The 266,976-nt window shown below is 38.5% G+C and overlaps 12 protein-coding genes, 6 long non-coding RNA genes and 1 pseudogene across 22 annotated transcripts; 15 read left to right on the top strand and 4 right to left on the bottom strand.

Annotated features, from left to right (window-relative positions):
* The first annotated feature begins 7,111 nt into the window (after nucleotides 1–7,111).
* Nucleotides 7,112–10,284, top strand: LOC118807502. The gene is made up of 3 exons (XR_005007226.1): nucleotides 7,112–7,155; nucleotides 8,482–8,710; nucleotides 10,136–10,284. It is a non-coding gene; the product is annotated as an uncharacterized LOC118807502 (long non-coding RNA).
* Nucleotides 10,285–13,428: 3,144 nt separating this feature from the next.
* On the top strand, nucleotides 13,429–20,486 carry LOC118807918. The gene is made up of 3 exons (XR_005007245.1): nucleotides 13,429–13,733; nucleotides 19,141–19,363; nucleotides 19,509–20,486. It is a non-coding gene; the product is annotated as an uncharacterized LOC118807918 (long non-coding RNA).
* Nucleotides 20,487–30,448: 9,962 nt separating this feature from the next.
* LOC118807917 (GTPase IMAP family member 4-like) lies at nucleotides 30,449–33,759 on the top strand. Its single transcript, XM_036570103.1, has 4 exons — nucleotides 30,449–30,559; nucleotides 31,100–31,217; nucleotides 31,360–32,094; nucleotides 32,481–33,759. The coding sequence occupies exons 2-3, from the start codon at nucleotides 31,181–31,183 to the stop codon at nucleotides 31,929–31,931; spliced, it is 609 nt and encodes a 202-aa protein (XP_036425996.1). The 5' UTR covers nucleotides 30,449–30,559; nucleotides 31,100–31,180; the 3' UTR covers nucleotides 31,932–32,094; nucleotides 32,481–33,759.
* A 3,747-nt stretch (nucleotides 33,760–37,506) lies between these two features.
* Nucleotides 37,507–41,124, top strand: LOC118807501. Its single transcript, XR_005007225.1, has 3 exons — nucleotides 37,507–37,597; nucleotides 38,033–38,177; nucleotides 40,249–41,124. It is a non-coding gene; the product is annotated as an uncharacterized LOC118807501 (long non-coding RNA).
* Nucleotides 41,125–52,686: 11,562 nt separating this feature from the next.
* LOC118807916 lies at nucleotides 52,687–53,747 on the top strand. Its single transcript, XR_005007244.1, has 3 exons — nucleotides 52,687–52,936; nucleotides 53,318–53,491; nucleotides 53,638–53,747. It is a non-coding gene; the product is annotated as an uncharacterized LOC118807916 (long non-coding RNA).
* Nucleotide 53,748: 1 nt separating this feature from the next.
* Nucleotides 53,749–55,533, top strand: LOC118807441 (GTPase IMAP family member 9-like; the record flags this gene model as incomplete). Its single annotated transcript, XM_036569452.1, has 2 exons — nucleotides 53,749–54,277; nucleotides 54,707–55,533. Coding segments are annotated over 2 exons (705 nt in total), but the record flags the coding sequence as incomplete, so codon positions are not given.
* Nucleotides 55,534–58,720: 3,187 nt separating this feature from the next.
* Nucleotides 58,721–62,969, top strand: LOC118807915 (GTPase IMAP family member 7-like). Its single transcript, XM_036570102.1, has 4 exons — nucleotides 58,721–59,024; nucleotides 59,550–59,670; nucleotides 60,655–61,374; nucleotides 61,810–62,969. Exons 2-4 carry the CDS (start codon nucleotides 59,640–59,642, stop codon nucleotides 62,085–62,087), a joined length of 1,029 nt encoding a protein of 342 aa, XP_036425995.1. The 5' UTR covers nucleotides 58,721–59,024; nucleotides 59,550–59,639; the 3' UTR covers nucleotides 62,088–62,969.
* Nucleotides 62,970–69,972: 7,003 nt separating this feature from the next.
* LOC118807500 lies at nucleotides 69,973–72,855 on the top strand. The gene is made up of 4 exons (XR_005007224.1): nucleotides 69,973–70,057; nucleotides 70,612–70,734; nucleotides 70,858–71,226; nucleotides 71,590–72,855. It is a non-coding gene; the product is annotated as an uncharacterized LOC118807500 (long non-coding RNA).
* Nucleotides 72,856–74,001: 1,146 nt separating this feature from the next.
* LOC118807440 lies at nucleotides 74,002–76,659 on the top strand (annotated as a pseudogene).
* Nucleotides 76,660–78,275: 1,616 nt separating this feature from the next.
* On the top strand, nucleotides 78,276–82,660 carry LOC118807499 (mpv17-like protein). Its single transcript, XM_036569520.1, has 4 exons — nucleotides 78,276–78,818; nucleotides 81,370–81,440; nucleotides 81,562–81,591; nucleotides 82,369–82,660. Exons 1-4 carry the CDS (start codon nucleotides 78,512–78,514, stop codon nucleotides 82,552–82,554), a joined length of 594 nt encoding a protein of 197 aa, XP_036425413.1. The 5' UTR covers nucleotides 78,276–78,511; the 3' UTR covers nucleotides 82,555–82,660.
* Nucleotides 82,661–85,933: 3,273 nt separating this feature from the next.
* bmerb1 (bMERB domain containing 1) lies at nucleotides 85,934–116,573 on the top strand. 2 transcript variants are annotated; one of them, XM_036570099.1, is made up of 7 exons: nucleotides 85,934–86,145; nucleotides 98,905–99,025; nucleotides 106,337–106,410; nucleotides 106,494–106,517; nucleotides 107,950–108,064; nucleotides 111,287–111,369; nucleotides 114,070–116,573. In XM_036570099.1, the coding sequence occupies exons 1-7, from the start codon at nucleotides 86,058–86,060 to the stop codon at nucleotides 114,186–114,188; spliced, it is 624 nt and encodes a 207-aa protein (XP_036425992.1). In that variant the 5' UTR covers nucleotides 85,934–86,057; the 3' UTR covers nucleotides 114,189–116,573. The 2 variants fall into 2 exon arrangements, with proteins under 2 accessions (XP_036425992.1, XP_036425993.1); XM_036570100.1 differs by lacking the exon at nucleotides 106,494–106,517.
* A 166-nt stretch (nucleotides 116,574–116,739) lies between these two features.
* Nucleotides 116,740–141,548, bottom strand: LOC118807912 (meiosis regulator and mRNA stability factor 1). Of its 3 annotated transcripts, XM_036570098.1 has the most exons (27): nucleotides 141,324–141,548; nucleotides 139,533–139,752; nucleotides 138,700–138,894; nucleotides 138,121–138,525; nucleotides 135,184–135,355; nucleotides 134,575–134,789; nucleotides 134,365–134,482; nucleotides 133,338–133,510; nucleotides 132,335–132,799; nucleotides 131,109–131,260; nucleotides 130,597–130,731; nucleotides 129,930–130,116; nucleotides 129,566–129,744; nucleotides 129,022–129,102; nucleotides 128,147–128,383; nucleotides 127,891–128,010; nucleotides 126,996–127,177; nucleotides 125,652–125,872; nucleotides 125,118–125,260; nucleotides 124,734–124,867; nucleotides 124,157–124,359; nucleotides 123,494–123,721; nucleotides 122,728–122,961; nucleotides 121,764–121,988; nucleotides 121,509–121,569; nucleotides 121,081–121,179; nucleotides 116,740–120,342 (listed from the first exon to the last, which is right to left on the bottom strand). In XM_036570098.1, the coding sequence occupies exons 2-27, from the start codon at nucleotides 139,683–139,685 to the stop codon at nucleotides 119,810–119,812; spliced, it is 5,250 nt and encodes a 1,749-aa protein (XP_036425991.1). In that variant the 5' UTR covers nucleotides 139,686–139,752; nucleotides 141,324–141,548; the 3' UTR covers nucleotides 116,740–119,809. The 3 variants fall into 3 exon arrangements, with proteins under 3 accessions (XP_036425991.1, XP_036425989.1, XP_036425990.1); XM_036570096.1 differs by having other exon boundaries at nucleotides 138,121–138,894; XM_036570097.1 differs by having other exon boundaries at nucleotides 130,008–130,116; nucleotides 138,121–138,894.
* A 1,840-nt stretch (nucleotides 141,549–143,388) lies between these two features.
* On the bottom strand, nucleotides 143,389–148,759 carry LOC118807911 (zinc finger protein 239). The gene is made up of 3 exons (XM_036570095.1): nucleotides 148,649–148,759; nucleotides 147,832–147,997; nucleotides 143,389–146,536 (listed from the first exon to the last, which is right to left on the bottom strand). Exons 1-3 carry the CDS (start codon nucleotides 148,694–148,696, stop codon nucleotides 145,620–145,622), a joined length of 1,131 nt encoding a protein of 376 aa, XP_036425988.1. The 5' UTR covers nucleotides 148,697–148,759; the 3' UTR covers nucleotides 143,389–145,619.
* A 1,517-nt stretch (nucleotides 148,760–150,276) lies between these two features.
* LOC118807910 (transcription activator BRG1) lies at nucleotides 150,277–184,473 on the top strand. 2 transcript variants are annotated; one of them, XM_036570094.1, is made up of 33 exons: nucleotides 150,277–150,395; nucleotides 152,598–152,823; nucleotides 152,913–153,045; nucleotides 154,244–154,672; nucleotides 155,758–155,856; nucleotides 156,730–156,997; nucleotides 157,353–157,479; nucleotides 158,877–159,050; nucleotides 159,286–159,459; nucleotides 159,953–160,174; nucleotides 160,802–160,932; nucleotides 161,052–161,106; nucleotides 161,825–161,937; nucleotides 165,118–165,265; nucleotides 165,466–165,629; nucleotides 165,715–165,781; nucleotides 167,399–167,509; nucleotides 169,716–169,958; nucleotides 171,174–171,287; nucleotides 172,192–172,299; nucleotides 172,693–172,779; nucleotides 173,006–173,052; nucleotides 173,155–173,321; nucleotides 173,755–173,918; nucleotides 175,128–175,355; nucleotides 175,548–175,625; nucleotides 176,800–177,018; nucleotides 177,859–178,115; nucleotides 179,071–179,176; nucleotides 180,422–180,523; nucleotides 180,628–180,760; nucleotides 183,007–183,143; nucleotides 183,270–184,473. In XM_036570094.1, the coding sequence occupies exons 2-33, from the start codon at nucleotides 152,602–152,604 to the stop codon at nucleotides 183,306–183,308; spliced, it is 4,866 nt and encodes a 1,621-aa protein (XP_036425987.1). In that variant the 5' UTR covers nucleotides 150,277–150,395; nucleotides 152,598–152,601; the 3' UTR covers nucleotides 183,309–184,473. The 2 variants fall into 2 exon arrangements, with proteins under 2 accessions (XP_036425987.1, XP_036425986.1); XM_036570093.1 differs by having other exon boundaries at nucleotides 179,068–179,176.
* A 2,085-nt stretch (nucleotides 184,474–186,558) lies between these two features.
* On the bottom strand, nucleotides 186,559–190,968 carry LOC118807909. The gene is made up of 3 exons (XR_005007243.1): nucleotides 190,910–190,968; nucleotides 190,740–190,818; nucleotides 186,559–187,823 (listed from the first exon to the last, which is right to left on the bottom strand). It is a non-coding gene; the product is annotated as an uncharacterized LOC118807909 (long non-coding RNA).
* Nucleotides 190,969–192,924: 1,956 nt separating this feature from the next.
* On the top strand, nucleotides 192,925–214,247 carry ldlrb (low density lipoprotein receptor b). Its single transcript, XM_036570092.1, has 18 exons — nucleotides 192,925–193,188; nucleotides 200,532–200,654; nucleotides 200,845–200,967; nucleotides 201,923–202,291; nucleotides 202,902–203,024; nucleotides 203,796–203,918; nucleotides 204,203–204,322; nucleotides 205,081–205,209; nucleotides 205,481–205,652; nucleotides 206,230–206,457; nucleotides 206,727–206,845; nucleotides 207,463–207,602; nucleotides 208,053–208,194; nucleotides 208,869–209,021; nucleotides 209,807–210,001; nucleotides 210,453–210,527; nucleotides 210,661–210,824; nucleotides 212,091–214,247. The coding sequence occupies exons 1-18, from the start codon at nucleotides 193,128–193,130 to the stop codon at nucleotides 212,130–212,132; spliced, it is 2,601 nt and encodes an 866-aa protein (XP_036425985.1). The 5' UTR covers nucleotides 192,925–193,127; the 3' UTR covers nucleotides 212,133–214,247.
* A 15,274-nt stretch (nucleotides 214,248–229,521) lies between these two features.
* ap1m2 (adaptor related protein complex 1 subunit mu 2) lies at nucleotides 229,522–245,662 on the top strand. The gene is made up of 12 exons (XM_036570091.1): nucleotides 229,522–229,747; nucleotides 233,553–233,709; nucleotides 235,124–235,191; nucleotides 237,656–237,786; nucleotides 239,509–239,656; nucleotides 240,347–240,473; nucleotides 241,844–241,986; nucleotides 242,106–242,177; nucleotides 243,938–244,096; nucleotides 244,321–244,446; nucleotides 245,162–245,237; nucleotides 245,390–245,662. Exons 1-12 carry the CDS (start codon nucleotides 229,706–229,708, stop codon nucleotides 245,413–245,415), a joined length of 1,275 nt encoding a protein of 424 aa, XP_036425984.1. The 5' UTR covers nucleotides 229,522–229,705; the 3' UTR covers nucleotides 245,416–245,662.
* Nucleotides 245,663–246,176: 514 nt separating this feature from the next.
* Nucleotides 246,177–250,912, top strand: cdkn2d (cyclin-dependent kinase inhibitor 2D (p19, inhibits CDK4)). The gene is made up of 3 exons (XM_036570090.1): nucleotides 246,177–246,402; nucleotides 246,984–247,145; nucleotides 249,823–250,912. Exons 2-3 carry the CDS (start codon nucleotides 247,005–247,007, stop codon nucleotides 250,192–250,194), a joined length of 513 nt encoding a protein of 170 aa, XP_036425983.1. The 5' UTR covers nucleotides 246,177–246,402; nucleotides 246,984–247,004; the 3' UTR covers nucleotides 250,195–250,912.
* Nucleotides 250,913–256,739: 5,827 nt separating this feature from the next.
* On the bottom strand, nucleotides 256,740–264,328 carry si:zfos-323e3.4 (volume-regulated anion channel subunit LRRC8E). Its single transcript, XM_036570088.1, has 3 exons — nucleotides 264,202–264,328; nucleotides 261,086–261,234; nucleotides 256,740–259,410 (listed from the first exon to the last, which is right to left on the bottom strand). Exons 2-3 carry the CDS (start codon nucleotides 261,224–261,226, stop codon nucleotides 257,122–257,124), a joined length of 2,430 nt encoding a protein of 809 aa, XP_036425981.1. The 5' UTR covers nucleotides 261,227–261,234; nucleotides 264,202–264,328; the 3' UTR covers nucleotides 256,740–257,121.
* Between the last annotated feature and the right edge of the window lie 2,648 nt (nucleotides 264,329–266,976).

Below are 266,976 nucleotides of genomic sequence, written 5' to 3'. Positions count from 1 at the left end.
CCCAATCAGAGCGGTTGCAAGCCAAAGTGCTCTCTAGAGGAAAACCAGGCAGGATGTGGAAAAAGCCTGTGGAAATGGAGCAGCGGCAGAAACAAAAGCTGCTGAAAACTGGCCGTAAAAACACAACCAAATGAGATGGAAGAGGACGTAATGCCAAGGCCCAGACTTGGAAGTAATTATGGGGAGTGACCTAATTGTGAGTATAATTATGCAACACCAATGTAGGTTGAATCTTATTACCAGTAAAGTTGGTGATGTCATCATTTTCAGAAAACATGCTATAGACCAAGTCACAAGTTTAATCTAAGATGATAATTTGCTGAAATACTCCTAACCATAACCCAGCAGGTGTGCTCTAAGCAAGGCATTTGTCCTGAGGTTGTTGAATGTATATTAATGTAGTCTAATTCAGTAACTATGTACCTATGTTATTTTTGTTTTGTTCTTACAGTAAAGGAAGTTTCAGAGGAATCTGGACACACAGGCACTCAAAAAAGAATAATCTAATTATTGTTGTTAATAGATGTAGACACATTTTCTTAATTAAAAAAAAATTATTATTGCAATATTTGTATTGCAATTACATACACTATATGGACAAAAGTATTGGGACACACCCCTTCATCACTAAATTCAGGTGTTTCATTCGGTCCCATGGCCACTGGTGTATAAAATCAAGCACTTAGCCATACAGTCTGTCTGTACAAACATTTGTGAAAGAATGGGTTGTTCTAAAGAGCTCACTGAATTCCACAGTGGTACTGTGATAGGATGCCACTGTTGTAACGTCAGTTTGTGAAATTTCTTACCTCCTAGATATTACACGATCAACTGTTAGTGGTATTATTGAAAGGTGGATGCATTTAGAACCCACGGCAACTCAGCCACGAAGTGGCAGACCACTTAAAGCTACAGAGCTGGTCGCCAAGTGCTGAGGCACATAATGTGTAAAAGTCACCAACGCTCTGCTGACTAACTGCAGAGTTCCAAGCCTCCTCTGGCATCAACATCACCACACAAAAACTTTGTGCTGGGAGCTTCATGGCATGGGTTTCATCGCCAAGCACAATGCCAAGTGTCAGATGGAGAGGTGTAAATCATGCCACCACTGGACTCTGGAGCAGTGGGAATGTATTCTTTGAAGTGATGAATCACACTTCTCTGTCTGGTAGACTGATGGACACGTCTGGGTTTGGTGAGTGCCAGGAGAACATTACCTGCCTGACTACATTTTGCCACCTGTAAGACCCCTTAGTTCCAGTGAAAGGAAATCTTAATGCTTCAGCAGATCAAGACATTTTGGAAAATTGTATGCTTCCTTTGTAGGAACACTTTGGGGAAGAACCTTTTCTGTTCCAGCATGACTGAGCCCCAGTGCTCAAAGCAAGGTCCATAAAGGCATGGCTGGGTGAGTTTGGTGTGGAAGAACTTGACTGGCCCGTACAGAGCTCTGACCTCAACCCCATTGAACACCTTTGGGAAGAACTAGAACAGAAATTTTGAGCCAGGCCCTTTCGTCCAGCATCAGTGTCTGATCTCACAAATGCTCTTCAGGATGAATGGGCAAAAATTCCCACAGACACACTCCAAGATCTAGGGGGCACCAACTCCATGTTAGTGTGTGTGTGTGTGTATGTGTCTGTGTGTGTCTGTGTGAAGATGCAGTCCACAGGTGGTCAAAAAAACACCTCTCTTAGCATTAGACACAATCTTCATGATATGGTTGTCATACTAGACTATAAGCTTTTCTGGAGGATGAAACTTGAAAAGAAATTAGTCTTTTTAAATTAAAAAATGTAATTTGTACATTTTAGTGACGTTAGTTGCAGTGTCTTATACTGCACTGGGTGGAAGAGAAAAACCATTGTGTCTTCGCACAAGGAAATTCATTTATTACTGTTAATTTCATCTTAAACTCTTCTGCAGTATTCTGTGTATTACTACATTTTACGTACTATATTTTGTATTAGTTTATAAATGATCTCAGCAGAGTACCTCAGCAGTAACTGCCTCTGAAGCTGATGTAAATACACACTGGTGCTATTTGCTGTCTGTTATCGTGCAGTTGGCTGTGATCTTACTGAAAGGAGATGATGGGTTTTTTTTGTGAAGCAAAGATTTTCTTTTTTGGTTTGTCTTGTTTTTTTGTATGTAGTGTTATCATTTAATTATAGTTTGTTGTCATTGTATTGTACTGGTTTGGGTATTATTTTTTGTATATTATCTGTATGTGTCATTTATTATAAATCATCTTTTAGAGCCTCCTCTTTTCTAGGAAGGCTTTTTCCAAAAGTTTGGAAGATAGTTGAAGGAATTTGCTTCCATTCAGCTATAAGAGCATTAAGTACTGATGTATGGGTCATGCTTTCTGCATGGGACGTTGTCATGCAGAAACAGGAAAGGGCCTTCCCTTAACTGTTGCCACACAGTTCTCTAGAATAATGGTTCTTGACACTGGTCCTGGAGTTCCACTGCCCTGCACAATTTAAAATCCCTCCTGCTCCCAATACACCTGATGCAACTATTCATATTCATATTCATACTTAATTATTTTCATAATACATGTCATTAGGTCAGTGGTTCATTAATAATTTCAACTTTCTGGAAAATATGTGTGTAACCTAGTATATCATTTTCAACAAATGCCAATTTGTTCAAATGCAATTTTTTCAACCAAAATATCTTACTTGACATGCAACTGAACACTGAAAGTTCATATTGAATACTTTTAACACTGATTTCAGTGTTACTATGGATGTAGCAAATGATGTTCTGATTATGTCTGACTGGATGCCTATCTGCCTAATTCTCTTCTCTTCGGAAAAATTGGCAACTGCAGCTGTCATAGGCATAGCACCCTCTTTAAACTTTTCTGACCCCCTGAAGCACCACTTGCCTTGCCTCTAATATTAGACTTATTGCCCCTGTAAGGTTGTGGTTGCCATGGAAACCTGATTCTTGAAGTTCTTGATGAACAGTTCTTGTGCTGACATCACTTCCTGAGGCAGTTTAGAACTTGGTAGTGAGTGTTGGAAACAAATAAAGACAATTTTTCCCCACTTCAGCACTCGATGGTCCTGTTCTGTGACTGCATGGTCTACCACTTCGTGGCTGAGATGTCATTGCTCCCATTTCCACTTCACAATAGCAGCACTTACAGTAGACTGGGGCCATTTTAGCAGGGCATAAATGTGATAAACTGACTTGAACTCTTCTGGAGAATGCACGGTGCGTAAAATAAACCATGCATTCTCTGTAGACAAACATTGTATGCAAATTAAATATAATAGATACTGGCTCTTTAGAATTTTCTTTATATATAACAAATGCTATGAATTTCTAAAAGTAAAAAAATAAAGTTTTTTAATTATTTGTTTACTGAATGTGTTTTTGTTTACATTTGTAAATCTGTAATCTGAAGAACCATCTCACCAAGCAATAAATCATGTAATCATGCGAAAGGATCTTTGTTTTCATGGTTCTGTATAGAACTATTTTCTGTACTAAAGAACCCTTGAAAAAACATCTTTTTCACATTTTTCCATTGAAAATGTAGGTTTGCACACTAGACAGACTTTGAATTATGTTTTCATAATTTCATCACTTCAAATGAAAATGTTTTTACTTTTTGTCATGCACATTCATGATAATGATGATGGCATCTGTAAACATCCTTCAGGTCAGTCTACTCAGATTTGAATAATATTGATCTCTGAAACTCTAATAAGTGTTTCTGGAACTGATGTTCAATTTGAAAGTTTCTCATGTTTCTTGAATAACCTAGTGTTTACATTCTCCTCTTGCCTGTTCCAGATGCAGTCGTTGTCTTGACATGTTTTGTTTGACTGTCATGCAAAACGCTTGTGCTCAACCTTCAAATAAAGAAAATATCAGTGGGAAATTTAAAATGAATATTACAAAGCATTCAGATACACTTCACCACCATTCGTACAGCAAGAGCAGGCACATCCTCATCAACAGTTCTAGGCTGAAATTCTTTTAAAACCATACCAAAAGTCAGAATTTCAAGATATACATTTACTGTCACTCACTTTTGTAGCACCACTGTTACTCGTGCATTTAGTGTAACATGAGGACAAACCCCAATCAGGGTCTGTATACACAATTACTAGGAAAACACTTGCTTTACTTGCAAACAAACAACCCAGACTGAATAGGCGTACTGGAAGCCTGTATAAGAGGTGTACAGGAAATAGGAAAGCACATGCAGCTATTTTACTGCCCTGTTGTGGCTCCACAGCAGAATTAGATTTTTTTATGTAAAAATAAAATAACCCTCCTTTGCAGTAAAATAAAGTTCAGCTGATCATTCTAACACAGTTTTAACAATAAATGGTCTTAAACGCTGGACTGAATGTAGAACCGCCAATTCACCCTTTAACCCTGAAGGTGCGCCGACAGCTGGTCACCATAGCAACACAGACAATCTAGCCTAGCTAGCAGCTAACGAAAAGGCAAAGAGAAAAATGTAAGACGAATTTGCATTTTAAGCACTCCAGTTGGTTTCCTAATACGTTTAATCTGCGACGAGAAACTGTCAATCGCTAAAAGGTCACAAAGTTAAAGTGAGCTTATCGTTCAAATTTAATTGTACCTGAGGTAACAGAATGTAACTGCTGCACCATTTAAGGTGGAATGGGAAAATTTCAAACAAGAAGCTGGCGAATGAAAAGCTGACTTCAACCTTGTAAAAAAATCAAACGTAGAGTGACATTTTACGAGAAACTTTTCTACTATTGTGGAAAAGTGTCCTGCTGGAGATGTGGGAAAAGTGGCGTACTCTAGACAAAATGATGCCATGCCAGAATGCCCTCTATAACACAACCCAGATGGACATAAAAAATTCCAGATGAGCAGCAGAAACAGGCGCTTCAGTAAAGAGAGCATAAAATGCAAGCAGAGGAGACAGAAAAGAAAGAGGTCCTGAGGAGTAAAGGTGGTAGTAATCATGGGCATTGTCCTAAACGTGGGTATAATGAAAAACAGAAACATAGCTGGCCCTTACAGCTCTTTTATTGTTGATAATGTTTTCAGATAATGTAGCTATGAATCACATAAATGGTTTAATAAGTATTTATGTAACCTTAATCTTGCAGCAAGAAATTTGATTTCAAGTTCTTAAAGGAACCGTATAAGTCAAATTTACACAATTTTACCCTCAATCTATATGCATGGCTGATGCATGAAGTTTGCTTCCTTTGTTTTGCACTGGAGCTATGAGGCTAATGTAGCTAAAAAGCAACAAATGATTATAACCAAGGGTCGATCTATGGGCGGGGCCACAGGAGCGCTGGCCCCAAAGAAATTTGATTGGCCTCTTAAGGACCCATCCAGCAGACACTTGCCACTTTTAGTCACGTTATTGACAAACTAGTTGGCCTTCAGTGAAATTCCTGGATTTAAATAATGGATATGCTACTCACGTGAATTGTGCATTTCAGGAGTGCCTCTGGATAATTTTAACTCAGCTGAAGTTACTAAAAATCGGTGCTTTAATGGTATAACTAAATGAAACCTTGAGCAGTTGGTTTCATTTTCACAAATATGACATCTGTCTTCAATAGCTTCAGAATGATGGGTGCAAAAAGGCCAGTACGCGTACGCTGACATTGTTTACAACGAAGACAGTCAGGTACCACTTCCTTTTTATCTGATTCATGTAGAACATGTTGGTTTCTGTAGACTGTACCCCCTATGAGAGCTAAGTGTTCGTCTGCAAATTACATGCCGAGTGGCAATCATAGGGGTCCAAGCACTTCACACCTTATGGCACCAGTATAGGCCTTTAGAACACTAATAACAGTGTGGTTTTAGAATGATCTTTGTTTATAATAACTGTTGAGGAGGGATCTTAAAAGGAGATTAAGAAATTTTGTACACACTGACTTTAGTATGATGGTATGCAATAGGTTATTTTAAACAAATATTTCAAAACTTTATATAAAATATAAACATTAGCCTCACGATTAAATTTTACCATGTCTACTGCCAAATGTAAAACATACTATAATAATAATAATAATATATATGTATAATGTGAATAATAGATACAAATATATTACAGAGATGTTGTGAGTAATTATGGAGCTCTTAGAAATTGAAGGCCCCATTACTGCCCCACCTACAAAAAAATCCCAGAATCAGCAGTGATTATAACAGAGCCACCAATTAGCGCTGTGCGAACAGCATGTCATCACATATTTGCCTCAAAATGTATTGAGTTGTTCAGTAATTTAAAGTAGACATAGTCTATGTTGTTTCTGGCACTATATGAAGTGTTGTCTGTAAACATGAACAAAACTGGGCAGAATTTTGACTTCAAGACTGCTTAAACTACTGTTTTTAGCTATGCAAAATAATTTTTTTCAATGTGTTTAGAAAACAGTAGGTTGGAAACCACATAAGTAAGTGTATTTGAGATTATGCAACCAGCATAATAACTCTATGCAATTCGAGGCAATAGAATATTGTTTTTTTTAACCCCTTGCAGTGAAATAAACATGGCATGAATGGAGTCTGACTGGAGTGTGATGATTGTTCTTGATGAGTAATGAAAGGAAAACAGCAGCAATATACCTTCATATCACTGCTGTTGGAAGAAAACCTTGTATCTCTATTTTTGTTGTTTTTCAGTTTTTGACATAATTTGAAAAACCCTGTTGCTCTTTACAATGTGTGTAAACTTCATAATGAATGGACCACAAGAAAAAAGTCTGGTTCCGTTGACTTACATTAAAAGTAAAGTAGGTTTTTTCCTTCTCCTGTAAAGTTACCATTTTGGAGATGCAAGGTTTTCTTCCGACAACAGTGATATGCCGCAGACTATTCAGACATTCTTGTAGTTAGAGTGGTTCTACAGCAATCGCTGCTTGGTACTCTGTCCACTGAATCTCTTATGACCCTTTTGGCAGGTCTTGCCTTCAATACAATTACTACAAAGTGATAAAACGCAAAAACTGCAAGTTAATGCAAAAAAAAAACAAAAAAAACTAGACTTATACATTATTTGTTTTGTTGTAAGGATCTTGTGTTATGTTAACTGTGACTCTTTAGGACCTGGAGGGAAAATAATGTAGGTACAACGGAAGAACGCGAAACCACAACACCATCCTGCAACGGAGCACCACCAAGCAAGTGAGTAGTGGAGACATTTTTTGATCATTTTGTAAGGTATTTTTTTTTTTAAATGCACCAAAGATCGATTGTCACCATGCATATCATAATATACTAAAAAAAGGAAAAAGTTTGTGTAATTTTAAACATAGTTTGCATTTCCCTCAGTCTCAGAGATTTGTCATGCAGTGCAGCAGTAGAAAATACGTGGTCAGAGTTTTGTTTGACAGCTTGCAGGAAATCTGATAATATGCTCTCCTACATTTTAAAAGAAGTTTAAACTTTAAATGAAGTAAAAAATTACAGATGTGAGATCACCTTTCTAATTGGGTTCCTTTGGATAAAAATGCAATAGTTGCTGGTTTTATTTCTAGGAACTGAAAAAGTTTTCAACCCTGCAGCTGTGATCTTACATAATACATTTGACCACACCGAAAGAAATAGTTCAGCAAAAGTCAAATTCACACAATTTTTCTCTAACCTCAAATGTAGTTGTTCAGCCATGATGTTTGGTGTCACCGGAGTTTCAAGGCTAATTCCTTTGGCAAATTCCTTTGGTAGTAATGCAAGCACCATGCAAACTGCATGCCTAAATCGAGCTCTAAAGTAATCATAACTCTCTATTGCACAAATTATTTGACTGATGCTAAAAAAAATTTTGATTCTCTTTACTTGCATGTGTGTGCAGGGTCTTTTTGTATTATGTTGCCTTGAGGCAACGTTGTGCAACAATGGAAAAAAATGACAGAGTGTCATGAAAAAACAGGATTTTTAAATATAAATATTTGGAATGACACTAAACAAAGTTAACAATTTGTTGATCTTAAAATATATTAAAAATACTAAAAAAAACATTTTATTAAAAAAATAAAAAAATTATGCAGCTTTGTGAAGGAATGTATTGATTTCTTGTAAAGCAAACAATAATTTAAACCAGAAATAACTATGCTGATGCATAAAAAGAATCAAGTAATTTTTGATGCAGTTAGAATTGCAACATTAACTATGCATCACTATACAGTGAAGAAAATGAGTTTGTTACCTTGAGGCAACACTGTGCAATAGAGGGCTATATATACATGCTTACATGGTATCTGACACTTAATGTCATTCTGTAACTTATAAAAATGGACACAAGTATGGACAAAATTCGTATTTCAGGATAGCTGTTACTACTGTGTTTAGCAATGTACTTTTGTCTATTTTTAAACAAAACTAAATGACTGATTTGCAAATAAGGTCAAAAACAGATGTGAATTCACTTTTCTGATCAGGTCAACTTTGATACTTTGGATGGTTTTTGGAGTATTATTTCCTGATGTGCTGTGTATGTTCTATAACACACAGGGGTACAGAGACAGGGAGGATTATCAGTAGGCCATGCCACACCCCAATCTGAATGGACATGTGATACAGTGCTCTCTAAAGGAACACCCAACAGAACGTGAAAAAGTGGCCACAGAAGTGGAGGATCAACAGAAACAAGTGCTACAGAAAAGTGAGCACAAAATACAACCAGAGGAAGAAGTCGTGTTAAGGCCGAGACTCAGAAGTCTCACTTGGAATCGCCCTAACAGTGAGTATAATTCACAACACAAATGGAGCTGACTTGTGTACAAGTATAGTTGTTGATAACCAGATTTTCAGGCAAAGAAGCTTTGAAGCCAGTCTTGGGAATTTAACCTCAAATTATTAATGAAATATTTCAGGGAGAAGTCAATTTTACACTTACCTCAAAAGTAGTTGATCAGCCAAGACGTTTGGTCATGTCTGAAGTTTGCTTCTTTAGTTTTGTATTGGAGGGGAGTGTGCCTATGTTCCCAGGGCCACACGTTTAGCTATCATATTTCAAAGTGTTACATTAAGGGAACCTATGAAAGAGTTTCCATGCTTGTGGTTCATCAAAGGTCATACAGGGAAAAAAAGAGGAACACATTTTTTTTCAATAGAAATGCATTTTGGATTAGTGTGCTAATTAACTAGCTAAGCAAACTTTGCAATTCAGTCCATTTTTTGAAAAATGAGAGTGTAGAATAGATAAGTGTTTTGAATTATTGCTTTGTCTTAAATGTGGCGCACGTAAGACAAATTGCTTTGTCTTTTTTATGGTTGCTAGTTGTGTAGCCCATAGCTTGCTAACTAGCATATTAACAGAATAAAGTAACAAATTTGAGATGGTGTAGGGGAAATGTTGAGGGAAAATCGATAAGGTCAAGTTAAAAATAGTGTTGACAGCGTTGACACAAAAAGTAGATGTTGCTGAGGATGTGCTCAAAGATTCCACTATGCGCACAAATGCTGACTTTGCTAATGTTTTACAATGCTGAACAACACTATTTTAACATCAATATTGTGATGTTCAAAATGTATGACTAAAACCGTTTAAATGCTACGTATCACTGAATTGATTTCTGTTCTCGTTCACTGAAATGTTTAGTCAGAATGTGTTGTAATACGGGAATGTTGAGAAAATATGATTGAGGTAACATGGAAACATAGAGATATTGCCCAAGAAAATTCCAATAAGGGAACATGGACCCTGGAAATACAGGGCTGTTTCCAATATTACAAACAGGGTATATCAGGCCAGGGAACATAGGGTCCAAGAAGCAAAGAGATGTTGCCTAGAAATTCCAGTGAGAAAATGAATGGTCTATAGAACACATGACCCTGAGAGCATAGGGATGACCCTATACTGGAGCTACAAGACTGATGTGGCTGACAAATAATACAAGCTTATACTCCATCAATCAGTATCATGCAGACTGCACAAATAAATCGAGTTCCATTGCTTGTTAGCTACATTAGCCTTGTAGCTCCAGTGCAAAACCAAAGAAGCTTCAGATTGACTACATTTGGGGGAATGGGAAAAGTTGTGTAAATTAGTTTTTTTGCCAAACTATTCTTTTAAATTTAGATGCTGTATATTGATGTGGCCTGTTTGATCCTTTCTATTATTATTTTTTTTATTTATTTATAATTATTATTATTTTTTTTACAGTGAATGAAGACAAGGCTTCTGTTGATTTGAAGAACACAGAGGATCTCAACCAAGGATAATATCATAATTGATTCAGACACCAGAATGTCTTACTGATTGGTATTGAAATGCAGTCAGCAAAACAACAAGAAAACAAAACTTCTTTTCTAAAAAATGCTTTTCTAAAATATGTTATATGTTAAAACAAAAAGAGCTTGGTGCTTTCAGCAACTCTCCAAGATAAATAAGCTAGAGGCCTCTAACAGCATTTCAGTGCATTGCTTTTGTTTCTGTCAGGCATCAACATCATCCCCATTCCCAACCCCCACCCCCACCCCCATCCATGCCCTTTTTAGCCACACTCTACCTCTTTTCTGATAAACTATGGGAGTAGCTATATTGATAACAATTATACACACTAAAATAGTTTTTATTTGGTGGTCATTGGCAGTATTCATATGCCTAAACAACAGTGTGCTAAACTAAAATCAGTGGATCCAATATGAGCTTGTTGCTTTCAGGATAGTTGTACATGACTAGCAATTGTGAGCCCCACTGTGAAATTGAAGTCACACAGTGATTGTTCTGGGCCTGGTTTTCCAAAACTATTGGCAGTAGTTGTTGTATGAGAAACTGAAGACTTTATCAATTATCGTCATACTGTAAATGCATTGTTGTTTCACAGATTAATCTGTCTATTTTTGTAGAGTTTGATATTGTTGTACTGGGTGGGTAGGGGAACAGGATACACTGTTATTTTTTTTTTCTTTTCATTTTTTTAAAGCAACAAATTTCAAACACTTATACCTAAGCTTTTAGATCTAAATCTTCTCTTTGAAGATTACGAAAATTGTACATTCTATTTGGTGTATCCAAACTATTGTCTGGTACTGTACATTTTATACATTTCACTTGAAAATTCATTTAATTCAACTTAAACTGCCACTGAGCAGCACAGTCAGCTGACCATTATTACTGAGCCTGAGGTCAGCACACATTTTTGCCATTCGCTCCGTTAAGGTGCAGCTGGATGTGCTTTCAGTGGATGAAATCAATGGTGCAGTACAAGTTACTGAGCTGCTACACAAATACTGCTGTGCTTTATATTTTTCTGTTGTAATATCTATTTTTCAGTGAAGAGGTACTGAGCTGCTATGAACAGTGCTGCTATATATATTATAATGTGTCTTTGCAACTGTATAAATAAACTGGACTGATTCCTGATACTGTTGACTGTCTACAATTCATTATATAGTCAATTGTATTTTTATTAGTGATTAGTCAGATTGATGGAGAATGCTGTGTATGGGTCTATATAGAACCTTTTTGACAATGGTTCTATATAGCACCTAAAAGTGTCCTACTTTTGTTATGATGTCAAGCTTGTATCAATAGAAGAACCCTTTTTGATGCTATATAGAACCCTATATAGAAAAGCAGAAAAGCATATTATGACATGCATAGTAGCATTTATTTTATTTATGTATTCACTTATTTCATTACAGAACTGTAGATATTTCTGTGAACCGGCAGTGCTTCCACATAGCTAGTGACTATTCATGATGAACAGTTGTTCATGACCATCATTTGTGCACTAAATACTGAAGAACAAATTAGATACATCATTAAAAAAAAATAAATCCTTCAAAAGTTCAAAATTTGTAAATTTGTGATTCTAAAAAGCTGGAAAGTAAACTTTAAAAGTTGTTTTGTTTACTTGAGATTTCACACTAGATTCGCCTCTAATGAAATCTAGCCTGTATTATTTAACACTCATGTACTCAGCTCTAAAATGTATTTAGCTTACATCATAAGTGATAGACAATACTATCCAATAGTAAATGTTAGTAATTACTTTTCTTGATAGTTACCTCATCTTACCATTGTATTGCTGATTTCACTTAATGTAGCCCACAAAGCAGCACTGCTGAAGTGTACTGGGTAAAAGTGATTAGTATGGTCATAATTCCATATATAGTTTAAAAAAATAATAGCATTATTAACCAGTTAATCACATTTGTAAATATCATTTCACGCTGGAAAAATAAGGTGATTTTTCCCGTTTTCCATTAGATTATGTAAAAACTTTGTGTTGTATTATTTCTACTCTCTGCTGACAACTGTTTAAATCTCCAGTTACAGTAATGTTACAGTAATTCACATAGAGCAGTGTTTCTCGACCCTGGTCCTGGAGGCCCACTGTCCTGCACATTTTAGTGCTTTCCTTCCTTTAATATGCCCGCTTCAGCTCAGTAAAGGGTTGTCAATGAGCTGATTAGTTGGATCAGGTGTATTGGGAGCAGGGAAAATACTAAAGCAGAGCAATAGGCCGCCAGGACATAGAGCACAGTGTATGACAAAAATATTGTAATATACCAGATGTACAGAGTTATTCAGGTGCTTTTCCAAATGTACAAAGCTACTGTCAGCTGTTTCCTTAAGCAAAATGAGCGAGACTAACATTATGGTCTTGAGCAGCAGTCACTGAACTGTAAAACGCTTCACGTAATATAGCAGAACATTTTAGTGATGACTGCTTCATTGATAGTAGATGACTATCTCTCTTCGTTTAACTGGGGTGGCCTAAGGACACTCTTCACAGGAGGACGACACTGGCCACCCCTTGCCTATGCCCCAGTGAACACAATTTCCAAATTCTTTCCATTACTCGCTCAGTCTCAGCCTGAATACATTGCAATTTACTGTGCATTTTGTTAGATCAAATTATAAATGCTTGCAAAAGCTTGCAACTTAGTACTAAAAAAAGCTTCAGAGTGATTGTAAAAAATGCAGTTATGATGGAGAAATAGAAAAATAAAGAGAAAGAGAAGAATTAAGGCCTATAGTCGCACTTTTAAAGATTGTCTCAAATCTGTGCATGTATATGTTTTATCTCTTAACATATTAGGAATGAGGTACAAAATATCACAGCTAAAATACATCCTTGCAAGATTGCTATATTTGCTCCAAAACACACTGCAAGGATGTGAAGGAGGCAGACATGTTGCTTAGGAGGTAAAATATTTTTTTTCACCTTAAGTGATGCAACCATACAGTTCAGACCAATACAAATATAATAAGATGCTCCTTTCTGGACCCCTGAAGCTGGAGCTGTTTTATGTGCATACTTACTGACTGTCATTTGTACTGTAATGTAATGATGTATTATCAGACACCATTCAGCGCAGTGATTCATACACGTCATGGTATCAGATGGGAATGTGCTGAGTATTCTTACTGAGCAATGGAAAAAAGTGTAATGTGTCTTTAAAACCTTGCAAGCCCTTCAGACATTCCAAGCTCCACAGTAATTGAATCATTTCCTGGTTTCCATTGGATCTTTTCTTATCCTTAGAGTTGCACTTGTATTCCTGCAATTCTCTTTCAATGTTCTAAGACAAGCATGAACAGTAAGTGAACCCTGACAACAGGACTGATATATTAGCTTCTCTGTCAGGAACCTCTGTTGTGTTAACAGTAGAAGCAATTGTGCTTCTTTAATATCTGGAGGGAAAAAAAACGGCTGGTGTAAGTTATCCTGAAATCCTGAGGAAGTGAAACCGCCCCTCGGTCTCCATTTTAGTCCCACAGCTCACAGCAACCTTCAGATCATCGAGAGGTATTCTTTATACTTCTTTTTCCTTTTTCCTTTTTTTGTTTGTTTGCTTGTTTGTGTCTGTCATTTGAAGCATAGTTGGTGACTTGGCATGTCCATCAGCCCAGTGATTACCATGCTGAGAGTTTTAATCTGACATCTATCTATCAGAATATGCATGCCTACATTTACAAAACTCTCCCTCTAAATGTACTCTGATTTGCATCTGTGTGTCACATATCACTTATCTGATCAAGTTGCTTTAAGAGTTTTTATAATATTTCTCTCCAGGGGATGATTCTGAGTCGCTAACTCTGAGTTTATTTTATGGTATTGATGACTAACAACAGCAACAGAGTTTGCCTTTGTAAAGGCATTCATGCAAATGCAACAGTATCTTTTGGTTGTTTTACTGAAACAATGTCAAAATCCTTTAGTTTCTTTTGTGGTATGGAATGAATGGTAACGAATATAAATATTGTAGAAACCACAAAGCTCTTTTCTTTGAGAGCTAGAAGTTGTCATGCAGGCTCAGCAAGTTTCTTTTTTCATGCGAATTTTGTTAGATTCAAATCAAATTCAAGTCAAGTCAAATTTATTTGTATAGCGCTTTTTACAACAGATGTTGTCACAAAGCAGCTTCACAGAAATCCATTAAGGACAAAGTTTTGACATGAAATGTAAATCCTCCAGGTGAGCAAGCCAGTGGCAACAGTGGCAAGGAAAAACTCCCTCAGAGCTGGGGAAGAAACATTGGGAGGAACCAAGGCTCACAAGGGGGGACCCATCCTCATCTGGTCAAACTACCTACAAAATTATTATACTACTAATATTAATAGTAGTAGTAGTAATAATAGTTCGGAGTACACTTTAGTGTCGGGTGGGCAGCTAGTCCAAGGCAGGTGGCGGTGACTGGGGCGTGGGCAACTGGTCTGAAGCGGGTAGCAGGAGAGCTTGACAGACAATCGTCCATCAGTGTCTGGCCGGACAGGTGGGCAGTCGTTCACTCAGAAAAAAGGTTGGGAGATGGAGTTAGTTTAGTTCTGTATGGGTGTATGTATAATAATAAGTAAATCATTTCCAGAGTGTGGCTAATAAAGCAACATTTTTAATAATTTACACCGTGTTCCTTAGGACTGTAAAGACCCCTTGCCAGCCCATGGTGCTGCTTTAACTCGTATCAAGAACTTTATTTAAAGACCCTTATGCCCTTCCGCCGCCTTTACATCAGAAAATGTTCACTTTACTTGCGGAAAAAGTGAAACCAATTTTACTAATGTCATTGTTTACCAACAATTAACACTGCAATAGTTTCCATATCGTTCCTGAACCTTTGCTTCATTTTCTCCTTCAGTCACTGTTTAGCAAATCAGCTATTAGTTTGGTCAAGCAACCTAGGGACCTGTAAGAAGAGCATGCCAGTTTCCAAAGCCAAGTACAAATACAAATAGTCAGAATGAGTTAAAAGTTGCTGCGTTGTTGATTGAAGTGAACTATGTAACTGTCTGCTTCTGTGCATAAAGGTAAGATACAAATGGTTCGTTTTTCATGCCCGCCAAAGGAGTATACTTTATCTTAGGATGCTGAACAGCCTCGGTTTTTATGTTTATGATGGTGTTTTCTTTGACTCTGTAGTTACAGCTGTCAGTTTATTTTTTTTATCGTCTTCATTGGGGTAAATGTTGTGCTTGTCACAAGCGCATGCATGCTTTATAGAGAAGGGTTACACTACTGATTGGATTTATGTTAATTCTGCTGTTTTGTTTGGTACAGAGCCCTGAAGGGAACAGGGGTAAAAATAAAAGTTAATTTGAGGGAATGATTTGCAATTTGTACGCATGTTTTCTTTTATTCATGGCCATGATTTCTTAATTCTTTCCAACAATTAATTTAAACTCTTATTTTCTTTCAATCATGCACATTTTCTTTTTAATTGTGCACACATTTTCTTTTTTTCATATCAGACAAAATATTGTGGGTTATTTTATTGGTCTTGTGCACAAGTCAGATCAGGTAGGCTAACAGTCCCCTGAAGCTCTCTGACAGGTATTGATGTGTTTAAATTTATGTGATAATGGGCAGAGATGTGGGTCGGTTATGAAGACATTGTAGCTTCTCTTCACAGCAGGGCTTCATTAACCAGCAAACAGCATGTAGATTCATCAGTGCAGTTACAGTTTCCTGGTGAAACAATAAACAATAAACTAAAACCACAACTTTTAATGAACTGCATTTTCTAATTATTATATTTAACAGAGATGAAGCCACAATGCAGCCATTTATTACTGGTTTTGCTCACAAGTCCAGCTGCAGTGCTAGGGGCCATCATTAATTACCAGAAGAAATGTTCACCGTTAACAACTCAAACATACTCAAGTTAAACACACACAGAAACATTCATGGGCTACATTATTAATTTTAGGCATTTTCATGATGTTATATCCACAGTTTTCATTATATGTAGTTAAGTCCTCATAAAGCACTCAAATCAAAATCAAACATAATGAGCACACCTCTGTCCATTATCGCATAAATCTAAACACATCAAAACCTGTCAGAGTTTCAGGGAAATGTTAGCCTACTTGTGCACAGGACAAATAAAACAGCCTCTATCTATATACATTTATTTTGTTTGCACATGAATAAAAGAAAATGACCACAACATTAAAAAAGAAATGTGTATGATTAATGTTTATGTGTATGATTAAAATAAAATGAGAATTAATTATAAAAATGTACCCACAAATAAAAGAAAATATGCACACAATTAAAAGAAAACTAGACAATGAATTGTTAATTGTTGGAACAAATTAAGAAATCGTTGCCATGAATAAAAGAAAACATGCATAAATTGCTAAATGTTCCCTCAAAATAATTCTTATTTTTACCCATTGTCCCCTCTGGGGCTTTGTAGTTTTGTACTACTGTATGTAGGATGATCATGCCATAGCAGAACATGGCACGTTTGGAAAATTTATTGTCTGACAACTTGCTAATATCTTTGTGCAATCAAGGTTGGCCATAGTTCCTTCTGGACAAAATGAATGAAACAATAACAACAATATTAACAATTTTCATGATGAATAATATATGCTGTTTTAAAAGGATTTCAACCTCTATATTTACTGGCTAGTATAGTTTACCACATTTTAAATGTCACTTTAAATAGAGATAAAAAACACTAATAATTTAACTTTACATTAGACTATGATAAGGAAATATTTCTTCAAGAGGCTTTTTTCTAGGACCAAGTTTATACAAGAAGGCCAATTAAATTCAAAGAGAATTTATTTTTAATCTGTTATGCATTGTAGACACGCATAACACACAAGGGATGTAAAAGGGGGTGGGGGGAGATAATGATACCCTTAGATAGCCTGATTTTCAGTTTTGGATGCCACAAGCCTTTAGTCCAAGCACTCAAAAATGCTTTTGTGGTGCTGCACTGCCCTTTAACCTGATGTGATATCATACAGTTTTCCTGACTACCAAAAATAGGTAGCCAGTTAAGGGTCTGCCAAACATTTTTGCCCAGGGGCCTAAAACCAGACATGATCTGGGCCTCTTGCACTCGATTATGTTCTTTTTAAACTCAACTTTTTAGTCATTATGAAACAGGCCTCTGCTTAAATACACAGTGACCAATTTACAATTGTTTTAAATCATTGTAATTTACTATAGACCCTAGGTTTTTTTTTACAATGGACGAGGTGGGGAAACAGATTAGGGGAAATGGGCAGGAGAAGCTCATGATTTGAACATCTAAAACAACCAGTCATGAAAGACTGGGTTAGTTATTGCCTCAAAAATATGCTCAGACATGTCTGGGCATTTCACCGATTAAAAAAGGAGTCAAATATGTTCTGGCATGTTCATCTATGGCATAAAGAGATGAGAACCAGTGATAGGATGCAGGCCCATATGGTGCTGTAAAATAGTTTCTATCCCCCAGACGCAGTGGCATAAAATCACATACGTCCATGGTTAACGATTCTTTGAACGTATTTGGGTAATTTTAGGAGGAGTAAAGACTTCACCCTCATCAAAGAGAGGGAAGCTGGGCTGGAGAGCTAGAGACCTATTATTACACATAATGAAATAAAGTTGTGTCTCCATGCATGCATTCCATTCCTGGCTTTTTCCTGGTCATCACCACAAGAAAATTTCCTAAATGAATATTTAGCTCTCCCTACAGCCTCCCCCCTTTACCTTTTCTGCATTAGTGTTTTGATTTGCCTTCATTAATTGTTTCTCATAGCTTGTGAAAATGGCAGAATTCAACGGAAAGTGCAGATTCTAAACTTTCAATCCATATCACATTTGTGTTTGTAAGTAGAACAGGTGACATTTTATTATGGTTTGGATTTAACACGCTTTATTCAACTTGGCTTGGAACTGGGAAGGCAGAGCTTGTAATTGCGTGACTTTCCAACTCCGTGCCTTTGAGCTACAAAGAGGGAAAACATGGACACCATCACGATAGCAAGTATTGTTAAAAACCAAGCTAGCCGGCTAATGTTAGTGACATATTTACCTCCTCAAAACAGTGAACGTTATGGTCAGCATTAGGGGGTGGACGATGTGGCAAAAATATCATGGTTCAAGACATTTTCACAATACATGGTATGCATCACAAAATTTTAAAAGAGTTGGAAGAGGCAAAATAGAACCTGTACTGCCCCATATGAAAAAGTACTATAATAACATTAAACCTACAATGACTTTTATTCAGTGTTTTACAAATTGCACTGCATTATGTTCAATTAAACAAGCCTAATTATGTGGCCTTTGTAATGAAGCATATTTGGTCAGTATTGATGATATTCATGGTCAGAAAAGCATATTGTGACATTTTCATTATTAAATTAAATATCATGACAACGATAAAATATTGTTACATTGCCCACCACCTTACTGTGTTTGTATGTTGACTGATCTAAAGCAAATATCATTTACAAGCAGAAAGGTAGTTCTTTCACTACTGACAGTGTGTTTTCATAGATTTTTCCTTTTTAGAGGAGGAAAATTCTTAGTCATGAGCTTCAGTCAAACACTGCATTATTGTTGTGTGTGTTGTTTTATGGAAAGAAAGAACATCCTTTACATTTTTTGCTTGTCATTAGTAGACATGAACACAAATGGAAATGTAGATTCAAACCTGTCAAGACTGAATGTAAGTGTAATTCAGTAACTATGGATTCAAAACATGTTATTTTGTCTTTACATGTGAAAAAAAGAGCAAAACAACAGTGATAATGCAGAACTAAACATCTCAAGACCCTCAGATTCTCACCTACCTTGTGGATGTCATTCAAACTGTGACATTTATTTTGCATATAATGATCACAGAAAGAACATCCAAGGTGAACGTATGAAGATACAATCTGCTTATTGCATAACATCCACACAACATTTTGTGTGTCTTCTAAAGGAGACCTGTGAAGATTATCTGTAGGCCATGCTGTGCCCTGTTCTGAAAGGACACAGGCCACAGCGCCCTCACCTGGCAGGACATGAAAAAATGCCTGCAGAACTGGAGGACAAGCAGAAACAGGTGCTGCAGAAGAGTGAGCATAAAATACAACCAAAGGAGACGGAGGAGGAAGACATGATGAGACACAGACTTCAGAGTATGCATAAGGATCGTCCTAGTAGTGAGTATGATTCAGCACCACAAATTTAGATAGCTCTGCTACCAGAATAAGTGTAACAATGTAAGTGACAGCTGCATTTTCAGATAACATCCCCATGGCCTGATTCACTGTTGTATCTGCTGTAATCTTTGTTGTGTTGTTACAGTGAAGGATTCAACAGGGGATTCTGGTGATCTGAGGAACACAGAGGCTCTCAACCAAAACACTGGCACTAGCAAGAAGAATGATTCTCATTGTTGATAACAGATTGGGCCACATCTGGGCTTTTTAATGATAATTGAACTTATTATTGTAAGAAGTGATGCAGGTGAAACTCACTTCAGCAAAACAGCCACTGCTCAGCTTCAACAAGCATAGAATACACTATCTCAATATACAGTGGTGTACAAAAGTTCGAGCGCCCTGTTCAAAGTCCATGTTTCTGTTGATTTTCTAGAAGAAACATTTTCAGGCACAGTTTTACTGTTTATTTGAATTTAATATATTGTGGGAAAATAAATCATAAAATGTGGCCTGTGCAAAAATTATGCCACATCAGCAAATGAACAGAAAGTGTGCTCTAAAATTAACAGAAAATAATTTAATATTTATGTTCCTTGTGGAGGCTTATTGTCTGTTGAGGGACTTTTCATAGGATGTGGATTTCAGGATAGCTGTACATGGTTAACAATTTAATCTGCTCTGAATCTTTCCATCATAGTGAGCTCACATAGTGGTATACATATAGGTAGTGTTCTTTTTTGTGAAATTTCTTGAAATTCCTTGTGAAACAATTGTTCAGCTTATACTTTCTTTTGTATGACAGCTGGATATGCTCTTATTGCGTGAGTAGGGGAGCAGGGAAAAATTCGTCATTTTGTTATTATTTTTCTTAAAGTTACTCAGGTTACTCATTTTAGTCTGAGTGTCATAACATGGTTTTGGTGGTTAACCAAAAACACTGGGCGTTTGCACTGGGAGGTGAATTTGATTGTTTCATTATTTTCACTTTAAATTCTGTTTATGCAGTAAATAAATGAGTAGCACTGAATTAAGGGTTGCAAATTAATTGATAATTATATGCTAATATATAATTAAATACTCATTATTGACATTAGTTACTGATTAAGTACTTGGTAATTAGTAATTGAGTACACTATTAACTGATTGGTTCACAGCTTAGTTACTCATTAACTGAGTACTAACAGCTGCTTATTACTGTTAATGAACTGATGTGTGTTCACTCATAAATAAGTGACATGAGAACTAACAAGTACTCATGTGATAATCCTGTTATTTATCTATTAATTAATCTACTCTTCTATCATTACATTTTTCTCCACAGTGTAGACTAATCCTTGGTCTTTAGTGGACACTTTCCTTCATCTCCACATATTCAGCTGCCTCTCTGTCCTCTGTTTTTACATTTTCACCCATAATCACTCTTTACTTTATGTTGCATAACAATTAATTACTGTTTTTTGTGTCTCTCCAAGTAAAAGGACAACTACTAATTTACTATTTTTTTCTAGAAAGTCATGATAAAAGGTAGCCTATATACACTTCACTGTGAATCACAGCAGAAACTTAAGTTGACATATTGGTCAGGCCTAAACACCGGCTGCTTATTCAAAGAAGTACAGCTGCCTTCATAAGCATAGGGATAAAATATGCACATACTGGCAGTATCTGTCACACTATTATCTTATTATCTTAGAATTTAAGGTTGTTTTTGGGTGATACCATCCCAAACCAAATCTTGGATCCTTAAACAACCTGTCAATGAATGAGATGTGCAAGTAGGGAAGACTTAACAGACTAAAAGTTAATTGATAATGTATGTCTATTTTCCACTTAAGAGGACACAAAAACAAGTAGGGAGAACTTAACTAGTCTAGTCTTAATCATGAGCTCGTAGTATAATTAGTAACAAGAATAATCACTTTGCTGGGAAGGAAATAAATTGGCAATTATTTAGTTACATTAATTACAATAAATCAGTAGATTAATAAACTGATAATTAACAGGATTAACATTAAGAACTTGTTAGTTCTCATTTATGAGTAAACATGCTTATAAGTTCTTTATCAATTTAATAAACAGCAGTTAGTACACATTTAATTAATTAACAAGTAATTAAACTGTGACCTAAGGACAAACTAAACTATCAGTTAACAGTATACTCAATTACTAATTACTAAGTACTTAATCAGTAACTATTGCTTAAAGACCAGTTAATCAATATGTAAATATTGAGTATTGAATTACTTAGTAGCATATACTTATCAATAAATTTGCTACCCTTAATGTAAAGTGTTACCCATAAATGTTATAATTTATACTGTGTAGTAAGTCACATATTCCATAGAGTAGGACAGCAATGGAGACTGGGACTGCTTTGGTGCTTCTGGACAGTTTAGCCTTAGTACAGATTGGTGCTTTTCATGTCCATTACAGAACAGTTGGCTCTCACTGGATGGAGAAGATGGTCCTGCTCCCCTTCCATCGTTCCACTTTGAGCAGCTCAAGTGGCTAAGCTTAAAGGTGGCAAGCGCATGTGTTTGCACCCACATTGCTGCTATCCAGAAAGGCTTCCTTCACATGCTTGAAAGGAATGTGAAGCACAGCCTGCATTTATGTTCTATATCATTTTTAAATGGTAGAAATTAGTCTGATTTCTGATGTTGTTGCTGGTCTGATGTTGTGTCTTGATTATTAAGAAATTGTGATGTCTACTGTAGACATTCTGATTTGTATTACATGTATCTATAACACAGCTGTTGAAAGATATTGTAGAGTTTATTGTTAAAACTAGAGGGGTAAAGTGAACAAACTGGGGTGGGCTTGACAAAGTCATTGCTATGGAATTCCAGATTGTTGCTAAGGTGTTTCTAGTCCATTGCTATGGTCCCAGGGCTTAAGTTATGGAAGGCAGTTGCTAAGGTGTAGCTAGGCTGTTGGTATGGTACCCCTGGTTGTTGCTAAGGTGATACTAGGCCAGTGCTATGCTGTCAAAAGTAATTGCTAAGGTTTAGCTTGGGTGGTTGGAGGGTTTAAGTCTTTAAGTTTAGACTCTCTAAATTTTATGATATTAATATTAATCAATGTGTGTAGAACCAAATGTATAGAGCTTGTCACTTATCTGCAGAATGCAATAAGGGCAATATTCAGAATCAGCTTTTATATTTTTTTAAATAAACACTAGTTGAGACCCAAGGCTTATGTAGATGCTAATGGTGAGCGACAATCCAGCGTTTGTGCACATTTTCGGGTGCGTTTCAGTAAATCAGACTACATCATGTGAGTCTCAGGTCTGTGAATAGTATGTCGATTTGACTTGCAAGTGTAAGCTTTTAAGCCAGAGTGGCAAGTCAATGAACTAGTGATAAGCCACAAATCTGAGCTTTAGGTCCCCATCTCTACTATGAAATAGTACATTTATACAAGAAAAGAGGACATAATAGTAAGGATTACTGAGGAGAATTTCATCAAATATTGAAAGAAAAGATGTGACTGACAGCCAAGCAATGTAGGTGCAACATAGTAGGATAAAATAATAGGGTAAATAAAAAGTAATAATAATTATAATAGTAAACCTAAGTAAAACAATATGTAACTGAATAAAAAGTACCTAGCTTTCTGTACAAGCATGCTTGAGCAAAAATGCCATGCATGATTTACTGAATAATCTAAGTAATTTTTTATATTCTGCCTTTATTATCGGTACTTCTAAAACAGCTTTTTCAACTATTGCCCATTTTTTTTACCACTTCACCATTATAAAAATAAAATATTCAAATTCTGATTGTGACACAGACAGAGGGGAATCCTTAGGACCTTCTAGGCCTTCAAAGAAGGCCTAATGATTTCTCAGTCATATATGTCTGTAATTTTTAGTTAATCTTTAATAGAATTATACTTATATTTAAACTCTGCAAATTTTACAGAACTAAGTTCTGAATGGAAACAAAAGGGTTACACTTTCTGAATCCTGAGCAGAAATTGACCAATCAGGATTAATGGCATCTAGATATATGTAGCTAAGCATACATGTATCTAGACATATGTATGGTCTTTTTTATATGCTACGTTATCTTTTGTGTTTGTTTTCCTTACCTTGTGTTTATCAGGTAGTGTTTGGTTTTGTTAACTTTCTGCCTTGCACTCTTTATTTCCTAATTTTGTTCCAGTGTTTCATAGTTTTGTATTTAAGCTCTGCTTTGTTGTTCCTTTTGCCTCCCACCATTACCCGGCAGTTTGTATTGTTTTATATAATAAACCTGGACTCTCAACAACTGCCTTCTGCCTCATTCCCATTGCTGATACTGCCGTTTTGTGTTTTAGAGAAAGGTTTTACTTTACTCACCAGGACTTGCATTGTAGAATTTGTTTTGACCTGCTGTGTTTGACTGTTGTGTGTGGAGCTTGTGTTTCACTTGCCAGCTTTCAAATGAAGATAATATCAGTGGGAAATTTAAAATGAAAATTACAGACCAGTCAAATCCACTTCACCACCATTTATACAGCCAGATTGAATAGCAGTCAGATTCTCATCAACATGTCCAGGCTGGAGGTCTTTCAAACCAAACAAAAGGTCAAAGTTTCAAGATACAGACTACATGGGACACATATTGAGCACCACTGTCTGTTTTGCTGCTTTCTTTCTCCCAGTGTTTTGTATCTTAGCATAACATGGGGGCAAAACCCAGAGTCTATAACACTATCATATGACTTGGGCTGTGTTTACCACACACAATAACTGGAAAACAACTTTTTCTTATGACACTCTTATGACACTGTATGTAAACAGTTTTAAAAATAAATCAGAATATGCAGGAGTCCTTTATTTACATATAATTTTGAGTAAACATAAAACATCATTGATGGTGAAAATTAAGAACATATTCGGAAAAGTGTAAGTCATTCCAAAATTCTTCCAGAAGAACATTTGATGTCTCATTAATACCCACATGTAATTTACCCAAATGTTCTACTGTTGTTTGGTTCCTGCTTCCAAGTAATGGGGTCCACTTTGAGGCAATTTCTACCTCGTCCCTTTCTTACTGTACTTTTGTGAGGTAGGACAATAACATTACACGTCGGCTTGATTTTAATCACAAAGAACAATGACGCTAACGTCAGCTTCTATTTGCCAGCTTCTTGCTCAGATTTTCCCATTACACCTTAATGGTGCAACAGTTAAGGTGGAATGGAAAAAATTTGAACAAAAAACTGGCGAATAGAAATCTGACTTCAGCCTTGTCAGAGAACGCAAGTAAACGCTTCTTCGAGCGTCTCCATACTTAAGAAACTCCCTTTCCACAGGATACAATAGCATTTTACCAACATGTCGATTTGCTGGATTTAAAGAACCAGAGGTTATTTTTGTGGCTCGTTTTGCAGAAGGTAAAAGACACTGGAATCTTTACTGATGCGAAAGTGTGCAGTCAGTAAAAATGACTTACATGGCTGCGTTCAAACGAGACTAAAATCACTGAGAAATGCCAGTAAAACCACATTGCCCCACCCCCTTATGCAAAACTAACCTGAATAGGGCTTTATACACAGTACAGTTTTATCCTGTATTCATCTCCCCCGAGACCCTTCGTACAGTCGTAAAAGAATAGAGATAGTGAACGCAATCACCTCATCAGATCAATAGAATCAGATCATCTTAGTCTTTAATATACACTATGTATCTGAAAGTTTGTAGGCACCTGCTCATCCAGTGTTTCTTCTGAAATCAAAGGTACTGATAGAGAATTTGTCCCTGCTTTGCTGCAGTAACAGCCTCTACTCTACCAGGAAGGCCCACTAGATGTTCGAACATTGCTGTGAGGATTTGACTGTGTTCAGCTCTAAAGCATAAACACCACTCCAACTCATACCAGAGGCATTGGATGTAGTTCCATCTCTCCAATGAACACAGTTCCACTGCTCAATAGCCCAATGCTAGCAAAGCAAAGCAAAGCAAAATTTATTTATACAGCGCTTTTTACCAGCTGTTGCCACAAAGCAGCTTTACAGAAAAATCCGGGTCCAAGCCCCCATGAGCGTCGCTAGTGGCGACAGTGGCAAGGAAAAACTCCCTAAGAGCAACAGGAAGAAACCTTGAGAGGAACCAAGACTCAGAAGGGGAACCCATCCTCCTCTGGTCGACACCAGATAGCAAACAGTGTTTGCTATGGGGGCTTTATACCCCTCTAGCTGATGCTTGGTATTGAGCATAGTGACCTAAGGTTAACATGCAGTTGCTCCAGAGCATCTCATTCTATTAGCAATGCTGTTCTATGGAGATTATGCAAGCAGTGTGTGAGCAATGGAATACTAGTGTCAGCATCAAGTGCCTATTACTGTGGCTAAATTCACTGATTTCACTGGAGAGGTTCTGGATATTTTTGGATATATAATGTAGGTAGTGAGGTCTTGCATTGGGTCGAGGATGTCGCAACAACATTCAGGCCCAATTACCACACATGTGCCATCTTAACGCAACCCTGTTTTGTTGTATTATAATTCAGTGTGACTGCAACATAGTGGATGTGAGCTTTAAAGCTTTAGCAGTATCATTCGCAAGCTAACCTTGTGGTACGATATGCCAAGTACATACTTAATTATTACAGTTTACATGTCTTTGAGACATGCAAGGAAACTTCTAACTAACCAGATGGCATGATATTTGTTGGTATTTTTAACTAATTTCAGTCTCATAATAGTAAATAAATCAAACATTGGAAGTTCACTAAAGGCTGTGCTTTCATGGATCCGCATAACCAATATGGTCCCAAAGAGCTGAGATACAACAAATATTATTTACTAATCAGCAGTTTGCCTATAGACCCGAAGCATAGATACAGTCTGTTATTGCTTCTGCTATGAAGACGTGCCATTTTATGACACTGTTGTCCATAAAATGTGATTGTAAAATTGGTTGTACTGTGTAAATTCCCACAGTGCTTTAGACATTTCCCTAAAACTGGTGACACAGCAGTTTACAACATACCAATTATAGGGTGAGACATTACCCACTCCATTAAGAGGAAAGGATTGAGTGTGTGCTAGCAATCAGTGTAGCAACGTCTGCGTGTAGCAGAGCACATGTATCACAGTCAGCATTTCTTGAGATCAGGTCAGGTCAGGTTGAAAGGGGACTTTAAAGAAACCGGTAGCACCCCCATCCATTTTAGCACCATTTCAGCATTCTTCACACACTGCCCTGGCTTTCCTAAAAACAAATAAACAAACAGCAGCGACAGCAGTATCTGAAAGCAATCATACAGTTGATTTAAATAATTCTGAGCTTGACTCTACACATTGCATGTGGGACCACCATCTTACCCTGCCTTGCTGTGAATCCTGTAGACTAAACAGAAGCAGGGAGCACTAGTGGCACTTAATCACCCTTAATCAGCCCTAGTTTCATGTGACAACACCACTTTGCAAGGTAAAGCAACAAATCCAATTTGCCCTTGACATAATACTGCTGCAGTAACTAAAAAAACTTGGCCAATTCCCTTTAGCCTCTAATGGAGCAGCAAAAAATTTAATTAACCCATTAAAATTCCAGAGTTATTCTGAGGTTATAGAAGTGTGTAGTAAAACTTTGAACCTGACGGTGGGCCCTGGCCACTTAAGGAAAAGAAAGGCAAGTTTATTTATATAGCACCTTTCATACACTTTGGTCATCCAAAGTGCTTTACAAATAAGAAAATACAAAGATAATTCAAATTAAAGTTTAAAAAGGTGTAGGAGAATAGAAATTAAACACATGATTAAAACAAATGAATTAAAAGAGAAGAAAAACATAAAGTTAAAAAAAAAATGAAAATTTAATTAGAAATTAGTGCTGTTACAGGACAAAAGTGCGGAAAAGTATAAAGCTTTCATCTTTGAGAGAGAGGAGAAAATCAAGCTGCTTCAGATCTGAAAACATCCACAGGTGTCCATCCTTCCACTGTAAGAAGACAACTCAGAACTATGGGTCTGAAAGGATGTGTAGCTGTCAAGAAGCCTCACTGAAAAAAAAAAAAATAGGAAATAGACTAAAAAACTAAAAAATACATTTAAAAGAAGACCGGGATTTGGGTGAATGATGTTATGCATTCATAAACATGAATAAAAAAAAAAGTATTTTAAAAATATTTTGCACTAAAATACAAAATAGATTTTGTTATTTGTTATTTTGTAGTAGTACACAAAGTTAAACAAATGATTACGAAAATAAGTAAGGGCAGTGTACTTTTATACTAGATTTTGTCTCCTCCAGTAATTAGTTCTCGTTTTTTTTTCTACACTTGGGGGTAAGTTATACATCACACCCCCTCCATGGCCTACTGGTCAGACAGAGGAGCACCTTCAGCAACAGACTCATTTAGCTATGCTGTAGCAAAGAACGGTACAGGAGATCATTTATATCAACAGTGATTGCACTGTACAACACCTCATCACTGTCCCGGGACATTACTGTGTACTGAGCCACTGACAGGACAGGCCTACTGGGCACCAGCTGGACATTACATTACATCTCTCTACTCATATTGCTATTGCACTGCTACTTTGTTTATTTGTCCACAAATATTGCACATTGTCACTTTGTTTATGCATTCATAAATGTCTGAGACAGAGAGTATGGAGGTTACTGTGGCCACAATAATTGGGACAAGCTACTAGGACAGCTACTGTGTTGCCTGAAACCAGAAGCAGTGACTGTAATGTCAGTCACTGGGGCAGTTTTGCAAGTCATCTTCATGGAACACTGGACATAGTAATGGAGACTGTTATTTGTGGTGCCAATTCCAAATATTGATGTCATGATGCTTTCAAGAGCGAGTGAACAATTAAAGCCTCACCTCATCTATAAAAAAACATCACAGTCTCTTCAGCTTAAAAAAAGGTTAAAACTCATTTGCTTTCACTCTAACAAATGTTTTTTTGTCTGTTTTTAATTTCATTTTTACTTTTATTTTACTATTTTAAATTTAAAGCTGTTTGTTATATGTTCTATTGTGAGTGCCTGTTAGTTAGCTAACTTTGTTAGAGTAAGCCAGCATTAAAAGTAAGCAAATGAGCGGTAGGGCCATCATTGACAGTTACATTTGGAAGCAAATAATCTTCTGGTTATTTTGATGATTCTTTTTTTATTCATTTTTCCCAAATGCCAGACAACATTAAAAATGACAAACTATAACCAAACTATTTCCAAAATACTCTCTTGAAAAAGATGATGCCTGATGAATAATGAAAATGCCTAAAAAAATGCAACTTAGTCTAACTTGGAATATTATTGGAGGAGCCTGTTAGCCTGTTAGCTAGGGCATATCTGCTTCACCAGTTGGACCAGACCTAGTCGTTAAACAAAGCCAACTTCTTAGCTTAGGTATGTTTCATTTGATTCTGGGTCTATTACTTTACATGGGGGTTTTCTGTTTTTAAGGCCGAACACAAAAGAGATTTGAATGCTAATAGCCCCCCCTTGTGGAGAATCTTTAGTCTGCAATTTGAATAATCAGAATACCCTGATTATCATTATTGATTCATCAAGAAGGTAAATTATATTTTTTAGTTGATGTAATCAGTTTCATTATTATTTATTCATAAAATTAGCAAAACTTCACAGAAGGATATGTGACTAATGTACACTTTTCTCCTTTAGCACTAAAGTCAAATTTGCTGTAGTTTTCTTTGTACAAGCATTCCGAGGATGTAGCCAAGCCAACTCAGAAATATTTTCAGATAATGATTGCAAACATGCAAAAAAGTAACTCATTACTTGAGTAATTATTGAGTAATTTCCATAAGTGATACTTGCACTGTGTACAGCAACAGTAATCTTACTTAAGTTGGAATATTCTGTACTCTTTCCACCCATAATCCTCTTACACTGAGAGAGTTATATAACAATACAAGAATGTGCAGAAAGGAAAGAGCCATACACACATTATCTCTATTTCAATAGGCACAACAGCCAAATATATTTGGTGCAAGATCAACATTGTAATGCTTCTTTGAAAGCTATACCTTCATAACCAAAGTCACCATTGAATATCCGATTGAACGTGTTTCATAAATAACCTACTTATTCTATTAGGAAGGTTTTTTTTCATACGTAAGTATAACTTTCTGAAAAAAGGACATTTTTAGAATTGACCTACAAAGTTATTTGGACACTCTTCTTGCCTCAAGAAGTGATAGTGGAACTATATTAGTTTGTACCCACTACAAAGGTTTTTGTACCTTGATATGCTATATTTTGTAACCTGTGTGACCTGTATAGTATATTGTTATCTGGGTTTTGTAGACCCTTTTATAATTAACAAATAAACATGATATTTGTATGTTTATAACCTGTTGTTGTTGTTGTTGTTGTTGTTGTTAGATAGACAGACAGATTGATAGACAGATCAATAGATAGTTAGACAGACAGATAGATAACATATAACTGCACATAAACTTACATACATTAGGCAGAAATTAAAAATAGAAACAACAATGGACATATATTAGGCAGAAATAAAGAGTAAAGTATGAGAGAGTACAAATAAACATATATCTATTTGCATATTTTCATAGCATATAAGACAGATATGTTGGATTTTTTACATGAGAGCAGGTATTGTGGTATGAGGTGGTTTACAGCACAATGAGTATAAACATAACTTATTTGATATAGGACTGAAATGAATAATTATTGTTAATGCCCATCCAATTGCAGTATTATTCAGGCAGGTTACCTGTGAGTATGGACTAGCCAATCTGTGCCCTGGAGGGTTGGTATCATAAATTTGTTGATATAGGTCATATAGGCCTATAATATGTCATCATTATTATTACACAATTCATATTAATACATTTTATTGTATTAATATATTTCATATTGATTGTATATTATATATAATATATATAATATATATTTTGAAAATTGGAACCACTTTGGAAGATTTTTTTTACTCCTGCTCCTCTAATTCAGCCCGTGTAGAGAGGTTGGATTAACAAACAATGAGTGAACCATAGTTACCTTTATGCTGCACTGAGATCACCTGACAGGACGTCATGGTTCCTTATTCGATTCTTCCTGGTATATGAGTGCCAAGTGCACGCCCATTTTGATAACAAACTAAATTCTTTGGAAGTACCTGCTGTACCTGAGCACTCAGCAACGCCATTTTAAATGCGAAATCTAGTACAAGGAAAAACCTAATGGAGGATCTATCTTGCAAAGTAAGCAGTTCGATTACTACTTTTACTACTTCAGAAATAGAGTCACAGTGTATTGTGTTTGTAAAAGGAATAAAGAAGTTGTATATGTCAGAAATGTAGCTCCTAGCATTGCTTATTGTGCCAACAATCATTTTCCTAAATGTTTTTCCTTCATTTTTCCTTCCAACATTTTAAACTAAGGTTTATCATCTTTTACAAAAAGCTGGATGTAGACAATACTGTACAATAGGTGATTTAAAATAATGACTGAGCCCGCAACACAAAATGAAACCAACAAACAACAACAGTAACTGTAACTGTAACATTAATGTAGCCAGATCTTATTCATAGCTGTTAATATAAGTGGTCTGAAGCTTAGCATTATGAGGGCAAAATGTTTTCACTTCTTAGGCTGCGTAGGTTTATGTACTATGCAAGTTAAGCAGTTTTATCTCCTACTGAAGCTAAATACTGTGACTTTTTTTTGTTCTTCTGTCCAGGTTGCATTTATCATGACTTGTTTTGTTTAGCTTTCATAGAACTTACACTGTCTTTTCACAGTTTTCAGATTAAAATATGTCAGAGGGAAGTTTAAAGTGAAAGTCATAAGCCCTTCATAAAGGAAAACCAGTGCCAACCAAAATGACCACGGCACACAGAATCTCAACAGCAGACGAAGGTTGGACATGTTGATTCCATTGTGAATTAATTTAATATGATCTGAGTGAATCAGTATGTAAATGTGTCAAGATACATTAGTATGTGCTTGTTCCACTACAATTACATATTAATGTTTTTGACTTCATTATCTTCTGTTTCAGAGCTCAGGATTGTGCTGCTGGGCAGAGTTGGAGCTGGAAAAAGCAAAGTGGCCAGATTCCTGTTGGGTGGCAAGGGGCCTAAGGGTGAGATAGGGTCGTGCATTTTACGTGAGGGAGAGGCTGCAGGAAGAAGGATCTGTCTGGTGGACACACCTGGATGGAATCCTCGAGCTATTTATAATACGTCTGAGAAAATTAAAAATGAAATTGTCAGAAGCGTGACCCTTTGCCCTCCAGGACCCCATGCTCTGATTCTGGTGTTGCGTGTCGAAAGCCTTATTGAACTGCCTTCTGTAAAACAACTTAAAACAGCAAGCCGGCACATGGAGCTGCTGTCTGAAAGGGTCTGGAAACACACTATGGTGCTGTTTCTATGTGATGAGGAAGTGGAGGATCCCACAATCGAAGAGCACATTCAGAATGCAAGCAAACTACTGGACAAATGTGAAAACAGACACTACGTTCTCCGCTCTGAAGCCCAGATCCCTAAGCTCCTCAAGGAAATACAGAAGATGGTGGAAGGAAACTGTGGTGATTTCTTCTTGCCACAGATTTTCTATGACTACATATAGAAGAACACGCCACAAAATATTACAGAGGTGAAAAAAATGTATGAGGACAGAGAAGAACAGCTGAAAAGGGGGTATCAGACAAGAATTGCTGAATATAAAAAACAGGCCGAGGAAAATGCACTTAGGCAACGACGTGGAAGTGCCGAGGGGGACCGTCCGAGCAGTGAGTATAATTCTATAGACATAAGTCCATGGCTCTCACAGCACTTCAGTCAGTGGTCCTCGAATCTTTTGAGTCGTAACCCAGTCCACTTCTCATGTATACACCCATAAACACATGTGAGTTTATGGCAAGTATATGGCAGTATTTGCAAACATCTGATAGCTCTTTTTAAAACTTTATCGTTTTTATACTTTATCTGAATAGCTAAATAACAGTAATAGGCTAGGTTAGATGCTCGGCTAAGTGGTGCTGCACACCATCACCTTTAGAGATTTGTGAGATCAGTGTCAGATCAGTGCCTTCACTAAAAATGCCACTCTTTGTTTCATACATATAATGATATTTACTTCATATCAACCCCACCCCTTTCTTTTATCCTTTTGCAGTGAATGAAGATGACCAGCCAGTGGACATTGTGGCAATTAAAAGCAAGTATCGGGATGAGATACAAGCACTTGCACGACATTACCTAAAACCAGCAGCACTGATAGTACTGGCTACCATCGGTGCTCTTGTCGGATCAGTGGTTGGATCTGCATATGGAGTCATGTGGTCAGGAATGGGAATTGTCATTGGGATCGTGGTGACAATTCCACTCGCTTTGTGGCTGATTGGTGCTGCAAGTCTGGCCAGAGACAGTTCAAATATTCTGCAACAGACAAAACACAAGACTTAAAGTGACCTACAAAGAGCCTATGTGCCTTTCCGCTAATATTTATTACACAGGCTTTTCCAGCTGCATATTAGAAAGGTTATGTTTATCCTTTCACACTTCTGGAGTTATGCAGGGATGTGCAGAAGGGCAAGACCCACTTCCCCTTTGGCTTAAGTAAAATATAATGCTGCTAGGTCATTTCCATCGTGGAAATGTCCTAGTATGACCATTGTGACTACTAGAATCTGCAGAAGTCTGCTTTTTAGACACTCCAAATGCAGAAACTAATTGTTAGTTACTTTTCCAATTAACAATGTTTATGATGTATTGATTGTACTATTGTTTGTCTCTAACTACAGATTGTTGGAGCTAATTAGATCTCACTTGCTTCCTCTGAGCTTTCCAGCCCGGTTGGGTTTTTTCTTTTCTTCTGACTCCTTTTATTGAAGAATTTGATGCCCCACTTCTCCATGTAACAACACCAACAATAGGTACTTCATTGTGCAGATGACGTGATCTTATGCAGAGACATATTCTTCCAAAGTTCTCGATCATGTATGTTTCTGTCTGTACTTTTCAGATTGTTGACTGGGAAAGGTGTGGGCTCTACCACATAACTTAACAATTTTATCAATAACATTAAAGTTAAAGAAGGGTTTGTATCTAAAAAAAAGTTCCTGACATTTATATCCTTTGCTGTTCTGGGAATTTAACGATACCATCGTATTCTGGAAGGACTTCCAAAGATTGACAAAGATTCTATTTCTGTTTTACAATTATTTTATGTATTGTTTACATAAGCGTAACTTTCAACAGAAAAAAATTTTTTACAGTTTGTTTATAGAATTGTTGGACGTTTTTGTTACCTCAGGTGACACGAAAGCTATCAAATGTACCCACTACAAAAGTAGCCTAATACGCTATATTTTGTTAACAGTGTGACCTGTACAATGTATTGTTCTCTGTGTTTTATATACTTTTGGCACTATTGGAAATTAATAAAAAACCTGTTAGATGCGTAATGTGGCAATTATTAAGGTTCGATCAGAGGGGTGTTGCAGAGGTGTATTCATGAATTTACTGCAATATAAAACACAATATAATGCAATCGTTTCAATTATATGTTGCAGTTTTCCAGTCCATGATCCACTTAACCTCTTAAATGGCCAGATTTAAGTTGTATTACACACTTCTGTAACCTAAGAATAGCTCACCTTGTTTGCATTGAAGTCCTTGAAGTTACTGAATAATAAGCGTTACTATGTAACAGGCCTGGGATCTTAAGGGGTTAATCAATGGGAAGTATCATGGACCTTCCTTGAACTTTAAGGAAAACATTTTATCGATCAAGTATTATTTTTAATCAGTCTGTGAAAAAACAATACTATAGCAAATAAATGTGTAGGATAGGAAGTACTTTTGCATCTGCCCTTTATGTGTTTTGCTTCTGCAGTTTATGAGGCAGTTAATTTAATACAAATTCAAAAGCTTTCAAATGTAGGTAGATAAAGAAAATGACCTATTAAATGTGCACAAGAAGACTTTCGGTATCAAGATATTAGCATTGGTATTATTTGGTAAAGGACTGTAATGAAAACTATTGTTATCGCCCATCCCTTGGTGTTTTTTTCCCCACCTCTATTTCAGATAGGTTGACAGTTTGTGAGTGTGGACTATCCAACCCGAGCACAGGAAGGCAGGGCTTGTCTGAATAGGGGTGGGAAAACAGCACTTCAGGACAGTCTTTATTAGCAGAGTTTCTCCCATCATGCCTTGTAGACACACATACCCAGCAAGTGGTGTGAGGATAGCATGGGGAGGGGGTGGAGGGAGATAATGATACTATAAATTATAAATTATGTCAAAAGAGAGACCACAGTGCAAATTTCTCTCCAGCCTAACCAATTTATAATGGTTTAAAATGGCACATTCAGGGAGACTTTTAAACACAGCAAAGCTGAATAGTACTTGTAACTCAACACTGTGTTTAGTTATCTTGAAACAGGCCTGGATGATCTGCTTAAACACACAGTGATCAACTTATACTGATTTGCCTGGGGTTGGATTAATTCATTGTCATGGCTGTAACTAGCTATGAGGACGCTAACATATAACTAACATATAACATCGCTATGGCAAAATATTTAGCTAGCTATGAGTTTATGAGCTCCATTAACAAATTAATGTTGTAAAATGCAAACCTTATATTTTAATTTTGTTTTAATTGCTCGTAATGTTGCTGGCTAAATCAGCATGTTTTAGTATAGCTCCAGTAGCTACTCAGGTTTCCCAGCTTTAGGCTAATGGCTCCACAGTAGTCTATATTAGTGATTAGATGAGCAAATGAAGCACGTAACACACTATAGCCAGCATGAGAAAGTTCACTGTTAACCAGCATATTGATGGTATAGCATCATGTAGCTAACATTATTAAGATATCAGCAGGGACATTAGACTGTATTTTGTCTCATTAACTGTATGAGTACCTGCCTTTCCTGTTGTCTGGGGTCTTGTAGAGACAGCCTGTTATAATGTATGTGTAATGTGTGCTTTTTCAGTTATCACTGAGGACAGAGATGCAAAAGGGTGATGAAAAGAGAGAGAGAGAGAGAGAGAGAGAGAGAGAGAGAGAAAGAGAGAGAAAGAGAGAGAGAGGTAAATGAGATAAAATCAATCAATCGCTACTTGGTTTAGTGTAGGTTTAACACGTATTTTCAGCTGAAAATAAACATCTAAATAAATGATGATTTGTTAAATGATTAATTAAATAAACCTAAACAGGGTAACTGGAGTCATCAAGAAAGGAAAAGGTGCATAATAGTTATGGATAGGTGAAAAAAGAGCAATGATTTGGTAAACATGTTAATTGTAATTTACAGTTGACCCTATGTTTTTTGTTTTTGCATAAATTGCATTTACAATGATTGAGGTGGGAATACAAACAAGGGGAAACAAACAGGAGAATCTCAGGATTTGAAGAACATCCAAACCAATCAAGAAAGACTGGGCTAGTAATTCTCTCTGAAAATACACTCAGACACATCTGGGCATTATACTGACTGAAGAAAGAGCAAAATGTGTCCTGGCAGGTTCATCTATAGCATGAAGAGATGAGAATCAGGAAAAAGGAGGAAGGCCCTGCATCTGGCGATCACCACAAGAAGATTTCATGCATAAAGTTAGCCCTCGCTGAAGCCTTTCAAAATGTGCATTTGTCCTTTTACCTTTTCTGCATTATTGTGTAGATTTGCTTCCAATACAAGACTTGTACTCTCTGCTTTTCCCTCAAAAGTTGGTGATAACAAAAGTACGTCGTAATTTTATGTTAATTATTTCTCATTTGTAGCTTGTTGTTACAGTTACTGCCATTCTGTGTTTGAGAGAAAAGTTTCACTTTTCTTACCAGGACCTGCCTTGTAGACTTTCTCTTGACATGTGTTTGACTGTCATGCACAGAGCTTTTGTTCTAATTGCCAACTTTTAAATAAAGAGGACAATATCACTGGGAATGAAAATTACAAAAACGTTCAGTTCCACATTACTTTTGCTTATACAGACAGATCAAATAACAAACACAATCTCTCTAGCAGATCCAGGCTGGAGAGAAGGCCAAGACAGTCATCAAGGTATACACTACATGGCCAAGACGGTATCAAGGTATACACTACATGGAACACATATTTAGTGCTGCTGTTTGTTATATTGTTTTCTTACTCCCAGTGTTTTGTATTTAAGCATAACATGGGGGAAAAACCCAGTCAGAGTTAATACACACAAATATTATATGAAAACTCAGTCTGTGTTTACTTGTAAACAAACCACACAATAACAAAGGAACAAGTTACTCCATGAGAAAATAAAAAAAATATTGAAAAGTATGTAAAGCAGCTTTAAAAATGAATCAAGTGGGAATCAGTGTTTGCAACAGTAAAAATAGAATCCTTTATTCACATATTTTATTAAAAGTAAACGCATCATTGAGTGTGTCTATTCAGAATAGTGCTATTCCAAATTCCTTCTAGAATAACATCTAACGAAGTAAACACATCTCATTACCAAAATACTCACCTGTGATCTATTCATCGTACCCGTACGTTGTACTGCTGTTTGCTGCTTTCTCTAAATAATGTCCATCTGGTTAGCATTTCTACCCCTCCCTCTTTATTTTAACTCTAATAAGCAAGCAAACATTTAATGAAGTAAGACTCTTAGACAAAATTCTTTCCTTTCCTCATTTATTTAAAGTCCAGTCAAAAAAGCAATTAAGTTGTCAATTTATATATATTATATAGGAGGAGATTATATATATTATTGAAGGTTGTATATTAAATACTATAGCATAAGGAAGGAGAAAATGGGACTGAGAGAGAGGAGAAAATCAAGCTGCTTCAGATCTAAAAACATCCACAGGTGTTTCTGTCCATCCTTCCACTGTGAGAAGACAACTGGGTCTGAAAGGATGTGTAGCTGTTCAAGAAGCTCGTATTGAAAAAAGGAGACAGACAAAAAAATAACATTTGCAACAGAACAAAATCTGGGCATCTGAGATGTGGAGTAAGATTTTATGGACTGTTAATTCTAAATATGTGATTTTGATTTATTGAATAATAAGAAGTTGAAAACGCAACTTCTAAGACTGAATTTTGGAGGTGTGAAAAATACCCTGCAGAATTGTAAATACTGAAAGCAATTCTCAGAAAAAAAACACTTCTTAGTAGTGATCTTTATGTTTTAAACACACACACACTCCTCCCATAAAAATTACCCCTCATTCCTGAATGTGCTCTGACATCGTTTTGCATACAAACCTGGCAACGCTGGTGTTGGAGGACATATCAAGGAGTTAATGTAAGCTATTGGTTCTTTTTTGACAATTTGACAGAAAACTCTTTTACATTTTTTGAAACAAAGATCATCATCTTCTTCAAAAAGTGGACATAAATTATCACATTAAAATGGGTGAATATTTATGACAACACAACTAAAATAAAAAGCAACTAGAAACAACTAACAACAGCTGAAAAACAGCAACGGACTGGATCTCTAGAAGAAAACAGTTCTCTGTTTTCTGTAGCAGAGCTAAATGCTATAAAGATGAGATATTACAATCAGCTTCTCTACAGAATATCACAATGGACCATCTTTTAAATGTCACCAGTTTATATGCTATAGGGAAGTGAATGAACCCATTAAGACTGCCAGTGTGGTATTTAAAAATTTAACATTTAACAGAACAGATTCTGTGAAATTCAGCTTGGCCGTGGTCATTTCTTCCTGCCGCAGATTTACTTTGATTTGATGCAGAACAAATCCCCACACATTGAGGACACAGAGGAGATGAGGAATAAGAAACAGTCTGAGGAAGAGTCAGGGGAGAAAGCTGTATTAATGCACAGGTGTGGAAGTCTTCAAGGGATTCCTCCATATAGTAAGTATAGTACCAATTTATCAAGGGTGGAAGGAAACAACTAACAGCAGCTGAGAAACAGCAACGGATAAATACTGCAAATCCCTATTTAAGTAAAAGTACTGTTACTTTAGTGATCATTTACTTGAGTATTTACTTGAGCATAAAGTAAATTACTCAAATAAGAGTAAATAAGTAATTTCTTGGAAAACTACTTGAGTAATCAAGCTATTTTTATATACCTGCACTCATAGTCCAAAAATGTTTCGGCTACGTTATTGAAAATAACCTGTGCAGACAAAACTAAAGCCAAACATGATATTACAGGAGAGAAAAAAGATTTCTCACTTAATAATGTAGTTGTTCTGATGCCTATGAACTTGCTGAATGTTAGCTTACATTAACTCATAGATTTTGACAAGGGAATGCTGGCATAATTTTGCTATCTTAATAAATTTGGCCATTTTTAAAAAAAAAAATTATTTAGTGCCTTTTCTTTTTATTTTTGCCTATACAGACTTTAAAAATAGCTCAAGTACCTTTTTTTAGAAATGGTAAGACTAGAGTCTTTGTGACATAAGAATGGTAACCCTCTTTAGTCTAAATACGGTGTAATCAGAAGTTTTTTTTTTTCATTTTTTCTGAGTGTTTTGAGGATCATAGTGCTCTGATCACTCGCTACACATGCTACAGAGACATAAGGAAAGCATGCTGGACCTAAACACAGTATGTGACTTTTATGGAGACTCAAAACAGAGATTTCATGTCAGGATACTGAACGGATTTTGGATCATTTGTTTAAACTGGATTACTACTACTGATACACCTCTGCGGAAGTTAACAGAGGAGGGTCCACTGTAAAAAGTTGCTCGTCAGATCTACCTAAAAAAATTACTTCATGTGGTAAAAAGCAATTGAACAAGTTTTATTCAACTTGAAAAAACTACATCGATTGAAAGAATCGTCCATTCAAAGTATTTATTTAGGTTGAATAGAACTAGTTAATTTACTTGTTACCACAAGAAGTTATTTTTTTTAGGTAGATCTGAAGAGCCACTTTTTACAGTGTCTGCTGAGTGCTGTGATATATGTAAGATGTCTGTAAAATAGACCATTCCAAAGTTATGAAGGCTTGAAGGCAACAATGCACTTTTTCAGGTTCAGGGGATTCACGTGTATAAATTCAATGATACCTGTGCAGAACATTTCTGCACAGATGATCTGAATATTATAACACAACGCATTTCTAACTTAGTTTAAGTGATGCCCTGATGTTTTTTTATTAATTTGAGGTGATCTGTTTAGTCTGCGTACAGTGTGTTGTACTTGTTTTGGTCAACAGGGAGGGCAGCTGCTGCTATCTACTAACCACTTCTACCACTCGCACGCTTAGTTTTAGAGAATATTGCTGGAGTTATGGGACTTGAATTTTCAGCCATCCATATATGACATGTGGCATATGTTGATAGCAGCCTTCTCTGTCTCTCTAGAACTGGATTTAGCCAAGGGGCGTGTTTAGGGTCTGGCTATTGGACCACAGCCAGGGGTGTTTTTCCTATAGTTTATCATAGCCTTACTCACCGTGGTAGGTTGCTGTATGATTTTCTGGCATGGTTTACAAAGTTACTTAGCTAGTATCCAATTGTATCAGTCAGCCTTTAGCATAGTTTATTACAGTACAACAGTTACCATGGTCAAAATTCATGACACTGGAACTGTCTCCACTTTTTTTATTTCCTAGATAAAAACATTGGATATTTCAATCATATATTGACCGCCAAACTGGAAATATCCCTGGTTTTCATTTCAGAAATCTGGTAACCTGGTACTTTTTTGTGCCCACTAAACTTGTGAGGCTCTTGTGTGTAATTTTCTTTTATGCATATTCTTATTTTTTTTCCTGATACAGAAAAAAAAAAAATGACTGTATTGACTGGAATGCATTAAATAAAAAAAGATGGTCTCTAACGTTTGCACAGTACTGTATGTTGCATATATACGTGTATATCTCCAATAAGGTCTTTGAGATCTTTGAAAAGCAGTTAGGTTCATTAATGTAATTGTTTGTTTGTTTGTTTGTTTGTTTTTACAGTGAATGAAGGAACCAGAGATTCAAGTACAAGAGCTCTTCCTTGGAGAGCACTGAGGCTATTGAGCATACATTTCATGAAATACTTACAATGGCAGTAGTCATGACACAAAAAGATGCCATACAAGCTCACTGACTGACCAACTGTCCCTTCAGAAGTGCATTATTGAGATGTGGATCAGTTTATGCTCATCTCCAAGTTGGCAGACATGGACGCATGGTCAAGGTTGTTGAATTGACTGGAAGAGATTTTAAGACATTCTTTGTTGACTAAATCGATAAAATTGAACGTTGTCACAATAATTAATCTTTGCCTGTGATCCGATTTTCATCACCATCATAGTTTATAATGAAGAACTCAAAGCAGAGTTTGTCAAATTTACATTTCATTTGCATAAATATATCAGTGCTTATCTCTCACTTTCCATCTCTGTTATTTCATCAGTTGTAAATGTATTACTTTTAATATTATTTCACTGATTTTTTATTTTTTATATGTGATGTACTGTATTGTTATTTTTTTTTTCTTTATTTGTCATGCTTTGTGCTGAAAATGTTGAACATATATAGTTTAAATTAAACTTTCCCTTTATGCAAACTGTTGTAAAAAACATGTAAAAAAAGATTTTCTTATCTGTGGTTCTAGGGGTCACTTTTCACTCAAGGTTCAAATAAGCTGTGGGACACCATCTTACATTCTAATTCTAAATGAAATGACTGAGTGGTGGAAAATAATTAACAGGTAATGAGGCAGTCTTGACCTTCTACTATACATGCAAATGTAAAAATGTAGGGATGCAAATAAATTTAGATGAATGCAACATACACCATATGGCCAAAAGTCCAACGTCAGCGTCTGACCTCACAAATGCTCTTTTGACTGAACGGGCACCAATTTCCACAGACACTCCAAAATCTCGTAGGAAGTCTTCTGAAAACATCTAAACATCTACAAGATAAAAATAAAGTTAATAATGATTACAGTTCAAGCCTTTCAGTATGTGTACAATTACATTCTACACACACACATTTTCTAAACCGCTTATCCTTGTGGGTCGTGGGTGCTGTGTGGGGGGTGGCGGGGGGGTGGGGTGTTGGAGCCTATCCCAGCAGTCATCGGGCGCAGAGGGCAGGATACACCCTGGATAGGCTGCCAGTCCATCACAGGGCAGACACACAGACATAGACATTCACACACACATTCACACCTGGGGCAATTTAGCGTGTCCAGTTTGTCCAGCTGCATGTCTTTGGACTGTGGGAGGAAACCGGAGCACCTGGAGGAAATGTATGCAGACATGGGAAGAACTTCTTGTAGTGAGGCAACAGTGTTACCCACCGCGCCACCCCCTACATTTTATATATTGATTCAATTTGATGAGGTATATGTCAGCTTATATTACCACTTCACATTTTCACCATGCACATCTGGAATGTGAGAAGACCTTTAAACAATGTACCTTGTTATTTTTATGTTTGCCTATTTAAAGCTTGTGCCTATTAAGACTTATTTAAGTCTGATATATGTAAATGAGCTCTGTTCTGATTGGCTGCCCTGTATTGTGTCTCATTGAGAAAGCAGTCCAGGCTGAAACGCTCCTTAAAGAACTTCAGTATGATTAAGAGGGGCAAAACTGCTACATGCTAAATAGGCAAATATGTAAATGAGTTGGTTCTCATGACATCACAAAAACAATGAGTTAAAGTCTAGAGTTCAATCCAGTTGAGAATCTGGGGCACTATTTAAAAATTGCTGTCCACAAGCTTCATTCAACCAACCCGAACAACCTGAAGAATGGACAAAAAACTCTCACTCACCAGACCTAAAGCTGTTATTGCAGCAAAAAGTGTTTCTCCCAAGTACTAGTCTAAGAGCTTGAATATCTATGCAAGCAGAAGTTTTCAGTTTTTAATCTTTAAACTGCTCACAAATGATGAATTTTGACATTTAAAACTTACTTCAAGAGCATATTGTTTTGTATAAAATATTAGGTACCTTTGCAAGGCACTGTACATACATTTTTGCATTTTTTTCAAGGTTGTTTTTAAAGGGAACCCTGGCTGTTAAGACCTGTATGCCTTATAACAGTGTTCATAGCCAATACTATTAAAATGTGACATATAAAAAACATGGCAAATAGGCAAAATTCCTCTACTAGTAGGCCATGATTGTCGCACTGTGACAATGTCATATGGTTGCAGTGGAGAAAGTAAGTAAAAAAGTTTTTCTCTTTAATAATGTCACTCTCCCTAATGTTGAAAAGCAACAAAAATGGTGGCTTACTAGTAAAAGGATTAAGTCTATTTTTTAAAAACAAATAATGTTTTTTGCTTGGTTTATACAATACATTTGAATGGTATTGGGCATGTACACCATGATGGGTCCTGTATGTCCTGGGTCCTGGATTTCTTTTACATTGATTTAATTTTAATGAATTGAATTTAACTTAGTTTAATTTTAAATGAAAAAAAATAATTTAAATGCTCTCATGTCATTTTTATGTCACTAATGAAACACAAAATGTTTTAATATGTGGGCGGAGTCTTATTTAGCCACACCTCTGCATTTTAGACCAGTAACTAAGATTGCATCTCTGTCCCTCATGGCCACATGGAGGGCAGTTAGATCCCATTGATTTGAAGTAAATGTGTCCCAAAATCTGAAAATCAGTGTGGAACATTAAGAATTATCATCATCGAAACACATTTTCTACCATTAAGTGTTTTAATGACAAAATATGATTTTATGTGTGTACAACAGTTCAAAGTTGTGTTTGCTTGTCACATACTGGCTAGCGTTTTTGAGTTTTGAGTGTTATAGCAGGAAAGTCCCCATACTGTGCAGAATTTTAGAGAAGAGCATCACTGCAATAACAGAGCTCTATGTTGATGTAAATTGATTGGTTGATGTGATTTATCTGACTTAAAGCGTAACCTTTACTTGATACGCATCTCTCGCCCCATCCTGTCCTACCAGTATCTGTCCACATCTCCTTATGCTGAGCCGTCCCACTTCATCCAACACATCAAGTTCACCATCCAGTTCCTGCTGGACCTCCCCAGTGCAAACCGCCTGCTCCCAGGAGGCCAGCCCCAGCGTTTCCAGCAGATGGAGCAGAGAGAGTGGGGGAGAGTGTCCCAACAGTAGTCCACCTGAACACTCCCCTTAACTCTGAACAACTCTGTGACCCCCCAGACACCCCAAAACAGTTAATCATAAACATGGCATGATTGTAGTCTGACTGGAGTGTGATGACTGTTCTTGCCAAGAAATGTAAGAAAAGAAATGTGATGTGCCTTCAAATGCTACAAACCATTCAAAGTTACATAATGGGTTGTGCTGAAAGGATATTTAAATGCACACTTTGCATATCCACAAAATTAACAGACCGTTTTGTTATTTGTTTTTTTTTTTCTTTTTATAGGCAGCCTGCCTGTTGTTTCTGAACACAAGACTGTACTGTAAGGAGATCATGCTCCACAGCTAGAATCATCACATGCCAAAGTGCCTAAAGAAACACCTACCCATATGTGAAGAAATGCAGGCCAAAGGGGAAGAACAGCAGAAATGGGGGCCTGAGAAAAGAGAGCATAAAATACAACCAGAGGAAACAGAGGAGAAAGACATGCTGAGGTGCAGACTTGGAAGTCTGCCTGGGAATCATCCTAATTGTGAGTATAATGTCACTGACTTTGTTCTAGCATAGTTAATGCTAGATGTTGATGCTAACCATCTTTTGAGATGATGTAGCAATGAAGCAAATAATAGATTCAAGTCCAGTTGGCAATATGTTTAGTTTGTCCTAGCTGTAATCCTGGAACACTTCAACAAGGCATTTAAACTCAAGCTGTTGGTATCTGAAGTTTGCTGTTTTGCACTGGAGCTACAATGCTAGTATTGCTAACAAGTAATGGATTCCTCAATCAATTAGTTGCTGATAACTAATCTCAAATAGACTTGTTCTTTTTTAACACTGCATTCACTTCTTCACTTTTATCTGAAAAAATGGGATAATGTTGCATAGCTAAAACAGTGGTAGGCCCTATCATAAATCTTGAATTTTGTCTGGAACTTTGTCTATTTTTATGTATCGTTGCTCCAGTGCAAAATTAAAGAAGCAAACTTGGGACACCAAACATATCTTGGCTGCTTGACTAGATTAGGGGCAATGGGTAAAGTGTATAAATTAGATTTTCTTACTGAACCTTTCCTTGAAAAGTATTAGGACAGTAACATTAGAATGAATGTAATTGGACAGATTTGGTCGCTTCTGTTGCTTTAAATGTAGATATATGGTTGCATATTGATGTGAACTGATCATTAGCCTGCTGTCTTTGTGTGTTTTTTTTGTTTTACAGTGAGCAAATGGGCCACAGAGTCTGGTGATTTGAAGGACTGCAGAATCAGAAGAATAATAAAGAAGATTCTAACACTAACAAGAGCTATTTATCACTTGTGATGACAAAGTCAGGCACCAGTATGTTTTCCAGAGTGGCAAAGCCTAACAATTTATCATTGCATGAGCAGGTGAAAGTTGCTTCAGCAAAATGCAAAGATCATGTGTAAGCTTTACAGAAATAACCTGAACGCATTCAAACACAACCATCAGCTTTAGGCCTAGAGTATGGCAAAACTGTTTGAAGGTCCCTATGATTCTGGTGTATAACATGGAATACATGCTAAATTTACCACTTGATCAAATTACGTAATGGCCAGAGGCATTTCACTAGTCTTGTTCAACTGTTCTATCATATGCACACTTACCTGCATTGCTGCAATTTCAGTCAAGCATCCCTATTAAAGTAAGTATTTTCATCCTTGACTTTTTATCCTTACAATAGAACCCTATTGCTTAACTGAAAACAGCTCTATTGATAACACTAATAAGCAATAATGATGTGTTACTATGATCATTAGCAATATTTGTATGTTTAAAGAAGAAAGTGCTAAGCTGAAATTGGAGTAATTAAAGTGAGCTTGTGCTTTCAGGATAGCTGTACGAGGCTAAGAGTTTAATCCGTTCTGAACCCTCCCTGTGATAGTGATGTCAGAAAATGATCACGTATTTTAATTTCATTTAAAAATTCCTTGTGGAACAAATGCCTTGCTGTTCTTCAGGTTATTCTGTCTGTTTTTATATATATGTATGTAGATATGTTTGTTCTTATTGTTTTTTTCATTCTTCTCTTTCATGTTAATGTACCTCCTGATAGCTTCAGTAACATTTCTCTTGGCAGCTCCTGGTGACAGCCTGCCATTGTGCACTGCTTCTGGAAAATTACTGCTACTGTTAATTTCATTGTAAACCTTGTTGGTTGCAGTATATGCACTTTCTTTTTTTTTATCATTTACACTTTATAATAACTGTAAAAGATTTCAGAAACATGATACAGCATGCATGGAATTATGCAGTGACCACAAATAAGTTATGTAGTTTAAACTTATTTTAAAAATTATTTTAGTTTTGGAGATACATTAATAGAAAGGTATTAATTTTGCTATTTACTATTGACTTTTTTCAAGCATTATACATATGTATTCACATTAAAATGCCTTTAAGATGAAAAAAGTAAATTCAATCTGATGTGTCCAAACATTTGACTGGTACTGTTTACTTCATTCTTTGTCCCTGAAAATAGTTTACTGAGTACGCCACTGAGTAGCTCAACCTGCTGAGCCTGTACTGCTGTATTGTTTTACTTGGAGCAACTCAACTTAGCTGCTGTCAATCAGGGCAACAGACCATCCTTTTTTTAACGTGGGAAAGAGAACTTTTTATATAAAATAAAGGTTTATCCTGCATGTATATGTAATTTATTATTCATGGAAGAATAGGACTACTAGATCGACATGTATCACAAGCAGCACAATAAAAATAAACTTTTCCTGATCTTTGCTTCGTTATGGTTAAACCAGTCATGCCAGTGACAAGCTATCATGGAATCTGAGAGCAGACAGTACTGTGAATGCTCTTAAAACACTCTCTGTCTGGTTTCTCCTTAAATATATTCATATATGTCACTGCTCTGACATATACTTTTGTATCAGTGTCAATAAATTGATCTGACTGCCTGTCTTCACAATTGATTCATTGTGTACTAATAAATACTAAGTAAGTGATGCTGAGGATCATTTTATCAAATGTTGAATGAAGACTTGAGTGCAGTCAGCAACATAATAGAGTAAAATTAAAAGCGATGTAAAAGATGACATTAAGTAGGTGACAGTATGTAACTCAGCAAAACGTAGAGTGTTTTCTTTGCAGGTAAACTTCAAATGCAACCCGAAATCAGAAAAGTTGGGATAGTATGTTAAATTAAAACTGAAAACAGTGATTTATAAATTATTTTTACCTGTATTACATTGAAAACAATACAACAGCACATCATTTGATGTTTTATGTTTTTCAAAATAAACACTTATTTATCAAACACTACATCTGTGTCTCAGATGTAATTTTTTGGACAAATCAAAATTAATTTTTTTTTGGAAATCATGGAGGCTGCGTCCTCCAGGCTAAGGAGCAGATGGACCTTCCAGCAACTGTTCTTATTCTTTCAGTTTCTGCATAGACAGGTATGTCCTTATTGAACAGGTAAGGGGAGCAGGGGAAAGATTGTCATTTTATTCCTTCACCTCTTTTATCTTCAACATCTCTCATTTTGATTGCTTAGAGACTGTTATTACATGCTGGCACACATTTCAGAGTGTCTGAAGCCCAGGTTTTTCACTTGTGTCAGTTTAGCAAAACTCTGAATACATTTTACTGCATTTCTCTCCGTTACAAATTGCTTACACACTTTACTGCAGAACACTAAACACAGTTCTCCATCTCTAACTAAAATTTATTGGTAATCTCTCATGAAATTTTTTTCAAAGATGAAGGCACATATTTGGGAAATGTATACATTTGGAAATTAGTTACAGAGCTCTTGCTGCAATGGGACAGAGCTTTTCCCCACTGTCCTGTACCAGTGCAAGACTGAAGAGAAAATAAAGTGTCATTTCCCATGTCTATCAAAATATATAATCAATTTAATGTAAATAGACAGAGACAGTCACGAGTGTGTAATAACGTGTAACATATGTATATCAGATGTAATTTTGTCCTATTCTTTCTGCAAACAAGCAAACAGTACAGAGTGTTTATGTTTTAAAATGCACCACACATTCTCTATTGGGGCAGGTCAGGGCTGCGTTCAGGCTAGTCCAGCACTCGCATCCTCTTCTTCTACAGCCATGCCTTTGCAATGCTGTCAGACTGTGGTTTTGCATTGTCTTTTTTCAATATCCCTTTAATGTCCTCACCAAGAAAAAAGCAATGGACTTTCATATTTTGTATTTTTTATTTTTTTGGGGCAATAATAAAAACAAATGGTGCTTTTTTTTTTTCGTTTTTTTGACCCCATAATTTTAAAAATATTCATGTCTACCAAACGGTTGAGATGGCACTTTGTGGCATATATAGTGACTTAAAATGTGCTCTACCAAATGGTTGAGCAGAACATTAAAGGGATATGCATGGGTGTCCCTGGAAAAGATGTCATCTTAAAGGCAGCATATTGTTGCTATCTGAATAAGTCTTGTATCTCCAAAAAGGTAACTTTGCAGCAGAAGGAAAAAGTGTTCTTAGCTTATAATGGAAGTCAAAGGGTAAATTATTTGTTCTAAGACATTTTGGAACATTTCTATTGGTCCATTCATCTTGAATTTTTGACATAACATAAAGGGCAGCTGACAATTTCAAATTATGTCAATGAATGAAAAACAACAAAAATGAAGATACAAGGTTTTGTCCTGACAGCGATGATGTGTTGCTCCAAAATCTTTGCGTACTTTTCGACATTACTAGTGCAGAAGCATAAGTTACCTTTGCCAAGGGCTCTGACACAACCCCATGCCATGACAGACCCTGGCTTTTGGACTTATTGCTGGTAAAAGTCTGGATGGTTGTATTAGTCTTTGATCTTGAAATGTACACATTTCTCCCAAAAAAGACCTGAAATACTGATTTGTCTCACAACAATACACGTTTCCACTGTGTAATGGTCCATTGCAGATGTCTCCGAGCCCAGAGAAATCAACAGCACTTCTGGACACTGTTAACATAAGGCTTCCTTTTGGCACAGTCAAGTTTTTCTGCCTTTGTGGATGTAACTACATATTGTAGTGCTTGACAAAGGTTTGCCAAGGTAATCCTGAGCCTATGTGGTTATATCGCTTTCAGATGAATGACGATTCTTCATGTTGTGCCATCTGAGAGATTGGAGAGCACAGTTATTTAACTCAGGAATGCACCCTTGCCCTTTATGCACTGTAATTCTTCCAGAGTCTAGCCCTACTTTTATTGGAATGTGTTGCAGGCCTAAATGACAGGAATGGATGTATATTTACATATCAAATGAAGTTGACCAGACAAAACATGAAATATCTTGTGTTCATACTGTCTGCAATAAAATACAAGTCAAAGTAAATTTTAGAAATCCCTTCTTTCTTTATTTGCATTTTTCATGCAGTACCAACTTTTCTGATTTGGGGCTGTAGTTCAAATAAAATTCATTATTTATTGAAAATGTCCAAAAAAGCATGATTTCCAAATTTCAAAGGACACATAATAAAGTAAATATATTCATCAAAGTATTATTTTCATTTGCATTTTTTTTGCCCATAGACTGTTTTTTTTATATCACCGTCACATAATGTCATAGTAATAGTGATACTGTCTTTCTATTCCTATTAGCTTTAATTTTCACATTTTTACTTCTTTAGGTGTAACGTTTGAGGCATGGAGGCGGGATGCAAATGCGAGTTTTTATTGAAATGAGAGTCCATAATGAAAACAAAACCTAACTACAAGCACGACAAGCAAACAAGAGACAAGGTTACATCCACAATGCAAGACGAAGACTGAACAAACACAGGGGTATAAATACACTGAGGGAAAATAAGAAACACCTGGGACTAATGAGGGGCGGAGCACAGACAGGTGGAACAGATAACAAGGGGGCAGGACCAGGGAGGAGACACAGAACAACAACAAAAGCACATGGTAAAAGAAAACAAAAGGCACATGGCTACAACAGAAGTGAAGAAACAGACACTCAGAGGGACAAAGGGAGAATCCGTGACAGAACCCCCCTCCTAACGAGCAGCTCCCGAGGCGCGAAAAACAAAGGCCATCCAAAGTGGGAGCCGGTTAGGAGGAGGGACTGGGTAGGAGACAGGATAGTAGACCGGACAGGAGACGAGACTGAAGACAAAGTGGAGAGAGAGAACAGGAGACTGGAGCGGAGATACTGGATACAAGAGAGAAGTCTGGACAGTGGAACAGACAGGAGACTGGACAGCGGGCTGAGCATGGGATTGGACAGGAGATGAGACAAAGGATGAGACACATGAGACAGCAGGAGGCAGGACACGAGACAAGACAGGAGATGATACTGAAGACAAAAGTGGAGAGAGAACAGGAGATGGACTTAACATAGACATGGGGACAGGAACAGACATGGTAACTGGGACAGGGACAGAAAGATGGACAGGAACAGACATGGTAACTGGGACAGGGACAGAAAGATGGACAGGAACAGACATGGTAACTGGGACAGGGACAGAAAGATGGACAGGAACAGACATGGTAACTGGGACAGGGACAGAAAGATGGACAGGAACAGACATGGTAACTGGGACAGGGACAGAAAGATGGACAGGAACAGACATGGTAACTGGGACAGGGACAGAAAGATGGACAGGAACAGACATGGTAACTGGGACAGGGACAGAAAGATGGACAGGAACAGACATGGTAACTGGGACAGGGACAGAAAGATGGACAGGAACAGACATGGTAACTGGGACAGGGACAGAAAGATGGACAGGAACAGACATGGTAACTGGGACAGGGACAGAAAGATGGACAGGAACAGACATGGTAACTGGGACAGGGACAGAAAGATGGACAGGAACAGACATGGTAACTGGGACAGGGACAGAAAGATGGACAGGAACAGACATGGTAACTGGGACAGGGACAGAAAGATGGACAGGAACAGACATGGTAACTGGGACAGGGACAGAAAGATGGACAGGAACAGACATGGTAACTGGGACAGGGACAGAAAGATGGACAGGAACAGACATGGTAACTGGGACAGGGACAGAAAGATGGACAGGAACAGACATGGTAACTGGGACAGGGACAGAAAGATGGACAGGAACAGACATGGTAACTGGGACAGGGACAGAAAGATGGACAGGAACAGACATGGTAACTGGGACAGGGACAGAAAGATGGACAGGAACAGACATGGTAACTGGGACAGGGACAGAAAGATGGACAGGAACAGGTACAATAAGACCAAACACAGAAACAGGAACACTGATTGAGACGGGTACAGATATATACATGGTTACAGGGACAAAAACAAAACTATGGACTAGAGACTTGGGGGAAAACACAGAATTAAGTTCATGCAGGCGAAGGAACTGGGTGGCAGACTGAGCAGGGAACTGGAAAGTCGGCACTGAAGCAGGACACTGGAAGGCCGTCACTGGACGCTGAAAGATTGGCATAGGAGGGGGTCGCTGGGAGGTTGGCGGCGGAGCATAATGCTGAGAGGCCGGCACCGAACCAGGACAGGAAATGAGAAAAGGAGTGGCCCAGGGTGCAGGAGCAGAAACTGTGGCATCCCGGGGTGCAGGAGCAGGAGTGGCCCAGGGAGCAGGAACTGGGACTGGTGACGCTGAGGCCATGGGCAGGTCTGGGGATGTAGAGGCTACCAGCAGGTCAGGGAACTCGGAAGCGACGTCCTCGGTGGCAGGCTGGGCCTGCTGCGACGTCCTCGGCGGCAGGCTGGGCCTGCTGCGACGTCCTCGGCGGCAGGCTGGGCCGCAGCGACGTCCACGGAGGCAGGCGGGCCTGCTGCGACGTCCTCGGCGGCAGGCTGGGACGCTGCGACGTCCACGGAGGCAGGCGGCCCTGCTGCGACGTCCTCGGAAGCAGGCGGCCCTGCAGCGACGTCCTCGGAGGCAGGCGGCCCTGCAGCGACGTCCTCGGAGGCAGGCGGCCCTGCAGCGACGTCCTCGGAGGCAGGCGGCCCTGCAGCGACGTCCTCGGAGGCAGGCGGCCCTGCAGCGACGTCCTCGGAGGCAGGCGGCCCTGCTGTGACGTCCATGGCTGAGGCTGGCGGGCCTGCTGTGACGTCCATGGCTGAGGCTGGCGGGCCTGCTGTGACGTCCATGGCTGAGGCTGGCGGGCCTGCTGTGACGTCCATGGCTGAGGCTGGCGGGCCTGCTGTGACGTCCATGGCTGAGGCTGGCGGGCCTGCTGTGACGTCCATGGCTGAGGCTGGCGGGCCTGCTGTGACGTCCATGGCTGAGGCTTTCTCCTTACTAGGGAGCAACAGCTGAAGCCGACAGAGCAGATGGTAGCTCTCCTGAAGTCTGACCTCATTTTCCTTGATAAGGTCCTGCAAACTCGCTGCTTCCCTGTGTGGTCTTGCATTCTGTAACGTTTGAGGCATGGAGGCGGGATGCAAATGCAAGTTTTTATTGAAATGAGAGTCCATAATGAAAACAAAACCTAACTACAAGCACGACAAGCAAACAAGAGACAAGGTTACATCCACAATGCAAGACGAAGACTGAACAAACACAGGGGTATAAATACACTGAGGGAAAATAAGAAACACCTGGGACTAATGAGGGGCGGAGCACAGACAGGTGGAACAGATAACAAGGGGGCAGGACCAGGGAGGAGACACAGAACAACAACAAAAGCACATGGTAAAAGAAAACAAAAGGCACATGGCTACAACAGAAGTGAAGAAACAGACACTCAGAGGGACAAAGGGAGAATCCGTGACATTAGGGCTGAGACACAATATATATATATATATATATATATATATATATATATATATATGTAAACAATGCAGTTAAATCATAAGTTAAATACACAATGTTGTTTAAGTGTTTGTAGCAACTGTACTACCGCCAAGTATAATAATAAACAATAGTATGATTGTACTACAACTACTATAAACCAGGGGTGTCCAGTCTTATCTGCTCAAGCACACCTGATTCTACTTGTTTAATCAAATGTCATCAGGTGACCTCTTGCCTTGTTGGAGTGAAAACCTGCAGCCACACCAGCCCTCTATGGATAAGATTGGACACCCCTGCTATAAACAAAAGAAAAACTTCATAAACAATATTGTTTCTAAAGTGCTCTTTCAGAAGACCCATCCAGGACTTTCTGTCAGTTAACAGATTTATAAAAATGCAGCAAGCTGTAATAGTAAGAAACTGTCAGACTATGATGACATAATAGCTCATTCAATGAAATATCATCAATAGGAATTGCCTGTCTTTAACCTTGAGGAGAGGTGTTATTTGTGATATGTAAGTGCTGTGTGCACGCCCTGTGTAATCACAAGATGAATTCCTTTAGGGCAAGTACGTGACTTACCTGAGCACTCACTAACACTAAAGTTGAAGCTTGATAGGTATGCAGGATTTGTGACGATTACCAGGAAGGATGGGGGTGTTGGTTACAGACTACACACAGGTGACGTGAATGACAAAGGGGCAGGACAGAAACAGAAAGCAGCAGAGACAGACTCAGGAAACCATGACAAACGTTGTTTAAGACACATATAAGACCAAGAAAGATCCACATAGAGGGCATGAAAAGTAAGTGGTGGATTCTCTTTAAAGGAACAGTGTCATAGTATGTTGTATGTTTTGTGTCTGGTATTGTGCTTCATTGTAACGCCCGACAAATGAATTAATAAATAAATGAATAAATATTTATCTACATTTTTAGTTTTTAAAAGAAGAATTATCATAAAAAACTTTCAGCACTAAGCAGCTGTTTGCAATTGGGTGATTAAGACCTACGACCTTGGTATGCAAAGGAAAATGAAACTAAAAAGCAAGAAATGATCACTTACAGGAAAAGTAGTTTGATTTTTGCTAGCTGTGTAAACAGATTGGCTCTGTTTCAACACATTATCTGAGGCAAAGTTTTATTTTTCATCTTCTTCTTCTCTGTTTTTATCTTCTTTTGTCCAGGTTGCGTTTGCTATGCCTTGTTTTGTTTTGCTTTCATAGAAGTTGCTTTCTCGCTTCAACTTCCAAATGAGAACATTTTAGAGTGGAATTGAAAGTGAAAATTATAATCGCTTTATGTCAAGAAACCACTGCCAAACAATATGTCCAGCACAAGCAGGATCACACCAGATGCAGGTTGGTCCCTTTTGATTCCTTGGTCAATGAATTTGATTTGATTTGATCTGAGCGAATCAGTATGTGCCAGGACACAAGAGCAATGTGCAGTTCCATAACAGCCACAGATCATGCTGTTTCTCTCTATTTTGTCTTCTGTTTCAAAGCTCAGGATGGTGCTACTGGGCAGAGTTGGAGCTGGAAAGAGCAAAGTGGCCAGATTCCTCCTGGGAGACAAGCAGCTGAAGGCTGAGATAAGATCATGCGTTGTTTGTGAAGGAGAAGCTGCAGGAAGGGGGATCTGTCTGGTGGACACACCTGGATGGAGTCGTTCTATTCTTCATACCCCAGAGAAGATTAAAAATGAAGTTATTAGAAGTGTACACTTTTGCCCTCCAGGACCCCACGCTCTGATTTTGGTATTGCGTGTCAAAAGCCTCACTGAACTGCCTTCTGTAAAACAACTTAAAACAGCAAGCCGACACATGGAGCTGCTGTCTGAGAGGGTCTGGAAGCACACTATGGTGCTGTTCTTATGTGATGAAGACGTGGAGGATCCCACAGTCGAAGCAAACATTCAGAAAGCAAACAAACTACTGGAAAAATGTGGCAACAGACACTATGTTCTCCGCTCTGAAGCCCTGGTCTCTGAGTTCCTCCAGGAAATTGATAAGATGGTGGAAGAAAACTGTGTTGATTTCTTCCTGCCACAGGTTTACTATGAATATTGTCAAACAAGAATTAAAGAGGCTGAGGAAGCAGTGATTAGGCGCCGGCGTGGAAATGTCGAGGGGCTTCGTCATATTAGTGAGTATAGTTCAAAACTAGCTTTAGGTCTGAATTCTAGCTTGCAGGCCAGGGGTGTCAAACTCAACCACAAAAAGGGCCATAATAAAAAAATCACAACAAATCTGTGGGCCAGAGAACACCTATGTTTTTATATTTTTATTTAACATTTTGCTATTACTGAACTGGCCTTTGTTTATTTGAAATTTGCCAAACCCAAATAGCTACATATAATTGTGAAACCTCTTTAAATTACCCCAGGTTGTAGGTTTTTTAACCCTGCCTATTTACTTGAACTAGACACCTGGCATCTTTTCCTTTTGTGGTGTGACTGCTGTCCCAGGGGAGAGTTGCGTTGCAGTGCATGCTGGGGATTGTAGTGTAGTGTATTGTGAATTGGGCTAATATTAACAGAAAATTAAAATAATTTCGGATTCTTTTATTTTTCAGGCCAGATAGGATTGTGCCATGGGCCTGACATGGCACTGGGTGCTCTTATTGGATTAGTGGCTGGATCTGTCTATGGAGTCATGGGGTCACGCCTGGGAATTGTCATTGGAGCCGTTGTGACAGTTCCACTTGCTTTGTGGTTGATTGGTTCTGCATGTCTGGCAAAAGAAGGTTAAAATATTCTTCAACATTTGCAAGTAAACTGTAAATAGAAGAGTGTAAATTGGCCATCAGGCTTCTATTCAGCCTATGTGCTGTCCCTATTTGTGAAAAAAATGTATTGTATAATAATGTGATCCCAATTTGCTCTTATTATCCTTGTAGAAACTGTGTATTTATCTGTTCATACTGAGGGAGTTGTGCAGGAGCCTGCAGTGGGGAACCCCTTTTGTGCAGAGTCAGAAAAATCTTTTTTTTAGATTAGTTTTTTTAATGTTTCTTTGACAGCACTGACGTCATAAGCAAGGTAACACATGAATACCTGATTCATTGTCTACAAAACACAATCCTTACACCAACATTACACAGCCCAATATTCTGCAACACTAGGCTAGTGTTTGCTCAGGGTTGGAGCTAAACTCTGCAGTGTGGAAGATCTCCAGGACCGGAATTGCTCTACATGTTTTTAAATGGGGCTCTAGTAGACAAATTTCTGATCAATAACAAAGATAAAAAATGCTTTAAAGCCACATTGTGTCTAAATATATACACTCTTATGAACAGCCCAATATATAATGATTTTTCACTGGTCGTTTTGGCCTGGTGAGAATTCAGATTTAAACCCTATAGAGAATATGTGGTCTTACAATAAAACAAGCAATGTTTGAGCTGTTTGAAGCCATCAGTGCTGAATGGAACAACATTGACTCTTCTTTCTATACAAAACATTTGTTAATTTGTAATGTTTTTGTTAGGCCAATAGGTAAAACAATTACACTCATTTTCCAAGGTTTTCCTCCCTATGTTTGTGTGTACACAAAGCAAAAACTCAAAGTTAAATTAATGTAATAATCACCTGACATCTAATTTGCTGTTATATTTTTAAGAGCTTTTGAACTTATAGGAGTTTAAAACAGTGCCTCCTGTATGTCCATGACATCAGTAAGTGTAAAGTCAATATGCTGCTCCCCTCGCCAGCCAATCAGAACTCACTAGCAGCAATGCTAGCATCTTGCTGCACAAAACCTGTTTGCTGTAGAAAAAAGGAAACCTACAAGTAAGTTTTCTTTGCTTTTTACAGACATACGGAGTGGCCATAAGCTAGTTATAATTTTCTGGATTGTTATTTTGAGATAACAAGTTAATTATCTTGCTATTTCAAGATAATTCAAGTTGTTACCTTGAGAAAACAATGGCTAGTTGCCATGAAGGACCAAATGGGTGAACCAGTTTGCTACAGCGCCACCTTAAGGCAGACCAGTGCTGCATCTCTAGTTAGTCAAGAATACCAAAGACAGAAGCTCGCCAGCTGTGGGTGAAGTAGCTAAACAATGTCAGCATAAGATTACAATAAGTTTATTTTCAGGGACCCCCCAGAATTTTGATTTTGACACATTAAGGGGACCCCTAAAGACCCCCTGTTTTTTGCACCTTGCCTCACTCTAACATCATGAAGTGCCCTGAGTGGTTGTTAATTCAACACACAAAAAGCAGTCCATGTAATGCCCTCACTGGTCTACAGAGAACGCTTTAGCCACTGCCGTTCACCTCTCTGACTCACCTGAACAGAAAAGACAATTATGTTAGAATGTTTTTCATAGGCTTTAATTCAGCATTCAGCACAATTATACCACAGCAACTTATTGGAAAGCTGAGCTTGCAGGGCCTGAACACCTACCTCTGCAACTGGATCCTGGACTTCATGACTGGGAGACCTCAGGCTGTCAGGACCAGCAAGAACAAGCACCACCACACTGAACACCGGCGCTCCTCAGGGCTCAGCAAACAGGCAGAAAGTGGGGTGGCGTGCAGACTAGAGCAGAGACAACAATCTGTTTCTTAAAAGGAAGACCCACCATGATCACTCTCCACATCAATGATTTAACTGTGGAGAGAGTCAAAATTCTCAAATGCCTTGGTGTGTACATTACTGATGACCTCACCTGGACGCTAAGCATCACCTGCCTTGCCAAAAAAACCCAGTAGCAACTTTACTTCCTATGAACATCCTCAGTGCAAATCGAAAGCTTCTTAACCAGCTGTCTCACTGTCTGGTATGAGAACTGCACTGTCTTGGATTGCAGGACCCTAGAGTGGATTGTTAGGACAGCTGAAAAGATCAATGGGGTCTCTCTACCCACCATCGACATCTCCTACCACATGCACTGCATCTGCACGACTGCCAGCATTGTGGACATCCCCCATCCCTCTCATGGACTCATCACCCACTTGTCATCAATCCAGTAGCTTTGCATCGACACTGCTTGCTTGTTATGCTGAGAGCTGGATCCTTTAGGCTAACACTGGGAGCTGACTCACATTGAGGGGCCTTTTTTTAAATTGAGAAAGTGGCAGATCTTTTTTGACCTGCATCTTAAAATCACAGCACCTCTGACCTGGATCTATTAGGAACATTCTGGCTCTCTCTTGTTATGCCCAAACCTGCTGTTGTTATGTTGTGAGGCTCTGGTTTTGTTATATGCGTTTTTCACTGTAATCATCTTTGCTGATGACTGGTTCTTGGATTTGCTGCATTTTGCTCATCTGCTTACCTTGTGATCTCTGCCTGTGAAATTCGTCAATTAAAATAGGTATAAAGATTCTTATTAAAATTGACAATGCAAATGAAATACCATGGGAGCCGAAAGAGTTGGGTGGCTCTTATTTGCAAGCTGAGCTGAGCTGGGCTCTCTTTATTGAAAGCTGACTTATTAGCATTGCCACAATTCCCACTTGCACCGGAAGGGCCAACTGAGATCTTATACATGTCTTCTGTCTTCAGTTTGAGAAATGAGGAACAGTCACTTTTTATGCAAAACTTTTTCAGTTTTCAGATTCACAGATATGCTGTGGCACATGGTAAAGTTTTTCAGAGGTATCCAGGGCATGGTTACAGTTTCTAGGCTTTGGAGGACCATTTGGTGGAACCAGTGTGCTACAGCACCACCTTGAGGCAGACCAGTGGTGCATCTCCAGTTAGTTAAGAATATCAAAGACAGAAGCTCGTCAATTGTGGGTGAAGCAGCTAAACAATGACCTTTCCCTGAACCTGTATTTGAGTGTATATTTTCCTTAATGGACAACATCATGATAACATACGTTTATTTTCAAGGACCCCCAGATTTTTGCTTGTAAGCCATTCAGGGGGTACAAGAGGTTAATTAGGGGTCTCAGACCCCCCAGTACTCCTTGTACGTTGCACCTTCGGCATAGGTGATGCTGGTGGCCACTGATTACTAGAGAGGAGCTCTATGCCTCCCTCTGGTGGCCAAAGTCAGGCGACTCTATCCCAGGCCAGACCCTCACAACAAGAGTATGCTAGGAGCAGAATTTGAGAATTTGTGTGAATAAAATGTTTTGCAGATAGAATAATTCACAGCAGAAATAAGAGCACAATCAGCAGTGTAGTAACAAAAAATATCTTTCAGAGTAAAACTGAGACTCAAAAATTATGACATACAAAACAAACTTGGTGGTTTCAGAAAAAAAAATTAGTTTCCTAAAGATATTGCAGGGGATAAAGAGTGCATTCTCAACCATATCACCTTGAAGTTATTATTGACATTAAATATTAATAATGCTATTGACATTTACACCCTACATTCAAATCTTTTGCAGGATAATACCAAACATTTGAGTTTATGTAGCTTTGTCTTCAAAACAAAATTTAGGAAGAAATTTTATTTTATTTTATGTTCCTGGAAATGTATCTCACACTTTAGCACTCACTGTTGTGTGTTAATACATAACTGTAACATAATTGTAACACACACAATACAAGTGATGGCTACTTACGTTGTAGGAGCAAGTGATATTCTGCATTTGCCTGTTATCCTTTCAAGTCTGATGAAGGAGAAGACAAGGACCAAAGAAAAAAAAAAAAACAAGCTGTGGTGTTAATAATAGTTTACTCAGCCAAGTCTCTGACCTACTTTAAACTTTCAAGCACTGTGAGATCGTATGATGGAACGTCATCATTTTGAATAACAGGAACTGCCTCATGGACTTGAAGAATGCTGCTCTTCTAGGTGTGCAAGAGTAAAATGCACGCCCCATTTAATCAATGGTGAGCTCTTTCTTCATACCTGTGCGCTTTAACGCCATTTTAGATAGCATACCCATGGCACAAGGAAGTACTGTAATGGAGGACACACCAAAAGTAAGTGGTTTATTCTTTTTAAGCTACTTGGGGGAGCAGCATTTTATTCTGTTGTATTCATCAAAGTGAAAGGGATAAATATCTTCTTGCTTTTTTTTTGCAGCAGTTTGCATTTTAATAGATCCAGTTCTTTCTGTTTACGTGTCAACAAGTGGTTACGCAAGAAATCAGAAAAGTTTCTCTTTGTCTATTTTTTGCAACAAGAATGAACAAAAGGTGGATGCAGACTGTTGTAGCAGTAAACAACATGGTATAATCAGGTGATTTTAGACAGTGCTTCAGTACATTTCAGTACACTTCAGCAAAATGAAACTAACAAGCAATAAACAACAGCCAGCATAGGCAAATCTTTTCAACCTGTTCTAACAGGCTGGCTCAGAGTATTACAAAGGTGAAATGCTGTTTCACTGTGGGTTTTTGAAACTGAAGCACAGCATCTCCAACTGAAGCTTAATACTTTAGCTTGCTTTGTACCATTGCACTTCATACATGTGTTGACCTGTCTTGTTTTGCTTCTATGTACAGAATTTGTTCTCTTAGATGACCATTTAACAACTGAAAAGTGTTTTGGCGAGAAGTCATATGGTTGTTATGAGCTAAATATCTGCAGCGACCATGGCAAGCAAATCTTCACCAACAGCTCCAGGTTTGATGTCTTTTGTTGAAACCACAATGTGTACATACAGCAGTGTGTAAAGTCAAAGATATTTCTTTCTTTTCCAGTGCCAAAACAGCCATTAAAGAAATGTTATTAATTTTTCAGCATTAGGAAAGAAACAGAAAATGTAATTTGAACAAAACATTACACAGAACCATAACAACTAAATATTATATTTTTTTCTGGATTCAATGTCCACTTTTGACTTTATTACAGAGTCCATTATTTTCAGGAGATTTGCTTTTAGTTTTTCAAAGAAATCTGCAGGGATATTTTTCCACACCTCCAAAATTCAGTCTTAGAAATTGCTTTTGCATTTTCCGCTTCTCACATTCCAAATAATCCCAATTTAAATTTTAGACTCATCAGTCCATACAACCATACTCCATATTTCAGCTGCACAGTGTCAGTTTTCTAGTTCCTCTTTTTGTCTGTCTCCTTTTCTCAGTGAGGCTTCTTGACAGCTACCCATCCTTTCAGACTCATAGCATTGAGTTGTCTTGTCACAGTGGAAGGATGACTGTGGATTTTCTCAGATCTGAAGCAGGAGTGGAGCTTGATTCTTTGATTTCCTCTCTCTCAAAGATGAAAACTTTAAGTGGTGTTTATCTACACTATTGGTGGTCTACCAGGTCTTTCAGGTGGTCAGTAAAGTTTTCAGTAATGTCAGTGAGATCTTTGGGAACAGCTTTTGTTGGAAGCACACATCTGTAACTGATTGGTTTTAAAAAGATACTTAGTGTTGGAGGATTTTGTGTAATTTTCTGTTCAAAAGGTTTCCTGCTTTTTCTGACACTAAAAAATGAGCAACTTGTACTTGATGACTGTTTTGACTGGAAATGAAATAAACAAAAGGATGATTTCTGACTTACAGCACTATGAATACTATAAAGGAAAATGTGACTAAATTAAGATACTTAAGCACTGTGCTTGTATCACATCTACAGATTGTCATGTTTTTTCTGCTTACAGGGGGCCCAACTCCTCTTTCAGAGCTGAGGGTTGTGCTGCTGGGGAAAGCTGGAGCTGGTAAGAGTAAAGTGGCCAGACTCCTACTGGGAGGAAAAGACCTAAAGGAAGCTTGTGATCGTTGTGTTTTACATGAAAATAAACATGCAGGAAGGAGAATCTGGGTGGTGGACACACCAGGATGGGACAGATATTCCATACATAATACCTCAGAGAATATCAAAGAGGAAATTATAAGAAGTGCGAGCCTCTGCCCTACAGGACCCCATGCTCTGATTCTGGTGCTGCCTGTAGACAAACTCACAGATGCTCACTCTGCAGATGAACTTAAATCAGCACAGCAGCACATGGAGCTTCTGTCTGAGAGGGTCTGGAAACACACTATGGTGCTGTTCCTATGTGATGGAGAAGTGGAAGAAACCACAGTCACAAAGCACATTGACAATGCAAAAAACCTTCTGGAAAAATGTGGCAACGGACATTACGTTCTACAGAACATGGGCTCAGAAACCCAAGTCCATGAATTCCTCAAGAAGATAGAGAATTTAGTGGACAATAATGATTACTTCCCGCCACAGACTTACTTTGATATGATACAGAGTAAAACCCCACAGCCTGAAGACACAGAGGTGAAGGGGGATAAAAAACACTCTGAAGAACATTCACAGGAGAAAACAGAGCTCCGGCACAGACGTGGAAGTTACCCAATTAACAGACCAAACTGTAAGTACAGCACATTAAATTTTGTACCAAATACCTACTGAATATATTGAGTAATACTATTAATATGCACACTTAAAATGTGCACTCTTAAAATGTTCTTTCAAGGGTTCTTTGGTAAAGGCAATTATTATTGTATGTAGAACCATAAACGTTCAAAGAACGTTTTGAATGTGTAAATGGCTCTTTAAATGGTTAAATGGTTCTTGTCTATGATCAACAAACAGTTGTATATGGTGCTTTAAAATGGTTCTACATAGCACCAAAAAGAGTTTCAGTATTGTTGTGACTCAAAGAACCCTTCTTTAGTATTTCATAAGATCTTTTTTCTAAGAGTGTGCTCTTGAGCAAGGAAATTAATTTAGAGTAATCAAATGTATTTATGGTAATGAATTTGTTATTTCTTGGCTGCCTTGACACTATTACTGTTTTTGACAGTAAATGAAGAAAAAGGGACTTCTGGGAATCAGACGGAGGGTGGTGAAGCTACCAAGCACCAGAATCAGGATGACTTCTATGCATTGCTATGGAACTGCCTTCCTCCAGCAACGGTGATACTATTTGTAATTATTGGGGCACTTATAGGCTCAGTGGCAGGAGCTGCATATGGACCACTGGGGTCAGGTGCAGGGATTGTTTTTGGGGTTGTGCTATCAGTTTTAATCTCTATTTTGCTGATTTATGCCCTAAACTTGGCAAGATGGAGAACAACATAGGGTTAATGAGACTCTCTATGTCAAATGAAAATTGTAAAATATAAAAAAGTAAGATGTGTTAGAGCAATGTTAGAGCAGATTTTGGTGCTGGATCAGCATTTACATTATTCAAAAATGTATGTATATATATGATGAAAAAGGGAGTGAGGGAGGATATGGGGAGCAGGACACAACACTGTGCACAATTGTTGGGAGTATGATTATATACTAGAGTGATACTGACCAGAAAATAAATAAGACAGATTTTCAACATTCTCGAAATGTCAAATGTAGAACATAAATCTATCAAGTGCTAAATGTTTAACAGTGCTGGGCAGCTCCACTCTTCTGTGGTGGTATTCCCAAAACAGCTCAGATCACATTTTCCCAGTGTTTATGAAGCACTGATAAAAGTTTAGAGGACTCAGATCTGAGCAATAAAGCAAAATGTATGCACTAATATGTATATTAATATGGATATTAATGGACAAATTACAAAACAAGTCAATGAGCCTTCCCTGGTTAGCCTGGACATTTTTGGTGTCTGAATTTTGCTTCTTTAGTTAGCTAATGTGGCTAACAAGTAATAGAAGCATATTTCCCACGAATTATCATCAGGAAAGTTGCCTATGTGTCTTTTTTAATAAAGTTCCATGGTGTTTTTAATCAGCTTAACAGAACATTCTGTTGCCTACTTAGCCTTTAGCATCTTTGATTTGGTAATTAGGTGGTCTCAAATTAGGCTTCTCTCAGAGTCTGTGTGAGAAATATTCATCCTTTAAGGTATCTAAGTTGGCTACTTTTTATTCATTTTGGTTTGTATTTTTATTTAAAATCTTGTTTGCTTGGATAGTTGTGTGTCACAGACCTCCTTTGGAGGAGTGGTGCTTCTCAAACACATCACACATTTGGTGATGAGACTGTATGGTACATGATGAGACTTTTGTAAATAAAATTGCGAAGAACTGCTCGCCTAATTTTTGTCTACACATAAAAACAGTATATTAATATATAAACTCTGTGAAAATGGGTTTGGGCCAAAAAATACAGGGAATTGAGAATCCATTTGAGAATTGAAAATTGAGAATAGGGAATCCAATTGAGAACATGTCAGCACAAGATTACAATATTACCTGTGTGTCTTCTATTCAATAAAAAAATGTTCACCCTCTCTCATCAGACAGTCAGAAAGACTTGTCCAAGGATGAGAACTGTGATCAGTGGATATGATGTTTTTCAGCTTTTGTGGAGTTTACAGAGTGACCTGCAGGTTACCAAGCATGATAATTCTTTTAAAAATATGTGAGAACCATGGGGAATGACAGAGATGTCTGTCTCTGGAACAGCACAGCTCACAGATTTCCAGAGCTCACGCAACCAGTCATTCTGGACAAACAGGTTTAGTTTCAACAGTTACAAGAACCTGAATGTGCAATGAACCCGTTTACAGACTCAAGCGGCTCATGTTATTTTGTTAAAACTAGCAGTAGATTTGAGTGGATCATTCTTGTAAAACTGTCAGTTAAGTGTCAATTTATTAATTATTGCTAGAAGGGTTAGTGACTTACTTGTTAAATAATTTATTTGGGAGTGATGCTTGTGGACACCACCAAACAGGACATTTTAGGCATCAATTTACAAATGATAATAAAGACAGTTACATCATTTAAACCAGACAGAAGGTAATTAGATGCTTAGTGATGTACAGGCTTTTAACAATAGCTTCTTGCAGTAACCACACCAACAGATTTTATTATACATCATACAGGTGTTTGAAAAGTGGGTAGTTTTTTTTTATAACATTTTTTATTTTTATAAATATTGTGTGAAAAGTTTATGATGAATGAACCAATGGTAATAACTGAATTACTTGCATTTAAACATTGCTATATTAGCAGATGTTAAGAAAATTTCAGAGATACAAGGCATTCAAAATGTACATAATGTGGTATTTGTGTCAGGTTCTGCCATATATATATGGCAGACCAAACAGGAAACATTTAATGAATATTGTTATACATAAACTTTGATATTAACATTGATGTGTATAGAATGAACATTGATATATATTGAATGAACTTTGATAAATATCAAAGTGTAAAAAATTCTAAAATCGTAACCAACAGCCTGTTCAGCTGTTACTAATATAGCAATTATATATATTGTTGCACATCATTACAGTGAGTAATGAAAGAAACGGTGCAATGTGCCTTTAAAAATCCTGCAACCCTTTAAGACACACAAGGCTCTACTTGCATTTGCAATAGCTCAGTAATTACATCACTTCCTAAAACTGTTTTCACTGAATATTTTCTTATCATTTAGCTCCATCTTTCTGCAGTTCTTGCTTTTAACAGAATTACTACAATGCCCTAAAAGTTCTAAACAAACATAAACTGCACGTTAACACTGAAAACCAGACTGATGTGTGAGGGGTTCTGCTGTCAGGCTTTCTGTTCTGTTAGAATTCTAAGTAAAAGTGACTCTTTAGGAACCGGAGACAACAGGCAATATCCTGTTTTTCCAAGTAAACAGAGAGAAAGTGAGACCCACACATGCGACTCCATTTCAGAAACATAAAGGGGCACGAAGTAAGTGAGTGGTGGGAAACCCTCAGATCAGACTGAGGTAATCTTTATTCTTTAATGTACTTTCATGAGAAAACTGTCTAATAAATAAAATAATATAATTTTATAATTTTTGATTTTTTTTTAATTAAGGATAGTCCCGTGTTACATACAACAACAACATTTATTTGTATAGCACTTTTTACAACTAGTGTTGTCTCAAAGCAGCTTTACAGGAAAGTAATTTATGGAAGGATCGAAAGAATAAAACAGAAAAGAAAAAAGAAAAAAAAAAGAGTCCATGTATAGACATAAGGAGCTGAATCCGAGTCCAAGCGCCCCCATGAGCAAGCCAGATGCGACAGCGGCAAGTTTACATACTGCGGGATCAGCTGCATCTGAATGCTCTTCAATGCAATTTTAGATACCAAGTCAAGTACCAGGAAACAACTGAATGGAGGATATGTCATGAAAAGTAAGCAGTTGAATCTATTAATTCTACTTCAGGGGGAATAGTGCCATAGTATCCTGTGTTCTCATGTAATTTAAGGTGATTTAAGGCAGTACCTCAGCATGCAGAGCAAAATAAAACTGTGTATATGAAGAACTGTAACAACAGGAAAACAGGAGAACTTACAGAAAACACAGACAGATATTTTGAGCTGCATGCGAACGAATTCACACCCTAGATAAAAAACAAAAGGAAATTTATTAAAATTAAATAAAGTATTTGAATAATTTTAACAGTCCAACTGTGTAGATTTACAGCATTTGATAAGCAAAGTTCAGTTCAGTCCAACTGAAGCTTAAAGGGGAATTCCACTAATTTTTCTAAATTTCTGCATATTTCAGTGGTTGAGATATAAACAAAGTCTGTATCCACTCACTTTCCACTCTATTAGACACTCCTACCTTGTTAGTCCACCTTGTAGATGTGAAGTCAGAGACGACAGCTCATCTGCTGCTGCACAGTCTGGTCATCTTCTAGTCCTTCATCAGTGGTCACAGGACGCTTCCCATAGGATGTTGTTGGCTGGATATTTTTGGTTGGTGGACTATTCTCAGTCCAGCAGTGACACTGAGGTGTTTAAAAACTCCAGCAGCACTGCTGTGTCTGATCCACTCAGACCAGCGCAACACACACTAACACACCACCACCATGTCAGTGTTACTGCAGTGCTGAGAATGATCCACCACCCAAATAGTACCTGTAAAAGGGGGCTAACAAAGTATGCAGAGAAACAGATGGACTACAGACACAATGTATTTAAAAAAAATAGGATATCAAATCATTGAACTGCATTTTGACAGTGCAGCAGTACCTACAACACTTACATTTGCCATATTAAAGGTTCAATGTCTAATAATTTTGTTTTACGATAATGGAATATAAAATTTCAAAAGGTATTTTAAACAGTAAAGTGCATTGGACAGGTATTTTGGCTAGGTTCATTCATTTAAATACATCTATTTTTATATGGTAGATTTCTAGGTGTAATATTTCCCCATACATTTGGTTAATATGGCAATATATCCTGAAATACATTTTAGTGTTTGGAATTGGATTGCACTGTATCTGACATATATTTCAAACAACAAAAATATGTGTCCATATATTTTTTTCCATGTGGGACAGCACTGCACAGTTTAATGTTTTTCCTGGTTTAGAAGACTTTATGCAGGTATGTTTTATTGTGCATGAACACAAACAGACATTGTGTTCCATCAGTGTCGATGGAGTGGTATGGTGTTGTGGAGCTGGGTGTGGACATTTTCACAGTCATGGGACCAGTTTCACTCAATTTGTAGTTGATTGATGCTAAGCTGGCAAGAAACAGTTCAAACTGTGATAGTATGTGAGTGAGAAATCACAGCGCTTAGTGTTTTTCAAATGCACATTACAGTAACTGTCTCTCTGTCTGTGATCAGCAAAGTGGACTATTCTAACAGTCACACCTTATAGAGCCTCCTTACTGGTGTGCAGTTAGAGTTGTGATTTCAGCTCTAAACCAGATCTAGCCTTCTAATTCCGAACATCCAGTCTGGACATTTTTTCCCCAGGTACTCTAGCTCTATAGAAGCAGGTTCATCGCCACACATTCTTTTATGTGTTTCTAAAAAGTATTTCTACTGGTTGATCATTTAACAAATCATTTTCTTTGTTTATCTTGTCATAAACAAAAACAAACATGGCAGCTGACAAGATAGATGCTCACCGCCTCCAAGACCAAATGAAACACAATTGATGAATGGTACATGAATTATTGAATTATTAAATGAATTATTCTGTATTTATTTCAGAAATGTTTTTGCATGTATGCCTCTCCTAGAAGGTCCCTCTCATGAAAGTAAAAAAAGGAAATAGTAGATATTTATTTCTACATACACATCTTGAGATAAGGTTTAATGTCCAGTAACATCTGAACATTTGCATCACAAATCTCAATCCTTGTGTTTTGCAAACCTGGTGTTCTATGAATTTGGGGCTAATATTATTTTTTTCAGTTATTTCAAAGGATTTTACTATACAGTACACTGTACATATTAGGCACATGAATTTGCAAAACAATTTTAAATGATCATATTGATTATCATTAGGATAACAGACCCAAACAAAAAACTCAGTAAGGTTTCTGTGCTTCAGAAAAAAATGTTTCTGAAACAAAGATTCTGTCTATGACACTGGGCTTTCGGTTCTAATATATCCCACATAATATGTAATATAGCTTGTGTAATGTTTTCTGACTTTTTTTAATCAATTACCTCAACTGTTCAAACCATTTCTTCATTTTGGATATAGTAATGCAAATCAGTGTATATACTTTATGTTAAAAGGGTTGGGATGATATGAAAATCCATATGAAAATTATTTAATATTTTAGGAGCGGAAGTCCAGGTAGTTCCAAGAGTTCAGAAACGTTTTCATGCAACTGGACATATACTAATCACAGCAAATGTTTAGTGCTTGCTTTTTGTTTTGTTATTTTTCATTTTTCAAAACCTCTCATTTCGTGTGCTTAAGTACAAATGTCCTGTATACTGGACACTAAATACAATAATTATAATAATAAACATATAATATATAATATATAATAAATATAATAACTATAATAATTGTTCCTAGTAAAAAAAAAAAAAGAAGAAAAAGGAAAAGAAATAAAATCACATATCATGCAGCTGAGAACATGTTTCATAACAAAAAATTGTTTCTGAAGCATCTAGTCTCGGATGCTAGGATGCTAAGGATGCTAAGGATACTAGACTTGAGTTTTATACATATGGGTTAGAAGCTGGCTGAAAAATTGTGCACGACAACAGATGGTCTACAGCAGGGGTCTTCAAATCAAAACCTTGAATCCACCTTCCAGTTCTGGATGTTGTAATAACTGGTTAACTAAACAGAAAAAGGTTAATATTACCTCTGATCTACAGTCTGTAATACTGTACAACTAAATACAGAGTGGACCTCTAGAGCAGGTGGAGCTCATAAACTGGCCTGTGAGTGGAAGAACCAGTTAGGTGTCTCTGATAAAAAGAATGGTGAGAGTAAGGAGAGGGATCTCTATTTGGAATTTGAACACCCTCTTGTGGTTTAATAGTGTAACAGCATACAGATTGTTGTATGCTGGATTCCGATTCCCTGGCAGAATCCGACTCCCCATGCACGTCACGCAGGCATATGGATGCTGTAGATGACACTTGCAATTTCAGTTGTTTATAAACTGCAGAGCCGGTTTATACGGAGCCTGGCCTTTACCTATTTTCCACGTTATATCAAAAACATGACTACAAAATGCCAGAAGATGCGGCTAGCAAGTCCTCAATGAATGGGTGGAAAATGCAGCTACTAGGCTAAAATTCACTAATCACTTTAAAAAGTAGGAGGATTTATTTCACTAAAAAGCAAAGGCAACTTACCTGTATGTTTCCTTTTTTCTACAGCAAACGGGTTTTGGGCAGCAGAATGCTAACATTACTGCTACTGAGTGCTGATTGGTTGGCGAGTGGAGCAGCTCATTGGTTGTTCGTGCTCACTGACATCATAAACATAAATGAGGCGCCGTATTAAACTCCTATAACTCGAGTTCAGCAGCTCTTAAAAATATAACAGCAGTGTTAAAGTGTTTTATGCTATTCAGTGTTCAGGATATGACTGCATTCTTTTACATTAAAAATGTTTAAGCATTTATAAACTATGATTTTGCTCAAATGCTCCATCTTAACCCATTCATTTTGGTCTCACTCAGGAGTGTCCTCTAGTGTTTGAGAAACCCGGAAGACATTACAAGGTGGTAATTCTCCTCTCAAGTTCTTTGGTTTCTGTGTATAGATAAAGGCTTATCTATATCTTTAACCAGGATCACAAGCCAAACAAGGAATCTCATAGCGATATAAGCATATTAAATGGTATTAATTAAATGTAACAGACTAAATACTTTGGTGACTGAAGGCCTTTCAGTCATAAGTATTACAAGAACACTTTAAACACAGTTTTAATTCTCAGGTCTGGAGCAAAAACATACTTGCTATAACCAAGTTCACCTTTGACCATGTGATGCTGCACTATTACTTTTGTCTTCATTATCATTGGACAGCCTGGCATTCGTTTATTTTTTAATGAAATATTTGAGATGTATACATACACCCTATTTATCTCTAATTATTTAGCTAGGACAAATCCAGAGTGCTTAATGTTTATGAGTCATAAACATAGAACTGCATGAACAGAAGTTGGCTCATGTGATTAAAAATGGTAGTTATTTTAATATTAATTTTTGTTGAAACATCTGACTTTCCAGTCAGGAGGAGTGTTTAAAACCTGACCAAATTATACTGGGGTGAATGTCTGATCAAAATCTTATTCATGTGACCTGTCTTGGTATGTAGGTTGTACCATATAGAACATAAGATTAACAGGGAGGATTTTAATAGAGTGAGTAGAATTTTGGCAATGCTACTTTAACACCTGCAGATACTGCCCCTTATCTCTGAGATACAAGGTCACAAAAAAAAAAAGGACCAATGGTAGGGAACCATTGTGTTGGACCACCAGAACTGTCCCCATCAGAGAAACAGCACTTAAAGCTTTCATCTTTGAGAGAGAGGGCATCTGAGATGTGAATTAAGGTTCTACAGACTGAAGAGTCTAAATTTGCAATTGGGAGTAATTTAATTATTAGAAGCAGAAGATTCAACTAACTTCTAAGACAGAACTTTAGACCTGAAAGCAAGTATCCTGGAAAAAAAGAAACCCAAACTTTTTCCTAGTTTGAAAGTGACCTTTGGTGTTTTAGCAAAACACACACACATGCACACGCACACTCCTCCCATAAATTACCCCTCAGACCTGAATATGCTCTGACACTGTTTTGGATACAAACCTGGCGGCAGTGCTGGTGTTGGAGGACGTATCAAGGAGATAATGTAAGTTATTGTTCAATTTGAGTTTGAGTTTTTGTTATGTGTTCATAAACAGCCTGTTTTTTATGTTTTGCCCTTTTATAACCCAGAGCTTAGTTAATTATTTTTGTTTTATTTTTGTCTTTTTGATTAGTGCCAGCATGTATGGCGATGGTGAAATAATAGTCAGAAAATATTGTGTTGTTTTGTCCTTCATCTACTCTTAAAGATCATCTGAAACAATGATCATCATGTTCTTCAAAAACATGGGCATAAATTATCAAAGTAAAAATGGGTACATTTTTATAATATATGAACACACAAAACAAACACCAACTAGAAACAGCTTATAACAGAGAAACAGCAATACATTTTTAGAGCTGTTAATATAAAAATATTTTATTCCAAGTAATTTTGGACCATTTCTACTAGTCAGTCCATTAAGACATATGCATAGTGTTGTTTTGGCAGTGACAATGACATTTCTGAATAATTTTATCTCCAACTGAAAATCCTGTGTTTTTTTTAGTGCTTTTTCTTGCTTTTGTCTTGACCTGTTTTGTTTTGTTTCCATACAGAGAACTTGGCATGCTTACCATTTCCAAACAGAAAAATTCAAGAGAGAAATTTAAAGTGAAAATTGGACAACCAAGACTGAAATTTCTCCAGCTTTACTACAACCATGGCAAGCAAACTGTTAGGTTGGATACCAGTAAACATGATTATTACAGATAGTTGATGAAATGTATAGATCACTGTGCTTGTTCACACCATCCATAGATCATGTTGCTTTCTGTCTAATGGAAGCTCACCTTTTGTTTCAGGGTTGAGGAAGGTGGTGCTGTGTAACTTTCACACAGAAAAGAGTGAAGTGATCAAAGTCATCCTGAAAGGCAAACAGCTAAAAGAAGAAAGAGAATGGTGTGTGCAGCAGGACAGACAACTTGCTTGGTGGATGCATTATTTTGGGATAAATCTGATGTTTGAGAAGGTCTGGAAATGCATTTTAGTGCTGTTCTTACGTCATGGGGTTATGGAGGAACCTAAAATCAAAGGATACATTCAGAGTGCCAGCAAACTGCTCAAACAATGTGCCAACCAACACACCATTCTACAGAGCAAATCCCCACAGCAGGACGACACAGTGAAGAAAGCCAGGAGATGTGGAAGTATGCAAGGGATTCCTCCGAATAGTGAGTATATCACCTTCAATTCTGTAAGAAAATATTGCACTGTTGTCAGACAACAGGTTTATGATCCAGGAGGCTTTATTACAGAAACCTTACATCTTTATTCTGTGGTTAAGATCTGACAAGGTAAAGATAAGATTTTTCAAAAATGTGTATTACAGAAGCAAATCTTATCTTAATTTAAGAATTATATTGTATATTACAACATCTTATCTCAAGGTATCTGTAATATGGCCTCAGGGTGTTATAGGTGTGTTCCCCAGCTGAAAATACTGTATTGATTTGCTCTTGAGCGAAACAGATGAATATACATGAATGAAAATACATAAGATAATTAGATAATTATTTCTCTCTCATTTTATACAGTTAATGAAGGAATGGTGGACTCAGACAGCATGGAGACTGATTGGAATATACTACTTGTACAGCTACTGAAACCAGCAGCAGTGATTCTTGTGGCAGTCACTGGGATACACACATACATAGACCTAGTGGCTGTCATCCTAATGGAACACTGGGCAGAGTTGGAGAGATTGTTATTAGATTTGTGGTGCCAATTCCAATCAATATCGATGTATTATTGCTGGCAAGAAATAAGAATTTAAGCTGCACTAAGGCTAGCTTTACACAGTGAAACTTTCATGCCACTACTTTCATGTTGTGAGTTGCCTGCAACTGGCGTGCACCTAGACTATTACCCAGCAATTAAAAAACAATCAATGTTGCATGCAAAACATTGTTATTTCACTAGTTAACCAAGCTCTTTTTGATGCACCATCATTCTCGCTATAATTTCCATGAGGTGGAATATCTAAAGCATTTTTATCATCTTTGTGTGTACCTATCTAGGGCCTATCTATCTGTCTGCCATAGAAGATCTTCGCATATCAGATGTAATATTTTTCTGAAGAATATTAATTTGAATTGTACGTATCGCAACAATAACCAGCAATGCTGCACATTTGAGGAACTACATAAGGCCTACGGTTTGTAAATACATGGCAAAAGACATAAGTAAAGACTGAACCATAGTGTGCATAGCATTATTATAACAATATGCAATAAAGCTAGCAGAGATGAGACACAAAACCATAATGAGAATATGTATATTAAAATAAAAATCCAAAAGCATAGGTTTTTAACTAACAACATTTAACTGGGATTATTTTATTACCTTAGATTAGTTCTATGTTTTGTAGGCAGGGGAGTGGGAGGTGTATTTGTATTTATGGCTTAAGGTTTAATTTCTACACTTTGGATTGTATAGTAACCTTATCACATTTTATTAGATCTCTGGTACTCGATATATAGTCTATATAAAGAAGAAGTTATAGCCTAATATAGCTTTGTCTAACTAAGTTTAAGTAATCTATTTTCATTTATTCACATGTATCCATGAGAAATTATTTTAATTAACTTCTGCACAGGTGGCAATTTTCCTCCAATATGTTCAATACAGCAAATAAACAGTGATTATGCATCAAAATGTGCAGAATTGTGTTCTCATTAGAGGATGTGTTAACTTATTTTCAAAAAAACATGTATTTTGTCCAGACGTTTGCCCAAACTTTTGCATATGATTGTTCATTTGCATAAACATGTATGTAGTTACCACACTGTTATTTCTTGATTCGTGTATTTCGTCCTTTCAATTTTGTTTTGCTGCAATATAGCTTTGATTTTTTCTGTGTAATATAATGTGTTGACATGTTATTTACTGTTTTTAGTCAGGTTTTGGGCAGAAAAAGTTTAACATGTTTATAATGAAACCTTCCCTATCTTCACCCTACTTTAAAAACTGACCTTTGGTCTCATCTTTTGTTTTTGAACTTATTTTGGCCATCATCATTCAAAGTTCATTCAAGATGTAGTAAAACCATTTTACCTGACTGGTGCCAAAACACTAATGTCATAGACTAACATGTCACGGGGGCACTGATTTCAGTTGAATTCAGCTGAAGTGCACTACAAACATGAAAATATGACAAAATGGATGTACAAAATTATTTTGAGGTAACAAGGCAGAAACACAGCATAACATAAATATGAACAAAAATGTTATGTAACTATACTGAAAAATGGTCAATTTAGGTTAACCCATACACCTCCTTTACCTGCTGTACCAGAATACTCTGCAACATCATGTTAAATACCAAATCTAGTATAGGTCTAGGACCTATCTTGCAAAGTAAGCAGTTTAATTACTACTTTTACTACTTCAGGAATAGAATCGTAGCGTACTGTATACATAAAAAGAATAAATAAATTATTTATGTTGTCAGATAACTAGTTCCTTTTATTGCTTATTGTGGCAACAATCATTTCCATGAATGTCTCTAAACTAGTTCTTCGTCTTTTACAAAAAGCTGGATGCAAACTATTCCAACAGTACAACACTGTATAATATTGATTTAAAATAATGACTAAGTATGCAAAGAAAAATGAAACTAACAAACTGCAACTGATAAGGAAACCAGATCTTAGCCAGATCTTTTTCATAGCTGTTTTCACTATTGACTCTCTAGATAAAATCTGTTTGCACTATCTAAAGCTAAGCTTTATGAAAGTTATATGTTTTCCCTTCTTAGGCTGTGGAGCTTTATAGAACTTGTGAGTTAAGGAGTGATCTCCATGTGTGGCTTATTGCCATGACTTGCTTTGTTCTTTTGTCCAGGTGGCATTTGTCGTGACTTGTTTTGCATTCATAGAACTCACACTGTCTCTTTCAGATGAAAATATTTTAGAGGGAAGTTTAAAGTGAAACCACTGCCAAGCAAAATGGCCACAACACGCAGAACCTCAACATCAGATGAGGGTTAGACATGTTGATTCCATTGTGCATGAATCTGATTTTATCTGAATGAATCAGTATGCTTATGTGTCAAGATACACTGTATGGCCAAACGTATGTCAATGACTGTCCATCACACTTGTATGAGCTTGTAGGGTGTCCCATTCCAAATACATAGTAATTAATATGGAGTTGCCCTGCCCCCTGTCTGCAGCTGCTCTGCCATGTTCACTTGTTCCATGAAGCGCCTGCTCTGTGAGTTTGCATGGTCTAGCGCTGGAGTCGGCAACATGCAGCTCCGGAAACCACATGCAGCTCTTTTACTGCCCCCTTATGGCTCCACAGAAGCATTAGATTTTTAAGTAAAAGCAAAATAATTCTGCTTTGCAGTAAAATAAATGTTTGCTGAGCATTCTAACACACAACAAATGGCCCTAAAGGCTGGAATTAATGTATAACTGCTAATTCACCAACCTTTAACCCAGAAGATGGGTGTGCAGGCTGCTGGTCAATTAACAATGCAGGCAACAATCTCATTTAGCTAGTAGCTAATGAAATGGCAGAGAAAAGAAGGATTCAAGACAAACACTGAGAATTTAGACAGGAATGGGCAGATTCATTTGCATTATTATGTACTCCAGCTGGTTTCCAGATATGTTAAATCTGCAACAAGAAACTGTCAACCACTAAAAAGTTGAATGTTGAGAGACATTGTACAAGAAACCATTCTAGTGGAAAGGTATCCTGCTGGAGATAAGTGGCTATAACACTGGCTGAGTTAAGGATTAAAGCAGAGTAAAGTCAGTCTGCATTTTTATTCATATTTTATTAGATTTTTTAGCTTGTATTAGCATTTGGATTGCCTCATTGAAGCATTAGCTTCTTAACATTTGGATTGCCAACCCCTGGTGTAGCTCTTTGTGGCTGAGCCTCCTTTGTTACTAGATGCTTCCATTTTATGGTAGTTACACTTACAACTGACTGGGGCAGATCTAGCAGAGCAGAAATTTTACAAACTGACCTGTGGCAAAGGTGGTGTCCTATGACAGTACCATGTTTAAAGTCAGTACAACCCATTTACTGCCAATGTTTGTCTTTGGAGATTGCATGGCTATGTGCTTGATTTTATACACCTGTTGCAAAAACACCTGAACTCAACAATTAGCAGGATGTCCACATACTTTCAGCCATTTAATGTACATAAGCACTGTGCATCTTCCATTACAACCAAATATTAATGTTTTTGACTTTATTACCTCCTGTTTCAGAGCTCAGGATTGTGCTGCTGGGGAGACTTGGAGCAGGAAAGAATAAAGTGGCGAGATTCCTGTTTGGTAGAAAGGAGCCTGAGGGTGAGGTAGGACTGTGCATTTTACATGAGGGAGAAGCTGCAGAAAGGAGGATCTGTCTGGTGGAAACACCAGGATGGGATCAACATGCTACATGTAATACCCCTGAGAAAATTAAAAATGAAATTGTCAGAAGCGTGACCCTTTGCCCTCCAGGACCCCATGCTCTGATTGTAGTGTTGCGTGTCAAAAGCCTCACTTCTGTAACAGAACTTAAAACAGCAAGCTGGCACAGAGCTGCTGTCTGAGAGGGCCTGGAAGCACACTATGGTGCTGTTCTTATGTGATGAGGAAGTGGAGGATCCCACAATTGAAGAGCACATTCAGAATGCAAGCAAACTACTGGACAAATGTGGCAACAGACACTATGTTCTCCGCTCTGAAGCCCAGGTTCCTGAGTTCCTCCAGGAAATAGAGAAGATGGTGGAAGGAAACTGTGGTGATTTCTTCCTGCCACAGATTTACTACGACTATATACAGAAGAAAACCCCACATAATACCACAGAACTGACAAAAATTTATGAGGACAGAGAGGAAAAGCTGAAACAAATACATCAAAAAAGACTTAAACAAGCTGTGGAAGAGTCAGAGCACAAAGAGTTTGTGAGACAAAGGCGTGGAAGTTCCTCACAACTCTTTCCCAATAGTAAGTATAAGTATAAGAAGTGTTTCTCAACCCTGGTCCTGGAGGACCACTGAGCTACACTTTTTAGAGTTTTCCTTCTCCCAATATAGGCTTAAAAGCCTATTATTGAGTTAAAGTGGCTGTGTTAAAGCAGGGACAGCACTAAAATGTGCAGGACATTAGGCCTCCAGGACCAGGACTGAAAAACACTGACTTAAGTAATTCAAATGTAACACATAGCCTTTTTTTAAATATTGCACATCAAAAACACTGCTTCATTCTGATTGCTCTGTTCTGTTTTTCTTATCTACAGTGAAAGAAGCTGATCAGAAAGTGAACATTGAAGCTGTTCTGCTCAGCCTTCGGGACGATATTGTAGGACTTGTGAAACAAAATCTCAGAACATTAGTAGTGATGGTGATTATGTCTGCTATGATTGTCATCGGTGCCCTTATTGGATCAGTGTCTGGAGCTGTATTTGGAGTACTGGGGGCATGTGTGGGAATTGTACTTGGAGCTGCATCAGCAGTTCCACTAACTTTATGGTTTATTGATGCCACAAGATTCGCAAAAGACAACGCTGGCAATTTACAGGAGAGAAAGGGTGACGCAAAATGCCAGTGAACGTCTAAAAACAGCCACAGCCCACCTTTCATGATCAATTCAAACTAAGCAGAGCAGAAACACACTCAAACTTGGGCTGCAAGAGTGGAGGTTTACAGTTTTAGACTTTATATGTCTGGCTGTAACTGAAAAGGGGAAAATTGCATGCTTAAAAGACATATTCACTTTTAATATGGTAACTTTCCAAGTGTAGGTGAGTCTGCTAACAAATATTTGCTAAGTGATCATTTCCACTTAATAACATAATTCTGTGTTGTTGAAATATATGTAGCATGATATTAGCTTACTGCAGTGGTCTTTATCTCTAGTTCTGGGGAGCTACCTTCCTGCAGAGTGCAGGTCCAACCACAATCTGCCACACCTGCTCCAGGTAATCAACCTTTTTTCCAAGCCCCTGATTGGCTGTATCAGATGTATCAGAGTTAAATAAGAGGCAGGGCACCTTATTGATACAGGTTAGAGCTAAACTCTGCAGGAAGGTAACTCCCCAGGACCAGGGTTGCAGACCACTGGCTTACTATATATAGGATAAAGCCTACTGTACACTTCATAATTGAACATATCTGAGTGTTTTTACACCTCGTTGTGCACATATTAACTGTACATTCTCTTTATTTATGAGTATTAAGTATTATTACTGAAACCAGCAGCAGAGATTGTGTTGGATGACATCAGTGCTCATGTTACATCAGTGGGTAGATGGAGTGTGGCAACTGTCACTAGAGTCGTGGTACCTGTTTTACTCGCTTTATGGCTGATTGATGCTAAACTAGCAGTTCACAAAGTAGTAGCACCCAAGCGAGAAAGCATAGCGCTTAGTGTTTGATAAATGAACATCACAGTAATTGTGCCCCTGACTGTGATCAGCAAAGTAGACTATTCTAACGGACATACCTTGTAGATCCACCTTACTGATGTGGAGTTAGAGCTGTGATTTTGGCTCTAAAACAGGTCTGGACTGGAGTCTGCTACACATAGGTTAAAAGATGGCTGAAAATTTGTGCATGAAAAGAAGGTTTACTGCAGAGGTCTCCAAAACCAGACCTTGGTTTTGGAGACCTCTGCAGTCTCCAAAACCAACTGGTAGTTACTTAACCTGTCAATGTAACTGTCTAGCCAACTAGTGCCACACCCACCAGTAATTATAAAATTCAAGACTGCAAGCTGGATTCAAACTCGAGATTTGTTTACAGGCTCTAAAGCGTGTCATATTATACACCTTTAGAAGAGACCTATAATGTTGCTGGAGCTCAGACACTGGTCTGTAAGTGGAAGAACAAGTTAGGTGTCTGGCAAAAAGGATGGTGAGGGTAAACATGATTCAGTACTTGGAATTTGAGCACCCTCTCGTGACTTAATAGTGTAACAGCATGCTGATAGTGCAGTAAGGAAGAATGTGGACCTCTGTGCTCTATAAGCAAGAACGTCATTATGCTGAACATGTTCTTATGTAACATATAATCAGTTAAAAGTGTTTTAGAGATATAATAAAACGTATTAATGAATATTCCTGTATTTTTTGTGGCTTAGAAAAGGAAAAAAGTATCAATGTGTTTTATCAGTGTACGAATATTAAACTGTTTTTTTTCCTACCTGTATTCCGTCCTGTTTTGGCTATCCAATCAGAGAGCAGGAGGGCGGGCCTTGTCTGAATACGGGTGGGGACAACAAGACACGGCTGACTTTACTACCAGGGCTTCTCCCAACAGTGAACGAGGAAGAAGAGCTCTGTCAGGCGAAGCTGCCTTCTTATTACCTTCTTAAATAAATAAAGATAACTTTATGACACCGAGGACGGAAATTTAAACCTAATACATTTGAAGGATGTGTGCTTTTCTCTCTCCATTTCATCGACCGTGAGCTCTCCGTGTCCGTCTCTGCTGCTCTGTTTTTCTGGCTATGCTGCTGCAGGCGCTTTTACAACACATGAAGCGGTTTCCTTGGGTGACTAATGTGACGGTGTACGGCTGTCTGTTCGCCGGCGGAGACCTCGCTCAGCAGCGCCTGTCCGGCTCGGAGAAGCTGGACTGGAGCCGCACCAGAAATGTGGCCGTGGTGGCTTTCAGTTTCCATGGCAACTTCAGCTTCCTGTGGCTGCGCTTTCTGGAGCGGAGATTTCCCGGAAACTCCATCAGCGCGGTGCTGAGGAAGCTTCTGCTGGACCAAACTGTGGGGGCACCTTTAGCCACCAGCGTGTTTTACACAGGTGAGTTTGATCAGGGGGCTTCAGGTCTTCAGGGACCCCCTTTAGCCAGTCCATATTTACATTGTACCTCCGGAAGCACCTGAGCCAGGTAATGCAGCAGCCACAGAGTGCTGAATACTAGGATGGTAACACTACACACTTAAAAAGAGATGGTTCTGTAGTAAAGGCGATGGTTCTCTTTAGAACCATGAGTTCTATAAAGAACCATTTCATGCTTAAATGTTTCTTTGCATTTTGAAATGGTTCTTCAGATTGATGCGGAATGTGTATATGGTACTCTATAGAACCTTTTTGAAAATCGTTCTATATAGCACCAAAAGGGTTCTTCTATTGTTACAAGCTTGACATCGTAAACAGATGAAGTACTCTTTTTGGTTCTGTAATGAACCATTTTCAAAAGGTTGTTTAACCATATACAACACATTCTCCATCAATCTGAAGAACCATTTCACCATACAAAGAATCATTTAAGCTTGAAATGGTTCTTTATAGACCTCATGGTTTTAAACAGAACCATTCCCTTTACTAAAGAACCCTTGAAAAAAACTTTTTTAAGTGTGTATTTCTAGTTCTGAGATCAAGATTTGATTAATTTTTCTATGTTTTATGTGTTGAAGAGCCCATATCGTACATTTTCCCCTGAGGTCTGCTTATAACATCTCATCTCATGATTATAACATGATTTCATGCATCAAAAGCATAGTTTATTCTTACATAACCATTTTCCAACCTCTCTTGATCCCCTACACTCTTAAAACAGATAGAACCCTTTGTATGCTTGATTGGTTGTTTGCATTGTGAAGTGGTTCTTCAGACTGAAGGAGAAAGTGTTGTTAATGGAACTCTATAGAACCTTTTTGAAAATGGTTTTATATAGCACCAAATATGGTTCTTCTATTGTTACATGCGTCACATCGTCATCTGTATAAAACCATATATAGCACATTCTTCATTAATCTGAAGAAGCATTTCATGATGCAAGCGATTCTTTGAGTGTTCATGGTTCTATATAGAACAATTAAGAACCATCTCAAAAATCTGATCTGAGCTGAAACACTTCAGCATGAATGGTCGGCATTCAGCTGCTGTAGGCTAAATAAGTGGATATGCAAGTGTGACCTATAACTAGGTTATTTTTTTTCATGTTTCACAATTTTCATAAGGACAAGTGGGAGACCCTCGGAAATACAGGTGGAGTACAGCAATACCGTTTTAGACTTAACACTGTTTCAACTCTCCTGTTTTAATACTGTATTAAATTGTTTTACACTTACTGCTTACCTGGCTCAGGTATGTTAGAAAATGGAACACAAAGAATGTTACAGCTCCACACATGCCCTACCTCAGGGGTCATCAGTTCTCTTGATGGAGGGCACAGTTTGATTAACATCTGCTCACTTAAACATTTATGGCACAAAATCTGAGTAACTTCAGGTGTTCCTGAGTGGTGGAATGGACTAAGCCATCACCCCAACAGAAGATCATAGGTGGCTAACAGTGCCATAGCCATCCATAAGTGAGTACCTAAGAAGAGAAAAAGTAGGATTGTGTGATGGAAAGAGTCCCTAGTGGTAAACTAAGCTAAACAAAAGTGTATTATTTTCCTAACTGAGAAGCAGAACTAAAAAATTAAGAGGACTTCTCTAATTCAAGTTTATTCAAGTTGGGTTAACTCGAAAGGCTGTGTAATCAGTTGCTTTATAATTCTAAGTTGATCTGACTTTCATTTTTAAAAGTGCAAGTAGTTTCTAGGTTTATGACAAACTGTGCTGGACTGAGGATGTCCTGGACCAGGACTAATGATCTTTGGACTTTGTAAACATGTAAAAATTGGGCACCCAGGTTTTGGGGCCCACAGGTGGTTTATGTTTTTTGATCCCTTCCCTACACACCTGAGCCAGGTACCTGTGTTTTGTGTTAGTCCACCTGCGCTGTACATTTGTTTTCCTGCTCTAATGTGATTCATCTTGTGACAATCTCCATTGTTAACTGATCGTGTGACTCATGTGAAGGTGTAGGAGAACTATAGGACTGAGGGAAGAAAACATAGAAGCACCAGGCTGATTACCTGGCTCAGGTGTGTAAGGAAAGGGAATGCTACAAAAATGTGGTCTGAGAGAACTAGAATACACACACACACATTTTGGCAGCAGTATTTTACACCCTAGCAGGACCTCATTTTTGCTAAGCCTCAGCAACTAACACACCTGAACCAAGCAATCACACAAACACTGGATAGTTGGTACACAAGAGCAAAATGAGTAGTCCAGTCCTCACTGACCTCCAGCTATCTCACATTTCTGTTGCATGCTATTGTGTAGGCAGGTAATTATCATTTTACAACTCTTTTATTACCTGACACGAGTGGGTTGGGACCTAGAATAGATAAAAAATGTGGACTGGGGGGCTGGGGTTTAGGAACAAATGTGTGGAGAGACAGCTGGGATAAACCAGATCACAGCCCCAAATAGGTAGTAAACAGTATGAACATCTGCTGGACAATATTGAGCCTTTTACATTGACCATATTAGCCTCTGTTACGTCCTTTTAGGGGTGAGCTTTCTAGAAGGAAAAGATGACATATTGGACGACTGGAAAAAGAAGTTTGTCAACACATACAAGGTAAGTATTTTAATAGCTTATCATTAAATTTTAGTTTCACTTGCCATTGAAACAAACTTTTTTTATTAAATGTTAAGTAAAAGAAAATTACTGTAGTTCTTTTTTACCTTTTATGTTACAGACGGGACTCATGTACTGGCCATTCATGCAGGTAAAATGTTATCTCAATCACTTCTTCCAGAATTCTCTGATAAACACACACATGGTAAAGTGTCTGTGTTGGCAGATGTCTTGAATTACAGTACTGTGGAAAAGTCAGAGATGCTTTCATTTATTTAATTTCCAGTCAGAGCAGCCATTAAGTACGTTATTCATTATTTCAGTGTCAGAAAACATATTTAATAGAAAACTACACAGAAGCCAAAACTAAATATATATTTTTTTTCAGTATTTAGGGTGCCCACAGTTTACTTCTTTTCAGGAGACCCATTTTAAGTTTTTCTAAACAATCTGCAGGGATATTTTTCCCTACCTCAAAAGTTCAGTCTTAGAAGTTGGTTGCATTTTCTTCTTCTCACAATCCAAATATTCCCAACAAATTTAGATTCTTTAGGCCATAACAACTTCCTCCACATCTCAGATGTATAGTTTCCTCTTTTTTCTGTTTCCTTTTCTCATTGAGGGCTTCTTGACAGCTACTCATCCTTTTAACGTTGAGCTAGGATCATTAGTGGAGGATAAACATTAACCCCCTTAAATGGTCAGAGCCCAACGATAGCCCTAAAGTTTTATTACACACTTCTATAATCTAAGAATAGCTCAGCCAGTTTGCAGTGAAGTCCCTGTAGTTACTGAATAATAAGCCTTAGTATGTGATAAGCCTGAGTTTGTAAGGGGTTAACTGCCCTGAGCAGTGCAGATCTCCAGGGTGGCATGAACAGTGTTTTCTCAAAAAATCCATCCACATGAATCTGTGTCTCAATTCCAGTTCCTGAACTTTTCCCTGGTGCCTCTGTACATGCGCACTATCTTCACGGGCTGCTGTGCTTTCGTCTGGGCCACATTCCTCTGCTTCTCCCTGCAAAATGGAGACGGCACCATGACGGCAGCTCTGGACTGGATTCACCAGCTGAACGGAGAGGTGAAGGTGCAGGAGACCGCTAAGAGCAAGTGATTTGCAGATCGCTGCAGATAAAGTTGAGCTGATCTAAAGCAACTGGACAAACATGCACAGACGTATGCAAAAGTCGGAACGTCAAATTACAATTTAGTGCACATACTGGGAAAAAAATAAAACCTAAAGTATATAATGTGCCATAACCTTTTCGCAGGTCTCAATTTATGTTTTATTTTTTCCCCAACATGTTAAATTCATGCCATAATAAGACCACCCATGTGAGCTTCATGTTGCTTTAATTGGGTGTTGTTGCTCGCATGGTACTTAACTTCATGTCCCTAACAAACAAGTCAAAAAAGGTTTTGTCATTAATATGTTCAAAAGTAAAGGCCCCTCTGTCAGCCATTATAAAAAATATGCTTCACTGAAGTTTACAGACATCCTCAAGTTCAGGCAGCACTCTTGTTTTAAAAAGCCCTGTTCAAGGGCATGATAAAAAGTCATGTCACTTGTCTTTGGTAGAGACAGGGACCTCCCCATATTATGAAATAAGTACAGTTGATAAAACTAAACAACTTCGAGAAAAGTATGAAACTGATTCTGTTCATTCTGTAGACAGTAAACTCTGCATGATGTATAGGGTTGAGGTTCAGCAGTAAACAGCAAAAGTATCACTTACTGATGAAAGTATGTCAAGAACACTGTGTACAGTCCAAGCATGTATTAGAAGATTTTTTAAAATAATAATTTAATAATTAATAATTAACTAGGCCATAGCCTACAATACTAGCAGCACTGAAAATTGGCAGATTTCATACATAATACCACATACATAAACAAAGCTTGCCAGATCACCACATTGTCATAATATCTAGTGCTTTATATGTCAACATTATAACACAAAAACAAATTATTTTTACAGGAATTACATATAATGGATGTTTTGTGGTGTAGATCATCAATAATCACGTAATTTTGATAAAAAAGCTAAAGTTAGCTGTTAGGATACCTGCTTCACTAAGCCACACAGGACTGCTCAGCTCGTTTTTATTTATACCCTCTGTTTTAGCATGTAATGACACCGCAGTGTGACTGGTGTGGGAGATTTGATGGAAAATATTTTCAGCAATATAAGCTATGTGCTTTTTTCGACAACCAAAATTTCAGATAATTTCAGAAAGTATGGAGGATATGTCCCCATCCGTCCACCCCTTCAGTTTGCACAAGTAAGTTCCTGAAGAAACTGCTGCAGAATGTTCTCCTTTAGAGGGCGCTTTCCCTCAGCTGAATGAGCTGTAGGCTAGACTTGGGGTATGTTCAACATAACACGTTTTTCATACACATACTTTAAAAGCAGTGTAGGCTGTATTTTGGTACAGTGTTCTTGCCCATTCCCACTTATTGTTAGTGAGACAAGGGGCCTGATTCACAAAAGTGTCTTAAAAATAAAAAAATTCTCAGGTAATTTAACTTCATTCTTAAGAAAAAACTTACACAAAAGTGTTATTCTTCTTATTTTCTTTTCTTAAATATTTTCTTAGGAATAGTTCTAAGAACAGTGGTGTTCTAGAAAACATTATGTTCTTAAATGTGTTCTTAACCTTACGATAGACTCACACTCGTCTCAGGCTGTAAGAGTTGACAAGGTCAGCGTCTAAATTTATCAATGTATCTACTTCCGCCCGCCCTCGTCTCTTGCTTTCTGCTGTCAGCCCACAATTATTGTATATTTTGCAAGCAGGATTTTTTTCCTGTTGGCTGCTTCTTCCACCATCACCTCTAGCTCTTTTTTTTAATCACTCGGTTTGATGTTTAGCCTCTGTTTTGCTCCTCTGAGTGGATTAACCTAATAATTGAAATAACAGTTAATACAAATTCATAATGTATCTTGCATCATTTATGGTACAGTTCAAAATAGCTGACATAAGAAAAAAATGAATATTTTCTAAAGAAAATGTAAGAAAGTAATTAAGATCATCTTAAGAGAATATTTGAGAACTTCTTACGTTTTTTTTTTTCGAGAATTGCATTTAAGAGCATTCTTATGAACTTCTTAGTGTTTGTTTAAGAACCTTCACAAGTTTTTCTTAAGAAAATTTTTGTGAATTCAGCCCTGGTGAACAGTATCTTTTCGAACAAGAGCTAATGTTACTTCTCATCATGGTTTCTTATCAGCTGTGAACTGAATGTACTGAACCATACTGAACTATACTGAATGTGTCTTTAGGTATTTATAATGTGTTAAAATATTGAGAGATCATTTTACTAAATGCTTCACCTCTTTAGCAGCAGAATGATGTTGCTGCTGATTACCTGTAAAATATACTGTCCCTCTATTTACAGGTCATTTGGAATTGTTTATAATGTATTTGTAATTTGCAATATTGATGTAATAAATAAAAGGAATTAAACAATTTACATAAATACCTTTGTGATGGTTATGGTGTTTTGTAATAAAGAATCAAATAAAAGCTAAATAACCCCAATAATGTTATTTAGCTGGGGTGTAATGTTGATTTAAAATATTAAATAATGAAAAAATGATTAAACTCTTTCATATCTAAATACTAAACAGATACAAACGAAAAGGCAGGTAAATATAAATAATAAATTTAAATAAAGATATTTATTGATTTAGTCATGACATATCGTTTGTAGTGTGTTTGTAATTGAAATAATAATAAAGAGTTAATAAATTAGCATTATCTGTCTGTAATTAGCATAAACAGACAGATAAATACAAATAATAGTTCATTGATTGATAGGTTGGTTGATTTTAGACATTGAATATTAGTCATTTATAATAAATAAATACATGTAAATAATAAATATTTACAAAATAATTAAATAGATAAATACAAACAGATGTTATCAATAAGCTACTTTTTATATATTTACAAAGGAAATCTACAATAACATTTACAAATATATAGTAAGTAAATAAATATATTAAAATGTAGACTTTCGTAGCAGTCACTGTAATTTACAACAAATAAATTAATGTAAAATAACAAAAAAGGTACAAGATAACGCAACAGATAAATACAAATAGATAGATAGATAGATAGATAGATAGAATTTTACCCATAACATATATTTTTGGTCTATTTGCAATGGAAAATAAAAAATAAACAGACGAATGAATAAGTTATCAAATGCTTTTGTAGAGGTCATGGTTAATTATTATAAATACATCTAAATAATAAATGTATACAAAATAACTAAATAGACAAATAAATATAAATAACTAAATCGACTAATAGATTGATTGATTAATTGATTAATTGATTGGCTGATTACAGCTTTCCTGCTGTTTACATTCTGCTGTGTTTCTGATCTGAGTCAGTCTCCATCCCTGCCCTCTCTGCGCTTGCGCCCTGCATCCCTGCTCCGCGGCGGCGTGGCAGTGACGTCAGCAGCCCCGGGAGGGAGGATGAGGAGCAGCAGAAGCAGCAGCAGCAGAAAGCGGCAGCCTGAACACACGAGCGAGAAAGCGGCAGCGTCCACAGCCCTACAGCGCAGCAGCCGCGCAGACTGACCGACACGAGCCTCCCGCAGACATGGAGCTAAAGAAGTCCATCTCAGACGGAGAGAGCGCGCCGCGGAGCTACGGGGCCGTGCGCAACACGGACTGGAGCAGAGACAAAGGTGAGAGGAGCATTGTGGGATACAGTCCACCAGTGCGATCAGGCTGAAAGAAAAGCAGCTGCGCTTCAGAGCTGTCAGAGTGGAGAGCTGCTGTGGTGCTTTCCAGAACAACGCTGCACTGGACTCAGCTCTCCACACGCTTACATACTGAAGTGAATCACTGGCTCCTGTGGCCAGACCTCGTTTATTTGTGCTGTGTTGTCAGCATAGCACTGCAAAAATGATAGCATGGCAAGAGAAGGGATCTTAAACATAACCAGTATATCAGATTTATTTATATTCTTATAGATAATAAGGCACTAATAATATTCTAATGCATCTAATAGAAGGTTATTGTAAGAATATTATGATCATTCAACACATTTCTGTGCATTTTCCACTTATTTGAAGTGATCTTATCAAGGAAAATGGTCTGTCTAGACTGGCAGATCATTTTGCTAATTTTGCTGTTTATTATTTGAACTTAAATTATCTTCCAGTGTAGTAACTTCTATTGATGAGGTCACTTTATATAAGTATAAGTAAGTAGGATATGTTTTCTTGCAGTGGGTGTACTTGAGCAGGCTGTTTTCCTCTCAGATGACATGCTGTTATTTTTCATGATGTGACTCAAAGGGGAAATCCGCCGATCTTTCGGAGTTTCTGCATGATTTATTAATTGATTGATTGGTTTATTGCCACATGACATGTCGGTGGTAATTGTATCCAGTGCATCAAGATGTAATTCAACTCTGTTGTAGCGCAATACATGTAAACATGTAATATAATACATGTACAGTTAACAATATACAATGCAATATACAGCATGCAACATTTGGTAAATGAGAATCTAGGAGGCTAGGAGATCTTGACTACAATGATATATACCTCTCAGAGTGTAGTCACCTTATGGCAATAGGAAAACAGCTGTTCTTGAAATGGGTTATCTTAGCTTTTAAAGCTCTATAGCGTCTCCCAGAAGAAAGTGTTAGAAAATATCAATGTAAGAAAATGTCAATACATTTGAGTATCGCAGTATTATATTTTGTGATACTGTATCCATTCTCAAAAACACAGTATTATTTTTAATAAATAGTTTACAGTATCGACATATATTGAATCGTAGCCCCTGTATCATGAATATATCGCATCGCCATGTTCTCTGTAAAGTCCTACTGCTTAGTCAGCTAAATAAAGTGATATTGCAGTTATCTTTGAAGCTTTGCCGACAATACTTTATAATTTATTACGTGTTTCGATATCTATATATAAAATTTGGAAAAATGTTACAAATTTTTTCAAATTTTATGATGCTGACTGTCCCAAAACCTTCCTATAATCCACAATGGTCTCCACTGTCTTTGATGTATTACACTGGAGGTCACTGATACTACACCATGTTACTGATCAATTCACCTCCTGCCGATAACTAGTCTCAGTATTATCTGTAATAAGGCCTATTATGGTGGTATCATCCGCATATTTCACAATTTTGACAGATTTGTGGTGAGATATCAGATCATTAGTGTAGAGAAAAAAAGCCATGGAAACAGTACACAGGCCTGAGGCGCCTCTTACTAAGTGACAAACACTGATGTTAAATTATTGATGACACAATGACATAAAGCTGGGCTAATGTTTAAATTCATTAAGATCTTGGTGATACTCACCGTATTAAAAGCTGAGCTGAAATTCATTATAAAAGAACACGTAAAAGTCTTAATGTCTCAAAATATGATAAAGAGCTACATTAATGGCATCGTCAAGTGATCAATTGGCTCGACAAGCTAACTGATATAAATCCAATACTGAAGCTGTATGTATTTATACAGTCATTGCAATGTAAACAAAGTCATTCAGAGTGATTTGATGTGAAATGCATCATTCTAGAGAAACTTGCAGACATCTGGAGAGTTAAATACCTTTACTGAGGCATTGTTTTCTGATAGTTTTGAGAGAAGGTGTTGGCCTAAAACATTTTTTTAAATCATTGGATGGCAAAGATGTACGTGCAAGGCAAAATAATAACTAGACTTCTGAAGCATTTAACTCCTAAATGGCCAGGGCCTAAATGTTTCTATAAGCTAAGAATAGCTCGGCCAGTTTGCAATGAAGTCCCTGTAGTTACAAAATAATAAACCTTAGTATGTAAGAAGCCTGAGATTTTAAGGGGTTACTTCCTCTAAAAGCTCCCTCACAGACATGTTATTATATGAAATAGTACCAGATAAGCTACCTAAAACCTGACACATGGTTTTACAATACTTTTTTTAAAATGAACAATTTTGGCAAAGAACTTGTAATTGTAAATTTTGAAAATTTGGTTGAATTTTCCTTTACATAAGCATGCTTTAAACTGGAATAAGGACAGTAGTGGTTCATTAGTGGCTATAACCATATTTAAGTCAATTTTATCATGTATCCTTCAGCATGCAGTATGTTTTACTAACGTCATCAGCTTTGTTAAGGCCAGTTACTTGCAAATTACTTTAATCTTCAAATCAAAACAGAACTTCACAATGTTTCATCACGGAACATTTCTTTAAAACTAATATAAAATAGAATTGTTCTTTGTTTTTTTAGCATTAATACTAATCAAAGATCAACAAATTGTGTAGGCATAAAATCCAGTGTATTTTAAAATCCTGTTTTTTATATGATACTCTGTATCTATTTTTTCTTTTGTTGCCTCAAGGCAACGTACCCCGAAAGAATCAGGTCCATTTCATGTAAGAAAAGTGATTTTATTAAGGCATTGCTCTTCTAATCTGTGCAATAGAGGGTTAAACCTGTTTGAAGAGGCATCGTGCCTCCTTATTGTGGTACAAACCTTGATGTGCACTTCTGATGGGTACAGAACGGAACTGATTTTAGCTGGTAGGTGGTAATAAGGCCAATGGCTTTCATCAGAAATGAGAACAGTTCAGTTGAATCCACTTGAAACCAACAGAAACCATTAGCAACCATTTCATCCTTGTAGATTTAAATTGCTTTACTTTACTGCAGCCAATTGGATTTTCCCCTAGGGATGAGTCAGCGTGCATGCTGAAGGGTGCGCATCGTTTTTATTCTTTAATTATTCAGTTCCCGTCCGTCATCAGTCTTTTTTATGGAAGTTGTTGAGAACATTTGTGTTTGGGTTGTGCGTTTAGACAGAATGTGTTACAGTGTTGTCAAAGGGTGACTAGAGACACTCTTTTTTCAAAAGAATTAAGATGCACTGTTAGATCTATTCCGCCGATTATGCCGATATTGCTCACACCCAGACTCAGACAGTAACACCACAGATGCTCCAACACATCTCACTCAACTCATAAAAATGGCTCGGCAGATATTCTGCAGTATGAACCAGGAGAAACACTGAAAGCATCCTAAACTGTGTATTTCTGTCTTGACTCTCTAGGACTGAGACTGAGGCACGCTGGTGTTTACCACAATGTGTGGTGGTACTAAATAGTGTTCAGAGTATTAAATGACACTCAGAGTAGGACGCACACAGCAGTGGAGACTGCGAGATACTGTAGTTAAGTCCTTCAGTGAGAAGAGTAGAAACTGGCTCTATTTATAGACGTTAGCAGCAGCAGAGCTTGTATTCAGCTCATTGCACTGATCAAACCCCACAGATCAGAGCTGCAAGGCTGGATGTTGCACACTGAGCATTGGATTTAAGTCCTGCTGAGTGTTATAGTCAGCAGTAATGTTGAGTTGCATATGCATGAAAATAAATAAATTGATAGAAGATGATGACTCGGTGTCATCTGTGCCCCTCACCATCGTAAAAGGCCCAAATCTTGGAGAACTGCAACTGCAATGAAAGAGTATGATATGATAGAGTGTGTAAACACTGGTAAAATAATACAGTTTACGTCACAGTGTATACAGTCTGCATAGAAACTAAGCTGCTAAAACAGCCCATTTTGAATTGTTCTTGTGATGCTTACAACAGTTTAGTCCTGCCCATTAACACTGAAGTTATAAGAGGCGTTTCACTGCCTTTTGAATGAGGCACAATGCAGTAACAACAGAGGAAATGGAAAATGGAAAACAGATGGAAAATGCTCATGTAAAAATTAAATATGTCTGTTTTTGGTATGTTAAGCCATACAAATGTCATAAGCGGATGGCTTAGGGTGGGGGCGGGGGGTTAAGTACAAGATATGGACACTTTAAAATGGGACAAAATATTTATTAAGCATCGCTACTACCTCCAGCCTTGCTACAGTAGCCTCAAGAGCGGGATTTTCAAGTTTTATGACTGAAAAAACCCTTTTTTGATACAGTTTTGGAAAAGCTACAACTGCTTTGGGTGTTTTTGGGGTAATTTTTGGTAATTTGGTGATTTTTTGGTAATTTATTTTTTTTTACTAGGGGCAAATGCAAATGGAAGCTACATAGCTAACATTACTGCTAATATATTAATGCAACCATAAAAACTGGTCTAAGAACTATCTTCAATCATCATACTTGAACAACAGAAATGACTTGATGAAGAGAACAACAAGCAAAAAGCTAAAGATAGTAACTATGCTAGCAGCCTAGATACCTCACCTTAGTTTGGCTCCTTTTCTCTGTTGTCCATTGTGTGGTGAATAAATAAAGTATCACTGTTTCTTTGTGACCTGCTTTGTTGGATATGGCAGTGATACAGTGTTTGGATCTTTCTAGTAGTCCTCGGGCTTAAAGTATTCAAAAGGCAGTTATTTAACCAAGGAAAGAGTTACACTAATGCTAGCTTGGTTGTATTTATAATCCTATAGATCAGTGGCTAGGCTAGCGGTTAGGATTGGTTGACACCACATGGATTCCCAACAGGGTTGCCAGATTGTTTCTATAGTTTCCAGCCAAAAAAAAAACTTGAAACCCTCCAAAATGCATGAAAAAACACCTACAAAGTGCATATCCAAAACAGCCATTTTAACCATTTTATCAAAGAACCAAAATCTTTTTACTTAGTTTTTAGTATCCTTGTCAAACATCTAAGGAACGCCTGGACAAAGGCACTAAAATAATATTAATAAAATAATTACATTATTTGATGAAGAGAACAACAAGCAAAAAGCTAAAGATAGTAACTATGCTAGCAGCCTAGATACCTCACCTTAGTTTGGCTCCTTTTCTCTGTCGTCCATTGTGTGGTGAATAAATAAAGTATCACTGTTTCTTTGTGACCTGCTTTGTTGGATATGGGAGTGATACAGTGTTCGGATCTTTCTAGTAGTCCTCGGGCTTAAAGCACTCAAAAGGCAGTTATTTAACCAAGGAAAGAGTTACACTAATGCTAGCTTGGTTGTATTTATAATCCTGTAGATCAGTGGCTAGGCTAGCGGTTAGGATTGGTTGACACCACATGGATTCCCAACAGGGTTGCCAGATTGTTTCTATAGTTTCCAGCCAAAAAAAATTTTTAAACCTTCCGAATGCATGAAAAAACACCTAATTATCAATAAAATAATTACATTATTTGATTTATATGTGTATCTTGTTTCCATAACTTGCGGAGCTCACACAAACTCATCAAAGTTTTTAGAGTACATTTTTTACTGACATTTTTTTACTGCGTTATGATGAAACCTATCATCCTGTGCAATCAGGAAAGGCAAATAAATAGAAATAATATTGCAAGCTTTATATGCTCTGCTGAACAGATCCTGGGCCGGGCCAGTTTCCTGCTATAGCAGAACTGTGTAATGCAGAGTGAACTGGACAATTTATATTGTGTTACACACATATGCATTACATCATTAATAATACAGTACAGTGATCTCTGTTACACTCCTCTCAACAGGATTGACTATAATGTATGTCAATCAAAGTTTTAATGATTGGATGTTGGGGGACGTTAGAGCTATTTAGATTTAAGCTGGATTATTAAGTAATGCAGTTTGCTAATTAAATATACTTTTTAAAAACCTTCCTAAATAATGACAAACCAGCCCAAATTTTGTCCACCCACCAAAGCGCTTTTTCTCCCACCAAATCCAACCTAAAATATACCCAGCACTGATTCCCAATACTTCTATGGAATACGTGTGTAATGCTGGGTAATGTAGTGAACACTAATGGGTGAAATATAAAATCATGATTTTGTCAAACTAATAAGGCTGAAAATGCTGCAAAAGATGACAGATAACACATTAAACAGCAGTTTAACAGCTCATTGCATTGGCTAATAAACTTGTCTTAAAAAATCATGCTTATCATTTTAGCCATTATCATGCATCCCCACTATGACCCAAAGCCTGGAGCTGCAGATCCAAGGCTTGCATTCCTCGTCCTGATGCTACTGACAGTTAGTTGAGCGCTGTGGCTATTCTGCCCAGCTTTGCATATATAAAGAGGTTTATTTTTATCAGACGGTCACGTGAGACGTTTTTATTCATAGATGGATGTGGAGCATAAACATCTCGGGCAATATTAATGCTTTAAAAAGCCACTGTAGGTAGGCAGTACAGACCACGTCTAACTGGATCCTAATGGATGAATGAATTAATCAAGTGGAGAGAATGGTGCACTTGAGAATAGCACTTCTGACACATTACGAGACCGGCCCTCGTTATGTTCAATGAGAGCAGACTGGGAATGAGCTGTATTAACTTTATCACATCCGTCAGGTACAGACCGCCCTATGAAACGCTTTTATTTCAGTGCATGAGTGGCCACAGCTGCAGGTACAGATTGGCATCTCTGATGTGTATTAAGCGAGCCTTGTTATCTGCGCTCTATTAGAAAGAGTCACTCAGCTGGGAGCAGCTGGCGCATTCACTGCCTTTTGTGCGAGATTCATTAAAGAGAGCTGGCAGTCTGCCACTTACAACTGTTTTTCCAGACTGCTTCTGTGGCTGCATCGAATGAGTGGTCAACAGAAGGAAAGAGAGAGAGAGAGAGAGAGAGAGAGAGAGAGAGAGAGAGAGAAAGACAGAGAGAGAGACCCCAATACAGGCACTATGCATAATGTTCTTACACTATATATATAAATCCTATGATTTGATATTATCATGATACTTGAGCCATGACACGATTCTGTTGAGAAATTTTAATTCACTAAATATTGTGATATGGCATAATCAGATTATTCCTACAAAAGAAGATTTTTCATTTATTAAGCTTACAATTTGTTCATCTTACTTAAAAAAATACAATAGCAGGCAGGGATATAATAATACAATGCATTATATTAGACTGGATTGTTGCATCACAGCTTATTGTATAGTAATGTTTTATATCATTGTATCATGACTAGCATGTTAGCTTCTGGCTAGAGTGTTAGCTTGGGGCTAACGTATTAGCTTGTGGCTAGAGCATTAGATTGGGACACTTTAAAGCAAAGCTTTTGTTTCAAATGTACTTTTATAATGTTGAATGGTCCAGTAAGCTGAAAATGGAAACATTAGCTTTGGCTTAAGTTACATTTTTAGGCACTCTTTATTTTTTGCAAGGTTGAGGCTCTCACTCCGTGACTCTTAGTGGGGTTGTATTGTAGCATTTCAGATTCCTGTCTTAATGCTGAGATTGAATCTCGCTCTCCTGTGACCAGGGCAAGTGTGTTATCCACTAAGCTATCTATCCATAGGATTTTAATAGGGCAATATTGTCTGAAATCGAACACTAACATTTTACACTAAATACAAATGAGAAATAACCTAATGTTATTGAATTTTGTGTAGGTTAGCACTTAGCTAACATTAGCAAGATAAAGTTATAGTTAATGTCCTTACCTGCACATGATAAATAGCCTAACACAAATAATGCCACTTAGTAACACAGTTGAGGCAGCTAGGTCAGATTTTAATTTTTAGACATTTCAAACTTCACTTCTATATTGTGGCTTCACCACTGCGTATGGCAGCATGTGACTGCTGAGTGCAAAGGAAATTGTAGTTGTTTTTTTTTTATTAGAGATGAATCAGAATTCTCAAATAGTAATTAAAATCTAAAAAATCGAAAAACCTATGATTTTTGATAAGCAATTTAGCTTCTCTATAACATTGAAATGTGTAAAATTCTAAAATCTATTCTCCACCAGAGGGCAATGTAGAGCCAGTACAAAGCACAGCTATGTCACATAGAAAGCAAATAAAGGCAACAAACGTCAAGCTTGCTTTACGCTCTACTCACGTAATATAATACAATTTTCAACATCATTTGGTGAATTTATCATTTGGTATCAGCTAACTAAGTCCTAGTTTAGTAACATCGGCCAAGATAACAGACAATTACAATTATTCTTTATCTTAAAGACTTTAGACAGACAGTCTTTCTCTGTGTAAAGAGACTTCTCACCTGTTATGATGAGAGATTCTGATTTCAGAGACATTGAGAAGTTCTAAAGCCCCCTAGTTCTAATACATGATCAGGTTCTTAACAGTACATTATAGACATATTTTCAGGTTTAATAATAGTTTTTGATTCTGAGGTAAAGATTCTGGTGATTTTTGATATTTTATTTGTTAAAATCACATTGATGCTACGGAGCTCTAATTGTAGTGAGGTCAAAAAGTCTGAAACCACAAGTGAAGATGTGTATATTTTGTATTTTTTATAGTTTATTACCAAATTTTCATTAAAAATTATATTATCAGTATCAGTGAAAAGTAAAATCTTTTAAATATTTACATGAATTTATTTGGCACTGTATGTCCCTCTTTGGCTTTAATGACAAAGCATGCATTCAAGCTGACTTGGAGTCCACAAAGCCTCTGATGCGTCAATCAAATCTACCTGAGAGTCATCTGAACACGGGCTTCAGTGGAAGAAATAAGAGGACTTAGAATCTTGAATATTTCTTGTTTATTTTATTTGTCATAACTTTTCTTTATTTATAACTTATTAACTTTTATTTATAAATTCAGCATTATTTCTTTCTAAGTTTTTCTAAATTCCACAGTTTTTCAAAAATGTTCAAATTTTTACAACTTTTCTAAATTTTCTAAATTCTACTGTTTGGTGCTGGAAGTTGTTCGATCCGTCATCATAAGGTGTGCGGTCAGCAGTATGGTCGGCAGTGTGCAGAGTGGTCAGCATTTTCTGTCATTTATTTCCAGGCTTTGAAAAAAACCCCAAGATTTTCAATGTGGTCTCAGACTTTTGGACCCCAGACACATTTAGATCAGATAAATACGTTCTCACACAGAACTGCAATGCCTGTTGCACCAGCCCTCTTACAACATAACTACCCGAAGTTGCAACACCAATAAGCGACTTCATAAAAATGCCAAGTCATTTGAGGGTGGTTGAGTCTATAGCACAAATCCTGCCCCTCCACGCCCACTTTTTTCAGATAGGATAAACCCTGATGCCTAACATTACTCATTGACAGTGGATTTACACTGTTTCACATTTCCATACACTGTTTTGAATGTTTTCTGTCCAGCACCCTTACCACATACCTGATTGGACAGAAATACTCAATTTGAGACATGGGGTGAGAGTTCCAGGCCAGGAAACACAAAGACAGGACACTGGTTATGTATTTCCTGTCAGTCTCAGTGCAATATGGGCCTGTTCCATCGGGCAGTGGCATCAAAGCATTAATATCCTGAGGATAATCTGTAAGGCAGTAAACATCTCAGCCAAGAATACCACAGTGTGCTTGCTGTTGCCCTGCTGTTTCATCACAGAGCTAACTGCTTTATCTCACAGCAGAGGAAAAGCTCTTTGTTCTTAAACACTCTCTTTGTCAGGCCGCTTGGTCTACCTGCTGCTGTACATAGCAGGCTCTTGATGAGTAGCTCAGAAAGACGCACCGCCGGCACGTCCAGCTCACTGTGACGCACTGTATGAGTCAGCGGGGGGTGATGGGAAGGTCGCTGCTGGTGGTAAAATATTCATGCTGCAGTCCGGGGAGATTATTTACATTGTGCGCTGGAGGTTGTTCGATCTGATCCAGCATGGGAATACAAGGCTTTTCTTCGGCCCAGAAAAACAAATGTATTCCCAACATCAGAAGTTATGCAGTCAGCAATTTCTTTGTTAAAGCTAGAATTGATTATATTTTTACTGGGTACAGACTGAGTCAGACATTGCTGGAGTTTTTTGGGCCACATCATGCCTATTTAAATAAGATCCAATCATCAGATTCATCCACTCAGGAAAGGGACTGTAAGCACAACCCATGTTACAGAATGTTCTTCCACGCATTTCCACCAGAAAAGTCTCCAAATCCCCAAATCTTACACAGTGTAGTGGTTTTCCAATATGGAAAAACTTGCTTCTAGTGAGGAGGACAGAACTGTATGCTGATTAGCTATGGCTATGTTACTCCTGGATGCGTAAATGAATAATTTCATTGTTATTTCACTTAACCATTAGTGCTCCAGTTTTGCTTACTGCACCGTTAATAATAGTGTCATTAAAAAAACAACACTGTTACATTCCCTCTCCCTCCCCTGCAGGCGAATGAAGCAAAGCTGTTGTAAAGCAGACGTGTTGGTTTTCATCAGACACTGGTGTGGTTTATCATACGCTCCCAATAATTCTCTTTTGAGGCTGGCTTGGCAGCTTCAGTTCACGGGACAGTGCCTCTTGTATTTCTCCCCTATGGCCAATTAAGAAGGTTCTGCTCCAGCACCTTGAGAGGCAAGGTAGCGGTAGCAGTAATGGGGCTTCGGACAGCCAAGGCCAATAACAACACTACATTACAAGATACTCAGTCAAGACTAAGATCAGCCATTAAATTACGAGTTTGTCTGCAAAATTGGTTGGGCTTGTCAGGGTATCAATTTAAGTGCTGCTGATGGAGGGGAATTAAACAGCTTTGTTGTGGCCTCCTCAGGCGAAACTAATGAGAAGATTGGTGCTCATTAACTCCCAGTTTTGCTAACTGATGGGTCTCTGCAATGGCCTTGTGTTAATGTACAAAAAAAAACTGTATTTTGCTGAAGGTAACAGCCACAGATAATCAACAAGGCTGCAGTAGTTTTTAAGTCCTCATTTTAAAATGGATTTCAAAGGTCTGTAAGAATATCTCATAACATGTAGTGTAGTGTTGAGTTCATCCCAGGGCATCTCATTAAATTAATGAATTATGCTAAGGTAGCCTCTTGACTGTAATTGTAATGACCTGTTTACCCAAGAAGATCTGATAATCTTTGCTTAAAGGAAGGGACAGAAGTACATCACAGCTAAAAAAAAACAGTAGGAGAGGAATCTGAATTTTGTCTGTACTTTTGTTCATTTATAGCAGTAGAGCATTTTATAGCAGTGTATTTTTGTACGACCTTGGCGTGTATTGTCACAAACCACATAAACGTTTACTTGAGATTACTTAGCAACTTGACACAGCTTGAGGTGATTTAGGCTTGTAGCTAGCACCATGCTAACTGCTGAGGTAAAAGCTGTTACTTGTTAGCTACAGAGCAAAATGGAAGAAGTAGACTTCAGACACCAAACATGTCTTGGCTGATTGACTACATTCGGGAAAGTTGTTAATAGTTTCAGTTTTGGCCAATCTATTTCTTAAGCTAAGACAGTTAGCAAGCTAAAGCTAAAGTTAAATTGTTATGAAGGGGTGACACTGCTGCTAGATTTTGATGAACAGTGAAACCAAAACCTTTGTGTCAGACTAATGATGAACTGAAAAAGTTACTCTGCTACACACATTCGAACCCAGGCAAAAATATAAATACTTTGGGGTTGGCATAAAATAAGTCATGGAGAACATTGAGCTTTAAAGGCAAATGCTCTTATATTGAACAAGCAGCGAGGGAGAACCGCCGCTCAGTGCTACTGAAACGGCCAAGATAGCAGGAAAGCCTCTATCTAGCTATACAACTGTCCATCATGGAAGACTAAACTCACACAAAGTACACAAACACAACACAAACTACCTTTAACAGGACTAATTATGCTCTATTTATAACGAAGCATGCAGTTCAGTCCTGAAGATATTCACGATATGCTGAGAAAAGCATGTTGTTACATTATGTGATGTAATTAGTCACGATAACAATGAATATTGTCATATTGCCCACCCCTACTCAAATCTTCAGCCACAACCTGTAGTCCTGCTGGTTAGGGGTTTCTGCTCGTGAGGTCTTCACACAGACAGCCCCACACAGTCCAGTGCTTTTCCCGCTCCGACACATCTGATTAAGCTCATCAGCTAATTAACTGATTAATCCACTGATTAAACTCATCAGTTGAATCAGATTTGTTGGACCGGGAAAACACACACTCTCTTTCACACACACACATACACACACTGCAAGCAGACACTCATGCGAACAAATACACACTCTAAGGGTAGCGCTGGGCAGTTTTGTGTGCAAAAGTTTGGGCACCCCATGTCAAATCACGTTTTGTTAATTTTTTCAGCAAAAATAAGTGAACACATCCTCTACAGAGAACACACTTCTGCACATGTTAATGCACAATAACTGTTTATATGCTGAATTTAACATACTGGGGAAAAATAAAGCATGGAATCTGGCCTGTGCACTAAAATTTGCATAAGCATGCATGTTTAAGTTGAGGATATGCTGACTTATTTTCTCTTTGAATAAAATCAGCAAAACATAACTCTTGCATGTGACTGTCATTTCTTCACTCACATTAGTGTGTTGAGAATATAAAAAAAAAAATAATAAAGAGTCATACTGAATCAAACTGAAGGCACTGAATCGTTTTCTAAGAAAATCTAATCAAATCGATTGGTCAGAATACAATTGGTCAGATATTTATTACCACACAATACAATTGGTCAGATATTTATTACCACACAAATTCACACTGACCACAGCTCTCTCGCTTACACACATGCTCACAGTCTGTGTTCCTCTACAGGTCAGATGGACGTGTCCATGGCTGAAAGCTCCATGTCTCCAGACGAGATTGAGATGGAGATGGCCCGGATCCAGCGGCTCAGGGAGGTGCTGGTCAGGCGGGAGTCTGAGCTGCGCTTCATGTGAGGAAAACAAATCATTGCCCACTGTGCACCGTACACGTGTGGGTGTGTAATTCCGATTTGCACTGCCCAGTTTTAGGGGATACAGACAGAAGCTTGTTATTTCCATTTCCTTCAAACACTAATAGCCGTGACTGGAAATACAATAGACACATGCTGGCCCTTAGTGCTGGACACAGATCAAGCCCAGCCGTAAGCTTCTGTTTGTTTGATTTTGTTCTAACTCTGCTTCCAATGTTTGGAGGACAGCTGTATTGATTTCTGGCCCAGTGCAATGTTCTGAAATTTCAGTGCAGAGTTCAGAATTTGTATAGTTTATATCTTTTTTATTAAATTACACTTTCATTAAATATTAAGATAAGTTTGTGAATAAAGACAAAGGATACAGCTGAAAGCTTTGCCATGACAAGATGCTACAACCCTTTTAGTGTGTCTTGAAGCTTGAAGGTTTACCTTTAGCATTAGTGGTTTGGTTGCTTTTGTGCAAAATATCTGTATCTAAAAATTTTAATCTTCTTCATTTTATACTTTTATTTATTATCTATATGCTACACTGAGATAGGGGTCTGGCTATTGATAAAATTAAAACTGGAGACAACTTTTATTGTAAATCATGGCAGTCGATAAATGCTACAAACTAATGCCAGCTAAATAAGTTAAGGTCAGCATTTCTCACTGCCCTCTTACTCAGCTATGTCCTCGTCCTCCTTAAGCAGCTTTTTGATCTTTGTCTGAATTGTTTTTTTCTTGCTGCTGCTGTCCATTTGCACATTATTCACATGAAAATTGATACACTTGTAATGCAAAAAAAGTAATGAACTCTGTAGAGCACTGTCCATCAGATTCTTGCAATTGCGCTAAATTAGACTACAAAAAACCCCTAAGGCTGATGTTAGCTTTTTAGTTGGATTTCTGTTGCATGTTAAATAGGGCAGTACTTACATGCCACCAAACTGCAACGTCATTTTAGGTGGAAACAAGAATAAGAACTGTACGGGCAATGGCGGTTCTAGATAATTGTGTAGTAAATGTGTAGTTTGTCTACACATTCTTGTGCTTATGTGTATGAGTTTATACATGAGCAAAACACTACCAGCTCACAGATTACCCACTCTAGCATTGGTTATCTGAAAGGTTATCTCAAAGGGCAAAGCTGGTATATATTGTCTAGGATAGGGGTGCACAGCTCTGGTCCTGGAGGGCTGGTGTCCAGCACAGTTTGGTTGTCCTCCTGCTCAAACACACCCACTAAACCTGGCAATTAACATATGAGTTGTATCAGCTGTATTTGAGCAGGAAAGTTGCCAAAGTGCCCTACACCAGCCCTCCAAGACCGGAGTTGTGCACCACTGGTCTAAGATTTACAAAGATCAGCAGTCACCAGCCTAATAGTGGGCCAGAGCAATCCACAATTATATCAGAGATGGGAAAAATGGCATAGTCGTTGGCTCAATGGCCTAGTGCTAGAGTAGAAGATTTTCAATGAATTCAGTGAACGTTTACAGTGCAGTTCCAATGGAGAGCCTTCATTTGTATCTGGAAAACTGAGCCGTGGTAGATTCTTCAGTCATTATGCATTCAGTTCACACTGGTGCACAAAGCTGATTACATGTATGTATGCATGTGTGCATGGGCATATGCACAGTGAAATGAATGGACAAGTGTTTTACTCCTTCTGATATTCTGGGTATTTGTGAAGCCGAATGTTCCCAGATCTTTCACCAAACCTAGAAATCTGATTAATGGAGAACCCAGATGAATACGAGATTGAGAAAGCTAAGATTTATTTGATGTATTAAAGAAAGAAAGTAATGAAACCCACTGCTGCCTGTGGAAAAAAAGAACAGTGCGATAATTAGTTTTACTACCTTTGATACCATCTTTGCCTTTACTCAGTGGGGGTCCCAGACCACCATACGCATAAAGATATATTTTAATCACTTTCTTATGCTTGGAGAATGTGTATTTACTTATATGACAAGGACATAAAACATCTAACCTTTAGAATCTGATTTTTTTCACTTTGCTATACTATTCATATGTAATTATGTTATTACATATTTCATTACATCGTTATTTATTTAATTAATTACATTTACATACAGTATCTCTCCAGCATTGACAGCTACATCTGACTTTTTTCCATTTGTTTTGATGTCAAAAAAGACACAAATCATGGCAAAATTGTAAAGGAATTTTTTTTTTACTTCATCACAAACTTTCATCAAGTTTAAATTATAATGAAATTTCCCCTCTTCTACTTACAAACATGTGGTGTCGACTGAAAGTTTAGAAGCTGAAGTTTCGACATAATTTTTCTGTTTTAACATGCTTTTGTTATCGCTGATGATGTTTGGGCTGATGTCAATATCCAATATTCTTCATATACATATCTCTCAATGCTGATACATAAATGTTTAAAAAATGTTAAAACTGGCACTACATCTACCTGGAGTAGTATTAAGGAGTAATATAACATTTATTTCAAATGAGTTACAAATGCAATTAAATGAAAAAAAATCTACATTTTGATAGTCGATTACTTGTGTGAATCAATCAACTAATATTCAATTAATGAGCAAATGTGGTCTATAAATGTGAAGCACAGTAACAATAAAATGTTTTGCAGTGTTCTGACAAACTAAGGTTCTGTTTAACAAGAACTATGATACCATCACAGCAAAAACACACTTTGTTTAAGCCTGACCATTATTTTGAGCTTCCTTAAGTAATAAGCAATAGCTAAAAATGAGTGTTATAAATACTTATGTTGAGTAATATTATAGCTCTTCAGGCTTCAGCATCATTAATCAGTTCATAGTTAACTACGGAGTTAATTTTATAACAAAAATTCCAAATAAAACAATAAAATCCACGGCAAAGTATTAAGTATTAAAATGTCAAAAAATATTTTGCAAATACAAATAATGAGAGTTAAATTAAACTTAAGTTTTCAAAAAGATTACTACTCATTTTCACTCATTCTGACATATATGTATTACTCATTTTGCCAGTTTTTGCTTCTTTTTTTTTTTTGTGAAATCTTTCTTTTGCTTCTGACTTTTGGCACTTTTTAACAAGGGGCAGGTCTTAGAAGAGGGCATTCACTTGCACTCTTTATTGGTCAGCTGATTTGGAGTGACAGGTCTTCTGAACACATAGCCACACCCACTCTGTGAGCCATTTTTTTCAAGTAATTATCTGCTGATACCGATATGATTCCAATATCATTGTGCATCCCTAGCTAAAATAAATCGAAACGGAGACAGTGGTGAATGCTTTGCCATGGTACTGTATTCATATGCTGCAAAATTCGAATGCCTTTCAGTGCAGCTGTGCGTTCTAATAACAGATTATTTGCATATGACCTATATGACTGTGCATAAGCATATGCATCTGCCTGTGCATTGTTTAATGTGTATGATGTTATTCACGGGACGCCCACAGTCTTCTGTGCTTTTTCCAAGACTTCAATTGAGCACATTCATCGGAGCTTCCGACTCGATTAATTATTTCCTCCTGCGGAGCAGCGAGGGAGGCTAAATCGCATCGGTTTAATGTGATCAGTTTAATGCAGCCGTACTGCTCTGGGTTATGAGCACACATTGGGCTCCGGGACAGGACTCTGGAGGATGCAGAGTAAATGTTACTCGACGGGCAGTGCATTAGTGCGTCACTGAATACTGCAAAGCGCCAATACAGACACACCCTCTCACACAGAGCAGATGGAGGAGCAGAACACAGGGGGGACTGGAACCAGTGGACAAGAGAGAGAGAGATAGAGACAGTTGAGACAGAACAAGAGGGGTGAGATATTGAGGGGGAAAGATTAAAAGAATGGAGAGAGAATGAGGAAAAAAGAAAAACAGTTGGGAAAAAGGAAAGCAAGAGAAACAGTGGAAGAGAAGCTAGATAGACAAGGAGTGAGAGAGACAGATACGGGTTAAAGGAAAAGGAGAGTGGGGAAGAGGTTAAAAAGGAGGGAGAGAAACAGAGAAGGAAGGAGAAAGAGATAAACAGTAAATGAAGAGATAGAGAAAGAGTTGGAGAAAGAGATAAAGGTGTAGGGAAGTGAAGGGATAAGAGAGAGAGCAAGAGAAAGACTGAAAGAGAGTAGGATTAAGGAAAAGAGAAACAGAAAGAGTTGGGAAGGAGAAATAAATAAATAAAGAAAGAAAGAAAGAAAGACAGAGAGTGGAAAAGAAGCAGAGAGAACTTTCACATATATTGTGAAAGCGAGAGAGAGAGAAAGAAGGAGAGATGAAAGGAGACAGGAAGAGTGAGGGAGACAGACAAGTTAGAGAGAGAGAGAGAGATACAGATGAAGGTAGAGAGAAGTGGGGAGATAGGAGGAGACAGAGGGGAGAGATAGATGGAAAGAGAGAGAGCAAGAGAAAAGTGAAAGACAGTTATAAAGACGAAGGAAAGATTGAGAGAGAAAGGAGGAGAAAGGGAGAGAGAGAGATCGAGATACACTGCAGAAAGAGGCAGGGAGAAAATTGAGATGGAGTGAGGGAGAGAGAAACAGAGAGAGAGAGGTAGTGATATTGAATAAGATAGAGAAACAGAAAGAAGAGATAAACAAAGATGAGAAGAGCGAGAGAGAAACAGATAGGCTAGGGAGAGAGAGAGAGGTGGTGAGTGGATGAGTCATCTGCTGCTTTGGCTCAGAGGATTAAAGTGCCTGGTTGCTGTCACTGTGGTGCAGGAGAAAAAGAGAGGGAACGAGGGAAACAGACAGAGAGGGGGGTAGTGAAGGAAAAGAAGAGAGAGGAGGGAGAAAATAGACAGCAATCTCAATGTGAGTGTCCAGATAAGGCAGAGCTTAACCCCCTTAAAATCTAAACGCTTATCATTCAGTAACTGCTACAAGACTGAAGCGCTTCTATAGCTGGGTTTTATCAGAGGTGGTTGTGTAGTGTAGTTTGTTGTGATTTGCTTGGCAGATTGTACAGAATAAAGTATCTGCATAAGTTCCATCAGACTGAAAGGTAACAGCCCAGGTGTTCATATCAGAGTTGCGCCACAGGACACACTCAATAACAATAACAACACTCCTCACAGCCGTGTCTATTAGCAGGTGCTGTTATTCCATATCTGAGGTGGATTGGAACAGCCCTACTCTTTCTGAGGGAGATATTACAGTGTAGAGCCACGTACAGGCCCCTGGGGTTTAGGGGTTAAATAGGAAATAAGATCAGTCAGAATGGAGGTGGTGATGTGTAGCTGGGACTGAAGCTGTTAGATGGGTCTGAAAGGTCCGGACACTGAGGGCTGTGAGTCATCGCTCTGATGTCCACCCACATCCCCCAGCCACGGCTCGACGGATGATTACATAACAGCACCCCAATGTCTTATAGTCTTACTCTGGACTTTATTTTTCACATGGTTTACATCAATAACTGTTGGTCACGAGGACATCACTTTATTTTTCGTATTTTTTGGTTTTTATAAAAGTGTTTGAATTGTTCTGATTTGTCAGAAATTACATATAAATAAAATGTAACCCCTTAAATTTGCTAGTCCACACTATTAATCACCACTTCTGTCCCCTAAAGCTGATTAAACTAGCATTTAATATTTTTATAATTAACTTTTTGTAATATTCTGTATCATTAGTTTGACAGAATTCACACTTTTATATGTTGTATGTGTATTCATCAATGACCTTTCACTATAATACCCAGCATGCCTTACACAAATACACCATTTAACCATTAGGAGTCTCACCCAGTGGCGAAAAAGAATTCCTGATTGCTAGCATAGCCACTGATATGATGTTCAGCTTCCAAGCAGTAACATTAGCGCAGCTATAAGTTCCTTCCACCTTCAGGATACATCATCAGAAGGGGACTTTCTTAGTCTTTAAACCTGACAGTCTCATTCTGGAAACTATTGCACCACAGTAGGAGGCGAGTCGGCATGTTCGCAACAAAAGAAACCGTAGTCATATTTTTCATTTTGGGCCAAAGTGTTCCTTTAATCTCAGCCAATTTCATTGTTTTCCATGTACACCGATCAGGCATAACATTATGACCACCTCCTTGTTTTCTACAATCATTGTCCATTTTATCAGCTCCACTTACTATATAGGTGCACTTTGTAGTTCTACAATTACAGACTGTAGTCCATCTGTTTCTCTGCATACTTTGTTAGGCCCCTTTTACCCTGTTCTTCAGTGGTCAGGACCCACATGGACCCTCACAGAACAGGTACTATTTGGGTGGTGGATCATTCTCAGCATTGCAGTAACACTGACGTGGTGGTGGTGTATTAGCGTGTGTTGCGCTGGTCTGAGTGGATCAGGCACAGCAGTGCAGCTGGAGTTTTTAAATACTGTGTCCACTCACTGTATACTCTATTAGACACTCCTACCTTGTCAGTCCACCTTGTAGATGTGAAGTCAGAGACAATAGCTCATCTGCTGCAGAGTTTGTGTTGGTCATCCTCTAGTTCTTCATCAGTGGTCACAGGACGCTGTCCACAGCACTCAGGCAGCACTGCTGTGTCTGATCCACTGAGAATGATCCACCACCCAAATAGTACCTGTTCTGTGAGGGTCCATGGGGGTCCTGACCACTGAAGAATAGGTAAGAGGGGCCTAACAAAGTATGCAGAGAAGCAGATGGACTACAGTCTGTAATTGTAGAATTGTAGCTGATAAAATGGACAATGAGTGTAGAAACAAGGAGGTGGTCATAATGTTATGCCTGATCAGTGTAATTCTTGAATAAGCTTTAGGCTTTTTTTTTGTAATAAGGCTGTGATCTAAAGGGGTTTACTAACTTCTGTAACTTTCTTCTCCAATGATAACCCTTCTGTTAGCTCATAATTTAATGAACTACAGATATTATTTGTCCACTTTAAAATGAAAGCACTAATTTTATTGGAATCGGATCAGGTTAGAAGGTAAACAGAGGATGGTTAGAAATGACATGATATTGTGTGGCTTTTACTTGGTTAAATGAGACTTTTCCAATACAAATGAAATAAAAAAGTATCTGTGAGCGCAGAAAGCACCATCAGTCAATGATTTTGGTTTGCAGATTGATTGTGAAACTATAAGAGGGGAAGATCTGAGGGAGTTCTGATGGGCTTCTGCTTTGAAATATGTGCTGGCTTTTCATAGAGAAAAGGGTAACACTATTAGAGCAAGGACTAGCGTGTATATCACTCTCAACACAAGAGAACAGAAGATGTATCATATTTTGGCTCATAGCTGAGCTCTCTGCTGGGACATGACACCGTTAATATGAAAAAAAAAATGTCTGCAAGAAAAGAAAACAGTTCTCTTCTGTCTTTTTTCCGCAGGATGGATGACATTCAGCTGTGCAAAGACATCATGGCTCTGAAGCAGGAGCTGCGCAAGATTGTGGCAGTGCCAGGTACGCATTCTCGCCCGCAACATACATTTTAATCACTGGGATGACGGTGTCTTCTCATTTTTCTTTTCTTTTTCTGGGCACAGCTGCTGAAAATGAAGACGAGGCAGGTAGGCCTATTGTCATCATCAGCCTATTTTTTCTTTTGAAAACTTTGCTGTAAAGCAGCCAAAATGTGTCACGTCACTGATTGTGATGTTAGGCCTGGAGAACATGGGAACAAGATCAAGAGCAAACTGCCGCTCTGGAAATAGCTACAAAAGACTTGCTGGACAACTAAGCTTGAGCTGCTGGCCAGTCTAATGTATAATATGGGCTGAAGAAGGATTAAAATACCAAGATCAGTGATGCTGACAGGCTACAGCAACTAGATCGAGAGCTACATTATCAAGAATAGACAAGCTAACAATTTTCATATTTGGTTGAGCTGCTCCTTTAAGTGTAGTCTGGGGCTTTATCTGACCTGTGACATTGACATTTATGTGACCGTCAGTGAGGAGTGCGTGTGACGTGTGTTATTGTCTGACAGGGAGATGTGGGGGAGGGGAGTAATTGCGAGAAGGCCTCACTATGTGTCCGTATATGAGTGCATCTTCATGTCTCAAAGAAAGGAAGCTTTCAGGATCAAATTCTCTTTGTAAGAGAAAAAAAGGCTGACCTGGCACTTCCTGCCCTCTAAAACATCTCTCTCCACCCTCTCATATCAGTGTGTGTGTGAAAGGAATTAAGTATAGCTGAGTTTTCAGAAATGGACGGGATGTGTGTCTTATTTCTTACCTTGAGTGAAACCAGTAACACAAACAGTGATTTGGCTCTGAATTTGTTATGACTAGCTTTGGGCTGCATGATATGGACAAAATACCACATTACAGTCACATTGCGATATGCCTTGCAATATATTAATAACACATTAATAATTCTCTGATGTGTGTAAAGGAGAATTCCACTTATTTTTTTCAAAATTTCTGCTTAATTCAGTGGTTGGGATGTAAACTAAGTTATTTGCTTTGTAATGTGAGAAACTTATGGACACAGATTTCTTTACAGTGGTGGCGACAGAGCCAGAGGTTGTGATGCAACATTTTAGACATTTTATTTACTATTCAAAATGACTGGTGAACCCATACATGTCTTCTGAGTTTTTATGTTCAGTGTTGATGATGGTAAAATAGTGGTAAATCTAATAAAAACAAATTTTCTTTGGGGACTTTTCGGCCTTACAGTGCCCTACATGTATTGTCCACCATGAACGGATGAAATCTTTTCACAAAACTTTCCATAAAACAATGTCTCAGGCAACAGAAAGTACATACATAATCATTTCATGTAATAACGTTTTGTGAGGGAGCTTTTAGAGGTGGCTGTCTGGTTCCTATCACCACCACTTCGAACAATTCTGACTCAGTAAGTTTCTCCAGAACGGAGCATTTCACACCAAACCACTCTGAATGACTTTGTTTACATCTTAACCATATAATTATACCAATACTAGAATTCTCCTTTAATGTCTTTGTCTTGTTTAATTTTTTTCTGCACACACAGAAAAGGAAAAGAGCAAGAAGCACCAGCAAAAGGAAGAAGAGCTGATTCAGAAGATCCATAAGCTGGTGGAAAAGAGGGACTTCCTGGTGGACGATGCTGAAGTGGAGAGACTGAGGTATGTGCATATAAGAGAAATAGAGAGAGAAATAAATAAATAAACAGATAAATAAATAGATAAATAAAGGGGCGGACTGGAGGTGGTGATTTGCACCTGTTATTAACCCCCCACCATCCAGCTATCCCCTCCGCCTACACGATGAGTCCCCCTGATAATAAGGAGCTTACTCTCACACATGCCCACGCACACACACAAAGATCTTTGATGTCAGTTGGGGAACCCGCTTGGCTTAGCTTTCATTTACAGTGAATGTACAGCCTGTACTGCTGTTCAACCAAATATTTTAGAGTGAATACTTTTCTTTTTTAATGTTCTAAAGAATATCTTGATTTTTTAAAAATATTTAGTAAAGATAGGAAAATGTTTTGACATGTATTTCTGTAGTGACTAACAAGACCCAGTGTACGAAAGATGGCTTGATACTACTTATACTTATTTTGATACCAGTACTGATACTGAAACTGACCCAGTATTTTATCTTTCAGAACGACTAAGCTTTAAAATGAACTAGTGTTCATTGAAGCACTTGAGATGAGCGTCTAAAAGTTGACCATGTTCAATATAATCACGGTACTAGAGCCGCGAGTGAGTCCTCAATGAATGAGGGTAAGAGGAGCTAAACAGCTAAAAGACAATAAACTAATCCTGCCTCTAACTATTTCTTTAATTTTGCAAGGTAGATGGATGTATTCCATTTTAAAAATCTGAGAAAACGTACCCCTATCTTTCTGTTTTTCTACAGCAAACAGGCTTTGGCGTTAGGAAACTGCTACTAAGTGCTGATTGGTTGGCGTTATTGATACTGAGTGTTGATTGGTTGGCATTACTGCAACTGAGTTAACTGAGTGTTGATTGGTTGGTGTTTCTGCTACTGCGTGCTGATTGGTTGGCATTGCTGCAACTGAGTGTTGATTGGTTGGCATTTGCTGCTACTGAGTGTTGATTGGTTGGTGTTACTGCTACTGAGTGCTGATTGGTTGGCATTACTTCTACTGGATGTCGATTGGTTTGTGTTACTGCTACTGAGTGCTGATTGGTTGGCACTACTGCTACTGGGTGTTGATTGGTCGGTGTTAATGCTACTGAGCACTGCTTGGTTGGCTAGCTGATCAGCTTACTGGCTGAGTAGAGCAGTTTGTGCTCACTAATGTAATAAACATGCATGAGGCACTGTTAGAAAGTCCTAAAGCACTCAAAAATATGACAGCAGTGATGAAATACCCTACGATGTCCTGTGTTCAGAAAGTAAGTGCACTGTACGATGTAAGAATGATTGAACTTTCACAAACTATGATTTTGCACAAGCGGTAATTAGTTTTGGACTCGCTCAGGAGCGCCCTCAGCGTTTGACAAATGAGGAGGACATTATTGAGTGGCAGTTCTTATTAATAGTTTTGGCTGGGTTTCTGTCAAATTCGGTGGATGGGTGGGGGAAAAGTGCTTTGGAGAGTTAACAAAATTTGGGCTGGTTTGTTATTATATTGGAGGATTTTTAAAAAGTAAATATGAAATGAATAAACTCTTTTGCAGCTGAAATTTGAATAGGCCTACCATCTCCCCAAAACTTTGGTTGACATACATCTTAGTCACTCCTGTTGAAAGGAGGCTGTTGCTCCCTTTATCTGTATCGTTCGTAAACAAAATCAACGATTAACGTACGCAGTTTATTATTAATGTAATGAATGTGCGTACTGGCCTGACATAGCATAGATTATCCGAATCATGTGGTATTACTGACTGTACAGAGTTTGGCTATAATAGCAAGTTTTAACCTTATACAGTGCATTAAAACAATGTTAATACTCTGAAAAAACTGATGAGTTTGTGTGAGCTCTGCAAGCTATGGAAATATAATATACAAATTAGATAATTTAGTAATTTTATTGAAATTATGGCTTTTATTTTGATAGTCTTAGGCTTTAGAGTAAAAAGCCTTCATCACCGTAATCCTGAGAGTCCGCCTGTTCGTTTTGATGTATAATATGTCCACATTGGTCAAAATTGGCTTTATGAAAAATATGAACGTTCATAATATTCACCAAATATTTTGTCCTAAAAACTTTTTGTGGCAAGGTGTTTTGTGATCAAAATATTTATTTTTCTAATGTAATTAGAGAATAAATGGAAAAGTGCATGGAAAGTGGAGACTTTACACTTTACTGTGGTACCTTGGTTGCCTATGCTGGATCTGTAATGCGTCAGCTAAATCCCTGTGTATGCAATATGATTGATTTATGGCCCGCTGGCAGCTTTTTAACAGGTGAAAAGACTGACAGTACCACCTAACAACATTTTAAATACTTATATGCAAATTTCCAACACACCATACATAGAATACCATACATAGAAGTTTATCATTGGTGTCATATTGTTAAAATTATATATTTTGTTTAAAATGACCTTAGACTCTTTATGATGTGTACTTTTTTGGGTGTTTCTCCATGCATTTTGGTGGGTTTTGATCACTTTTTGGCTGGAACCTACAGACCCAATCTGACTACACATTCTCTGATTCTACCCCCACATGTAGAAATGCATGCACACCAGGCAGTGACCAAATCTCACATTCTGTATGATAAAAGTAAATCGAGGAATATCCCCAGCTGGCTAACTAACATTCTCTCATGCTAGCTCACTGTTTGGCAATTTGGAGTAGTAGGAGCCTTATTTGGATTGTGCGTATCATTTCAGCTTCCAGCTCTAAAACAGACTGTTAGAAGTTAACGGGGCATACTTAATTCATTTCTGATTGGTGAAATCAACAGTTACTTCTACAAGTTTCTTAGCTAACATTTTAATTAGCATGGTTATCATATTTCATGCCAGACCTACATTTTATCCCTGAAAGCCCTTTTCTCGGCCTCTGTCAGATAACGTTCAGTGAACCGAACCGTGAAGAAAATGAAACGAGAGAAACAGTTTTTCGGTCTCTGTGAGAACTGTGAAGCTCATTAGTGTGTGAGAGAGAGAGCGCTCATCAACACCTCCGTGACCCAGCAGCAGCTCTCACGCTGCGTTTATGACTCATTCTGCCATTCTTCTACTCTATTTCTTTCCCTCCTTCCCTCCTCCTTTCTCTTTTCACGTCTCGCATCTCACCCCTCTGTTTTCTTCCACCTAACTCCGACTCTCTCTCTCCGTTCCCTGCCTTTTTCTCTCATCCACCTCTCACCCTCACAATCTCCTCTTCACCTGTTCCTTATCCTCTCTTCTCCACAGGGAGCAGGAGGAGGACAAGGAGATGGCGGAGTTCCTCAGACTGAAGCTCATGCCGCTGGACAAGCTGGCCAGAGTCGCGCAGAGTGAGTATTCCAACACATACTTCTGCATAGCCCAGTGATGGCCGTAGATATGTTTTAAAGCATTACTTTGGCAAAAATGTACACAGTTTACAGCAAATTTAGTCAGTCAGCTTCTTTAAGCTTTGAGGCTAATGCAGCTAACAAGTGATGGACTGAAAGACAACATTTGTAAGCCTTACATGACACCTACAAAAGCTTTTAATGACAACTGGCATAAACCTACATAAACATTTATTAAGGATTCTTTCAATATATCGTTTGTCATGAAGGCTGCTTTTGCCAATTTTCACCCCACAAAGGGGCAACTGACACTTGTTGAAATAAGCTTTTAAAGATGTTTATATACACTATATGGTCAAATGTATGTGGACACCTCTCCTCTGTCATAGGATGCCACCTCTGCACAAATCAGTTTGTAAAATTTCTGCCCTCTTAGATCTGCCCCAGCCAACTGTAAGTGCTATTGTTGTGAAATGGAAGCATCTGAGCAACAACAGCCGTGAAGTGGTAGACTACACAACCTCACAGAGCAGGGCTGCTGAGTGCTGAAGTGTCTGTAAAAATCACCTCTCCTCTGTTGCATCACTCACTGCAGAGTTCCAAACTGCCTCTGGAAGCAACATCAGGACAAGAACTGTGCATCAGGAGCTTCATGAAATGGGTTTTTATGGTTAAGCAGCTGCACACAAGCCTAAGATCACTATGCACAATGCCAGGTGTCGGCTGGAGAGGTGTAAAGCATGCCACCACTGGGGTGATGAATCATGCTTCAATGTCTGGCAGTCTTATGGATGAACTTGGGTTTGGCCAGTGCCATGGTTTGACAAGGAACTCCAGTGGACTGCACAGAGCCCTGAGCTCAACCCCACTGAACACCTTTGGGATGAACTGGAACATCAATTCTGAGCCAGACCTTCTCATCCAATATCACCTGACATCACAAATGCTCTATTGACTGAATGGGCACAAATTCCCACAGACACACTCTGAAATCTTGTGGGAAGCCTTTCTAGAATAGTGGAGGCTGTTATGGCTGCAGATGGGAGCAACTCTACATTAATGGCCATGGTTTTGGAATAGGATGTCCAACAATCTCATAACCTGGTTTTGTCAATTGTCATGAAAGGTCATGTAGGTGTCTTATGAATGGTGCTCTTCAGTAAAGTGTTACCAAGAAGTATTTTGCATAGCAAAAACACAGTAGAAGCAGATTCATTGAAGCCTGGATTTTGCCCATTCATACATTTGCCTGTACATTTTCCCTGCATTAGCAAAGCAAACTTCATAACCTGAATGTCTCGGCTGATTGCCTTGATTTGGAGTAAGGGGGAAACTGTGATATTGTGACATTGACTCCTTGACAAAATCACCATCATTATTTTTATCTGAGATGTTAATGACTTCTAAGGGCCAAATGTTCCACCAGACACAGAACAAAGGAGTATTCTCTCATTTTTGTAGTTGCTGTCCAAACACATCCTGGCCTTTTTTGTTCTTGTACATTTTGAACTCGGGCGCAGGATAGACAGGTCATTTATTTCAAACTATTGCATAAACCACACTGAGTTCAAACCGTATTCATGGAGGTCAATGATGTTTAGCAATCACTACAGCCCAAAATTAGTCAGTGGGTGGCCTTCATTTCAAAGGGCAAAGTGGCATTTCAAGTATGCCACAACCGCTCTGTCCTCTGCTTCCATTCTTTCTGAAGAAATGAGCAATTATATGACTGAGTGTTTAATCACACAGAGAAAAGTGGTTTTCTCAGTCTGAGGTCTTATTATGGCACTCCATGCCGGGTCTGTATCACATTGTGATAAAATACGTAAGTAATAGAATCAATGCATCTTCTAGACATGATGACAGGCCCTTGAAAGCCCTATTGCAAATAAGGGGAAACTCCAGCAATAGTTGGAAAATAAAATGTATTCAAATTTCCTCCTAAATGTAGTTGATCAGCCAAGACATGTTTGGTGTTCAAAGTTTTTAGTTTTGCATTGGGTTTATAGACATGTATAGACAAGTACTCCAGGCCTGAGCATTAATCTCTATGAGAGAAATGAATAGTGTTTTCAGGAAATTGCCTCTGTTGCATCCTGGGGGAGGAACATGCCTGAAATCTCTAATTCTCCTCTAATTTAATCTAATGGCTTATAAATTCACATCCTTACCCTCCGTTCCTGTGACAAAGGGTTCACAGCCCTCACCACCACCCCATCTTCTCCCTGTTCCTCGGTCCTGCGTCAGCTATGAGGGGGGCCTTCTAGTTAAAGGCAGAAGCTGCCCAGAACTCCAGCAACTACCACCATGTTGAAAGCGTGGTCTGAACAGACAAATCGACATGATTTAAACATTCAGTTTGCACAATGCTAACCTGGTGGCTCTAAGCTTTATGCGTTAGCTACATTAGCCTTTTGGCTCCAATGCAAATTTAAAGATGAAAACTTCATACACTAAACATGTCTTGGCTGATATTTAAGGAAAATTGTGTAAATTCGATTTTTTACCTTCTGATTTGCAGAGATATGATGATTTGATCTCAAATATCTCACACGCTGTCTGAAATGAGCAGTTCAGCAGCTGTGCCACTGAACTAAATAGATATGCTATTTTTAATCTGATGAATTTTGTCAGCCAACAGCCAGTGCTTAGCATTAGCATTAGCCTTTGTGATTAAACATCCTCTTTCTTCTTTCTCAGGTCCTCCCAAAGTGAAAAAGCCGACCCCAGAGCCTCCCGCGAACAAGCCCTCCATTACCAAGACTAGTGTAGCCATCATAAAAGACTGCTGTGGAGCCACGCAGTGTGCCATCATGTAAATCTCTCTGTTCCTCTTTAAGCTACAGTCAGTATGTTTCAGGAAAAGATTTTCTTATTTGGGGTTAATCAGGTTGCTGTAGACATTCTTTCGTATAGCAGATTTGGTGCCATCTTTAAGTTGCCTAACATTTTAGAAGTGCCATTATTCATCAATGAATTGATTATTTTTTCCATGAAAGACCTATTTTTATGTAAAAACCTGATGAACATTCTAACATAACGTGTTATTCAGCCCTGAAAAATCTACTGATAGCTTCTTTGTGCAGGCCAGGAATCTAGACTCATGTTCTAGAAATAGCTGTATTCCAGAAGCTCTGTTGAATGATGGATCTCGAAGTTGGTTGAGAAATCTTGACAGAGTTTGGATCTCTTCTGTTTGGCTGTGAGGCCTTTTCTCTTATCAGAGGTGCCACCTTCTAATGAATGCTAAAAGCAAAAGAGCAGTTTTTCTAGTGTCAGAAATTGCAGCAAAAGTGGGGCGATTGACTGTAAAAGTTTCAAAAAAGGCACTGAAATTTAAAATGTCCTTTATGAATCTGGAGAGAACAGAATAATTGACATACTCCATTTTGGGCTATGGTATGGTAGAGATGGTAAATGGTTTTAGTACCCCTGCATAGTGTCCTGTGGATGATATTTTTTAAAAATCACATGATCGTTCAGGGGCACTAAGGTGAATAACAGTGGTGAAACATGGAACGCTTTGATGAAAAGAGCTAGACTCATTTCTGAATCTAATGGACCATCCGTGGAAAACAGGCCTACAGAACAACACACTGTTACAAACATACCTCTGAAGATCAAACCCCTTGGCCAAAAAAAAGTTCATTATCTGAACTACTCAAATCATCAGCCGGCACTAAATAGGGAGAGAAACCTGGCCATAATCCTTTTGGTCCAATGTCATGTCACTTGATCCACCTCAAATAAGCTGTCCATATCACTTCCGATAATGCTGATTCAAATCCAGAATCTGTGGATATGAAACATACAGGCTGGGGCCAGTTTGTGGAGAAGTCTAAACATAAACTAATGTCCATTGAAGAAACACTGCAGATTGGCGCACTGCAGAGATCAGTGGTTGTCTATGTGTTTGGTAAGATCACTTCAAGCACAATATATTCTGACAATACATTAGCTCTAAGCAACCGTTTTATACCACCTTATCTCACACAGTGGTTGCGCTGAAGTTAATAACGGGTATACACACACATATATGCATTTATTTCATCCCTTTAAGTGAAGATCTGGAGTTCTGTCATGTTCTTATTTGCAGGCCAGAGCTCAGTTATCTCGGTGTTTCGTTTTCATGAGGCTACATAAAGCATTGCTAATGTCCCACAGCAATTATTTCACTTAAACTGCCAATTTCCATCTGTCACTGGTTATGTTAGATTATTTTAGAACATGTTTGACTAAAATTGAATTGGCTTTTGTATCAGAATATTGTAAAAGTCATTAAGGAACAGCAGAGGTGGGCAATATGGCAAATATATGCCATCACAGTACACAATAAGCATTGTGATTTCATTTTTCTGCTGTTTGATGACTTAAAACACCAAAAAAACCTGTTTAAAACAATACAATCAAAAACTACAATGAACAATGATTATTCCACATTGCACATACTGCACTGCACTAAATCTAATGAAACATGCATAATTACATATAAATTTATATAATCATATTGTGACATTTATCATTATTGTGATAAATTTCCATTCATCATATTGCCCACCCCTGAGGTGCAGTGCATCAGAATTTGTAGACAAGACAAAACTCAGGCTTTGGTAGCATAAAGACAGAATTTAAAAATTACTTATACTTTTCACCAGACAGGATTTCCCTGCACAAGTTGAATTAGCTAGTAGCAGAAGACACGTCTAAAGTCAAACATTTCCTTCTTAATGTGTAGACATACTTCTACAATGTTGAATCTTAGGTTAATTCCAGCTCTAACTGTCAGCTAAGTGTCAGCTTTGGGTTTCTCAGTGATTTTGTGGTTGTACATGACCAGAGAGAAGCAGTTCTCACAATGTTTACATCTTTTCATGGATTCCATTTCAGATTCTCCATTACTGCTGTGTAACATTTGTTCTCAGTTCACAATCCACCAAGATACTTTATCTGTAAATAAATGCAGGGTAGATACCTAATAATTTGCAAGCTAGTCGTTCTTTATGTTGTTGCTGTAAGTATCTTAACTCATTCAGTGTCTGTGAGCTTTTTTGGTCCAGAAAGGTAGGACTGCAAATTTCAGGAATGATACATTTGTTTCTGAGACTTGTAGTCCTACCAAATGGTCCTTATGTAGAGTGTGGATAAATGCACAAACGCTAAACATTTTCTGTAAATATATGTTTAAATAAAAGCATCTTTCTGGATCTTGTGTTTGCTTTGTGCTGTTTGGAATGGTGAATTTTTTTTTTTAAAAGGTGGTCACATTTTCATGAACTTGTTTTCACAAGGAGTAAATGTGTAAAAATCACTAACATCCAGGTCATAAACATATTCAAATTGGTTTCACAAATAAAATCCAGGAGACTACACTGATGCTTGTGAAATTTATTAACAGAAATGGCTTGATCACTCCATAAAAGAGTGAAACTGCTACAGTGATTCCATGAGGGAGCAGGTCGAGTAGGGGATGAAGAAACAATACAGTGAAGAACATGCAACTTAAGCTCACTTAGCAGAAGAACCTAAAGATTGTACGACAGAGGGGTTCAGGATAACGTGGCAACATTCTGCTGCTGATGGGACAGTTATTATACAGTGATCTTGGGTCTCGGCATCATTTTACCTCAAAGTAGTTTCCAAATTTAAGGTACTTGCTAGATGTCTAACTGAATAGGGAAAAATAAACCTAACAGTCCTGCTTATATAAACTGAGATGGAACTGTTAAATCCAACACATCCAATTTTTGACAAAAACACCAAGAATACATTTGTTTCAACTGCTCTTACTGCACAGAGACAGTACATTGAAACACATGCGTGGCTAAATCACAACGACGAAACAAAACGCTGGAACGGAGCCACATCGCAACTAAACAGCACTTGTGACCAAGTACGAAAGTGAATTACAACAAGTTCTCCACTTAACTTTCTTTTGTAAACCTCAACCAAATAATACAGCATGAATCTATGCAAATGTGCATAGGCAAACAAGGATAGCACTTACTTATAGACAGACCAACAAAAATGTATATTACTTTTTGTCCTCCAAGTTAGCTGTAACTAAGGTCTGTGCAGCTTTAGATGAAGGTTTGTCCTCAAACAGCAAATTTAATGTTTAATTTAGGGCTCCTTAAGGCCGGTGTGACTCAGCAATGCTGCTGTCTCCGATAAAGAAATATCAGGCCTTTGATAATCTTCTTAAAAATACAGCTCTAAAGGATCCTGTCGGAATTTTTAATCATGCTCACTTAAACATCCTGGATGAAAGTAAATCACTTGGGACGTATATGCAGCCACCCTGTGCTGGCGGGTCAGTAAATTAGGAGTGGAAAACTGAAAGCACAGTGATATAATTAGACTGCACTAAATTACATTAAGCCCACAAACTGAAACACCTACAAATAAAAAGGCAAGTTTGAGGCCAACAGGCCAGAGCCCATCCTGACATTTACATTTTCAAAATGAATTGCATACACTCACAATAAAAAAAGGAAGTCATTTGGGGAAGATTATCCCAACTTCGCCTTTTCAGTCCTCTCTGCACTAATCTAGACCCTAATGGCAGCTCAGACATTCAATCTAGGTTCTTACTGGGACAGCCCAGCATCAACACCATGCAGGATAAGTCTTCGAAACACTAAACAAAATGACCTCACGTGGAAATAAATCTACAAACTATAAACACAGTGAGGGTGGATGTAGGGGAAGGAAAACACTCTAGCACTGCTCTCTTCTTCTCCCATGGTGCCGAGGCTGATACAAGCCATTGTAAAAGCCTGGCTCAGTCCACAGAAAATCAAAAGGGCCTATGTGCGTCCCTCTGATACCATGATGTTTCATCTTGAGCATTTTCCAACCCCCTCCACCACTCCAAGTACTTTAAAACCCAACTTGCATATAAATTACACATGCTGAACTCCCCTGTCAAGAATAAGCAGTGAATGACCGACCGACCAACCGACCAACAGACAAAGAAACTGATCAAGGTTAAAGAAAACAACCTTGGCATTTCCCAAGGAACAGCTAAGAAGATGAATACAAGCTCTTGTTAGCATAATCCAGCGGTGAAAACGCATGGAACAAACCAATTAAAACGATATGCAGCTTATTAACCTAGTCACATCCTTTTAAGCATCACACAAGAAATTATCTATGCACCATGTGCATATAAAATTTCACACAAAAACATCCTACTTGGGTATAAGCTGCAGTCTACTTCGCTAAAACCGAAAAGGAGCTGTCGCTTGGCCTCCAGCAGCAACGAAGGGTTTCAGCACCTCCGTTTCAACCACTGTAGCCAGCACTCAGAAGTTTTGCATACGCCAACCTGCCTAAGATTTTGGAGGGCATGCTTTAAACTGGCTGAGGAGCTCCACCATACAACCTCGACATTATCCTACATGCATGTTCTGTAGTCAGCCAGCCCTAGAAGGCTGAAAACCTAGATCAAACTAACACTTAGGTATCGTCTGGTAACTGAGACTGCCATTGACGTGAAACTAACTGCACCATTAAGATGTTTAACAAAATGCCAATCCTATTTGGTTACACCAAAACTCAAGACCCATGCAGTAACACATTTGAAAACTACTATAAAATAGCTCTTGGGGGAAAAACAGATTTAGATCTTAAAATTCTAAAGAATTCTACACTACAGAATTAATTACAGATGCCCCACAAAAACAAAGGAAGGCAAAACATTGGGTTACGTATTCTTGAGCTTCTCTTTTCTATAACTAACTATAACTATTACGATGCTGTAAAATTGTCTCATAGATATGACTATGATTCAAACAACTCCTTTAGTCATAATACATTGTGTGCAGGCAGAGGAGGGTCAGAGAACTTAAAAATGTCATTAACGTCTAACTTCACATTGTTGCAAATTCATTTGGCAAAAAAAATTAATACATTCATGATTCCCAAAGCAACAGAGAACTATTTTGGGTGGATGTACCCTTTAACATTAAAAGCTGAGGCCTGAGTTACAGCTAACTTATTTCTTTCTTTTTTTACACTTACTTTCTTTTTCCCTCCTAAAAAACAAATTGAGGTTGTAATTTTAAGGAAGATAAACAATACCGCAAGACTGTTGATGGCTTTAGAACGACATGATTTGGTGCAAAAAAAAAAGGCTTTAAATATGTGACATAAATGCGAATAAGTGTTGAACCGATGACCTGCAAAGCAAAAGACGTAGTAGCAGCAGAATGTTGGTGGCACAAGGAGAAGCTTTGCACAGTGAACCTTTAAGACTACCGTTACTCAGACCTATTCCTGCAGGGCCATAGCACTAACAAGTTCAGCGTTTTCCCTGCTGTAACATGCTGATTCAATTCAACTAGGCCATTCAAGAACTGTACTAGGTATATTTGAGCAGGGCAAACACAAAAGCATGTCACGCTATGACTTGCCAGGACCTGATATGGGTAACAGTGCTTTAGACTGAAGGGGCTGTGGTGAAAGAGAAGTTAGCCGCTAGCCTGACTTTGTTCCGTAAGGGTCTCTTGCTGGGGCTGTCCGTGGCTGAGGGTTTGAGGTTTGGAGCTTGTGGTGGCATGGTCACAGTCGAGTCTGCTGTACCATGTGAATTGGTATCAGCAGTCTTCGACCCGATCTCGTCTTGAACACAAGAGGAGGAGCTGTCGCTAACACTTAACACAATGGTGACAGTGGTGGATGCATCCGGCGTTCCGTTCTCCATATCTGAAGTTGCATGACGCTCTGGGGTATAGTTGCTGGGTGTCAGAGCTGCTTGTGGCTGCCGGTCGTGGACTGGCTGACACTGGCCTGCTCCCTCTGGAGGCTGGAGGTGTGAGTGCTCCTCGAAGCGGATGAGGTCTTTGTGCTGGAGCAGAACTGGGTCGGGGTGGAGTTGAGGCGAGGGCAGGCAGGACGGAACTGGCCCACATAGCAGGTCCACAGGAGAGGCAGAGTTCAGGCACAGCAGCTCTGCATCACCTGTGCTGCCACCTGGGGGCAGAAAGATGAGAAATTAAAGAGTTTAGTCAATCAGCTAGGAGTTCAAAAAGAAGGTGGTGATTCAACTGCATCAATTTTGTAATGTGAGAAACAATCATCAAATGAGTGTTATTAGTGTCCAATTAGTTGTATCATTACTCTTCCATGAGAACCCAATGAATGGCTGTTGCTGAATAACAAAAATGTTGCTGAATAAAAAACATGTTGCCAAATATCAACCTTCAGCAAAGTAATTTAAAAAGTAAGCCTATAATTTTGGCCAAAAGTAATTTTTTCCCCTTTTTGTTGTAGCATTTTCCTCTTTTGCAGTTAATCAGATATCCATTCAATACCTCTTACAGATGCTCGAATATCAGTTAAATATATTAGTTGCGTCTTTAGTGAATTTATAAAAATAGCTCTGAATTGTGCCAACACAATGAAATCAAAATGTGAAATTTGAGATTTCATGATGCAGAGAAAAGGCTCTTAAATCAAATTATAAAGATCAACACCCCTATACAAATGTGGCTAACAGAGTGGAATCCATTATGGATTGGTTGAATGGTCAATTTATTTTTTCAGTATAATACTTCAACATCATGATCAGTTCCCAACTATAACAGTTTTCTCTCCTGCATGTTTATACCAGCACATGATAAACACCTCCTCCTACAGGCATGAAGCCTGCCAGGGAAACTTTTTGATGATGCAGTATATTCCCCTGCATGTGGGTGTATTTGTGTTTACCTGGGCTGTGTGTGCCAGAATCTTGAGTGCTGGCAGGGCTCTGACTCTCTCGGACCTCCTCAGGCTGGGGGCTCTCTGTGTTAGCAGGGCTGCTACGAGCTGGAGACACACACAGAAGGTAATCAATTATTAATTAATAACTATCCCAATATAATATTGAACTATATTTTGCAAAACATCACAACAAAGTCTGAATAACTGCTGAGCAATCTAATATATTTTTAATAAATTACATCATTTCAGGTTTATCCATTAATGACTATTCAGCTAGACTCTGTGCTTCCTAAGCTGAGACCAGAGTTTGTTTGCTAACTCTTGAATTTAGATACAAAGCAAACAGCACAAGTGATCTACACTCAGACATTCAGGCCCTAAATAAAGTCCCATCACAATGTCATCACACTGTGTATAAAGCAATGTGTCTTCACCTTTCATTTCATTCCTCAGGACTATGATCTTCTTGTGGCCATGACCCTTGATCCACACTACCTGTTAAAGAAAATTAAAAGGCAATAAATATAAAAATACATGCACAAACAACAGCACCAAAATAAATTAGACTGTTTAAATCTTCTGAATTTCAAGGCTTTTTAGTCTATTTGCCCTCCTTTCCTGGAGTTATCTCTGGAGAGACCCCTGCGCTAAAATAAATGGATTTTTACGGGAATGAGTGTTGAACTGACCTGTGGTACGGCTGCCAGAAGCTCATCCAGAGTGTTGTATCCATAATCACGAGGCTGGAACTCTCGTCCTGTGTACTTGCTGAAGGCGCCCCAAAACTCGGTCAGGAAAATCTGGTTGTAGTGGTAGGTGTGTAGAAGGGCTCGAACGTTTCTGGCGAACTGGTAGAGGCGAGTTAGCCTTACTCGTTCTTCAGCCCTACCATCATCACTCTCACCCTCAAATAGCTGGTGGAAGGAGGACAAAAAAAAACAAAAAAAACAAAAAAAAAAAAACACAACAATCAATATGTACTTATGTGCTAGGTCTTAGATACCTAAGATTTACTATCATTTAGACTTTTGAGGTCCAAGACATTTTTTTTTCCCTATAACACCCCTATTATAAATAACCACAGAATGTTACACAACTGTATTCTAAATGACTAGATTACTGATTGGTGTAGGGACTGAATAACAAGATGCGATGGATTTAGAAGCCCCGTTTTCTAGCTGCTGCTTTTTTTAAAAAATGACTGGCGAACAAATAACAATAGAAGACGTCCACTAACTGCTTTTTTAAAGCCTGAACAAAATAACCAAAAAAGTGCTAAACTATGAAAGCCATGAGGGGTTTGAAATCCACCCCCCTTCTTTTGCAAAGCTGATCTCCACAGCAAAACAAAACAGCAAGTCTCTAGACCGAACAATTAATGATTAGTTAATAAACAATATATAAAACATAATTTTTCATGTCGTCTGTGACACGGTCCACTTCAGAGGGTTAAGATTCACAACCATAAGTACACAGTTGGGACATATGAGAAAACTGAATGATGACAAAGCTCTAACATCACACAGAGGTACCGCATTCCAAACATTTCTATTTCAGATTTGTTATGCATGATATGCTGTTCATGTACATGCACGTTGTAACGTCTAATTTTGGAGGGGAATATCACTTATCTATACACCTATAGTCACACACCTCCACCAAGTAAGGCAGACTCTTGAGCAGCTCACTGAGTGAGACAAATCCGTATTCACAGGGGTTGAGTGCAGTATCATACATCGACTCGTACTGCTTGCGCAGTGCCTCTACTCCCAGCCAATTGTGTTCATCTGGAAGGGACATCATGACAGCCAGGAGCTGAGATGTCAGTGCACGCAGAGATTTCCTGTTGATGAGCTGTACCTCCTTCTCTTCAGCTCCGTCTACCACCTGAGAAGAGAAGCAGACAAAAAGACAAAACTAACTGACCAGCGACAAGCTGCAATAGCATTTTTGGAACTGCAGGAATCAGTAAAATCAATCACAGCTTAAGACCAAAGGCTGTTACCTTGACTGCATGGCACTATTTTCTGTAGTTTCAATAGGCTACACATTACTGTTCAAATGACTAGAATCTCTTATATGATTATTTAGATCTAAATATTAAAATAATCTAAATATTAAACCAGACATCTTTGGAAACAACAGAGAGTTAAACAAATAATACACACAAACTGTTATTGTAATAATTTTTGTCAAGCTATCTGGCAAAAGATTCACCGGATCACCATTACAAAATTATCTAGATTAAATATTTCTGGACACACACACACACACACACACACACACACACACACACACTTAATTTTTATTACAATTGCATTTTTTATCATTCTCACTCTAATTTTATACATTTATCTGCAATGTACATTACCAAGGGATACCACAATGAAGTAGCAATAAAAACTGTGCTGCTGTTTACCTTGACAACATGGCAGAGCTTAGAGAGCAGAGCGGGCAGTGTGTTGGCATCATAGTCCTGCAGGCGGAGGCCATAGCCAAAGGTCTTGCTGTACTCAGCCAATAGCTGGTTGACAGGCAAGCTACAATCTCTCTGAGCACGCAGGAGCTTCACCAGCTGAGCTGCCAGAGCCTTCACCCGCTCCATTTCTGTCAGAGCCAGAACCTTCTCTTCCCCACACTCCAGCACCTGGACAAACAGTGAAAGATGAACACACCAGACTTGCGAGAGTACCTTATACTAAACAGGCTAAACTAAACATTTTTTTTTCTACACCAAACTACATATTGTTTTAATCACTAATAATGTGTACTGCAATTTTCTGTGTCACATGTATTTGTTCTTGAAGTGGGTGCAGTGTAAGTGTTGCACAAGGTAAAACAAAAACCAAGCTGGAGAAAAGTAACCAACAAAGCTTGCAATCAATGATGAACTAAAGTACTTATATATATATATAAAAAAAAAAATGCACAAATAAACAAAAGATAATAATACCTTGGGAAAAAATTGTGGAATGTATTTCTAGGCTTAAAGTTGTGTTGTGGTTAAACCAAAAAGCAAATAAATCTCTTTATTCAAACAACTGTATTCAAATTTAGCTATGATAGCAGGCTGCCCACCTACCTGAAGCACATCTGGAATGGCCTCAAACAGCTCCATTAGCTTGGAGAAGCCGTAATATGTAAGCTTGCACTGACGGCCGAAGTGATGGTGGTAGGTAGGGATGAACTTGCTGAAAGGCATACGGAAGTGTGGTTGGTGCCGCAGCAGATCCACAACTTCCTTTCCGAACTGTTTTGTGCGCTCCACCTCCTCTACTGTCCGCTCTAAGACGTAAACACACAGTGAAACAGCCTGTTTGGTGTACCTCTCTGGGACTTTACAAATGACATGCATTAGAATAACAATGTCCTGTTTCTAAAAACAAAGTGCTCTTTTTTTGGAAAAGTCATGTTTCACATGGGAGCATTAGGATCCACGGTCTGTACATGAGCATAGCAAAACCGTTCTGCTTCAAAGGAAAAGGTATTTTGTTTCTGCAGAATTGCAGAAAGGCATTTCTCACATGGATGCAGAAGGATCTGCAGTGCATCACCAGAAGCTTAGTTGAGTTTTCATAGAATGTGTCCCTAGGAACCCCCTTTAAAGGAAGTCTGTGTGCTCTTTTGGAGGCGGGATGAGGGGATGAACAAATCCTCACCTCTCTTGGGCACGGATATGACCGTGTCAGAGTCCTGCTGTGTGATAGTGATTGTGGTATCTGGAATCTCCGTCAGCAGATCCATCAGGTCACAAATACCATAGTCAACCACTCGCCAGTTTCTGGAGAAGCACCTGTCACCATGTACAAAGTTTAACATTCAGACAAAGGAAAGTATGATACACAATCTAGCCAACACACCATTGTTACTATTTCATGATTTTGTGCCAAGACCTTCTCTAGACACAGATTTACATCCATGAAGTCTAAACTGCTAAAATAGCAAACAGTGAAAAAGCTTGGCAAACCAGTCATGCAAAAGCAAAGTAGCAAAGGCAGGGGGCTAGTAGTAACTCAAAAACAGAGAATGTGAGTGCGACTGACCAGTGGTAGGCCTGCATGAAGTCTCTGATGACCACCTGCTTGCTGGCCTGAAACTTGAGCAGTTTAAGCAGATCCTGAGTGAAGCGCTTCACCTGCGCCCTATGCGTAAGGGTCAGCAACCGCTTTGAGCCCATGCCCAAGATCTGTAGTGCACACAAAAGCAATTTGATAAAGTTTGCGAAAAGATCAGACATAACCAGTAGGATGCACAATCAGAATCGCCCAAGATCATACATGTTTAATTTTAAATGGATAAAGAAAGGTGTGAGTTTGGCTCATTTAAAAGCAAACAAATGTTGTTTATATTGCAAGTGTGGCAATTAAAAAGTACCAGATATGCCAGTGTGTTTGTATTCATTTACCCTACACAAACTGAGCTTTAGATTAAAGGTTTTTACATACATACATACATACATATCCATCGTCCAGTTTGGCCATCAAGAAATCGGTTTCTTACACACACACACACACACACACACACACACCAGTAATGAGTAATTTTGTGTATCTCTATTAACAACTTTAAAAACCAACCTGTAGTACGTGCGGTACGGCCTCCAGCAGCTCCAGCAGTTTGGAATAGCCATAATCAGAGACTCGACACTGCTTAGCGAAGTGGTGATGGTAGGCTGGGATGAATTTAGTGATGGGCATCAGGCAGGATGGCTGGCTCTTCATCAGGTCTATGATCTCCCGACTGAACTGGATTAGCTGTGGGTTACCTACTGGACTCTTACAGCGCTGCAGCCATGGGTCTGTACAGCACACACAACCAAAAATTACACATTAAAATTAAAATGTGTTTTTCACTCATCTTAAAGTTTTTTTTAGTCTTAAAGAAAAAAAAAAAAAACTGTCTTCCCTGTGGCTGCTAATTTTATGTACTTCAGTCCAACACACTACTCAAGTGCATACAGAAAGAACAAAATAATGACAGAGATACCTCTCAGCCAACCAGAACTGTCTTTAAGCACTATTTCCTCCATTAAGCCAAGGAAATACTTAACAAAACTCCTAAGGACACACCTGAAGTGAACACAGTGAGTAAGTTACTTATAATTATCGGGCTAAGAGATGAAAGGCATTACTGATAAATGTAATTAAGACACATTTTCCTGATCCTCTGGAGTGTGGTGGTAATTTACATTAAGCTGCAAATGTTTTCGATTAAACTAGGTCAAAGACAACACTCTCAGCTAAAATGATTAAACTATTAAGGTAAAATGACTCAAATCGAGATTAAATAACCTGATTAAGTACTGCACTTTTTAGTCTGTTAGCAGAAGTGCTACCAGCTGGCCTAAGCAGAAAGTTCCAACAGTTACTAAGTGAGACAGGACCTGTCAGACTTATGCAAATGGTCAAATGTTTGTCAGATCAACACAAATTTTCATATCTGACCAACCAGAATGCCTTGGTGGTTACATATACATTTCATAACAGACATCAAGCTTACTGCTAAGGGATTAATTTAAAAGTGGCAGTCTGCATGTGGAATGAGAAAAAAACTGACAGATTTTTGCTTATAAAGCATTCTCTATCCCTTGCGTTTGCCTTTTAGAAACAGCATGTGGTCCACCCACACTAGCCTCAGCCTTGCCATCTGCTCTGGAAGGAAAACTCCACCAAGCAGTTGTATAGTGTTTCAGTAAGAGAGACAAAATAAAGCATCGGTCTACTCTGATCTGACAAAGAGAAACAGGCTATTACTCCTGAGAGCTCAGCGCTACAACACCATCAGTAGCAAAACAAATGTCACAACATGATATGCATTTATAACCGTTAAATGAAAGGGCAGAGTATTTCAAAGGGCACCAAGGCCTTAGTTAATGCAGTGACTCCTTTGTAATACAATAAACCTTAGATACATACACCCACCTGCATTGGGTGGTGGGGGTTTGTTGTGAATCCATTTGATGACCTTGAAACCATTCTGTGCAGTTACTATGGTGATGCCAGGTATACAGGTGATTAAGTGCTCCAATGGAACGCTCCCCTCCAACTTCCCCTCCTCCGCCACAGTCAGCGGACTGAACTCTGCTGCATAACACTCTGGGAAACTGAGTTAACAAACAAGAATTGAAAAGAGCACATTACATTTACAGAAATAAAGATGAATGTATTGGTAGTATAAAATTCTTACTCGCTGAGTAGTTTGACCACTTTGTCACTGACAAGACAATGCTTATAAACCTACAAACTCAACTAGCACAGTATATCAGTTACACTGCACCTATATAATTGCTACAAACACAGTTAAAGAGGAACACCACTGATATTAATAATGAAAGAAAAAACAGTCATTCCGAGGGGTCTGATGTGAAATGGTGCATTGTAGAGAAGTTACAGACTCAGATTTCTTTACAATATTTGCAATAAGCAAGCTTTTCTCTATATAAGCTATTAAAAAAAAGCCTCAGCCATCAGGTAGCGTAATCGTAACCATTTCATGTCATTAAAATTCTGAGGGATCCTTTAAAAGCATCAAACGCTTCAGACATCAGGGGCCTTATTACAGAAATCTCTTAAGTGTGAAATCTCATCTGTTTAGTCACCATGACAACTTCAGTTAGGACTGAATTTAGGACAGAAGATTACAGAACAACAATTCTTAAGTTCATAAGCTTATCCATTAACTTCAGATAAGAAAACAGTATTACAGAAACATCCTAACTAGACAAGATTTCCTAAATTCTGTCCTAACTTTAGGACGACCCCAGAGGAGTCTTAACAGCTAACAGCTGTGTCACACGCATAAGCACAGATGTTTTACCTGAGCAAGGGAACAGTTCCCTCATGAGACTGCAACAGGCTGTGCACATGAGCAGCCAAGGCCTTCAGAGACACCACCACAAACGGGATCTTGTACGTGTCAGGGTCATAGTCTGCCTCACTAGACACATGCACACACAATAACATGACTGTGAGGTAATCTTGACTACAGATGCACAACATGGATAAAATATTTGTATTGTGACTGTATATGTATTGCAAATACATAAACATTGGTCAGTCAACAGTAGTCTTACCTGAAATCGTGCTGTGTGTAGTGACGTTTGCAGACAGGCTCGTGATATTCCAGCTCCTCAAACACCACAGGGCTGCCGCTGGTGGAGGATCCATCATGAGACTGGGAGGAGCCCAGGGGGCTGTGTCTAGCGAGGCTGCTGGACAGAAGACACACCAAGCGACTTCCACCCTGCTCCCGAACGGCCACCACTTCCGGCAGCCTGTACAACTCACTCACCACCAGCTTACGGCCAAACCTGTAGGGGAAACATGCATTTAAAATAAATAAATAAAAATAAACAAAAAAAAAACAAAAAGAACTACACTGATAAAAAGCCTATGCTCCACCAAATAAGCTTCAAAAATCAAAAACACTGGTTGTGTGTGTCATATCTGAAAAGTGAAAATCTCTTACAGTGACACCACTACTTTTTCTGTTTTATTGGGTTGTTTTTTTGTTTTAAACCCAACTACTGTTTTCTGGTGCTTGCTAGGCTAATATTTAAGAATTACAGAAATGTGTGAAGCGTATGTTAATGCATCATGGATACATATCCTACACAGGATCTAGCTAAGGAAGTGACAAACTCTTCTTCTTCTTCTTCTTCTTAGCAGTGTTTCAAAATGAACGTTTAGTAATCAGACCATTGTTAATACAATGACTGTCAATTTGATAATATTTGGGCCAGATTTACTAAATTTGTACGGTGGCATTAATGCATTTCAAGTGTGCAAAAAGCATTGTTTTCTTCATTCGTTATTGTTTCTTTCACATTACCTCTTCTATTACTAATATTATTAAACAACATTTAATAAATATGTTGCTAACTACTGTTGACTGTGCTCGCAAAATTTTGTGAAAAACACAGAATATATAAGTGCCAAAAAAGCTCACTTTTTCTCATAAATTTCAGTGAATTTGAAGAGAGGAAGACAGTTGGCTGGAGAATCCTGCAGAATACTAATGATCTCCGAGCTGTAGAGAAAACAGAGAGAGCAACAACATTAGTGCCTCTCTCTGGCATGGAAGACAACTGTGAATGGAAGCAGCAGATATGTAGAGTATTTTCTGATTTTCACTGTAATGGGTACCGTGGTTCTATTCAGATATAAGAAAAAGACAACAGTATTAACACCAAATGGTATTTAGGCTCCTAGTGTTATGCTGCCTCCAGGCTTTCACTGCAGCTCCAGTCACCGCCAGCTATCAAGGCTGCAACTTCTGTGATTATATTAGTGCACATATATCTTTCAATAGATTAAAATCATATTAGTAGACCATTAACGTGGCATGGTTTAAGACATTAAGTGATTTGTTTGAAAGCTTATATTGCAAGCCTTGGCAATATGACTACTACAAAGGCCAATACGGCAAGAACAATTAAACAATACATTGTGTATCCCTATTATCATTTGGAGGTCAAAACATCTGTCAGTACCTGAGGCAGGCAAGAGACTTGTTATTTGCCCCGGTGATGAGGGAGACATGAATGCGCTTGTTGCCGATCTTGTACCGGTGAAGAATGCTGACGGCTCCTATAGCCTGTTGCAAGGAGCCCATCTGTACTTTAGCTTTGAGCTGATAGTCTGTGTGAGGACTGAGCTCAACACTCTTCACCTGATGGAAAAAAATAAAAAATAAATAAATAAAAATTAATCACATACATAAAGAGTGGATATAGTGAGTATCAGCTTAAAGGCATAAAATAATTCTTGCCTGCCTGTTTAACCCCAGTTTGTTACGTATGAAGTTTTACATTATGCCTAGAAACTGCAGAAAAGCAACAGCAATTTCTCACTGACCCTGCCATGCTTGGCGAAAGTGTCCAGCAAAATCTGCTGGAGGTCTTTGCGAGACATCCTGTAGTCAAGGTTGGCTACCTGGATGTCTGCGCCGTCTGAAAATGGCTCAGGATGGGTGTCTGGGCAGGGGCTACGAGACGGAACACTCAGTGGGGACGAGCGATTTGACAAGCATGGTGATGTACTCCTGAGAAAGAAAAAGAAAAAGAGAGAGCAGAGAGAGAGCAGAGAGAGTGAGAAGGTTGCATGCAGCAGTTAGGTGTGTGAAAATGCATCTAAAAGGTGGCAATTCAACTGATAAGGGATTATAACAATACTCGCCAAAATATTAAAGTATGTGCTCAATTTTTTAGACAAAAAGGTACATGTATATCCAGTCACATTTTCAGTGTATTCTTCAAAACATTTCTAAACTTTTCCTAAATAATACTGCCATGAGACTACATAATGCTGAACCATTTCCTAAAGCATTGGTTCTCAAACCAGTCCTTAGGGCCTACTAGATGGCTCAGATTTTTGCTCAATACAACATTAAGGGACAAATGTAAAAATTTAGACTGGGGGTCCCAAAGGACAAGTTTAAAAAGCACTGTCCTAAGTGTTGTTGCTGCCAGTAGCAGTACTATTTAAGCGCAGGTAGATTAGTAGAAAAATGTGCAACACCCACCTTGAGGAACCCTGGGAGAACATCAGGGGGCTGAAGGAAGTGTGCAAGTTGAGTTTGCTGAAGGCTGACGGCGTGCTCACCTGGAATGGCTCCATGGGAGAGTCTGTAACACTTCGCAGGCTACATGAGTCTCTCCTTACAGACACATGCAGAGAACTTTTAGAATCCACATTACACTGCCACTTCAGTTCAAATCCATAGCCAAGAAATGCAGAAACATAAGAGCCATCACCCTCCCCCCACCCAGCACACTAAAAGGCACATCAAAAACCTGCAAATTTTGTTGTTTTCATTCCTTGTCTTTTTTCCACCATCTTAACATCAGCTGTCCTTACAGTGAAATAACCATTAGAAACTTGTAATAAAGTCCCATAAAGTTGACATACATTAAAAGTAAAGAACGTTTCTATGCTTCTCCTATAAGCGGTCACCTCAATGACAAGCAAAGGGCAAAGGGTCTTGTTTACTTTTAATATGTCTGCTTTTTTCTGCATGTGGTGTGGGAACAGTACCTGCGGCCACGGTGGAGAAGTTCAGTGGGAAAGCCAGGCTTGGCAGGCTGCAGTTGTGAGGTAAGGCCATTGTTTTGAGGAGATGCAGATGCAGCACGGCTTTTCTCCAGAGCGAAACCTGTCCTGGGCCTAGACTCCACACCACTTACATCCTGGGTTTAGTGAGTAAAGCAGTAAGGGAATTCGTTTAATTCATAAAGATTACTGTCTAGGGCCAATCAGCCACATTTTTACTGCTACTGCGAGAAAGCCACTCCCACAACTACTTTGTTTTGCTTGCTTCATGACATCTTGTTTTAAAGAGTTTTGTGTATTAATTGGTAAGCCAATTAACTGAAATCTCAGTTGAAAGTGGAATCTTAGTTCATATAACAAAAGCAGTTAAAGACAGGCTTTCTTACAATGATGTCAAGCTCTCTAAAATGGATGGAACTCAGCTACAGTGGAAAAATCACAAAGAAAAATGGAGGGAGACTGAAAAGAGGAGCAATTTAAAGGGAAAAAGAGGTTAGGTTAGACAAGCTTAGATTTTAAGCTTGTATAAATTTAGGAAGTCATGCAAACCTATGATACAAAACATGACAGCAAGTCATCGATGTTAAGGTTAGAGCAGCAAGGCAGCACCAGGGAGGGAAAGAGTTCCTTTGGGATCTGCAGGCACGCAGGCAGGACGAGGTTTCAGAGCAAGCAGGGTAACACAGACACTCAGCATGAGCATGTTCACTCTCGGCACACTGTTCCAACATTCTCCAACAAACACAACATCAGTAGACAGCTTTACATTTGCTAGAAAAAAAAAAAAAAAACGCAAACCAAATTAACCTACGCCAATAAGGCATAGCATTCTTTGGGAGAACTCCAAACAAACAGGTATGACACATAGGGATGTAAATAAGCACTACTGCATCAGATGCACTGCTTGAATGGTCGTATGCCAACATAATCAACTGTGCAGAACTTTCAGCTTTCATAATGCAGAATAATGCTGAATTGTTCCCTAAAGAACTGCAAAATATCAAATGATTGCAATATTTACACCCCTAAAAGCACACCAACTTAGCATTTTGCTTTGTTTTTTGGAAACAGAATGCTGTTTTTTTAAGTTGTGCTTGTAAGAGAACATTCGACCGACTGGTGGGCCCAGAGCCTCATGCATTTGCACAGCAGGCAGGCAGCGGAGCATACAACGGCTGGAGCGTCGTGGAGGCGGCAGGAGCACTGCTGACCTGGGGGAGGAGCTTCATCACTGGGCTGCAGGAAGAGGCATGCCCCCCTTTCCTTGGGCTGTAAGGTCTTTCCGGAATGTTCACCCCCACATCTCTGCCGCTCTGGCAGGACCGGGACACCCGTCTGGGGCGCCGTGGTGACCGCGGCTTCTCCAAAGGGAGGAACACGGCAGCAGAGGAGGAGGAGGCGGTGGGGAGCTGAATCCGCTCCTCTTCCTCCTCCTGCTGCGGCCCATCAGGGGAAAAAGAGACGGTGATCCGATTCCCCAGGACGTCCTCATTCTCCATGCGCTTTGCAGCACGTTCCGCCGCTTCAGCGCTGGCGAATCGGAGCACGGCAGTGCCACCAGATACACCCAGTACTTTCCCGCCGCAGTTATTTGACAGGCGCTGAAGCCTGCTACTGACAGCCTTGGCATCGCGGTGTGTGGGGAGGTTGTGCACAAAGAGGAGGTTGAAACAGGGCTGGGGGAAGCAAAGAAAGAGGGAGCAACTCTGGGTTTTCTGAGACTGCTCTACTGGGGAAGTTACTGGTCTTGAGAAGTCTAATGGGTTTCGGATTCGTTTCCTGTCTCTATTCTACCTCTTTGGAATAAAAGGGATATAAAAAATAAACCCACCAAATGGTATACAAATAATTACATGCAGCAGCTAGAGCCTACAGCTCTCACGACTGTTGCTTGGGATAAGGCCAAATTGCTGCACTGCATTTGTACTGAAACAGTGCCATGCAGGTTAGGATTTACAAAGGCCAGAGGAGGCTGAAGCCCATAAACGTCAAGCACATCGCTCTGGTAAAATACATATCGGAGCAAATCAAACCTAGTCAGCCTTATTTTTTTATTCATTTTCTTCTGGTGTCCATTTACTGTAGCTTGGCAAAGACTTGTGGATTATTCACTCATGTTTCATGAACCACTTTTAGGACAGAAACTTGTTTCAAGTGGACTAAAGAATTCTGCTCCACATTTAAGGTGCTGAGATGGGGAGCAGAAATGTTTACCTGTGATTTCATAAGCATCCTTGGAGGCAGCTCTGAGACAAAGTCTTCAAATGGGACGTGCAGGTGTGCGTGCTGCAGCAGAGCAGGTGAGGCCTGGCTTTTATGCACCAGGATGACCTGGAAGCCATGACGATGACGTAGGTCACTCAATTCACTGGCAAAGTTCACATCAGCTGCAAAGTGATGAGAGAACCAAATGAGCATTTCTGAAAGGCGCTTCAAGTCTCGAACAGAAAGATCTATCATTTTCTTAAACCAATGTGGTCTCTTTGTATATGGTGGATGACTACTGAGCTTGGCCCACAGACTTTCCAGTTTCATATAGCTGGCTAATAGGAGTGAGATACACGCTCTAGTTTAACTTAAAACAAAACTCCATCTGTTTTTTAAAAATGTGTTCATAATTAAATGGTTAAGATGTATAGAGAGTCAATCAGAGTGGTTTGATGTGAAACGCTCTGACCCAGAAAAACAAGACTTATAACCATTCACAGTGGTGGTGATATGATCTAGGTGTCCAAAGATTTAATGCTTTTAAAAGCTACCCTTTAGACCAGACCTCTGCACTAAATGGTTACAAATACATTTCCTGATGCCAGACACAGTATTTTGCGATAGTCTGGAAAAAAGTGTACTAAATTTTTAAATTGTAAGTTATAATTCATGAGGGTTTGGGTTTGTTTTATCAACACTACACATAAAAACTTGCGACATTTGTAGGCTCACCGATCATTTTGGCCAGACCACTGGTTCCCCACCACTGTAAAGAAATTTCACACGTTTCTCTAAAACAAAGTCATTTCACATCAAACCACTAATGGCTTTATTCACATCCTAACACATTATGCAGACATTTTGAAAAATGTTTCAGAGGAATTCCAGCCATATCTCCATTATGTTAGCACTCAAGACTCACGCCTCAAAAAAAAAATATCATCCACCATCAAGGGAAAAGAAAGAGAGGAAGTCAACATTTATTTAAAGGTTCACCAATTTTTCATATTTGTCACTTTAAGGAGGGACTCACAAGAAACCACGATGACTGTGGCGGGAGCCGTGTGTGTCTCAGCAAAGCGCCGCAGACTCTGCCGGAGTTTGTCATCAGCAGCATTTTTGGCAGTGGCATTTATATGAGCAACTGTTACCTGTAAGAAGCAGAAAAAAATGAAGGAAAAAAAAAAAAAGGCACAAAACTTTTCTGGATAGCTGATAACGCCAATGTTTTGAGTGTGTGTACCTGGCAGTTGTTGAGCTCCTGAATGACAGCTTTGTTTTCTTTACTGATGTCACATACACAGATGAACTCGGCTTCGCGATGGCCCTGGAAGAAGCGCTCCCGGAGCCTCTGTACCACTGTGGCAGCAGAACGCCCGCTGGGTACGGCACAGTTCTCTATGTCCCAAAACACACCCACTGGGGGAAGGGCCTCCTGCCCACCGCTTTCAGGAGAGCCTAACAGACATGCATTAGACCCAACAACTTTACTGTCAAAGAACAGAGCTTTTCAGTAACAGAAGCACAGTATGACCACTGTGCCACCTAAACTATTAATAAAAATGAATAAAAAATTAATCATAATAAAGCAGCAGTCGCACACACATGTACGTAACTAATAAAGAAGTCAACTATACTATAAATCACAATACAGCAGGAATCAATTCCAGTCCTAGAGGGCCATAATACAGCACAGTGTGGAGACTCTCTAGCTTAAAGACATTTCTTAAACTTGACAATTATGTACAGAGTTGAATCAAGCATGTTTGAACAGGGACCAAACTGTGCTGGACTAAAGGCCTCTAAAACCAGAGGTAGACACCCCTGCCCAGCTGCTCTGCAGAATACTGACCATACTTCTGATTGACTTTGCCCAGGCTGGTAGTGTGCAGATGAATGCCATCGGTGGAGGCTCCAGGCACTCCGCAGCCATTACATACAGGCACAGGAGCAGACTGGGCCTGTGGAGGGGGGATGTTTGGCCAAACCTTCACAGAGTCAGCGGCGCCCAAACCCTGCACGGGCTAAACACATCACTTGAATCAAATTCTGTTTTGTAGCTTCCCCAGTGTGCCATCACAGTAACTTCAGTTAGGTTTTAATGTATGTAACTACCACACAAAGACCCTGGTAAAGTCTGCAGAATTCAACTCTGGAGCTTGTTGTGATCACATTTGTTACAAATGTGCAAAAATGCATCAAAATGAAGAAATGTATCATGCATGCTTACACATTCAGTCAGAGGTCTCTGTCCTCAAAGATAATCTATTCCCGCTCTCTACAGATCATAGTTTATCAATATATGGCTGAGGTTTTAATACCTGTAACCAAAAAGAGCCTGAGTCTTCCCAGTAACTGGACTGGGAATCCCTTACTGACACGCCACAAAGACTATAGCTCCCTGCCAACACATTGTGTTTGCATGCACATTCTGCGTTTACTTGGGAAAACTCTTCATACCAATAGGTGGCAGTAGTTCATATCGGTAGTGAAAAAATAAACCAAAAGACTGTGGCTCATTTAAAAAAAAAATGTTTGCTCTCGACCACTTCAATTCACCACTTGGATGTCTGTCTCATCTACACCTACCCAAGCGGTCTCTCGCAGCAGAAAGGGAGGAGGGGACAGTGAAAAGCAGATTATTTAGACTGAATGCACTCCCCATAGGTAGGTTAGCGTCAGTAAGCCAATTGACTAGCCATGCAAACTTTGTGCTGCAAAACATTTTTTTAAAAAAGTTTGAACATGACATACAGAGTTATTGTTTTGTCTGACAGTGTAATAAATGTGGTATAGAGCCTTTTTTGTTGTTGTTGTTAGCTGTGTAGCCTTTGGCATGGATGAAGTAGTTTGCAACCTAAAGTCTAGGAAATCAAATGTTATGGTTTTGAAATCTTAAGCATTTCAATGTGGTTTATTGCTATAGCTTAAACAGCTTTGTCTGCCATTATTTTCAGGTTTGAAAAGGGAAATGCATCAAGTTGCAATAATTTGTGGGTCAACGTCCGTTTTTTTTTTATCTCATCTAATAAACTTTACTTGAGCTAATAAAGTAATGGAGCAGCCCTTAAGATGGTGTTGTATGCCTGTTGTATGATTTATTCACCACCACCCTGTGCTTTCACTGGATGATTCCAGTTAATGAGATGGTAGTGCAAAAGAATGATCAAGTTATTTCTCTAGGATATATTACCCTCCATTGAGAACATTTTCCATAAGAGGAACATCATCAAGGACGTTTCTCATCCTAACCACAGACTTTTTACCCTCCTCCTATCTGGCAGGTGTTACAGAAGCCTCCGCTCCAGCACCAGCAGGCTCAGGAAGAGCTTCTTCCCCGAGGCTGTGACCCTGCCACACTGCCACTTTAACGGCATCTTTGCACTCACTGCAATGTATTCTACTTTATCCTAGTTTTATTGCACTAATCATATTTGCACAGTCTATTATTGCACCATTCATATTTGCACCAACAATTACTGTACAAGTTTACTCTGCATACTTATCTTTTACCTTACATATTTACTGTACATATGCTGCTCTCACAGGACATACTCTCATTGTACGCTCTCCACTCATTCTGTATTTTTTTTTTATACACACACACACACACACACACACACACACACATACATACATACATACATATACACACACACACACACACACACACACACACACACACACACACGTATTTTTTTAACACTATATACCGTCCTTCTGCACTTTATATGTAAATAATACTGTATTTTGCACTTCTAGTTAGATGCTAACTGCATTTCATTGGCTCTGTACCTGTACTGTGCACAATGACAAAGTAGAATCTAAAGCACTGTATATGGCCAAGTCCAGTAACAGGTAATGAAAGTGACAACTGAGTGAAGGACATCTCATTAGTTACACGTTTACGTTATTTCTATGTTCTCACAACTTATCCTTACATGTCTTCCTCACATTATCAGAGGGAAGAGCTAAGGCATTAAGAAAAGATGCAAGGAAAGGAAACGAGAAAGATAATCACCCTGTGCCTCACATAAGAAAAAACAAACTATCCTAGCCTGCTTTGCTCACTTGCATTTCTCTTCTCCTGCACTGATTCACTAGGCTGAGAAGCCAATCAGAGCGCGCTCTCTCTCTCGCTCTCTCTCTCTCTCTCTCTCTCTCATATCACCAGCCTCTGATGCTAATGCTGTATTCAAGTGGTCTGGTTTCATCATAGTAGGGGGACAGAAGTGAATATTCCAAAACAGAAAGCAATCAAATAATTTCCATAAACATCATTTTAAACATGTACAGTTAACCCATTTTATTTATGCTTTGCTTAAGTTCAAAAACATCAGTAAAAAAAGACCAAATTCTATAAATGCAAGCTCTAAACATAACACCCATTTCACAACCTCAGCATAAACCACCTGAATGCACCTGTCGGATGGACAAGATTCTCCTCTGAGAGAACTCCCCCACGCGCACACACACACACACACCACTGTTGTCAGAAAAAAAATAATAAAAACTTGTATCTCCAAAATGGTAACTCTACAGGAGCAGGAAAAACATACTTTACTTTTAATGTAAATCAGTGGACTCAGACACCCCCCCCCACCCAAGGGTCTTTTCTTTTGGTCCATTAGTCCAACAATGTAAAAGGCTACAAGCATTTTCAAATCATGTCAAAAACTGAAAAAAATACATAAAAGGAGATAAAAGGTTTTCTTCTGACAGCAGCAATATATTCATATACATATCTCATGTAAATCAAGCTATGCTTGTGAGAGATTGTATCACCAACCTTACTCAAACACTGGTGGCAGTAGTGTGCTCCCTTCAGGTGGACCGTGGTGTGCTCGACATTCAGGTGTAAAGGGTTAGAGCAGAGGTGAGTAGAAGACGATGCATCACCATGTGAGTGGGAGTGCTGCTCGGCCTGACGCTCCCCGCTACAGCGACAGCACCCAGATGAGATAGCAGAACCAGGCACATGGTTGGACTGCACACAGCCCACAGAGAGAGAAGGACAGACGTGAAGGGGCCTGAGGCTCGCACAGCAGGAGCAGTGGGAGTGGGCCGCCACGGGCTGAGACGTGGCTACTGATGGCATCTGGAGCCCAAAACTCTGTGGGGTTTGCAGCTGGAGGGAGGGCCGGTATGGAGCGGAGGAAGGGGTGACTGTGGGCTGGCCAGTGAGGGTGCTGCCCTGTGTGTGAGAAAAGTGAAGTGCAGGAAGGCCACCACCAATGTTAGCATTAGCGTTGGTGCTGATGCTACATCCACCACCACCAACATCACCAAAACTGTGCGCTCTGGCTTCAAGAGAGCCAGGGCATTGCTGGAAGTGCAGGCTGGACTCACAGCGAGAACACAGGCTTACTTTAGGGCTGCCGGGCTGTGGCTGGGGCAGAGGCTGCCCCTGTGGTGGTCGTGGGTCTGGAGGAGGTGGAAGGTGGCAGGGGGGTGGCGCAGGGAGAGATGCCAGAGGAAGAGGCTGCTGCGAGGCACTGTGAAGCGGAGGGGGAGGAACATCTTTCAGCTCCAACACTGGCTTACGGACTTCCATGTAACTGTTCTGAAATGAAACAGAACATTTCAGTGAGCAACTGATATGTTTCTAAAGGTAACTTGTAACAAAGAGCATGCAGACACCCTTAGCACCATATTTACAATAAATGTGTGCCCACAACAATGTTTTCAAAATTGACAGTACCTATACTTTCACTTAAGCATATTTTCTCTGCACTCCCCCCCTCCCCATCATGGTACTCTTTCAAGGAAAGGGGAATGTTTTTAAGTTAATCCAAAGGCCACTTAATGCCTGTGTGTGTGACTGAGCTTTCGCTGGGCAGTGAGCCTAACATGCTGGACAGAACCGTCTCCACCCTAGTCTGGTTAAAATAACTGCTGTTTAATAACTGATATGGACTGGCCTGTCACCACTGAAGCCATTCCATTCCATTTTTTTTTACCTTACCTTTGAAGCTGTACTCTTGCTTTGCATCTCTAAATGATGTCATTAACATGACAATCATTGGATAAAACAGAAGACAGATGAATGCAGCAGAGTCCTACTTCATATGTAACCTAATGCTGAACCGCTGATTAAAATGGAATGTCGCAGTATGACTTGTGTGTGCCAAAGGTCATTTAAATGCAACTCTTAGCGCAGTTATTTAAGTGGCCATTGTCTGCAATTAAAGGCTCTCCCACCTGTGGCTGTGAAGCTGGGGGAGCTTGCTTGAGGGAGGAGAAGCAGTCGGTGAGTTTCCAAACCCTGGATGGTGCTTTGCCGTCTAAACGATTGAGCCATGGAAAGGACCCTGTGTTACAAATGGACCTTTCCTTTCCCAATCCTTCCATCATACCACCTTCCAAAACATCTCACTGTTGTTTCCCCAGTCCTCTCTCTCATGCTTCCGTGATTAGCAACCTACAGACACAACAGTTGAAGGTGGAAAAGAAGGAGCACAAAAGGTGACGAGTTAAGACACCAAATCAGGAATTAAGACACCATCCTGGCTTAGAAGGAATCTTGCTAATAAGACAAACTTCTGGGGAGGAAAGTAGTACATTACAAATAGCTAAATCAAAAACTCAGAGAAAAGCATTTTTTCCCCATTCTCATCTCAACATGTGTTTTTTTTAACCTGTAGCACTTTGCTTCTTAAAGGGTAATTCCAGCATTTATTTCCAAAGCATTTTTTCTACATAGTTTGATCGTGGAAATGTAAACAGTCTCATTCAGAGTGGTCTGATCTGAGATAGTGAGTGTGTAGAGAAACTTACAAGCTCAGATTTCTTTTTAGTGGTGATAAATAAAGCCATGATGTCCAATAAAGCCAACATGCAAATATAACCATTTCATTTACTATCCTAAACTAGCAAACTAAATGCGTTTGAAATATATATGTAAATGTTGATAATAGTAAAAGTGGTAAACATTTTTCTTTGGGTACTACTTTGCCTTGGAACGCCCTGCATGTACCCACTCCATCACAACGATTAAAACATGTTTTAAACCAAAATCTTCCATTGAAACTATTGTAAAACAATGTATCACACCCAACCAACTCTTTAGTAACCAGTCTGCGTAATAACTTTCTGCGAGGTAGCTTTTAAAGGCATCAAACCTTTCGGACCTCTGGTTCATCTCACCACTGTTGTGAACAATTCTGACTCTGTAAGCTTCTCTAGAATGGTGCAATTCACAAACCACTCTCAATAACTTTGCTTACATGTTATATGGGAATTTCACTAATATTTCAAAATTTCGGAATAATTCAGTCTATGAGATGTAAATAGAGTCTTCAGAGTGGTTTGACATAATATGGTGGTGATAGGAACCAGGGGTCACGGTGTAAAATACATTTAAATATCATACAATAATGTGTCATCAGGCTGTGTATTCATAACCATTTCATATAATAGCTTTCTGTGAGCAGAGGCAATAAACTTTTCAGACGTCTGGTTCCTATCAGTACCAATGTGAACAATTATCTAGAACAGAGCATTTCACACCAAACCACTCTGAATGGCTCTGTTCACATCTCAACTAGCTTATGTACAGAATGTTTTGAAAAATCGGTAGGAGTTCCCCTCTAAACGTGAGCTCGAGGTTACTGACTAAGCAAACAGAATTCGTTTTTTGGCTAAGTAGTTCAATATTTCTACCCCAACAGATCCAGCCAGTGTGTTGGGGACTTTCGAAACATAAAGTAAGCAGGCTAGCTAGCTAATAAAGTAATAAAGGCGAAGTGAAGGTCTGGGAAACGTGTGAGACTCAACACATCGGTGTGCTGGTCTTTGTTTTTATAAGCTAGCTAACGAGCTAACATTAGCACTCGGGCCGCGCTGTTAGTAAACACGGAGCTCACAACAGAGAAGAACTGAAGAGAACAGCTTCTCCGTTCATTCAGATGATGAAAAGGAGCTCACGAGCACAAACCTCATAAACCCGTGACGTTAGTCTGTTTGTTAGCGTCCGTGTGCTTGCTAACGTACCTTTCACCTGGCGCCCATTCTCTCTGTTTCGCTCTTCTCTTTCCCTCTATCGCTCCCTTTCTTTCTCTTTTACCTCCTCCCTTCCCTCTTTCTCTCTTTCCCGTCGTTTTTCTCCCTCTCAGTCACTCTCTCCCTCTACCTTCCCTCTATCCTCTCGTTCTTCTTCCTTTCCCCTCTTGTTCCCTCTCTCGTTCTCACCTCCGCAGCTCCGCGCGCCGCATGACGTCATCGCCGTCTTCTAACGTATCCTTGGAAACCGAACGGACTTCGACTCCGCCGTCAACGCTTCGGCAGCTGTCGTAAATAAATGATCGCCTGAACGTCTTCCTTCGAGCCATTTTGGTATCGATGATCGAAAACACGAAGCAAAACACGAAGCAGTCAGGCGATTAAAGCCCATATTAATGAAGCTTATCAGAGTGAGAGTGGTCACATCACTCTCTTACTCACTGTGACTTTACTGACAATAACAGACCCTAGATGGGGACTCCTCCCCTGAGGAGCTTCATATATACGGACCCTGGTCAAAAACATTGGTCCAGAATCAGCACTCCTGAATGGAGGGGTTTGCGAATACCTGTCCAGGTTCCCACACCCGTTCCTGGAGCACCCCTGCTGTAACTCACCCACTTCAACTCAGTAGGGGTTTGTTAATTAGCTGATTAGTTGCATCAGGTGTGTTCGGACAGTGGAACCCTGTTGAAAAAAGACCATTGGGATTAAAACCTGATGGTTTTGCTTGGAATTAGTCCCAGAACACCTGTTAAACCATCAGAATTATTCACTGTGATATCAACCCAGCAGGAAAACATAAAATGGCATTACTGACTACTGGACACCACTAGGAACCAACAGAAACTTACCAAAATGTGCAGGGGTAATCAACGATCAGGGTTTTTTTGGAAATGTTACATTTCTACTTGCTTGCACCGTTTTGATAGACAATTTAACTGTTTAGAATACTAACATTGATTAACACACTGTATTTTTTTTTTCTTGCTTACCATTACTGGAGCCATAAATCAGCTTCTTCCTCCCCAACAGCTCCCATGCACTTAGCAATCTGTCTTACTATGTCCGTAAACTACAGGCCTGGCTTCAGGGGGTTAATTAGTGGGGCAATGCCCCACCAACCAATCATAATGCCCCACTAAACACATTACATATTGCACATGCTTCCATAGTCGCAGGTGGAGAATAAAAAAAAAAACAAAAACAAAGTGAAACTGAACCGTCACACCTAATGTTAAAGGCTACATCAATCAACATAGGTGCTCAGTCCTAATCTTCTCCAGGCTTCTACTCATGCAGCCTACTGAGAAAGCCCACACCGTTGTAGGACTCATTAATTCTGCCACAGGTCTACAGGTAAGGGCGAAAATGTGTACTTTTTGCAAACTTAGGATGCAGGCATCAGCAGACATCTGCTTGTGGAATTACCCAAAACTCAGTTATTTCATAGTCAAACATATAAGAGGACATTAACAAAACGAAGGAGAATATTAAATACAAAGCTAAAATTTAGGAGAAACAAAGTAAATCTTTCAAAAATACAAGCGCAAATGTGCAGATTTAGGTGTGAATATCAACCATGGATGTGAGCTGAGCTGAAGCACTTTCATAATTACTGTTTATGCGCTTGCAGCTGTGCAGCCTCAGAGATCCAAGGTGATAATGTTGAGCACCTCAGTGAACATCATACAGTCTGTGAAAAGGCCACAGGGCAGGAGACCGGAGATTCAGACTGGACAATGGCTTGAAATACATCACTCTGTATTGGCTGTACTTCAGGAATGGGCTGCATGTTGCTGAAAGATACATAGCAGAATTGTTAAATAGGTAAAACCCTTTGATGCTTTTTCTGTAACTGTGGCTCTCCTGTTGATTCTCTGTTGAATGTGTGGCTCCTTTGGACAGATTTACCACACAATTATCGGCATAAAGCTGCTATACTTATGATTTCATTCTCGTGCTGGACCTTTGGTAGACATGAATGCCAATAAATGCAGTGTGCAATAACATTCACAAACGCAGGGAACAATTTTGAGTATGTATGGAGAAAATCTGTGAGCTGAGATTATGTATTTATTTTGTGCAAATAAGGGATAATTACATTAACATATGAAGAAAGCACTCATGCACAGGCAAAGGATGGGGCAGCCCAGGGTAGGAAAATACCACACCTACTCTAGAGCCTGGATTCAATCAGAAATCTGCTTCACCTCATTCTCTACCACTCTGTGGTATTTTGCCAAGGCGTTTTCTGTTGTTTCTTAAAAACATCTGATTGAATCAAGGACAACTAAACTAAACACATCTCATGAATGGTTAAATACATACATATGTCTTTAAAAAAAATGACAGCAATACGGAAAAAAAAAATGTTTTAACAAAAACAAAAATGTAGTTAGACACTAAATCTAATTCATAGGATCTGTGAAAGATTGGATTAATACACACTTCGCCTATAAGTGCAGACCCCAAATATTTCATGTTTTAAAAAACAAATGAATCATAAATTGTGGTTCCACAACAGAGGACACTCTCACTTGGTAAATACTACTTTCAAGATAGTGGTGAAAAATATATTTGAGGAGTGGACAGAGTGTCATACTTAGAATATTTTCCCCATGTACTGTTTACATGATGAGTACAGTAGCATTTTACAGTGCCACAATAGTGGCAGATGCAAGCACAAGATCATTGTGTGCCGTTACATACAGTGATACATCAAAGGAAACATGACAAAAGTTAATGTCAGGGACACACACGTCTCATGTCTAAGTCAACCATCACAGCCGTTGACTGCTTCTGAACACTAATGGAATTCAGCACGCGCTTGTGAAGGGTTTAAAAAGTAAAAAAGCAAGTAATATTTGTAAATACAAGTAAGCATACACATAAAGAATCTCCTTTACAATATACAGTTCTACAGAGTCTTTCACTTGACATATACCTTGCTACAATATACAAACATTGTACTGTACAATCCACACTTTAAACGCCACTTTTTGTAAATGTTATGGGAATATGAGCATCTATAAAAACATCTACGGGAGAGAAACAATAGATGAGTGTTACTTTAGCCGGATGCAGAGGTTGCCAGTGAGTAACAGTGGCCCTGTTTTGATAATTGAAGGCAACCACCTCCACAGGTCATGCTCTAAAGGCGCTTCCCTGTAAATAAAGGCATGTAGAGGTAGCGGTTATAAAGTGATTTGGAATACAACTGGATTGGAAATGAGCGATGAGGGGAAAAAATACCTTTAACTTGGATGGGAATATCTACACTTATCTCTTTTTCGAAAAAAATTCAAATAAGAATCCATATTCATTTTTATCAAGGAATGTCAAAGGCCAGTCAGGTAACTGCCCTCTCCATTAGTATCTGGGGGTACATACATTAAATAGCACAGGCAGGTCTGACCCTCCTTCTACAAGAGCCAACGTGTATGCAAGTTTTTGCTTCAGCCCTTCATGAACATACCTTAAAGGAATGCACTTTTCAACCTATTCTCCATCCGCTGCATTTATACCATATAATAAAAAGAACAGAAGACCTGATTACTTGAAATTTTAAAACAACTAACAACAGAAGCAACTGCCCACTGGCTTCTATTATAAACAGTTTGAGTCAACAGGTTTTCTGTTCTTTTGTCACATATAAAGAAATGCATTAAAATCACGGTCTGAGGTAACTGACCATACGAATCCCACTTCCACCAGGTAGAGGACAAAAAAGGCCAGTGTTTGCTTTTTCTCAGTTTCTCACAGCAGTATGGCAATATATTAATTAGTATTTTTAAATATTGACTTATTATTTCAAAATATTTACTTAACCACAAAATACTGACTACTGATGCAAATTTAGGTTTCTCAAAATCCTGCTTATCTCAAAATAACTCAAAATTTGAGATACTATGTTAAAATAATGTGTTAATTATTTCAAGACACTAAAATAAGTCAAGATACAAAACAATAAGTCAAAATGTAGACATACTGCTGTCTACTGCAGAACCAGAAAAGGAGAAAAAAAATTCTCAGACTATTTTTTCCTCCTCTTCCTGGCAAAAATGGACTTTTCAAACGATACAGATACAGCAGACAGATATTAGGTTTAAAAAAGCCAGAGTATACCTTTAACCCTAGAGCTTCTGTTGAACCGTATGTTACCCAGGGCAGAAACAGTCCTGCAGTACAGTGACATTAGCAGTCAGACTGGCCACATATATAATAAAATAAAACAAATGCCCTGCAAAAACCAAAGATCAAAACTAGCCCTAATGTAAGTGAATTTTACGCTCTGTCCCCATTATGTATCCTCTGGTGCCTCTTCAGCTCTCCGGACCTGAAGAAGTTCTTGCCGCACTGTGCGCAGTGAAAGGGCCTCTCCCCCGTGTGGATGCTCTGGTGGCCCTTGAGCCTCTCCAGCCTAGAGAAGCTCTTGTCACACTGGTTGCAGTGATAAGGTTTTTCACCGGTGTGAATCCGCCTGTGCTCCTTGAGGTGTCCCGATTCGGAGAAGCTCTTTCCACACTGGTAGCACTGGTAAGGCCGCTCTCCGGTGTGCGTCCTATGGTGCCTCTTCAGATCACCTGATCTAAAGAAGCTCTTCTCGCACAGAGTGCAGCGGTGGGGTCTTTCTCCCGTGTGGATACGCTGGTGACCCCGCAAATGTCCGGAATCGGAGAAGGTCTTTTCGCACTGGGGGCATTTGTAAGGCCGTTCCCCGCTGTGGATTCTGAGATGTCTCTTTAGGTCTCCCGATCTGTAGAAGCGCTTAGCGCACTGTGAACACTGGTAAGGCCTCTCCCCCGTGTGCATCCTCTCGTGCTGCTTCAGGTGCCCCGAATCTGAGAAATTCTTGCCGCACTGCAGGCAGTGGTACGGCCGCTCTCCCGTGTGGATCCTCTCGTGCCTTTTTAGGTCTCCTGACGTGGGGAAATTCTTACCGCACTGAAAGCAAGGGAACGGCCTCTCGCCACTGTGAATTCTCTGGTGGCGCTTAATGTCACTGATTCTGAAATACTTTCCACAGTCCTGGCAGTGATACGGCCTCTCCGCCGAAGGCTGGCTGTTTGGTTTGGGTGGAGGGCTAGTGAGAGCGTTAGGGAGAGCGGCAGTTAGAGATGCTGTGAGAGGTGTCGTTTTGGGATTTGCTCCACCGCAGCAAGCTGTGAGGCACTCTCCTGTTTGCTGCTGAAGATGCTGAGCTATTCAATAAAGAGAGTGAAAGAAACAATAAATAACCAGTTTCCAGCTATTAAACATCTACATGTTCATATGTTCATAGCACAGTACTTTTAAAATCTATTCAGATGGGAGAGATACATGCAGAATGCTGTAAGGCAAAATAGTCCCCCCAAAGAATGATTTTTCCAGATTTGCAACTATTTTACCCACATCACATATAAAAAGACAAAGCATGTAGATTCACTGGTCAAACAAAATGGCTATATTTGCCCTGATGTCACAACCCCTGGTTCTTATCACCACCACTGTAAAGAAAACCAGAGTCAGTCAGTTTCTCTACAATAAACCACTTAACATCAAAACTCTTTCAATGACTGAGATGTCAATGACATCTCAATAATTAAGTAACACAGAAAATTTGGAAGAAAAAGCAGAATTGTGCTTTTAAAGGCATCGCTTTAACAAAGCACTGTGCTTTCATCTAGCAATACAGCTAAGGCATCTAAACAGTGTTTTTATGGTGCAACATGCCATTAAAGGGAAACTCAATTTTCTTAATACTTCTACATAATTAAATGTTTAAGATGTAAACAAAGTCATTCAGAGTGGTCTGATGTGAAATGCTTTGTTCTAGAGAAACTTACCGAGATTTGTTTACAGTAGAAGTGATAGAAACCAGACGTCTGCCTCTAAAAGCTCCCTCACAAAATAGTTAAGAATATGCTGCCTGAAGCCTGAGACATAGATTTATGCCAGTTTCGTCCTAAAGTTTTGGCCTAAAATGTCTTGATAATCCATTTAATCCATTTATGGCAGAGGGATCCATGCAGGGCGTTATAAGGCAATATAGTCCCCCTTTTTTTCCTTTCAGATTTTCCACTATTTTACCATTATGAATAATACATATAAAAACTTACAAGACATGTAGGTTCACTGGTGGTTCTGGAGAGTAAATAAAATGGCTATTTTTGTGTTGCAGACTCCTGCTTCTTACCAACACCGTAAAGAATTCAGAGTGTTTAAGTTTCTCTGCAACGAAGCAATTCACACCCAACCACTCTGCATGCTTACATGGCAACGACGGAATCATGCTACCATTTCGACGAAATTCCCCTTTAAGCGACATTTTGTGGTATTTACAACACAGCAATAGATTTTAGGAAATTTAAAACATATTGGTTTTCACGACGCAACGTGCTTTATACAAAGCCAACGTGTTTTAAGGTATTTTAAAGATGTTAACGTTACTTTTACGATCGAGTGTGATGGTAAGGAACTATTCGCGGATTTAACGCACAAAACTGCACCGACTCACCGAAATGGAAGAAATCCTCGACACTCTCGTCCTCCTCTTTGACTTTCACGCCGTGCCCCAACGGACGGCCGTAGTGCTGAAACGGTGCAGCCCCCCGCGGTCCTCCTGCTGTGGGTAGAAATTTAGAGCTAGAGGAGAGAGCCTGGTTCAGTTTGTTCCCGTAGTCCTAAAACAAGAGGTGGAACAAATCATTGCTCTACCGCGTTAGCTAGGTGGGCTAAAAACTCGCCAAGCTAACCTAGCTAACGTCGCTACACAAAACAGCCACGGACATTTTGTGCAACCGGCGGGATTTACGGGAGCAAAAGGCAGGGAGGGAGGGGTGGAAAGGGGCGAGGAAATGGGAGCTAGATTTAAAAAAATACTCCAAATGAGTTTTTGAATGAAAGTTACCAAGTGGAGTCTTAGATTTGACGTCTAAATGGAGATTTTCGCAAACATGAGTTTAGCTAACTTAATTTACGAGGCTTCCTATTCGCCAGCTTCTTGTTCGAATTACCCCGTTCCACCTTAAATGGTGCAGCAGTTACATTCTGACGCCTGAGGCACCTTTTAAGGTGGAACCGGAATCTGGTACAAGAAAGCTGACTTCAGCTTCGTCGTTTAGCTGCGCAGCACGTTAGCCGAATTCACCGAACCGATTGAGTCCGTTTGCGTGAGAAGGATGCGGCTAACTGAACGAGCTAAAGCTAGCGTTAACGTTAGCGCACCGAGCGCTGCCTAAACACGGGATTTTTTTTCTCTTTTTGCGCGATGGTTCTACCGCGAAACCCGCTCAATTCGACAGATTAGACACTTGCAAATCACATCCACTCACCATATCCACTCTACTCGCCCATTTGTTTAAATGATCAACGAAATTCATCGGTTACCAGGCGAACAGGCAGAAAGTCGATATGCACCGGAAGCCTGTTGTGTTTACCAAAAAGCAGCGCAGCGGCGGCGGAGGAAACTCAGCACGGCCGCCTTTCGGTCCGGAGCGGCGGAGGAGGCCAAAACACCGAGTTTTTATTAATTAAAATATTTTAAAACGTCCCAGTTTTACAGCATTCCAAAATGAATTATTACAAAGCCCTAAAACACATAATGTCCTTAAATATTGAACATGATTGGAAGTGTATTTTGAAATCTCTTGTTGTTTATTTTCGTTTGTGTACATATTTTAATGTATGCAATTCTCATTTTGTATTATTTATATCCGCTCTTTTGTTGCTGCGCAGTCTCTGTATATAAAGAAATAAGTGAAATAAACGTTAATAAAAAAAATCATTATTAGTGTTTTTACTCAGTAACCCAAGAGAACCTTTGTGTGAGGAAAGATATTGATGTAAAACGAGGCACATATTTTCTTTACATACGTTTGGAAGATTCCTAAAATCCATTCTTATTATCATTATTTTTATTATTGTTATTATCGTAGCTGTCACATTAATATATTCTTATTGTTCTTTTACATATTTTCACTACGATTTTATTCGTATTACGTTACAGTGTTATAGCTTTTTAGTTATTGGTAATTCTAAAATTAGAATGTTATAATGATGCTTTATTACATTACTATTACATTGTAATACATAGTAATTATTTTACCGTTGTTAGTATTGTTGTACTACTACTACTACTACTACTACTACTACTACTACTAATAATAATAATAATAATAATTGTTATTATTATTAAGCTGTATTTAATGATAAGGTGTAATGTTAATATGAATGGTTGAATGGCCAGGTATTGGGACCTTAAGGTGACAGTGATTATTGTTTAATAAGGCGTCGCCACAAATTACTTTATTGAGGCCATAACATACTATATTCAGGTAACTAGTTATGAGAAACGTAACTCGTCACCTTAATATATTAATTCGTAGCCACACCGTATTAAAACATAATCACTATGTCACATTAGGGGCTCTGTAGTCAGCAGATTTTCCTACAGAGATCAAATATTTGGGATCCTCTGGCTTAGAACCGTTCTGCTTTTCACAGAGACCCATCTCCAACAGGGTCTTCATCCCTCCCTCCACCAGCATCAGTGCAGACACTCCCAGCAGCCACGCCATCTCCACACCACCTTCATGTAAAACACCTGCAAATACAGCCGTTCATTTCGACCCATCTGCCTCCCCAGTCTTACTGATGTGCTACTGCCCTAAAAATAATGTAGGGACAGGCTTGGCTTGCCTTAGACTAAACCCATCAATGCAGCCAAAGCCTGGGGAGAAACACTATTTAAAACTACTGCTCGGAGGAAGTTTGTACAGCCAGATACTGTGAACATTTGGGGATAAATAGATGCGCATTACAATCTCCTTCTCCCTGTCCTCATCCTCACCCTCCCTTTTATATAAATATAAAAGCTCTCGTGCCAGGCTTTTGGGGTGGTGAAAATTCACCCTCTCTCTCGCTTGAATCTCTCTTTGTCCTCCACGGCTCTCCGTACATGCCCAGCCTCAGGATGAGCTGCGCGCTAGAGAGCTTACGGTAATTACGGCCGTCTGCTGTAGATATGCAACAGCGAGGGCTGCGCTGAGTCTGCTGCAACTTCAATTGCAAATTCGCCTGGTAAGTCAGTCTTAACACCAACACCAACACCAGCATCTAACACCCACCGCGCTTTCACCACCAGATACAATGGCAACGCCATTTGGCCTGTTTTTTTGCAATTGCATAGGGGAAAAAACCGCTTCAGAAAGTGATACGCGATCCGTTACGTGATCTCTATGCAAGTTGTTAATGCAACATCATGCACGGTGTCGTTCGGTGTCCTTATGGCTGGACGCGTCCACCCTGATGTGCTGCAGTCGCCCTCTTCAAGCCTTCACGCAGCACTGAGCTGAGAAGGACAACCTGGAAGACATTTTCTTTTCTCTCCCAAAGCCTTTTACTTGTTCAACTAGGTGTTGTTTCTCTCTTCTCTGTTCGATGGTTGTGTGTCAGAGATTTATGAGGTTTGTGCAGTGCAGGTTATAAGCTGGCCATAACGTCCAAATCAAATGTTCTATCCTACTGCAAAAAAAAAGAAAAGAAAAAAAAAGAAAATCCCATAATATGCCCATGCCTATTGTTTGCAACCTGGGTCTTGGCCAGTTGCAGCAGCCAGCAGCATCACCTGGCATTCCTGATGTTATGCCTGTATAGGATTAAGTTGCTGTGCATGTCTAATTATGCTGCTGTATGCATTTAGTCATGATCATTTGATGCCTATTAATAAATAAGCTGGGATTTATTAGGGATTAATTAATGATTTGTGAATCTTGCATTTGTCAGTCATATGTATATAAGATGCCTTTATTTTTGCTGGATGTGGCTGGATACAGATGTTCTTAAAAATAAGCCTAAATGCTCTACAGGCCCATAATAGATTGTATGAAGTGTTTGATGTTTGAAAAGTTTTTAGATAGGAATGCATAGGCGAATATACAGTATGTTGTCTATTATTGGTATTAAGCCTCGTCCAAGTTAATATACTGTGCAGAATAAACTTTGTGCCCTTCTTTGTGGCAAGCTACAAGTAACTCGCTAATAAAACATGTCTTTCTCTGTAATCAAGTGATGTTTTATGTGAATATAGTTTGAAAACATATGTACAATCTTATTTAGAAACAAATCTAGCTGTTGATGTGATGCCTCATTGAGGATAAAAAGCTGTGCAAACCAAACTGTGAACCAGGCCAGATATCCCCACTGAGCTAACAAAACATGTCTCTATAACTCTATAATCAAGGAACTTTGAGTGAAAGGTTTTAGACTGGAATGCGTCTACAGTGGATGCACATCCAAAAGTCCGAAACCCTATTGAAAATCAGCTATTTTTCTTTTAAATCAGAAAATAAACAACAGAAACGTTGAGAATTTTGAACAATTTCAAAGCAGAGAAATGACATTAAAAAGAAAACACTGAAGGTTGTGTAGTATTTCTAGTTCACTATTGAAATGTAATTCATTCTATATAATTCATATATAATTCAAAATCCCTTTGCTTCGAGTGACCCTATACCTTAATTATGTTTATTTCATTAAATAAATAATTGAACATTCTGTTCTGTCACTACCAAAACGATCATAATGCTACCAAAATGTTACTAAATGTTTCGTAGTGACTGTTTTTGTAGTGACAGTTTTAGCCAATTTTGAGCAAGACTCAAAAACGCTAGCCAGTACATGACTAGCAAACACAGCTTTGTACACATTAAATCATAATATTTTATTAGAACACTAAAACTTGCTTAAAATCAGTAGTGACAAATCTTGATGTTACACACCGATTTTCAGACTTTGGGACACATTTACTTCAAAACAGTGGGATCTAACTGCTCGTAATGTGTCCATGAGGGACAGTCTCACTTCCTTCTCTAAACTGCTTGGATGTGGCTAAATAAGGTCTTGGTAGTGACATGAAAATGTGGTACAAGTTATTAATAGATCGATTAATTAATAGAGGTAATCACGTTTAAATTGCACTCTCAACATTGCTCAGATAAATTCGATATTTTCTCCAACTGTTCAGCTGTACCCCAGCCTAATAATTAATTTGCAGTTTAATGTAATAGACGTTCATGTTCATATCTGCATGTTGGGCTTTTCTGCATTGCACTGAATGAATTACTGAGAAATATGTTACTGAGAAATATTAGTGTTTAATATTGTGAAATCCTGGCAGGTTATAAACAGTTAAGCTTAATGCTGCAGATCAAACCTTATTCACAGCCATTCTTTGTGCCAGGCTATATGAAACTAATGAGGTCTCTTAATCTAATAATGCAGGAGGATGTCCACTCCGGATCCTCCATTAGGAGGGACTCCCCGGCCTGGCCCCTCCCCAGGCCCGGGGCCATCTCCTGGTGCAATGCTGGGGCCAGGGCCCTCCCCTGGATCCTCCCACACTATGATGGGCCCAAGTCCCGGGCCCCCAACCACATCCGGTCACTCTCTCCCTCAGCAAGGACCATCCGGATACACGCAGCAGGAGAGCATGCACCAAATGCACAAAGTAAAGCCACAGCCTCTCTGTGTGCATGTGTAGTCTGTAGAGGTTCACTGAACGTGCAGTTATTTTAAGGTTATTGTTTGTTTCTGCAGCCTCTGGAGGGCCTGCATGAGAAGAACATGGCAGAAGACTCACGCTTTAGTCAGATGAAAGGAGTGCCTATGAGAGCAGGAGCACATGCTGGTATGGGACCCCCACCAAGCCCAATGGACCAGCATTCACAAGGTACAGACCCAGAGTGCATATGTATAAAGGTCTTAGGATCATTGTTTTGAGTATTTATAGGGATTTGTTTGTAATGTATCATCTATTTACTATTATATTATGGTTATTCAAAGTGACACTTTGGCCAAAATGAAAAATTAAAACATTGCTACATATGTTTAGATATACCTGCTTGCGTCCTATGGTGGTGCCGCAGTAGTCTCCAGAGTGGGATATTCCAGTTTAAAGAGTTTAAAATCCTATCTGGTGTTGTATCTTGATGATAACCTGGCTATTTACTTTCATTTACCTCAGTTTGGCTTTTTTTTCTCTGACTGAAAGGGGAAAACTCATCTCTGGTGTCCACTTTGTGCTAAATGAAGATAGAATCACTATTTCTTTAACAATTTTGTTTGACCACTCTAATGCTTGTTAGGTTGTATTTATTAGCCTATAGCTTAGTGGTTAAAAGTCAGGGTTGGTTTATATCAGAGATTCCCAGTGGTTGTATGATATGCTTGTTTCATGCGTAATGGGTTTTGTAGAGAGAAAACACTATTGAATGAAAATATGAAAATGATATGAAATCATGAATTCTGTCAAACTGAGGTTAAGGAATATAATGATGTGCTATAGAATATTATATAACAGGGCAAGTAACATATTAAAAGCTAGTTTTAGGCCACAATGCCCCTTTAATCAGTAAATGTCTAGAACTAATATTGTCATTTTACATTCGGTTTATACTGCAAACTTACCTGTAGTTGCAATTACATAATTAATAACGTAGTTACATAATGAATTACATTTACATCCAGTGTACTTGACACTTATCAGTTCTTTTGCTGGTCATTCTAAGGACAACTGGAAACATGAGAATGTCCGTCTGAGTCAGGTCGATGCACTCTAGCCTTACAGATTAAACATTTTATATGTCATAAATTGAAAACATATTAATATAGCCTACACTGTAGAAAGTGATGCATTGAATTTACTTGATTCTACATGAATAAAATCTGTTACATCTAACCACTCATTGCGAAAAGTAAGTAAACTTCTAGATATATTTTATTAGTGTAGAAATTGTGTTCATACTTGAATCAAGTTCAATGCTTTACGTTTTTCAGTAAGATGTTTTTCAGCCCGTTTTCCTGTCTGTTCCTCTGTACATTATTTTTCCATTTCTATATTCCTGTCCTTCCCATCTCTCCATCTGCAGGCTACCCTTCTCCATTAGGCTCCTCTGACCATGTGTCCAGCCCTCTCCCGGCAGGTGTGCCCCCCTCCGGCCCCCTCCTGTCGTCCTCCGGATCCTCCTCCGCCACACTAGAGGGCGCCGACTCCCAGCAGAACCGCCCCGGGACACAGGGAGGGGGCGCAGGTGCGGGGAGCAGCACCCCAGGCTCCTCCACCAACCCCACGCCCTTCAACCAGAACCAGCTGCACCAGCTGAGGGCGCAGATCATGGCCTATAAGATGCTGGCACGTGGGCAGCCCCTCCCAGACCACCTGCAGATGGCAGTGCAGGGCAAGCGGCCTATGCCAGGTATGCAGCAGGGCCAGACCATGCCAAGCCTGCCCCCTGGTGGAGGAGGGGGTCCTAATGCGGGCCCTGGACCTCTGGGCCCCAACTACAGCAGAGCGCATGGTGAGCAGAGTTTTGATGCTGCCGTCATGCATTACCCACTCCTAAAAGCTGATTAGCTGAAATGTCGGTTGGTACCTCTATAGATATTCACTTATTATTCTGTTGTCTGTCACATCCTGATTAAACCTGGTTACCTGATCAGAATTTACCTTCTTGATGAATCAGCAGTGATTTTTTGCAGATTTTTATGATAATAACGTGTATTTTGAGTTATTCTGCTGTTGTACTAAGTCTAATGGACACAGCCATTTGTATGCATTTTTTGCTGCATAGTGTTTTTTATATATTTATATTTTGTATTATTCTTTATTGATGTAAGTCTTTATAAAGGTTTTCTAGTTCATCTTAAGTGTTTAGAAGTTAATTTTTATAATTTGGCCTTCTACAAAAAATAATCGACCAAATTACTTGATTGTTAATACAAGTAATAGCGACAGTCCTAAATCTGTTAACCCATTAAACTCGAATGGTTCATGTGTGAGCATTCCCCCCTCTCATAACCACATAACTTACATATTAGTTTCATAGTAGTTACCGAATAACTAATTGTAGTATGAATAATATGTTAAATGGTCAATAACAGTTTAAGGGGTTAAGGGGTTAGGTCATTTCTTTCATCCTTTCAATCCTATTTACTTAAAGAATGTGAATTCAGTTTTTATTTGCATGTTGCAAATGTCTACAATCCATATCCAGTTCTTTTAGTACCATTACTTTTCATACCATAAAATTTCAGCCATTTAACTCCAACAACAACTTAGTGGAGATGAAGTTGTTCAGCTTCACTCTGCCTATTTAAACGTCTTTAAACCTATTAAACGTCTCACATGGTCTAAATGGAAAACCCATTTTAGGTTGGTTTTTCATGTTATTTGATGGATTTGTAAAACACAAGATAATAAGGGTTCTATTAGGTATTTTATGTATGTTCATCACACATGTTGTAGGGGTGTATTAGTTATGTTATAAATGAAAACCTTTTCAAAAAGCCAGTTGGGGAGTGGAATTATGTTTAACATTTTGGTCCACTGCGGTCCACTGTGGTAACTTAAGTAAAGGGTTAGTGTGTGCCGGCTGCTCCGCAGGGATGACTGGACCTAACATGCCTCCACCTGGCCCTTCTGGAGTTCCTCCTGGCATGCAGGGCCCCCCTGCTAATGGACCCCCAAAAACCTGGCCAGAAGGTTAGACATTATTACCTTTGCTAATATCTCCTGAGACATTTTATCATAATACTAATGTTTTCATTAGAGATTATTTTATTATTTATTATTTATGTGTGTAGTTTTTACAGTCTAACAGTAACGACTGTGAAGTGATTTTCATCCAGTGCGAATCTGCAGTGTGTGTAGTTTTTACAGTCTGACAGTAATTCTAAGAAGTGGTTTTAATCAAGTGTGAATCTGCGGTGTGTGTAGTTTTTACAGTCTTTCAGTAAATTCTAAGGAGTGATTTTAATGTAGTGTGAATCTGCAGTGCGTGTAGTTTTAGTCTGACAGAAATAATTGTGTAGTGATTTGAATCCAGTATGATTCTGCAGTGTGTATAGTTTTTACAGTCTAACAGTAATGACTGTGAGGTGATTTTAATGTAGTGTGAATCTGCAGTGTGTGTAGCTTTTACAGTCTTTTAGTAACAATTGTGGAATGATTTTAATCCAGTATGCATCTACAATGTGTTTTTTCAGTCTTGACAGTAATAATTGTGGCATGAATGGTCTTCTGTAATTGGCTGAGCCAGCACCCCCTCAGTAATAGCAGTCCTGTTCCAATCTACACTAATGTAACGTGCACATAGACACCAGTGTGAAACATGTTGTTATTGTCATTGAGTGTGGCGTAACACTGACATGATCATCCAGGCTATTACACAGATGCAGCATCCCATACCAATCAGCCAATTAAATTCTCTTACACAATCTACTGTGGTAAAACTAATCCAGTAGTCTTAAACTCTAATTATTAATTACTTTTCAAGGAGCTGAAATACTATTTTAGAATGAATGCTTGACTATTAAAGTTATTAAAGCTTGAAAGGCTTCTATAATTATTTTGAAGGTCCTATGGTGAATGCAGCCACCCCCTCCAACGCCCCTCAGAAGCTGATCCCCCCTCAGCCCACAGGCCGCCCCTCCCCTGCACCGCCCTCCGTGCCCTCGGCCGCCTCTCCAGTCATGCCACCCCAGACCCAGTCTCCTGGACACCCAGGCCACCCGGCCCAGCCCACTCCTATGATCCCCCTGCATCAGAAACAAAACCGCATCACCCCCATCCAGAAACCCTGTGGACTGGACCCTGTGGAAATCCTGCAGGAGAGAGAGTACAGGTACGGGAAATGTAATGTAATTTTCATCTATGATACAATTACTGTGAAGTACTGTGTGTTACATTGCACACTTTGTTACAGCATAGAAATGTAGCAAAACATCTGAAGTCACCCCAGAAAGTATTCACAGTGTAAATTATTAATATTAAAAATATTAGTAATTCTGCTGAACATTAGAATGTATTTATGGTTTATGTGTAAAGATTTAAAGAGCTTGCATTACTAATATCCTAGTATTTAGTATACTTCAAAGCAATACCGTTTATGGACTGTATAGACATGGTATATATATGAAGCCCATTGTTTCGCTGAATGTATCAGATGGGTTTTGTAAGTATTGAAAATTTTTTTTCAGGCTTGAAGCACGTATAACTCACCGCATTCAGGAGCTGGAGAATCTTCCAGGCTCGCTAGCAGGAGACCTGCGTACAAAGGCCACAATAGAGCTCAAAGCCCTCAGACTGCTAAACTTCCAGCGACAGGTATCTACTGCAAATCATTACTCAAGATCTTTTTTTAGACAATACTTATTTAAACAGCTCTTACTAAATGTATGTGATGTAATTCATTTGTTATTTATCACTAACATGGCAACTATCTAGGGCTGGAGGATGACACTGGATATAAATTGGTATCAGCAGATAACTGCTTTAGATTTGGCCGATACTTGATGATGTATTTGTTGTAAGCAGAACATATAGGCAGTGTGGGGCTCCTGTGCTAAAATGTCTGTGGTTTATTCGATTTACCGCATTTGTAACTCTACAGAAATAAATGTTACACAGTCATATGCAAATGTTTGGGCAACATTTTGTTGATCTAGGTCGATGTTGGACAGTTTCTACATTTTATAAATGTTTATGTATCAGTACTGCTATGGGCAGATATGTACGTGAAACATATCAGAAATTGGTTTCACTGTGTACCAAAATATTTCCTTAAGAATAAATGAAGAGTTCATTTGCAAAGAGTGATAAACGCCATCCTTAATAAAAATGAGCTGACTGTTGTGAGTTATTCTTAACACAAAGCACATTGTGAACCCTACGTTTCATGACTTTGTCACGAAAGCCATCATTGTCCATTGTCAGGGCATTTCAAGTTCACGTTTTACAGCAGAAACAGTCAAACACCAGTGCTGCTCTCCATAAATCTGTTCAGCTAATCAGCATGGAGCATTATGGTCAGGTCACGCAACAATGCTGCGAACTGTTTTAGGCAGAATCTCAAACGTCTACTTTCTCCATACAAAGTGCAGCACGTAGGTCTTTAAACAGTGGCTACTGCATCTAAACTGTGAGGACTGTGTGTCTAACAAAGGCCACTTTGATTCAGCCATGTGTGCACAATTCCATACTAAACATGAAGTGCATTTAGGTGGAAAAGCCAAAATTTCATAACTCACATAGTGCGCTATGTAAGGAGCAGTGAGCCATTTGAGATTTGGCCTTAGGATTTTATGAGGTCTGATCTTCTAGATGTCTTAACAAGCAATTTTCAGCACTTGTGATATGTTAAAGAATGTTAAATACTGCCCTTAAAATAAACCTGTATGCTTTACATGGCTTGGTTTAACTCTCAAACATAAAGTGACCGTTGGAGTTATCTTCTTTTCACAAAAAACATTATTTAAATTTAAATTAAAACAATTTTTCAATAAAGTTTAATTTTGTACAACCCAACTGCAGTTTGATATTTTCCAGATATTATCTGGAAAGCGCAATAAAAAAAACAAGATTTCTGAAAAATCATTGAAATGTAGAAGTCTAATAATAATGTTTTTGCAAATGAACTCTTCATATTTACAAATGAGAGAGCACAAAAGCCTCATTAATCCTCTACATATGATGCTATGTGTTTGTTTCTATGTTTTGTGCAGCTGCGTCAGGAGGTGGTGGTGTGTATGCGGCGGGAGACGGCTCTGGAGACGGCTCTGGATGCTAAGGCTTATAAGCGCAGTAAGAAACAGTCACTCCGAGAGGCTCGCATCACCGAGAAACTGGAAAAGCAGCAGAAGATCGAACAGGAGCGCAAACGCCGGCAAAAGCACCAGGTAAACAAACAAACACAAACACCAGGAACAAAACGAAGAGGAACACAAAGGAAACAACAAACATGAATATCAAACTGTAAAGAACATTTTATGAAAACACAGGTTATAAAGGAAAAGCAAACCTCAAACCTCAATCAATAAACTATAAAATAAAATCTCTTCAGCATGTAATAAAAAAATCACGTAAGTGTGTGCCTGAAATGTCATTTATTAATAGATAGTTTTTTTTTTCCAGGAATATCTGAACAGCATTCTCCAGCATGCTAAAGACTTTAAGGAGTATCATCGTTCCATCACCGGAAAGATCCAGAAGCTGACCAAAGCTGTCGCTACGTACCACGCCAACACTGAGAGGGAGCAAAAGAAAGAAAATGAGCGCATCGAGAAAGAGAGGATGAGGAGACTGATGGTGAGGACGCGGACAAACACTAACATATATGTGCAGATTTTAAATAAATGTAATATTTTTTTTAAAAAGATTCTCAGTGTTAATGGTTACTCAGAATAACTGAATATTATCTGTGCAAAAAACAGGAAACATTAGAAATATTACATACAGTACCTATGTATAATTTATATATTTATGTATTTAGTACTGTGCAAAAGTGTTACTCACCTAAGCACATTGTTTAAATCCATTGATCTGGGCAGTGAGTGTATTTGTAGTTGTAAAAATACAGAATCTTATTATAGAATAAATGCAATCAAACATATTGTGATACAGTAAAAAGTAATTATAATTTCTTATTTTCAAAATATCACAAAAAAACTTCTGGTGAGCTACTTTGAAGAACAACGTTTGATACCAGATTTGGATGCCTCCAGCCCTCACATGTATCATACAATCATATACACACCCCTGTACCTACTCCAGAGGCTCTTTACTCTCTCCATCCCACTAGGCAGAGGATGAGGAAGGTTACAGGAAGCTGATCGATCAGAAGAAGGACAAGCGGCTGGCCTACCTGCTGCAGCAGACTGATGAGTATGTGGCCAACCTCACTGAGCTGGTGCGCGCTCACAAAGCTGCACAGGCCCTCAAGGAGAAGAAGAAGAAGAAAAAAAAGAAGAAGAAGCTGGAGAATGCAGAGGGGCAACCTGTGGCACTGGGTCCGGATGGAGAGGTGGGTGGGGGATCCAGACTGTAGCAGAAACTATCTTTTGGGGGCAGTGAGTGCACACTCTCAGTCACAGTCTCACTGCCCTGAACAGTCTCAGTCTTACTGCCCTGCACAGTCTCAACTAGTCCCTGACCCAGCACACATTTCTCTTACCAAATAATGATATTGTTAATAACTTATGTTATAATTCAGTCTATAATAAGATATGTAATAATTAGAAATGTGCATACACTGTAATTACACTTTCCTCCAGGTGTCTGTGTAATACATTTTAAAATTGAATGTCCAGCAAAAGCTTTATGGATTGTTGATAACAGTGTAACTGGTCAAATGTAGTTTTTATTCATAATAATCATGGAACATGTTTAATGTAGTCTATAAAACATTTGTACTGTAATTGGGTGTTTTACTGTAATTAAACTGTCTTATTATACTGTAATTGTCGTCCTGCACGTTTTCTCCTTGGCTCGAATATAGATTTCAATATTCAGATACTTGATCCTCGGTTAACCTTGTGCACAGCCCCAGTAATAATGACAATAATAATGCTAATTCTTCTGATTATGATAGCATTAATGCATACCTGTAAATCTATTACATGCCAGTGTCACTGTGTCCTCTCTCCTGTAGCCGCTGGACGAGACGAGTCAGATGAGTGACTTGCCGGTGAAGGTGATCCACGTGGACAGTGGGAAGATCCTGACTGGAGTGGACGCTCCCAAAGCTGGACAGCTGGAGACCTGGCTGGAGATGAACCCCGGGTGAGCAACTGGAAGACTGGCCTAGAGTTTTCATTCAGAAATATTTGAGTATGTTCTTTTAAAAGGATGCTTCTGTTCTGAAATGTTTCCATCTCTTCACGTTTGTGTGTCCACTGCAGATATGAGGTGGCTCCAAGATCAGACAGTGAGGACACAGGGTCTGACGAGGAAGAGGTGAGGCACAGCTAGTGTTAATGTATTTTACATTTAAGTGCTTCTGCCAGAGAGGCTGAAATGCAACAACACACAACACGTACGAAAGGTATACAAACAAGTTCCATACAATGTTAATATTATTTAGGTGTTTATACAGGTTTATAATGTGTAAATGGATAGTTTTACCACATTGGTTGAAAACTCATTTTGGATTTTTAACTGACTTGGATTTCACACTAAAATCCTGTTCTGAGTGACCCTAAAGCTTAATGATGTTTATTTTATTAAAACAAATGATTGAACATTGCATTTGTCACTAACAGAAAAATCATAATCATGATCCAGCTGCTTACCATGTGGCCATGAGGGACAGTGATGCAGTCTCACTTTATGCTCTAAAATGCAGGGGTGTGGCTAAAACAAGGTTCCGCCTATGGACATGTAGTGACATGAAAATGTGGGATTATTTGAATTTGTTTTTTTTTTTTTAATTGAAGAAATGAACTCATGACAAATCTATATATTTCAACTTCACTTTAAAAGAAATTTAAAAATATTTTTATTATAGCGATCTTAAAAAAAAAATCTTTGGCAGACAGGACAGTTTAAAATAGAGCCTTTTTATGCTCAGGGATAAACATTTATGAACTTTATTTGTGTGGTTCAACTAAGAGTCCTGTAACACAAACTGATATTGGTGGCACTTCAAATGATGATTTCAATTATTGAATCACAGGAGGAAGAGGAGGAGCAGTTGCAGCCATCACAGTCTGCTGTGGAGGAGAAGAAGAAGATTCCAGATCCTGACAGTGAGGACGTGTCAGAGGTGGATGCCCGTCACATCATTGAGTAAGAATGACTGAGGAACCAACCTATGTAGTGGTTCAGGTTAGGAAAGTATATTAGCAAAGCAACCAGGCAACTAGGACCAGCCATGTATCCTTCTTATTTACATTTATTCAGTCTGTGTGTGTGATTGTGTTCTGAAGGCCTACTAGGCTGGATGGACACTGATGATTCATACAACTATAGTGTTATTTAGAATTTAGCATTAGCACTTCTGATTTACTGAATACTTTCAGAAAATTTTGCCATTGTGTCCAATAGATGGAATAGGAAATCTTCATTATGGACTTAATGAAGAATTACACCCATTTTTCAAAATGTTTTCATAATTTAGTTGTTAATATGTAAACAAAGTCATTTGCAGTGTTTTGATGTGAAATGCTCTATTCCAGTGAAACTTCCTGAGTCAAAATCATTCACAGTGGAGGTGATAGGAACCAAACGTTTAAAGAGTTTAATGCCTCTAAAAGTGTTGTTATCATTGTTTTACGATAGTTTTGAGATATAGTTTAGGCTTAAAACACATTTTTAAAATAAAATTCATGGTGTGGAGCTACATGCTGGTTGTTGCAAGGCAAACGATACTCAAGTAAAACTTGTTTTTTCAGATTTACCACCCTTTTACCATTACCAATATACCATATACAAACTCAGAAGACATGTAGCTTCACTGGTTTTAAAAAATTGGTGGAATTCCACTTTAATTGTTGCGTTAAAATGAGTATGAAGAAAAAATTGGTAAACTTTGAAAATACCTATTGCTGGTTATGGTTATATTATGGATGCATCAAATGTTCAGGGATTATTCTTTGCTTTAAAGTATATTTAACTACCAAAACCAAGATGCATGTTGGTAATAAGGTGCTAGTATTCCAGAAAATAAATACATTAGAGCAAATTTGGCCTTCCTTATCGCCACACTGAGGCTCATTAGATCTGTCAAAGTTTGCTGTTTATTACTCACATCACCGTATCCTTTTGCTGGTTATGTATTAGTGTCATATTGCTAAAAGTTCCTGATTTATGAGCCATTAAAAAGGAAACAATCATGTGACACAGTTCAAATATGTATTGGTCATGTCTGACTAGTCTTGGGTTGATAATTTGACCATTCCCGATGGAATATTGTGATAATTAAAATAAGAGCCAGTGTTATGCAAATTATTATCTTTTGTTCCATTTCACATACCATGGATTTGACCCTTCCCTAACCATCCTCCTTACAATCAGTCTATTGTAAAAAATTTGTTCAACAATATATGTACAATAGAAAAGATAGCACTTAATTATAGGCTATACCAGCAGAACATCACCGACTAATTAACTACACTCATACTTTAAGTGCCACTTAGAATAATTATAATGTAGGTTTTCAGTCTGGAAAAGAATGCTGAGGAATATGCAAATGAAGTAAAAGCCCAGGAACATGAGATCTGTTCTCCATTAGAGAGTAACTTTTTTCTCTCTCCATTAGCTTCTGGTTTATGTATTGCTTTTAGGTGGCTGTTGCCCCTCATTTGTTTGTATGTGAATGATTCTACCGTATTGGTTCAAAGAGCTGAAAACATATTTTGGGCTTTTAACTTAAAATCATTTTGGTTTGAGGGACCCTATATTTGAATTTTATTTTATTAAAATAAATGATTGAACATTCCAATTTGTCACAACAAGCATAACACTACCGAAACTTTACCAAATGTTTTAGTAGTTACTGTTTCAGTGGTGACAATTTTAGCTCATTTTGAGCAGAACTCAAAAACGCTAGCCAGTACATGTCTGTCGAACAGCCATGAACCACTGTACATGCATAAAATCATATTTTTCATTAAAACACAAAATAAGTTTACTTAACTGCAGAAGATATGTGATTTGGTAGTGACAATTCCTAATGTTCTCCACTGATTTTCAGAGGTGGGGCACATTTACTTCAAAACAAAGGGGTCTAACTATTATTAGACAATGACCACATGACCACAGGTGAACAGTCATGGGGGTAACTGTTCACCTGTGGTCATGAGGGAACAGGGATGCAGTCTCACTTCCTGCTCTAAAATGCAGGGGTGTGGCTAAAATAAGGCTCCGCCTACAGACTAAAACTTTGTGTTTCAGCAGTGATATGAAAACGTGGGACAGTAGTATTAGTTATTAATAGAGTAATCACATTTAAATCGGAAGTTTAAAACATTTTTTGAACAGTAAAATGGACGAGCATGTCCAGAAGAAGAGTAGCAGTTTGAAGTAGAGTAGCCCAAACGGTAAGGCCCAATCCCGTTTTGTATTTTTACCCCTTCCCCTTGTTTTTGAGTGTCAGCTTGCCCCTTGGAACTGAGTTACAAGGGGTAGTGGTTGAAATCTTACCCTATGAAAATGGGACAACCCTCAAATAAACAATTACATTGCTTCATTAACAGGCTACTAGCGGTGCTCTGTAGGCCACCCTGCCAGTCTGCGGTAATAGCAGAGGAGGGTAAAGTTCAGGAACCTCACTGCTGCGCTTACATTTAGGGCATCATATGCCTTCAAAGAGGGGGATGCAGCAATTATTTGTTATCGCCCACCTCTAATTCTTCAGTGATATGAAGCTGAAGTCAGCTATTCACCAGCTTCTTATTCGAATTTTCCCAATTCACCTTAAATGGAGCAGCAGTTTGGAGCAGCATTCTGGTGCTTCAGGTGTCAGTACGGCTGCACCATTTAAGGTGGAACGGGAAATTTAGCTAGCTGGCTACTGAGACATCAGCGTACTACTAGCAATTTTTTTATGCGTATTATGAAGAAAAAGACCATAATATATTGAAATGACATTAACCTAAGATAATACAATGGCTATCATATTTTTAACGGAGAACATTATCACATATGTGGGTTTGTTTAGCTTTTTCAGCCATCTTGCCGGCTTTTCTTTTTTCCTCATAACACTCTGTTTGGAGAGTGTCTCTGAAAAACCTCTGTTTGGCCATGTAGCCCAAACACTTCCCCCTACCCCTCTGTCTCAACAAAAATCGGGACACCCTTCACCTAGGCATGAATGTGCAAAATGGAGGGCTAAGGGCTAAGTGTAGGGGCAAGGGGTGAAATGGGACTGGGCCTAAGGCTCTGCATCACTCACATGTGGCATTTTATAATTGAATTTGGATTGCAATCATATTGTTTATTGACTCTTATTTATCTGTCTGTGTACAGGCACGCTAAGCAGGATGTCGATGATGAGTATGGTGGTGCTGCATTCACATGCGGTCTGCAGTCTTATTACTCAGTGGCGCATGCGGTCACAGAGAAAGTGGATAAACAGTCTTCACTGCTGGTCAATGGCCAGCTCAAACAATATCAGGTAAAAGCACTTCCCTGCACCTTTATGTTTTTGGAATACTGCATAATGTGTACTGATTTAGTATTGCAGTATATTAAGTTAAGGACATACAGCTAATTTAGAACACACAGGGATTTAGTAATAATGGATGTTCAGTAAATTAATGTGATAGTAATAAGCCCATCTCTAATTTAATTTTCGTTTCCTATTCTCTTCCCAAGATTAAGGGTTTGGAGTGGCTGGTGTCTCTGTATAATAATAATCTGAACGGAATTCTAGCTGATGAGATGGGATTGGGAAAAACCATCCAGACGATCGCACTCATCACCTACCTCATGGAGTACAAACGCCTCAACGGACCCTATCTCATCATCGTGCCGCTCTCGTGTGTAAAGCTGTACTATTTAACCTGTCTTACCTCGTTCATTTGTTGTATGTGTGATTGTAATTTTTTGTTTGTTTTTGGACAGAACTCTCTCTAACTGGGTGTATGAGTTTGATAAATGGGCTCCCTCCGTGGTAAAAGTCTCTTACAAGGTGAGCAGAATCTCTAACATGGTACATAACATGGTACATCACCTTTTCACTATAAATTAGTCTCTGAAAAAGTTGTATAGATTCTAGTATGGTAAACTAGTATAGTGTACTATATTTGTATAGATCTAGTATAGTAATCTGTACTAGATCTACTTGTAAAGTCTCTGTAGCAGCAGCATCCTACCCCTTTTATGAAGTGTCAGAAAACATAGAACACCTGAGAACATGGATATGCATGTGTAGGTGGTGGTGCCATTTTTAAAAGTCTCATTTCCTATATTTTCATATATTAGCTCCACTTTTAAAAAGTGTGTTTTTATGTACCAGAAATTAAATTTACTTGTTTTTACATTACAATTCTCCTATTTCTTTAAAGATGGTAAAAACAATGAATTCAAAATGGGCTGTTTTGATATTTGAACTGTATTTACATACCACACTGAAAATTCAGTCTTCCTTTAAATGTGGTAACAGTCAGTCATGCACACCATCATCTCTGCCTCATGGGGTCTTTCTGTAAAGTTAAGCATGTTCTGAGGTTGAAACTTCTAAATCTGGGCATGCTGATATAATGTTGATTACTATAGTACCTAATCTGGCTAAATAAGTGTGTTTTTAGACTTTTTGTCTTTATAACAAATAAAAAATACATTTTCTAGATTGTACTGTTTTCTTGCCATGAGTTCTTGTCTTCTCTTGCACACTGAATTCAGCAATCTTATTTATTTCTTTTTTTAATCACTAAAAGGTTGTAACCATCTTTTTCTGTCTGAAATATCCTATCATATCCTCAGTGTCTTATAGCCCTCCTCAATTAAATGTAGACATTCAAAGCCAGCAAACACCTCATGTTTTATTTGAAGCTTTTAACAGACAGTAACATATGTTTTACCTTTTCAGTAAAGAATCCTGGCATAAAGCTGCCACTTCTGTTTCTAACAACTGACTAAAATTGGTCATTGGCCAGGCTACCGCTCATACTTACAGTCAGTGACATGTCTGGAACTTCCAGAAGGTCTAGAGTGATGTTTTACAAAATTAGTCCCACCCATTGTAAATCAAAACATGATTAGTTGATTCCACTATCAGTTCGTAATAATGTTGGTGTTTATTGTGATCTGTAAGGCCTTCAGTCCAGCTCCTGAAGTCCTAACCAATAGGAGAGTTTACTTGGCTGTGTCTACCTAGATATCATGAAGAAAAAATATCGTAACTGGATAATCATCCTTTGGCCGTTTCAAGTTTTTTTTTACTTTAGGCTTATAACACTTATTACTAACTTATTACACATTACTTATTACACACTCATTACTAAGGTTTATTCTTCAGTAACTACAGGGACTTCAGTGCAAACTGGTTGAGCTTTTCTTAGCATATAGAAGTGTGTAATGCAACGTTGGCCCCATCGGTGGACCCTGGCCATTTAAGGGGTCAACCCCTTGGTTTCCAAACAGAGCCTTTCAGTAAAATAAGAGTAATACTAGAATACATACAGAGTTAAATTGTTAACTAGCCTGATGATTTTATCAAATAAAAAGTAAGTAAAAACTACAGACATGTGGGGAACCCCAGGCGCTGGGGGTTCCCCACTGTTAATATCCTTCTTTATGTCCTCAGGGATCACCTGCAGCCAGACGAGCGTTCGTGCCACAACTCCGCAGCGGCAAGTTCAACGTTCTTCTCACCACTTATGAATATATTATCAAAGACAAGCAAGTGCTAGCAAAGGTAACACAGGGTCTGGATTAATTCACTCCCAAATAGTGAATGATCAGAGGACATGCTTATGGATGTTGTATCAAAGTCTGTATGTATGAAGTGTTTCAGAATACGAGTGCCTAGTTAAGATCAGCTCCCTGAAGCCCATATATACTTGCAGTCTGAAATAAAAGGCGGTTGGTTTAAAATCAGTACTCTACACAGAGCCATTTCTACACGTTTTGGGCCTTAAGCAATATTCTGCATGGGTGCCCCACAGACCCATATTCTTTTGTATGCTTAATGATTTTTGACAAAGATACAGTCTAAGAAAATGTCTGGACTTGTGCTTTTTGACAAATAATATTAAATATCTTAAAAAAACAAGGGCCCTCTTGTGGCTCAGAGCCCTAAATGATGGCTCATAACACTTATAGCTAGGAACAGCCCTGCACTTAGTCTGAGACATTTGATACATAAGACCCCAGGACTAATCAAATCTGGTCCTGTAGGACCCGTTTGTCTTTTCTTCCCAACACAAGAGCATAGTCAAACCTCAAGATCAAATGTCTTTAGCTTGTACAGTTAGGCTTTATATTAAAGTAAACATGTAACCTTACTGTGCTAGAATATGTACAACTGAAGTGCACAATTAAAGTGTGAAGTTGGGTTAAAATTCAGAAAGAAATACAAATCTGACTCATTGAGATTTAGGTACATCCTAGCTTTCACCAGCCTTGCTCTTAAAGCCTTTATGCTGAGTTGCTAAATTGCCCTTTATTGCATCTCAGTGCTTTTCCATAGGTGCAGTTGACTAGCGTTGGATAAATTTGAGTAGCGGTCGCGGTCCACTGTCCCTTACATGTATTTATATTGGCCTCAGCCAGTGCCAGGTAGGTGCATACATACCGGACTGAAGTGGAGCAGTGACAGCCACTAGGGATGGGCACTTTACCAAGTTTTGCTATTAGAATCTCCATATTTTTATATAGTATTCCAATTTCCAAATGCTATTTTTTTAAATATTGTCATCAATGTTGGGGTGTGATGTAATAGGCATGGGGAATACATATACAGTACATATACAGGAATGAAATATCCGTATTCAGTCTATCTCACATTTTAAAAAGTAATTGCATTCAGAATACAGTTACTTTTTCATTCTTAGTAAAAAACTTTTAGAATATTTTCCCACTAAATAAAAAGAAAATCTTCGAAAGAAACACTGTCAGTGCTTTAACTGTTATTAACTATTTTAAAAGGCCATGTAGTGAGATACTCGTTAGACAGACTATAAAGACAAACTCAACAAATGGCTTCTGTACAAACACTGAATTTCCTGCTAAAGCCTGAGTAGACTGATAAATCCCCATGATGATCCAGTTATTTATCTCAGCATTACTGCATTTACCACTTTTGCTGACTTCATTTGTAACATTCCTGTGCTGCTTTATCCTTGTCTCTCTGTGTTCTCTGCATGTTTACGTTGTCCATCTTGTGCCATGTGCTCTTGTTTTTGTTTTGGTTCGCTGCCCCGCCCTTGCTCCACCTTATCTCATCTCTTGCACCTGTGTCTAGTTTGTGGCCATGCTCTCTCATTTTTCACAGATGTTCCTTGTTTGTCTTCCCTTGTATTTTGTACCCAGTGTTTTTGTCTTGTGGCTCTTATGGCTTAATAAGTGTTGTGCGTCACTTTTTAGGTTGTTGTCTTGTTCTGTTAAGTTTGTTTCTGGTTTAGTTTCTAGTTATTTTGTTTTCCTAGTTTACTTTTCTGACTCTCATTTGCGTCCTGCCTCCTTACCTCCTCTTCATTACATCATGAGATGAGCAGCAGTCCCATTCGGGGGTAGCAGCAGTGGACTAAAGCAACTTATTCTTTAATATATTGTAAGGGAAAATTTATGATTTAAGGCTACATTTAGGATCATACTCGGACATCACTACTCTTTCTGCCCAACTCTGTTTGTTATGAATAAAAACCATAAGATGTATATCTGAATAACCTTGACCATCTCTAATAGCCACTCATCTCTAAGCCATTCTTTCAGTAGGCAAGTAAATAATTCAGCTCACATGAAGCATACAGGTATGATGTGGGTAGGCAAACACAAGGCTTCATCAAATCTCCCAGCAGGACCAGATTTGACTCCTGGTCCATGTTCTGTTTCTTTCACTTCTCATCACTCATTCTGACCCTCAACACTCGTTCTTGCACATACTTTCTCTGCTCTTACAGATTCGCTGGAAGTACATGATCGTAGACGAGGGTCATCGCATGAAGAACCATCACTGTAAGCTGACCCAGGTACTGAACACGCACTACCTGGCCCCTAGACGAGTCCTCCTGACTGGCACACCACTGCAGAACAAGTTGCCCGAGCTGTGGGCCCTACTTAACTTCCTGCTGCCCACCATCTTTAAAAGTTGCAGCACCTTCGAGCAATGGTTCAACGCCCCCTTCGCCATGACCGGGGAGAAGGTTCGAGCTTTTACATTCGATTTTTGAGTGTGAGACATGAGGTGTGTTCTCATTTTGCTTGCTATGAGATGTGCTGTAGTTTGCCTAGAATAGAGTTGATATAGGGTAGTCGTCAGAGAGGAAATTCCTGATGCATTGAGGCAGTTTATTGGTTAAAGGGCTCATATGTAGTATGTAGACATTGTTAAAGTTCCAAAAACAGCCTGTTCTGAATTCACTGTTTTCATAATGTCACGAAAACCAAGGCATTTACTTATATCCCTCTATTCAACCTACAGCAGTTTAGTCCTGCCTATTCACACACCAGTGTTTTAACTTGGACTGCTTTTTGAATGAGGCACAATAGGCCATATTTTCACATTTGTGAACAGAGATGACATGTTTTGTGGGCAGAACTTAACTGGTGGCAGTAAGTTTGCATAGTGGTGTCAGGTGTGGTAGTATATATGAATATGGATCATGCGGACACCTTCTCCAGTTATTTTAATGGTTTGCCAGCAGAAGACAGGTTGTCGTACATAAATAAGCTAACCCTTTGCAATGGGGTGAGATTTCCTGTCTCTGTGCTTACTGTTGGGTCAACAGGTCAAGGATCCAACTAAATGGCAAAAGTTTCAGTGGCAGGACATTTTCAAATACCTTGTGGAAAAACCAAGCATCTATACAAAAGAGAAACTTAAGGCATACAAATCTCTTGAGGCATACAACTCATGTCCAGGACCTTGAATACCGAGATTCCATTCCACAGCGACATCATTGTGAAGTCCATTCCAAGTTGGTCTATACAGTGCTGCCAAAAAATGGAACCACTTTGCAGTTTTTTGGAGTAAGATATAGTCACTCTTTTGAGAATTGCCAGCCCCTACACATCACACAGAAACAACGGTGTGTGGTTGTCAGTCAAACGGCCCCTTCCTGTTAAAGTGGCCAGTTCTCTGTCATTTAAAGCATCAGAATGCGCCACAATCTCTCATGATAGGCCATATTACAGTAATGTGTGGTATAAATTAGACAGATCAGAATTGGGTGTAAGTAGCCAGTATGGTGTCAGAGTAAATGGCAACTTAGTGATATGTATGGCTTTTAAACATGACTTAATGAGATCAGCAATATTATAAAGCAGTAAAAGAGTATTACAATATTGTATGAGTGACAAACCTCTCATTTTTCCACTCCTTCGCATGTTCCTGCGCTCTCTTTCCCTCTCTCTTTCAGGTGGATCTGAATGAGGAGGAGACCATACTGATTATTCGGCGTCTGCACAAGGTGCTCCGCCCCTTCCTGCTGCGCAGGCTGAAAAAGGAAGTGGAAGCTCAGCTACCTGAGAAGGTTAAGAGAGCGTTTAGCACGTTTCACTCTCTAACACACACATTACAACTTACTACAACTTCAGTTGAATTAGCTACTGCACTAGCTAGCTTGAGTGCAGTATAAACTACAGACAAAACAGCAATTTCAAGTTTCCTTTAAAGGGCCCGTATAATGGAAAAGAGTTCAATGTAGCGTGTAAACATTGTTTAAGTTTAAAAGCGTTTGTGATCTCATGAAAAAAAATTAACCAAAATTGACAATAATGCATTAATAGGCCATTTAATCTTCTGTTTCCTGTGAAGAGTGTGTAGTTGCACTTATGTGATATATAAAGAATATTGATAAAAAAAAGTAGGTTTGTACTTTAGTTAATTTTAACAAGAAAATGCATAAATAAAAATATATGTCACTTGTCAGTTGTGTTTTATCATTACCGATTAAACAAATTAATAATAAGTGCTTACTAGTCTGAATTGTGCTCTGAATGAGCATGCGCCACTTTATAGTACATCCAATAATAATTGGGCATGTTTTATAAAGAGATAGAAAACACAGTAGTGCAAAGAAAGCTCCAGTTCCGCATGCTGATCCATTTTACAATGGCCAATATGGACATTCACAACTGTTCTGGTGGCAGATTTAGCCCCTTAAAATCCCAGGTTTATTACACACTAAGACTTATTATTCAGGAACTACAGTGGCTTCAATACAAACTGGTGGAGCCATTCTTAGCTTCTTATTTTAAGGGGTTAAAACAGTTAAAGAGGTCATCGGCAAAGGACCTGAATCACCGGCCTGTATCACCAGCAACACATTCGGTTAGATAGTATTTGGTAAGAAAAAGCTAAACTTCAGATTATAAGATAATGTCATACACATTAATCTGTATTGTCTTTCTGTTGTTTCCTGTTTGACGCTGCAGGTTGAGTATGTGATAAAGTGTGACATGTCAGCGCTGCAGAGAGTGCTGTACAGACACATGCAGGCAAAAGGTGTTCTTCTCACAGATGGATCCGAAAAAGACAAGAAGGTGAGGCTCAGTGTATGTGTGTCTCTTCTGTAAGCAAAAACGCAGCTGAAGACGGATGTGGAATCATTGCTGACTGCAAAATAACACGTGACTCATAAATGATGACTATGTAACATGACTGTGCTCTAAAACTTCAAGGTCAAAGGTTTTCTTTGTAATATGTATGTATGTACACTAAAATAGTTGTAATGAGGCTCAACAGTTGTATAACACAATATATACAGTTTATTATACAGTAACTATCCTAGGACATGGTCAGTTCCCACTAATAATCTAATAAACTAATGCATAACATTAACACTGGCCCACATACATAAATGTGTTCGATGTATTCACTGTGTAGTATACATGGTTCAGTGTTATGAATGTAACTTCTGTGTTTTTGTGTTTTAGGGTAAAGGCGGCACTAAAACTCTGATGAACACTATCATGCAGTTGAGGAAGATCTGTAATCATCCCTACATGTTCCAGCAAATCGAGGTACAGTACCATGCACAACCCCTGAATAGAAGGGCTGCAGTATTTTTTTTCTCCTGCTTATAAAATACATTCAGCACAGAGTAAAATCATGCTGCTTAGCTGCATCGACATTCTGAATAGGAATAGGATAATATAAAAGTATTTATTCATGGCATATCATAGTGGCTTTGACCTATGGGCGTCTTTATGTCACTTATGATGTGTTTTGCTCTTTATTTCTTTACAGGAGTCATTTTCAGAGCACCTGGGTTTCTCTGGTGGAATAGTTCAAGGGTGAGTATCTCAACAGCCCAAAGACTTTTAATACCTATGATAAAATTATATTTGTGTTGGCCTTTACGGTAACTTTTTAAAAAACTTTTAACCTTTAACTAGTGCTGACCTGTATCGAGCATCTGGAAAGTTTGAGGTGCTGGACCGGATTCTGCCCAAACTGCGAGCAACCAATCACAAAGTGTTGCTTTTCTGCCAGATGACGTCACTCATGACCATCATGGAGGACTACTTCGCTTACCGCAACTTTAAATACCTCCGTCTGGATGGTAGGATCAGGAGAATACTGTATGCTCTGTCGCTGTTTTGCTCTTTTTCGATCTACCTGTCCCCCATCTCTTTCTGTCTGTTCAACCTAGTTCTGTCTGTCATTCTGTCTGTCCTAATTTTTAGTAGAACACTCTAATTCCACAAGCTGAACTGTTTCATGGTGCCCAATGTGGACATGCACATGGCCTGACTACTCTTGGGGCAGATTTTATATGCAAAGCATTTAATTGACCTGGCTCGTAACTCACTCACGTTTAGCAGGCTGAAGATTCTCCACAAGTGGGCACTGTTAGTAGCTTTTGTTGCTTTATAAAAGAGGTGCTTTGCATCAGGCCTTGTTAATGAGTTAAAAGGAACATTGCTAGAGTCTCTAAAAGTATCGCAGACCATACGTTAAATAAGACAGGGTTAACCCTGTTCTTTTCTTTGCAGGGACCACTAAAGCAGAGGACCGGGGCATGCTGCTGAAGACATTTAATGACCCCGAGTCCCAGTATTTCATCTTCCTGCTGAGCACCAGGGCTGGGGGGCTGGGCCTCAACCTGCAGAGCGCTGACACCGTGGTCATCTTTGACAGTGACTGGAACCCTCACCAGGTGAGACAAACAACTAGACCCCTGAACACATGCTTACTACCATAAAATTAATTGGAAGTAATATAATATGAAACTCACAACACCAAGTAGCACAGCATTAGATGGCGTACGGCAAGTTTGGGGACAGCTAGCCTTTAATCCAAATGAGCATGGTTTCTTTGTTGGCTTGCCATAACATATTAAATACTTAATAGGTCAGTTTGGAGGAAAACAATTTTAATATATGTGCAAATAAGGGCTTCAACAAATATTCTGTAATATGATACATTTTATAAGTAAAATATTTGAATGGAAAATCCATTCAGATAAATTGTATTTCCATCACTGTCCCGATTTTACACAACATTAATGGCTGCAATGACAATACAAATCAATATTGTCAGCAAGACAGGACAGGAATGAAGCATCAGAATTTGAAAAGTGTGCAAACAGTTGTGCTACTGTCACAACAAACCTGCATCAGCATGAAGAGCTTTGAAGGAATTAAATACAGTTGTAGACAAACGTTTAAACAAACCTGGTCAAATTATATGTGTTGTTATTTTTCTAAGTAAGGTAACACTTTCTCCACAAGGAAGACACTTGAATGTTTTCTGCAAATTTTAGTGCACAATTTCTTTTTATTTGCTGTGTTTTTTTGGAAAAAACACATAAAATGTAAAATGTTCTATAACTTTTGCACATACCATATGTTACGTATGCTAAATGTATGTTGAATTCAGCCAAAAAAAACTAATTTTACGTTAAAATGTGCAGAAGTGCATCGTCTGTAGAGGATGCATTATCTTATTTTCACTTAGGAAATCAACAAAACTTCATTTCACCAGGGGCACCCAAATTTTTGCATGCAAAATACTTATTTATTGCATACAATTTATTTATTTTTCAGGCTTATGTTTTCCTTTTGAATTGTGTAATTTTGTAGTTTTTGCTATTTTTGAAGGAGAAGTTAGTTAGATGGTTGTTTACCTTGAAAAAAAGAGTGTACTTGCAGCACATCCAGTCAGAGGCACATTATTATACTTGTAATTAATTGCTTCTTGCTGTTTAAACAAGGTTTGGGCAAAAAGAGTTGCAATATGTGCTTTTAACAACAGTTTGGAAAAGAAAGCTGTCGAATCATTATTTAAAACCTGCGCTTCATTAAAGGATGACACTTTGACCAACATGCAGCTGAGTGTTTCAAAACTCTCCTCTCTCTGTATGCAGGACCTGCAGGCTCAGGACCGTGCTCACCGCATCGGGCAGCAGAATGAGGTGAGGGTGCTGCGCTTGTGCACTGTGAACAGCGTGGAGGAGAAAATTCTTGCTGCCGCCAAATATAAGCTCAACGTGGACCAGAAGGTCATCCAGGCCGGCATGTTTGACCAGAAATCATCCAGCCATGAGCGCCGCGCCTTCCTGCAGGCCATCCTGGAGCACGAGGAGCAGGACGAGGTCTTGAGTTTTACATTATATTCTTGTGGTCTCTCTCACTCTCTTTACTACGTTTATCCATGTTTTATTAAATTAATTTGCCGATATATATGTATATACTGTATATGTTTTATTTGATAAGAGGAATGATTCAACTTCTTCCTCTCTCTCTCTCTCTCTCTCTCTCTCTCTCTTTCTCTCACTGTCCATCAGGAAGAGGACGAAGTCCCAGATGATGAGACTGTCAATCAGATGATTGCAAGGAGTGAAGAGGAGTTTGATCACTTCATGGTTTGACTTTCTCTCACTTGTTCAGATGTTTGACCTAAAATTTAGTCTTTGGTAATTATTTTTCTTATTAAGTTCAATCAAATTCAGTCCTAATACAATTGAGTCTGGTTCGGTTCGGTCCAGTCCAGTGTAGTTCAGTTCAGTTCATTTCGTTCTAGTTCAGTTCAATTTGATCCAATCTAGTTCAGTTAAGTCTAGTCGAGGGGTCGGCAACCCAAATGTTAAGAAGAGCCATTTTATCTTTTCAACAAAAATTAAACCACCTTGGGAGCTGTATCTCAGTATGTACTAGTATAGGCTAAAAATATAAAATAAATGAAAACACACACTTACTTTGCTCTGCTTTAAGCTTTAGCTCAGCTATAACCGTCTTTCTCGCATCTCTGGCAGGAAACTTTTCAGCAAAAGTAGAATAGCGTTAGTTTCTTGTAAATATGTCTCTCCATGTTCAGCTTTTTACAAGGGTGAAGTCAGCTTTCCGTTCGCTGGCTTCTTGTTTGAATTTTCCTGTTCCACCTTAAATGGTGCTACAGTTACATTCTGACACCTCAGGCACCATTTAAGGTGGAACGGGAAAATTCGAACAATAAGCTCGTGAATGAGAAGGGACTTCAGCTTCGTGACTTTTTAGTGTTTGACAGTTTCTTGTTGCAGATTAAACGTATTAGGAAACCAGCTAAGAGTGATTATAAATGTAAACAAGTCGGTTCGTCTCCAAATCATCGATGTTCGCCTTTAATTTCTTTGTTGATTCGTTAGCTACTAGCTAGGTGAGACTGTTGTCTGCATTGCTATGGTGACCAGCAGTCTGCAAAGGAGGATTGTTTTACGTTAATCTAAAAATTTAATTCTGCTATGGAGCCGCAACAGGTCAGTAAAAGAGCTGCATGTGGCTCAGGAGCCACTTGTTGCCGTCCCCTGGTTTAGTCCATTCTAGTTCAGTCCAGGTTAGTTCAGTTTAATCCAAGCCAGGCTAGTTTAGTTTGGTTCAATCTGGTCCAGTCCAGTCTAGTTCAGTTCAGTTTAATGCTAATTTCAGTCAGATGTCCAATATGTGACACTGTTGTGTGATTGTACATGAAAACACTTCTTATCAGAGCTTGGCAGCCTGCATCCCAAATGCCGTCAGTGTACATCAGTCCAAATTACAAATTGTCATATCCCCCCTGCGCAGCGAATGGATCTGGACCGGCGACGGGAGGAGGCGCGGAACCCAAAGCGTAAGCCTCGTCTGATGGAGGAGGACGAGCTGCCCACCTGGATCATGAAGGACGACGCAGAGGTGGAGCGGCTGACCTGCGAGGAGGAGGAAGAGAAGATGTTTGGCCGTGGCTCACGCCAGAGGAAGGAAGTCGACTACAGCGACTCGCTCACTGAGAAACAGTGGCTCAAGGTCAGAGGTCGCACTTGTGATGGGAAGTCACTATATCTGAAAAGACACACAAAAAACTGCATATCTTTAGTTTGTCTTATGTTTGTAGTGGTTGTCAGAGTTTTTAAACGATTCTTTTTAAGTTATCACTAGTCATTTCTAAGCTCTTAAAAAAGATGGTTCTTCAAGGATTCTTTAGCAAAGAAAATGGTTCTATATAGAACCATGAACACTCAAAGAACTCTTTGCATGATTAAACGCTTCTTTGCATCATATAAGGGTTCTTCAGGTTGATGGAGAATGTGCTGTAGATGGTTCTATATAGAACCTTTTCAAAAAGTGGTTCTATATAGCAACAAAAAGAATTCTTCTGTTGTAACAAGCCTGACATCATAATCTTTTTGAAAAGGGTTCTATATAGCACCGAAAAGGGTTCTTCTGTTGTAGCAAGCCTGACATTATAACAATAGAAGAACCCATTTTTGGTACTATGTAGAACCCTTTTCAAAAAGATTATTATGTCAGGCTTGTTACAATAGAAGAACACTTTTAATCATGCAGAGGGTTCTTTGAGTGTTCATGGTTCTACACAGAACAGTTTTCTTTACTAAAGAACCCATAAGGAGCCATCATTTTTAAGTGTGTACATCATCACTGCTGTGGCTTAGGCAACAAATAACTAGTGGAACCACACAAAAAACTGTGTAAACAAATATTAAAAGTATTACAAAAGGGCTTTTAATTTGTGTCTGTCAGTTTCGCTGTCATATTATTGGGTCTTTTTTGCTCACCTTTTTCTGAAATTATGTTAATAAAGCGCTTTTACAGGTCAAGATTCTCTTCTCCTCTCCCTCCGTATAGGCTATAGAGGAGGGCACCTTGGAGGAGATTGAGGAAGAAGTGCGACATAAGAAGACCACACGCAAAAGGAAGAGAGATCGCGACCTGGACGCAGGTCCGTCCACCTCTGGGACTCGTGGAGGAAGGGACAAAGATGAGGAAAGCAAAAGACAGAAGAAACGGGGACGTCCCCCAGCAGAGAAACTGACCCCAAACCCCCCAGCCCTCACCAAGAAGATGAAGAAGATTGTGGATGCCATGATCAAATACAAAGAAAGGTGAGAGGCTCATACTGGATTGGTCTCTGAGAACTGCTTTTGTCCTGATACTATTCATATCTATGTATTATCAATACAATCTAATAGCATTATCTGTTATCTAATTACTAATATAACCTCATTTGAACATTCTGCTGGCAGTGAGTTTGCAGAACCAGAATTGCGTGCTCCAGGGCATGCTTTCACAGCACTTGTTATGGCAGGAAACATCCACAGAGAGGAGCTGAAGAGCAGTCTAGACTATTTTGCTGTGCCATTCACAAGATTGATGTGACTTCACAGCTCTGCTCAATAAAATCTAATTCTATTTGGCATTTTGTGATTACATTAGTAGAATGCAACCATACACAGATCAGGCATAACATTATGACCACCTCCTTGTTTCTACACTCATTGTCCATTTTATCAGCTCCACTTACTATATGGGTGCACTTTGTAGTTCTACAGTTACAGACTGTAGTCCATCTGTTTCTCTGCATACTTTGGTAGCCCCCTTTTACCCTGTTCTTCAGTGGTCAGGACCTCCATGGACCCTCACAGAGCAGGTACTATTTGGGTGGTGGATCATTCTCAGCACTGCAGTAACACTGACATGGTGGAGGTGTGTTAGTGTGTGTTGTGCTGGTACGAGTGGATCAGACACAGCAGTGCTTCTGGAGTGTCCACTCACTGTCCACTCAGAGATGATAGCTCTGTGCTACTGCACAGTTTGTGTTGGTCATCCCCTAGTCCTTCATCAGTGGTCACAGGATGCTGCCCACAGGAGGTGCTCATAATGTTATGCCTGATCGGTGTATGTGATTAATTACACATGTATGCTTTAAAAATCTATTCTCAGAATTAGGTACCAATAATAGAGCAAATTCAGTCTCTTGAGTGAGATGAGCGAGTTTGCTCTTCAAAATCTAGAACAATCTTAACGTTACTGCATGTTGCCGATCTGGTCTCATAGCAGTAATGGCCGCCAGCTGAGCGAGGTGTTCATCCAGCTGCCGTCTCGTAAAGAGCTGCCGGAGTACTACGAGCTGATCCGCAAACCTGTCGACTTCCGCAAGATCAAGGTAAACAGAGCCACAGACACACCTACATACAAGGATGGACAATACGATGATATTTTATCATTACTTTGATACATTTTATCATGATAAACAATATGCTGTTCTGAGCATATTGCGCATATCATGCTTACGTTAAGATCGCGGACCAACTGCATGTTTCATTGAAAAAGAGCACAATTAGACCTATTTAATTAGATTATTGCAAAATATGAAATAATGAATAAACATCATTTTACCTGAGTTTTTGATGGCAGTTTTCAGATGTGGTGGTACTAGGGCATTACATCTGTGTCAAAATATTGTGATACATATTGTGTAAGCATCTGTAAGTATATTGCATAAACACTGTGATATGATATTTTTTCCAAATTATCCACCTCAACCTAAATATACAAACATTTAAGCTTAAAATACACTGCTTCATATAGTTCACTGTAGTAAAATATATGTTAATCTATATGTATAATCTATGTATATGCAATCTGATTTGAGAGACTATAAAATATAATAAGCTTCTACAGTAACTTTAATTTAGACAAACGATTATTGCCTGCAGAACTATCACAATAAATTATATAATTGTGATACACATTCAAGTACGAAGTACAACCATGTGTGTTAGTGTTGCTAAGCTTTACCCTATGACTTACATTTGAGCTAGCTTTGGTAATATCAATTATTGGCCCATGGCAAATACAGTTATAGGCAAAAGTTTCCTCAAATTGCATGTTTTATTGATTTTTTAAGTAAAGTGAGTTTTTTTATTACTTTTTTTTTTTCCAGTATGTTAAAGACTGTTTAAAGACAATAATTGTGCATTAAAATGATGGCCAAACGTTTGCACTGTTGTATGTAGAGGTGGACAATATGGCAAAAATAGCATATCATGATACATAAAGATATTTTTGCAATACATATCACAATATTTTGAGACCCAGACACAATGCACTAATAGTGCCACATTAACGGCCATTATAAACTCTGTTATGGTTCTTTTCATTCAACATTTCACATATTACACTGCGCTAGACCCAGTTAGAACTGGGCTAATTACACTGTTTTTATAATGAAACATGCAGTGATCAGTGTTCTTGTAATACTGGTCATATTCACGATATGCTTGTTTATCACAATGAAATGCTATAAAATGTATCACAATAATGTCCTTTGCCCACTTCTAACTGTATTTAATATCTAGTTTGATTATACAACACAATATAAAGTGTGTGTGATGTCCTTTCTGTGCAGGAGCGTATTCGTAGTCATCGCTATCGTAGTTTGAATGATCTGGAGAGAGATGTGATGCTGCTGTGTCAGAATGCTCAGACCTTCAACCTGGAGGGCTCTTTGGTGGGAAATCACACACACACACAATTACACAGTGCAAGCACAAATCAACACAAACGTTGGCGACTGATCTCCATCTCTTATTTTGGTGTTTATTGTGTGGTCAGATTTACGAGGACTCCATCGTGCTGCAGTCCGTGTTCACCAGCCTGCGGCAGAAGATCGAGAAGGAGGAGGAAAGCGAGGGAGAGGAGAGTGAAGAGGAGGAGGAGGAACAGGATGAAGGCTCTGAATCTGAGTGTGAGTGTGCAGAAGCAGTTTCAGAACTCTCACAGTGTTATTTTAGGATTGCCTCAGTGTTAGTATGTACATACACTGCCGTTTAAAAGTTTGGACTCCCTTGTCGTATTAATAATTGTTATTTAAGTATTTATTATTTATTAGATAATAATATTTATTAGATAACTTGTACAATGTTGACTACAATACAAGGTAGTAATACCAAAATGTATTTTTAAAGTGTTTATTTAATATTTAAATTAATTTTTTCAGAATAGTGAGAAGTTGTTATAAAAGGGATGCCCCAAAAAATTAAGCTGGAAATGGTCAAAGGTGACACTTTCAGGTTTCGTCCAAAAGAGAAAACAAGGCTGAATATTTTGGCTGAAAAAAAGCATGAAAAGACTGAATAGGTCTACAATGAAGTGTTATAATCTAACACTTGACAAACAATCTGAATGATTATGAAAACAGAGAAACATTAAAAATGTTGTTTGTTTTTCTTTCATGTTCATCACAGACACATTCAAACAGTTTGAGCAGCAGCGGATAAACAGTGAAACACACAGTCTGCTGCAGAGTTCAGTGCAGTCTTTAACCGACTGATAAACCATGATAAACTTTTCCAACTCCTGCTGAGGTTCATGGCTGTTTTTTTTCTAAATGACAAGCACTAAGGTGGCTTGTGTGCTAATAGCACCACTTGCTGGAGAAATGTCACTGCTAGGCAGGAGTTCCAAAGCCACTTCCATGTGCTTTGCATGTGAAAAAAACAAGGTGTTTTCTATCATTATAATGAAGACACTCTGGAATTCAGCTTTAGCTTTCTTTGGGAAACAATTACGTATTACATTTGTGTAATTTTACAACTGTTCAACCGTTTAATATTGAAGTAGTCCTCTAGTTCTCTCAGTTCTCTTTCTCAAGATGGCGATTATCACCTTTGAAGTACTGTTAGCATCATACATTAATCCAAAAGTATGAATTCCTTTCATTCTGTTTTCGGTCCCGGTGTTTGGCCGAGTGTGTCTTGGTTTTGGTCAAGAATTTTCATTACAGTGCTTCAGTATAATATCCTGGAATTATCTATTTGTATTTAATTATAGATCAGGTTATCTGCATTTAGGTTTGATGACTACATTACCTGTAAGGGGATCTGGCTATTTAAGTTTTTCTTCATGCTGTGGGGCTTTCTCAGTCATTTGTAGAGAGGCTCACTGGGCAGCTTTCATGGGAAACACATATTGAAAACATTGTTCAGAAAATAGGTAGAGGTATATCAGAAGATGTTCCTCTTCTCTTTCCCCTACCTCTAGAGTGCTAGTGACACAGGCATTAGTTTTATTTCACCTTGATTACTGCTCAGCAGTCAGGCAGCCAAAAAAGATCTGTCTAAGCTTCAAATAGCTCAGAATAAAGCTGCAAGGCTCGCACTGCCCTGTCTGCCAGGTGTGAGGCAGAGTACGGGGATTGCATGCTGGTGTCTCATGGCTCAGAGTAGAGGAGAGGTTGGCGTGCAATATCACAGGTTTCTTTAGGAATATTTGTTATAGTAAACAAGCAAATTGTACTCACAAATAAATTAGTGAGATATCGACATAGTTACACTACCAGGCAGGCTACTAAGGGTTATCTAGTGAAAGCAAAACCGAGAACAGGTGCAGTGTGCAGATCTGTAATGTATATGGCCATCACAATGTGGAACATGTTGTCAGTCATGATCACTGAAGCACCCAGAAAGGCAATTTTAAACACATGAAGAAAAACCCTATCGTTTATTAACCAATTTAATATGTTTTTTTGAGACTTATTACATTTCTTATATACGCCTTGTTATATATGTTATGTTTAGGTGGACCCCAGAAAGAGTAGCTGCTACTTTAGCAGCTATTGAAGAATAAATATAGAATAAAGAGCTTTCGTCAGTCATCTACAGCTTCTTACGAATTATTTGAAACCTATGTAGTTATACAGTACTAACATCAAGCATAGTTTCAGAAACATTATTTGCAAAGAAATTGGCTTCATGTTACTGAATTCCAGACTTTTAAATGGCAGCAACTGCAAATACATGCGAAAGTGCCATTAGCTCCCTCTTGTGGTGTGATGTGATCCCAGACGGCAGCTTCGCCTCTGAGCTGATCGGAGAACTTGTATTTGTGGCCCACTCTAGTGAAGACTTAACTGAATCATCAGTTATGTAATGCTGCAGTGTCACTGCTTTTTGACTCGTTGTGTCTATTTCTGTGTGGTGCTGTGTGCGGCAGCGCGCTCTGTGAAGGTGAAGATTAAACTGGGCCGGAAAGAGCGCAGTGTAGAGAGGGGCAAAGGCAGGAGGAGGGGCGGGAGAACCAGAGCCAAACCTGTGGTCAGTGATGATGATACTGAGGAGGAGCAGGAGGAGGTAAGAAATGCATGTATGATTTTTAAAGCTGCTATATATATATATATATATATATATATATATATATATATATATATATATATCTTGTATAATATGTTGTAACTATACGTCACAAATGTGTTTCAGGAGCGCTCCAACAGTGCCAGTGAGGAAGAGCAGGGATAAAGAGACTGCGTATACTCAATGTCCCCTGCCAGGTACTACAAGTTTAAAGCCTTAATCAGGACCTTTGGGACCAGATTTTTCTTTGAGGTGCTTTTCACAGCTTGCACACGAGACTGGAGAAGTATGCACAAAAACCACTACTGGAATGAAAATATTTGGAATTTTTTTAGAGCGCATTTTAGAGCATCGCTCGTCCCGGAGTTTCGTTTTCCTCTTATTTGTCATTTTTGGCCCATTTCAAGAGCATATTGGCATGTTTACATGTAATTGAGGTCTAATAAATGTCCTGATTGGAGCTTTATACAGGCTAGTCACTGACACGGACATGATTAGCATTTCTGTGCAGTATGGAAGTGAATTAGGTTAGATAGCTATAACTAAATTGCCTATACTGTTGTATCTAATGAAAACATGTCATCTTAAACCAAAACGTGTACTGTTAGTGTAAATGCCTGCATGTGCTTTAATGTTTTAATGTGGACACAGCTCGTAGCACACTGCCCCTTGTGGACCCATTTGTGTACTGAGCGAAGTGGCTGGCATGTACTGCCAGCAGTTTGTGTGTGCGTGAATTACGTAGCACAGTATATAGTTTACGGTATTGTGCTGATGTAAGTTTTGGGGCATTTTAAGTCATAAGCTTGATGCACAATAGAGTAACGTCCAGCTGCATGTGTTTGAGTGCTTAGTGCTTGAGCCATTAAAATGTCAGCTTTTTATCCCCAACTTGAGGTACTTTTAACGAAAAGGTTAAGACTGCCACCAAGATAGTGTGTAAGAAGCACTGAGCTCCATGTGTCTCAACCCGAATTCTTGAAAAGTGACACACCATTGGTAAAAAGGATAGTCTTGACGTGTAAGTTGCTCTGGATAAGAGCGTATTTTAGATCAAATGTAATATCAATGTTGTTTTTGAATGTGCACCGCTCTGTACTAGCATGCCAAAGCACTGTAGGCTTAAGTGTGAGTTTTACTTTTGTAGAAATGGAACTTGATGTTATGTAGATTTTGTCCATGTTTTTAAAAAATGGAGCTGGTGGATGTCTCCACTGTTGTGGTGACGTTCAAACGACTATCTGTCTGTGCAGAGAGCGAAGCGTACGACTTTTTCTGTATCGAGTGTCAGTGAACGCTCAGAAATAACAATAAAATACTCCAGTGCAGCTTGATGTTCGTGATTATCTGACATGCATGTTCATGTTTAAGGTCTAGTAGTGTTTTCCCTGTTCTAACACATATATTTCAACTCTGAAATGGTCTTATTGTTAACTGATGAATTGACTGAACATTTAAAACAGGAAAAATACCAAACCATGCAGTACAGTTGGATCCCCCCCATAATAAAGCTAATAAAATGTTTCAATGTGTAATACACATCAGTGTCCTCTAGGGGGCAATGAAACCTCATTTAAACACTTCAAAAAACAAATAATAATAATAGCAAGTATTATTATTATTATTATTATTATTATTATTATAACTTTAGTGCTTTAAAAATGCTTTAAAATGTCAAAAAAGTAAAAAAAAAAGTTAACATATATAAGAGAACAGCGCAAAAGGAAATACAAATGTACAAATGACAAAATAATAACAAAATTGTAGTAATAGTAGTATTGATTAATAATAAGTTAAACAAGGAAATGTTGTTCAGAAAAACAATAATGATAAGTCTAACTCTAAGATTAATAACTAAATAATAATACGCCTGCAGTTTGAGGGCACGTGCTGATGAGCTAGAGTGCTAATTTCTTGAGTTTTGATTTCAGAGCATTTCTTGTAATCATGCGTTTTCTGTACGGGAAAAACTGACCCTGTTTTCAGCTTCATAAAAATCAAGCATAAACGCTATTCAGGATGTGGCTCTTCCTGTGTGTGTGTGTGTGTGTGTGTTTTTTGGCATGTGCTGTATGAATAGGCATCCATGGTGGGTCACTGTGTTGGGGGTGTGAATAAAGATACGCTCTGTTCCTGTAAAACTGTAACTGCTGGAAGGAAGAGGGACTTCTAGGAAAATCTTGATGTTCTTGAGCGCCTGCCCAGAGCCTGCTGACGTCGACCAGAGACGGAGAAGAAAGAAGGAGTGGGGGGGGGCAGAGAGAGAAAGACAGGGAAGGAGAGAAAAGGAACGAGAGAGAGGAAGAGAGAAAAAAGAAAGAGAGGGAGAGAAAAGAACAGAAAATAATAGAGTAGACTTTATTGTCCATTTCATTTCCATAAAATGGAATTTTCTCTTTAGTGCTGCCATATGGAAATATTACATTCTACACATAAAACACATAAAAATATAGGAAATACAGGAAAGCAGCAACAAGAATATATTACAACAAAATACTTTACACTCTTACACAAAGTACAACACAAAACCATAGACAAATAAATGTACATAGAGGAGGTCTGAAATGCTGAGTGGATGAGTTAATCACTACAAGTTTGCTTTGCCTTTTTTTGAATGCTAAAAGAATGTGTCCTTAAATTGTGGTTGTTTATCTTCCATGATCTTCCCTGGATTATGACCCATATGACTTTGTTTTTCTGTTTGACCCATAGATTAACATACTGTGACATTATATTAAACGTCAGAATAGTCTCAGTTAATGATCTAAAGAGAGTACGAGAGAGAGTGAGACTGACCAAGTGGCTGAAATGGGGAGAGGGAGAAAGATACGAAATGCAGGGAGAATGAGAAAATGAAAGAATGAGGGAGAGAGAGGGGGAGAGAAGGTGAGAGAGGAAAAAGATAGGAAAGAAGGGAAAGGGAGGGGGCAAAGGGAGAAAAAGAGGAAGGAAGGGGAGAGAGAGAAATAGGAAAAAAGAAATGTGTAGAGAGAGAACTGTGAATTAATGAGCGAATCAGAGACTCAGTTAAGCTCATCTGATTTGTTAACTGTTTGATTTGAATCATAGAACACAGCACTGCTACAGAATGATTAGAATGTGTTTATCAGTAAAGCCTAGAATGAAATCTGACACATCTTCCCCATAATAGTTCCTCTTTCCCTCTCTGTATCTGTGATCATCTCCGTCTTCATCAGAAAAAAACACATGAGGGACAGCTGTGAAAGAAACATGAGACAGACAGCAGTAATATAGAGAATGAAATAGAGATAAAATGCTAACTAAACATTGTAAGAGTCTGAATAAGTCTTTGTCTTGTGGTCTATTCATGTGCTGTTGGAAATAATGTAAATGTGACATTTATGGTTACAAGTCATAATTACAATTGACTGTTTGCAAAATAGTGAAATAGTAAGTTTGCAGTTTTTTAAATGCAATTTTTAGACTCCACCTAGAAAAAGGTAAACAATAATGATAATATTGCAAAAAAAGAAAGAAGCATAACTATTTCTCACATACATATATGGACAATTCATGCCAGGTCATGCCATTGCTGATGGCTGGGGCAACTGGTAGCTGATGTGGGGAGAGGATAGGCTTACTCAAATTCCAGCTGCATTATTATGCAATGCAGTTCATTAATTTTATGTACTTTATTAAGAAAACACAAAATCATGACACACCAGACCAAATTTTGTCCACCCGCCAAGGCACATTCCAACCAAAACACCCAAATTGGTAAGAAACCAGCAAATCTGGCAACCCGGCCTTCATAATGTCTGAGGAAAGGACGGTTTCAGTGGCCAATAGTAGATAAATCTTTTTTTTCTTAATGCTTCCTAAGTGCAGTTTACCTTTAGCAACAATTAGGCCACTATTAGAAAGGAACCAAAATAGATCATGCTAGCTAGCTAAACATGCCTCAGACTACAAAATACTTACAACACCCTTATAGCAAAGCAGTGTTTTGAGTTTGCCTGATTCAAATGTGTTGAATGGTTGCACATCGCATAGAATAAAGTGTGTTACATCAATACAGTTCCTGCCAAAAGAAGTAAACTAAAAGGCAGCAACTGAGTTGATGTAACATATTTTCATTGGCCACTTTATTAGGTTCACCTACCTTGTATCTATGCTCATTGTCCATTTTGTCAGCTCCACTTACCATATAGGAGCACTTTGTAGTTCTACAGTTACAGACTGTAGTCCATCTGTTTCTCTGCATAATATGTCAGCCTTTACCCTGTTTATTAGTGGTAAAGTCAGGACCACCACAAAACCACCACACAGCAGGTGCACGTCTATGGTAAGTGGACCTAATTAAATAAACAACCACCTGACATTTAAATCATGAAACATTTTTTCACTGTAGGACATCAGATCATCCAACAACATTAGAAGGCAGATTTTTACTGGCCATCCATCATAGGGGTCATAGAGGCTCCATCACTGACAGTTTCATGTCCAGTTTGTTTAAAAATGTACATTTCCTTTACTCCGAAAATTGCCTAATTGTGAAATGTTGCGCAGTATCATTGCACAGTCTAAGCTATTCTGAGTCACTGGTAACACCCGTAGATCCACACAAAGATAGATTAATGAGGATGAATGAGTGCTGAAGTTAACGCCTTTTAGAGGACTGGGATGGACCAGGCCAAAAACATGAACACACTGTAGTCTCTGGATTAAAAAGAAAGGCAAAAACAGAAGAGAATTACTGAATCTAAAAGATGCAAAAACACTGACGAGGGAAGAAAATCAATAAATGAATGATGAATGAATAAATGAATAATCGTGATTAAATAAGCAAGTTCAGTCCAGCAAAACATTACTTCATATAACAATGTCAGATGATATAAATATATATTAACATGTTTGTTTTGTAAATCACATTCCCCACTAGAATTTATAACCATGTTCAAAACTCAGTTTAAAGAGGAATTTTCAGATTTTTTACATTTTCTGCATAATTTAACTGGTTTAGATGTGAACCAAGTCATTCACAGTGCTTTGATGTGAAATACTCCATTCTAGATAAGCATACCGATTATGAATTGTTCACAGTGATGGTGATAGGAACCAAACATGTGAAGTGCACTACCTGATGCCTAAAACATTGTTTTACACTGGTATGGGATACTTTTACCAGTAATGTTCAGGCTTTATGTTATTTATTATAGCATTTTACCGGGATGCACATGTATTCTGTTTACATCCCATGAAAATCCTGGTAAACAGGAGATGACGTTGCTCAGCATGAGTAGCCAATAGATCCTTAATTTCTGAATCATGTATGAAAATCCATCAAAGGAACGGCACTTTTTTCTTGAAAAATTTAAAATTTGACTATATAAACACATTCTGCTTTGCTCATCATGCTGTATTTATCAGGCTGTATATTTTTTGTTTGCAAAATTAAACAAAAAAAATGTAAACTGTAAAAAAAAAGTCACAAAAACTTTCAGTTTGCTGGCTGTAATCTAGACTAGTGTAATCTAGTGTATTTTGCGTTCACACTTCAGTCAGTAGGTTCTCTACAATTAATCATTTCACATCAAACCACTCTGAATGACTTTGTTTACATCTCATTGATTATGAATTATGCAGAAATTTTGAAAAATTGGTGGAATTCCCCTTTACAAGTCATGTGTGTAGACACTAAGACCAGCATGGAGGCAGTCTGTACATGTGTGTGTGTGTGTGTGTGTGTGTGTGTGTGCGTGTGTGCGCAGTGGTCACATGGTGTGGTCACAGAGTGTCACATGGTGAATCATACTGTAATGGCAGTGAAGGACTGTCCACCACTCATACCCATCTTTTCTGCAATCATTAACAGAGGGCAGGTTAGTCAGGGTCTTGACTCACACACACACACATTTCATTGTATGGCTGTGTTTGTGTGTGTGTGGTGTGGTATGCGCGTAGAGGAGGGGCTACAGTGCTATGTGGTTCAGCAGCTTTTTCTGCATTTTTCTCATGCTTCCCTCTCTCTACAAGAACAGCATGAGCTCATAAGCGGGCTATCCCACATACACACCCACTTACACACACACACACTGTGCAGATAAGAGGGGCACACAATCAGTTTTCTGTTAGCACACAGAAACCTACAGCAGCACTGATGAAACATTAACCACATGAGGGGTGTTTCAAAGTTAGCATAATTTTGTTATCACTTCCATTAGGGGAATGGTCAGCTGAAATCCGATTGAAACAGTTTTTCACTTACCCTGGATGTACTTGATCAGCCATGACATGTTTAGTGTCCAAATTTTGCTTCTTTAGCGTAGCAGTGGAGCTACAAGACTAATGTTGCTAATAAACACAGTCAAAAAAGCTTTAGATACAACTACTGGCTGCCCCAGCGATCAGCTACACTGTGCATATTAGAGCTTGGCTTTCAATTCAGGTCATAAATGTCAACAACTCAGTCAAAAACGAGGAAAATCAACACAATACAATAAGGCTAATTTCTGCTTGCATCCTTGTAGAATTCTATTGGAATGTTAGCGCTAAGCTAATGGCAATTCACATGAACATTTTTGGCTATTTTAGATTAAACATGTATGTTTGAAGCTTGTAAAAGACATTATGTTTAAGTTGAAGCTTGTAACAAACACAGTAACATATCGTTGCTGTCCAAAGAAAAACAAGCATCTCCAAAATGGTAACTTTATAGGAGAAGGCAAAAACATTCTTTACTTTCAATGTAGGTCAATGTAAAGATATCTTATTCCAAGTAATTTTTGGGCATTGCTATTGGTCCATTCATCATGAAATTTTCACACATTGTAAAGGATAGTCACTGTGTTCAAATGATGCAGAAAACTAAAAATTGACAAAAATGGAGATACATGTTTTCCTTTGGACAGCAACGATATATTTATTTACCTGGCAGCAGTTTTATAGTAGCAACATTGTCAAGTTAGCCTCATAGCTCTAGTATAAAACTAAAGAAGCAGAATTTAGACACCAGAACTGTCTCAGCTGATTGGCAGCATCTGGGGTTAGTGGAAAATTGTGCACATATGTGGGCCAACGTTTCAACTGACCTATGTTCTGCATTTTTGTGGCAACTGTTGCAATATTGCTTTACAGAACATCACATTAAACATAGTGAAGTTTAGTTAGAGTTTAGATTCACTATGTTACATTAGGTTTCCAGTTTAAAATGCTTTAGGTTTGAACTGGAGTTTGTTGTAGTGCTTTAAAACCAGGCAGGAAGGAAACAACAACCACAAGTTCACTGTGCTAACATGAGGTTACATGACAGCTACACCCAATCTACTAGTGTAAATCTATCAGTGTAAATTTCATTTTTAATTAAAAACATAGTATAACTTTAGTTATTCTAATTGAGTTATGTGCTACAATTTCTTATAATGTTAAAGGGATTTTTGTCAGTGTTCTGTAAAGCTTGTCCAGCCTAGCAACAGTTGCTATGAAAGAGTGCATTTGTGGGCAAAGCATGGATAAACCCTCCCCACAATCTCATAATTACATAACTTACATAGATTCACAGTAGTTACTAAATAATTCTTTAGACTTAAGAACTGGGGTTAGTAATAATATCTCAATATATCACGTTTCACTCACCTGACTGAAGATGATCACACCAGAAAGTTCTATTATGTTTAGAATCCAATATTGTTGAATTTTCAAATCATTTGCAAATCTGGGGGGAGAAGAGGAAGATTTGAATAAACAGATGTCTTCTTTTTCAGAGCTGTGTCAGATTTATTGTATGCAAAGTCTCGTTCCCTCACCTCTGCTGAACACTGAGTCTAATTTTGCTGTTGCAATGAAAAAAGTGTTGGGAATTTCCTTGACTGAAATATGAACATCATTTCCACACACACACATATATATACATCAGACTGTGAGATTATGTAATCATTTTCTGACACTGTGTGGTAAATTCAGTAGCTATTATCAGATCTGGGCTGTGTGGTGAAAGCCTGGTGTTCGATCACACCACCTGTTTTACGCACATACGATTGGTCTGGTCTACGGCTGAAGCTCAAAGGTACTGGTGACTTTTTATCTCTGCACTCAGAGGGAAAATGCTGCAAATACTGTTGTGGCAAATGGCATCATTCTTCATGAGAAGTGGGAGAAATATTCAGACTGTGAAGAGAGTAAAAATTCTTAACGTTTCCGATAATGATTATTTCTTACTAGTTTCCTCAAAGGAAAAGCAGCATTGTTTGTAGTATGTTTCTAGTACAGTTTTCACCTCTTAAATCATTAAGGCCTGTATGTGGGCCCTCATTCTCATAACCACCGAACTTTTTCCAAACTTATTAGTTCAATAGTAGTTACTGAATCATCCATAGTAGTTGTTGAATAATAAATCTTAAGATTAGGAAATGAATAGGGAGTCAAGGCACTAGTCCTACATTTCTAATCATTTGAAAAGTTCACCTTCCAGTTCATGTTTATCTAATTCACAATACTATTTACTTATTTACTTACTTATACATACAGTTTCGAGGCAGGATAAATATTTATTATGTATCTCATTACCTGGACAAAGCATCTGTTGACATCTTAAAAAGCCAAGCCAAAATTACAGGCTTTCAGATTTCCCAGATGGAACACCAGGAGGGAACTGTGCCCCCCTGGGGATGGTGTTTTGATGGGGGGAGGAGATATGGAACCATGTAAGTGGCTGTAGGAGGTGGAGTTTTGCTGGTGTGATTGATGCCGGTTCAATCATAGTGCTCAGAAGATGCTCAGTGTGTCCATACAGACGTAAATAAGCACCATAGTCTTGTGCATAGGGATTGCATATTAAAGGGGAATCCACAGATTTTTCCAAATTTTTGCCCAAATTAATCGCTGCGATGTAAACAAAGTCCAGTGTTGTTAGATGTAAATTTTTTGTTGTAGAGAAAGTTACAGACTCAGATTTACTTAGAGTGGTGGTGATAGAAACTAAAGGCAGTTTATTATCCAAAACCACTAGTGAACCTCTATGTCCTTTAAGTTTTTTATATGTAATGTTTATGATTGTAAAATAGCAGAAAATCTGAAAAAAAAAAAATTTTTTTTTGCCCCTATTACCCCTGTTACCCCTCTGCCATGAAGGAATTAAAATAAATGGATTAACAAGATGGCCAAAACTTTATCACAAACCTTTCGTAAAATAATGTCTCAGGCATTAGGCAGCATATTCATGACCATTTTGTCTCATAATGTTTTATGAGGGAGCTCTTAAGAGGCAATAAACTCTTCAGATGTCTGGTTCCTATCACCACCACTGTGAACAGTTCTGACTCAGTTTCTCTAGAATAAAGGATTTCAAACAAAAGCACTCTGAATGACCTTGATTACATCTTAACTATTTTTTGTAAAATTGGTGGAATTCCCCTTTGAATTTAATTTTGCAGTAATGGATAAAAATGTGTACAGCATTTCTGCATTGATTATATATTTCCACTCAAAAGTATTCAACACTAGCATTTCTTTGGCTGCTGAATACTTTAAAAGACTCTCAGATGATGGTTTGGTGGTTAGTCCTTCATTCATTTTAAATATGGAACATATAGGGCCAAGATCCTCACAGATACTCACACTATTGTTCTTGTGAGCCATTCAAACATACATACATTTACAGCCCTGTGTGCTTTGGTGGTGTATAAAGTGTAAACTTGTCCCTCAGATAAGGACATCATCAACAGTGTGTGGCGTGTGTGCGTAGCCCCGCCCACACACGATGATGTGCCGCATTTCAAATATCACACCACTCTAAGCCCCGCCCCCAGAGGACCACATTGAAACCGGTCAGATTCCCCACCGGCCAGTTCAATGAGACGCTGCTATCGCACGAGGACACTTTACGTCTCTCACACGCCACAGTCATAAGGACACACAAGTTTCGCTGGTCTCTGCTTCCACCTAGAAGAAAGACTTAAGCCTACAGCCTGGTCCGCATCCTGCCTGCCGTCCCCCTTCCGAAGTCCTGAAGGCAAAGCCGCGGAGATGCTGCTGAGGTGGATGTTGAGCTTTGTGCTGGTCGGGCTCGCCTGTGTGGCTTTAACGCGTAAGTACAATTTAGCGTTTACATTCATCTCATCTAATCTGGAGCATCTGCCCGTGATAAGAGCAGCATCACAGAAAAGTAGCATCTTATAACTTCAGCGTGTAAAATCTAGAGTAAAATGAAACAAACATAGATAGATTGATATATAGATGTAGGCTATAGTGAGTAATAGGTGCTGTATTACACGCATTATATGTATTTTATACTTGAAAATAACTTGGAAAAAAACATGTATGTCACATTTTAGCATGTATAATAAAGGCAAGCCACTTGAAGCTAAGTTAGTCATCAGTGTATTTGTATTTACTGTGGATTTCTGTGCCATGTCCTTATCTGAACCACCAGAGGAGGTAAATTAAAGCTAGATGAAGGGGGGGGGGCATGCCACTTTGTCATTCTAGATTGTTCCACGATTTGTGTTCCACCTCAGTTCCACACTACAGCAGCACATGGACAGATTTACACTGAAATTTAGCCCTTTAGCACGTACCATTACTCACTTTCCTTCGCTATTTACCGTCACATTTAACTTCCTCAATGGATTTTTTCCAGAATGGAATCAATGGGATGAGCGTTCGTCGCGCTGATTGGTCACTCAGAAATAGCACGCGGCTCCTCAGCCAATAGGAGAGCTAGCTGGTTTGTTGTGCGTTGTGGATGCTGCATTGCTGATTAGTGGGCGTGGCAGAGAGAAAAAAAGCCGGTTTAACTGTGCTGGGTGCGGCCAGAAACCAATGATGGCCCTGAATTAGAGGATTTAACATTATATCTGTGCTTATTTTTCATTCGACTGTGATGTATTCCACCTTTTGTATGAAATCTCTTGCCATAGACGCATTAATTATGGTGATTAACATTTGTTAACATTGATATTTTGTAACTTTAGCTCAATAAAAGAGCATTTTGGCACATGTTGGGACATACATGGTCCTTTTTATTCTATACGCCCAGTTTTCCTCCTCAGGAAATTGCATAATTTGGAAGAGAGTGGTACTTCTCTTAACGGCTGTTCTAACCAGGGTCTGTATCTGTACTGCCTCAAAATATGCAAGGTCACTCCTGATAAAGACGTTACACCCACCCCTTCACATACACACACACACACACACTTTCTTACTGTCATATATTGCCATGGAATGAGCTCTGAAATGGGGCGACTAACCAGTCCAAGGGGTGTTCATGCCACTTTAAAAGGCATAATGGAAGTATCACATGAATGTCTGCATACTAATCACTTAGATTGCACCTGCAGGCTCTTATACCTCACAATGGCTCTTATACATATGCAATGAAACACCTCACAATCGAGGCCACTGGGAGTCGCTTGTTTTACAGATCTGTTTTAGTATTAGCTACTGATGTAGTTTTTGTAGGTGGGGATGGAGCTAGGCCTCAACTTTCATGCATATGACACTGTGGTTATAAATTTACCCTGAAAAGAGACACAGGCCAGGCCGTGAACTTTACTCTGACGTTCTGTAAGTAAACATAGCACTCGTGTAAACCCACAAAAGGCACAGGGGAAGGAAGAGCACAGGTTTGTAATGAAAGATGGAATGAGCTGGTATAGTGGGGGAGCTTCTCAATGTGTAGAAGAGTAAAATGCACTCATTTAAGCTGCAATGCCCTGAAATAGAATTTGTATAAATGCTTTAATGGAAAAGTATTCACTTATATATTCCTATGAGGCTCCTCTGTAGTACTTTGCAGAAGTGTGCTGCGATTCTATGATCAATGGGATTTGACTGATATATCATTCAGCCAATTTAAATTACCAGTATTTCAGTATTCAGACTTCACACACAGTTGTTTGCAAATGTTTAGTCAATTCTGGTCAAATGACATGTATTGTTGAAAATGAAACAGAGAACACACTTCTGCACATTTATATATATATATATAAATATATATATATATATATATATATATATATATATATATATATATATACATATATATATATATATATATATATATATACACACACACACACACACATACATACATACATACATATTGCAATAGAAGAACCCTTTTTGCCACTTTGTGGAACCCTTATCAAAAAGCCATCTACAGCACATTCTCAATCTGAAGAATCATTTTACATTGCAAAGAACCCTTTAATCATGCAAGGGGTTTGAGTGTGCATGGTTCATGGTTCTATATAGACCATTATATAGACCATTATATAGACCATTTCTCTAAAGAACCCTTGAAGAACCACCATTTAAAGTGTATATAAGAAGTTTTTCCATTTAAAAAGCTGTGCATTTTGTTATAGCTGTATAAGTGGGCAAGATAAGCTTTAACAGAATGTATTTATTACTCTGAGTAGTTCAGTATTATTATTTACATTGTGTGAATGCAGTGTTTATCAAATGAGCAAGGGGAACAGGATTTCCTCCTTACACTTTGCTGTTGCATTTGCTGCTCGTAAGTCTCCTGTGAGCACCGTCCTGTGTGTTTTGCTTGGAAATGATGCTTGTAAATGTACTTTGATGATGAACAAATTCACAGTATGGCAGTAGCTAGAAATAACTTTGGTTTTATCAAGAGAGACATCAATGGAACTTGCCATTTAAAAGCTGTATTTGAATGAGTCATGGAGGCAAAGTAACATACAGCTGCAGCTGAGCTTTAGCCTACGCTACTAAATATAGTCAAAGCTAGGAAAATGCATTAATGATGTTAAAAAAAATAGTGACGTTAATAATTTATTGCGTTAACGCAACTGCAGTGCTGTGAATTTGTTTATCACTGACGTACATCAAGTCTGAAGTATCATTTACAAGTGAAACACTACAAGTTATATAAAAAACACATTCAAGAATGCGATTCTATTTGATCAGACAACATCAAGCAACATCAGTCAGTAAAGCACTGTTGAAAATAGTGGAGTGTTTGATTTTTGGCCATATAAAATTACAACAATTTGCAGTTCTGTAAAACTAGTATTGGTATTCATGACAATGTATTCATGTAGGTCAGGCCTTAAGAATCTCCATTCTCTTTTAGTGTAGTGAGTTTTACGGATGTTTGTTTTAGAGTTACTTATTTTCATCAGCTTAGCCACACCGCTTTAGCAGTTTGTCACGTCTGTCAGGATGTGGTGGGCCACAGCTCTAACGCCTCACATGGGATTTGTTCCCTTATATGTGAGATGCCTAACCATATTTTCTACTTATTAGTGTATGTATATGTGTGTCTGTATGGGATTTCTTAATATGATAATAATGTGAAAGCATCTGAAAGACAATATGTTTAAATGAGAGTCAGGTGATTCACATTCCAGGGGGCAGCTATATTGTACTGTCCAGTGTTATTTAGTCCACTATGACCAGAAAGGGGCCCAAGTACTCAGAATTTGCTTGCTGACCCAGATACTATGAACAGACTTTTCCACAGTAGGACACCCACTTTTTTTTCTACATATTGCTTTGCCACGTGTCAGTTAGTTTATGACTTTTTGGCCTACTTAGGGTTGTGTGTTGGATTTTTCACTTAGAAGAAAGTGATATTTTAGTGAGAGTTTTGGTCTGGTATAGTTTTCAGTTTGACAATGAACCTGACACGACTGAACTCAAACATCCGGGAGGCACTGTCAGAGAAACTAGCAGGCAAGGTCATCATAGCTTCGCTCAGTTATGCTGATAAGCTGAGCTCTTCATGGTGTCAGATATCAGAACGCTTTTTGACGGTTCCTCTTGAAGTGTTGGGCCATCACAAGCTTTATACTTCTTAAAAGAGTAGTTCAACAATAAATGTAATTTACACAATTTACTACTTATCCCAAATGTAGTCCAATGACCAAGTCATGTTTCCACAGTTTTGCATCTTTAGTTTATTGCTGGAGCCATGAGGCTAACATTGCTAATACTAGAAGTCAATAGTCACCCAAATCTCTCTTCAAATACATCCCCAAAACTTCTCTCAACCTGCTCAAATCGCACCCAGGTCTTCATTAGGTCTTCGTTGATGTAGTTTAGAGCACAGTATGAACTATAAAAATGAACAAAACTTCACTGTGAAGCTGAACACAGAATTTAGACCACAGGTGTCATGCTGAATTCCAACCCCCTTATGACGTACATGTATGTCATGCAGGCGTATGGAGGTTACAGATTATATTTGCCAACTGTTAATCTAAACATTTTAAATTGCTGATGTGTATCTGACCCCCTTAATTAAGACTTTATTTCCCTGACCCTCACACCCCCAAAGACAGAAGCTTTTTTAACATACCTAAACTAGCTAGATTACACTTATAATTTCAATACAACTGTTTTAACTGTTTATGCTTTTAATTTGCCACATAAATTGACTTATAAAATTTAGGTTACTTGTGTAGAATATTGGTTAAATACCTACCTGCTAATGTAAGCATGCAAACCTATCCTGTTAGCGTCTATGTTATGTTATGTAATGCGAATGCAATGTGATTCACCCTCTGTTAGCAAATACCATGAATTATTTGGCTACTATGAAACTAATCTGCACTGTATGCGGTGATTAGAGTTTAGAAAGGGAGGGCCCCTTTTCCCGTCACTCAAAGGAAAACGTACGCTTGTCCTTGTATGGTCTCAGGAGATTTAGTGCACATTCCAGTGGAAAATTAGTTTCTCACATGTTTCACAAAGTCCTGTTCTTTACCGTATACACCGCCAAAGATTTCCTCCCAGTGTTTGAGGGTCATGTTTAAGCTGGAGGTCAGCTGGGGCTGGACATGACCTACTTTCAGCACCTGTGGTGTAAATAACGAATGAATGTATGGGAAACCCAAAGAGGGGTGGGGGTCGAGGGTTAGAGTTGCCGGGGTCCAGAACAGAGTGTTTTACACTCTAGAATAGAGGTTGATATTAACTGATATTCATGTTCAGACATCTTCCACTATCTGGGCAATAACATTATAATATCATGTGTCATCAGAAATACCAAGCGCAGCAAGAAAAGGCTGACATATTTAATATTTTTGCCCCGTAAACGTAACAGATTCTGTTTAAGCTGTGATGTTATTTTGTGTATTTGCATGTCTCCATGTGAACAGGTTTATGCAAAAGTTTGGGTGCCCCTGGTCAAACTCTATGTGTTGTTGTTGAAAATAACTTTTTTTTTTCCAATTTGTAAAATCAGCAATAAATTGACATTGTGCTCTAAAATGCCATACTTAAGCTTGTTGCCTGTAGTTCATCCATCCATCCATCCATCCATCCATCCATCCATCCCTCCATCCATCTTCTAAGCCACTTATCCTTCTGGGTCGCGGAAGGTGCTGGAGCCTATCCCAGCATTGAGCGTATTATTATTAATAATAATAATAATACTTTATTACAAATGGTTTGTACAAGTGGTTTGATGGGAAATGGTTCATTGTAGAGAAACTTACAGACTCAGATTTCTTTACGGTGGTGGTGATGGGAACCAGGGGTTGCCATGTCTACCACACAAATAAAGACATTTTATTTACTATCCAAATTCACCAGTGAACCTACACGTCTTCTGAGTTCTTATATGTAATGTTGACGATGGTGTAACAGTGATAAATCTGGACGTCTAGTTCCTGTCACCACCACTGTGAACAAATCTGACTCAGGAAGTTTTTCTAGAACAGAGCATTGAAGGTTTTGACAAAATTATGTAATTCCCCTTCAATAAATGATGCAAGTATCCTTCCTAACCTTATAAAACCAAATACAGTGCGACACAGTGCGCAACTTAAGAATGTTCTTTCCTTTATTGTGCAAAAGCTAACTGCTGCATCCCAGCAGCTTCTTCATATTCCAGCACATAAAGGGTTTATGGTTTTCTGGTGGTGCTGGGAGTTTCTACTATTAGCTTACATAGTGTAATGACGAATGTGAATTCATGCTGGAATTCTCCTGCCCCCACTGTGGAGGATTTAGAAAGGAAAGCAGGGCTGTGGATGAACATAATGCAGAGCTATCCAGGACAGCTGGTATGCTTTAAGGAGGAATATACACATGCACACATACATAGTTGCAGCAGACCACAGTGGGCGGATTGCCCAGAGTCTCTCTCTCGCTCCCTCGCCTTATTCTAAGTGATCCCAGTCTTACCACTCCTCTCCCACAATCCTGAAAGCCTGCAGTGCGTCACTGACAGCACAAGCACGGCGCATCAGGCCAAGAATTACAGGTTTTTTGGAAACTGGTTGCTAAAGCATCCGTCCAGTTCAGATCAAGTTCACCACGTTCCCTCGTTTGTTACTATTACCGTCTCTCTCCGCCTCCCTTCTGCGTCTCTGTAGTATCTGAATTATGCGGAATGTCCTGTGAGACCAATGAGCAACTGGTGGTGTGATTACTAAACTCCTCCTCTGGCTGTTGTCTTAAAGAAACAGCAAAATGTCATCGGCTCAAGACCCAAGCTGGGACATTTTAACAAAGAGAAAAAACAAAGAATGTGGTCGTGACAACCTCCTTTCTTGTGTCTGACATTAGCTGTCAACAACAGCCTGCACCCATCTAGAAACCAAATGTACGCAGCATGTACTATCAGTCTCTCTCTCTCTCTCTCTCTCTGTCTCTCTCTCTCTCTGTCTCTCCAGAGTTCAGTAAGTCATACCTGTGATCTTGTGATTTTTTCTGGATTTCCCCCTCTTTCTTAAATTAATCAGCTGTTACCTGTTTTGAAATCGTGGTTGTTGCACCAGTTTCATCTGCATCCTTTTTTGATAATGTTTCCTGTGAACCACCACACCTGGTTAATTACGTTATTGCAACACAGTCACAAGTCTGAACAGTCACGGTCATTTCAGTATATACCGTCTGCTGAGGTCCTTATATTGCGTCCCGTGATCATAGGTTGTGATGTTGTTAAGCATTAACTGCTTCAGGTTGTACATTATCAGCCTCCTACACCCAGTTTTAGAATCACTGTTTGACCTTCAACATTTAGAAACTTACAGCATGTTATGTTTACTAGCAAAGAAATCATTATTTGATTCATTATTTGTGCACAATTGTAAACAATTCATATCGAATATCAAAATATCAGTGGGTTAAAGTGGCTAAATCTCTGTAGGCTAAATATGCAGATGTATGTGAATGGCTTGGTTTGCTGTGACATCAGAGATACAGTGAATTCAAAATAGACTGATTTTGAAGGACTGTATGGACTGGGATGTGAACAGTATGTTCTTAAACTCTTTGTGTACTATAAACTCTTTAAATTCAAAAGTTTTTTTTTCCAAGATATGGGCCTTTTAAGTAATTTCAAGTAGACCTACTAATGTGATTTGAAAGTTTGTAAAATTGAACTTCTTTAATGCTGTGGCTACCTGTGGCATTTCCAGTAACGGTCGCCTTTTGCTCTTTCTGTTTCAGGCGCTGCTACCTGTGGCCAGCGGCAGTTCCGCTGTGGAAATGGGAAATGCATCACCACCCGCTGGGTCTGTGACGACATGGACGACTGTGGGGATGGAACTGATGAGCTGCCAGCCACCTGCAGTGAGTCACATGCCCTTCATGACTACCATCATCATCTTTGACCTGATGAGTTAGATTGGGAAAATACAGAAAATGTTACAGTTGGTCTCGACTGTCTCTTTTACCATTTATAGCGAACACAGTCCACTGTACTGAACTGAACTGCAGTCTGATTTTGTCTCTGTGTTAATTTGTTTCATCTCTTGTCCAGGCCAGAAGATGTGTCAGCAGTCAGAGTTCCAGTGTGGCGGGAGGCTGAACCAGTGTGTGCCCCTCAGGTGGCGCTGTGACGGAAAGTCTGACTGCGAGAACGGGGCCGACGAGGAAGGCTGTGGTATGACATCATCGTTTCAGTCCTCTATTTCTATTTCTATTTCTACTGTTTAAAATTACACTATGTAGGTTTTGGGGATTTGGAGACGTCTCTGGTGGATATGTGTAACTGCACGTAGCATGGGTTGTGCTTCAGACCCCTTCCCTGCGCAGTACATTCAATAATGAAGAAGCCTGTACAGTGACAGAAAGCATGGTGGCTCACAGAAAGCACCCATTTTACATGCTGATGCTTTTCACTGTGGCCAACATTGACAGATTCAAATGATTTTAAGGGACCACTGCCAAGGTCTGAGCATGGATAACCAATGGGAAGATGTTATGTTTTAATTAGAGTGGGTCTTTAATGACTCAAAGTAAAATTTCATTCATTCATTTCAACTGTTATTGGGGTATGTTTATTTAGGCCTTGCATTGAAAAATCAAATTTACACTCTTTTTCCCAATATATCAATCAGCCGTGACAGGTTAGTTTTGCAGTAACAGTAGCATGGTGCAAGCTGCATGCATAAATATCTCAGATTTTCTTCAAATTGTCAAATTAAATGATCTTAAATAGAAAAAGTGCAGAAAAGTTAGGTTTGAAGGTAGCTTTCAAATTACTGATTGTAGCCAAGCAACACCCTGGCAACCATCTGGGATATCATAGAAACCACCTGGAATGCCATAGTAATAGTAACCCCCTAGCAACCATGAGAGATACCATAGTAACCACCTAGCAATACCCTAGCAATCATCACCAATATCATAGCAGCCACATAGCAACACTCTAGCAACCACCCCAGTACCATAGCAGCCACCACAGATATCATAGCAAACACCTGGCAACACACTAGCAACCACCTGGAATGCCATAGCAAGCACCTAACAAATCAGATCTGCTTTTGATTTGATTTTGAACTACCCCTTTAACATCCCAGTGTCTAACTCACTGTCATTCTTGTATCTCTCTCCAGTTCCAAAGAACTGCACGGAAGAAGAGTTCCGCTGTAACGATGGTCAGTGTATTTCTGCGTCATTTGTGTGCGACGATGAGTCGGACTGTTCGGATGGCAGCGATGAGGCCTCCTGTGCCCCTCCCACCTGCACCTCTGGCTCCTTTCAGTGCAACAACTCAGTGTGTGTGCCCCAGCTGTGGGCATGCGACGGGGACGCTGACTGCGCTGACGGCTCAGACGAATGGCCCCAGAACTGCGGCCACAAGGCCCCGGAAAAGCCCTGCCACGATCAGGAGTTCCACTGCAGCAATGGAGAGTGTATCCACATCATGTGGCGCTGTGATGGGAGCTTCGATTGCATTGACCACTCAGATGAAGCCAACTGCAGTGAGTTCAGCATAAGATTGGTTCAGTTGGAACAATAAAATATCAGTGCAAAAAAGACAGTAGTACAGTAAATAGGATTATGATAATGTAATTGAGAAGCAGTGTTCTATAGGGCTGTATGAATTAGTTGGTGATGTTGGGGTGGTAAAAATATGGCAAAAATGCTATATCGTTGAAGACATTTTCATAGACAATATGAATCACAATATTTTTTTTTTTCTGAGATTTGATAAATTGGTACCAGAAAAACATCCTAGTGGTGCCACACTGAAAAATACTATCAAAAACTATGCATACATTGATTTTTATTCAGCAGTTCACACACTGCACTAAATACAACTAAACAGAACTTATGTTATCTTTGTAACAATATATGTAGTTGATTAGTTTTTTAAGTATTTGTAATACGTTTATGCATTGAGCAGACACTCCTACCCAGAGTCACCTACAGTTTACAGAGTTACAGGCAAATGTAGTGTTTGGAGTCTTGCCCAAGGACTCTGTATTGGTGTTGATGTGGGAACTAGTTTAGTTCTCCACTGATTCCTCTTTATAAAAGCTAATGCACAATGAAATTCTGCTGTCCTTTAATACCTGCGTTTGTCTGCAGGTGCACCCACCTGTCAGCCTAATGAGTTCACATGTCTGGATGGTACCTGTATTCCTGGCATTCGGCAGTGTGATGGCGAGTATCACTGCAGGGACATGAGTGATGAGAATGACTGTGCAACTGGTGAGTGCAGTTTTTAACACAGGTTCTCACTCTCTCTCCCTTTCTTGCACACATATATTCCTCACTCTCGTAACTACATTCCTTACACTTTACATACTTTCATAGCTCTGCTTATGTCACCATGACTCATATAGACTAGCAACATCCTAGCAACCACCTGGGATGCCATAGCAACCACGTAGCAACCCCTTAGGAACTATGAAAGATACCAGAGTAACCATCTAGCAATGCCCTAGCAATCACCACCAGTACATAGCAACCATACAGCAAAAACTTAGCCACCACCTCTAATACAATAGCAACCACCTAACAATATCTTAGCAACCACCTGGAACACGATAGCAAACTCTTAGCAACCAGCACCTCTAATACTTCAGCGAAAATAAAGCAATCACATATGATCTGCTTAGCAACACCCTAGCAACCACCTAGCCATGCTCTAGCAATCACCTGACACAATAGCACCCACCTAGTAACATCGTAGCAACCACCTTGGATATCTTAGTAACAACTAATGAACAACCGACTGACTACCTAAAATACCATAACAACCATCAAGAGATATCCTAGCAACAACTTGGCAACCACCTAACAGCTGCCTAAATATTCTCAAAAATACCTCCTACTTACTCCTCACTTTCTTCAGGAAATGCATTTTTCTACTTGTCCAGTGAAACTCTGTTATTCATGTCAATGCGCTTAACACACACTGGTGAATAGAAGTGATTCTGATTCTGATGCTAATGGTTTGGCATTCCTGTGTTTCTGCAGTGAGTAAGTGCGAGGGTCCGGACACTTTCCAGTGCCGCAGTGGAGAGTGCATCAGCATGGACAAAGTGTGCAACAAGCAGCGAGACTGCAGAGACTGGTCTGATGAGCCCCTCAAAGAGTGCAGTAAGTGCATCACCATCATTATCATTACAATCCATATACACACACTAGGGAACCAGCATCAGGGGCTTCCTGGAATTTACATCCCATCCGTTACTGGAAAACTGTCAGGCAAGGCCAGAAGACTGAGCCAGAGTATCTAGCCAAGACAGGGGAGATAGAAACAGAGGGAATAAGTGGAGTACATAAGCAGATGTAGGAAATATGATATAAGCGAAAGAGAAATTAATAGAGGCTCTGGAGTTTAAATTGCTCACCCACACTTTCTCTCTTTGTTTTCTCCCCAGATACCAACGAGTGCCTTGAAAATAACGGTGGCTGCTCTCACATCTGTAATGACTTGAAGATCGGCTATGAGTGCCTTTGCCCTGCAGGGTATCGCCTGGTGGACAACAAACGCTGTGAAGGTGGTGCCAACATCTTTGTGGCTTTGCAAGTTAGCTTAATCACCATAAAAGATATTTGTTATTTTACCTTTAAGGAAGTAAACTGGCTGTCGTAAAATTCAAACAGAAAACAAGTTAAAGGGCTCAAACCCTACATTTTTCTTGTATGTATTTTTTCCGCTTGTAGAGCAAAGTGTGTTTTTATCTCACCAAAAAAGTCAAAATTTATTTTTACATGCCATGTCCAACCTGTCTTTGTCCCTCAGAACTAAACAGGCTCTGTGCCTTTAAAGCTAGAATATGTAATTGAGCTCGGTTCTGATTGGCTCCCCTGTATTGCGACTCATTCAAAAAGCACTCCAGGCTTCATCATGGATGGGTGGAGCTAAACTGCTATAGGCTGAATAGGTTGATATATGTAGAGGTGCTGTTTTTGCAGCTTAGTTTCCATATATGGACTGTATAGACTATCAAACTATATTATTTTTTTCAACAGCATGGGCCCATTAACAGAACAAAATTGTGTTAGTATTTAAAGTTTACTAAAATAACATTTTAAGGCAGCCAGTTTGCTTACTTTTTAAAAGGTTTTAAAAAGTAAGGTTTTGCCTAAATAATCATTTGGCAGCTTTCTTTTCCAAACATAAACTAAAGGCACCTGAAAATCTCTAGCAGGCCCAGATCAGCTCATCAGCTAATTATCCAACTACAGTTATATTGATGCAAGAAAATAAAATTTATGACTGACGCTCTTTCTCTCTCTCTCTTTCTGTCTTCAGACATTAACGAGTGTGCTGACCCTGACACCTGCTCTCAGGTGTGCGTGAACCTGGAGGGCAGCTTTAAGTGTGAGTGTGAGGAGGGCTACGAGATGGATCCCATGACCAAAGAGTGCAAAGCTGTTGCAGGTATGTTGCTTGATATAGCACTACACAGTACACTGCTCTAACGCACCTGGTTTTGCAACACATGATGATTTAAATGCAAACACATAACATTATATAGCGATTTACATGAAGAATAATGCTGAAATTTATTCTCATTCTGTTTTCTACAAACAAGAGTCAAATTCAAAGTCATATTAAAATACCTCCCCTTTTACTTACAAACACAAATGTTGAATGGATTATATATGTAGAAGAGGTGGAAAACACTCATAGCTTTTCCTTTCTCCTTCAGGAAATGTCCCGTACTTATACTTCACCAACCGTCATGAGGTGAGGAAGATGACGCTGGATAAGAGTGAGTACACCTGTCTGATCCCCCGGCTGAAGAACGCAGTGGCGCTTGACATGGACATGTCCAGCAGGAGGATTTTCTGGTCCGATCTCTCCCACAAAAAGATCTACAGGTGAGCAAGAGCATCCGGTCCTATTCTGTTGACCACAGATATATAACAGGACCATTTTATGGCAATCTCACACAAAGACGTAACTAATTGGCTACATGAAGCTACAGAGAAAAAAATATTATAATATAGAGATAATCAACTGATCCATTAACTACACTACTAACTTAATATAATACACTTAATGTTAGTAATAGATTGGCCAAAAAATGCTAATGTGGCTAACAGTGAATGGGAGCAAGTAGCCACCAATTAGCATGATGTGTTTAGCATAATGCTAATTACTGGCTGTTTCCCTTTATTTTTAGAAATATTAGCTTTTTTGACTATTCAAACTATTTATTTAATCCCCTGTCTTGTAATTTTCATAAACACATAACAAATACTAGTTTCACAGTACTTGATCAGTAATTTGTAATAATCTAAAATAATAATCTTAAGGTGAATAACTCAATAACAAGCCATTCTTAATGCTTTATGGAGGTTTGATTGCAGTCTTTGTTCCTCAGTTTGAACATTATTGTACAGTTTAAGTAAGTATCCTGTCCTCATACTCATTTCGGCTTTGCCTCTTTCCCAGCACTTCCGTGGACCAGGCTGCTGACTCCTCCCACCACAGCACCGTGATTGACAGCCGTATTTCTGCCCCTGAAGGCTTGGCCGTTGACTGGATCCATGGCAACATCTACTGGACCGACAGCAGCTTAGGACTCATATCCGTGGCAACCACAAACGGATTGAAGCGCAAGTCCCTTATCACAGAGGGTCTGAAAAAGCCACGGGCCATTGTTGTAGACCCAGAGCACAAGTGAGTTACTGTTGATGCACAAACAGTATTACTCACGTTTGGAAAACAAGAGTCTCAGTTGAAAAGACGAACCATTCTAAACACCTCATAAGGGTTAATGAGATGACCTATTTTATTATAACACCCCTTAAGGCATTGATGGCTACCAGCTTCCATTCACTGTTAGCCACATCAGCATGTCTGGCCAAGCTATTCCTTATATTAACTACATTACAAGTGAATACGTCAAGCAATTAGTAAATGCTGTGTATGTTATATTGTCCCTGTAGCTTCATGTACTGGACAGACTGGGGACATCCTGCCAGGATTGAGAAGAGTGGTTTGAACGGCGCTGACCGCACAGCTCTGGTCACTGACAATATTATCTGGCCTAATGGCATCACACTGGGTGAGTATGCAGTTTCTAGGCTTACTTTAGACTGTTTTTGTGTGTTTCATCAGCAGTGGCCTTTCTAATAACACTGCTCTTCATTAATAAACCCATAACTAAAAAAATGAATTGAATTTACTTAATTTATGAATTTCCATATGAATAAAATTTATTCCATCAACACTGTTCTCCATCAACAATGGACTGTTCACTCCCCAGTCCACATAGTCCATATATGAAAACTAAACCGCAAATATATCTCATTATAAACACTTTAGCCTAACCGTTCACGATTAAACTATAAGGAGTTTTTCAGCCTGGACTGCCTTTTGAATGAGGCATAATGCAGGGCAACCGATCAGAACAGACCTCATCTGCGTATACCTTAATGTCTTAAATGCACAATAACAGAAATGGCCCCCTTAGTTCTAAGGGGGTAAAGAGAGCTTGGAAAATGGTCTTGTAAAAATAAATTCTGGCTGTTTTTGGTACATAAAACTGCACCGACGTCATAAGCAGACCTCAAGAAAAAATAAAATAGAAGAAAAATGAAGGATATAAGCCCTTTACGCCTCAGTTTTATGGGATCTTTGTTTAAACCTTCTTGCCTAAAGTGTAAATGTTTGTATCTTTAGACATGGTGAAGCAGCGTCTGTACTGGGTGGACTCCAAATTGCACACGCTCTCCAGCATCGGGGTCAACGGCGGCCAGCGTCACACACTCATCATCGACGAGAGCAAGCTGGCCCATCCACTCTCGTTGACCGTCTTTGAGGTGCGTTTGTGTATTTGTACACAGTTTAAATAATCCAGCTGCAATCCACACTGCAGTTATTCAGCAGGAATTAACAACCAATTAAGTGTTTATAAGCTCTAAATAGTGAATAACTTTAACTTAAGTCAGCTACTGGATCAGTAAATTACATTCCAAATGAATAGCACATCAGTTTAATCCTCACATTTGGCCGTGAATGTTTCAGAGGGATTAGTATTGTGTCAGACTCTTTCATGTTGGCCTACTTTGAGTTGAACACGTTCTATAATCCTTCTCATGCCGAATGAATCAATAAAACCCTCACGTGGCTGCATGTCCAAAGACTTTCACACACTTTACAACTTTCCAAGTAGGCTAACAGTACCAAGTAAAAAGCCTTTGCATCTTAGATCTTAGAACCATCCTACGTTTCTGAACTGGATTTTCTCCCTTTTGTGTTTCGTTCCATAGGAGAAAGTGTTCTGGACAGATGTGTCTAGTAAAAGCATCATGAGTGCCAACCGTCTGACAGGAAAAGACATAGTGAGAGTGGCGGAGAACCTGATGTCTCCTGAGGACATTGTGCTGTACCACGACCTTAAACAACCCAACGGTAACCAAATGTTACACTTTATTAACTTTCACTCATACTTTAAACACATCAGCTTTTGTAGAATGTTTTGGACTCTAAATAGTCTTTACTATTGACTTCTAGATACATTTTAAACCCACTAATTCACTTCCTATACTTATAATAAAGAAATTATAAGTAGAAGAAGAACTATAATAAAGAAAAATGTCACAGGATTTGATGAAAAGTGCTGAAATTTTGTTATTAAATAAAATACATTGGATGATCTTGTAATATTACTCATTAAAGTTGTTTTTACTACAATCTAATTGATCTACTTTTATGTACAGTCAAGTTTGTTAGTTCCATGTGAACAAAAACTAGATTTCATATTATACACTGAGCACTTTTTAGCTTGGCTGTTTGCTTGATTTGAATCCGATTTGTGCTCAGGCAAGTTCAGAGAACAACAGAACAAAGGGAAATGTAAATTCAGGTATGGTCATTAAGGGGTTAAACTCTAAGGACCCAGGTAGAACAGGACCAGATATCTCTTAGTCACTCTTATAACTATGTACCTGTCATAGTAGGTTCATTATAGCTACTGAATTTACAATTAACACATGAATAATAAGCCTAGAGTTTAAGAGATTAACAGAAGAGCTTCATGTATTGTGTTTGTTGGATCTTGCTATAGCTGTTGTTCTGTTCTGCAGGTACAAACTGGTGTAAGGAGGGTAATCAAGTGAACGGAGGCTGTGAGTACCTGTGTCTTCCGGCTCCACACCTCAACCAGCACTCACCCAAATACACCTGCGCCTGCCCTGATCACATGGTCCTGGGCCCTGACATGAGGAAATGTGTGGAAGGTAGGCATTGCCTAATGTGTCTCCCAGCATTTTTTCTCTACAGCTTTTTGTTTGCAATTTAAGCCCGCTGAAGTTCACACTGTTCATAGCTCTATTTTCTCCTTTATTGAAGTCTAGTAAAGTATTAACGCCTTATCAGGATTATTACATCGTATGTCGTATTATTCAGTAACTACATGCAAATTTTCAAGTTAATCTTATAGGGCCAATTTTCCCCTTTTTTGTGAAATAAAAGAGTTTGATTGAGCATGTAAATGTCCATATGATCCTTATATTGAAACTAAGCTGGAAAAACAGCTCATTTTGAATGAATTGTTTTTGTGATGTCATGAAAGACATTTACATATATCTGCCAATTTAGCCTACAGCAGTTTAGCTCTGCCCAGTCATGTTAGAGGTTTTAAGGGGTGTTTCAGCCTGTACTGCTTTTTGAATGAGGCGAAATCCAGTGCAGCCAATCAGAACAGAGATCAGTCAGAACTGTTTTTGGTACATAAAACCACACAAAGTGGACATTAGGGAGCCAAATTAAATGCAACATGTAGAATGAAGGGGTTCTGAAGAATTTGCGAAAATAAATGTTGATTCTGTTTAAATAGGTCACTGTAAGAACATCAGGGTGCATAAAACGTTTAGGTACAAATGGATTTAGTACTATGCAAATGGTAACTGCCAGTAATAAACCCAACACAATCCTTATTTCTGCAGTCAGTAATCTATCCTTATGAAAACGGCTCATGTCTTTGTGCCAATCTAAAGTGCCAAATCCACTTTTGTTCATACAGATGATCAGACAGTAAAGGCAGGAACTACAGCAGTGGTCCCACGCCGAGTCCCAGCCAGGACTTCCCCCAGACCACCCGTCAGGCCTGACACCACCACTACTACCACTAAACAAAAGAATGAAAGAAACAACCTTCCCTCTGACACAAGCAGAGATGAGCAGCCAGCTGTCAAGACTGAGATTACTCCTAATGAAGGTAATAGCTACTGTATATAATGTAAAACTGTGAAAACATTTCGCTGACAGTTGTATGTAATCACTTTTCTGAAAACAATTGATAGGGGTGAGGCGCAGGGGGTATAAACACCTGAATTTCACATTTCACATGATCATGTGAAAAATCATGTGATGACATGAAAAGCATGTGTAAAAAATGAGTAATCTCATGTTCCGCTACAGGGCATGACATGTCACACATGATCAAATGTTGTTCACATCATGTTTCGTATGTTAACTTGTGAACACATTTTAGACACTTTACGTGTGCCATATTTATGACTTTTTGTTAGGGATGATACAACTATTTGTTAACCATTTAATAATTTTGATTGAAATTCTAGATTGTTTATGGGAATATTGTGCATTTCAATAATGTACCAAGCATTTTGCATGTCAGTATTATAATAGGTTTTTTTTTCTTTCTGTAGGCTCAAGCCACGAGTATGTCACAGTTGTTAGCCATTCCCAACACCCTGTCGCTCTCTACGTCATCCTGCCAATAGGTGTGTATATGATTTTGTATTACACGGCATAAAATCTGAATTGAATTAACTCACAGTGTGCATGTGAGCAGAGTTAAGATGCACTCAAATAAAGGGTTAACTCATATATACCATCTCCTCTTCTCTCTTGCAGTTGCGATTTGTCTGACTCTGTTTGGTGCCGTGTTGCTATGGCGACACTGGAGACTGAAGAACACCAACACCATCCACTTTGAAAACCCCGTCTATCAGAAAACAACAGAGGACCAAGTGCACATCTGCAGGAGTAACAGCCAAGACGGATACGTCTACCCCCCGGTAAGACCAAATCACTCCATACAGGCTCATATAACACCTGCACAGCCAATAGGCTTCCGGCGGTGAATGCTCTGCTTTGTATAAAGTGAATGTCATGGTGCAGAAAGAACACGGGTGTTTGTTTTACTTTTGGTGGAGATAAATTGAAGTTTGCAGCGTGGAGGGTCAGCGAATGTCCTATTTGTTACATAACTGTTTTCTTTGGCAGTATCGATAAAAGAAGGCCAGCACAGACTGTGCTGTTGGGCCATTCTCCCCTCAAAGCAACAGATTGGCAAAAAATCTAATTTGCACAATTTTCCCTTTACCCCAAATGTATTCAGTCAGTCAAGATGTGAAATGTTTGGTGCCAAAATGGACAAAATTCAGGCCTCAAGGTGGCTGCAACTACTATTTATATATATATATATATATATATATATATATATATATATATATATATATACAAATATATATATTAGAGCAGTTGGTTCATTGTCGAGAAACTTACAAACTCAGATTTATTTACACTGGTTGTGATAGTAATTAGGGGTTGCAGAGTCTATACAAATATAACCATTTTAATAACAATACAAAATGGGCAGTGAACCTACACATGTCTTCTGAGTTTTTATATGTACTGTTGATGATGGAAAATAGTAGAAATCTTATTTTTTGTTGTTTGGGACAAACATGCATGTACCTCCCTGCCTTGAATAGTTTAAAAACACATTTTAGTCCAAACGCTTACCTCAAAAACTATAATCAAACAATGTCTCTGGCCTCAGGCAGTGTATTTAGCAACTTGTTGTAATGTAGCTTTTAGAGGTATTAAACTTCTTGGACGTCTGGTTCCTATCACCACCACTATGAACAATTCTGACTCTGTAATTTTCTCTAGAACGGAGCATTTCACACCAAACCACTCTGTATGACTTTATAAAAATACTGGAATTCCCCTTTAGCAACATGGCTTCAGCCGAGTGTGTCATGACTTGGGCACGATGCTTATTTGTGGCATATAAGCTTTCATTGTTTCTTAGCAACATTAGCCTTGTAGCTCCAGTGCAAAACTAAAGAAGCAAACTTCAGACACCAAACATGTCTTGGCTGATCAACTACATTTGGTTTATATAATCTGATTTTTTGCTAAACTAGTAGTAGTAGTTTTTAAAGAATTAATATTGGATCGGTGTCCATATTCAAGGACATATTGGTATCGGAAAAGAGAAAGTGAGAGTGTGCCATCTCTCATCCCTTCTCTCTTTTTCCCTCTTTCTCTCTCAGCATCAGATGTTAAGTCTGGATGACGAGGAGGACATGGCATGACGACTCTCTCAGCAGGATGCAAACAACCCTGTGGGAAGTCAAATCTGAAGAGCAAGGTCATAGATCATTGTAGATTCTTCTTGCATACTCCGTTTTCCTACCTTGTCCACTGCACAACAGAATGTGAAGGAAAAATCCAGAACTTGAAGCATACATTAAAGAATGTCATCACCATGAAGCCACCACACTCATGTTGGATTGTAAATTTAGCATATATTTAATTTTTGGGACCAAACTCAAGCGGGAGATTCCATCCGTATCTTGGAGAAAGAATTTAAATTCCACCATAATATGAAGGACTTCATATTTTGAAAGATCTTAAATGAAGGATGTCTTCAGTAAGCCTTTTTTGAGAAGCTCTGCATGAGGACCACATGACACATTCATAAGCTTTATGGAGCCGAAGGCACTCAAGAAAAAGCCATGCTGTCTAACTGTATATGAGTTGAAGGTGGAGAATGCGGGCACTGCAAAGGCACGTAAAAGACTGTGACTGTCCACTCAAGCGATTACGAATGTGTATGTTCACTTATGAATGTGTTATGTTTGTACTGTTGCCGTCCAATAACATCTCAGGGCTTCACACAAAAGTGAGTGCATTTACATGCACTCAATAATCTGACAATACTCGGATTTCTGCAGTTATCTGATTATTCAAATGGTCAGTGCAAACAGCATACTGCATCTGATAAAGAAGCTGGATTTTAGCTCAATAATCAGATACAGCACTCAAAAGTGCATGTAAACTCTTACTCTGATTTCTTTCAGATTTCTCAGTCTGCGCAAGTGCGAAAACATGCATTGATTGGATTACTGACAAAATCTGATTTTCTGTAGTTATCAGATTATTAAGTGCATGTAAACTCAGTGTTACCCACAAGAGTACATATGATTGAATTATCAGTAATATTTGGTTGTATTTCTTTTCATATATGAAGGTTTAACACTCTTTACCTTGCACTACACATTGTACGTGTTTGATACTCCCTTTTTTTGTTAACTTTTTCTTGCAACGGTCCTTCCTGAATCACAGTTTAAATTGCAGTAGATTACATAACACTAGATTGGAATTAAAAGGATAGTTCAGTAATAGGCTAATGCTGCTAGCAGTAAATGAAATCGAACAGCAACAAATTAGCATTGTAACATCGTATCAACAGGTAGGGGCTAGTTTTTATCCACTGTTAGCCAAGTTAGCATGCTCGGTCAAGCTGTTCTTTTAAAGTCGAGGTTGACAGGGTCATCGTAGCACCAAAAAAGACGAACAGGACTAGCTTAGCCTACCAGTACATAAACGTTCCAAAGGGACCTTTACAAAACAGAGCTATTCAGGGAAAGAGAAGCATGGGCAGGTACAGTTTTGCTGGTGTTTTGCACATGAAGCGCACAGTCCGTTACCTCTGTTGAAGAACGAAGATGAAACACAAGCTTTTTTAGTGAGCAATCTGTTCTTTTGTTACCATTGTGCATTCAGATGTCTGTGTGCCTGTACAGTTCCATCTGTAGCTTAGCTAAATAGGTGGCTTATCTCTTCGTCTTGGTTGAAACATGCCTTATGATGAGAAGATTACATGTTGCCTTAAATGCTGTATATCAAGCTTCTCCTCAGGTTTCCAAGCAGGCGTTGTTCACTGTGTTACTGTCCTTTCTCAACTTGTGTTTGGAGAGAGCCATTTTAATGAAGAATCTTTTTTCTTTTGGGAGAAATTTCACATGAATATATAAGTGTAACTGCATCACATACGATAACTAGGCTGCTGATGTTCTCAAATTGTCCACCAAATGCAGACAGCTGATCCTGACTCTTGAAGTCAGGTTGGGAAGGACAAAGAAAGCCATGATGAGATTCTCTTATGAGAGTGAATGAAGAATTTCTAACCTGATGTGAATGCAGCAAGTCTTAACTGTAAAAAGTGTGTACATAGTGCCTCTGTAAATATCCTTCTCGGTTGCTCAGTGCTTTTTATTACGTTTGTACAGATGTGAATATGAAGATGTGCTTTATTTATTATGTATTGTGTTTTTTGTTTTCTAGTTTCTTTCCTTTGTGCGGAAGACACGGTCGGTCTTGTTTTAAAAAACAAAATCCAAAAAAAAGTAGCCATGCACTATTAAGATGAGCCATGCTAACCTCATGTTGTATGAATGACATCCAAGGACATGTCCATGGTTGCAGGAATGGAAATCACAATGTGAAAAACTGCAAAACGAAGATTGTAATATTTGTGCCTTTCAATTACATTTTGAAGGTTTGTTTTTTTTCTTCACAGACTCTTATTTAGGTAGAATGTGTCTATTGGATTGAGTGCACAAAATTTAAATGGCGGCGTTTACCTGTTTGACCACTCTGCTTGATATCACGAAAGGAAACGGCACTTGATATCATGAAGGAAACAACACAAAACAACAGCTGACCTGTGTTTATTCATTGTTTTAATGAATATTGTTAAAATAAATATATATTTCAAATGAGAACTTTTGAATTTCTGCATTTATTTAATGTTTGTGGGTCATTTTGGATGATATTAAGAGCTGCAGTGTTGATTTTTAGCTGTTGAATTATGAAGAAGTGTTTAAAAGCCAGACCCTGGATAATACATCTCCTCAGCTACAGGCTTCTGTTCTAATAATAAGAAACAAAATATGCTTTAGTTAGATTTCACACTGTGATGTTTTGGTCATACGGTTTAACTCCACTTCCTTTACTGAGTGGCCTGCTTAGGACTGCTAGTTCAGGGTCTTTACAAAGCACTGTATGATAAAAAGCTACTGTAGATTATGCATTATACCACAACAACTCACAATTTCAAAACTACATAGTAACTGCAGTGCATTATTGTAATATCTTCTTTTTCCTAAATATTATAGGTATGTGCACACATATTAGGAAAAGAAAGAGTTTTAACAGCAATTTTGAAATTGCAGGTAAATTGCATCTTAAATTATTATTACCTTTATTTAACCAGGAGAAAAACCTGGCCAAGATAGGCAGCAACACATAACAACTTTTCCCACAAAACAAAGTACACATTACAAACATGAAACAGAAAAATCAATAATCAACAACCCATAATTAATCATTTTGAACACTGATAAACACTTCCACTGTTTGTTTAAATGTTTTTAAAAATACTGAATGACGCAAGTTTCTGAAGTTTTAAGTCTTTCGGTAACAAACTCCTGTCAGATGGTGTGGCATGATTAAAAGCTTGATTTCCTAATTCAGTATGTTGAGTAGGGATCTTGTAAAGATACACAGTTTAAGAGCACAGACTGTAATTCCCGGTTCCTTTTTGATGCAGATAATATTACATAGATAAGAATGCAATAAACCAAGTATAGATTTATAAACCAAAGTACACCAGTGAATCACTCTACATGTAGTTAATGAGGACAAAGCTGCTCTTTCATTAAGAACACAGTGGTGAGTAATCGACCAACAGTTAGTAATAAATCTTAAAGCACCATGATAAACAATATCTAATGTGGGTAAGCAGTACAAAGGTGCGTGCATGTGAGTGACATCACCACAATCAATTGCTGGCAAAACAGTAGTAGAAACAAGTTTCTTTTTAGATTTGATGGATATCAAAATTTAATCTTCAATTTCTTTACCAAATGCTTAATATGAGGCTTAAGTATCAAAGAACTATCTACTACCAAACCAAGATATTTGATGGTTCACACATTTTCAACCATGTTTCCCTTTAAAGTGGTGACAGGCGGAAGATTCGCCGACATTTTCCCTGAAAATGAATTTGTATTTCTCTGAAATACATTTTAAAGAGTCTGCAATATGCAAAGTAAAATATGTTACCTTTGTGTCTTACACTCTTAAAAAAGGGAGTTCTTTAAGGGTTTTTAAGTACAGAAAATGGTTCTATGTAGTACCAAGAACAAATTTGAGGAACAGTTTGCATGATTAAAGGGTTTTTTACATCGTGAAAGGGTTCTTCAGATTGATGGAGAACATGCTGGAGAAGATTCTATTCAGAACTGTTTTGAAAATGCTTCTATAAAGCACCAAAAAGGGCTCTTCTATCATTGCGATGTTAAGCTTGTTACAGTAGAAGAACCCCTTTTGAGTGCTGTATAGATCCCTTTTTTAAAAAGGTTCTATGCAGAACAATATACAGCACATTCTCTATCAATCTAAGAACCGTTAATGATGCAAAGAACCCTTTAATCATGCAAAGGGTCTTTTGAATGTTCATGGTACTACATAGAACCATTTTCTTAAGAATCCTTGAAGAGCCATTGTTTCAAGCATGTACAAGCTCCAAAAGTCAGTGTTTAAGCTGAAGCTGTATAATAAACTCAAAGTTCATGAACTCACTTTAATATCCTTATGTTGGTACAGCTTGTGCTGGGTAAACTAGCATTATGCTGTGTTCAGACCTCCAGCTAAACAAACTAAAAGAAAACACCCCCTCAACTGGGAATTCCTACATGGAAACTCGAGATTCTGCATGTGATTGAGAGTTCAGCGTGTGATGTTGAATAAAGATGGCTGCTCACACTGTCAATACACTGTAAAAAACAATTGGGCTGCCTTAAAATTTTGAGTTATTTGAACTTTAAATAATAAGCTGAAATGGCATAAAACACAGATTCTTGTTCTGTTAACTTACAATTCAAAATTCACTTAACTCAAAATGTTAAGGCAGCCTGAACGCTAACTTTTAAAAGTTGAAACAACTATTTTTTACAGTGCAGTGATAAAGAACCACTTCTCTCATTTTAAATGAGCTTTGGATGTTCAGTCAATATACAAACACAGTAGTTGGTTAAACTATAAAGTTCTCTGTTTTGAGGAAGTAAAAACATCACAAACATTAAAGTTATCACTCATACTACTAACGTTAACTGGCTAGCATGTTCCTAACAATGTTCCTAACTTCTTTCCTGGAGGCATCTGTGTTTTTCCCAATTCATAGCCAAAAAGTGCTGAATAATTGAAAAATGTCCAAGTTCCCACTTCCCAGTTAAGTCAAATGCAGCATTAGACAGCTAGCCTGTGTTTGCTAGCTAGGCTAATGTTAACCAATTTTAACCACTAGTTAAAGTATAAACTTCAAAGCATTTTTGGTACCAATTTTCACAGCTGATCATACTCTATGTTTTAATGTATTATTGCAATATTGCTACAGTAGCTGTACAATAAGGAGGTTGATGTAGTACAATCTGCCTGTATTATAAATGTTTTCACAGAATTCAACAGAGGAAGCTGTTACTATAAAACACGTTAAAAATATCATACTGCCTTTAATTGTAGAAATTACAGTAACTGTGAACCAGGGCAAATGCAACACCCTGTTGAATTCTGGTAAAAAACAATCCCACTTTATTATATGTTTTTGTGTAATGTTGCAATATCATTACTGTAATTTTACAGTAGCCATATGCAGTAAGGCGTTTGATGCAGTATAATCTGCCTTTACTGTAATTGTTTGCTGAGAATTCAGCAGGGGAAGTTGTATAAAACTGTAAGACATGTTAGAAGTATCAAACTAGCTTTTATTGTAGAAGTTACTGTAATTCTTTACAGTGTAGAGAGTATGAAACTAGTGCTGAAGTTTTGGTGGTAATTTTGTGTTCTTCCCAAGACTCTACAAAGCTGTTTCTCTTCCTGAAACTAAGACGACAATGCAAACAAGTTCTACAGGAAAAGCCCTCCCTCACATTTGTATATTAAAATCCATGCTTACCCTCCCACGTCCCCAGTGGTGTGATGCCTTGATGCACCTTTATATTTTGCTTAACTATTTGTTAGCTCAACAAAAGAATCAGAGAAATTGTGTCAAAAGTGCAGACTAAACTTGTAATCCATACCATGTAAGAAGATATCATGATTTCAGTTTGATGAAAAGTTAACGTAGTGTACATAGTGTTGTGTTCCAGAAAGTAAACCATTCTTTATGTTTTAGCCATGTATCTGTTATTGTCATTGTTTGACATCAAAAAAATTCCTTAGTATTGGCCATGACCGTAACCACAACGCAAAAATTGGACACCAGTTGATCAATTTAACTAATATGAATTAAACACAAAACACTTCAGACCTTGCAGTTATACACAAATGTTTGTGCTTCCCAGTCAAATTTCATATTTTGTTGATTTTCTAAGTGAAAATAAGATAACACATCCTCTACAGGGAACTTAAACATGGTATTTTTATGAAAATTGCAGTGCACAATTTTTATTTACTTGCTAACTTTTGCACATGCCACATTTTATGTTGTGTTTTTTCCCCCAATATGTTAAATTCAGCAAATAAACTGAGGTGCTGAGGTGTGTTCTCTGTAGAGGATGTGTTCACTTATTTTCGTTCAGAAAATCAATAAAACATGTCATTTGATCTAAACTTTGCGCACAACATTTCATCTGTACGATCTGAAGTCTCACATTGCTTTCCTGGTGTTCTACTAAATAAAGAAACAGGAACTTCTCTACCACACAAAGGCCTTCATAAGGCAGCACAATCAGAATTCCACTGAAACTGATCACTGCACTCAAGAAATGTCTTCAGTTCCTAATTGAAGTGCACAACTGACTTAATGGCTCTCCTTGTAAACCTCATGAACAAGCAGAGATACAGGCATGTTTGCCAAATGCTTCACCAAAGAAACACACCTAGAAACCCATAGAGATGAATACACACTGCCCAGCCCGCCCAACCCCCCTTTATGTTATATGTATGTATCTCTAATGATCACTCGAGTTCTTCCATTAGCTTAGATCTAGAGTAACCCTGCCTTCTTTTGCATCATTTATGGTTTAATCATTACAGTAAAGAAAATGAACTGTTGATCCAACAATCCTTTAGTCGTATGCAAAAGTTTGGGCACCCCGGTCAAATGACATTTTGTTGATTTTCTGAGTAAAAATCATTTCCTTTGGTATATTCAGCATGACATTTTCACACAGTGCGAAAGGCAGCAAGCATTTTCAAAATAATGTTAAGGTTTGTCAAATATGTTGAACTCAGCGAATAAATAGAAATTCAACCAAACATAATTTGATTGTGAGTGTTTAAACTTCTGCATACGACATTTTGCATATCGTACGGGTCAAAATTGGATGAGACACTAAAGTACAATGTGTAGTAGCACAAAGTTACTCGAGTAAATTAAACTTCATGTAACTAATTGCAACTTCAATGAAATAATGATTCGTGTATACATAAAAGTAGCTACAATAAGTATCAGGTCCAAAAGCTCCTCTAATACTTCCTATAGAACTGCAGTGGAACTTTAGCACATTCAGCATCAGCACAGGATGTTTGTTAGGTGTAAAATTAGGTCTTGTGGTCTAAAATAAAATGCTGAAACTACAAAGTGATGAAAATCATTCTATATAGAACCCGTATGGTTCTTTACCATTTCATTCTCAAATATATTCTTTAGTAAATAAAATGGTTCTATATCGAACAATGAACACTCCAGGAACCCTTTGAATGATTAAAGGGTTCTTTGCATCATGAAAGCGTTCTGGAGATTGATGGAAAATGTGCATGAATGTGCTGTACATGGTTCTGTATAGAACCTTTTTGAAAAGCACCCAAAAGGGTTCTTCTAGTGTTATCAAGTCAAGTCAGCTTCATTGTCAATACTACAATATGTACAGGACATACAGAGTATTGAGACTGCGTTACTCTCAGACCTCTCAGGTGTAGCAATGACATTAAATAGACAGTAAACAGGAAATGTGTGAATTAAATAGACACTAAATAAACACTAATCGTAAAAATAAACACTAGTTGTAGAAAAAAAGAATAATAAAAAAATAATATAAATATAAGAAGATCCCTGAATTTAACTATAAAGTGACAAAAGTGACATAAGGCACATACAGAATAAGGTCTGTGGCACATCCTGCATCAGTCAATGAAGAACCATTTCATGGTGCAAAGAACCCTTTAATCACGCAAAAGGTTCCTTGAGTGTTTATTGTTCTGTATAGAACCATTTATTTACTAAAGAACCCTTGAACAACCATCATTTTTAAGAGTGTAGTGCCTGGTCAAGCCATATACTTGAAATGGTTCTATATAGAACTCATGGTTGTAAATAGGACCATTGTCTTTACTAAAGAACGCTTGAAGAGCCGTCTTTTTAAGTGTGTGCAAATAAAGGTTGTCAAATCTGAGATAAAAACAAATAGTGTACATACAACACAATGACTTATGAATGAGTTATGATAGTTATTCTCTCTGACCTGATGTTCTGGAGCAATCTGTCCTATCAGAGCACGGGTTCATCGTGTGCTTGACTGCTGGCATGCAGTTGGACAAGAAACTGTTTGAAAAACAAGGCGCTTTTATGTTCAGTGAGGAGATCCTTTAGACCTTATATTAGAAACAGAAATCAGATCATTTCCTATCAATGAAGTGGTTCATAATTTAAAAAATCAGGACATAATTAAATTATCCTAACACTTAATGTGGTCCATATGTCCAAAGTTTGCTTATTTTCACTGAAGCTACAAGGCTAATGTAGCTAATGGGAACTCATCTCCCATCAATTAACATTAGGTGTGTGATGATTCAGTAGTACAGTTTGCAAGCAGCTAATTGGTGGGAAATTACATGTTAGCTATAGTATTACTTTAGGTCAGAGACCGCCATTTTGTTTGTTTAAAGGGACCATATTCTACAGTTTTCTTACATTTTTCATTTTTCATATTTATTTTTTTCCCTAGAGGTCCACTTACAATATTTGTTTGGTTTTTATAAATTATTAATAATTTTTCCAAAGATTTTGGAAAAAATACATATTCCTCTCTTTATCACTTAGGATTAAACAGGCAGTGTTTTTTTAACACTAAGACTGATATATGCAAAAGAGCTCTGTTCTGATTGGCTGCCTTATATGGTGCCCCACTCGTCGCTGTCCAAAGAAAAACATGTATCTCCATTTTTTTTTTTGTGATTTTGTATCATTTGAGCACAGCAGCCCTTCTTTATATTGTATGAAAATTTCATGACAAATGGACCAATAAAAATGCACCAAAATTGCTTTGAAAAAAATCTCTTTCCTGTAAAAATCCCTCTCCTGTAAAGTTACTGTTTTTGAGATACATGTTTTTCTTTAGAGAGCAGTGATATTTAAACAGAAGCCTCCAATATTGATATCAAATGTACACTATATCCATCCTCTATACTTTTGTGCACCTACTGCCACTTTAACTCATCCATCTTTCCACTCTTAAAACTAGCCATTTACAGCTGAGTCATCCCAACAAAAGCTTTTTGCAAAGCAGCCACTGACATTATGTTCCCCTTTAAACAGATACTAACACTCAGCTACCCAAACTCACCTCAGCGGCCTTCACATTTCTTTTTCATGTGCATATAAATGGCTAAAGAAGATTAGATACCATCCACTTGCATAAGGGAAGCTGAAAGTCAAAGTGAGATTAATTAAAAAATAAGAGTGTCCAAAAATGATTTAAAAATGAGACAATGGGGCACCTAACAATCATGCAAGACCTGCTAGACCACCAAAGCTGTCCCCATCAGATAAACAGCACTTAAACCTTTCATCTTTGAGAGAGAGGAGAAAATCAAGCTGCTTCAGATCTGAAAAAATCCACAGGTGTTTCTGTCCATCCTTCCACTGTGAGAAGACAACCCAGCGCTGTGTGTAGCTGTTTAGAAGCCTCACTGAAAAAAGAAGACAGACAAACTACAAAATATATCAAACATAGTGTGAGGTTTTTATGAGTCTAAATTTGAGATTGGGATTACTTGACTGATAACACAACCAACTTCTAAGACTGAACTTTGGAGGTCTGGATAAATATCCCGGCAGATTTCTTAGAGAACCTGAGTCTCCTGAAAAAAATGTAAGCTAATGCTGAAATATCTGATATTATGTTTATTTGTTGAGGCTTCTGTACAATTTCTGTTAAATATATGTTTTCAGCTTTTTTCCTGATGCTAAACTATGAATAAATTGTACTTAATGGACATTTTGAGCGTAAATGAAATAAATATCAGGGTAGTCTGGTTTCTGTCATTGGCACAGTTCTCTCTGTTAGCCTCACACTTGTCACAAACTTCTTGTTTCGGAGGACAGATTTAGAGATTCTGAGTCATGATTTTGCGTCTGAAGTCTATCAGTCTCACTGTACGTTTCTGGCTAAAAGACAGCGGCATTTTTAGAAGATCCTTATTTTTCCTCCATTGTCAGCAAGTTTACTGATACGCATCAACACTGAACCCAGTGCGGGGTGCTGATGGACAGTGGCTCCGTCCTGTCTGATCAGCATTCCAAACACAGGTGTGGCCTTCAGCCCCGGAACCTTCTACACCTTCTGCACCACCTCTCTGTTAGCATTTAAACGTCGTCATAGCCGTACTATTCTATAGCCTAGATAAATTATTGTTATCTGTGTTTCTGTTTGTTTTCTCCACCTGAAAAGTGTGACTGGCACTCTCAGAAGGGGAGTGCGGGGATGGTTGGTACAGTTTTCACTCAGTTTTCAATTAGTTCATTCATGACTAAATTCACGTTATGCACACATGAGGTTGGTTGGCATGCCGTTAAAAAGTGCCAATAAATAGAAATAATCAGAGCTTTTAATTTAAACCAAAGCACAAATAACATTAAATAGCAACCAAATATTTGTGAATGAATAAACATGAGGAATGTTTCATTTACTTTATCTTTGGCTTGTACTAAACAGTGGAGGACAACGTACATATTTAACCATCAACATACATATTTGAGTGAAAGTCAAAAGTAGAGACACATTTAAGTGAAAGACCCCTCTAGTAAAAATAGTCGCCTCTATTTATCTTTCAAATATAATTCATCATGAAGAACCCTTTTTGGTGCTATATAGAACCCCTTCTAAAAAGGTTCTATATAGAACCATATACAACACATTGTCCATCAGTCTGAAGAAGGCTTTCATGATGCAAAGAACTCTTTCAGCATGCAAATGTTCATGGTTCTATGTAGAACCTTTTTCTTTACAAAAATACCCTTGAAGAAGCGCCTTTTTTTAAGAGTGTACTACAGAACCATTATCAAAGGTTCTATGTAGAACCATATACAAACTCCTTTTATCTATCTATCTGAAGAACATTTTACCATGCAAGGCACCATTTAAGCATGAAATGGTTCTATGTAGAACATCTGACTTTACTAAAGATCCATCTTTTTTAAGAGTGTTTACTGGAATCAAATCAACTCACTGCATCACTTTATTTCAGTGTACCCGCTCTAATCTTCCTGTAAAGCTGTGTCTAAAAAGGTGCTGTGTAATAAACTGCATTGGGCCTGTTGTTGCTTTTGTTATTGTACATATTAGGCTCTTCCACTCGTTTTGCATATTCTAATGTCAATGCATGTCATTGGCCTGTCTTGTCGTTGTGGGTGGCGCTTGGTTCTCACACCACTCTGGCCAGGTGACGAAGGAGGCGTGTCTTCATCACTGTGACGATGAGTCAGCCTAGATGTCCTTCAGATTCCTGAGCTGAAACAATACCTACCAGTTCCGGTTCTGTCACTAATGAGTAACCAGTCTAGTCTCGGTGAAACAGCCATGGGTGACAATGTCTTACTAATGCAGGGAGGAGGTCAGGTCTGACATACAGGCATTCTAAATGAAACATTTGCACATGTTTTACCTGTGAATATTCCTGGGACACTCTGGTCTCCAGGGCTCTAAGGTGCAGGGCAGGCCATGCTGTAGCTTCATCAAGAGTTTACAGTTGCTATAGAAGTGTGGAGTACGAAAAGCAAACGTGTGCTCTGCGCTAGTCCCCTGAGGCTGTGACTGGACTCAGGGGCATTAAACCTGACCCCGGCTGCTGACGGAGCTGCGGGTCGGGTTTCAGCATCTTTGAAACGTTAATGAGGGTTTCTATAGTCCTGCAGCTAACAAACCCAAATTAGCATTAGGAAGCCATTCACTGTTAGAGTTCATTATGGCTACCTTTCAGCATGGCAGCAATTGTCAGCTGAAAAACAAAAAAATCTAATGATTGTTTATGTCACCATGAACGGTTTTAGTCTCATGTAGAACAGTAATGTTAATTCCATCAGCAGTACTGATTCAATTGGAAACTTTTGCTCAGTACATTATCTATATCTCTCTCTATATATACACTATGTTATATGACCAAACATATGTGGATACCCTTCCTAATTATTGAGTTGAGGTGTTTAAGCAACACCCATTATTGCTAACAGGTTTATAAAATCATATACATGGCAATACAATCTTTGACACTGCCAGTTAAATGGGTCATACTGAAGAGCTCAGTGACTTTAAACTTGGCACTGTCATAGGATGCCACCTTTGCCACAAGTCAGTTTGTGAAATTTCTGCCCTGCTAGATCTGCCCTGGTCAACTGTAAGTGCTATTATTGCGAAATGGAAGTGTCTAAGAGCATCAGCTCAGCCACGAAGCAATAGCCCATTTCCTCGGTTTCCTCTGTTGCAAAAAAAAAATGCCTTTCCTCTGTTGCATCACTCACTACTGCCTCTGGAAGCAACATCAGCACAAGAACCACGTCACAAGCTTCATGAAATAGGTTTCCATGGCCAAACAGCTGCACACATGCCAGAGATCACTATGTGTAATGACAAGCATCGACTGGAGTGTTGTAAAGCACGCCGCCACTGAACTCTAGAGCAGTGGAAACATGTTCTCTGGAGTGATGTATCATGTTTTACTATCTGGCAGTCTGATGGATGAATCTAGGTTAGGCGGGTGCTGGTAGAACACTATGTACCAGAATGCCAGCATAAAGTTTAGTGGAGGAGGGATAATGGGCTGGGGCAGTTTTTCAGGGTTTTGGCTTGGCCCTTTAGTTCCAGTAACAGGAATGTTATTGCTACATCATACAAATGCATTTCAGTCAATTATATGCTTCCAACTTTGTGGCAACAGTCTAAGAAAGACTCTTTCCTGTTCAGTATGACTGTGTCCCTGTGCACAAAGCAAGCCCCATAAAGACATGGTTTGATGAATTTGGTGTGGAGGCACTCCAGTGGCCTGCGCAGAGCCCTGATCTTAATCCCACTGAACAAGTTTGGGATGAACTGGAATCTACGTATGAAACTCTTCATACATGTCATGAAGTACATGTCAAAATGTATATTTTATGTCATATAAACAGACATAACTGGATTGTCCAAGTAATTTTAATTTATTTATATTGGTCTCTTCAGCATGAAATTTTCACACAGTATGAAAAGCAACTAGCATTTTGAAAATTATATAAAAAAAATTAAAAATTATAAAGGTTAAAAGTGACAATAAGCATTGCGTGTATACAGGTGTACGCAAAAGTTTGGGCGCCCTAGTCAAACTGCATGTTTTGTTGATTTTGTAAGTGAAAAGAAGTTAACACGGCCTCTACAGAGAATACACTACATTTTAATATACAACTACTGTTTATTTGCTGAGTTTAACATAGTTGGAGTTAAAACTTAAAATATGGTCTGTGCAAAAGTAATGACACGTTTTATTTTTTCCAGTTTGTTAAACAAATAAATAGAAATTGTGCACTAACATTTGCAAAAAAATTTGATATTTAAGTGTGTTCTCTGTAGATGATGTGTTAATTTACTTTCACTTAGAAAATTAGTAGAAAATGTAATTTGACCAGAGTGTACGAACTTTTGCATATGACTGTATATATATATATATATATATATATATATATATATATATATATATATATATATATGCATGTATATAAAGTCATGAATAGCACATTTTTCATTTTTACACCAGTTGACAAATCTAGCTGCTCATAACATAATTTTACATGTGTGGCATTTACATTTGGAATTAAAAATAAAATGTTTTGTTTTCTCTCTTCTTTCACTGTATCAGTACGAGCTGATTTGAAGTGTTGAACTGATGTGAAATATGTTCATCTGACCTATTTATTTTGTGTGATAATTCAACATGTACGTATCAAGAGAACTCAAAGTTGGCCTTTTAAATTCCTATGAGTGCAGCAGATCTGTGTTTTTATTCTGAGATAGTATTGATCCAGATCAGGCGGTTCTGACATACATAAATACCTATAACCATCTAACACAGCTGTTCAAACGCACGTTTACATTCTGTAATATCACTAACACAGATATTTGCAGAAGATAAGCCTTTTGATTAGAACTTATTGCTCAATTCAAACATTACAGCTGGACAGGGTACACTGTACTGGACACCTGATATGTTGAAATGTTGAGATGATGATTAAAGAACTTTGTCCAAAGCATTTCAACCTGTGATTGAGTCTGTTTAATTGAGCACGATTTCCAAACATTGTACAGAACTGATATCCAGGTGCTGTATGTCTAAAACAGTGTCAGCCCAGATGACCATCCTGCCCTTCTCAGCTTATTATGAAACCCTCCATGGGCTGAATTAATACTGGATAGTGTGTTAAAATCAGTCAAGAAAAACTTTATTGCCATATAGTGATGGGAGGAAATCCAGATTTGCGCTTCACTGATTTGACAATTTTGTAACAGACTGATTTTAAAGAGGTAAAAAATTCTGGAAACATGAGCATTTAATTCTGAAATATTTTTACTGGGTCAAAAATAAAACAGACTTTGAATGTTTTAGCTAAACAGTGCTTTGCTGATATATGATATGTCAGCTGTTGGTTTTCAAATATAATGGTCAGTTCTTATTGTAAACGTTATATTCAAAATTAAAAAAAAAACTCATAATTTAACCCTAAACTTGACCTTAAATCAGTTAAACAACATGACAGTGTGTTTCCTGCAAATGGGTTTCTCAAAAAAAAAGGGGAATTTCACTTATTTTTCAACATCTCTGCATAATTCAGTGGTTGAGATGTAAACAAAGTGCATCAGAGTGATTTGATATGAAATGCTTCATTTTAGAGAAATGTACCTGTTTAGATTTCTTTACAGTGGTGGTGATGGGAACCAGGAGTCACAATGTCTACAACACAAACATAGTTTTTTTATTGATTATTCAAAACCAGCAGTGATCCTGCATATAGTGATAGTGAACACACATTTTTATATGTAATGTTGATGGTGGTAAAATAGTAGTAAATCTGAAAAAATAAGTTTCTCTTGACTTTGTTTTGACTTAGAACACTCTGCATTCTGTATCCCTCCACCATTAAAACATAAAAAAAAGTTATGATAGTTTTTTCCAAAACTATCATAAAACCATGTCTCTGACATCACACAGCATATTCATAATCATTTCATGTTATACCTTTCTCTAAGAAAGCTTTGAGATCCCTTAATCTCTTCAGACGTCTGGTTCCTATCACCACCACTGTGAACAATTCTGACTTGGTAAGCTTCTCTAGAACGGAGCATTTCACACCAAACCACTCTGAATGACTTTGTTTACCTCTTATCCATTTAATTCTTCATAAATTTGGAAAATTCCCTGGAATTTCCCTTTAAGAATAACTACTGAATAATAGGTTTTGGGATATAATAGGCCTGAGATTTAAAAGGTTAAACAGATATTAACAGTGTTTTATTGGTGTGGAGCTTTCAAAGCTTTTGCATGATTTGATCATTAAGATGTAACCAAAGTCATTCAGAGTGGTCTGATGTTCCGTTCTAGACGTGCTGAGTCAATTTGTTCACAGTGGTGGTGATAGGAACCAGATGTCTGAAGAGGTCAATGCCTCTAAACGTTCCCTATACAGAAAGTTATTACATGAAATGGATATGAATACCCTGCCTGATTCATGGTGGAGGATCACCAGATTACCATCATTGACATTACATATAAAAGCTCAGAAGACACGTCCAGGGGTGGTTTTGGACAGTAAATAAAATGTCTATATTTGTGTTGTAAACATGGTGACCCCTGGTTCCTGGTTCACCACCACTGTAAAGAAATCTGAGTCTGTAAGCTTCTCTACAATTAACCATTTCACATCAAACCACTCTAAATGACTTTGTTTACATCTTAATAATTGAATGATGCATAAATTTTGAAAAATCGGTGAAATCCCCCTTTAAGTTTCTGGCTCATTTTAATAACTCAGTGCAGGATGTGAATTATGACCCCTTGTCAAAATAGCCATAAATTAATACAAGCTGCCCAGAGGTAAAACTAACAAAGCACTCCACTGCTTATCTCTCTGTGACGTACGTTATCCATTGGCCACATCAAGGATGTTTCTTTATGATATTAATATTTTAGTTCGCTCTAGTGGCTTATCGCTATTCTGGGTGTAGATCTAGGATCAGTTTTCGCCCCTTATTCAAATGAACAGTACTATAATGCCTGTGGTCCTCAGAACTACAATGAGGGGAAGAAGGCTTTTCATTGCTGTAGCACATACCATCCTTTTTTAAGTTCACCTATTCAAACTATTCTATTAAGCAACAGCTGATCATACATTTTAATAAGCTTCAGACACATGAGGTTAACTTATTTCCTGCAAAAGAGCATCAAGTTTGTACATAAAAACAGACAAATTTAATTATTAATCACACAGACTGAAAGAAAGTGCATGTCTCTTATTAAAGTGAAAGTCCATTTCATTTTTATCAGCTTAATTGTCATGAACTGTAAGGCCCTCTGGGAAAACATGGCCTCTCCTTTTTAATAAACATGACAGCCCTGTTTCATTTCATTCAGGCACAGAATAACACTATAAAGCTGTGAATTCCCACTCACTTTAAAATTTAGTCTTTCAAACATGACAAGAATCCCACAGTGCTGGTCAGTTCAGCGGTATTAGGACAAAAAATTAAAAATGCATGATTCAGTTTATTTTATGTTAACTTTAACTTTATTATTCTGATCTGATGAGTTTTACCACGATGGATTAAATGAAGCTTAAAAGTCCAATATGTGCAATAAAAGACCCTCTTATTATTATATTTGGGGTCAATTTTATCCTATTCAATGTTTAATGTCTCTAATTAAAAGACTGATATCATTTTTTGGCTTAATATTTGATCATTTTCATTGTCATGTATGCATCGCTGTTTTTGGGGTCAGTTTGAGCCCAGGCTGTTTTATCTGTATTAAACATAAGAAATATCAACATTTTACACACATTTGTTTTGGTTGTTTTGGACGATACTGTGGTCACTATAACACACAATTTTATAACCTTGAAAAATCTTCCCTCTGCTTTAGGGCCCCAACATAACTATACATGCAGTAATGTGAGAACCATGTGAGTGTTCACAGGATATGAGCACGTGAGGGAGGGGAAAACATATTTCCCATCAAAACTGATAAATTACTGACCCCAAGGACAAACGATGTCAGTAAATTTGAAGATAACTGGCGGGTTTAATTTCTAGAGTAGCGCAGCAGCGCCCTCGTGTGGACAATCTGATGTACAGATCTATCAGCGCAGGTGAGCTGCCTCTATCAATGTGTACCTGGCGTTACACTGCGTGACGTCAGACCGCTGCATGAGGAAAAAGGAACCGAGGAGTCCATGGCAGTCTGAGAGCCAAAAATAAAGACAGTTAATGGACTCTTTTTTGTGTTTTTGGCTCGTCTTTGAACTGACTGTTTGAGCAGTATTGCGTAAGGGGTGTTTTTAATAAGACGGGTTGGACTTTGGGCCATGTCTGCTTCTGCCGTGTTCGTGTTGGACCTCAAAGGCAAGGTGAGGCGACTAAAACTGCTCAAACCGGGACAAACTGATAACCAAACAGGCCAGGCCTTTGTGCAGACGTGTATGTACATTTTTCAGCTTTCTACACTGGGGATAAATACGCCACATTACTCGAAATAACCGTTATTTTAATAACTGTTAAAGCTAGGCTGAGTGTTAAACTTCATTAAGCATTGAAATCTTCATTAACTGATGCGTTAGCTGCTAATACAGTAGCCTACGTAAACTACGTAAACGTCAGACTTGGGCCAGGCCTAAAGAAGGGCAATCTAACAGTGGACCTGAATGAATGTCAAGGAGATCACATTTTAGGGCTGGATGATATTGATACTATTCAATATCGTAATATTTCCCAGATATATCATGGTATTAGTTTTTACTTAGGTTAGCATTAATAACGTTAGCCTGTTCTATGCTAAAACTTCTTGTCTTACTTCTATGTCTTACAGCTCTGACCCAGCCTGTTTTGATTGGACTATTTTGCTGTTTCAGACAGAAAGCACATTTCCAGAAAGGAATTTACTATTTATTTCATTTTTATAGATTTTAAACTGACCTTTCAGAACAACCTGAAGCCCCTGACCAATTACATTCATTGCCATTGGAGGGGGATTCCACAGGTTATTCAAGTAGTTCAGAGTGGTTTGAAGTGATGGTTTATTGAAGAAAAAATTACTCCACACTAATACAGTCCACGCTACTTTCTGAATGCACAATGCAGGGCAGCCGATCAGAGAGCAGATCATTTACACATGTCAGTTGTAATTAAGGCAATTAATTCAGTTAGGGCCTTTTGGAGGTCCGAATCAAGAAATTCTGTACATTTATAACTGGCTAATTTTGAAGATTGGATGCTCGTTTGGGATTTTAATACATTTAAATTACAGATTAACCTTTTCAGCATTGAGACACCAGGGCTCTGTTTCAGCACACAGTATTTCTTGCTTATCCAGCTTACTTTACAGTTCAATCTTAACCTATTACTTTTTTACCATTATAAAAGCTTTACTTTCTGAAAATGTAGGTAGTAAAACAACCGTGGCTGTGTTTGTTAGGTTTTGTGAAGCTGAAACTCAGTCAGAAAGCCTAAGCTGAACCTGCTTCATTAGACAGCCCCAAGATCCACTAAGGTGGATTTTTCACATATATATATATATATATATATATATATATATTACTGGTGTCAATAGAACCAGGCTAATTTTCAAGTAATTTTAGGCCAATTTTTTTGGTCCATTCATCAAAAGTGATGCACAATGTGAAGGGCAACAGTCATTTTTAAATTATGCCAAAACTGAAAAATGACAAAAATGGAGATATGAGGTTTTGTTCTGTCAGCAGCAATAAGAATATATATATATATATATATATATATATATATATATATATATATATAACCTTTTTGTTCAATGTACTTTACACTTTTCCGTTTTTCTGCATCAGATGCGTACGTTTTATTTGAGACATGACTAACCAGTTGCTTTTCCCCCTACTCAATCATCTTAAACTACATAATGTACAGCAGCGAGGCCCTAAGCTGCTGTTTATGTTGCTCATTAGGTAGAACTAGCACTGAGTATAAGAGATTAAAAAAAGTTGCCAAATACTCACATAATAAATGCATTGACTGTTTTTGGTGCATAGAAAACCACAAATGTTTACACAAACATTAATGAAAATAATACGGAAAATACAGGCCCTTTAAACTCTAATGGTCACTTTCCCTTTTCCCTGGTCTTGTTTATTTACTGTCAGGAAAAACTGACTCTACAGGTCTTCATGTAGGCACACACCTCAATTCATTACTCTCAAAACTACATGATACATATTAGTTTCATAGTAGTTACTGAGTAATAGGTGTTAAGCTGAATAACCGAAAAATGAGCCTGCAGTTAGATGGCTTATAAGACCATTCAGAAAACATCAGCTGGAGATGTAATGCGAGACGAACGGGGTCTGTTTTCTTTAGACTGAGCTGAGCAGTGAAGGAAAGAAAACGGGTGGGGTTGTTATTTGCAGTACCATCAAAACAAATGCATGGAAGCTGGCAGTGTGGAATGACTCTGCTTTGCATCACTGCGTTTAATTTAACTTGCAAACAGAAATCACAAAGACATTTTTTAATCCATTGATTGTTTGCATTTACTGCATACAATAAGGCAATACGTTCGACCTACGTCTGCCTCATTCTCAGACGTGAGCTTAGGCACATGTTCTTTGCTGCTTTGCATAGATATTGACATTACAGTGTTACAGGGCTCTCATTACTTGCCTAAACTTGATTACGTGATAGTCGTTTATTAAGAAGGACCTCAAATTATTAGTTGGCAATTTGTGTGTTGTTTGAAAATCATATTTATTTTTTAATCCCCTACGTGTGTGTTTGTCCAGGTTTACATGCCAAAATTAGTTAAAATCATTTTACACGGCCCTTTTCCATCCTTTGTTTAACAGTTAAACAGGCTGTTGTTGTGGCTTTAAGACTGATATATGTAAATGAGGTGTGTTCCAATTAGCTGCACTGTATTGTGACTATGAGAGATGAAACATGCCTTATAACTTCAGTGTGATGGGCAGGGCCAAACTGCTGTAGGCTGAAGAAGCAGGTATATGTAAACATGGAAGTTTCATCAGAAGAATAGTTAAATCAGTACAGACTGTTTTTGCAGCATATTCACCACATATGGGCTGTATGGAGTGGGGAGTGAATGGTACGTTGAAACTCTAAGTGTTTACGTACTACATCAAATTATTTTATTTAAAAAAAAAAACAAGAAAAAAACATTTTTCTATGATATGGGTCTTTAAGATTTTTTTTTTGCCATATAGTGTTTTTAAAAAAGTCCTCCTAGTTTATCCAAGATTCTTGTTCCAATAATGTGTATTGGAATTTTTGAAATGCTTAACATGCTTTGTTATTTGTTTTAATTTTTTGTCCAATTTTATTTATTAATCTTTAAAAAAACACAGAAAAAAGAAATGTTACTTGATTGCTAATATAGCCAATAATGACAGTTGAAAATGCACTGATATGGGAATTGTGGGTTGATTTTTTGCCATTACAGATGCATAAATGTTTATAAAATTTGCTAAATCTAGCTAGATTAGCATAAGAGCGAATCATTTGCTGGTATTGTGGTGTGCAGAAATTCCCTGGTCAGAGGACATGTTTTGCTGATTTTCTAAATGACAATAAGTTAACACGTCCTCTATGGAGAACACACTTCTGCACATTTTAATGAACAATTACTTTACTTGCTGAATTTACCATATTAGGGAAAAAATAAAACATGAAATGTTTGACACAATTCATATTGTATGTTTTTTCTTCCAATATGTCAGCAAATAAATAGAAATTATGCATACAAATTTGCAAAAAAATGCCATATTTAAGTTTATTCCTTGTAGGTAAGTTTAGAGTTGCACATTTATGAAAAAGGAATAAAAAGCAAATATTTTAGCACTGTAACCCAGCATCACCTAAACATTCCTCAGCATTATCATACATCTCATTTATATACCAGTCAATTCTAATCATGTTTCTGATGCTGACTTTTAATAATTTTAAAGTAATATCTGCCAATACTGATTCCGATATCATTGTGCAGCCCTGATGACAGCTCTGCAGTGTTATGATTGGCCTAATTATTGACCAGATGCTGAATTTATATTGAGTCTGCAATTTCATAATGATTTTTGCATTGTGATGTTTCTTTGGGAACCTCATAAAACAACAGACCACAAGTGTCCATTAAAATTTTTTTCTTTCAAATCTCCGTCTTTTCTCACTCTTCAGGTACTGATATGTCGCAACTACAAAGGCGATGTGGACATGTCCGAGATAGACCACTTCCTGCCCCTGCTGATGCAACAGGAAGAGGAAGGGCTTCTGTGTCCTGTTCTTTCGCATGGCAGCGTACATTTCATGTGGATCAAACACAGCAATCTCTACTGTATCCTTTCAGCAGTTTGCCCCAAAATGCTGCGATTGATCATCTTATAATGTAGTGTAATGTAGTAGTACTATTCCAATAGTGAGCCATTTAAATGTTATTACATAACTACACTACAATAAATTACATTATTGACAGTCTCAATTAAAAGGGGCACTTCATAGTTTTTCTTGATTTTTTCTAATATCAAAAAATCTCAAAAACACGACATACAGGCATTTTGGTGCCCCTAGTCAAATGATGTGTTTTGTTGATTTTCTTAAAGTGAAAATAAGTGAACACATCTTCTACAGAGAACATACTTTTGCACAATTTAGTGCACAAGTACTGTTTATTTGCTGAATTTAACATATTGGCTAAAATGAAAACATAATGTGCTCTGTCCCAAAGTTATAGCACATTTTTTATTTTATGCTGTATTTTTTCTAGTGTGTGAAACTCAACAAATATGTAGAACTTGTGAACTAAAATTTGCAAATAAATTTTCATATTTAAGTTTGTCCCCTGTAGAGGATGTATTTATTATTTTCACTTAGAAAGTCAACAAAACATGTCATTTAACCAGGGGTGTTCAAACTTGACTGTAAACTTAAAGGATGACTTTTGGCAAAATAAGACACTAACAATAACTGTGTTTTATTTTATGCACAAAAACAACTTATCAAATTCAAATTGTAAACTAACATCTCTTATTCTTACAAACAAATGTGGTATGTATTTTTGCCCTTTCCACAGAATTCTCCACCTATTTCAATAAGGTACAAGTGAGAATTAATTCACCCCTTAAAACGTTTTTATTACATATTTATGTAACCTAAGAATAGCTCAGCCAGTTTGCATTGAAGTCCCTGTAGTGACTGAATAAGCATTAGTATGTAAAAAGTTGAGCTCTACATATTTTTGAAAATGTCTGCATAATTAAATGGTTAAGATGTAAACAAAGTCATTCAGGGTAGTTTGATATCAAATGCTCCGTTCTAGAGAAACTTGCAGTGCAAGAATCATTTACAGTGGTGGTGATAGGAACCAGATGTCGGAAGAGTTTAATGCCTCTAAATGTTACCACACAAAAGGCTATTACAAGAAATAGCTTTGAATATGTTGCATAATACAAGAGGCATTATTTCACAATACTTTTGAAGTAAACTTCTGGCCTAAACATGTTTTTTTTTTTTACATCTGTTCATTTTGGAGTGGTATGTGCAGGGCTAAAAATTGTTCCCCATCCCCAAAGAAAACTTTGTGTTTTTTTTTTCATGTTTTTAGTGATTTAAAATTATTACATATAAAACTCAGAGAACATGTATTTCACTGGTCATTTTGGCTTGTAAAATGGCAATAAAAATGCCTATGTTTGATTAATAATGCTTTGATTAATATGATGTCTTTGCACCTTAACATCATTACCTCACAGTGGTGGCTACTACAAACAAAAACTCCAATGCTTCCCTGGTGTATGCCTTTCTGTACAAACTAGTGGAGGTGAGGCTTTGCACATTTTATTCACTGCAGTGCATGAGAACCCAACACAGACACATTTTACTATCTCTGTGCTTTATACCAGGGGTGCACTCCTGGAGGGCCGGTGTCCAGCACAGTTTGGTGATCTCACAGCTCATACACCTGATTCAAGTCCTCTGTTAATTGCCAGGTTTAGAGTGAGTTTGATTAGGGCAGCTACCAAACTGTGCAGGACACTGGCCCTCCAGGACCAAACTTATGCACCCCTGCTGTATACTCTCTATACTCTCATCTCAAATGTCCTTGAGAGGATGATCCCTGTCTCAGAAGTTGCTCATTAACTACAAGAGCTAATTTAGGTAACGATTTTTTAAGTTTAGAAAGTTTGACTTTATCAACCTGCAAAGTCCAAAGTTAGCTATTAATGCACTAAGTTGCCAGATTATTCAGGACACCTGCCTTGAATCTACTCTTATTGGAACTGGCCATTTAGGAGCACTTTGTAGGTTTAGAATTATAGACTGTAGTGCATATGTTGCTGCACAATTCATCAGCCCTCTCTACCCCTTTCATCAATGGAAAGGGACCACTAATGGACCACCACTGATCATATATTGTATTGGATGGTGGACCATTCTCAGCACAGCAGTGACACTGGGTTTTTACACGTCAGTGTCTAGGTTGGTTGGTTGCTAGGTTGGTCCATCACCCGAAAATATACAGCCCTGTGGTCAGAAACTGACCACTGATGAAGAGCTAGAGGATGGCTAACCCAAACAGTGTATCAACAGGTGGGCTGCAGTCTAACAACACCAGCAAAGTAGAGCTAACAAGGGAGTGGTTTTCTAATAAAGTGGCCAGAAAGCGTAAGTGAATTTTGAGCCCCATTAATGGCAGAGGAAAAGCACAATCCTACATCCATCAAGGAACTGTAGGTATGGATCCCCCATCTGAGGTGCCATATTTGGCTGAAGTGCTTCTTAGGTGATTTGATGTAATGCGAAGTGAACATGTAGAATCGTACTGGTTGAGCTAAATGTACAGTACTGTGTAAAAGCCAGAGATCATTCTTCATTTAATTTAAGTTTCCAGTCAAAATGGCCATTAAGTACAAATTATTCATTTTTCAGTAGATATTTTCTTAGATATAAGACAATTAACTTGCATAAGGAAGGGGAAAACAAGTGAAAAGAAAAACAATAAAAATATTAAAAGCTACACAGAAAATGGGACTCCTAATAACTGTGCAAGATCTGGTAGACCACCATAACTACCCCAATCAGACAGACAACACTTAAAGCTTTCATCTTTGAGAAAATCATGCTCTGCTGTTGCTTCTGATCTAAAAAAAAAAAACACAGGTGTTTCTGTCCATCCCTCTACTGAGAAAAGACAACTCAGGGCTATGGGTCTGAAAGGATGTGTAGCCGCCAAGAAGCCCTCATTGAGAAAAGGAAACAGAAACATCAAACAAAAGACTGCTGGTGTTATCAGAACAATAGACTGACCACCCCAGAGTCCAGAATCCAGCCTGCAACATCACAGAATGTGTTTGGGATCATTTGGATCATGAGAACCAGAAAATGCAACTTCTAAGACTGAACTGTGGAAGTGTGGAAATATTTTCCTGCATATTTCTTTGAAAAACTGAAATTGAGTCTCCTGAAAGGAATGCAAATACTGAAAAAATTATACTAAACTTAGTTGTTGAGGCTTCTGTTAAATAATTTCTGCTTATTTCCTGATGCTGAAAAAATAATAACTTATATTTCATGGCCATTTTGTCTGGAAATTAACCTTTACTAGCATGCCCACAGTTTTATTACACACTTCCTAAGAAAAGCTCCATTGTTGTGCATTGAAGTCTCTGTAGTTACTGAATAATATGCCTTAGTATGTAATAAGCCTGGAATGTTAAGGGGTTAAGTAGATAAAAATAGAGCTGGGCAATATGACAATATATATTGTTGTCATGACAAATTATGTCAACTTACAATACAATATGCTTTTCTGAACATATAATGTATATCGTCAGTACTTGTAAAACACTGAGCAACTGCATGTTTATTAGAGAGAGTAAAATTTGTCCTGTTTAATAGGATTTAGTGCAACACTATGCCAAATACTGAATAAAAATCATTGTGTTCACAGTTTTTCTTTAAATGTAGCACTACTGACTCTTCCAACTGATCAGATGCCTGAAGTAATAAATATTGTGACATATCATGTATCATGAAAATTTCTTGAAGTATCGCAATACTAGATTTTTGCCATATTGCCCACTTCTAGATGCAAAGGTAGTCACTTTTGTACAGTACTGTACATTTATTCAAAAAAAGATTGAATACATATTTCATAGCTGCCATACGCTGCACTGACTCTTAAAATTAAAGTAGCCCAATAGGATTCTTTGCATAGTACTGTACTATTTTGACTGCTTATCTACCTTTGAGTGCTTGTCTTTATGTTTGTGCTCCCTGTGCAGGTGTTTACAGAGTACTTTAAGGAGCTGGAGGAAGAGAGCATTCAGGATAACTTTGTGGTGGTGTACGAGCTGCTGGATGAGCTCATGGACTTTGGCTTTCCTCAGACCACAGACAGCAAGATCCTGCAGGAGTATGTACAAACGGCATCTTCTCTTTCAGTCACACCCACTCCTGAGGATTTAGCTTAAGCAGATTTCACAGTCTTTAAAGCCTTGCAGCCTAACCATTGTTACATGGCAGAGGTGCCCAACCCATCCCTGCAGATATTACTTTCAACACACCTGTTTGTAATATTCAGACACCTCGATTAACTGGATCAGGTGTAGGGTGGGTGTAGGCGAAATTGGACAATGTTCTTGGGTAATATGGGACACATAGGGTCATTTAAATGATTCATAATGGATAAATGATAAAGCCATTATTTTATTCTTTTTGATAAGCATTTTTTTTCTTTTGCTCAGAAGTTATCACTACAGTTTAAATGAACTGTAGTGTTTTAAAGTGTCCCAAAATACCTGAATCCTCCCTACTCTAGAATAGGGCTCCACTCTCTTAAACATAAAGGTTCAGAAATGGTTCTTGAGTTGGACATACGGCTCTAAAAAAGCTTAAAGACCATAACATGGAAGTTCTTTTCATTTAAAAGGGTTCTTCACACACATCTCATTTACAAAAATATTCTTCTTTAAAGCAGAGGTTCTCAACATTTTCCACCTCAAGGCCCACCTGTTTATCACTAGAAAGCATGAAGGCCCAAAAGAAAACAAAACTCAATGTTTTTACTTAAAATGTCATTTTTGGGAAATGTTCAACACAGTGATATGTGGGGGCCTACTCTTTCAATGTTATGTGTATTAGTGAACATGAAGTATCAGCAGAATATTGTTGTGAGTGGACCACTGAAAGGTCAGGTAAAAGGCAAAAAAATTGACAAAGCTGCTATTGTGCACTGTTATTGCAGGGCTTCTGATAACGTTGTGACCTGTCTGAAAACATTTTTGATTTTTCTTTTTTATTGTTCAATTATTCTTTCAAAGATTTCTATGACAAAGTGCCACCACAGGCCCGCTACAAACCACTGGCCCACCTCAGTATATGTGTTCAGACTGATTTGAAGAATTGTACAGTACTATGCAAAAGTTAGAGACCCTTCATTTATTTCATTTCCAGTAAAAGACATGACAGAAATGAAAGCTTTCATGCTTTCAGTTTCTCAAAGAAATCTGCAGGGATATTTCCAAAGTTGCTTGCATTTTCAGCTTCTCGTGATCTGTCTAATCAACAATACCTTTAGTGATACATTCCATGATATTGAGGTCTGGACTTTTTCTGTCTCTCAAAAATGACAGTGTTGGTGGTCCATCAACAATTAAGATTGTTTGGAGTCCCATTTTCTCTGTAACTTTAATCTCCAGTTTTGAAAACTTTTGTTTTTTCACTGAAAAAACCCTGAAACTTAAAAAAAAAGTACTTAATGACCACTTGAAATGAAATGAAAATTAAATAAATGAAGGGTGGTCTCTGACTTTTGCACATTAATCTAAGCTAGATCAGTAGTTTTTAAGCATGTGCTCAAGTGCCTCACTATATTGCTCAGTTTAAAGTTATACAGAGTTATAGACTAACGCAGACTTTGTGTGAAATCCGTGTTCATCAAAAAAGGCTCCCTTGAATATATTTGCAAATTTGTGGTTAAGTTGTTGCTTAGCAATTTCAGTGTTGCTAGACAATAGAAAGTAATCCTGCTGAATGTGTGGTGAGTGTGAGGGCAGTATATTGTTTTAGAGATGACATCTAATTTGCTTGCGACAGATTCTATCTAATGCTTTTTAAACCCCTAAATTACATATAGATACATTACACAAGAAGGCAACAAACTGGAGGTTGCTAAGACCAAGGTGCCCACAACAGTCACCAATGCTGTGTCCTGGAGGTCAGAAGGCATTAAGTATAAGAAGAATGAGGTTTTCATAGACGTCATTGAGTCCATTAATGTCCTGGTGAGTGATGAGGTCAATGAGGTCCTCAGACTTAATAATGTCCCTTATGTTTTCATAAGTAGAAGCAGTAAATATATCATTCAAATTTTTATTAGTTATATTAGTAAGTTAATAAACCGTAGACAGACTAGACCTTTGATAGAACTCAGTTTATATTTACATGTGTAGATCATAGGGTGTTATATAGCTTGTATTACTTTATGACTTGCAGCATTATTGACTTAAAGGGAAATTCCAATAATTTGTAAAAAGTCCTGCATAATTCAGTTGCTGGGGTGCAAACAAAGTCATTGAGTGGTTTGCTGGATTTCTTTACAGTGGTGGTGATGGGAACCAGAGTTCACAATGTCAACAAACATGCAACACAAATACAGCCATTTTATTTACTATCCAAAACTACCAGTGATTTACATGTCTTCTTAGTTTTTATATGTGTTGTTGATTGTGGTAAAATAGTAGTTATCTTGCTTACAGTGCTCTGCATGTACCTCTCCACCATGAATGGATAAAAAGGCCCAAAAGCTTATCTTAAAACGGTCATAAAACAATATTCAGACATCTGGTCTCTGTCACCACCACTGTGAACAATTCTGATTGTAAGTTTGTGTATCAGTAAGTGTGTAAAACCAGTGAAATGTTATTGTGGTATTGCATGTACAGTACTTGACTGACTTATGGTGTGGATTGCAGGTGAATGCTAATGGCAGTGTGATGAGCAGTGATATAGTGGGCAGTATTAAACTGAAGACGATGCTCTCAGGGATGCCTGAACTAAGACTGGGACTCAACGACCGTGTGCTCTTTGCCCTTACTGGCCGTAAGCAGCACCTACAGCTCATCAGTGACATTCATATTTATGTAGACACTATAATCCAGAGCTACATATCGTTGAATCATGTTACAGAGGCAGGGGAATGTAGCATTAGGACTCTTACTGGTGGTAAGAATCAAAGGCTAGTCTGCTGTGTTGTGGTGTTACCCACTAAACGAATAACTCTGATAATAGACTTCTGAAGTGTCTTGTCATTCTGCAGTCGGCTTCATGCCCATATTAGGAATTCTGGGCCTAAGCTAGATTTCTCTATGACAAAAATCACCTATATCAGGTTTTGTGGTAAACTAAAATGTTCCAAAGCTGATACGTTAAGCCGTACAGACGTTTTTCCCCCAATGTTGCCAGAACCTCTGAATTACGAGGCTGTTAAAGAGATGAAATACAACTATCACTACATGCAAGCTAACACTGCTGCACACTGAACTGACATCATAAGACTTGCAACCATCATAAGACTGGCAACCAAAAACCCACACAAACCAGCAAGCTTTGTTAAATGTAGTGTCTGAGAAGCTTTGGCAGTTTTAGGCTGCAGTTTAAATAGCTGGTGTTGGGATATAACAGTGTTGAGGTTTAATAGTAGACCTGATTTCATGTTATATATGTATGCAACAATATTCGTATTTTGACTGCTAAATGACTTCATAATCCAGAGGATTCCTGTGGGGAATAAATGTACACAGCACAAAATGTATCGAGTCTGAGTCATTCTAGTTTACCACAAGACACATCAACACAGGAATTTCCAAAAACACCATCCAGTTCTGCCATAGAGAAAACAGACTACAGAATGACACGACTTCAGGTTTGTGTCTGTGTGTAGTGTTTAGATAAGAACTTCACACATCCAGTGACAGAGAACTTCTTAATCCTTTGAAGGTTTGAGTTATTACTGAGGTTTTTCTATACTAATTGAATGTAATTGTGTAACAACATGATTAACCCCTTCAAATCCCAGATTTATTACACACTAAGGCTTATTACTTAGTAACTATATGGACTGCAATGCAAACTGCCTGAGTTTCAGCAAACTTTTCATCAAGTTTAAATCATAATCTCCTCTTTACAAGTGTGGCACCACTGAGAGTAGCCAGCCACGGAGCCTCTCAGTTTACTAATTTGTGTTCTAGTGTAAACTTGCACACATTAATGGCTTTCAAAAAGCGTATTCTCTCCATAAGGGATGAGTAAGAAATACTCAATATAAAATTACAGCATTATTATTACCAGTATTGTTATGACTTCTAAGAGTTTAAAGTCATCGTACAGGAGGCTTTACAGCATCCTTGTCCACACTCTCTGCTCTGTTTTTGCTTAGTTTGGAGCTTTAAGAGGCCTGTTTGTTTGTGCAGGAGATAAAGGAAAGACTGTAGCGATGGAGGATGTGAAGTTCCATCAGTGTGTGAGACTCTCACGCTTTGAGAGCGACAGAACCATCTCCTTCATCCCTCCAGACGGAGAATCTGAGCTGATGTCATACCGGATCAATACGCATGTGAGACATGTTAACTCTATTCTGTATATTTAATCTTTTCTCTTTACATTATAGTGTGCATTAGGGCTAAATCACAAACCAAAAAAACAGCTTGTTTCAACTTTACATTCTTGTAATAGGTTAAACCTCTGATCTGGATTGAGTCTGTTATTGAGAAGTTCTCTCACAGTCGAGTGGAGATCATGGTAAAGGTGGGTTTTTCAAAGTTTCACATTTATATTTATACTGACATTTACATGTGCATCTATCAGCTAGTGCTTTTATTTGGAACCTTTTACAGAAGGATGCTTAAGTTCCTCACAGAGTAGACATTCAGTGCATGTGACACTATAAGTGTATAAAAGTTTGTGCCATTAAAGCAACTTTGGCAACAAATTCTACTTTCTTTTCTTGTTTTTCTAAGATGTATTAAGCTCTTAAACCTAAGAGTTTATCTCTCTCATAACTACAGAACTCACAGATTAGTAGTTAACATATAGTACAGAGTAGTTACCGAATAATCAGTAATAACGCCACAATAAGCCTCAAAGGATTACTGGAATAGTTTGCCCAAAAGGGTAATATGGTAATATAATGTTATTTGCATAATTCTAATGAAGGTGTACTAGATCAGGGGTTCTCAACCTTTTCCACCCCAAGGGCCACCTGTTTAAAACTATAAAGCATAGCGGCCCAAAGAAAAATTTAAATAAATCTTTTTAATTGTTTTTTTTTTTAATTGCTCACATTGAAAACCTGTGAATTAAGGCCTGAAAAAGATCAGATCATCTGTTTCAGTTCAATCACAGAAACCAAACTTTGCGGTTATGTGTTTAAAAAGCATACGTGTGCAGAAATGTCAAAAAAGGGATAATGGAAAAAAGATAGATGTGGATGTGGACTGTGATTTGGAGCTGCAGTCCATCATGACTCCCACAGGAGTCACTGTTTGGTCTGGGAGATGTCTCTGTAGTTTTGAGGGTTTTAGTGCCTCATTTGAAATAAACCTCACTAAAGTCAGTAGACTTTTGGATTAGCATTGTCATGATCAATAGTAATAATTAATAAACCTTACTTAATATCTGTGTATTTGTCATTAGTTTATCAATTTGAGTTTAACTACTCATCGCTGATGCTTGGTCAAAAATCAAACACATCTCTTCACTATTATTTTAAGGCTTGTCTGTCATTTTTATCAGCTGTAGCTTGAGCTGGAGGAACGACATGAGCAACGAGAGTCTGTGAAGAGTAAGACGTTAAAACAGGCAGATTATATTGACAGTACAGCACCGATCTGCTGCAAGAAGAAGAAAGTAGGCTGTATTGATTAATTCCCTCACTTCATCATAAAATGCATCCCCACCAAGAGTGAACTGAACAGGGTTTGGTTGAAAGCGGACCGAGTCCCACAGGTTTTGCCAGACAGGTTCAGCTGTTTGATACAGACCCGAATATGGGTGGAGTGTTCACACACATCAAAACGGAGCGAGCTAAAGAAAAATGATATGGGTCGGCAGCTGCGCTGTCTCAAACTGATGATGGTTAATTAACCTGCGACTGTGATGTTTTTATTTGTACGTCTCTGTCAATATTTAAATTGGTTATTATCTGGAGTGTTTGATTCCTCGATTTTTAATTATCAAGCCTAGATTAACCTTTTTTCCACTTATGTTTTTATAACCTAAAGGGCTGTTACCAGCCCAATACGAAATACTGCCTTCCCCTGAGTTAAGGCCCGCGGATCGCTAGAGGGTGCTTCACAGCCCACTGGTGGTCTGCGGCCCACTGGTTGAGAAACCCTGTACTAGATGGCTTCCATGTGAGCATTTGACTTTAGTCACATTTTACAGCGTAATCTTGTGTATGTGTATTCCAAAGTTATAACAACACAGAGTAATTCCTCTTAATCCAAGATACTCACACTATTTAGAGTTGTTTTAATCTTTGCACTATGCTTTCTCTCTCTCTTCAGGCTAAAGGTCAGTTTAAAAAGCAATCTGTGGCCAATAATGTGGAGGTACGAGTCCCTGTCCCAAGCGATGCAGACTCCCCAAAGTTCAAAACTAGTACTGGTCATGCAAAGTATGTCCCTGAGAAGAACCTAGTGGTATGGACCATTAAATCCTTTCCTGTAAGTAATATCTCTATTATCTACTCCATGTCAGCCATTTATGAGTGTTTATTTATTTTCATTCACCCTCTTATTTTTCAACGAAATGCCTTTTGTATGGAATGGAATATGCCAATAGCCTGGTAATAAATCAAATGACTCAATATATAGTATGTTCACTGTCCAGCACTCTGAATTTGATTGTGTCCTCTATATGAATATTTGATGTTTGTGTGGGAGTGTAGGGAGGTAAAGAGTTCCTGATGAGGGCTCATTTTGGCCTCCCCAGCGTGGAGAATGATGAGATGGAGGGAAAACCCCCAATTACAGTGAAATTTGAAATCCCCTACTTCACTGTGTCAGGGATACAGGTTTGTAGTCACCAAAATCTTTTTTTTTTCATACCCACAACCAGCTCACACCACATCCAGGTTTTAATTAAGGCTGTGCAGACTCATTGATGTGGTTTAGAGTGCAGTATAACTTACTGTGAACTATAAAAATGAACACAATTTGTGCTCATGATTTTCTAGTTATGAACATACATATCGCTGTTGTCAGAACAAAACTTGTATCTCCATTTTTGATGTTTTTCATGATAATTGGACTAAATGAAATGACCCAAAATGACTTGGAAAAAAGACTAGTTCCATTGACTTACATTAAAAGTAAAGTAGGTTTTTTCTTTTCCAGTTTGGCTGGTTGCTGAGTTCGGGTAAAACACAGTAAAGTTTTGTTCATTTTTATAATTCATACTGTGTCTTAAATCACAACAAGTCAGTGTGGCCTTAATGAGGACCTTGATGCGGTTTGAGTGACTACTGACTTCCGGTGTTTGTTAACAACATTAGCCTCGTAGCTCCAGCACTAAACTAAAGCAGCAAAATGAGGGCATCAAATGTCTTGGCTAATTGACTATGTCCTTGGTAAGAGGAAAATTGTATGAAATGGATTTTTTTTTTCATTGGCCCATTCCTTTTAGCTCTTTTGACAGTTCATGTGGCATTACTATAAATTACTTATATACATTGCATCATAAATATCATAACATAATTATTTGATTTTATTTGGATTCCATTCCATTAGGTGCGATATATGAAGATCATTGAGAAGAGCGGCTACCAGGCCTTACCTTGGGTTAGGTACATCACACAGAGTGGAGGTATGACAGTGTATTTGCATGTTTGCACACAGCAGACTTTTATCTAGGTCATTGATTTGCATAGGATCAAAACAAGGGTGGAGGAAAGCATTAGACTGTGTCCTCACTCAAACCAGCAAGTGCAGCTGAAGTATGTGCTTTTCCCTTTACAGATTACCAGCTAAGGACAAACACCTAGACAAACACTGACATTTCCTGACCTTGTTCAACCAACCAAGCAAACGCTAAGCTGATCAAGTTGACATTTGCATCAGAATCCGTCTTGATATTTCAATCCTTTTATTCTGAAATAGTGTTATTGTGCTTGGGATTTTATTGTGCTTCAAATGCTTGTTTTTAAATGATTTAATGTTGTTGCACTATGTCATGATTTAAAAAAAATGCTGATTCAAACTAAATTAAACTGTTTCCTCAAAATAATAATAAAAAGGTGTGTACTGTGTTGAATGTGTATTGGCTTGTGTTCTCAACACTTTTTTGTGTTTGTTTATACATACTTCCATGCATTTTTACTCAAATTAATTTAATGCAATTTAAAGAATAACCCTAAATCTATATATCCAGTTATATTAACACATGCAGAGTGACTGCTCCCCCTGATCAGAGTTGTTTAATATACATATCTGTGTCGTGCCTTCCGGGCTAAAGGTCCAGTACATGTCTATGGGCGTATTTGTTGCTTTTAATATACTAGATCTGCAGTAACCCGCCTTTTTTCCTCGATTATTTCTCTCCTAAAGGAGAAACATGAATGAACTCTCACCGTACACAAATAACGTTCTCAAATCGCCCGCCTTCTGCGCTCTTCGCTCTGATTGGTCAATCGCTCAGTTACTATGGGGACACTGTGGCAACCGCATGTAAGCTCCGCCCTTTTGCCCGTATATGGTGCGTCCCAGCCCCGTTTGTAGGTTCTGATTGGTCGGCGACGTCTTCGACAACATTTTGTGAAGTCACGATAGAAAAATTTTTCAGCTCGCCGTACAGCTCCCACCAAGCGCGCAAAATTAAAGGCACTGTCGCCTGGAAAGGCGGTTGAATCTATCTGTTTTGATTTATTTAAATCGAGTGAAGGCAAAACATACGACGGAGAGAAAAAAGGAGGACGCCGAAGCCAACGGTCAGACACGACGACAAGACTTACTGGTTTAAACGCGGAGATAAGGTAAGGCGACGGAAAGCAGCTACGTTTTAAAATAGTTTCATTTCCCCATTCTCGACGACTCAAGCGTAGGCTACTAAAACACGGGCTCGTGTAAGGTGTCTTTTTTAGTTCTTTAATTTTTTATAATGTCCCTTTTATCCGTTTCAGAGACATCATTTTCCCCGTACGTTGTTCGGTTGTCATTTCTGGGTATAGGCAGGCTACACGGTAGTAAACAAGTTAGCATGTTAGCTTAGCATAGTCGTAACAAAGCTATGCACCGGCATTCAGTTTAAAATGAGACATAACGTTAGGCGGCTCCCTGTGTCTCGCTAGTATTTATTATATTTTTGAGCTGGTATTAATCCACTGTGTAAGCCGAATGGTACGAAGCTGAAGTCGGCTTCATTTTCGCCAGCTTCTTGTTCGAATTTTGCCGTTCCACCTTAAATGGTGCAGCAGTTACGTTCTGGCGCCTGAAGCGCCAGAATGTACTTGCTGCACCATTTAAGGTGGAACGGAAAAAAATTAAACACGAAGCTGGCAAATAAGGAAACCGACTTCAGCCTCGTCCGAAAGGTTAATTTAGAGATTTTTTAAAGGCTTAATCTGGCGCTGAGACGATGGTCCTGAGTGAGAAGGAGGCGGGGAGGAGACTGACTTCAGCGGCAGCCCGAGGAGACGCGGCGGAGGTGCGGCGGGTGCTGGAGGACTGCAGGGTTCATCCAGACACGGTGAACGAATTCGGGAAAACCGCCTTACAGGTAAACAAAAATGGGCCATAGCGGCTCGTATTATCCTACGCTTAGTTTTCTGGAAGATTTGAGCGCTATAATCCACACATTAGGTTGCTGAGGGGTGTATTAAAGGGGAACACCCACAGTTTTTTTCAAAAGTTACACGTAATGAAATGGTAGAGATGTAAACGAAGTCCTTCAGAGTGGTTTAGTGTGAAATGTTCCGCTGTAGGGAAACATACCGAGTCAGAACTGTTTACAGTGGTGGTGATAGGAACCAGACGTCCACCCCTAAAACTCCCTCACAGAAATGATTATGAATACGTTGCCTGAGATCTTGTTATTTAGATATTGTTTTATGATGGTTTTGTGATCAAGTTTTGGTCTAAAACGTCTTGTTAATCTATTTATTTTAGTCCATTTAGGGTGGAGAGATAAATGTAGGGCGTGGTGTGGTAAAATAGTTTTTTTCAGATTTTCCATTGTTTTACTATCATTGTCATTGCATATGAAAACCTAGAAGACACACGTAGGTTCACTGGTTGTTTTGGATAGTAAATAAAATGTGTTGTAGACATGGTGACCCCTGGTTCCCAACACCACCACTGGGAAATCCAAGTTCATAATTTTCTCTACAATTAACCATTTCATATCAAACCACTCTGAATGAATTTGTTTACATCGCAACGACGGAATTATGCAAAAATTTTGAAAAATCAGTGGAATTCCCCTTTAAAACTCTTAAAGCCATTTTCATTTGTGATCTTATGCACCAGTAATACCAAAATATTGACATTTCACTGCATTTTTTTAGAGCCAAGTGTAGTATCACATAGTCACCTTTGTTTTCGTCTTCATCGTTTACAATATAGCTGAACATGCATGTACAAATATACTGAAAAGAACAGGGATTGAAAAAAAATAATAATGAAACTAAGAAAGAAACCCTTTTAGTAAAAAAAGCAAAAATAATATACAAAAGTATAAAAATGTAATTTAAAAATAAGTTACCAAAGATGAAAACTAAAACAACCAGAATAATAAGCAACTAAAATAATAATTTTAAATCTAAACTCCATATTATACGCCACCAACACACAACTGTTGTATCCTGCTTCTTTGGATGTAAACCAAACATATGTTCTCCAGATGGGACCATGGCCAACAGGACAAGGATGCACCGATATGGCAGTTGCCAGCAGATGCCGACTTATAAATGTTTATAAAATGTAGAGTCTGGGAGTACATCTGCCTGGATTAGCATAGAGAAATATACCATTTATTTCTATTAGCTTCTAAATGCTGTACAGTTAATACAATGCAGACATCTTAGCACAGAATCCCAGCATCACTTTCCGCTTATCCAGAGTAAAATAAATGTCATCAAATATTGGTCTAAAATATCAAATCTAAACGTCTGTCTGACACCAATATATATATATATCATTAATAAATTATCTGCTTAAACGAATATGAAGCTGATGTCATTGTCCTTCCCTAAAAGCGGTGAATATTTTTGATACTTAAGAAGTCTGTTATTCATTAGTAATATCAACATATGTTTAGGTTTATGAGTGGCTAAATCTCTTACTGTTCAGGATGTAACAGCAAATCTTGAATAAAAATGTCAATCCCAGGTGCCATACTGTACTGCTGTTTTTGTACCTACAGCTGCCCTAAAGCAGGAGCCTATCTGAGGTCCTCAAGGGCCAGAGTCCAGCAAAGGTGATTTCCCTGCTCAAACATACCTACTAAGTACGGTCATTAACTGATGAGGTGAATCAGCTGTGTTTGAGCAGGGAAATCACCCAACTGTACTGGATTCTCCAGCTTTCCCAGATGAGAGTTGGCATGCTGTGGTGTAAGCTATAACTTACTTTTGGTTTTCAATAAGCTAATGAAGTGTTGGACAAAAGCAAGCTGACTTTTTTTCTTTGTAACTCAGTCATTACTGTTTATTATCAATACATGACTTTACCCTACAAATTCACCACACTATGAACTGGCTATAGCAGTGATGTATGATTGTATCAGTCTTATATTGAAGACATTTAAATAGAGATATATAAATATAGATATATCACTCTTTCAGTAAAGTCATGATATGTCACAATATTTATTTTGTCACACATCTGACCAGATGGAAAAGTAAAAAAAAAGATCCAGTAGTGCTACATTTTTAAAAATTCTATCAAAAACTGTGACCACAATGATTTTTATTCACTATTTGGCAGACTGTGTTGCACTAAATCCAGTTAAACAGGATTAATTTTTCTCTCTTTTTAATGAGACATGCAGTTGGCCTATGTTTTACATGTATTGAAGATATATACAGTCTGTTCAGAAAAGCATAGTGTATTGTGTTGTGATATGAACGATATATATTGTCAGATGGCTCATCCATACTTTCTGTACAGTGCTTGAGTGGACAACATTAGGACCGCACAATATAAACAAATTGCCATTATGTGATTAAACGGAACCAGACATTTTTCCAAGTATTTTTGGGCCATTTCTATCGGTTCAGTCACTATGAAATTTACAGACAATATAAAGAGCAACACACATTTTTAAATTATGTCAAAAACTAAAAAAGGCAAAAATGGAGATATTCTCCATTTTTAGCTCTAGTGGACATTGTTGGTGCATGTAAACAAATGTTTATATAGTGTGGTCATCTTTTATTGTGTTTACTGTTCTCCAGGTTATGATGATGGGCAACACCAGTGTGGCTTGCCTGTTGCTGGAGAGTGGTGCAAATCCGAACATCCAGGACCGCTTTGGAATAACGCCGGCCCACGACGCAGCCCGAACAGGCTTTTTGGACACGCTCCGTGTCCTAGTGGACTTCGGCGCTGATGTCAACGTTCCCGATCAGTCAGGAGTCTTACCCATACACCTTGCCATTCGAGAGGGCTACAGAGATGTGGTAGAGTATTTAGCCCCCCGTTCAAACCTCGGGCACCAGGACACGCGAGGGGATAATGCGCTGGACATCGCCAAGGCAACGTGCACTCCAGATTTGGTGGAGCTGCTAAAACGACAGCTAGAGTCCACCTTAGCTTTTCAGTCATAGAAAAATAGTTCTAAGTCTAGAGCTTAACCTCTTGAAACAATTCTGAAGTTCTAGAGCCCAGTCCTTTCAGGGCGGGTGCACTTTTTTCATGTACAGTACTAGATTACTATGTGTTTACTTTTTTTTTAAAAAGATGTTTAATTGTTCAGTTGCATAGTTAAATCAGAATACTAGATGAAGAATGTAGCAGCAGCAGTTTTGCACAGAGTGAAGTACCAGAGCTGGGAATGAGGAACACTTTCCCATTCCAGCTGTCTGGGTGTTTGCCATGCACAATTGTAAATAGCTCTTTTTTCATCCTTTTACAGCCAACATTACATTTGCTGCACGGGTCTGTGTAGAAAACTTGAACTGTTAACCTTTTTTTTTTTTTAAAGAAACAAAACAAAAACAAAATGAAAAAAATTTCATGAAATTACTGTTGCATTCTCTCACTTAGTGAGGTTTGCAACATGCACTGATGAACTTGTAGATTATTTACTTAGTTTGTGTTTTTTGTGTGTATTAAAACTTTAGTGTTTATGAAGTGTATATAACATTTTATGGGAATATTGACTTATTTATTGAGAAATTGTACATATGCATTTATGTTTACCGTGGGATTTCTTATGTTATTTATAAAAATACTTGTCAACACCCCTCTGCCCTGCCCCCTAAATGGATGTACTGGTATTGTTATCACATGAATTCTTTGAAACAATTAAATGCTTAAACCAGAGTTGGTCATTTGTTGTACATTGTGTGAAAATGTATAAAATGAAGGGAAAAAATCAAAACACACAATTCCTTTTACCACAAGAGGGCTCTGTTCACAAACATTTCTCACAGAAAGCCAAAATCACCACCACAGAATTAATTGTTAATGATACAAACTAATTTTTATGATACACAATTGCTACAAAATATGTACCTCCTCAAACTTAGAACCGATTTTTAGAATGTCTTCTTTAATCATTTGTTGAGATGTAAACAAAGACATTTGAAGTTGATTCTGATGTGAAATGGTTAATTGTAGAGTAGAATGGTGGTGATGGGAACCAGGGGTTGCCATGTCCACAACACAAATAAAAGAATTATATTTACTATTCAAAACCAACAGTGAACCTACGTGTGCCTTCTGAGTTTTTATATGCAATAATATTGGAGACTAATCTGAAATGATAAATTTTCTTTGGGGACTATTTTGCCTTGTGCCTCTTTTAAAGAATAAAAAGCTTATCTTAAAACTATCGTAAACAATGCATCAGGCAACGTATTCATAACCATTTACTGTAACATCTTTTAGTGGGGGAGTTTTTAGACACAAACACTTTGGACGTCTGGCTCCTGTCACCACTACTGTGAACCAGGGGTTGGCAACATGTTGCTCTTTTACTGCCCTGTTGTGGCTCCACAGCAGAATTAGGTTTTTAGGTAAGAATAAAATTATCTTCCTTGGCAGTAAAATAGCTCTGCCGATTGTTTAAACAATACATTTAATAATGGTCTTAAATGCTGGAATTTGCTAATTCACCAACCTTTAACCCTTAAAATTAGCGTGCAGACTGCTGATCACCATAGCAACACAGCAACAGTCTCCCTTAGCTAGTAGCTAACGAAACGGCAAAGAAAGATGTAAGATGAACCGATAATTTGGAGACGAATGGACTTGCTTGTGTTTATAAACACTCCAGCTGATACACTTGATCTGCAATGAAAAACTGTCGAGCCCCAAACCGCCGCAAGGCTGAAGTCAGCTTCTCATTTGCCATCTTCTTGTTCGAATTTTCCTGTTCCACCTTAAATGGTGCGACAGTTACATTCTGGTGCCTCAGGCATCATTTAAGGTGGAACGGGAAGATTCAAACAAGAAGATGGTGAATGAGACATTTCACAAGAAACTATTCTACTTTTGCAGAAAAGTTTCCTGCTGGAGATGTGAGAAAAGCAGCTATAGCTGATCTAAAGCTTAAAGCAGAGCAAAGTAAATCTGCGTTTTCATTTATATTTTTTGCCTATACTGGCTAGGATATTAGCATATACTGAGACATATCTACAGACAAAATGGTAAAACATTACTTCAATAAAACGACATACAATGTTGTGGCTCCCAAGGCGGATTGATTTTTGTTGAAAGGACAAAATGGCTCTTCTTAACATTTGGGTTGCCAACTCCTGCTGTGAACAATTCTGACTTAAATTTCTCTAGAATTTTAGCATTTCACATCAGACCACCCTGAATGACAGTTTACATCTTAGCCATTTAAATATGCAGTGGGATTCCTCTTTAAATTTAGGTACCATTTGCACAATGCAGGCTTTTTTACATCTGACAAACAGCATTTCTAGGATGTTTTACAATGTTTTACTTAAGCAAAAAGTACTGTTAATGATCATAAAACTCCAATATTAGAATGATTCCCTTTAATGACCAGCATATGGACTCCGTATATGTTCTTTTTTTCACCTAACAGTGTGGACTATGTAAACTGCTATGGTGTGTCCTCAAGGTGACTCAGCAAGGACATTTATAATTACCCGGTGTAGGAATGAGCCTTACCAAACAGCCCAAACAGTGCTCTGTCATTGAGGTAGACTAGCACAGCACTGAACAGGAACAGTTTGTCATGGGGTTTAAAGCTTGGAGGACATCAACACAATGGGTGTTTTGTTGGCCCTGGCTGCTTTAAAGCCAAGAGCCCAGGCTACCTGTTGCATCCTGTAACAAAATCTTCAGCAGCATTCATCCAGATTCCTTTTGGTTGCAGCCCTTTTTAACCGTTACCTCACCAAATCCATGTCAGTTTTAAGGTTTTATGGTTGTATTTTATAGTTTTGTGATTTTAGCATTAAGAATTAGTATCTTTATAACAACATTAGCTGCAGTCTGTGAGCCTGCATGGGTAATTTGAGGCCTGTCCATGGGATTAGGAATGAAAGGCCTCACAACACTAGAGGGCACCAGACTAAAAAGCTAGGTATTACAGTAGTTGCATCACAAACATAACTTTCAACATGATCTGCTCAGCACAGTAAAGTTTCAGTTCCAGATACAATGGAAAAATACATCTGATTGCTGACTCTCACGCGGGGATGACTTTATAAAATAACGGGCGTGACCAGAGATTTACGTCACCACATGTATTTTAGTGAAGGAGTGTCCTTAGCCTTAGCACACTTCCTCCTGTGTCAGTTTCTATTACAGTAATTGTTTTATCAGCATTTACTGTACAAAGTTCGAATTGTATATGTATGTGATTGCTGGGAAATGTTTTATGTGCAAGCATTTTAAGATGATATTTCCTCAGGTGTTGCTTATTAACTACCACTCACAAGACGTGGGTGGGGATGTAAAGTGATTGAGATTAGAAATAAATCACTGAAGACCTACACTACAGCACAATATGATCTAATAGCATGTTGCAATCATATTCCTACAATTGTATGTAAAAGTTTGGGCAGCTAAATCACACATTTTGTTGATTTTCTGAGTGAAAATAAGTGAACACATCCTCTGCAGAGAACACACTTCTGGACATTTTAATGCACAATCACTGTTTATTGGCTGAAATTAATATATTGGGAAACAAATAATACCTGTGCAAAAGCTACGGCACATTTTAGTGTATGTTTCTGCAATATTTTCCTAATATGTATGCACTAAAATTTGCAAATAAACGTCAGATGACTGTGTTCTCTGTAGAGAATATGTTAACTTATTATCACTTTTAAAAACCAACAAAATATGTCATCTGAACAGAGGTGTCCAAACATTTATAATTGGCTGTAAACACTGGCTGACCACTTCATTAATTATACCTCACTCTTTGTCCATTTTATCAGCTCCATTTATCATATAAGAGCACTTTGTAGTTCTACAATTACAGACTGTAGTCCATCTGTTTCTCTGCATACTTTGTTACCCTGTTCTTCAATGGTCAGGACCCCACAGGACCACCATAGAGCAGGTATTATTTTGGGGGGTGGATCATTCTCAGCACTGCAGTAACGCTGACGTGGTGGTGGTGTGTTAGTGTGTGTTGTGCTGGTACTAGTGGATCGGACACAGCAGTGCTGCTGGAGTTTTTAAACACCTCAGTGTCACTGCTGGACTGAGAATAGTCCACCAACCAAAAATATCCAGCCAACAGCGTCCTGTGGGCAGCGTCCTGTGACCACTGATGAAGGAGTAGAGGATGACCAACACAAACTGTGCAGCAAAAGAGAGCTATCATCTCTGACTTTACATCTTCAAGGTGGACTGACAAGGTAGGAATGTCTAAGAGTGGACAGTGAGTGGACACAGTGTTTAAAAACTCTAGCAGCACTGCTGTGTCTGATCCACTCGTACCAGCGCAACACACACTAACACACCACCACGTCAGCGTTACTGCAGTGCTGAGAACGATCCACCACCCAGACAATACCTGCTATGTGGTGGTCCTGTGGGGGTTCTGACCATTGAAGAATAGCGTAACAAAGTATGCAGAGAACTAGATGGACTACAGTCTGTAATTGTGCCGATATTCAATAACAACATTTATCACGATACTCAACGCACGTGATATTGTTTTTTCCTGGACACTTTGAAATACTGACGCTGCCTTTTAATCAAACAGGTTGCAATTTCACCAGAGACAGCGCTATTCTTACATAGTGTGCCAGCTAGAGTAACAGTGATCTGCCACTCAGCCACAAAAAAAGACAATCTAGGGGAAACCAAAGACATGAACGAAAATAAGGTAAAATATCTACAGGAAACAATGAAATTTTTTTGGAAAATTTAGTCTACGGGTTCCATTATTTTGCTAAGTTTAACATATTGAAAAAATAAAACGTTTTATTCTCATCCCAAAATATGTTAAATTCAGCAAATAAACAGTAATTGTGCATTACAATGTGCAGAAGTGTGTTTATTTTTTTGTTTATTTTGTTTATTTTTAGGATCCCCATTAGCTGCTATTGTGATAGCCGCTATTCTTCCTGGGGTCCAGTAGACATATCAAACATAACACAAATAGTACGGTAACAATTAACAATACAAGTCCTACAAACACGAGTAAAAAATTAAGAAAAACAATAAAGACTGAGAGGGGAGAAAAAAAAAATAAACAATGTAACCATAACATAACATAACATAAGAAAGACAATTGAAAACTGAAAAATCACACTGAAGAAAATATTGTGTTTGTATTTACAAAACTTTAGTGACTATAATCTGGTAAATATCTACATTCCTACCCAATCCACCATAGTGTGTTCTCTGTAGAGGATGTGTTCACTTTCATTTAGAAAATCAACAAAACGTCATTTGACCAGGGGTGCCAAAACTTTTGCACACGTCTGTATGTTTTTTTCTCTCAATACAATATTGTGATGGAATAATGGTGTAAACCATTGCAAAAGGTTACATAATCCTGATATTACATTTTTATTCCAAATTTTGATAGTGATATTTGTTGAAATATTTAAAAACACTGTGGTGAACCCTGATATGATGTTGTCAACAGTTCTTCTGCATCATCTTTGATTAGTATGACTTGCATTTGCTTGATTTACATTCCTGGATTCATCTAAACATCCAAAGCCTGTCTGTGATTGGTTAAGATACTCACAGCACACAACAAAACATTCAGAGCTCATGTGCTCTTCTGGAATATCACCAGTAGGTTCAGAATCATTGCATTAACTATTAACCCACAATATACTGTGCAGCCACACTAACGGAAATTTCCATTACCCAAAGCCCTGCCCCCACTGAGTCTGAGCAGGTGAGGTGGGCCTGAGGAGAGATGTGTTGGGGCAGGATTGAGTCATGCGTTTCTCTCATTTTTGTTGCAATCAAATAATTGAGGCATAACTGCACACAGCGCTGCCAACTACTGCACATTCCTTCTAACTTTCATCTAATTTTCTCTACTGAATCACTTGTGACCATATGCCTGAGGTTTGTGACAATATGCCATTGAATTTGTGTGAAGAATTCAAGGCACTAAACAGTAATAGATGTGCTAATATTTAGTTAAACGCCTCCTTCAGTAATGAATTCTGTGTAACTTCTGGAAAGGTTGTACTATAGGCCATACAGTAAAACAAGTAATACCTGCTGCAGGTTACTTTTTTTTTGTTCCTCCTTTTTCACAGGCTCGATGCCAAACCACATTCCACAATGGGGTGAATGAATTACAATTACAAGAGGTTGAACTTCATATCTTTAACATATTTGTTCTTCTGAAGGCACAGATGCTGATCAGTGAAGGAAAATATCAGCTGTGTATGAACTGCCTCATCATTTTGGCTCCACAACTGTAATACCAGCATAAATATGCAAACAAAGCAGCAGATTTTTAGTTTCATCTATGCAGTAATATCTTGCATCATCTATGAACACCCACATGATCTCTACTGCTCCAGCAAAAATGGGAAGTCTCCTCAAGCCAGCCAGTGACCCAACTAAACAAGTCTGACCACCCACTGCTTAGTAGAAAAAAAGCTTAAAATGTGAGTGAAAATGCTTCCAACAATCATTCAGAGACATAAAGTTAAAGGCGTATCAGGCATAAAAATACAACGATAATACATCCTTTATTGCAAGAAAGGTACAAAAGTTTCCAAATCTAAGGCACTTAATGCAATAATTAAAATGAATATCATTCAATACTGATGATTGCTCATCTTAAATGAGTATCTAAATGCTTGTGCTCAAGCCAGGGCTGGCTGCAGTGCACCAAGCCCAATCAGAGAGTAAAATAAATAATGTAATAATAATAATAATTTTTCCACATTCAATTATTTAAGCCATTTTTACACATAAAATTAACTTTGCAAGTAATTAGCCCAAGTCAACATAATTCGCCCTCCTCCAAGTATGCCCTTGCAATTAATCAACCCAAGGTGAGCTACATTCATCAGGTTGGTGGGTTTCTACTACTCCAAATATGAATCAGATCATCTTTCATTCATTCTGCGTTTGATCTCAGAAGGCAACAAGTCAAGCAGGCTGTCCTCCACAAGCAGCCCGGACAACTTCAGCAGGCTGCATTCGGCTATTTCCACAGGCAAAGACTCCAACCTGTTTCCTTTCAGCTCCAAACAAATCAGATGAGCCAAGTTCCCAACTCTCGGGGACAGAAATGCAATACTGTTATTTCCCAGTGCCAAAGTCCTCAGCCTTTTACAGGAGAACAGCTCATCTGGTAGCGCTTCCAAGGAGTTGTAGGCTGCGGAAAAGTGCCAAAGACTCTGTAGGATCCCAATTTCAGGGGGCAGAGACTTTAGCTGGTTGTGAGAGAGGTCAAGGTGCCGAAGTTTGGTGCAGTAGCAAAGCCTTGGAGGCAGCTTCCAGATTTTGTTCCAGCTCAGGTTGAGTGTCTCCAGTGAGCGCAGTTTGCTGATATGTTCGGGGATAGAAGTGATGGAGTTGTGCCACAGTTTGAGCGTGTTTAGTCGCCGGCAGTGCTGCAGGCTCAGGATCTCCTCCACCATGGTCAGCCTATTCTCTCTCAGGTCTAGCTCCTGCAGACTGGCTAGGCTGAAGACGGCGCTAGGCAGGCGTTCCAGCTCGCACGCTGTCAGTTCCAGGGTGGCTAGGTTCACCAACTTCTTCAGGTTGCTAAAGGCTTGCAGCCGGGTTCCCTCATTGTGCACGCACAGCCTCAGCAGCTCGCCGGCCACGTCCGCCACTGCAGAAGGGATTTTGGTCAGTTTGCTGCACAAAGTCAATACTCTTAGCTTCTTGAGCTCACGCAAGGTGTCTAAGTTGGTGCTGCGGGACAGCTCGTTGGACAGTGGACCACTTATATGGAGTTCCTCCAGGTTTTGTAAGGTGTACATCCACATGGGTACTTGCTCTAGGCTTTCAAAGTTGAGGCGGAGGACCTTCAAGTTTTCCCGCAAGTGAGTGAGGGCTGGTAGGTGAAGTTTGGCAGGACAATGGACGAGGGAGAGTTCCTGCAAGGCTGTAAGTTGGGTCACTGTTCCAGGGATCGTCATATTGCTTATCATTTCCAGTTTCAGAGATTCTACTTCCGGTAGTTCAAACACAGTGTCCGGTAGCCCTGGCAACATGAACAAGTGCAGCTCCAAGCGGTTGCTTGCATTCCGGGACAGTCGTGTGCGAAGTTTTTTGATGGGCCACTCGTGGTTAAGGTTGACCTGACCCAACCTGCTCTCGCTCACCTCAGAGAGAAACACAGCAAAGCGCTTAGCGTAGAGAGGGTCGTACTGATCGCTGAGGTGAAACAGAAAAGCAAAGTCATTTTTGACGTCTGGGATGTCGTTGATCCCTGTCTCCAGACGCACCTGCTCAAAGGAATACTTTTTCAACGGCCGATGGAACAACCAGTAAAGGGAATAGATGCACAGAAGTCCATACACGCCAACAAAACATATGTAACAGTAAGCCAGTTTACAGAAGAGGTGTGCTTTGTTATGATTGCAGCAGAACAAGTTAAACCCAGTCAGGTCTGGCGGAACTACACAGGTGACCACAATCTCGATGTTCGGCACCAAGGCAACACTGTACATGGTAATAATGGCGAATTTTAAGACTTTGAGTGACGTTTGCAGAACATACATGAGGTACAGGAGGTCTGCCTCTTCTACATGTGTCCGAAACTTCCTTACCTTCTCAAATAGAGCCTTGGCTTGTTCACCTTCCTTCTTGTCCAAAACAGATGTGGCACGCTCTGTCTCATCCTTCTCTGAGTTGGACACAACAGATGTGGACCGGACAAAAACAGTCCCTTCATTTTCCCCATCAGGACTTTCCACTGCTGATGGTTTCACACTGGCATTCTTTTTCCACATGACTGTCCGCTCATCTTCTCTCTCTTCAGACACCTCACTAATCGCTCGTGTAGTCCAGGGTGAGTCAAAACACTTGGCCAGGATTGTCACAAACAGCTCAATCTTGGACGATGTCCCAGGAAATTTGAACCAGAAGCTGCTGGCCACCATGAAGATCATGGTATGTATGACCACCAGGTAGGGGAAATACTTGGCGTACCAGTGCACAGCCCGTTCGTAGCAGAAGCTGTTGATGAAGATGTACTGGTGGATGTCCAGGTCATTCTTGCGGCCAAAAATCTCCATGATGTTGGGGGCTATTTGCTTAGTAATGACATGCTCCCAGAAGCTCTTGTTTTCTCTGGGCTGTTGGAGATGGTTACAGTCCATGTCTATGTCTGATGTCTCGCTGATACGATCAGGGAGACAGGAGATCTTTTCCTGAGTCAGCTACAAAAAGAGGAAGGCACAGAACAACTGTCAATTCTGTGACACACTACTACTTGTTTTATTATGTACTTCATTGGTCCTACAAGGGAAATTTGTCAGTTTGCTGCCCAACTATGCCCAATCAGGAAGCAGCACAGCAGCAGCACAGCAGCTCCACATAGGGCAGTGGGAGGCTAAGTGCCCTGCCTTAAGTATTTCTGGGATTCAAACCAGCAACCTTACGATTGATAACTCACCATTCTTACCTCTTTAAGTTAAGAAATAATCAGTAATATACTGTAATTACCAATTTATAGTAATTCTTCTCAAGCTTTGCCTTAAGATTTGATCACTGTTTTGCAAGTAGAAGGAATTCTTAATATTATTTTTATATTTATATTTTATAATATAATATATAAATTAGGCCAATTGGACAAGCTAAATTGCCCCTAGGTGTGAATGTGTGTGTGATTGTGTATGTATGTCTGTCTGTCTGCCCTGCGATGGACTGGCGACCTGTCCAGGGTGTATCCTGCCTTCTGCCCAATGACAGCTGGGATAGGCTCCAGCACCCCACCGCAACCCAGGAGGATAAGAGGTTTAGATGATGTATGTATGTATGTATAATTTTATAAGTTCATTCTTCAAGCTACACAGATTTCTCAGTCATCTACGGATCATCCACAGATTTACTCACTATTCTAAAATTTCCCTTTTTTAACAGCATTCTACTATTATTTGAACATATGAAATTATACAGTACTGACATCATTTCATACATGTATGGGCGTTGAAATTAGTTCTATATTATTGAAAATGTTAATCCAAAAACTGCTAAATGCTAATGTACAACACTTATATGTATTACAACCATTTGTGTAATAGCTTATAATCAGTCGATCAGTATTTTCTGAACACATACAATATATTACATATAATTTATTGCAGTTGCCAATGATAAATACCATGTGCTGACTAGTAGAACTATATCCAACACTTGTCACACTAACCAGCGATCTCCAAATGGAGGAATGATTGGAAATAATGAGTTTGTCACACTCAATCAGTCATTCTGTGGCAGAGCTCTGGATTGCTTCAGCAGGAGCAAGCTTGTAATGTCTGACATAAGATGATATGAATGAAATACTAAGCCCTGGAGAGTTACTAATCCAATTCTATTCGAATCTGGGTCAGGACAGTGCAAAAACAGGCAAGATTGTGTGCCTTTCTCACACTTGAAGGTCAGCCTCACTGATAAGAACCCATGAATAACACGTTTAAATGGAAGGAGTCAGAACACAACCCACACAACACAATGTATTGTATCATTTACTCTATTGTATATGTTGAACTTTGATGACTTTGTCTTATATGCTATGTAAATATGCAAACAGATATACTTCTACACTGCGGTTAGAAAATAATTTTCCACTCATATAGTCATCATGTATTAATTTCTATAATTCCTAAGGTCTAAAATGACTTTTTAATCTCAGAATTAGTACTGATGATAAGAAAGTGTACAAAACAGAGCAGGAAAAATAATTTCCTGTATACAGTGAAAACAGACAGACTCTAATCTATGAATGCTTTTTGGTGAATAAACAAAGCGCTGGTCACACGCCTCTCTCCTCTGTCAGTATTTAAAAATGTGACCGGTGTGGGGGAGGATGGCTGATAGTGAAAGGTGGTGTACCTGCACGGTGCACCCGAACACGCCGATCATTAGCATGGCTATGCACAGGTACTCAGAGAAGACGTCCCACCAAGGCTTTAGAATCCGGAACCGGGGGTTGGGTTCCGAGGCAATATTCCGGAACTCGTTAACTGGAATCATCTTGGAACCTGCCAATGAGGGGTGAATAGGTGGGAGTGTAAACAATTCACACAAAGACTGAGATAACACAGAGAACTGCAGCTTTCTACAAACAATTGTGTACAACTGGCACTTTAAAACAACATTTAACCACAATAAAAACACTTTTATAAGTGTAGACTTGCTCTCTCACTCATGAAGATGAAAATCCATTTCGCTTCCAGTTTTGTAAATCGCAATTTCCCATCTAAATATATTCTATCACTGAAGAGCAAAAATGTTTAATTCAACTGAGGGGCCTGTAAAACAAGTGGACCTTGCATGGAGACTGTAAAAAGAGATACCTCAGTATATGGGCTTTGAGGATGATGTTCCTATTCATCCACCCATCACTCAGATATGGACCGAACCGAACCAACGGTCTAAATCATTTTGAAATGTCCTTGCTTTCATATTACATTTTCTGAATAGGTCTAAAATAGAAATAAACAGACTGCAATACTGAAGCAGGAAGAGTGGATGTCTTACATAACAACAAATGGAACTTTTGTTTAATTCTTTTGTTTTGGATGTGTTCAGGCAAGGCCTGTGAAATTATTTGGCTAAAGAACCTTTTTCTTGTCCGGATGTGAATATTTCGGATGGAGAGGAGCCTTACATCAACCTCAGCATCCAGGTGCCGAGGCAGGAGGACTGTAAGTCTCCGTCTATTTATGTTTCAGACAAACTAAAACATAGTGGGGTGTCATGATAATCTGTCTATACAAACCCAAGACACAATGTGCGATAGGGATGGATGAAAATAGCTACATCTAGGACAGCTTTTAAACTATTTTTGTGTATTTTTGGAGGCTGTTAGAGAAAACATTCACTGATTTTTTGAATTACTTGTTTTCAGGTTGTTCAGAAGATGCGGAATAGGATAGTAAACACTAATATAATGAAAGTGCAGTAGGCAAAGCAGCGTCTTATGTTTTGGGCCAGTTTAAGTCCTTTATAGGGCAAAAGAAAAGATTCTGCAGAAAAAAGCTACAAATGACCTTGATTCCCAGTAATAATGTCACTCTTAGATTAGCAAAAGAATAACAGAATACAGCTAATATGTTCTGATGACCATTACCATACCAGGTTCCAGATTCATCTCAAAAGAAAACATACAAATTTAGCTCCAACTGAATGACAGATTAAGAAGGTGTTACTGTAATTTTGAAAAATGATCCAACAGAATAAGGACTTTGTTGATAACCTCACCAGCTGCAATGATCTCTAAAGAGAGAGTATACAAATGAACAGATACCAACTTTCTGTAACAATACTACACTCTTCTTCAAGGGTTCTTTAGTAAAGAAAATGGTTCTATGTAGAACTCTGAACACTCAAAAAACCCTTTGCATGATTAAAACATTCTTTGCATCATGAAAGGGTTCTTCAGGTTGATGGAAAATGTGAATGAATGTGCTGCAGATGGTTCTATATAGAACCTTTTTGAAAAAGGCTTGGCACTGTAACAACAGAAGAATTCTTTTGGGTGCTATATAAAACCCTTTTCAAAAAGGTTCTATATAGAACCATCTACAGCACATTCTCCATCAATCTGAATAACCCTTTCATGATGCAAAGAACTCTTCAATCATGCAAAGGGTTCTTTGAGTGTTCACCAATGTTTTAAGATTGTATAAGAAACCTAAGTTACTTCATTTATGGATTTTAAACTGTTCTTTTAAAACTGTCAAGCACTACAAACTGTCAGGTTCTAGATACAATGACTAAAGTCAACAAAATAGAAAAAAAAACAAGATGTCTGCTATTTAATTATCAAACAAATCAATAAAATTATGGAAGTACTATCACGAATATAAAAGCAATATCACGGTATGTCAATATTACAGTATACCAGTATAAATGATGCATTGTCCAGCCCTATGCTGTATAATACGTCTGTAATAATCTATATTTATGCCTTTGTATAATTTTCCTGTAGTACTCCTATAAGATATTATAATAAATTGGGTATTAGCCTGAAGTAAACTGTAGTAACTGCTTGAATTTACTGTAACACTGTAAAAAAAAAAATAGGTAGCATTACTAAAGTTCTTTTTCAGAAAGAGCTCTGAAAATATTGAGGCACAAATTTTTCAAAACGTCTGCATAATTAAATGGTTTATATATAAACAAAGCCATTCAGAGAGGTTTGGTGTGAAATGCTCTGTTCTAGATAAACTTACTGAGCCAGTATTGTTCACAGCGGTGGTGATAGGAACCAGACGCCCACCTCTAAAAGCTGCCTCACAGAAAGATACTACATGAAATGGATATGAATACTCAACCTGACGTCTGAGACACTGTTTTACAATAGTTTTGTGCTAAAGTTTTGGCCTAAAACCTGTTTTAATAAACGTATTTGAATCTGTTCATGGTGGAGGGATACAAGAAGGTTGTTATGAGGCAAAGCAGTCCTCAAATGAAACTTATTATATTCGGATTTAAGACTATTTTATCATCAGCATCATTACACAGAAACTCAGAAGGTTCACTTCTGGTTTTGGATAGTAAATAAAATGGCTATATTTGTGTTGTAGACATTGCGAACCCTGGTTCCTATCAACACCACTGTAAAGAAATCAGAGTCTGTCACTAAGTTTCACTACAACGAACATTTCACATCAAACTACTCTGAATGATTTTGTTTGCATCTCGACCACTGAATTACGCAGAAATGTTGAAAAACCGGTGGAATTCCCCTTTAAGTAAGTGCTGTCTTATTAAGTGATTATAACATCCAGGTCAGTGTCTTTGAGAACTACTTTAACACTAGGAAGGAAAGCCGAGGCTGATGTGCTGTAATGGATCTGTGGAGCTAATCCACCGGGGGGCTAATGTTAACAGTTATGCTAGCGCTGTTTTCCCTGTAATTCTGTTGAGTTTGAGGTTTTGGTCTGAGATACCTTGATTGAAATAAACCTCTCGTAAAGTGAAAATACAAATAAAAACCTCACCTCTTCTCTCGCCTCCTCCTCAGAAGTGAACGTGTACCAGCTGCTCCATGTGTTTGCCGGTAGCTCTCCCCGCACGAGTGAACCGGATCACTGGTTTCGTTACCTGCCAGACTGCGAGACGTTCAGGGACGGTTGAGTGATTCTTTTTGAACGATTCTTTTAAACGACTCATGAGAATCGAATCGAAAGTTTTTATTAGCTTATCACATCAAGGACAACTTCGACAAGCTCGCTTTGGCTGCTGTTCAGGCTCTGTGTATCTCTATGTTTCACTAAAACCGACTTAGCAAAAATTAACACCTTTTCTGTCTGCCTCTGAACGACTATTAGGTCTGTGTTTTCATTCATTAAAGGGAAATTCCACCATTTTTTTCAAAATTTCTGCACAGTTGAATGGTTAAGATGTAAACAAAGTCATACAGAGTGGTTTGGTGTGAACTGTCCTGTTCTAGAGAAACTTACTGAATTTTGGGGAAAAAAGAAAAAAAGGAATTCCTCTTAAAAGATAAGTGTTACTGCTGCCCCTTTTTTAATCCCACCAAGCAATACTAAACTTTACAAAAATTGCATTAAATACTATTGGATTTATAATGTGCATAGACCAATAGGCTAAAAAAGAAAAAAAAATGTAGAGAAACTGAGAGTCTACTCAGAAAATCTGAAAATCAATGCACATTTTGAGGGCGATATTTTTTGCACAAATGAGCCTGAATCATATGTTTGCACATATACCCACACGAAGAAATGCGTCACTTGGACAGCAGTGACTCCCCAGACCCACCTGTGAGTCCTCATATAACAGGAACCTGGAGGTGTACTTGTGGCAAGTGCCAAGTGATATCGACTGAGGTCTCTGCTCCTCATTTTCATAGGTTTATTATTATCTGATATGCAACTTCTAGCTCTCTTACAGTGAGTGAGCCTTCGGTATAACTACCAGTATAGTGACGTTTCACACCAGGCCCCTGTGCTCCAGCCTCTAAGAGTTTGAAGCCAGAATTGTACCAGAAAATGGGTCGTAATGCGGATGATAATTTAAGCTTTAGCTTAAATTTGTAAATAAGATTATCCATGCCATTTTAATATACATTTTTTCTCAGAACGAGTTTATGGAGCTTATCAATATCATTTCAAGCAACTACATAAAAGATGTTGGCATGTATTCATGGGAACGGTTTGGGTGGCTATTGACTTTCAGTGTTTGTTAGCTGCTAAGCCAAGTAGCTCCAGTTCTAAACTAAAGAAGCAGATTTTGAACTTCAAACATGTCTTGGCTCATCGACTGCATTTAGGATGAGGGGAAATCATGTAAATTAAAAAAAGAATTCAAATTTTTCACCAAACTGTTCCTTTAAGTGGCAGTCAGCAACCAGAAGCCATGCAAAGTTCTCACTGCTGTCCAGTTATGACCTACCTTTGTTCCAGTTTTGTGCCTGTTAGGCTCTGTGTTTTAGATCACTTATACAAAATAAGCATCGATCTGAAGGTTGTGATCTAACTGTATCAATTTAGGATGCTAAAATCAATACTAATAATGTTCATTAAAGTACAGTGGACAAATCTGAAATTTTACGATGCATCAAACAGTTCTTAGCAAAGATGGGTAGTTTTATTGAGAGTTTGAGTGTCTGTTCAAGTGTAGATGGTTTTTGGCTTTCAAGTATCTTATTGGATGCAATGATGCAAGGCTCATAAGGTGTACAAGCAGACACTCGTACTGACCATACTGAAATAACAAACATGGAGACTGCTGGTAAAAGCTACAGTGGAATGTTGCCACGTCCCCGTATAATCACAAAAAAATCAGTACGAAAGTTACAGTTTACACTTTTTGTCATATTTGTTGGGCAAAACTACACTACCTTTTACACTGACATGACTATTTTACACTGACATTTATGTGAAGCCCCATTACAGCCTACCACAACCACCGCCACTGTAAAACAAAGCATGGGATATTCCAGTAAGTTCATGAAATATTATATTTTGTGACGCACCAGCCAGTTTTCCTCATTCATTATACTGTTTATAATGTAGCCGCTTTTTATATCAAGTCTTCCAGATTTTTTTCCACTGCTACAACAATACTAATTTCTAATAGTGCATCTCTGTTATTTGCTAAGTGTTATTACCAACATTGTCTCACAAGCCAGTTGTCTGCCTATCGTCAAGAGGATCCAGTGCATTGCTTTCACTGTAGAGGGCCATCTGATTGACATGCAAAATAACCAATGAAGATAGCAGTTTTTGTATGATTTTTTTTTAAAATGGGGCTAAAGCAAAAACACTCCCTGGGAAAGAAAGTGGTAATGCGCCAGCAGCTAGCTTCTAAATGCTTCTAAGAAGCTGTTGAATACCTGTTAAAGATGTGATGCAGTGGGCTTCATACAGGTTTCTCAGTCCTGCTGTTACATCTCACTCCAAAAGTCTCATCATTGCGCACAGAGCAGGCAAGCGTTTGCAAAGCTGTGTTTTCATGATCTGAGGTTGAGATTAACGTCAAGCTAACCGTGGTACACATTCACTTTCCCACACCAGGAATACTATTTATGGCAGTTTTGGCTTAAAACACTTACATTTGAAGCTTGTAAGACATGCATACAACATACTTTACTTTGTATGCTGCAGCTTTTCAACTTAAAGCCTTACTCTGAATATTATTGGAGGAGCCTGTTAGCCCAGTTAGCCTGCTTGTTCACTTGGTTGTTATAAAAACCCTGTTCTTCTACAAAGATGTGCACAGATAGACCCCAGAAGGAGCTTGAGCCCCTGCTG

Source organism: Colossoma macropomum, unplaced genomic scaffold, assembly GCF_904425465.1.
Source record: "Colossoma macropomum unplaced genomic scaffold, Colossoma_macropomum, whole genome shotgun sequence".
Lineage (NCBI taxonomy): Eukaryota > Metazoa > Chordata > Actinopteri > Characiformes > Serrasalmidae > Colossoma > Colossoma macropomum.
Note: the sequence above shows the minus strand (reverse complement) of the source record. Positions and strands in the feature narration are given on the sequence as shown.

What these genes read in the sequence shown, in the direction of transcription:
- LOC118807917 (XM_036570103.1), top strand. Translation starts at nt 31,181, where the DNA reads ATGACCACGGCACACAGAATCTCAACAGCAGACGAAG. An exon ending in AATCTCAACAGCAGACGAAG is followed by an intron (nt 31,218 to 31,359) that starts GTTGGACATGTT and finishes CTTCTGTTTCAG; the next exon opens with AGCTCAGGATTGTGCTGCTG.
- LOC118807915 (XM_036570102.1), top strand. Translation starts at nt 59,640, where the DNA reads ATGGCAAGCAAATCTTCACCAACAGCTCCAG. An exon ending in ATCTTCACCAACAGCTCCAG is followed by an intron (nt 59,671 to 60,654) that starts GTTTGATGTCTT and finishes TTCTGCTTACAG; the next exon opens with GGGGCCCAACTCCTCTTTCA. An exon ending in CCCAATTAACAGACCAAACT is followed by an intron (nt 61,375 to 61,809) that starts GTAAGTACAGCA and finishes TGTTTTTGACAG; the next exon opens with TAAATGAAGAAAAAGGGACT.
- LOC118807499 (XM_036569520.1), top strand. Translation starts at nt 78,512, where the DNA reads ATGCTGCTGCAGGCGCTTTTACAACACATGAAGCGGTTTCCTTGGGTG. An exon ending in CACCAGCGTGTTTTACACAG is followed by an intron (nt 78,819 to 81,369) that starts GTGAGTTTGATC and finishes ACGTCCTTTTAG; the next exon opens with GGGTGAGCTTTCTAGAAGGA. An exon ending in AGTTTGTCAACACATACAAG is followed by an intron (nt 81,441 to 81,561) that starts GTAAGTATTTTA and finishes TTTATGTTACAG; the next exon opens with ACGGGACTCATGTACTGGCC.
- bmerb1 (XM_036570099.1), top strand. Translation starts at nt 86,058, where the DNA reads ATGGAGCTAAAGAAGTCCATCTCAGACGGAGAGAGCGCGCCGCGGAGC. An exon ending in GGACTGGAGCAGAGACAAAG is followed by an intron (nt 86,146 to 98,904) that starts GTGAGAGGAGCA and finishes GTTCCTCTACAG; the next exon opens with GTCAGATGGACGTGTCCATG. An exon ending in TGAAAATGAAGACGAGGCAG is followed by an intron (nt 106,518 to 107,949) that starts GTAGGCCTATTG and finishes CTGCACACACAG; the next exon opens with AAAAGGAAAAGAGCAAGAAG.
- LOC118807912 (XM_036570096.1), bottom strand. Translation starts at nt 139,685, where the DNA reads ATGATGGAAGGATTGGGAAAGGAAAGGTCCATTTGTAACACAGGGTCC. An exon ending in TTCATGCAGGCCTACCACTG is followed by an intron (nt 124,868 to 125,117) that starts GTCAGTCGCACT and finishes ACATGGTGACAG; the next exon opens with GTGCTTCTCCAGAAACTGGC. An exon ending in AGCTCTGCCATGTTGTCAAG is followed by an intron (nt 122,962 to 123,493) that starts GTAAACAGCAGC and finishes TTCTCTTCTCAG; the next exon opens with GTGGTAGACGGAGCTGAAGA.
- LOC118807911 (XM_036570095.1), bottom strand. Translation starts at nt 148,696, where the DNA reads ATGAATTTCGTTGATCATTTAAACAAATGGGCGAGTAGAGTGGATATG. An exon ending in GGGCGAGTAGAGTGGATATG is followed by an intron (nt 147,998 to 148,648) that starts GTGAGTGGATGT and finishes CTCTTGTTTTAG; the next exon opens with GACTACGGGAACAAACTGAA. An exon ending in CGAGGATTTCTTCCATTTCG is followed by an intron (nt 146,537 to 147,831) that starts GTGAGTCGGTGC and finishes TTTATTGAATAG; the next exon opens with CTCAGCATCTTCAGCAGCAA.
- LOC118807910 (XM_036570093.1), top strand. Translation starts at nt 152,602, where the DNA reads ATGTCCACTCCGGATCCTCCATTAGGAGGGACTCCCCGGCCTGGCCCC. An exon ending in GATGCCCGTCACATCATTGA is followed by an intron (nt 161,938 to 165,117) that starts GTAAGAATGACT and finishes GTCTGTGTACAG; the next exon opens with GCACGCTAAGCAGGATGTCG. An exon ending in GATCCGAAAAAGACAAGAAG is followed by an intron (nt 172,300 to 172,692) that starts GTGAGGCTCAGT and finishes TTTGTGTTTTAG; the next exon opens with GGTAAAGGCGGCACTAAAAC.
- ldlrb (XM_036570092.1), top strand. Translation starts at nt 193,128, where the DNA reads ATGCTGCTGAGGTGGATGTTGAGCTTTGTGCTGGTCGGGCTCGCCTGT. An exon ending in TCCCACAAAAAGATCTACAG is followed by an intron (nt 205,653 to 206,229) that starts GTGAGCAAGAGC and finishes CCTCTTTCCCAG; the next exon opens with CACTTCCGTGGACCAGGCTG. An exon ending in GCCTAATGGCATCACACTGG is followed by an intron (nt 206,846 to 207,462) that starts GTGAGTATGCAG and finishes TTGTATCTTTAG; the next exon opens with ACATGGTGAAGCAGCGTCTG.
- ap1m2 (XM_036570091.1), top strand. Translation starts at nt 229,706, where the DNA reads ATGTCTGCTTCTGCCGTGTTCGTGTTGGACCTCAAAGGCAAG. An exon ending in TGTTGGACCTCAAAGGCAAG is followed by an intron (nt 229,748 to 233,552) that starts GTGAGGCGACTA and finishes CTCACTCTTCAG; the next exon opens with GTACTGATATGTCGCAACTA. An exon ending in GACAGCAAGATCCTGCAGGA is followed by an intron (nt 237,787 to 239,508) that starts GTATGTACAAAC and finishes AATTACATATAG; the next exon opens with ATACATTACACAAGAAGGCA.
- cdkn2d (XM_036570090.1), top strand. Translation starts at nt 247,005, where the DNA reads ATGGTCCTGAGTGAGAAGGAGGCGGGGAGGAGACTGACTTCAGCGGCA. An exon ending in TCGGGAAAACCGCCTTACAG is followed by an intron (nt 247,146 to 249,822) that starts GTAAACAAAAAT and finishes ACTGTTCTCCAG; the next exon opens with GTTATGATGATGGGCAACAC.
- si:zfos-323e3.4 (XM_036570088.1), bottom strand. Translation starts at nt 261,226, where the DNA reads ATGATTCCAGTTAACGAGTTCCGGAATATTGCCTCGGAACCCAACCCC. An exon ending in TGTTCGGGTGCACCGTGCAG is followed by an intron (nt 259,411 to 261,085) that starts GTACACCACCTT and finishes CTCTTTTTGTAG; the next exon opens with CTGACTCAGGAAAAGATCTC.